At 32.2% G+C, this 288,358-nt stretch overlaps 26 protein-coding genes, 1 long non-coding RNA gene, 3 other non-coding genes and 1 pseudogene across 31 annotated transcripts; 13 read left to right on the top strand and 18 right to left on the bottom strand.

Annotated features, from left to right (window-relative positions):
* Nucleotides 1-4,456: 4,456 nt before the first annotated feature.
* Nucleotides 4,457-5,411, bottom strand: LOC125831136 (uncharacterized; annotated as a pseudogene).
* Nucleotides 5,412-23,786: 18,375 nt separating this feature from the next.
* Nucleotides 23,787-24,422, top strand: LOC125831134 (abscisic acid receptor PYL4-like). The gene has a single exon (XM_049510317.1). It carries the CDS (start codon nucleotides 23,787-23,789, stop codon nucleotides 24,420-24,422), a length of 636 nt encoding a protein of 211 aa, XP_049366274.1.
* A 3,863-nt stretch (nucleotides 24,423-28,285) lies between these two features.
* On the bottom strand, nucleotides 28,286-31,700 carry LOC125831154 (protein trichome birefringence-like 33). The gene is made up of 6 exons (XM_049510339.1): nucleotides 31,529-31,700; nucleotides 30,804-31,026; nucleotides 29,893-30,064; nucleotides 29,458-29,657; nucleotides 29,208-29,369; nucleotides 28,286-28,625 (listed from the first exon to the last, which is right to left on the bottom strand). Exons 1-6 carry the CDS (start codon nucleotides 31,698-31,700, stop codon nucleotides 28,286-28,288), a joined length of 1,269 nt encoding a protein of 422 aa, XP_049366296.1.
* Nucleotides 31,701-34,040: 2,340 nt separating this feature from the next.
* LOC125831155 (protein trichome birefringence-like 33) lies at nucleotides 34,041-38,296 on the bottom strand. Its single transcript, XM_049510340.1, has 6 exons — nucleotides 38,125-38,296; nucleotides 37,596-37,809; nucleotides 37,153-37,324; nucleotides 35,594-35,793; nucleotides 35,142-35,300; nucleotides 34,041-34,397 (listed from the first exon to the last, which is right to left on the bottom strand). Exons 1-6 carry the CDS (start codon nucleotides 38,294-38,296, stop codon nucleotides 34,058-34,060), a joined length of 1,257 nt encoding a protein of 418 aa, XP_049366297.1. The 3' UTR covers nucleotides 34,041-34,057.
* A 1,025-nt stretch (nucleotides 38,297-39,321) lies between these two features.
* On the bottom strand, nucleotides 39,322-43,251 carry LOC125831153 (protein trichome birefringence-like 33). Its single transcript, XM_049510338.1, has 6 exons — nucleotides 42,976-43,251; nucleotides 41,884-42,094; nucleotides 41,325-41,496; nucleotides 41,030-41,229; nucleotides 40,267-40,425; nucleotides 39,322-39,699 (listed from the first exon to the last, which is right to left on the bottom strand). The coding sequence occupies exons 1-6, from the start codon at nucleotides 43,169-43,171 to the stop codon at nucleotides 39,360-39,362; spliced, it is 1,278 nt and encodes a 425-aa protein (XP_049366295.1). The 5' UTR covers nucleotides 43,172-43,251; the 3' UTR covers nucleotides 39,322-39,359.
* A 1,789-nt stretch (nucleotides 43,252-45,040) lies between these two features.
* Nucleotides 45,041-56,743, bottom strand: LOC125831368 (uncharacterized). Its single transcript, XM_049510564.1, has 11 exons — nucleotides 56,392-56,743; nucleotides 55,137-55,179; nucleotides 54,669-54,722; nucleotides 53,676-53,739; nucleotides 49,690-49,746; nucleotides 49,373-49,479; nucleotides 49,237-49,275; nucleotides 48,381-48,469; nucleotides 48,217-48,295; nucleotides 46,305-46,352; nucleotides 45,041-45,521 (listed from the first exon to the last, which is right to left on the bottom strand). The coding sequence occupies exons 1-11, from the start codon at nucleotides 56,574-56,576 to the stop codon at nucleotides 45,441-45,443; spliced, it is 846 nt and encodes a 281-aa protein (XP_049366521.1). The 5' UTR covers nucleotides 56,577-56,743; the 3' UTR covers nucleotides 45,041-45,440.
* A 4,048-nt stretch (nucleotides 56,744-60,791) lies between these two features.
* Nucleotides 60,792-64,352, top strand: LOC125831381 (ferritin-2, chloroplastic). Its single transcript, XM_049510582.1, has 8 exons — nucleotides 60,792-61,299; nucleotides 62,363-62,446; nucleotides 62,540-62,600; nucleotides 62,749-62,836; nucleotides 63,357-63,418; nucleotides 63,589-63,654; nucleotides 63,784-63,847; nucleotides 63,954-64,352. Exons 1-8 carry the CDS (start codon nucleotides 61,001-61,003, stop codon nucleotides 64,004-64,006), a joined length of 777 nt encoding a protein of 258 aa, XP_049366539.1. The 5' UTR covers nucleotides 60,792-61,000; the 3' UTR covers nucleotides 64,007-64,352.
* Nucleotides 64,353-64,991: 639 nt separating this feature from the next.
* LOC125831559 (uncharacterized) lies at nucleotides 64,992-72,511 on the top strand. Its single transcript, XM_049510717.1, has 11 exons — nucleotides 64,992-65,143; nucleotides 66,244-66,331; nucleotides 67,641-67,934; nucleotides 68,667-68,825; nucleotides 69,953-70,093; nucleotides 70,198-70,254; nucleotides 70,590-70,728; nucleotides 71,330-71,434; nucleotides 71,516-71,706; nucleotides 72,215-72,256; nucleotides 72,339-72,511. Exons 1-11 carry the CDS (start codon nucleotides 65,016-65,018, stop codon nucleotides 72,498-72,500), a joined length of 1,506 nt encoding a protein of 501 aa, XP_049366674.1. The 5' UTR covers nucleotides 64,992-65,015; the 3' UTR covers nucleotides 72,501-72,511.
* Nucleotides 72,512-73,133: 622 nt separating this feature from the next.
* Nucleotides 73,134-79,648, bottom strand: LOC125831141 (probable apyrase 7). Its single transcript, XM_049510322.1, has 3 exons — nucleotides 79,434-79,648; nucleotides 74,893-77,051; nucleotides 73,134-73,990 (listed from the first exon to the last, which is right to left on the bottom strand). The coding sequence occupies exons 2-3, from the start codon at nucleotides 76,883-76,885 to the stop codon at nucleotides 73,683-73,685; spliced, it is 2,301 nt and encodes a 766-aa protein (XP_049366279.1). The 5' UTR covers nucleotides 76,886-77,051; nucleotides 79,434-79,648; the 3' UTR covers nucleotides 73,134-73,682.
* Nucleotides 79,649-85,496: 5,848 nt separating this feature from the next.
* TRNAK-CUU (transfer RNA lysine (anticodon CUU)) lies at nucleotides 85,497-85,569 on the top strand. Its single transcript has one exon. It is a non-coding gene; the product is annotated as a tRNA-Lys (tRNA).
* A 2,308-nt stretch (nucleotides 85,570-87,877) lies between these two features.
* Nucleotides 87,878-93,628, top strand: LOC125831258 (probable methyltransferase PMT23). The gene is made up of 8 exons (XM_049510455.1): nucleotides 87,878-88,448; nucleotides 90,127-90,276; nucleotides 91,408-91,678; nucleotides 91,755-91,865; nucleotides 92,116-92,290; nucleotides 92,391-92,645; nucleotides 92,744-92,938; nucleotides 93,239-93,628. The coding sequence occupies exons 1-8, from the start codon at nucleotides 87,966-87,968 to the stop codon at nucleotides 93,438-93,440; spliced, it is 1,842 nt and encodes a 613-aa protein (XP_049366412.1). The 5' UTR covers nucleotides 87,878-87,965; the 3' UTR covers nucleotides 93,441-93,628.
* Nucleotides 93,629-95,310: 1,682 nt separating this feature from the next.
* LOC125831374 (non-classical arabinogalactan protein 30-like) lies at nucleotides 95,311-95,814 on the top strand. Its single transcript, XM_049510569.1, has one exon. It carries the CDS (start codon nucleotides 95,311-95,313, stop codon nucleotides 95,812-95,814), a length of 504 nt encoding a protein of 167 aa, XP_049366526.1.
* A 2,143-nt stretch (nucleotides 95,815-97,957) lies between these two features.
* Nucleotides 97,958-119,444, bottom strand: LOC125831736 (clathrin heavy chain 1-like). The gene is made up of 30 exons (XM_049510920.1): nucleotides 119,187-119,444; nucleotides 115,317-115,521; nucleotides 114,699-114,787; nucleotides 114,500-114,578; nucleotides 114,217-114,344; nucleotides 112,835-112,933; nucleotides 112,637-112,745; nucleotides 112,440-112,519; nucleotides 112,114-112,341; nucleotides 111,931-111,996; nucleotides 111,243-111,359; nucleotides 110,871-111,068; nucleotides 110,628-110,744; nucleotides 110,429-110,488; nucleotides 104,512-104,598; nucleotides 104,318-104,401; nucleotides 104,107-104,241; nucleotides 103,961-104,023; nucleotides 103,778-103,882; nucleotides 103,500-103,612; nucleotides 103,166-103,418; nucleotides 102,947-103,083; nucleotides 102,590-102,868; nucleotides 101,499-102,501; nucleotides 100,892-101,377; nucleotides 100,620-100,790; nucleotides 100,347-100,532; nucleotides 99,324-99,446; nucleotides 98,639-98,749; nucleotides 97,958-98,434 (listed from the first exon to the last, which is right to left on the bottom strand). Exons 1-30 carry the CDS (start codon nucleotides 119,229-119,231, stop codon nucleotides 98,267-98,269), a joined length of 5,124 nt encoding a protein of 1,707 aa, XP_049366877.1. The 5' UTR covers nucleotides 119,232-119,444; the 3' UTR covers nucleotides 97,958-98,266.
* A 5,504-nt stretch (nucleotides 119,445-124,948) lies between these two features.
* TRNAL-CAA (transfer RNA leucine (anticodon CAA)) lies at nucleotides 124,949-125,032 on the top strand. The gene has a single exon. It is a non-coding gene; the product is annotated as a tRNA-Leu (tRNA).
* Nucleotides 125,033-125,966: 934 nt separating this feature from the next.
* On the bottom strand, nucleotides 125,967-128,444 carry LOC125831660 (putative protein phosphatase 2C 53). Its single transcript, XM_049510831.1, has 3 exons — nucleotides 127,882-128,444; nucleotides 126,732-127,250; nucleotides 125,967-126,578 (listed from the first exon to the last, which is right to left on the bottom strand). The coding sequence occupies exons 1-3, from the start codon at nucleotides 128,386-128,388 to the stop codon at nucleotides 126,414-126,416; spliced, it is 1,191 nt and encodes a 396-aa protein (XP_049366788.1). The 5' UTR covers nucleotides 128,389-128,444; the 3' UTR covers nucleotides 125,967-126,413.
* An 8,026-nt stretch (nucleotides 128,445-136,470) lies between these two features.
* Nucleotides 136,471-138,810, top strand: LOC125831407 (em-like protein). Its single transcript, XM_049510611.1, has 2 exons — nucleotides 136,471-136,588; nucleotides 138,647-138,810. Exons 1-2 carry the CDS (start codon nucleotides 136,471-136,473, stop codon nucleotides 138,808-138,810), a joined length of 282 nt encoding a protein of 93 aa, XP_049366568.1.
* Nucleotides 138,811-139,771: 961 nt separating this feature from the next.
* On the bottom strand, nucleotides 139,772-144,336 carry LOC125831314 (endoglucanase 13-like). Its single transcript, XM_049510513.1, has 6 exons — nucleotides 144,100-144,336; nucleotides 142,839-143,252; nucleotides 142,051-142,137; nucleotides 141,463-141,618; nucleotides 140,768-141,055; nucleotides 139,772-140,092 (listed from the first exon to the last, which is right to left on the bottom strand). Exons 1-6 carry the CDS (start codon nucleotides 144,292-144,294, stop codon nucleotides 139,772-139,774), a joined length of 1,461 nt encoding a protein of 486 aa, XP_049366470.1. The 5' UTR covers nucleotides 144,295-144,336.
* A 5,014-nt stretch (nucleotides 144,337-149,350) lies between these two features.
* LOC125831335 (xylan O-acetyltransferase 1-like) lies at nucleotides 149,351-153,934 on the bottom strand. Its single transcript, XM_049510535.1, has 5 exons — nucleotides 153,429-153,934; nucleotides 152,402-152,573; nucleotides 150,568-150,767; nucleotides 150,024-150,182; nucleotides 149,351-149,702 (listed from the first exon to the last, which is right to left on the bottom strand). The coding sequence occupies exons 1-5, from the start codon at nucleotides 153,932-153,934 to the stop codon at nucleotides 149,354-149,356; spliced, it is 1,386 nt and encodes a 461-aa protein (XP_049366492.1). The 3' UTR covers nucleotides 149,351-149,353.
* A 12,108-nt stretch (nucleotides 153,935-166,042) lies between these two features.
* On the bottom strand, nucleotides 166,043-169,190 carry LOC125831782 (zinc finger CCCH domain-containing protein 29-like). The gene is made up of 2 exons (XM_049510973.1): nucleotides 169,028-169,190; nucleotides 166,043-168,408 (listed from the first exon to the last, which is right to left on the bottom strand). The coding sequence occupies exon 2, from the start codon at nucleotides 168,400-168,402 to the stop codon at nucleotides 166,318-166,320; it is 2,085 nt and encodes a 694-aa protein (XP_049366930.1). The 5' UTR covers nucleotides 168,403-168,408; nucleotides 169,028-169,190; the 3' UTR covers nucleotides 166,043-166,317.
* A 15,033-nt stretch (nucleotides 169,191-184,223) lies between these two features.
* LOC125831371 (uncharacterized) lies at nucleotides 184,224-190,297 on the top strand. The gene is made up of 6 exons (XM_049510566.1): nucleotides 184,224-184,677; nucleotides 187,508-187,636; nucleotides 187,714-187,834; nucleotides 187,930-188,011; nucleotides 189,645-189,798; nucleotides 189,907-190,297. Exons 1-6 carry the CDS (start codon nucleotides 184,348-184,350, stop codon nucleotides 190,045-190,047), a joined length of 957 nt encoding a protein of 318 aa, XP_049366523.1. The 5' UTR covers nucleotides 184,224-184,347; the 3' UTR covers nucleotides 190,048-190,297.
* Nucleotides 190,298-193,687: 3,390 nt separating this feature from the next.
* LOC125831333 (putative serine/threonine-protein kinase-like protein CCR3) lies at nucleotides 193,688-196,227 on the top strand. The gene has a single exon (XM_049510534.1). The coding sequence runs from the start codon at nucleotides 193,688-193,690 to the stop codon at nucleotides 196,076-196,078; it is 2,391 nt and encodes a 796-aa protein (XP_049366491.1). The 3' UTR covers nucleotides 196,079-196,227.
* A 7,598-nt stretch (nucleotides 196,228-203,825) lies between these two features.
* Nucleotides 203,826-206,857, top strand: LOC125831227 (sedoheptulose-1,7-bisphosphatase, chloroplastic). Of its 2 annotated transcripts, none has more exons than XM_049510419.1 (8): nucleotides 203,826-204,029; nucleotides 204,363-204,482; nucleotides 204,576-204,761; nucleotides 205,375-205,456; nucleotides 205,668-205,889; nucleotides 205,973-206,073; nucleotides 206,234-206,305; nucleotides 206,425-206,857. In XM_049510419.1, exons 1-8 carry the CDS (start codon nucleotides 203,910-203,912, stop codon nucleotides 206,704-206,706), a joined length of 1,185 nt encoding a protein of 394 aa, XP_049366376.1. In that variant the 5' UTR covers nucleotides 203,826-203,909; the 3' UTR covers nucleotides 206,707-206,857. The 2 variants fall into 2 exon arrangements, with proteins under 2 accessions (XP_049366376.1, XP_049366375.1); XM_049510418.1 differs by having other exon boundaries at nucleotides 203,872-204,029; nucleotides 204,342-204,482.
* Nucleotides 206,858-207,434: 577 nt separating this feature from the next.
* TRNAR-CCU (transfer RNA arginine (anticodon CCU)) lies at nucleotides 207,435-207,507 on the bottom strand. Its single transcript has one exon. It is a non-coding gene; the product is annotated as a tRNA-Arg (tRNA).
* Nucleotides 207,508-213,421: 5,914 nt separating this feature from the next.
* On the top strand, nucleotides 213,422-214,689 carry LOC125831234 (transcription factor DIVARICATA-like). The gene is made up of 2 exons (XM_049510426.1): nucleotides 213,422-213,885; nucleotides 214,139-214,689. The coding sequence occupies exons 1-2, from the start codon at nucleotides 213,497-213,499 to the stop codon at nucleotides 214,488-214,490; spliced, it is 741 nt and encodes a 246-aa protein (XP_049366383.1). The 5' UTR covers nucleotides 213,422-213,496; the 3' UTR covers nucleotides 214,491-214,689.
* A 3,272-nt stretch (nucleotides 214,690-217,961) lies between these two features.
* On the bottom strand, nucleotides 217,962-225,163 carry LOC125831217 (coronatine-insensitive protein 1). Its single transcript, XM_049510406.1, has 3 exons — nucleotides 224,412-225,163; nucleotides 219,719-220,223; nucleotides 217,962-219,011 (listed from the first exon to the last, which is right to left on the bottom strand). The coding sequence occupies exons 1-3, from the start codon at nucleotides 224,891-224,893 to the stop codon at nucleotides 218,190-218,192; spliced, it is 1,809 nt and encodes a 602-aa protein (XP_049366363.1). The 5' UTR covers nucleotides 224,894-225,163; the 3' UTR covers nucleotides 217,962-218,189.
* A 17,592-nt stretch (nucleotides 225,164-242,755) lies between these two features.
* Nucleotides 242,756-248,015, bottom strand: LOC125831216 (uncharacterized). The gene is made up of 4 exons (XM_049510405.1): nucleotides 247,576-248,015; nucleotides 247,362-247,477; nucleotides 244,341-244,584; nucleotides 242,756-244,236 (listed from the first exon to the last, which is right to left on the bottom strand). Exons 1-4 carry the CDS (start codon nucleotides 247,858-247,860, stop codon nucleotides 242,884-242,886), a joined length of 1,998 nt encoding a protein of 665 aa, XP_049366362.1. The 5' UTR covers nucleotides 247,861-248,015; the 3' UTR covers nucleotides 242,756-242,883.
* On the bottom strand, nucleotides 245,429-246,419 carry LOC125831242 (uncharacterized). The gene is made up of 2 exons (XR_007443183.1): nucleotides 246,031-246,419; nucleotides 245,429-245,479 (listed from the first exon to the last, which is right to left on the bottom strand). It is a non-coding gene; the product is annotated as an uncharacterized LOC125831242 (long non-coding RNA).
* A 1,524-nt stretch (nucleotides 248,016-249,539) lies between the features above and the next one.
* Nucleotides 249,540-259,597, bottom strand: LOC125831231 (peroxisomal nicotinamide adenine dinucleotide carrier). Its single transcript, XM_049510422.1, has 11 exons — nucleotides 259,347-259,597; nucleotides 259,188-259,265; nucleotides 259,016-259,090; nucleotides 255,131-255,261; nucleotides 254,731-254,785; nucleotides 252,903-253,004; nucleotides 252,037-252,105; nucleotides 251,855-251,962; nucleotides 251,664-251,732; nucleotides 251,077-251,131; nucleotides 249,540-249,929 (listed from the first exon to the last, which is right to left on the bottom strand). The coding sequence occupies exons 1-11, from the start codon at nucleotides 259,425-259,427 to the stop codon at nucleotides 249,745-249,747; spliced, it is 1,008 nt and encodes a 335-aa protein (XP_049366379.1). The 5' UTR covers nucleotides 259,428-259,597; the 3' UTR covers nucleotides 249,540-249,744.
* Nucleotides 259,598-269,440: 9,843 nt separating this feature from the next.
* On the top strand, nucleotides 269,441-270,933 carry LOC125831221 (uncharacterized acetyltransferase At3g50280-like). The gene has a single exon (XM_049510409.1). The coding sequence runs from the start codon at nucleotides 269,441-269,443 to the stop codon at nucleotides 270,830-270,832; it is 1,392 nt and encodes a 463-aa protein (XP_049366366.1). The 3' UTR covers nucleotides 270,833-270,933.
* A 4,987-nt stretch (nucleotides 270,934-275,920) lies between these two features.
* On the bottom strand, nucleotides 275,921-277,449 carry LOC125831222 (protein ENHANCED PSEUDOMONAS SUSCEPTIBILITY 1-like). Its single transcript, XM_049510410.1, has one exon. It carries the CDS (start codon nucleotides 277,433-277,435, stop codon nucleotides 276,050-276,052), a length of 1,386 nt encoding a protein of 461 aa, XP_049366367.1. The 5' UTR covers nucleotides 277,436-277,449; the 3' UTR covers nucleotides 275,921-276,049.
* A 7,540-nt stretch (nucleotides 277,450-284,989) lies between these two features.
* LOC125831223 (uncharacterized acetyltransferase At3g50280) lies at nucleotides 284,990-286,381 on the bottom strand. Its single transcript, XM_049510412.1, has one exon. It carries the CDS (start codon nucleotides 286,372-286,374, stop codon nucleotides 285,001-285,003), a length of 1,374 nt encoding a protein of 457 aa, XP_049366369.1. The 5' UTR covers nucleotides 286,375-286,381; the 3' UTR covers nucleotides 284,990-285,000.
* Between the last annotated feature and the right edge of the window lie 1,977 nt (nucleotides 286,382-288,358).

Raw genomic sequence — 288,358 nt, 5'->3', positions numbered from 1 at the left:
TCGTGATTGCCCTATTGCGGAAGAGGCATTTGACGATAATTTAAAGCACTTGGATGGGGGGCTTGATATCTGGGATATAAGTTGGTTTGGTAGTTTGGTTGTGGAGCTTGGTAGTTCGAGGGGGTATTTTGGTAAAGTGGAGCTGGGGTTTGGTACATTGGGGGAGGCGTTTGGTAATTTGTCTAAATGTTGGCACAGTTGGGGGCGGCATTTCGGTAGTGATGAGATGGAGTCTGGTAAACTGGAGGGGGAGTTTGGTAATTAGGAGGGGGTGTGTTTTGATAGTTGGGAAGAGGGGTATTTTGGTAATTGGAGGGAGGGGTATTTTGGTAATCAGCCTGTGCATAAAAAGTCGGGTACAAACTCGGTGAAGGTCGAAAATGACCTTGGTATGATGATGACTTCTTCGGGGTCTTTCTCCCCTCATAAGAGATAGAGGACACATCCTCTCTTTTCTTCTTCAACAAGCTTGAAGATCCGGGCGAGGCAGCAACACGGGCAATCTTCCCGATTCTCAATCCATCCTCGATAGTCTCACCTACCTTGACTATCTCAGCAAATTTTTCTCCAACGAGTAACATAATTCTGTCATAGTATTCGGGCTCCTGCACCCGCACAAACACTTCGACAATTTCCTTTTCTAGCATAGGAGGTCTAACTCTAGTTGCCTCCTTTCACCATCTGTATGCAAATTCTCTGTAGCTTTCGGTCGGCTTCTGCTTCATCTTCTCCAAGGAGTACCGATAAGGAACGATCTCCACATTGTAGGCGAATCGTTCGACGAAGTCCTTAGCCAAAGCGTTCCAGCTAGACCACTGTTTCGTTTCATGAGACGTAAACCATTATAGAGCCTATCCGCTCAAACTTCGGCTAAAAAGCCGCATTAACAAGGCTTCGTCTCTTCCAACTCCCACGAGTTGGTCACAGTAGGCCCTCAAGTGTGCTAAGGGATTCCCCATTCCTCCGAAGATGTCAAATTTTGGCACCTTGAACCCTTCCGGGAGGTCCAAATTCGGGTGAATGCATAGATCTTCATAACTCAACCTGGCGACCTCAGGAATGCAGTTCAACTCCTTCATGGCTTTTCTAATTTCCTCCTTCATATCTATCCTGGCGATCTCTTCCTTTTACCTCCACTCTCTCTCTCTCTCCTTATAGTGGTCGAGCTCCGAACTATGGCATCATGCTCGTTGGGGACTGGTATTTGGAAAATGGCTTTTTACGGTAGTAGTGGAGCGATAGAGGGACTCTGGGGAAAAGTCTAGGGGTTGCTGTGAAGGAGGAAAGTGCGTGGGTTATTAGCGTTTTGGCTATTGGGGGTAGGCCAGTTTGGTGGTTTGCATTAGGGGGAAGGAGTGGTGTTTGGAGGTTGGTATTTTGAGGAAGGGGTGGTGTTGGATAAGAGGCTGAGGCGTAGTTGGGGTTTTGGGTGGTAAGGTCAATGATGGAGGGATTACGAGTAGGACTTGAAGGCGGGTTTTGAGCTTGTTCCACGTTAGGAAGGGGAATTTGAGCTGGAGGTCTTTCGTCTGGTTGAATGTTGACAACAAATATCGGAGGAGGCAAATCCTATTTTTTCTGCATCTCGACCCTCATATCAGCAATTTGTTGCATTAACTGCAGGATCAGTTCATTTTGGTCGGCAAGGACGGGCTAAGCAACCACGACATCAGTAAGGCCAGTTTCTTCGTTGTTATCACCCATTGCTGCTTTTCCCTATAGTGAACTTTGACTGGGAAAGGAATCTGTAGGCCCTTTTGATCTGGTAAAATAGGGGTTTTCAGTCAATGTATCAACACAAATAAGTTCTAACTACCTGTAGAGAAAAACAACTCAAAGGCACATCTGTCAGTATTAGTTCTGGATGAATAATGCAAGATATCACATAGAAAGTAGATAAACACGTAAAAGTTGTTTTGTTTGAGGACACGTTAACCCACGAGTAATGGGGACTGATTTTTTGAACAAACAGGAATTTACTTGTTTTATTTTGGGGATAGTGACTCAGAAAGGCTAAATTGCGTTGAGCTGAGGTCTTCTTGCTGCATCTTCTGGCATCTGTTGATCTGGACTCAATGTTTCCTTGTAGAATGAAAGAGGGGTAAAAGAAAATTTGAAAAAGATAGGGGCCGGGCCTTGAAAGGTTGCCTACGTATCTCCGAAGGAGAATTCAGGCCCTACGTAGTTCGAATACAAAGGAAAATTTCATTTGCATTCATTCATTTCTGGTGATTACAAGGAAAGTGAAAAACAGATAATAAAGCTCCTAAAAGATAGATGGTGCCTTCACCGAAGCTTCTTCCTCTGAGTGTCGTATTAGCCATGGGGGACAAACTCAACTCGGATCTTTCCCATGTTGACGAGGGATTCCACGTCATAGCGAAACTTGAGGCACCTCCCAATTTTGTGATCGATGGCATCATGATAAGGGCAGGGCTTCCAGATCTCAATTCCAACGGGATCGATTGCTTCATCATCCTTACTGATAGAGGCCAAGACTCCTTTTTGAACTAACAGATTGTAGATATCCAGCAACGTTTTCTTCAAAGGCGTGAAGTAGTGACAATAAAACAAAGTGTGCTTAGTGACCGACATATTAGGCTCATGTTGGTCACAGGTAAGGACGGTGTTCCTACCCCACATATACGGGATCTCCCCAATGTTGATCAGGTTGCGGATCCCTGCCTTAAGCTCTACACATTCCTCTATAGTGTGTCCTCTTTGGTTCGGGTGGTAGGCGCATGTCTTTTGAGAGCTTTCATGCCCAAACCCAAAAGTGGTTCTTTCGAGAGGCTTCAGCATACCTGACGTCTTAAGGTGCTCGTAAATGAGAGCACACGACACGACTCTTGCCCCCACGCTATGTGTCCGCTCATAAGCTGGGAGAGTGATCTTTTTGTCTCCTCCCTTCAAACGTCCTAGGAAGGGAGGCATATAGATGATTTCATCATCGGCATCTTCTTCAGTAGCTCCAGGGTGAGTGTCTTCGGGACCACTATTTACTTCTTGATTGAAGAAAGAGCATTTTCCGCGTATCCTTTGAAGTCTCATAGTTATGTCTTTCTTGAAGACGTCATGTTCCTTCCGCACAACAACTGTCTTTTTACTTATAACATCGCATTTGGTCATCTTTGCTGCCAATTTCGCGTCTAGTGCCGCATTTGCTGCTTGTGCGACCACGGTGGCAAACTCCACTTCTATTCCCCTTTCTCTGGTTTCTTGGATATCTCGCCTGAGCCGATGCAATTCCATCCTCAAATCCTCCTCAGTTAGCTCTATCTCGATTCCCTTGCCCTTTTCCATCTTAGCAGCAATTTCACCTTTCTGAGATGATAGAGTAATATTTTAGGATTTGGTAGTAAGATTTTATTTCTTGCTGAGAAACTTAAGACTCATGGAATTTTGGTCGGACATTTGGTAGTGACTTGTATTTGGTGTTGGGGAAATTTTCAGAAAATTTTCGAAAAGGAGTGGGCTAGAAATGTCCTCATTCAAAGCAACAATATCACGTAATCAGTTAAAACACATAAGCATATATCGCGCGTCCTAAACAATTAGGGAGCCCTTTTATGCCAAGGGTAGGTCTAGCGTATTTGAAAGATGTAAGTATAGAATTGAACCATTTTGTTACCTCAAATCAAATTTCGCATAAAAAATGAGGTGCGAAAATAAGCAGGGGGAAGTAGGGAATACACAAAAAACACAAAGGAAAGGCCCACACAGGGGTCATTTGAAAAGAGTACCAAAATACAAGAAAGGCAAGCCCACGCAGGGGCAAACGACAATAAGTACATATAGAAAAACCCACGCAGGGGCGAAATTCGCTAAGATGTTCCCAACGGCCCCGCCTCTTATCTGCTCCTCTTGTTCTGTGCCATGAGATGTTGAAGCCTGTATTGATCATTAGCAAGTATCCTTCACTCCGACGACCTTTCTCTTCCCAGTCTTCGAGACACATTCCGCTTTTCTTATCTCCAATCCACAAGTTAAGCTCTCCCAAATCGCTTTCCAAGCTTTCTAATTCTTGAGTTACGCCCTCGAGGGCGTACTTATCCTCTTCTTGCTTTCGGAGAAATTCCTCATGCATTTCCTGGGCTACTCTTCTTACCTCTCTTAGTTCTATCAAAGCTTTGGACTCTTTGTCCTCTACACTGCAGTAAATGTTCGGAACTGAGAAGGAGATACCTTGTATATTACGCTTCAACCAAGCTTTGTAAGTTTCATCGTACCCCGCCTTAAATCGATCTGCGGCAATGGTGTCGTCTTTCATTCGCACTACTCTTTTTCATTCTCTCAGCATCTCTGAAGCCTCAGACACTCTATCATCCCCGATGTCGAACACATAGATACGATAGTATGCTTCTGAAGGTATAGTCTGTCTTCTTCCGAACTGTCTCAGGACCCGGATGGGTGCATATGGGCAAATACCTCGAATACCTGGCAAAGGAAGTACAAGTTATATGCCGCCCCGTACTATGGCATCTTTCGAAATGAAACGGTCGAACATCCACTGGATGTTTTCTTCTCTCAACTCAGAAAAAATTTGAGCCCATCTTTCCCTGGTTCTTCTTTTTTCTAAGTCTGCCCAGAACAACATGTCATTCAAACTATTAAGAGCGTTATGCTCATCGAGGATATGGAGGTTTTGAGTTCCGTGTCTCTTCACCAAGTGACTCATTATCCACTATTGAAGAAGAAGGTTCCAACCCTGAAAGTAACGATGCCCTTCCTTGCATTTTCCCAAAGCACGGTACATGTCGGAAAGGATGACAGGTGCGATAGGATAATACTTTACTTGCCCTTGGTTTAGATGCCCGTGGAACAGAGTGTGCGCAAGCATTATCACTTGGGTGTTGATACTGAGGTTCGAGCCGTGTGGGAAAACCATAGTGCCTAGTAGTGCGATAGTAAATGTCAAAGGTCTTATCTCGTCCCATTCTCTGAAAGTGACCCTGAACTCTTGGTTGTAATTCGTATAGAAACTCGCATGCCCGAATCTGACATAGAGATCCATAAAAGAAACGCTAGAACCCTCGGCCCAGTAGGCGCAATCCTTTCTTAATCCGAGCCAGTTTACAATATCCTCGAGGGTAGGCTTGTTAGGAATTAGGATGTTTTCCCGCTTTCTCACCCTTCTTTCAACCCTGTACCGACTGTGTCTATTCCATCCCAAATTTCCTCAATTGTCGGAGTTATTTCCGTCGTTCCAAATCGAAACACCATTTTCTCATTGTCCCAAAACCTGTTAGGACTTCAATCAGCTCGGGCCACCCAACCATATTTATGAGTTCTGTTAGGGCTCATATATATTTATTGAGGTCCCTTTTGTGAAATGTATTGAGGTCGTTGTACCACATCTTAAGCAGAACTGGAGCTTCCACTACCATGTCGAATTTGGGAAATTGATCCATACCTACAAAATAAAACACGGTTAAGATTCCCCCCCCCCCAAAATAGGTAACAATCAGGTTTCCACACATACATCTTTCAAATGTCAAACAATATGATATATCGTTAGGTCGTGCACCTTGGACATGATTTTGGCGGTTTCACTAATGGACTTAATACCCCTTGGGTATTAAGCCGTCTTAGGCTAATGCTTAGATTTGGATTTGGTTTCGCTCTACTCTAGGTTGACTAGAATTGGTTAAGAAATGACGGTTACCCGAGTCGGACAAACAACGGGGTGAAGTCTAATAAACGACGTTGGATGACCACAAACTAACTATTCGTTTATCGCTTCCAAAGAATGTCAACTTGTGTTTTTTCTGAAGGACAGCCGTGGTAAACCACGTAACCGCCTTTTTTCCTAATGCAGTCTATTTGCCATTTGGCGGAATCGGGTGCCATGAATGCCACAATTCAATATAAGCGATAAAAAAAACAAGTAGACAGTTAAAACACATAGCCAAATAAATTAATCTTAAGGTTAGAACCATTCAAATCCCCAGCGGAAGTCGCCATTCTGTTTTATTTAAAAAATATTTTAAAACTGGTTTAAGAGTCGCCATTAATTTTTTATGTAAAATCAAGAAAACTGATTTTCAATTGATTAAAACAGGAAATCGATTGAAAATATTTAAAGAGGGGTTCGGGGTTCCTATTAATATTCTAGAAAGGTTTTTAAGGCATCTAGAATATCCGCTAATGCGGTTATCCGATAATTAATTTATTTGGCTAAAATATTTTAACTTAATTTGAATAACATGATTGAACTATTTTATAGTTGAGACGGTTTAAAAAGGGGAAAAGGGAAATATTGACCTACGATCTAAGTGAGATAATTCTCAAAATTTATTCTTCTAAGTCTTTTGAAAAGATGATCAATTTAATCAAATTGTTAAAACGAAATGAGCGTCTCTCGGGGATTTGAACTTTCCGACCCTAAGATTAACGACAAATACCGACAAGTAAAATGAACAAAGTAAAGTAGAGAGGGAAAGAGAGTTGGGCCCAAATCTGGTTTTCCTGTCCGCCTGGGCCAGTATTTGGGCCTAATTTCGTTTTGGTATTTCGGCCCTTTTGAGTAACCTACATCTGTCTTAGTCTAACATGAAATAAATATCTTTCTTTTGGACCTTAAGCACAATTTCTCCACCTGTCCTAGGAACTAACAAGTAATAGTAAGTAAAATAACAAGGGCTTACGCACAATAATAACAAAATACAATTCCGAATAAATAAAGGTAGGCTTTGGCCCAATCTTTTTCAACTCCCGATTTGCTTCGCTTTTCTTTCAATTTCGAGACCTGTTCGTCGATTTTAATATCTGGCTGACTCGAATAAAAGGGGATATGGGCCTCCGTGGCCCAAAGGAAAATGCGAAGATAGAGTCCGTGAGGACCCGGACAAATTTCACATGCAAACACGAAAATGAGAATCAGTAGGTAAGAGTTATGAATAATATAAGAAAATTTATTATATTCTAATATTTATTACACTACTATATATTACACTACTATATTCTAATATTTATTATACTACCATATTCTAAAATCTATATACTACCGTATTCTAAGATTTACATACTACCATATTTTAATATTTATTATACTCCCATATTCTAAAAACGAAAAAAAAATTATATACTACCGTATTTTATCACTTATTATACTACCATATTCTAAATTTACATACTACCGTGCTCTAATATTTATACTACCATATTTTGTTATTTATTATACTACTACTCAAATGAAAGAACTGCTAGGAGACAAACCTTAACAAAATAATTTAAATTATTCTAGAGACAAGCCATTTAATTCTAAATGGAGGACAACCTAGTTCATGCGTTGGAAAACAAAATAAATAAATACTCAATGTTTAAATATCATAAGTATCCCAAAAACCCAAGTAATCAAATACTTGGCCAAATTAAAAATAATAATAATAATAATATAAAGCAAGAATAAAGCATTTTAAGGAGAAGTCTAAAACGTGTCATTAGAATAATCAATGGCAAGAGACCATTTGGAACTAATATTAACCAACAAGAAAAATAAAGGTTTGGTCAAATGAACTCTTTACAGTAAGGTACCAAGTAATCATTCAAGAAAAACATACGGGAATAAATAATAGCCAACTTACAAAACCCATAGAGAGAGATGCCAAGAGCACATTGTTAACTTAAGTCAAAATGAAAGTCACATTCGCATGGAGCTATGGAGAATCACTGATTATAAAGGTGCCTTCCATCATAAAATGGATACATAGATGAAGGGGTGACTAAGATAATGACTAAGTTCCCAAATTTCAGACCATTTAAACAGCACCAAAGCGAACCAAGCTATGCTTAAAAAATACAGATTCTAAATGGACATGAACAGATTCATAAAGTCAAGGTAGTGAATAATAAATGACTCAAGAGGATATGCAGAGGGAAATCTCCATCAAAACTAGATATGAACAGACCTATAAACATTTTTTTTTTTTTTTTTTAAGAATCCAACTCCGACAAAAATCAACTCATATTCATAAGAAGCCAAATGTACAACGACCTAATGCATTTCGACACTTTCTAAACACATAATGAAGGCATGAATGTTATTTCAACAGAATGACAACAACACGATTCCGATGCAATCATCAAATGGGTAAACCAAAGTTGAGACGAACATAATCAGCAGAGAACTTCAAGAACATCCGCAGCGGAGGAAACGAGCTCAAAGAGGCGTAAAATCACTTCGGAATACAAAATACACATACTAGTTTCGGAAAGATTATGATGAAGAGAAATCTTGGGCTCAAAACAATTCACGTAAAATCAGTTCATAAGGACAAATCAATTCATAAAAACAACGAATATTTCATGATTCAACATTCGTTGGAATCGGAATGAAGAGAGGAAAAAGGCCGAGATTGTTTACCTTTCTATGAGCAGCGACTGGATACAAACGAGCAAGGAACCACGGTCTTCCTATCACAGAACTTGAACACAAATGGTGGATAAGAAATCTGAACCGAAACTGAACAAAAACACCCTAAGAAAAAAAAGTTGTATCCTCTGCCTCCAAAATGTATTTTCAGCTTTTAGATACTAGTGTTCAAGCACTTTCTTTGAATTGTTTTTGCTAAAATGAAAAAAAATCCAACCCTCAAATTTTTTTTAATTTTTTTCCCCCTCAAGTGAATAAGAGCAAATTATATAGAAGGAAAAATTAGGTTTCGGAAAAAATCCGGGGGGAAAAGGATCCGAAAAAATCCCATAGAAAAGGCTCATTTCGAAATTCAAATTCGAAAAACCTTTCACCATTCAAGCTAAACATCTTTTCTTATCAAGTTTTGTCCCATTCTCGGAAGAGGAAATGGGACAGCCGCATGCTTGTTGCTACTGTTGCGATATTAATAGTCGAAAGGGATGGGAGGAAGGAGACAAAAATTGCAGTGTACCGTCTCTGCTCCTCACTGCTCCGTGTATTTTGATGGGAAAAATCGACGTCGTTGGAGCCGTTGTTCACGCGTCTGCTGCTGGGTTTTGCGGACTGATTTGGGTTCTCTGGGAATGTTTTAGTGGGCTGGAAATTGGAGTTGTATATAATGTATGGGTGGGTTTTGGAATAAAGGAATTAAAGAGGGAATTGGGTTGGTTAGAATGGGCTGCTGAAATGTTGAATTGGAAATTAGAAATGGCCCAAAATTGGTCCTTTGAATCTAAGAATTTTGCCGAATCGGGTTTAATTAGCAAATTCGGCTAAAACTAAACGAGATGAATTTAAACAAGACTAATTAATAAGCTTCTTAAATTTAACAACATAAAAAATAATTAACTTAATCAAACTAATTAATTCAAAAAAATACCTATAATTCAAACTAAATTAAATTAGTAAAGTGTTTAACGTTTCAAAATAAATGAAACCTTTTCAAGATAGTTTTCAAGTATTTGTAAAATATATTAGTTACATACGTAACAATATAAAACATATTTATTATTTAACATATTTAAAATATTATAAAAGTGAATAAAATTCTCAAAAATATCTTGAAACATATTTTGAATTTTTATAAAATTAATTATTTCAAATCGTTTGAAATTAAAGAAGCTCGAAAATTAATCCTTATCGGGGAGGGTCAAAATCGGGTGTCAACAATGATAGCTGTGTGTGGAGTTATCAACAATTGCACCTCTCTGTAGAGGTGATTTCTCATGTGATTACGTAACTAATAGTTATTATGGTGTTAGTAATTGTTGTATGGGAACTATGGTGCTTGGGAAAAGGAAAGGAGGGATTAAACATAATGAAGAAACTAATTGGTCTATTGAAGTCTGAATCTGTTTTCATTTGGTTTGTGTGGGTATTGATTGGAATAAAAGCTTCGTTTCTCTAGTACCTTCAAGGAAGTGGAGCTGGAGGTAACAACAACGATATACTCGGTGTGATATCATAAGTGAAGTTTAGAGAGGATGGCGTGCACATAGTTTTATTTCCTACCTCATGAAGATATAGAAATTATTTCCGGTGTGATATCATAAGTGTGATATCATAAGTGAAGCTTAGGGAGGATGGTGTGCACATAGTTTTATTTCCTACCTCGTGAAGATATAGAAATTATTTTTGGTAGACCTTCGGGTCAATGAAAGTATAATAAAATTAAGAATTGAAAGGAAGATATAGAGTGTGTTTGGTATGAAGGAAAACATTTTCCGGAAAATGTTTTCCAATTTTCTCATGTTTGGTTGGGTTAAATGTTTTGGAAAATGTTTTCTAAATCAACTCATTTTCCTCAAATTTAAGGAAAATGACTTCCCTTCAAAACTTAAGGAAAACATTTTCCAAAACTCTCTTCCAATTTCCATTAAAAAAAAAATTGTTGAAAAAATCAATTAATTTGGTCTCTACCCTCAAACCAGCCCCCCCCCCCCCCCCCCCCGCCCAACCACCCCCAAAAAAATAAAAATTAAAGTTTGTTTTTAAATTCAATATTTTTACCCCACCCTCACCCCTACCCCCACCCCCTACCACCACCCCTCCCAAAAAAATATTAAAAGTTATTTTTAAAGATATTTCTAATTTCAATTTTTTATTTTTTTACACCCCTACCCTCGACCCCCCACCCACACCCACCCACCCCCCCCCTACCAGCCCCCCCCACCCCCAAAAAAAATTTTAAGTTTGTTTTTAAAAAATATTTTCGACTTCAAAATTTGATTTTTTCATCCCTACCCTCGACCCACCCACCCACGCCCTACCAGCCCCACCCCCCACGCACCCCCCCAAAAAAAATTTAAGTTTGTTTTTAAAAAATATTTTTAACTTCAAAATTTCAATTTTTCACCCCTATCCTCGACCCCCCCACCCCCACCCACCCCCTACCAGCCCCCAAAAAAAATTTTAAGTTTGTTTTTAAAAAATATTTTTAACTTCAAAATTTCAATTTTTCACCCCTATCCTCAACCCCCCCATCCCCTACTAGCCCCCCCACCCCCAAAAAAATTTTAAGTTTGTTTTTAAAAAATATTTTTAACTTCAAAATTTCAATTTTTCACCCCTATCCTCTACCCCCCCACCCCCACCCCCACCCACCCCCTACCAGCCCCCAGCCCCCAAAAAAAATTAAGTTTGTTTTTAAAAAATATTTTCAATTTCAACAATTATTTTCTACTCTAGTAAAAAATAAAAAAAAAATTTCAAAATCATTTTTCATTCATAAATCAAACACTAAAAATCTTTTTCGGAAAATATTTTCTACTCACCAACCAAACATGAGAAAATAAGTCAAAAATCAACTTGTTTTCCAAGAAAACATTTTCTAAGAAAACATTTTCCTTCATACCAAACACACCCATAGTGCTTTATAAAAGAAGTTTTTATAAAGTTTAACATTAATCTTTTTTAAAAGTCATTTTAAAAAGATCCAAACATTCTTGAGGACTAAAAACCACTTTAAACTAAGCCATACCCTCATATTAGTGAAGGAGTTGTGTTTTGAACATAATGGAAAAGAGATCAGTAGCAACAACGCATAGTATAATAATCGAAGTTAATAAAATAAGTAATAATAAAAGCGAAAAACAAGATAGTATGTGAGTTATAATAACAATATTCGTAAGCGAAATTATAATGTTTAACTACATATTAATTTTCATAAGCGAAATTATAATGTTTAGCTACATACTAATCTTCTATCTTAATTTTCGATCAACATATCTTCCTATCCAAGGTCATGTCCTCGATAAACTACAAGTGTGTGTGTCTTGTCTAATCATTTTCTTCAATACTTCTTCGGTGTACCTCTACTTCTTTTCTTGCCCCTTCTTATACGATATATGTGCATCTTCTCTTCACATGTGTGAATCATCTTAGTTTTGCTTTCTCCATCGTTTCCACCATGGGGCTACTTTCACTTTATTCCAAATACCTTCATTCTTAATTATATTTCTCTTAGTATATTCATATATTCATCTCAACATCTTTATTTTAGTTATATTTATCATAACGTGTAAGTTTTTGATTGACCAATACTACTACACTATATCACCTTAGCTTACGATGCTTTGTGCGATTACCAAAGTTGAAGAAGTTGCGATAGGTCGATTTTCATAGTTATATTTGTTTATTTAGAAAATATAATTTGACTGGTTTTAAGATTCGCCACTTAATTTTAGAGAAAAATCAAGAAAACTATTATTTATTTTTATTTTTCAATTGATTAAACAGGGAATCAATTTGAAAATATAAGGGGGTTCGAGGGTTCATATTAGTGTTCTAGGAAGAGTTTTAAAGCACCTAGAACACCCGCTAATGCGGTTATCCGGTAATTAATTATTTGGCTAAAATGATTTAACTTGGCTCGAATCGCAAAACTAAACTATTTTATGGTTAGGACCATTCTAAAGGAGAAACAGAAAAATGTCGCCACATTATTTAAATGAAGTATTTTACATACTTACATATTTTGTTTATTTATTTTTAGTTGAGTAAGAAACAAATGATTTAGTTAAGTGATTAATTCAAAATGGATGTCTTCTGGGGATTTGAATTTTTTTGAGATCTTAATATTAATTTTAACAAATAGGCACATAATAGCAGTTAAATAGATAGGGAAAGAGAATTTGGGCCCAAATTTGGTTTTCCTGTCCGCCTGGGCCAATATTTGGGCCTATTTTCATTTTGGACATTTTGACCCGATTTTTGCTACCTTTGTACCTGTCCTAGAGTAAATTGAATTTTATTCGTTTGGGCCCATCTTCCACCTGTCCTAAATTCTAACAAGATAATAATAAATAAAATGACGAAAGCTTAGTCCCAAAATAACAAAATACAATTTTTTAAAGAAGAAGGCCTCTTTAAGCCCAATCTTTCAATTTCTCGATCTGTTGCTTCTTTCGAATTTGGGACCTGTTCGTCGACTTTTATGGCTGATTGACTTGAATACAAGAGAATTGGGCCTCCATGGCCCAACGGAAAATGCAAGGAAATGATGAGTTCATAGTGAACTCGGACAAATTTCACATACAAAGACAAATAAAATCATATTAGCACGGGATCAGAAAATAAATAAATAAATAAATAATAATAAAAAATATATATATATACCACATGTGTTATTCTAACAAAGAAATCGAAATTAGAATATAAACCAGACAACAATGCGCACATATGACATGCAAATTGTGAACAAATTCTGGTTTGACCTCGGTCCATTCTCCATTTTCATGCATATACCCTCAAATTGACATTAATTAAATGAATTTGTTGAGAATACGGGCAACAAACAAATATTAAGCAATTAAGATCGAATTCTTGAGTACACATAGAAAGTGCTATCAAATAATATTAATTACTATATTTTATACCAATAAGACTAAGCAACAAGTGCCTTAGCAAATTTAACATTACAGTGATCATAACTTAATTACCAAAGTTATAGCGATTCTATAAGGAAAATCAAATAATGGAGAGTCAACAAGGATTCCTATAATTATCATTGATATGCATAAACTAGATGGAATAATGTGACGAGTTAAAAAAAACGATTAATGCATAATAAGTAACTCCTAAATATTATCTAAAAGGCATATCATATAAAGCCAAGAAAAATAATAATAAAATAAGATAAAAATAAATGAGCACGTGAAATGCCACCTACTTAACCCTTTTAATATACCACTTAAGAAATATATATATATATATATATATATATTTTAAGCAAGAGCAGCTAAACCATAACTAACCAATCTGATTTGAACAAAACACTCAAACCAATTTTAAGTAAAAAAAAGATACATAAATAAATACCAAACACACGGACAGATGCATTTTTTATTTAATTAGAAATGGTATCATTGGACTCGATGCAAGCACAAATAGTCAATGAAAATTTGAATCATTAGCATAAATCTTATATTTAAAACTCAATTACAAATTTTGCATCAAAACAATGAGTAAAGGAAAGCATGGAAGCGGCTTTAACATGTCACTCAAGCAGTAAGGCAACAAAGGGGTCTCATAAACAGAAGAAGCCAAACCATCGGAATGAAAACGCAATTATACTAACAATGACAAATTAGAAAGAGAACATCTCATACTTGCAGACATATTAGGCATACTAATTACAACAAGACGATCATATGATTCGAAACAATATGAAAACCAGGTTTACAAAGCTATGAACCAAATTTATACATTTAACTAAGACAATGAAATCAATAACACGATGATCAGTTAGAAATTCAAACCAAACAGACTTTCGAACAAAAGTATGGAAGTCGAAATAGAGAATAACACAAGGATGAAGCCAAAGAGATCATAAGAGTGTTCATTTCATACCATTCGAAATCAAATAAGTCATAAATGAGATACCAAACTCCTAACGACGTACTGAAGGGAAATATCGAAGTCAAATGCTCGCCATTTCGGGAGATTCAAAATCACCAGTCGCTCCTAATACTATTAAGACCCCAATACTTAAATGTCTTACATTTTGAGATGAGCTCATCAATCAATTGAGTAAGAAAATCAAAGCGAGCCATACAGATACAACAAAAGAACTCAAAACAGTGACAGACCACAGATACAACACATGATTTGGAATATTGACATCGAGACCATTCGTTCAACTTGAGGTGAAGGAGTGAAGGGTATGATGTCGAACAACAAGCAATGATACAGATTTAAGAGAAAAACTAAGATTAAAGAAGCATTTTGAACAACAATGAGGTCGAGAAACAAACGAGAACAACAACAAAAAAGGAATCAACCTCTCATTATTTATGCACAAACAATCGAATCGTACCGATACATAACACAACCCAAATCTCAGACATCTACTGGAACCTAAATAAATGAGAGAGTTGGGAGTTGTATACCTTTTTATAAGCAGCAACTGAGGACAGCTACGAGCAGAACGACAACTTTACCACGCCGAAACTCGAACACGAACAACGAACAAGGAACTTAAACAGAAATCTGAGCCAGTTCTCTATCCCAAAAATTATTTCGAGTATATCTGCTATTTTCGCTTAAACCTATTCTTTGTATTTTTGCCCGAAAAATCTCCCCCCTAACAATGACTAAAGAGGGGTTATATATAGATGGGAAATTAGAACTCACGATTTGGAAGAGGCGGGTGAATTTTCGGAGAAGCTTGGGGTAAAATCGGGATTCTCCTTCACCCCGAATTCAAAGTTCTTGCTCCCAATAGTCGAGACAAATCCGTTGTGGGTATGAGATTTCATCCAAATCCCACGAAATCCGAATCGTGGTAGCAGCGTGGATGGTTTCGATCAAACCCACCGCCCTTGCACTCGACGTGGCGCCATCTCTTAGCCACAAGATCGATTGGACATGGCTGTCAGGACTGGAGCAATTTGGTGAGGGCAGACTTGCTTTTTCCCGTGGATTCCGCCGCTCCAGCTGCTGCCGCTTTGACCTTTTGGACTGCTGCGTGCAGCTATTGTGGACATTTTTAGACTTGAGGCGCATTCACGTGTTAGTGAAGAAGAAAGAGGATGCAGGGGTCATTTGGTACTGTTGTTGTTGTCGGTTCTGTTGCTGCTGCTGCTAGTGTGAAATAGGAGCAAGGAATTGCTGGGTTTATTTTACTGATCGAAATTGGGCCGGGTCGGGGAATTAGGCCTGGTTTGGGTCGGCTAAAAGTTGGAATACAAAAAGGGAAATGGGTTTGGCAGTTGGTGGGCTGCAGGAAATTAGAAATGGCCCAAAATTTTGGTCCTTTAAAATTGAATAAGCTAGAATTAAACTTGGCCATATGAATCTAGATCATAGCTAAATGTAGTCGAACATATTGATTAGAATAAGTTCAACTAGCAATTAAACAAGACGAATTAATACAGTTAACTAACGAGCTTCTTAATCTTAATAAAATAAAATAAAATAATTGACTTAATTATAAACCAAATGATTTTAAAATATAAATAACTAAATTAATTAACCGAATATTTAATTAAAACAAAATCTTTTTGAGATGATTTTTGAATACTTATAGAATATGCTAATTATAATATATATATATATATATATATACATATATATATATATATATATATATATTATTTAAAAATTCCAAAATGTGACAAAATTACATAGAACTATCTTGAAAACATTTTGAATTTTATAAAGTCAAAAATTTCGAATAGTTTGAAATTTTAAGAAGCTCGATGATTAATTTATATTGTGAAGGTCCAAAATTGGGTGTCAACAATATTAAGAGATACAAAAGAGGAAAAAGAATATGCAAAACTCATTTGTTTGCTTGAACGTCAAGAGTGGGCTAATCCATAAATCATGGCCCCCTTGTTTGAAGCCTCAACTTTTACCAATTAAATTTTGGCTTCCCACCTAATATTGGAACTTCGTAACACGTCTAATAATAAACATCAATTAATAGGGATCATGTAGTAAGATATATAATTATGTCAATTATTATTTTATTAATGGATGTGTCGAATTTAAATGTGACAAATAAAAGTGAATAAAAGTACATTTCGTAAATATCTTTTAATGAAAAGACAAATGAAAGTTCATCTACCAAAGTAGTGACTTGTGCTGTTAATTATCCCCCTTCCCCCCTCCACTGGTGGAGATAGAAAGTTGATGAAAATCCTTATTCTTGTCATTCTGTATCTCATTCTTCGGGTATAGTTTCCTTTAATCACATATCGACAGGTGATCCGTTCTTTCTCCACTTTCCTCATAGAATGTTGTTTGACTCTGCAAAATGACAGGTAAACATACTAAGGAATAAAATGATTGTGTTCTAAATGAAATGTCATAAATAGAAATTGACATAAAGTAGAAAGGAATTGATCATTATCATCATTGAAAGCCAATATTACCATCCAATTGAATTTTTTTTATCAAAAATTAAAAGTATTCTTGGTAATCAGTCTTAATCGCAAAAGGAAGAAGATCCAAACAAATGTTTATGAGGAAAACAAAGAGATAAATAAATAAATAAACTAGAAAGGTAACTCAGATATCCACCACAAAAATGAATTCAAAATTTAAACTTTTAAGTTCATAGGTTTCTAATAATTTTGAAAAAAAAAAAAAAACTTTATTATAATAGTATGAGGAGGAATCAAACCAAGGGCGAATTTATAGGTAGAAATTGTCGCACGTGATTTGTTAACTAATGATTTTTCCATAAAATTAGGTATTTTATGTATACATTTTCTAAAATTGATAGAATATTATTTGTTGACACTCATGCTACAAGAAGACTAAATGGTGCACTTGGATCAATTCCCATAAAATACAATTTTTCCTTCTTTTTTTCGTGTGCATCCATATTCTAGAAATCCTAGATTCGCCACTGAATCAAACCCCCCATCAAAAATACAGTAAAAAGGAATGGAACCATTGGAGAGTCGTCTTTATTCAAGTGTGGAAGTGAAATTTAAGAAAGTTTGTGGACTAAAAGTATTCTTTGTTACTGAGTTCTTAATAAATATTTTATCATATATTTAATAAATTTTGCAATGTAAATATAATATTTGTGTAAAAGTTTTTGAATTATCGAAAACCTACCCGATATTCTTAATCCGCCCCTAATTGGCTGCAACATAATAATTCCATATTTTAATACGACCTTTCTTTATATTGGCCATCTGCATCACCTAATTACTCTTGGTTGCCAAGTAGCCTTCTTCCTCTCATTTCCTTAATTGCAATTGTTTTTTTTTTTTTATCATATTTATTGTTTTTTTGTAATTAAAACGTTACTTAATTTTTTTCTATATCCCAAAAAGCCAATATAAAGAAAGAAAGAAAAGGAGATAATATTTTAAGAATATTTTGACAAAGTTATTTTACATTATTAAAAAAATTATTTAAGGTCTTTCTAGTTTCAATGAAGCTTAAGTAAAATTTAGTATTTTTTTTTTTGGGGGAGTGGGGGTGGGTTAAGTGGCTTTTAGTGATGTTTAGTTAGGTAAATTTGAGCAATTTTCTGTTACGAAAAATAAGTTAGTAACTTTCGATATAATAAGTAAAATTGAGTGTTCATTTGTGAAATTACTCCCTTCACCGACTAGTAGAAAATATGAATTCAAGATAATGAGTCTGCTTTTCCGTTATTGGCTTTTACATGGTGCGATTTTAGATTAATGAATTTTAAATATTGAATAATTAAATTGACAGAGAAAATAAAGTGATTAATTAATTGGCTGACATAAAGGTCACATTTTAACTTTGAATTATTGTTTTTCTGGTTCCTATATTCTCTTTTTTATAGAGAAGTTTCCCATGAATCAAAAAAATCAAAGTGGTTGTACATGATGGAAGAACGAATCCATTGTACTTAATTAAGCAATTAAGCAACTTGCACTCTCATTAATCATCACATTGACATGGTAATTGCTCTATTCCTTTTTTAGTTCCCGTTTGACAATGGATTTTAAATTTAAAAAAAATTATTTGAATTGATGAAGTTGGGGTTCAAAATTGAATTGTATTTGGTGATATTATTTTATAAAGAAGAGAAAAAATATTTTTTCTAATTTAATTTCTTTGTCCTATTTTGACTTGACACGGAATTTAAAAAATTAATGAAGAATTTTTAATTTTATGGTCTTAAATTAAAGATATGTCAAATGTACTAAAATGATCTTTGATTTTGTCGTTATCAACGTGTTAAGTTAGAAACTGAAATTAAAAAAATTACTAAAAACAAAAATAAAATAAACAAATTAAAACCTAAAAAGAACTTTATTGGAATTCATGAAAATGAAGTTGGAATATTTGAAAAATAAATTTGGAGCACTTTTAAAATTTGAAATTCAAATTCACATTTGAAAATTTTATAACCAAACATATATATATATATATATATATATATATATATATATATATATATAAATTATCCATTAAAGTTACCTCAAAAGCTCAACCTTTAATTAATTAGTAGTACTACTTTTCTTTTGTCAATTATTCATTTAAAAAATCATCTAGAAGGAATTTCTTGATACTTAAAATCTACAGTGAACTCAACTTGTTATATATTTATAAGATCATTAATTCCAATTGCTATTTTTTTTATAAAAAAAATCCAATTGCTATTAACTTCAAGAAAAATATGTCCATATACAAAGTTGTAGCATGGACTTTTTGTCCCCAAATTGCATGAACTTTATCATCATTATTTGTTTGTATACAAATAAAATTGCAACTTGTTGGTAAATGAATAATTTCTTTAATTTTAACACCAAAAAAATTACTGCAGGATCCCCCCTTCCAACCCCTAACTATGAAATAAACACACACAAAAAAAGAACAAAAAATAAAATAAAATAAGTTGATAATCTCAAAAAAAATAAAAATATCTAAAACGTTTATCTTCAAAAAAGACAATCGTCAAGTTGAAAAAATATTGTGTTTAGTTTAAGCAATTGATTACATAATCCATCTACCTTTGAATTGGATTGACATCTAATCAAGGGAATGTTTGGTATGTTGGAAGAGTATTTGTCTTATACTTCTTGTTTAGTTATTAATTTTGGTATAATTTAAACGTTCAGATCAAAACGGTATATATTTCAGATTGTAAAATAATAATATTGAGACTAATTATTTTGAATAAAATAATGAAAATGATCATTAAAAAAGTACCTCTACTTCTATTAAATCATTTTTCAATAAGAAATAAAACCAAAATACCTAATCTCAATATAAGTAATTTCAACACATAACTTGACCTTAAACCGAATGACCCTTTACTTGTATGTCACATTTCTTTCGTTTGAATTTGTTTGTTTGGTTTTGACTTGATATAATATTTAAGAAAATAAAGAAGATTTTAAATTTATGGTGGTAAATTAAAGATACATAGAATATACAAAAACATGTTTAATATTATGATTTTAAGTATGTCATGTAGAAAGTTAGAATTAAATAATTACTAAAAGAGGAAAGAGATATTTTTTTAAAATGATACTCTCCTCACTTCAATTTATTTTTCCTACTTTTCTATTTTAGTCATTTTGAAAAATAATGTTACTTTTTTTTAGCAACTTTTTAATTTTAATATTTCACATGATATATTTTAAACCACATGATTAAAAGATATTTTAGAACATTTGACTTATCTTTAATTTAAAACTAAAAGATTCTGAAGTCTTTTTTTACATACTTAAACTTCGTATTAACGCAAAGTAAATTAAATAAATTGAAACTAAAAATATATATTATTCCTCTCACACCATTTTTTTTATGTGAGGAATGATATAATGTGAAAAGACGTTCATAGCACGTTATTCTAAATGGTCTTTAATCTTTATCGGAAAATATTATTGTTGTATACAGATTTTTGGTACGAAATGACATGAGCAACAAAAATCAGGTATTTTCGTAATTTTGGTGAAAAGTTAAAGGTATTTGGATAAATTCATTTATTTCGTGTACCTAAATTACCCTCAAAAGTAAAACCACTTTATTTTGCCAGGTGAAAATCGGGTCCCACTAAAAAAAAAAGCTAAAAGGCTCCATTTCTTTATTATTTTTCTTCAATTCCATATCTTCTTCTTCATTTCCGTTTCTTTTTGTAATTTTATTATTTTTCGTATTAATTAGTTTATTTGTAAAATGCTGAAATTTAATTATTTTTAGTAGAATTAGCCGTGATTTAGTTTGGATAATTTTTTTATTAAATAAATTAATTTGATTTTTGAAATGTTGAAACTAAGTCAAATTAATTAAGTCGATTTTTTTATCACTTTATTTTTATTTTATTTTTCTATTTGGTTTTGGTCGATAATTTGATTTTTCAAACATTGAAATTAAGTCAATTTTATTATCACTTTAATTTTTTTATTTTTTATTTTCTATTTGGTTTTGGTCGATTAGAATATATATGATAATGTAAGAAATTGATCTAATTAAATATAGGATCCTTCAAAAAATGTATGCATTATCTAAGAATTTAATTATTTCTAAGAAATATGATAAATTCGTTCCAACGATTTTATTTTATTTACAAAAAGTTAAAAATTTAGTTGTGATATACTATGTCTTGATGATGCTTGATTTAAATAAAAATAATCAATTAAAAAGACATAAGTTATTTTGAACATGAAAATTCATTCTTGACATTCTTAAAATAAAAATACAAATTAAAATACGAAGTAAAGAATTATTTTTTTAAAAATATTTATAACATTTTTTTAATTTTAAAAAAATTTATATATGATGAAAAAAGTTATATTAAAAAATCAATGTATAATCTTTTATAAACAAACACAAAACAAAATATCTAAATTCTCATATTTCGTATATGTCATTCTATAAAATACATACAGAAAAATAAAAGGTTCAAGAAATTAATAGGCAAAATTTTACGATTTTTTTATTTGTAATTTCATTAACTTCAATTTCTTCCATTTCATTCAAAAATTAATTCGAATTTTTCTCACCACATTCATTTTATTTTTTCTCTCAAATAAATAATACCATAAAATATGCATATTAGACATTTTGGGCAAGTCTTAAAAATTCTTTATAACTCTGACAAATGAAGTAACGTAGAGGAGGAAAAAAGAAAGTCGAAGGAATTTTTTTTAAAATAAATGAAAAAGAGTAAGAAGATGAAAGAAAATGAAATAGTTAGGGTATGAGTTCCATTTGTACATTTCGCAGCCAACAAAAGCCTCATACAAGTGGTTTTCTTTTTTGGAGGGAAATACAAGTGATTTTGAAGGCAAAGGGACATTTTCATCATTTACCCATATCTTGACAATTCGTGCCAAAATTCTGTCTTGCCAATTAGCACTACTCTTAATTTATAATCTTTACTATGAGAACCAAAGAGAATAATTAGTAGAGTAATATTACAATTGATATTACAAATAACTTGGCAAGTTGCATATTATAGTAGACAAGACATTATGGAAGTAGATGAATCTCTTAGACCCATGTGAATTGCATGGAAAAAAAAGAGGGATCAAGTTGAGAAAAGTGGTTGGGGCTGCCACATTATTAGGTTTTTATTCTTATTGATTTTCGATTAAATTAAATTTACGATATTTAATTTTTATTATTAAAAAAAAAGCTTTCCTTATAAAAGAAAAATCGACCTCATTTGGAAATGATTTGAAATCAAATTAATTTGAACTTGAAATTTTATTGTTTGGGTATGTAATTAAGAATTATTATGTTATATTTTTTCTAATAACCATGAAAATAAAAATTCCATAAGTTGTCATGAAAACTATCAAAATTTTCTCAATTGTTATATAATCTTATCGAATGAACAAATCATAATTCATAAACAAGATATCAGAATATTCTAAGACGATGTAGTGATAAACTACATGTCTTTATGTTCCTTTCGAAAATAAATACCAGTAATTACAAACGTTCAAATATGCACATAATTTTATAAAGATCTATTAATCAACAATAAAAATTAATAGCTATACTTTAATACTATAATTCTTTCACCTTGGTACACACAATCTTTTCATGAAATATGAACTTTATTTTATTTTTTACAATATTTAAAATGATCCTATTTTTCAAAATAAATTTATGAATCAAGTTTTATATTTAAAAAGTTTGGAATCACAATTTTGTCGAATTTGAAAATTTGAAGTCATGATCCTAAATTATATATCTAAATATTGATCAGAATTTTAAATTAAATGCCCAAACACCTATTTATATTCTGTCTATGAAAAAATATCACATAAATTAAGACGGTGAAACGCTGGAAGTAAAATATTCTTAGGTGGAGTCGTTGCAGGGCTATTTTTGTCAATCGATAAAGACATTTGTAAAAAGTTGAAAAAACCTCGGATAATGATTTTGACAGGCAGTGGCAGATAACTTAATTATAGTAAAAGTAGAAGGGTATTTTACTCAGACTCCGTCCAAATAATTAAACTTTTAGCAAGTTGATGATCAACTTGCATGGCACCAAACGTAAGCAATTAGCTAAAACGCCAACTCAAATTGCTATAATTTTGTCTTCAAAAAGTTGATATTTTCTCCCAAGATTTATATCTAACCCAACATGTACACAACAACTAGGAGTGACAAATAAGTGGATAAGAAATTAAAATAATTATAAATCATAAATAAGCAAGTCGAATCAAATTGGATATGAATTGATAAAAAGTAGTAGTTTAGATAAAATTAACACAAATAGATAGGTTGGAATGGTTTCATAAATAGTTAGGTGAAAAGACAAATCAGAGATGTGTTCGATATGAAAATATTTTCTAAAACAATAAATGAGCTTTTTTTTTTTTTTTTTGTATTCTGTATACAAAATATTATTCTGATTTCTTTTTATATATAATCTAGATAAATATTAAAATTAGAGGAGGGGTGTGGTGTAGTGCCAGTGGGATAGGATGGGAGCTACGTCAAAGTGAAAATGAGGTATGTTGAGATGGAAGAGGACGCATTAATGGAAACTGTCACTCAGTAAAATTTTGTATTTTCTACTTTCATTTTTTTTTGAATCATTTTTTTAATTTTTAAGATATTTTTTGACCAATCAAACATGAGATAAATTTTAAAAGTACTATTTTTTTCTATACTAAACACACCCTTAAAGTCAAATAAGTTTATACTTTCAAAAAATAATTTAATTTTAAACTTTTCATATTAATCTGAGAGAAATAAGTTTTAAATCATATATAAATAAATATTTATAATTTATTTTAAATTATAATTTTAATTTGTTTCCAGTCAAATAACGTCACTCAAATTAAAACGAAATAAATAGGTACACTCATAATTTATATGTGTGTATACATTTTGTGTATATATATATCACACTCCATTCTCATTTCTCTGTCTCTCTTATCAAACAAAAACAAAAGAGACAATGACTTCTACACTCCAACTCCACCGAATCAACAACCATAACGCCGCCACACTCGCCGGGAACTTCCCCATGACGACGACGACGACGACCAACAATGTCTCCGTCCCCGATAACCACCTCCATTACCACACCCACCCCGTGAGTCCCAACAACAACCAGTGCTGCTCCGCCGTAATCCGGTCAATCTCCGCCTCCATCGACACCGTATGGTCGATAATCCGCCGCTTCGACAATCCGCAAGCCTATAAAAACTTCCTTAAGAGCTGCCACGTCATCGTCGGCGACGGAAAAGTCGTCGGTTCTCTCAGGGAGGTCCACGTCATCACCGGCCTTCCGGCGGCTTCGAGCATTGAGAGGCTCGAAATTCTAGACGACGAGAAAAAAGTGATGAGCATTAGTATAGTCGGCGGCGATCACCGGCTGAATAATTATAGATCCGTGACGACGCTTCATCGGACGGCGGCGGATGACGGCGGCGACGGCGATAGGACGGTGGTGGTGGAATCATACGTTGTGGATGTTCCGCAAGGGAATACGAAAGAGGAAACACGTGCATTCGTTGATACAATTGTACGGTGCAATTTGCAATCGTTAGGACAAATCGCGGAGAACTTGGAAAAAGCTAAGAGTATTTGACTGTCTATCGAAAATAATCTTTCTATATTAACGTATGCGTATGTGTTATTACGCTGGATAATATTGTTGTTGTTGTAAGAGTAATTAGCTAATTGATCGTTATGATTAATTAATTACTGATTAAATCTTTGTACATTTCATGATCTATTTTATTTTCTTTTTTGGTTTTTTTTTTCTTCATGAAGACTGAGAAGTGAAAAGTTGATAATTTTGAAGAGTGTAATTAAAGTTGGTTATTCTTGGAGTTGTTTCAATATGAAATAGCTAGTACTGTTTGTACATTGTGTTATAATGACTATATGGTGTATATTCAAAATTATTATTTGTCTGATTGATTCAGATTCATATGTATTATAAGTCTTTTATATTGGTACGAGAAGGAGCAATGTGCTTTCTTATATAATTTTGGTAATACGTATTTTTTGAGATTGGATTATACTTTTCGTATTAGTCCACATAAATTTTGTTGTATCAAAATTTTCTTAATAACGAAGTAATCTTATTCATTTCACCGTATTAATAGTGATATGCATTTTGTATAGTATCTTTAAGTCACCATCAGATAAATTCGAAGCTGCAATATTACATGCATTTCATGATCAGCACATATTGCAGACTGAAATAATACTATCTATCTTAAAGAGTGAAAGCTTTAAAATATACTTTCAAGTGCTGTAATTTTTTGAGTTTTATATTTAAACTATTAGGTATGCGAATTTTCTATCTGACTAGTAATAAAATCAGAATTTCACTATCGAAATTTAAAATATAAAAAAATTGCGAATTTTCTATCTAACTAGTAATAGAATCAAAATTTCCCTATCGAAATTTAAAATATAAAAAAGTAATCATACATAATATATAAGATAGTTAAGTATTTCATGTTCTGTTATATATATAAAATTGTCCTTATATATAAAGTATACATTTTTTAATAATAAACCTTCAGATAAACCTCTTGTGCACCTGATTTAGTCGCTCCTTTTACTTAATGAACACAGTGCACAAATATTAATTTTTAATTTCCATATAGTCTAATTATTTTAAAGGGTTTACCAGTTGTGAACTTCACAAATTGGCATTGAATATAATTTATCCATACTACTAATTGCATTTTTTTAAAAATAAAATAAATTGCTAATCTTTGGACACTGAACCTGCTGGTCATGAGATGGGTACCCAACAACTAATTCCTGGATTTAGTTTATAATATAAAAAAATATGGTATAATTAATCTAATTTATTCTGTTATAACTAATTATCTACCTTATTTTTTCCAGATAATTAGATTCACTTGTTTGTTCAAAATCTCATTATGTCTGCAAAAGATGATAAAATTAGTCTATAAAAATATAAGTTATTCATACCATCTATTAATTCACTAATTTTATCCTGATTCGTTCAAATCAACTCATCCAAATCGTGATAGAAGAATCAAAAGCTGCAAAACAGTAAAGTACCAACTTGCAATTAAATCAAAGGCAAGTTGTATTTTTATTTTTTGATATTTTTATGGGATTTCTTGCCTCTCCTTTATTTTAAATTTCCCCCATAAATATTATATTAAATGTTGTGATCGGCAAAAGAAAGAAAATATATTTTCCAAGTTGGTTACCAAGTGGGCAAGGAGGCTTTTATTGAATTTCAATTTGTTTGCCTACTAGTATTAGTCAATAAAAAGCCTCTAGATATAATTGTAATTTCATTATATCTTAATATTATAATTGTAATTAATTATTTGCCTCTAGATATTCATATATCTCTGTTACTTTATACGTTTTGCATTTTGCTATCTTATTATAATCATAGTTTTCTGCAATTTTGCTCAAAAGTTTTTTTTTTTGAGTCGATGATCTATCAGAAACAATTATTTTATTCTATTAAAGTATAGTAAGATTTGCGCACATCTTATCATTTTCAAACTCTATTTATAAAATTACACCAAATATATTATTTAATAAGGCGATTTACCAATAGATCCAAATGTAATATATTGTGGTGAAAAATGTACTTGTCATCTTTTAATTGAATTGTACGTAGATTATTATTTATTTCCAAAAAATATTTTTCTTATTTTATCATATGATTATATATTGAAATGATTTTCTGGTTAGTTTTTGAAGATAAGTTTTTTTTAGTCACAATCATTTTTATTAAAGTGAAATATGTGTCCAAACATTACTTCGACTTTCACATACTATTATTTTTTAACTTCAACTTTAATTATTATATTTTCAAATTTCAACATGTCCAAACAAATTCTGACATTTTGTTCATTTAAAAACCTCTAAACATTTGGTTAATCGATTAATTAAATTGGTGATTAATTTGTTTCACCTTTAACATCTCTAATCAAATATTCATGAAAGATGCTATATATTGCCGGACAGTATCTCAAGTTGGAATATATAATTACCATTAGTATTAGTCAAATAGTTGAGATTTTTATGAAGCACTTTTTATGTCATTGATTCCATCATTTGGACTAATTAATTAAAAAAGATAAAGTTCCTATATAGAGTTTTGCATTTTGTCATTGATGCCATCATTCATATATTATACCAAAATATTGAAAATACCCCCAAATTCAGTATAAATTATTTGTTTCATTTCTGAGCTATCCCTAAAAAAATCTTTTTACTTGACTAGCTGAACTTAAATACATCTCCAATCTTGCAACATATATAAGTGAAATACACCCCTAAATTTCTGTCAAATTTAGAGGTGTTTTCAACACTTCTCTCGATTTTTTTATCAAGAGCATCATGCTCCTAGAAGAGTTTGAAACCACTTGTTATGTCATGTGGCAGATCGGAGTTGTATCTAAGCTTAGTTTAATCAATTAGAGGAATGTTTTTAAGACAGTCAATAGATCGAGGATAAAATTAATACTTTTTGTCAAATTCAAAAGTATTTTCAATATTCTCTCTAAAATAATAAGATGTTATTATTAATTTGTCGTACTTGGTAGTCTTAGTAAAGCTACAACAATAAATAACTCTTTCTAACAAATTAAATTTGATATGCACTATAGTAAATTTGGTCAAACGTCACAACTCACAAAATATAATTTTGGACCACGTTTAGAAATGTACCCAAAATTACCCAACAACAATGTTTTCTAAGTAGTAGTTAAGGATACATTTTTCAAGTGGTTAAGGCCTAATATGTTGTAGTGATGTTAACTGAAACTAAAGCTAAGTAATTACACTTGTCACAACTTTTTTAAATAATCAAATGATATTAATTTTAACTAATATTTTAAAATATATTTTTTCATTATATTGATATGAAAAAAATATAATTTGTGTGCATGTAACTTAAGATTTACAAGGAGATCAAAACATCAACTGCATCGCCTTTATCAAAATTCACTCCCGACAAAGCCTTCTCTTCAGATTAAAGATGTCTCTGACTTTATTCTCCCGGCAAGAAAAATGTTTTTACCAATCTAACTAACCATTCAGACCTTCTTCAACTCCAAGATGTGATGAGTCGACATCAAGGTGAACGATGGTTAGATACAGAGGCGGCTTCCCGGCTTAGATCGAAAGGAAGGACTTCACTTTCTGATCATTTTTTAGGCTATTTTGGAATTTCGAAAGCAACTACAATTCTACAATTTCCAATTGACCAAGTAAGACCACACTTGTCATGAGTCAAGTCAATCAGACTCAACGACCGGGAGTAGCAAAATGAAATCATATATTTATAGTTTGAATAACATTAAATAAAAAATTTGGACCTCCTTAACTAGAAATTAATCACAAAAAGAAATTACATAGAGTCCTCGGAACAAGTTCTTGAGAAATATATATATATATATATATATATATATATATTATGCTCAAAGTGTTAATTAATTAAGGATACAAAAGTTTAGCATATAAAAGCTCATTCCAAACATCTTGAAGTCCAGGCAAACACCAATGTATACAATCAGCATAACTTGAAGGATTTGCCTTTTCTTGTGGACTTAAAGGTCCCCATCTTTCTTTGTAAATTGATGTATGTGCATCTCTTCTTGGCATTGACAATTGAGTTATGTTGAGAAATGTAATTGGCACTTTTGATTTGCTAAATTCTTCTTTAATTACTTGCATTATGCTTTTTCTACTATCTGATCCCCAATAATTTGGATCCTCTATCATTTTTGTCTCATTGTAACAATTTCCATTTGGATCTCCTCCCCACTCTTTGCTCCTAATAACAAGCCAAAAAAAATAAAATTGTTAGTAATATTTACAGATTCAGAATTTAGACGTGGTGAGTTCTAATCAGGGACGGGTTATAGTTAAATTGTCAATTCAGTAAATATGAGTTGCTCTGGTTCAAATTTTGTGTTTGTGTTAAGAAATTCACTTGATACGTAGAAATAATCTGTCTAGAATATAGTAAGTAAAAGAAATTGTTATCAAGACTTTATGAACTTAAAATTCTGAATTATGAGTTGTGAGAATGGATATTTCTAACTCTATCTATGTTTATTTTTGCACACTATAAGACTCGACTAGGGATGTCAGATGGATGAGTTGAACTGAATTTAAGCAGATCAACATAAGTTAAGTTAATAAATAGACAGATCATTAATCCGTCCGCAAGTTAGGCTGAAATGGGTTGTGTCAAGAAGGGCTTCATGGATCATAACTCAATCCACCCAACTCTTGTCAAACTATAATTTCTTTGATTTTTTAGTTTACCATTCGATATTGATATTCATATTAGAGTCTGACTTGAATTTGTTTTTACACAATATTACAATTGTCTATTAGTATACAAACTTACCATGCATGAGAAGGTGACATGCTTGTAAAAAAGACCCTATTTCTTTTTGGATCCATATTTTTATTTATCCATCTCAATAAATTCTTCATTCCCATACGATAAGCATCATTAGTTGGCACATCTTCAATATCTTTTATATTATCATCATCAAATGTCCCATTCCTAAAAAAAAACGTAAAACTATGTGTTAAGACATAATTAATAATTAAAAAATTTAATGAATAAGAAAAAATATTATTTAAAAAATTACAGAATCTTGAATGTACGGCCAGACATCCACCAAATATAAGTATTGAACACCAAAATATCGACTCCTTTCCAGTATTTTCCATGTGTATCGATCGAATTTTTTCGAACTATTCGATCGGGTACCCTATGTTTTCCAGGACTATCTGCATTTGATTCTAGTAGAAATGGTGCCCAGTAGAATTCAATTGTTGCATTATAATCCTGTATATGTATAATGAATCCAAGTTAAAAATAAATGTAATTAATTAGTAATGAATCCAAAGTTAAATGTTTGTACTATATATAGTAGAATTTCCACATGATGTAATATATAGTATAAGTTTATGTTCACACGTGTCAAAAATATTTATACGATCAGGTTATTTAAAAAGTAATTCTATGCAAAATTATTAATTATATAAAAATTTATTTATACTATCAGTGTATATATAAGTACCTTTGCTGTGAAGATGGTGAACGAATCGACTTTATCGAGGGATTTAGCGTCGTTTGGTACGATTTTATGGAGGAGGCAAACCATAGAAGTGAATTGTCCTCGATTTAAAGAATCACCAACGAACATCATCCTCTTCCCTCGAAGATTTTCTAGCATCAACGATGCATTGAATCTGCCCAGATTATAACATATAGTTTAAATTCATAATAATAATGAGCTATTCATTAATTTTAGAACAATTATGTGTAAATTTCTAATTTTCTATGGTAAAGTATATATTAATCGGTATATTGATTAAGCTACACTAATAGGGTAAAAAAGAAATTTTATATTCTTGAAAATAAAATAGGTTCTTTGTTATAATAAGTAAAAATGATCCGATAATATAAAAATTTCTAAACTGATTGTATATATCACTTGAAGCTAGGGGAGTATTGGAGCAACACTAAAGTTGTCTCTGTGCGATACATAGATAACGAGTTCGAGTTGTGGAAGTAACCACTAATGCTTGTATTAGCGTAGGTTTTCTACATTACACCCCTTGGGGTGCATGCCCTCCCCCAAACCCTGTGAGTGAACACAAAATGCTTTGTATACTGAGCTATCCTCAGCGGTATATAGGTAAAAATGATTTAATAATATAAGAAAATTCCTAAATTATGGCGTTGTATATCACTTGAAGGGAGTCTAGGAGCAACAGTAAAATTGTTTGTTTGTGAGTTCGAGCTATGGAAACAGATACTAATGCTTTGCATTAGGTTTAAGTTTTCTACATCACACCCCTTGGGGTGCGGCTCTTTCCTTCTTTCCCAGACCCTGCAATATAATTATTGAATGGTTTGTGCACCGCACTGCCCTCGACGGTATATATGATCACTTAAACTCATTAACTAACAAAAAAGTTTACAAACCTGGGAATAAGACAGTCATTAGGTTGCCATCTCCAGTAGAGATAGTCTTTATCTGGCCTACCATGTTCTTGACAAGTCACTTGAGGAAGTAAATATGGACATTCTGATTCATTATATAAAGGCCTATTTGACTCATCCCAAATCCATTTTCCATTGAATAAATTGCAATCTTTTTCACCTTCTCCAATTGCAAATGGTGGCAACTTATAATCCTTGTTCTTCTCTAACACAACAAAAAACAAAGTCAAACAACTCAAAATCAAGAATCTCCAAGAAAATGGATTTAATTTATGTGCAACGACGATAAAAGATATCACACATGCACTATTAATATAATTTAACATGTTATAGCATATCACTTTCTTTATTTTTTCAAAACACTATTAATCCACTTATTATTATGGGTGGTCACTTTTACGTAGTTATATTTTATGTGACCAAATCTTGGAATAACAAACGATCAAATTCTACCATTAGATTTCCTTTTTTTCTATTTGGATCAGATCAAGTTGGAGAGTGTCTAGATTAACATACGTCTCGAATTCAGACTATCAAGATAATCGTGTTTACGTTGAGAATTACCATATGATTTAATTGGCATGAGAAGCCATTTTATAGCTTCTTAAATTTCTCGATAAAGAATGATATGACCAACAATGATTCAAATATAATAAAAATTGATAATAATATTAATTAGAAGACAAAAAGGTGTTGATCAAACTTACTTGATGATTTAGGATTTGGCCAAATCAAGTTGGCCAAGGATGTGACTGATGGAGAAGATGGAAGGAGATAGGATGAGTAAGTAATCAAAAACACAACCAAACTTAGCAATAAGAATAGATAATTATAAAAATGAACTTTTCTAAAGATGGGCAAAGAAGGAGGCAATTCCATCTATTAAGGATTTGAAGTCAAAATTGAAGAGTCATTCTTATGTATTTTTTTCTTCGTCATGCGTAATGACTTGTGCAGTGTTGTAACTAACGCGTTAAGTATCCCATCTAGGGATCACTACGTGACGTTTTATGTTGAAGCTAACACGTTAAATATTCTGTCTCGGGAGTACATCTTATGTTGAAGCCTCTATAACACGATTAACATATTGCAAAATGAAGAGTTGAATAAGATTCATTGTACTTAAGCTAGATCATCAATTTACTAAATTAGGTCATATTTTACAATTTAAATATATGAATGATATACTAGCTTTATGTTCGTTGAATTTGTGATAAATATCAATTTCCATTATTGTGCTATTGCTGCAATTTATTTTAGGTAAGCAATTATCATAATTAATTTGTTCAAGGAAATAATCTTTTCATTAACTTTTTTAGAAATTGATAATGAGTGATTAATATGTCTTATCACTCGATAGTCAAGAAATTACAATTGAAGTCATATTTTTTACAAATACATACTTAGTATCAACGTTTTAAAAGGAATTTTCTAGACAAGTCCCACAACAAGGTGCACTAAAAACGCATTGAGCCATATTGGTGGAACGTAAGTTCTGGGCCTTCACTAGGCGTGTCCCAACCTATTGGACATTCGCTAAAGTGTGAGGCCCGACTTTATAACTATGGGTGTTTGATAAAATAAAATAAAAAATTAATTGCTTAATAAATCTCTTTGGTTTTTTTTAAAAAAACTTTACTTCCACACTTGCAATTTCTTTCTTTATGCTTCCATTTTTTTAAGCTTTTGTATTTTGCTCTATTTAATTTATTATTCTCTTTTCGAGTTAATTAGTTTTTTTTTATTTTTTAGAATTTCTTTTGATATCCGTCTAGTTTTAGATATTATTCTTGGCTAAAGTATTTGACTATTTGTAATTCACCGGAAAAATTAAAAAAGATAGCTCAAATATTAGTCATTGAATGATTCCCAATTGTAATGATCAGATGGCTAAATGTTAATTAGCCATTAGAAAATGGGAGAGACAAATTCAAAATTTAAAGTTTATGAATTCTTATATATAATAGCGAGCTTAAATTAGTGTTAGGACTTGTAATATAAGCTCTTAAAGACGTTATTTATTAAATTTGGAAAAGGGTCAAAATTGCCCCCGAACTATATGAAATAGACCATTTATACCCTTCGTTACATTTTGGGATAAAAAATGCCCTTGCTGTTATCCTAAGAGACCACAAATACCCTCAAGAGTGAACACCCCAATTTTTTGTTGACGTGGCAAGTCACGTGGGACTAATCCTTCCACCTAAGCGTTGCCAACTAGGATTCACTACAAAAGAACTAGACCTTTAGCGGCAACAACAGTCGTCACAAAAGCCCAAAAAATCGTCATTAAAAGTTTTTAACATTAAATTCTAATTTTGTGTTTTTTTCTTCATTGTTTTTAAAAAACCAAATATGATATCGATTAAGTAGGAGTTTGAAGACACTATATGTTTTATTTTTATGTCATATGTAAATGTATAAAATGTACAATGATGCATTATATATATATAGTAGGAGATTTGAATCAAGAAGTAATTTTGATTATTTTTCGTAATAATATTGGATGTTTTTAATATGGATATTGCAAGTTATTTATTTTAGAAAATTAGGTCGCAATCGAAAATTAATTATCATATTTTTTTGTTGAAAAAATAGATTTTACTAGCGAATGGTTGTTGGAGCCTTAGTCGCCACTAAAAATCACTCATAACCTTTAGTGGCAATATTTTGGGATTTTGTGGCGACTTTATCGCCACTAAAAGTCAAGTTCTTTTGTAGTGAATCTTAGTTGGCAATGCTTAGGTGGAGGGATTAGTCCCATGTGGCTTGCCACGTCACTAAAAAATTGGGGTGTTAACTCTTGAGGGTATTTGTGGTCTCCTGGGATAACTGCGGGGTATTTTTGATCCCAAAATGTAATGGAGGGTATAAGTGGTCTATTTCGCATAGTTCAGGGGCAATTTTGACCCTTTTCCGTATTAAATTTTCTCAAATAATATAGATATATCATGTCTGAACAAAAACTATTTAATTCTCGTGACTGACATACATACATCTAGATCAGCCCTCAGGGAAGGGGACTTACTCCTCACCACTAGTGTATTTCGACATGATTTGATCCTTCGTGTATATGTTCACACATTCATAAGAAAACTAGTTTAATTTTATCAATGTCGATTGCCTAAAAATAAGTATATACAAAGGACCATGTCCAAAAACACTAGTATTATGTTCTGATTTTAACTTTCAAATTGATTAGCTAAACACAGACCGCAGATCATCCATAAATTTTTCTAAGGATAAAAGAGCTTTGTGAATAAAAGTTCATTCCAAGTATCTTGAAGGCCAGGCAAACACCAATGAAAACAATCAGCATAGCTAAATGGATTTGCTAGTTGTTCTTGTGTTAATTTATTCCATTGCTTCTTGTAAATTGTTGTGTGTGCATCTTTTCTATAACTTGAGAGTTGTGTAATATTGAGAAATGAAATTGGCATTTTTGATTTGCCAAATTCTTGTGAAATCACTTGCATTATGCTTTTTCTACTATCTGATCCCCAATAATTTGGATCTTCTATCATTTTTGTTTCATTGTAACAATTTTTATTTGGTTCACCTCCCCAATCAATGCTCCTGAAAAACAAAGAGTGGATATAAATATATGTTATTTCTCAATGGTAAAATATAATTCTAAAATTCTCAAATGTTATTTGAAAATATTACATTATTTTAGGGGATATTAATTTGTTAAATCCCAAACAATGTTGGTGGGGGTGGGGGTTGGGAATGAGATGTTGAAAAGGGGGGAAACAATCACCACTGTCACTTAAGAAACTCGTATTTCCTATTTTCACAAAAAAGTCATTTTCTAGATCTTTTTAGGAATTTATTTTTCTAAAAAATATTTTTCAAAACATTTTAATCAATCGAACATGAGAAATTTTCAAAAACATAATTTTAAAAAATACTTTCCTCCATTCCAAACACATGAGGGACAAAGGATAATAATGTGAGGAACCGAACCTCCTTTTTAATTTTAAAGAAGGGTTCACCTACCTTCCAGTGTGACTCGAACCCTTCGATTGATGGTGGAGGTGCTCAACCACTTGAGAAAACCTCACTTGTCATTTTTTAAAAGTGGAATTCATATCCAAACACAATAATTTTGAAATTCTATTTTTCAACTTCATATATTCTTGTTTCTATTTCGACCAAATATTGTCCAAATGCCAATTTCTTTTCTTTTTGTTAGTTTGATTTTTTTTTTCTTTTTTGTTAAAATAAAATATGTACCCCATATAGCAAGATAAGGAAATAGGAACTATTTTAAAAAAAAAAAAAGTAAGGGGAGAGATAAAATTTTATTCTTTTACTCACCTTTCATGAGAAGGTGACATGCTAGTAAAGAAAACTCTAGTTCTCTTTGGATCCATATTCTTTTTAATCCATCTCAACAAACTCTTCATTGCCATCCTATATGCCTCCTCTGTGGATACCTCCACTATATCTTTCACTTCATCATCAAAAGACCCTTGCCTACAAGCAACGGGAAATCTAGAATTTAGACGTTGTAAGTTCTGAATTGAAAGAATTAAGTTGTGAAATAATATCATAGCCCAAAACGCGAAGTATTTCCAATCACATAACCTTGTGATTGGATTCTAGGGTGGAGCTATAGGTTCATCTAAATCTCCTTTGTCATAAATTACATTATCTATAGTAGATGTTGAAGTTTCTTTCTGTTTTGTGTTCCCTTAGTGAAAATTCTGACTCTGTCACTGACAAAAAGTATTGGATAATAAACAAGAAGAAAGAGTCAAGAAAATTACAAAATATTAAAATTGAAGCCACTTCTCCACCAAAGGTAAGTATTGAACACAATTATGTCAGCCCCTTTCCAATATTTTCCATGTGTGTTTATTGAATCTTTTCGAACAACTCTTTCTTCAATCCTATGTTTTCCTGGATTATCAGAATTTGATTCAAGCAGAAATGGTGCCCAATAAAACTCAATTGTTGCATTGTAATCCTGAAAAAAATTATTCAAATATAAGCTAACTTTATATATTTGTAATATGAAATCAATGTTACTCATAGTTATTATCTCAGAAAGCCATACGTTTCTTCATGATTCAAATTTTGTCAACAAGCAAAAAGTGACTTTCTGAGATAGTAACTATTAGTTGAGTGACCATCTAAGAATTCAACTTCATGATAGAGTGATATATAGTCTATCTTGTGTTTGCACTCGAGATGGCTAGAGGACGACCAAAGAAGGATTTGAACAAAGCTAATTGATATAGGAAACAAGACTAATGTGAACAATAAAGGGATAAATAGAGGAAATATACAAACCATTATGCAAGTCAATGATGTTAGTTCATCTCCAATGCAACAATGGTGAATCCAAAATGAAGGATATTTCGTGGTTCTGTTCAATATTATGGAGGATATATATGTTGAACTATTTTCTAGACCATACACAATAAATAACAGACTTATTATCGTAAGGCAATGGAATCCTGAGTTCAATTTCGATGCTCTAAGTCATATTCATAGTGTCCTGAGCTGCATTCTTTATGCTGATGAATGTATAATTGCGAATATAAATAGGATATCATATGAAAGGATCCTAGTGGGAGATGGGTGTTACTCGTGAGTCGTGAGTTGCATGTTAGTGTTAAAGTACACGAGAGAACGTTTGAACAAGCTGTGGAGTATGTCTGGAAGCCTATTTATGACTTTACATGCTCGCGAATAGGACATTCATGTCAACTTGCTCTAGAAGTAAAGCAAACACATAAGGAGAACAGAGAAAAACATGTGAATTGAAGGATAAGGTAAACCAAATCAATATGGGTGAAAGCTCAACTAAAGACAAAGATTAGAACTAGTTGGCTAGAAAGGAAAAGGTTCGTGGCATTAACGTTGTATCTAATAACTACAAGAATGGTGTTACAATAACAAATAAACATGGACAAGAATTACTCAATCAACCAACACTCATAATGTAGAAATGATCAACATTTTCAGTCCTCTGATATGAGAATTGTTGGGTGCTCGAACAAAGTCCCACATTGATAGATGAAAAGATTGGGAAGCTACATATAAGTTGTATGATCTCTTAATAGTGTGAGGCCTTTAGGGAAAAACTGTGCAGGCTTGACCCAAAGCAGACAATATCATATCATGTTTAAAGTATTTCCGGGCAGGTTGAGCCCAATAAGAATTACATAAAGAAATGGAAGGTCTAAAGATACAGGGTGGAAATTCTTCAAGTTAACAACAATATACAAGCTAGCTATGTTGTTCACACTCTCCAAAAATGTTGTTATCCTCCAAAACTAACTAGTAATGTGTAAGCTCAAAATTTGATAGAGATGATTACCTTAATGTTGAAAACGTCGAAACTACCAACAGTATTCATGGATTTAGCATTCTCAGGAATGATTCTATGGACAAGACAAACCATAGAAACATACTGTCCTCTGTTCAAGGAATCGCCCACGAATAACATCTTCTTCCCTCGAAGTGTTTCCAACATTAATGTCGCATTGAAACTATCATATTAAGAAGAAAAAATAAAGAATAGAGCTATAAAATGTGCAAACAAAAAAAAACCAAGTACAATAACAATATCTCTTATAATAAGTTACTAATTGATGAAGAGTACTAGTGTAAACAATCAAGCAGAGTACTTTAAACACAAGTGTAAGACATAGTAACAATATTCATTTTGACTCTCAAAATGTGAAAAATGTCATATAATACATCCGTCATGCATAGAGTTCATTTGACTTATATTCACTGACAGTATAAAAGAAATTTTACCTCGGAAGAGAGCAATTATGAGGTTGCCATCTCCAATGTTGATAGTCTTTATCTGGCCTTCCATGTTCTTGACAAGTCAATTGTGGTTGTATATAAGGACACTCTGATTCTTCATATAAAGGTCTTTTCTCATCCCAAATCCATTTTCCATTGAACACATTACATCCTTCCTTTGTCTCTCCTATAGCAAATGGTAATTTCTCTTTGCTCTTTTCTACCAATAGAATTTCATAAGATACAATTAATCAGTGCTGAAATCAGAAATTTCGTTAAAACTGACACCATATGAATAGGTCCACGGTCCCCCCCGCCCAGATATAGCTTCTTTGATTTCTCGATAAAAGCAATATGACTAATAGTGATTCGAATGTATTTAATATATTTGATAATGCAATAACATACTAAGTACAATTCGATAAGTTACTTTAGAAAGGATAGAATTATGTACACAGATCTACCTCCTATCTTTGTAGGACAGAAAAGTTATTTTCGATAGATCGAAATATATGATAGTGTTGATCAAACTTACTTGCAAATTTTGGATTTGGCCAAATCAAATTGGCCAAGGATGTGACTGATGAAGAAGATGGAAGTAGATAGGATGAGTAAGTTATCAAAAATACAACCAAACTTAGTAATAAAAAAAGATAATTATAAATACTAGTTTTTCTAAAGATGAGTAAAGGAGGAGGCAATTCCATCTATTGAATTTATTTTATTTTATTTTTGTAATATGCCCAAGTGACAAAAATACTAAAAGTTTGAAGCTAAACAAAGGGTAACTTATATTTATTTTTCATGGCTTTATGTAGAATCCTCTAGCATGATTAACATAATGAAAAATTATAGATTAATCAGATTCATTGTTTTTAAATTATGGTTAGATAATCTTTTTTTCTAAAGAAGCTAGGTAATAAATATCAATAATAATTATTAATATGTCTACAAAAGCTTTGTGTTCATTGAATTTGGGACTAACTGCATTTCCATTTGTGTTTTTTCCTACTATTAATTTAATTTAGGCAAGTAGATATGGTATGTTATTATTTAATTTGCTTAAAGATTTCGTTATTATTTTTATTCTTAGAAATTGATAACCATATTGCGATTGTAAGGATGCCTATGTTCTTTTTTAAGAAGACGCATGGTAAATACTTATCTGCATGGTATATTGTTTTTGTGTAGAAAGCATTGATAATCAAGAAATTACAATTGAAACATACTATGACTTCCAATGAATTATTGTTTTACAAAAGTCTAAACTTATTTTTGACTTTTACAAGATTATTATTGAAGTCTTGGATAAGATAGTGAAGAAACTTATTTTCGTGAGTATTGATTTAATATTAATAAATAAAATTATATTTCTCTATATTACATGCAAGATGATTGTGTATTTTTTTTTCATTCTTTCCTAATTTATTTAATAACCACATTTTATTCGTTATCATATCTTTTTTATAATGCTACTCCGTATCCTTCTCTCTTTTTTTAGGCTTATTCTTTAGACGGCTGATCTGTGACATTATGTAACAATGGAAAATGATATAATCTATCAAAACATCAGTCATAAAAAGAACAGAGTACTACAATACAATACAAAATTATACGATATTATGAAACAATATGTAACAGTCATCCCAACAAGGTTAGGGTACATTTATCCATTGAGCTCTTCAATTAGACTATGAAAAAATACCTTGCATCTAATTTTGGGTAAAAAAATATTGAAACAAATGAGTTCAATCATCCATAAAAAATTTCCTATGGATAAAAAAGCTTTGTAAATAAAAGTTCATTCCAAGTATCTTGAAGGCCAGGCAAACACCAATGAACACAATCAGCATAGCTAAATGGATTTGCTAGTTGCTCTTGTGTTAATTTATTCCATTGCTTCTTGTAAATTGTTGTGTGTGCATCTTTTCTGTAACTTGAGAGTTGTGTGATATTGAGAAATGTAATTGGCACTTTTGATTTACCAAATTCTTGTTTAATCACTTGCATTATGCTTTTTCTACTATCTGATCCCCAATAATTTGGATCCTCTATCATTTTTGTTTCATTGTAACAATTCTTATTTGGTTCACCTCCCCATTCTATGCTCCTGGAAAAAAATAAAAAACCTCAATATGCATGCCATCGAACTCGATCTATGTCATACGTTAAAAGTTTGACTCATCTATGTCATTTTCCTTTGAAAAAAGGTTCATCCATGTCATTATTGTTAACTGGAACAATTCCAATTTTGCAAAATCATTTGTTACACGTGATCAATTCTGATTCGGTCACGTCATTAGTTAAATCATTTTTTTTAAAGGACAAAGACTCAAATATGTCATCGAACTTTGATAAAAGGATCATCTATGGCATTCGTTAAAAGCTTGGCTCATTTATGCCATTTCAGTTAACAAATAATGGTATGAATGAGCTTTTTTCTCAAATAGAAATAGCATAGATGAGCCAAACTGTTAATAAATGACGTAAATGAGCTTTCTTCAAAGTTTGATGTCATATTTCAGCCTTTTCCGTAAAAAAAATGATTCTTCTATTTATTTATTTTTCATATGGAAAATGCAATGCCTAAATTATCAAAATGTTGTTTGGAAATTCTTCTTTTTTTAGATGTAAAAAGTTACTAAATATAGAATAATAATGTGGTTGTTTTACTCACTGTTCATGAGAAGGTGACATGCTAGTGAAGAAGACTCTAGTTTTGTTTGAATACATATTCCTTTTAATCCATCTCAACATACTCTTTATTGCCATCCCATATGCCTCCTCTGTGGATACCTCTACTATATCTTTCACTTCATCATCAAAAGACCCTTGCCTGCATCAATTTTCATTTTATATAACTTACTTTCCAAAAAGCATTAAACAATAGAGACGAATTCAAAATTTAGACGTTGTAAATTCTGAAGAGTACTTCTAATTGGTGACCCCGTGGTCCGAACCACGGGCCAAGCTAGGGGAGCATGCATAAGGAGACTCATCCAAACCCTGTTTGCTAGAAAATTACCCTACATACGAGCTTAAAATTATTTTTGATATATATAGTTAAATCACTCTATAACAACCTCTCTAGACCTATTATTGATAATCTTAGAGATTCTATTTTTATAAAGATGGTTATTATATTGCCAAAAAAAGGAAGATAATTATTATAAAGAGATTATTTTATAAAATAAAATAAAAACATATTGTTATAAAGATGGTTGTTGCTATTATAAGTACAAAAATGTTATAGAAAGGTTAAATATAACATAAAAAACAATTTTGAGAAAAAACTTATTTTTATAGAGGTAATGTTATGTAAGAATGTTGTTATAGTGAGATATATATAATTGTATTTTAAATTCTTATAGTGAATATACTGACTCAACCATGACGAAAAGCAATAAATAAAGTAATAGCAAAAGAGTCAAGGAAATTACAAAATATTAAAATGAGGCCCCCTCATCCACCAAAGGTAAGTATTGAAGACAATTATATTAGCCCCTTTCCAATATTTTCCATGTGCATTTATTGAACCTTTTCTAACAACTCTTTCTTCAATTCTATGTTTTACTGCATCATCAGAATTTGATTCCAGCAAAAATGGTGCCCAATAAAACTCAATTGTTGCATTGTAATCCTTAAAAAAAAAAAAAACTCAAATATAAGCCAAATTATATATTTTTGTAACATAATTGTTATGTATAAGTTCAAATTTTTGCTAGAGATGATCACCTTAATCGTGAAAACGTCGAAATTACCAATAGTTTTCATGGATTTAGCATTCTCAGGAATGAGTCTATGGACAAGACAAACCATAGAAACATATTGTCCTCTGTTTAAAGAATCGCCAACGAATAACATCCTCTTCCCTCGAAGTGTTTCCAACATTAATGTCGCGTTGAAACTGTCATGTCACGTAAGCAAAAGGCGTTATAGTAACAGTTAACCTCAAAAGTTAGCTCATAAGTTCAATACTTTAGTTGTCGTTATAATAACATGGAGTAATGTGTGTTTTCACTCCTTATTCTAAGTTAAAAAGTTTAATTTTTGAGTTGAGAATGTATAAGTGGATGAATAAAAGGGGGATAAAATTAATTAAACACTATAACTCATACTTGTTGAAATTTTTGCAACATTTCTCATATATATGTTTCACGTCAAAAATATTGTATTTGATTAAACTCGTAGCTCAATAGCTACATTTGCCATTGGACTAATGGACTCGTGATATCATTCGTCATGCATAGAGTTCGTTTGTTTTATATTCACTGACAATATAGAAGAATTTTACCTCGGAAGAGAGCAATCATGAGGTTGCCATCTCCAATGTTGATAGTTTTTATCTGGCCTTCCATGTTCTTGACAAGTCAATTGTGGTTGTATGTAAGGACATTCTGATTCTTCATATAAAGGTCTTTTCTCATCCCAAACCCATTTTCCATTGAACACATTGCATCCTTCTTTTGTCTCTCCTATGGCAAATGGTAACTTCTTGTTCTTTTCTACCAATAGAAAAGAAAATTCATAAGATATAGTTAATCAGCAGTGAAATCAAAAATTTCGTTAAACGTGTTCAAGATTTGATGTAATTATAAGTATCTATATAAGAAGTAAATTTTGACTTGTACATAATATTATTTTTCATAATACACAAGAATTTTCCCGCACCACGACTTTGATCTGTTTAATTATACGGTTGCAGTGCATAATGTGTGTTAGACGCATGTCACGAGTTTGAATCCTACTACATATAAAAGATGATTTAAAAGAATGACCTTGGAGGTGAGTGGTCTTGAACTTTTTACCTTGCTGGCATCATGGACAAAATTTCAAGTTTTTAACAAGTTGACTTTTGACCTTGAAGAACGTCCGTGGAGTAAGCTGGAGCCAAAAGTTCAAGACCACAAATTTTGAAGATTATTGGGCTTAATTTCCAATACAAAAAAAAAAAATTAACTAGAGAGGGGTAAAAGGGTGCATAGGGGCCTATTATCCAAAAGAAAAACATTCTCAAAATAATACATATCATCGATGAAGGGTGTTTAGTTGATCACCCTTCAATCTATATAGCTATATCATTTGCGGCCATACTCATGCTGAATCCACCAGCTCTAGATTATTATGATCATACTCGTACTGAACCACCAACTCTAAATCCTAGATCCAACTCTACCTCAATAAGGGACAATAATATTGAAGTTTAGTATGAGAGGATTTTCTTTTTTGTTTTGATTGGTTTGTTATGTTCTCATGTTTAGACCAAACAAACAAAAAATGTACAAAAAAGCCAAAAACACATAAAATAAAATATTTTTCTCTAGACAAACATACATGATAAACTCCACCCAAAGGGAAAAAGTGCAAATTAATTAGAAGTACTCACTAATATTACTTGAGATGGAATTTTGTTGTTGGCTGGCAATTCTTGGATCAAGCTGGCTAAAAAAACAATTGAATTTTTCACTATATAGAATAATGATAAGAACAATAAAGGGTAATAATATTAAGAGGAAATAAGAAATACGAATTTTCCTGAGAAAATAAGAGGAAAAATAAAAAGAAGATGAAGGTGGCTTCATTTTTTTGGTTTTTATTGGTTTATTTGATGCCTTTTGTAGCTACATCTTTTTTTCTGTTTTTTTTTTTTTTTGGTTAGGTAGTGAAAGTCATCTATTCAGACTGTTCAGTGTGAATATAGGTAAACTATAGGTTACCTATAAAAAGAGTTGAAGAAAATTAATTAGTTCTATTTTCAGCTAATTGAATAATTAATTTTTTTGGAATTATTTGTTGGTATTCTTGTTGGTAGTTACTATTACTTATCATCTTATTATTATTATTGTTATATTAGGTTTGAAGAAAATGACTTGTATTAATAGAGAGGTTATTAATGGATAAAGGGATTTAGGTCCCATTAGTTTTTATTAAAATTAACATGTCTGAATCTAAAATAAGATGTGTATTAAGATAAAGTCGTTTGAAATCTAACGATAACATCTTAGTTATGCCTAGAGGTTCATTTTATATGGAGGCGATCAATACAACAATAACATACTCAATATATTCTTACAAGTGGGGTGCGGGAAGAATGAGATGTATGTTGATTTTATTCCTACTTTTGTAAGGTAGAGAAATTGTTTTCGATAGATACATATTTCTCTAATAATGAGTAATATGTAACATAGTGGTTGTGGTCGATCCATATATATATATATATATATATAATTTTATTTTTTCTTAAAATGATGGTCAAAATAATGTCAATTTTTATGATGATAGAACTCATACAGGATCTCCAAAAGGCAATGATCTCCCTTGGCTTCTAAGTGAAGGGTGGTCATGAATGATCTGATATAATTGTTTTCATATTTTATATATTGACAAGGACTTAATTATATATTCACGGGTGAGGATGGCTGAAAACTATATAAAAAGATCAAATATTGTTCTCATAACTGATGTCGAACTTCTAACGTCCTCTGGCACACACAAAATTGGGTATATGGAGCAGGAATATAACACAAGGGTTCAACATTGAGTAAATCAAGAATTAGAATGAATCTGACTCTAATACCATTTTAAGAAATGTCTTTAACCTAACTCAAATCCAAAAGTTACAAAGTATATTTCTACTGCAAATATCAGTGCATAAAGTAAACCGGATTCGTGCTGAAATATCCCACTTCAGAGATAAAATTCTCTCTATCAAAGGCAATTCTATTCCGATGCTCAAACCCAAGACATCTAGTAATAGACGGAGGGATGCCTACGACTCCACCACAATGGTAACTCTATTATCAAAATGAAAGTATATAGTGTAAAGAAATTAGGTAAATCCAGTACCAACTGTGACTTGTTTAAAGGGCTGAGGAGTTGGAGTGTGATTTGAGATTTTAGGTAATATTTCAACTTCATTTTTAGTTTACACTTGTTTGATACCAACTCCCCACCTACCCTAATATTTACATGGAGTAGGTTATTCCCATTGACATAACAAGATTTAGGATCTCAAATATAATTGGCAAAGATTTTTTTATATGATTATTTCATTTTCACTACTTTTACTCTATCCTAATTGTTCCCCTAGAAAAATCTTTTGAAGAGCTTTTTCTATCACAAACTCATGGTTGTAAATGTTTGTCACTCCCTGGAAAACTCTGAGATTTAGAGTTGATGTCTTGACATCCATACAAGAAACTATTGACTTTGAATCGCCATTGTTCTGAAGGCCTAACGAGTCCTTCTTTCTCAAAGGCCGTCATGTAAAGCTTTCCTCATAACAATGACTCACTTGTTTAGTACTGCTAACTATCATAGGAAGATGTCACCCTGAGATTATCAATAGCTTTGATTGTTGAATGTTGTGCAAGTTAGGTTGTGGTTGTATTGACTGCATGCACACATAGGCACTTTACGGGTGTAACTATAAAGGGTTCAAGTGACAAACATAAAAACAAGAATTGTCGTATTCGCCCTATAGTATTTCGCGAAAAATGTTGAAACCCCTTGTGTCTAAAAAACAACTAGTGGGCACAATGTAGTTAAGATCCAAATCCTGTTCATGGTGGAAGCACCAACAGCCTAAAAAGAATGCTGTTAACTAGAACTCAATGACACTGGAAAAGAAAAAAAGGAACTAGTACAAAATGACAGCCTATTCAAGGAAATTACAAACAATTGAAGTGAGGTCCATGAGAAAGAGCCAAGTTGTAAGATGTCCAGTTTTAGTCTTACTGGAGAGGAGGAGCATGAGGATCTGATTTTCTTGAAGCATCTTGAAAGAGCCAATTGTCGATCCATGTCAAAAATTGATTCATCATATCCTTTGAGTAGTTAACTTGTTATTGCTCAAAAATTGACAGGAGAATATGAGCTCCTGTGACCATGAGAAGGTCCTCTAAATCTCCGCACCAATGATGTAAATGAACTCTGCAAAAGGAGAACATAAATGTGATGATAAGTTCTGGTTCAATCAGCCACGAACGCATCCTCCAATGAAAAAGATTATGTGCACACTAAAAAGAAGGCTATTCTCAAACTTTTCTTTTTTTCTTAGATGTTTAAGGCAAGGCAGAGATCTATGGCATAGTGTTTCAGCAGGTCCATGAATCCACAATTCAACTAAGACACACACCTCTTTGTGAAGGTAAACAGGGATTGGAGAAAGAAAGCACAAGAATGGCTTGCTTGTAGATCTGGTGTTAATATAATGTACTCGCAAAGTTTGAACTACGGGTTGCCTCCAATTACGTAGAAGCTTCATTTTTTATACCATTGGGTGCTTGCATGGAAATTAGCAGTCAGGAATGAAGAAAACAGAATAATAAACACAAATCTAAGAGCTGTCCGTTCACAGCGCAGAGAACTCACTGCTAGAGTCAACAACCATCCAATTAATGCAACCATGATCTTTAGAACTCGGACACGCTAGGTGTTACAATTATTCATGGAAAACACTCATATTGGTGTTCTTTCAATATACCACTTTTGTGGCAACACTGCTAGGTGCTATAAAAAAAATAAAAAAAGAAACACAATGTTAATGCTCCTAGCCTACCCCGAATCTCTCCTGGAAAGGGTTCATTACTAGAAATGTTTGGACAAGCAAGACTCAATTCTGTCAAAACGTATCGCCCTAAATCACAGCCAATAAGAAATTTTCACCAGATCAACTATTTAACTTTATTATAAGACCTCAGCATTATTCAATACCTGTAATGTATGTGGCAAGCTCGCCCAAAACTCCAAGTTTGGAATTATCTGCATAAGTCAGAGAAGAAAGATGTCAGATTGTAGCATTGCACAAATTCAATGTCAAAGACAGTCCAACACAAGCAAAGTCAGCATGAGTTTTATATAACAATACTGCACTCGATGGGGAAAAAAAGATGTGTATTGTCAGGAATAATACTCAAGCCAACAAAGCATCTTCGAACATTGGATCAAACTTACACCATGGTTACTTCACTGACACCTGAGGTAGCTAAAATTTTCCAAACAAACCAATTTTATTTCCTGAGTAAAATGTTAAACAGTTTACATTAAGAGAATTAATATTTTCCACTTTGCCTGAAATTCATTAACTTGGGATCAAACTTATTAACTTGATCAGACTGATTATGATCTAGTTCAAGGCCTCTTATAAGTAAAAGGCGCTCTGGTGGGATCTTCATGGTCAGAAAGTCTTTTACAGCCAGTTTAATAGTGAACAAGTGGCATTGCTCCTTTGGCCTGAATCAAGGAATCCCTTAGATGAGATGCTATTATTTAAAAGATTCTTTCTCAATCCCTGAATAATTTGGAGAGAGACAAGAGAAAGATAGGAAAAGAAACTTCAACAATCCTGTAAGATTTGTAACTGTCACCAGTGACGTGCACTTGGTGCAGTAAACTACAGCTCGAGTAAAACTGCAAGCTTACACACAAAGAATGACAAAAACCTACCACTCTCTCTTCTAGCAACGAATCATCTTATGACTCCTTAGTGTGGTGAACTTTCTCTATGCAGATATAGAGTGGAATACTGAATGCATTTTTCGCATTTTTCTAACTGGTATAAATTAAGAAGCAACAAATCCAAATCATTGACATCCCAATTTGATTAATTTGCCTCCAACACAAATTTAAGGTCAACTGATCAAAGCTCTGCAACATGTTTTCATCTCAAAGTTCATAATTATCCTCCTTGATGTCACCATTATTCCCTATCAACCACCACCATGCATCACTATCTATAACTGCAATATTTCAATATCTTCACCACCCCGAGGACCAAATCTGTAACTATATTATTAAGTCCTGTCTTGCTAATAAAAAAAGATGTCTTATTCATAAAAGACTCTTACTGTAAAATCAATGGAACCCACTATTCAGTATTCTCATCCTTTTGCTTTGTCTCTCAACAGAGTTGTTTAAGTTTATATATAGCAGCTAACTCCCCCCCCCCCCCACCACCACCACCACACACACAAACCACAAAGGCCAAAAACATCACCTGTAGTCAGAATTTGACATTTAAAAATTAGAAGACAAATATACATCCTAATACACAATTTTTTTCCTTCCTCGCATAACCACCTTGCTATGAGATTGTTACATCTCATATTTTTCTTAGGTAAAAAAGTTTGACTCTATTACATGTTTTAGGCTTTTAGCTGCCTACTTTGTGTATCACATATGTGTATTTATCTGGTGCCGACTTAGTTATCTTGAGACAATCACTTACAGTAGAGAGTAGAATTATTTTGATAACCGAGAAATCCGTCTATGACCCACCGCCCTTTGGACCAATCACAGCCTTCTAAACTCGGTGGATAATGGGCCCGCCCCTCTACCCTTCTCCACTTAAATATAGGGTTTCACTTTGCATGGTCTGGGACTTGAACCTGCGACCTAAGTCACAAATCCTCCACCTTTTGCCACTCGAGCTAGGCCTTGGGGGCCCAGTAGAGAGTAGAATTATGCTTTTGTAGCAAAAGGAAAAAAGGAGGATAGGGCAGCAAGAGGCCAGTCAAACAGAGATATTGTGGCCAAAGAAGTCTGGATAGGAACTCTCATGCAACTATTCTGATAACAGAAAATGAAGACATAAGACAGACAGAAGAGAGTAAGAGAAGTAACATACGTCTATCCCACGAATGCCCAAAGAGTAGTACCGATAGACTGCACCACCCACCAAGTAAACTCCAAAGAAGAATAGGATTCTGTCCAGTGTTTATCAACCAATCAATCAATCAGTGAGAAGGAAACTCAATTACCTAGTCTATGTTTTTAACCATTAAACCTTACAGTATCAACATGGTACCAAACCAGCCCATTCCGTTCCCGTGAGAGGATATAATCAATGCACAGCCGGAGGGGTGATGTATTTTCGTAGCCTGCCAACAAAAAATAAAGCATGAACTCCACATCGATACTATCCATAAGAACAAGGTTCTTGACAAAGTTAAGAGGATGAGATATAAAGAGGAGATTGAAGAATGCACCAGATTGTGTGTTTCATATGTATGCGAAACTAGGAAGAAATCTGAGCATGCAATGCATATTGCAACAAGGTCTGCTGAGTTGGACACTTCAGACCAAACAAGCAACCACTAACTTGGTGCCTAGGACTAATATTCAATCTGCTCCCAGAAAATTATGCTGCTATGATCAATGTCTTGACGAGGGGTTCTTTCTTTTCACCTAGCATGTCACTAGAAACTATTATCCCCACATCAACTCAATGTCATGTCAAGGTTCCCATCAACTATGCTGCTTGAACTCTTCAAAAATGTCAACAGTGGTGTTGGATCCTTCAAAAGTAGTGCATTTTCAAAGAATCCAACACGGGTGCGGCATCATTTTTGGAGGAGCAACATAGCCCATTAAAGTGCCTCCCATCTCCAAGACTACTTGCACCACTAATCACATTTACAATTTTGATTTGCTGATCCATTTTATACCATGCTAGACTATAAGAAATCATCATAATGTGGCTGTCCATACCAAGGCCTGTTACCTTATTGCCAGTTGAAAGGAAAAACACATTTTTATTTATTTTATTAACCAAGATCCTTTTCTTAATATAATGACATCAAATACTCCTATGAGTGACACAAAGTACTGCACATGAGATTGAAACATTGACATTCAGAGTACTTACGTAATCACAAGTCCCAACTAATTCAAGTGTTTGAGGACCCTGACAAAGGAATGGAAAAGAAAATCATATGCTGAATTCCAATGAAATGTCACTGGAGAAAAGTACAGCCGATATACAAAGGAAAACAAGCCCTTACTTGAACTCCATTTGTATCACATACAACAGACACAGCAAGTGAACAGTTGGACTTTGAACCTCTGTTAGACAGTTTAGCTGTGATGCCTTTGAGCGGATCCGTTTTGTCTGCCATATTAATAAACGCAAGAAAAGGCATTAACATTTCCAATTTAATCTAGTAAAGTTGTCTCCGCAGGTGATTGCAGATTATATCTGCATGAAAAAATGCTACAATTCGTAATTACTAATTGTGTACCTAAAAACAAGAAGAAGAACAAGTAATTGATAATTGACTTCTCTCCTTTAATCTGAACTAAATAATTGACGGATTCTTACCAATGAGTTCAAAGGACGTGCTTGATGAATATCCAAGAGTAGTGCACACAGGATAACCTGCACTAACCATACTAAAACAATTAAAGGAAATAGAACAAAGAATCAACTTGTGTAAAGTTAGCTAGATTTTCCGAAGAGTCGATGTATGTGCTCATGATATACTTGTAAATACCACACCATCTCGGCATAGTATAAATGGATTCCTTTGTTTTATCACAAAAGGAAAAGGGAATACATATCATCTGTTTGTCTGTTGTATATACGATTTATATGTTCAACTTAAACATGATATTCTGAAGGTAATACCTCTTTATTCTTCTTTAGATTCCCTTTGAAGAGAAATGGTGATGTACCAAGAGTACATGCATAAACTAAACAGAGGATGAATAAAATCCCAAATGTTCATTCTATTTAGCTGTGTCACTACTTTGGCCAATCAATATAGTAAAACTTTACTAGGCAAGTGAAAATAGTTGACTTGGAGAAGAAGAGAATGTATACAGCTAGGATCACTAAGGGCATCAAGAAGATGCAAAAAGATAAAAAAAGAGATGAAGTCAGCTCTATACAAAAGATTAAGCTTAATACTAAGGAGCTGAAAAAATAAAAAAAAACTGTTCAGTGTTTGTTATAGGGGTCAGATTGCACCAGCTAAACAGAGAAAGTAAGCATTTAGCCTTCAGGAAGTGATTATGACTTGAGACTATCAAAACATCCAGGGTTTCTTTCTGTAAACACCAAAAAGTACAAGCAGGTATCATTGACCAGATTTTCTTGATGATTTATCAATGTTCCAGGAACTCCATCCTTTATAGTTGTTCTGTCTACTTGCAATGCAAAAAAAGATGGTTGATTGTCTCAGTTTGTTCCCCACATAGAAAACACCTTGCGACTAATTGATGACCCCTTTTACTTAGGTTTTCCTGTGTCAAGACTGCCTCTTTAGCCAAAAGCCATATCATGTGTTCCTATCTTGTTGCATGTGTATTGGATACTAGAACTTCAAACTAATTTCGCAAGCACAACTGCTTTCTTTAAGCCTTTTACAGACTCAACTCTCAACAATAATTGAGTAATTGACCATTCACTCATGCTTTCATGAGAACAAGCAACTGGAAATCCATTGTTGTTTATCTGATATTTTATTTCCTGGGAGTTCATCAATCAAAGCAAACTAACTTTTTATTAGGCAAGGGACTCTATCAATCGTTCAGAAAGCACTTCCAGAACCAATGCTCATAAAGTCATTTGAATTGAAAAAACTCCTAGGAAAAACATCTTACTCGATCATTTGCATGACACGGTGACAATTTTTTGTGTGTGTTTTATTCTTTTGTGCAACATGGGACCTGAAGAGATATGTCATGTGGCTAGATTGTTGGTCACAATTCACAACATCAGTTTCGTCAAAGGACTTATTTTTTCTTTTCTTTTTAATAATCATAGTGTCCCCGTCAGCTTATGCACCTCAACTAATTCCATGGATACCTGACACCTCCCAGGCTCCCACCAGCAGAAGTACCAAGTCTTGGTTCCCTATCATATATTTTCTCCAGGTCAATGAACACAATGTGTAAATCTTTTTTACACTCGCAATAAATCACCATCAATCTTAATATAACCTCCATTGTAGAGCTATGGGCATAAATCCAAACTGATCCTCTGTAGCTCTTGTATTGTCCCTAAGTATATGCTCTATCACGCTTTCCCAGAGTTCCATCGTACAACTCATAAGTTTAATACCACGATAGTTCACACTACTTTTGAATATCTTCTTTGTTCTTATAAATTGGAATCACACTATCCCAGTACTCTTTCTCCACTTGACAGGCATCCTACCACTTCTTAATATAGCATTTAATAACTTGACAAGCTATCCCAATCCAATCTCCAAGGCACTTACAAACCTCTATTGGGATACCATCTGGACCACATGATTTTCTATCCTCATATATTCCATGATATAATTTACCTATTCCGACCTAATTATATGAGTGCAGCTAAAGTTTCTATAGCGGGTGTCCTAAGATGCTGGAAAAAGGATGGCATGGTAAGTACGAAGGAGGAGAGATGGAAGATTGTCCCAGCTTGTATTTGGTGGTCAGTTTGAGAGGAACAAGAGGTGTTTTGAAGGAGTACAAAGCAGCTTACAGATTCTTAAGATGTTGCTTAGGCCTATTTTATTTTTGGTGTGAGCAAAAACTATTAGCTCAACAGAAGACGTTTTTGATGTTTTAGACTTTTTGTAAGGATAACTTGAACCACAAGATGTAAGTTGTAATACTTTTGTTGGGGAACTATACCTGTTGGTGTAGTATACCTGTAGATATATAGAAGTAGTGTTACCTTTCTCAAAAGAAAAAGTTCCTATAGTGTACAAACGTATGGAGATCCATAATGTGCATATATCTTCCCCTCTTCTTTTCCTCAGAACTTATGAATTGCCTTTGCAATCAAACGTTCAACAGTAACAACTAGCAACAGACACAACCCCATGGTGTTCAAAGGTGGTTGTGAGCCCCCATGGTGTAGGAGTCTGGAAAGCAATCAGATCCCTCTGGTCTTTGATGGCCGGAAAAATTAGTTTAAGAGTGGGCAAATGGTAGGAAAATTCTTTTTTGATGTGATAATTGGCTTGGGTATGGACCTCTAAAGGAACTTCTTCCTGAAATTCTTTAGCATTGCCACTATGCCAGTCATTAGTCTGGATTCAGCAATACACTGATGGAATATTACTTTTAGAAGGCTACTGCATGATTGGGAGTTGGAACGAGTTGTTGAATTTTTCAAGACCTTGGAATCATTCCAAGGGATCAAAGATACTGAAGATTCACCTATATGGAAGCCCACTAGTAAAGGAACTTATTCAGAAAACTTAACTTATAACATCCCGCTTAGGCACAGACAATCAACTAATCAGTGGCCATGGAGATCCATTTGGAAGATGAAGGCTCCTTTTAAGGTGGTATGCTTTTCTTGGCTAATAGCAAGAAATGCTTGCCTCACACGGGAAACTTCAAAGAAGGGGATTCCAACAGTGTTCTAGATGCTTTTTGTGCGGAGCTGCTGGGGAAAATAAAAGTCACCTATTCAATCATTGTCCTGTTACTGGACAATTATGGCAACTATTGTTGAACATGGTAGAAATCAGATGGTCAATGCCAGTAACAAATGTTGATTCACTGAAATGTTGGAACCAGAATGATGGGGCAATTAGTAAGAAAAATTGGTGGAAACTTGTCCCTGCTTGCATATGATGTACTATTTGGAAGGAGAGGAACTATAGAGCTTTTGAAGACAAATATAATTTTGTGGAGAAAATCAAGACGAATTGTATATTTTTGTTTTCTTTTGGTGTAAAGAAAGCTAATGCTGAGTAGGCTGAATCACTAGTTGATATGATAGGATCCTTGTGAAGCAGTGGCCTAAGCTTGGTTGGGATTTTGTGAAGTCTTTTTGAACTGTTATGGTGTAACTTTAATATAATATATATATACAGTCGTAACCCGTTTCAAAAAAAAAAAAAAAAACAGACACAACCCCACAATAGCTTTTAGTTCCTAAAATAGTTGGCACGAGATAGACATATGGACAACAATTTCTTTCAAAAAAAAAAAAAAACAGACACAACCCCACAATAGCTTTTAGTTCCTAAAATAGTTGGAACGAGATAGACATATGGACAACAATTTCTCACATACTTTTTTATACATGCTCATCTTGCTTAATCCATTGGATATGGAGTACATAAAATCTTAAGCTTTCCTTTTTTCTCCTTTCTTTAGTGGTATTCTCCTTGTCATGTCCAAGTATTGAAACCATTTAAGTCATAATGATTTAAACATCTCTTGACAAACCAGTCCTCCGCCATAACTTGAAAGGACACTTTCAGAAAGTGTGAAAAAAATAAAGACAAGACATGTAACGATTTAAATGTAATAAAGTGAAAAAGAAATCCCAGATACCCATAACTTCAGTAGTATTACCTCCAATAATGTTAGCCACGAGGGCACTACAACCCATACCACAGCGAGAAATACCACCACAGTCCTGCAAATGTAAGCATGTTCAAGTTAGAGTTGTCTACGTGGTGAGTAAAGAAAACTAACATTTCTGAAAATCGTTATCATAGCCAAGAAGTTTAAATTTCACATCTAAAAGACAGAATATTCCTATACATGGCTGATGGGCCAAATAAGTCCAAGCTGCATGTGATAAATAAAATCACTTGAAGATGCTTTACCAAATATAATAAATAGGCAAACTTCATTTATGTACATCTTGGTTACTTTCTAATGTTCAATATGTTTGAGCAGAACATAAATTTATCTTAGCATAGTTGATAGTCTTCTAAACTTCACCCCCCAGATACCCACAAATGATGTTATATATTTCCAGTGGCAAATCAAAGATATCAAATAGTCAATATTCAATCTTTGATATTAAGATAAACAGAAGAATCACTAATTCTCAAAAAAACAAAAAACAGAAAACAAATCAATGAACATATAAGGTATTATGCTTAGCAAAACTCTAATAATCGGTAGAATTTTTCAAAAGAGAATAACGGAATCTATATAACTTGTGTTTTTTTTAATAACCGTAGCGTCTGGTTCAACTTGTTTGGAACTCGATAATTCCACGAGATACCTGGCAGCTCCCACCAGCAACAACTATTGTACACCAAGGTTGGAGCAGGTACCAGAGTCTATAACTGGTTTCATAGTCTCTCCTAGTATGTTAATATATTGTTTATTCTGCAGCATTTCCTGATTTGTAGAACTAGGGTAGTTTAATCTGCAACCCCACATTAGTTGTGTATTTGGCAGCTACTAGAGTACTATTGTTACGAGAAGGTTAGCTAATTTTCTGTTGCACACGATAATTTACATTTCATAGGGTTAACTATAGAACAACTTTGTCTCCTCTAGCAATGATAATTGGCAAAGAAACACAGATGTAGTTTGGCAAGCACTTACCCCACACTCAACACAGGTAGGAGGATCATGGTTGAAAATCATTGCATCACAAAGCTGCTCCATAAGCAGAGAGGAAACAAAGTGAGATTCAGTAAAGTATTAGCAGTTGCCAAGTTTAACCAGTAACAAAATCCAAAAAACTTTTTTTCCCTCATCACAAGATGTAACTGCCACTTGTATTAACCATACATATAACAGTTCAACTACATTATGCTTCCTAAGTGAACACAATGAAACCTATAATGGCTCATTCACAGATTTAGTCACTTAACAATAGCTACACATCATACTTCTTGTCCATAGACCTCAGACATTTGGGAGCTAATAAAATACCTTTTTCTCTCAGATAAGGGGGGAACTTATAAAATACTCAAGTACATAGTTAAATAGTCAATGAGCAAGCCTCAGAAAACCACTGTGAAATTGAAAATCAAACTAAGCATGACAGTGTAACCTGATGCAGCCAACCTGAAACCATAGCACAGTCCCATTAACAGCCACCTTGTAGAACCTGAAATTATGTACAAGTACAGAGTACTTTAGTAAAAATGCCATCCCACAACAAACTAACAAAAGCAGAATTTTCTTTGACCTGAAACTATAGATGTCAGAGCCCTTCAGTAGAAATGCCACCCCGCAACAAACTAACAAAAGAAGAATTTTCTTTGAGCTTTGAATCTATTCTCCTCTATATTAGTCCATCTTATACCAACACTAAATAACGTCTTATAGGCAAAGTAGAAGTTCTTTCTATGGAATTGGAGATCACTAAATCACACACTTATCCTTAACACAGACATACATCTATTCTCCTCTATATTAGTCCATCTTATACCAACACTAAATAACGTCTTATAGGCAAAGTAGAAGTTCTTTCTTTGGAATTGGATTTCACTAAATTACACACTTATCCTTACACAGACAGAGAAATCTCTAACCAAAACAAAACACCCCTGACAAAACCTGGACCTAATATAAAAATACAACACTAAGCCTCAATCCCAATCCAACAAGCTGGTATATACTCCCTCTGTTTCAATTTGTTTGTCTCTTTCTTTTTTTGTCGAGATAAACAAAACTTTCCTTTTTAGTCCGTTTCGAAAGAATGCGTCTTTCTTTTTTTGGCAACTCCTTAATTCTAATTTACAAAGCATGTTTAAGACAACAGGATTAAAAGACATTTTAGTACATTCCACGTATCTTTAGTTTAAGACCATAAGATTCACAAGTATTCTTTACATTCTTAAACTCTATGTCAAGTCAAAACGAGACAAACAAATTGAAACAGGGGAGTATCCAATATGTTCTGTTCTTTTTTTTCTTTTTTTTATGACCTTGGTATCTGGGCCAACTTTCGCACACCTCGACTGATTCCACGGGGTACCTGCCACCTCCACCAGCAACAGGGATAGATGGGAAAAATCACCTAGTTGTTTTTGTTTCCGCTATGTTCTGTTCTTAGCTAAGAACAATGGCATATATTGTAGTAAGATGAAAATATCAATATGGAATCCGAACAATGTCATTTCTCATATCTCATCAAATCACTGCACTAGCTTTCCCCATATTTCACTATCAGCCCAATATCATCAAATAGTGTTTCTCATATTTCACTATCAATCACATAACTGCACTAGTTTTCTTATATCTCAACTAATCTCGAACTAACAGAAAAGTGTAAGTTATGGAAAGTTAGCAAGTAAAAAAGAGAAAGAGAGAGTACCCATCTTCACTGAGGATGCCATGAGGGAAATTACGAATTGGGTTCGTTAAGCTGTAATTGTAAAGCTTATTGCCTTGTTCAAAACTAAGCTGACACGTTCCATAGACCGAAGTAATGATGGTGGCGAAGACTAGTGGAAACAGACGAAGTAGATGGCGATTTGGGAAACTGCCACCAATTGTCATTTCAAATTCCTAAAACTACATAAGCAGCAATTTATTGGGTTGTGAGAATTTTTGCAGTAATTGAAGGTTTGTTTTTTTGATCTTTACAGAAATGAAGTCGAATCTTGCTTCGGAGGGGAGGCTAGCGAACAAGATGAACTCACGGCGGTTTTGGATGTGTGTCCTTATAGCTAATTACGGACTTACTAATTAATGAACTAATTACTATTAGTTTGCAATATTATAAATTTTATTATATTTTGAATTTCAAATATGTGTATATGATGTGTTTATATAAATATGCATTTCGGATATATATTATCATTTAATTTGTTTTAGATACACTATATGATGATGAATTTGTATGTATTTGACTCTCTCGCTTATCTTTTTTCTATCTGAGTTACCATTCTCTTATTTGCTCGTCTCTCTCATTTTATCTGGATAGTAGATACACATATTTAATGTAATTCACTGTTGGGATATATGCTATTAATCATGTGTTTAGATATAATTATTTTTTCATTTTTAATAGATCCTATATTCGTTTTTTGTGTCTGTTGCTTATATATTACTTAGATGATTTAGTGTATAGAGTTTTAGCTTATACACAGAGGATTAATCATCGGTTCTTATAAGTATAAAACTTTTTGTTCACAATCTAAGATAGGAATTGGACATGTCATCGGTACGATTGTAGCACAAGATTATATGTAGTTTATCTTGATTATGGGAATGGTATAGTTCCAACTTCTTGTGCTAGTGCATTTTGTATGTATTGAACGGGACCGGGTAGAGATAGTTGATTTAGACTGACTGATAAAAGCATAATTCTCTAAACTATTAGATGTACTTATATTCTTTATTCTGATATAACAATTATGATATGTATATGTTATTTATCGTTTTGATTTATTAAAAGGTGAGATTCTAAGTTGGGTTAATATGTCTGGTAGATTGAATGACGATTATATATATTGGTGAAAAATAAGTTAGCTGATGAAATTCATGTCTCGATATAGAGATTGATGATATGACTTTTTGAGAAGCTTATAAGTTTTCATCGTGTCAAACCTTGCAAGTGGATCTATGAATCCGACACATGAAATAAGTTAAGTAGTGCTCTAAAGAAAATTGATCATTGAATTAAATTCGTCAGTAATTTAATTTATTGATTAGTATCTGTAATCTTAACATGAGGAATTATGTTTAATGAGAAATTTTGAAATATAAATAGAGGAGTGCAGTTACGAATTTCTAATGGAATGATCTGTAATTTATTATGGCAAGAATAATTCAAATTAATTATTTGAAATTCTTTTCATAATAGGAAGGCTCAGTAATTAATTATGTGGTTCCTATCATGATCATATTTAACTAGAACTCAGAATATATTCTAAGGGAAAAAGGAAGAAGTACATGTCTTTTTCTATTCTAAGGAAAGGGAGAAGTACATGCCTTTTTCTATCCTAAGGAAAGACTATGTGTTTCTTCTCCTCATTGGACTAGGGAAGAAATCTCTATAAATAGTGATTCTTCTAACCCTTGGATTCTTCATTAGATTCACTTGAAGGTATCTGCTCACGCTTCAAGAAGTAATTCTTGAATTAAATTTCAGAAAGTTTATGTGTTCTAACATGATTGTACTTGTTCTAGCATAAACTATGTGTTGTCTATTATTCATATAAGTTGTATGATTCTGATATGCTTCCGCTGTGCACATAGTTTTCCATCAATCACATGCATCTAGAAATGATTTGTATGTTTATGGAGATCTCACTTGCCTCCCTCTGTCCTCTTTCCTTCTCTTGCTCGCTTCTCTTTCTACTTTAATGTATCTAGCCATAAAAATACATGTATCTAGGTATATTTGACTTGATATTTGGTATGAAATTATTAATTAGTGAGACAATATATAATTATTTCAAATTATAGAAAAATTAAGGGAAAGGACATAAAATCCCTCCTGAACTTGACACAAAAACTTACTTTAGTACTTAAACTACATGTGTGTTTATATACCCTCTTAACATCTTTCAAGTGATTAAAACACCCCCTAAGGGATGATGTGACAGAGAGAGTGAGTGTACTCTCCTGTAAGTGCGTGAAAAAAGAGAAAAAAAAAACTGAATTTTTAAAGCCCTACACATGGCCTTTTTTTATTGGCCAATATATAACAAATTATTTAAATAGTTTTTTTTATATATATTAAATCTTTAAAATATGTAAATTTTCTTATTAAGAGGTAAATGAAATTAGTGGGTCCCCTTTTTTATTTTTATTTTGTTGTCTTCTTCAATACACATTTTTCTCCATTGAAACATCTCTTCCTCCATCTTCTTCCCCACCTCTATCCACTATTTTCATTTCACTAATCTTTTACTAATCCGTAAAATTCAATAGCAATGTCATTTTATTGACGTCGATTTTACTATATTATTTGTATCGATTTGACAAATGTAAACTTTCTTAAATTTTGAGCGACCCATTTTGATTTCTAGATTATTCAAACATTTCTCATAAAATTCATATTTTTTTTGGATCAACTTTCTTATGCAATCTTCATTTATTATTTGAGTTGTCAAGAAAAAATTGGCTTTCAAAAAAATCCGTTCTCCAAGATGGTAAATTCATTGGGAGGGTTCGAAGAAGATAATGTGAATTTCTTCTTTAAAGTGACTTAAAAAATTGTTGAATAGTGAAGAAGAAGAAAAGAAAGTATTGAAGGTTGGAATAATGGTGAACAACAAGGAAGAAGAAAGAGAGGGGGTGGGCATGGGGGGTGAGAGTGGGGGTGGGGGTATGCATTTATGAATTAATCAATTGATATAATTAATTTTAAAAAGTGTTTAAGAAAAAATAGTGAATAAGTAAAAAAGAAATAAAGATTAATGACATGGTGCCTACATGGTTATGATGTGGCGCTTACATGGCTATGATGTGGCGGGTGAGAGTAGTGTTATAGTCTCAAGGTGAAAAAAATCACTTCAAAGATCTTAAGGGAGTATTTAAATGTCCGTGTAGTTTAAATACTAAAGTAAGTTATCCGACCAAGTTCAGGTTTTTTTTTTATGTATTTTCTCAAAAATTAATAAATATGATATGAATGTTTATGTACTTGGGTAATTTTTTCTTTCTTTTTCTGTTTCTAATATATTTCTATTTTATGTTAACTATGCACAATTAGTTAATGTCCCTTAGGGTCATGAGAAAATGATCTCTTGTGACTAATTTATGAATTGAATAAATTTTTATTTTTTTAATATTTTTAATTTGTGAAAATGAAATTTTAATTAAAAAGAAAACAAATCATTCTCTTGTCATTTGTCAAATAAAATAAATGGGGTACAACATGCATAAAATATTCCTAATATTATTGAATATTTATCAAATAAGGAAATACTATTTCATTTTTTGAAGTCCTATAAGAAAAAAGTTATGTCATATAAATTATGACAAATATATTATATAAATTGTCACTTTTAATATAATTTGTTGTATTTGTGCTATAGAGCTTTGCATCCCTAAAATAGATATAAATAATAGTCTCCAATCGTCATTTGTCAATATATGATCACACGACTAGCTAAACTCTCCTCTCAATTTAGACATGATAAAATGAATATAAATCAAGCATAAACAATACTGAATTTAAATAACCTCTCAATTTAATATCACAATTTACATGCGTCCCAAAAATTAATTTATCAAATAAAAATACAAGAAACAAATGAAATGTATATCTACCTAACCCAATTGTCAAATAAAAATCTTTATTTCAACTTTACCCCACAAATGAATAATCCAATTTTGGTGACAAAGAACATTGCATTAAAGAGAGAAAAAATAGGAGAAACTTTCCAACTTTCCTGCAGAAATAACGCAATTTTTTATATATTTATATAATTGTGATATTTTGACCAAATATTCAAAATAATATTTTTCTCAAAGTAAATATTTAAAATTATTTCCAAAATCGGCCAATGTGATGGTGCCGAATAGAATTACTCATCTTTTAATAAAGCCTTATGCATTACGAATATTCAAAACAATATTTTTCTCAAATCAAATATTTAAAATTATTTCCAAAATTGGCCGATGTGATGACGCCAGATAGAATTACTCATCTTTTAATAAAGCCTTATGCATTATGAATCTAAATTAATCTTTAAATATAAATATCGAACATCGAAAATAAAAAAAAATCATTACCAAAAGCAAAATTGATAGACGACCTTTTGCTCGAATGCCACGAGCCTTCCACGCGCTGTTATGCACTACTCAATCCTATCCATCCACGTGTCATCCATCCAACGGCTGTAAGTCCTCTCATGTCGGGTTTTTCATCATCTACTTACTATAATCATCTTCCCTCTTTCATTTTCTCTTGATTTCTTTCTACTGATAATTGTTCAATTTCTGCATAAGTTTCAGTATTCATCATCATGCTTCTAAAAGTGGCACCTGCGTTTGCGTTGTTGAACACCCATGGGGAAAATTTGAGTTCCGTGATATCATTTTCTTCACATGGATCTGTTTTGAAGAATTTTTCGGCAAAAAGTGGAAATGGATTGATTGTATGTGCTTCAAAGGGTTCGAACAGCAAACCGTTGACGGGTGTTGTTTTCGAACCCTTTGAAGAGGTGAAGAAAGAGCTTATGCTTGTACCTACTGTTCCTCATGCTTCTCTTGCTAGACAGAAGTTCACTGATCAATCTGAAGCTGCTCTTAATGAACAGATCAAGTGAGTTTTTTTTTAATATTTCTAAGATTTATCCATTTTTTTGCTCTTTTTTGATGGTTTGCTTTTTATTGTATTATTTTGTTGTAGTTATTGGTCGTTTGGTAGCATGGGTTACTAGAAATATTATACATGTATTAGATCATGCATAAGTAATATCATGTTTGGTAATTGGTTATAACTATATATAAAATTAATAGCGTATTTGATTTGCAATTTAGAAACTTGCATAACTAATATATGTATGTTAGGAGGAAATCTATGTATAATTTTAGATAGGATAGAAGATGGAGTAATTAATAGATGAATAACTAAACCCGGCCTAACTAATTCCTGCATAAAATAGTACATAAATTTACTCAAAACTGATTTATGTATTACTAATATCTGCATAACTCTAACCAGCTACCAAACGATTCCTACTGCTCAATAAAATTGCTTTGGACTGTTCCTTTTGAGCCGTCTAGCAGAAACAACCTCTCTACTTCTGAGTTAGAAGTAATGTTTGCGTACACTCTAACCTCCCCTGACACCACTTTGTGGGACTATAATGGGAATAGTGTTGTCATTAACATGGGAAATTCATGTAAGTGACCACAACTAGTTTGAAATTGAGGGTAGTAGTAGTTGATATGTTGTTTTTGTTGTGTTTTAGAAGTGGTGTTCAAAACATTTCACTCTTAGCAAGGGAGGAATGCGAAATTTTCCAATCTCATAGATACATATAGAATTCTGAGGAAATAGAACTGCCTTAGCGGAGACTAAAAATAGTGACTATAGAACTGCCTTAGCGGGGCTAAAAATAGTGACTATGTCTTCATGCTTTCAAAAAAAGAAAACACCTATCTATACGGGGCATTATTTGTCTACTTATTGCATTAGTCGTGTCTATTTTGAAGTCTTTTTAACTCGTTTGATGTGAAGCCCTTCCATACGTGTATGAAACTTCAATCAGTCCTAGTTGATTGGTCAAATGAGGATTATGATTTCTCACCTTTTGGAACAACTTCTTATAGTTCTGTTACTATCTATTTATGAGATTGTTTTGTATTTTTTGTGATTGCAGTGTGGAATACAATGTTTCGTATGTTTACCATGCTATGTATGCCTATTTCGACAGAGACAATGTTGCTCTCAAGGGACTTGCCAAGTAAATATTCAAAGACTCTTCCAAATCGATGAGTTTGCCGTGTGGATTTTGTTTAATGGTTTGTGATTATATGTTATTGTTTTGGTGATATAGGTTTTTCAAGGAATCAAGTGAAGAGGAAAGGGAACATGCTGAGAAATTCATGGAGTATCAGGTGTTTGAAAATTTGCCTTTATGAAATTTTGTGTTACTGCTTTTTATCTTTATGATTTGTGCTTTGTGTTTGGGGGAGTGGTTAATTCTAGCATCTGGTTGTATATGCTAATTGGGTTGCTTCAACTTCTTGTATTACTTGGATTTAGAACAAGCGTGGTGGGAAAGTGAAGCTGCAGTCTATTTTAATGCCATTATCTGAGTTTGATCATGCTGAGAAGGGGGATGCATTGTATGGTAAGTTTGTTTTCTGTTCTCTTATTTTTTTTCCTTAATAACCATGGTGTCCGGGCCAACTTGCAGTTACCTCGACTTATTTCATGGTTACCTGCTATAGGAAGAACTCACCTAGTGTTTTTGCCTTGAGATGTGAACCTAAGACTTCCTTTTTCTCCACCCGCTTTATTGAGCATTAGGCCACATCCTTGAGTGCTGCACTTTCTGTTGTATGTTGTAATCCTACTTTTGTAAGGAGATGTTTTGATGATACTAGTAGAAATGGTTGTCTAGATTATAAGTTCCTAGAAATGTTTACTCTGTTCATCAGATGTCTATGTTGACAACTTGACATCAAAAGAGATAAAATTAATGTTGCAGACGCCAGTATGCCTTCGTACTCCCAAATGCCTAATATTTACTATATACTCTTCCTTGTGAATTAAGAAATATGAAAGTTCTTTTGTTGTTAAACACTGAGAAAAAAAGGAGATTGAGCTTTCAGTTACTTACCGCATAGTTTGTTGAATTTATTCTGTAGCAATGGAGCTTGCACTTTCTTTGGAGAAGTTGACAAATGAGAAGCTCTTAAACTTGCATGCTGTGAGTTTTTCTACTATTCTTTTTTAGTTGTATCCACAATCATTTGGATCAATTTGAAATAGACAACCATTGTGTTGGTTTTCGATGACATTGAACAAAAAAGTTCTGCATCTTGGTTTTTCATAATTTGTCACTATACATATTGACTGCTCTTTAACTTTTAAAAACAGGTAGCCACACGAAACAATGATGTGCAGTTGGCTGATTTTGTTGAAAACAAGTACTTGCAAGAACAGGTCTGGCTTCTTTACTATTTGTCTAATGGAGTTGTTAAGTCTCAATACTAATGCATGATACTATTTTAATTTTTAAGACATGTTCATCCTTTGTTTCTTTTAACTTTTAAGACGTGTTCTCCTCATTAGGTGGAAGCAATCAAGAAGATCTCGGAATATGTAGCTCAGCTGAGAAGAGTGGGCAAAGGACATGGTAGGATCGCGCTTCCTTGTGAATTCCTTATTAATTAATTATACTGTTCCCCTTGTACACTATTCATATAAACCTTAACTTTTCAACGTCCTTGGCTGCAATTTAGGTGTCTGGCACTTTGATCAAATGCTCCTGCATGAGGCGGAAGTTCTTGCTTGATGGAGAAGATAGACTTTCAACTTTCTACGAGTACAGTGCCCTTTTGGAGGATGTTGTCTGGGTATATTTTGGCATTAGCCTTTTCTATGAGATAAGATATATAAGGTGTTTTGGTGATCGAAAGTCCCGGTGCTGTACATATAGACCAAATAGATGTAGTTATCTGTGCTACTTATTAGTACCCTCCTGGTGTTCAAATCAGTTTTAATTTCCCTTATGGTTTGCTAGTTGTAGCTTGGAATCGAAGGTGCCCCAGTGAAGTCAAATGTAAAGTGAAGTTGTTAGTTTTGTTTTTAGTTGGATGTAGGCTCATTTGGAGAAATAATAAATAATTGGAATTCAGCTGAAGTTGCTTTTTTCGGGGTTTGTTTCGATATTTTTACAAGTAATTGTAAAATAAGACTTCGTTTTTCATAGATTCTTCTCTCAATAGAGATACATGTGCACATATTACCTCCAATGTAGATGTGCACTTAATGGATATATCAATTATTTATGAAAGTGTATAGCTAAAGAATGTGGAAAGTATTTTTGTCGATATTTTTTTAAAAATAAATTATATAAGGCATCATACATAAAAAAAAAATTTAAACTTAGCTTCGGTTCATATTTATGCTCTCCAACTTTGGGTGTGTACAAATAAGCGATTAAACAAGTAAAAACACATGTGTTCTATATAGCATAATACAAGTAGGACGTGGGCACAAACTTAAGGATAATTTTATTATTATGTCATTATATAAGGCGTGTTATTCTTAAATCTTAATACAACAAATCAAAATGTATAAGAAACAATTAAGACTATTTTTATACATCTTTGACAATTGCCACGTGTCACCAACACATGAGCGTAATTGCATCATCGACTCCATAAGGTTAGGCACACAACGATTGCGTGTTCTCGATCCATCTTTGGCTTCTTCTCGAAGAAAGCACTTCACAATAAATTTTAAAAATCGACTATAAATAAAAGCAAACTGAAGGAATCAGGAAGAACTCGAAAGAAGAAATGTTGAATAACTCCATGAATGTTGCTCTGTTACTACTCTTTCAACTTCTACTCATTGCAATTGCGGTACAGTACTCAACCGCTGATGAATCCTTCGATGTTCGTCAACATCTATCAACTGTATCGAGGTTATCTCTTATTACTATTTTTCTCTTTTCAATTTGAAAATTTTGATACTATTTTAGAGAAATACGATCTGGTAATTGGTAAATGTATTAACTATTCTAAATTTTGAGCTATCTCTGAGCTGAATTTACAACTGTGAGCAGCTAAAGTTAATATTTAGAGTGAATAGGTTAAAGCCTTCGCTATTTTGCGAATTTCGTACCTAAACTATTAGGTGTTCTATGTGGCGAAATGTTTGGAATAACTTCCTGAGAGGTGCGTGGGAGATGACAATGTCTTAAAAATGAATTCAACTGGTACAATGAGAGCCTCCTATTAGACTTGCAAAATAGTGATGGTTTAGGGGTTTTCAACCTATTCACTCAAATTTGTTTCTACATGTATCACCAGTTGGAACTGTTTGGAGGAGTTTTTGGAATGTGATTTTCACATAGCATGGCATATTCTCTGGGGTATTTTAATATAAGTTTGTGGCTGTTTGGGGGTTCTGTGAACACCAAATATTTTAGGTATGGAGCTCATAACATGGTGTAAGTTTTGTGCTACTCGGTCTGTCCGAATTTATGTTGCAGTGAGTGGCACCGATTGACTTTGACACTAAGTTTAAGAAAAAAAGGTAGACTTTTGAAATTTGTGGTCTAAAACAAATCTTAGACATTTGTGTGACTATAAATCATTTCATTAAGGATAGAAGCGGAATACAAGTTAAGTTGTTTCTAATGTAGAAAGGTGACATTCTTTCTGGGGACAGACTAAAAGGGAAACCGTGCCACATAAACTGGGTCAGAGGGAGTATTATATAGATTTTTGCATGTATAAGTTGACTTGTTTTAGCATGTTACTTGAGATGGCCTTTTAAGTAACCTGAATTAAGCATAGAATTTGAAAGAAAAATTATATTAAACAAATATGCAGTTCAAACAGACGGCAGATCAGCATGCTGTCTAGTGTCTACTTACTAAATTTCAGACTGCATAGTAGAGTTTCATCTTGAGTCATCTGTGGCCAAAAGATAAGAACAGAGAGAAGTCCGCAATTTCAGTTGGCATTTGCATTATAGAATTGGGCTATTGATGTACTTGTTTATTGGTTTTGTTTTCAGGTATGATATTGTGAAGGATATATCTGATGATTCCTTTGCTCCTTCCCAAAATCTCGATCAGTGTACACCTATTCATTTGAATCTTGTGGTGAGTCTTTGCTTGATGTTTCTGCTGGTGTTGTTCTTTCTTGTGGTGCCAATGCAAAATGGTTTAGACATTTAAGTTGTACTTGTTGTATTTTCTGTTGCTATTTTTTTGTCATTACATAGAATCTTTTCTTTGCCTACACTTAATAGGACAGTGGTATGTGTAATAGTATTATCCATGTCATTCCCCTGAAAGAGCTATAGCAGCGAGAAAATTGTGGATGTGCACAGGGGCGGAGGCAGCATATAATGAGGGGGTTCATCCGAACCCCCTCGGCGAAAAATATTACTATTTATACATGGTTAAAATTATTTTTTAGGTATGTATAATAGATGTCGAACCCCCTTCCACTAGTTCGTGTGTTTACTTCTCAGATTTTGAACCCCCTTATTAAAATTTCTGGCTCCGCCACTGGATGTGCATGTGTGGGGTGCATTAAGACTCTATCACATTGTCTTGATACTCTAGGCCTTGGAGCGCATGTTGATATTTACTGAATTAACTCCACAAACTAACACAAAGTTTAGGCTGCCATTGGAAGTCCATCTACACCAAACTGCAGGAACCTTTTCTTTGTTTGTTGATTTCTTATAATGGTAGTGTTCTGCTTGTGGCTTTGTGTGCACCTCGACTAATACACTTGTTACCTATTACTTTCCATCAGCAATCTACTTGGTAACTCTATCCATCAATATTTAGACAGATGGAAGAACCTAGTATTGCCTCTGCTGGAATGCGAACCTCAGTTTGCAGGGTTGTAATCCAGCTCTTCGACCACCAGGCCACCCTCTTTAGGGCGAAGCAATCAGAAAATCTTAATTGTATTGAGATTTGGACGATGCTTTATGATGGGAAAGTTGCTGAAGGTATCCCATAAATCTAGATTGCGAGTAAAGTCATCTTATTCGCCAAAGATTATATCTGAAGATTAATGTCACTTATTTGTCATAGTTTGCTAATCTCTTCGAGACTTCGACGTTTCAGAAGTTTGAACAGTATGATCCTCAAATATTGAGTGTCCTGAATCTTGTTCACCCCTTCCGTTTCATTCGGAATAGGTTCAATCTTCTGCTGATCCGTGTCAACTACTATTTGGCACTTTATGTGTCATTTTCCCTTTTGAACTTTTTAATGGAAAATGCATAGACATCATTTGCTTCGTCTAATTTGCACAAATGTGAATTTTGATTCTCGTATGGAAATTGTGCTTGATTAAAAGAAGATATTTCAATAGGTTTCTTTCAGGTAATGCTATGCTCATGCGAGAGGGTTCTTGATTGGTAACTTCTTTAATCTTCTTATTTGGTAGGCGCGGCATGGCACTCGTGCTCCTACAAAGAAAAGGATCAGGGAGCTAGAAGCCTTTGCTGCTCGATTGGAAGTCCTTGTACGTGATGTTAAGGAACAGAAGCAGTCTTTGGATAAAATTCCTGCTTGGTTAATGGTGTGGAACTCTCCTTGGAAGGGCAAACGTACAGGCGGAGAGTTGATCAGCGAAGGAGAAGACGAGTTATATCATCTTGGTATCAGAGTCAGAGAACAGTTTCCCAGCCTGTTTAGTGAAGAATACCACCCTGCTATATATTCAATCAAGACTACCCAGGTTGACAGCTCAGTTATTTTACTTTTTAAAATCTGCATACTGACTTACTGTCAAGCATGAATAAATCCATCTCACATTTAGTGTGTGTGTGTGGTGGTGGGTGAGGGGGGGGGGGGGGGGGACAGATATTTTACCTTCCATTGCGGAAAATTCTCGAATCATTGCAGTTAATGGGAATGGAAAAAATTTGTCAACATGATAATGTCGTTAAGGAGCCTTTACTTATCAAAGGCTTATAGTTAAGGAGCCATTTATTTTTTACATAGTTAATCAGGGAGAGCAAAATCTGACTTGCAGTAATAGCTAGAGGCCACTGGATTCGAACTTCTAATACCACAGTTTTGAAAATTGTGATTCTGTGACTTGTACTTTGTTACTTCGTTATGGTATCTTTATTTATGGTGGAAAATATGTGCACACGTGTATGACTATGCATCCACCAAATAAACAAATAGCATGGAAATCTTATAGAAACTTTTTTGCATCTGGATGCCTTTCCCAATAGAAGTGGTCAGAAGATTTTGTTATAGCATTGCCTCACAATGATTTGAGAATCACACTCAACCAAAGCACATGCTCATTTTTTCATTAAATGATGCATCAAAGGATTCTGCTGCTTTGGGATCCTTGCAAGACTATTGAACTTATTGGCATTGCCTTCTTCATTATAACTACAAGTCCTCTGATCTCGTCACTAGCCATGACTTTTGACAATGATAGTGACATTAATAGGTTCCTCGGGCATCAGCTAGCGCTGTGGCATTTGGCATGGGTCTGTTTAGTGGAAAAGGGAAGCTTGGACCAGGAGGTCATCGAGCTTTTGCTGTTACAAGTGAAAGCCGTGCAAGTGATACAGTTTTGAGATTTCACGATTGTTGTCAAAGCTACAAGGTATGCTTGCAAAATTTATTTGGTGGCAGTCTTTATGTAGCTAAAATCAAAATTAATTTGCAGTTGGTAGGTTTTTGAGGTTTTCCTTGTTAATAGAGATTTCATTTTCTGATGCAAGTACATCAAATCTGGAATCTAGTGCACTGAGAAACTCAGAATACAAAATATTTCAGCTTCTAAATTCAGATTAATTTGATCACGACCATCAGAGACCCATTTTCTTAGCTGATTTTTTTTTTTTGCATTTTGACTTCAAAAGGAGTGAAGTTGATGATGATAATCAGTCTGTTTGGGTCCCAGTCATTGTTCACTGGCTATTACATAACTTTTATTCATACTAGTAACCCAGTCCCAATCATCTAAACTTCAGATAGCAACAATGCATAGAGAGGCTGACATATAGCAACAGATTTTAAGTTCCTTATTACTTTGCTAAGCCTAGTGGCATTGTTGGAATTTCAGCACTAAGAATTGTTTTCAGCAGAAACTAGTAGTCTATCTTTTCCAAATGACATGACCTTTTTCCTTAATCGGCTAAGTTCCCATCTCTTTGAAATAAGCAGCACATAAATGAAAACTCTAGAGAATGTCAACTTTGATCAGACATGCATTTTTTGAGAAAATATCTTACTTTCTCTCATCACAATCATTATTTTGAGTGTACCCTCTACTAAACCTTATCCAGATTTTGAGCTGCTAGTTGTCCAAAGTGATATGAACAACTTAAAAAGTTCATCCCTGGGAATCACCAGGAGATACTTGCCCAGAATAAAGTGCAATCGTGGCTTTGTTGATAGATAAAGTGCTACGACCTTAGGTGTCTTACCAATTTAAAAATTGAAACAGGGAAGTCTTTAAGGGAATATTTATGACTTAGGAGTCAGATATGTCCTAATTCAGATGGTTCAATGAGGTATCTTGCATCAAAGATCTTGAATATTCATTATTTTCCTAAATATCACGTTGTGTATCCGAACTTCCCTCTCCCAGCATTTTTGGTTTCTCCTGCACCTGCTTGCCTTACGGCGGATTTGGCTTCTTTCTCTATATGCAGATACACACACTACTATTTGATTTGTGAGTTGACTTAGAAAGATAGTATACATGACAGTTCTTTCTGGTGACAGGATTTTAGGAGAAGTCAGGAACCAACTGTAAAGAAGCTCAAAGAACCTGTATTAGATGAAATTACTCATGAACTAGTGAAGCAATACGGGCTTAATTTTACAAAACAGGATGTATCTTCTCTATGGTTTTTATGCAAACAGGTTAGTATTGCACTAGTGTTCCAGTGGTGCAAAACTCTTCAACATTTTATTTGTTTATTTAGATCTGAGGATAGTAATTTGTTTTTAATTGACTGCTCCAACAGGAAGCTTCACTGTTGAACATCACCAATCAAGCTTGTAGTCTATTCAGTCCAACAGAGGTATTTTGAGTTAATCCCTTTTTCCATGGTTCCTCATGAACTTAATAAACAGAAGGGAAAGTGAGGAGGGGCTTATATGTTCCTAGGTTTTGCTAGTCAATTAGTTTTGGTTCCTGTGTTGTAAGGAGCTCTCCTTTGTTTTTCTTAGGTCATAACTGGGAAAATTGGGACGGGATGCATGATTAAGCTAATTTGATTGATGTTTGATTAAAAGGTAGTCAACCCCTGTTACAAATAATTTTTTCTGGTGTACAAAGCATCTGCATTTTTTCTTTGGCATAGGAATTTGAAGCCTTGTTGTTTCAAACCATCCTTATTGACAAGTTATCATTTAGGTTTCTTTGCTGGAATGGGCCGATGATTTGGAGTTATTCATACTAAAGGGCTATGGTAATTCACTAAATTACCGAATGGGAGTGCCGCTACTTGAGGATGTAATTCAATCCATGGAACAGGCAATTAAGGCTAAAGAAGGTAATGTCAATTGAAGTAGCATTATCTCGTTTTGTTTTTCCTTGGAGGGTTGCAGGGGGGGTCAGATGGTTGTTCACTATAGTCCATTGATAGCTTATTTCTCTTGTGCCTTACCTTCCTCACACAACAAGATTTAAGAGGAAGAAATAATTCGAAAAAAGTGAAGTGAACTCCTTAATTCTTGTAGTTGTACTCAATCAAAAAGAGTTGCTAGAGATGGAGAGGAGATTATTCCCCTCCTTATCAAATGGAGGCCAAGTAGGGGAAGTATTCTCTTCTTGTAAAGAAAGACCAGGCCCACTTCGTTATATGTCATATAGATCTCATATAACCTGCGAACTTATAAATTCTGTCCATATTCCATTACTCTCTTAGTAAGCTGTCCTTTTCAATTGCTATCTAGGAGACTGTTAGATAAGAGTAGGGAGTGGAGACTTTGTTGCACCAATTACTTGATACCGTTATTTGTTAGTAATGAGTATCTTTTTTTCTCAAGATCGTTTTTGTTTTGCCTATTCATATCTTCTATGGAATTTAATCTCTTTAATGGTGGAAATTTGATATCTGGTGCTCATGTTTTATGTGATTTCTCCTCCATTAGAAGGATATGCTCCCGGGAGCTATGAAAAAGCAAGACTACGTTTTGCTCATGCAGAAACTCTGCTTCCCTTTTCATGCTTGATCGGACTCTTTCTTGAAGAATCTGGTGAGTGTTAATACAAAAAGATGGTTTTAAGCTCTACTACCTCCGGTTTCTTAATCAATTTTATGCACTTGAATGTTTCAGAATTTGAACTAATACAAAGAGAGCAGACATTGCAATACCCTCCTAAGCCTCCTAAAACAAGAAACTGGCGGGGAAATATGGTGGCACCTTTTGCTGGAAATAACATGCTAGTCCTTTACAGCTGTACGTCAGACAACTCAAGCAAGTATTTTGTTAAAGTGCTGCACAATGAACGGCCCATTCCAATACCAGTAAGTTTTCTGATTCCAGTATCCGTGGTCCTTGCTTTGGGATCATACATCAGTTATTACCAGTCTTCAAGGTTCTCCCTTTACTTCTCATTTTTAACTTCTGAAAAAGGACTCACCGGCTGTGATGTCCTTACTTCCAACTTAAAAGAGGTTTTGCCAACAGTGAAGTTACAAATTCATGAAAGTTCTCTGAAGTTGCAACTTACCTTTTTGTCCACGAACTAATCCCAGGAAGTACACAAATCTCACTAGTTTGTGCGGACAGCATTGCCTGCAATATACTCACTCATGTTTTAGTTTAGCATTCTTTTTTTAGGGGTAGTCACCACATTTCATGCATTTTCTTCACTAACTTCTAATTGGGAATGATGTCGCTTGTCAGGATAACACTCGCAAAATGGCTACTTGTTCTGCAATGGGCACAAATTTACATCCACAAATTTTTCTGCTGTCAATTATTATTCTTCCTTTCTAAGCCTTTGATGCTTCTATTTCTGTATGTTCATAGGGTTGCAATGGCTCAGATTCTTGCCCATTTGAAGTATTTAAGGTACGACTTCTTACATTTGCCAGATGATTCAATTTAGTGTGACGTCGACCATCTCTTACTTGTCATAAATGCCTTCCTACAGGAAAGAATAGCTGCTCCTCACTTGAAACATGACTACAGCGCTCTTTGCAATGTGAATTTGGAACAAAAAAAGGATTCTGCCCCCGGTATGTTCTCGCAAATGTTTGGTTGGATTTTCTCACCGAGGAATGCTGATACACCCGCCCAGAAGGTTGAGCTATAACATCTTACACGGTTTCTTTCTTTTCGCTCACCTCGTGTTTTAGATCTTGATTCAGCCAGCAACCAACAAGTGCCCTGGTGTGAGATACAATTTTGTTTGGAAAATGTATCTTGTATTATCAAGTTTTTTTTCTTTCTGGTGGCTGGTTGAACCATAGGGTAGACAAAACGAGAATTAATACCTGTAGTTTTCACATATGCAAATCTAATTGCTCAGTTGTTTTTATGCGTTTCGTATGTTTTATGTATAACTCTGCTAATGTTAATGCAAAATAACTGAGGATATTTTGGAGCCCAAAGAATCTGCAGTCCACTAGTTTATTATTGGTTTAAGTACTTCTATCCAAACACGTAACGATTTATCTATAAATTTAACTTCAAACACCTTAGTGTTCTTTTCAGAATTTGGTGCTTATCGACAACTTTGAATCAACTCTTAACCAAGCACTTAGCTGGCGTACGACACATCATATGTTAATTAGTAAGCTTACTTGCACAATTTTGCAGATCTTGATGAGTTATAATAAAATGAGAGCAGCTGCTATGCAAACCATTTACAATAGCCTGCAGGTTTTGGATTCTACCAAACATTATACTTATCTATGTAGTTTCTGAAGATGTGGGATTATCTAAATAACATTAAATCAGAAATAATGGGTAGTATAAAAGAATCAAGGGATCGTATAATGTGTCAAGTATGACAAGAGAACAAGTTACCAAAATCTCGAGCTAACCTAACCAACCTGAGGTCTACCAATTTGACCATTTACAAGCCGGTAACCTCATCACAACCACCCATGGTTTCTGCAGAATGCAATTGCATCACTCCCATCAGACCATTGTGAAACTTTGGACTATCAAATTGGAATTGCAGGCAGAACCCCTAGTATTCACAGGAGGCAAATCTCTCTCAAGCTCCACGTGATAAAAAGTTCTCTGTTGTTCTGCACAGCTGCCTTGATTAACGATGCCAGACTTTTCTTGACTGATAATATCCGTGTTATGAATCTATGTTATGTAATGTCGGATGAATAAGCTTTCCATAAGTCTCATTATGGTGAGAACACAGGAAAGGCATATGTCATGAGATTCATAGTCGATGGTAATTTGCCATTTGGGTAATGAGCATTAGAAATCATCAGCCCTATGATTTTCTCTTCTGAAATAAATATTACCATCATATTTAGACCTTTGGCAAGGGCACTTCAGTAGACAGTGAAGAAATGAGATCTTCTCGTGATTGGGATCTTCTGCTCTGGAGACGTTGTTGGCTTCTGTGTGGTGACCAGAAGGAACCTGTGGTACTACTTTCATATTGCATCTGCCCCAGGCTACCTGATGAAAAACTGTGTGCTACACTACTAGACGATGAGTATAAGGAAGATTCAGCAAGCTGGATACCGTTGCCACCAAAACAATGCACAGTGTCAAATGGTCTCTGTTGAGTATTAGCAATTGTTGGACTGAGTGGCGTCTTCACTCTTCCTTCACCTGAAAAGACAAAATTGGCATGATCTAAGAAGGATATAGGAGAAATAGTGCTGATAGGAACTGCAGTAGAAGTTACAACAGAGAACTATATAGTGTTACAACCATGGTGTCCTTTTTTCTACTTTTTTTTTACCAAGCAAAGTTTCAATATTAAATAACGAGACAGCATCACAAGTGTGTATTGTTAAACATAACTCAACAACTGCTGTTATCTTCTCACTTTAATATCATTATATCACCACAATCATTACTTCTAGTTGCCAAAAGGTAATCTTCTGAGTCAATATTAATGGTTAAATCAGAATTGCTCCTTTAGAAGATGACATTATAATTTATATGGCAGCAAGAAAAGATCATAAGTTGAGGAAACTGGCTATGAAAGAAGCATAACAACTTCCATTCAACTACACTACGTTGAAGTCCTAATATGACTATTAGATACATACTACATTGATCTGAAATCTAGATCCATTACTAGCCCTCGAGCTGCATTGACAACCGATAAAGAAACGATTGCTGTGTTGTTTGGTGCGACTTCATAAGAAAATTTGCTCTTTTTTTAATTCAGTGAAACCATCATATTTTCTCCAAATTAGACTTCAAAATGAATACTAGTAATAAAAAAGTACAAGTTTTAGTATAAAAAATTTCCAATAAACAGATAAAAATGGCACAGAGGTGAACATGCATAACAGCGTAAAGATGTTTTTGATTTGTGTATAGCATGCAAGCAATATTCCAGTCCATAAATATTATTAGTGCATTATCAGATATCCCAAAGAGATCAAGTATCAGAATAAAAAGCAATTAAATTTTATTTTTTTAATTTCCCTAACGAAGGCAGCATTCAACATATTCTAAACTAGAATAGCACAGTACACATGCTTTTCAGAAGAAATTACCTGTAATAACAGGACTCCACCGCTTGAAATTGAAAGGTGCTGGAATGTTGATTATAGATGTGGATGAAGCATTATTATTCCTGAAAAGGGGAAGATATGCCCTACGGAAGAACCTGGGCATCCACTTGCCAACACATGATAATGCACAAAGAAGAACAGCTACTGAAGCAAACAAAATAGCAAAAACAACAGCTGGGTGCATCTTCATGAGCAATAGCTTGTAACTAATAAGTTCCGCCCCAGTTGAAACTGCCTTTCCAGCTTCCGACAGCGCAACACCTAGTGTCCAAGTAATACTTCCGGAACCAATGGTTACTTGACTATCAGTAATGTGCAAGCCTTCTCTCAGCAAAGAGACAATATATGGTGCCCTGAAGCAATACTGTTCTATGAAAGGCTGAGGTGCAACACTAGTCTTTGCAACATCCCAAGTCTTATCACAAAATTCCCGACCCTTTTCTAATACATCATCCAGCGCAGCATCAGGGGTCAAGTTGAAAAAACGATATACCACAAAGAAACCAGACATAGCATAGAACTGGCCAAAGGGACGAGGAAGATTTTCTGCAAGAGCACAGGGCTGCAACTCACAATCAATTCCTGAACTTTTGTTAGACCATTCAGACAAATTAACAGCAAATTTTGCAAGTGAACTGCATTCTTCCCATTTTGGGGCTCCAACCAGCTGAACGCGAACTCCGGGCTTTCCCCCTTTACTTGCAACTTCTCTCCCACTAGAAGGATTGCCACCTTCTTGGTATAGGGAAACACAATGAGTACAGATATATTGCTCCTTGTAACCAGAATTCAGACATGGATGCTTGATCTCAATGTTTCCACTGGTGAGATCTGCATCACTGATCTTGGGAAGCCTCTTGAGAAGTTGAACTACAGACTTGTCAAAAGCATCATTCAGGCCATATCCTTCTAAGGAATAAGCAGTAAGATGATGATTAACAGCGCCAATATTCAGTTCTAAGCTAGTTTCGTCAGGGAGACTTTCCTTGCTCTCAAAAGTAACCTGCAGTGATGAGCCGCCTAAGTCAAGTGCACCAAATGTTCCCTTTTTAGGTTTTGCTCCCAATATACCAGTATGATAATTCATAGCTATCCATCCAAAATAAGCTTCCTCCATGCCCGTGATAGTTTTGACCCATTCCCTCTTGCATAAAAAAGGAGAACTTTTCAGAATGGACCAAGCATTGTTAAGAAGCCATTCCGAGTCTGAATTTGGCAGCCTGCGGACCCCAGCCGTAGCATGAAGATAGAGATAAGTAGTTTTATGTGCATGCCTAGGGATTTGCTTTGCTGCCCATTTTATTAGTGGCTTGATTGCTCTTTTCAAGCCAGACGTGTTGTGCACCAACTTGTCAAATCCGGGTTCTGTCTCCATTCTGTTATAAGCCCGTCCACTCTGTAATCTTGAGTTTCTTTGGAAACTCTCTGGAAGTGATCTCAATACAATAGGGAGATCGTTATCTTTTACATAGTTAGGGGATGCTTGATATACATAAACACGAGTCCCAGTGCTGCCACAATCAAGCACAACATAATACTTTGAGTCTCTACTGAATAAGTTAAAATGGAAAAACATCACATATAGGAGAAACGCAACCAATAGCAAGCACAGGAGAACAAAGATAACTCGTGTCCATTTTGTTCGTGCAGAAGTGACTGTCGGTGTTCCCTTCACCTTGGAGAAGCTTGTACCCAAATTTTCTCTCTTGAAAAGATTTAGCCGTTTTAAATTAGTTGAATCCCTCTCTATTTCAGGGTTAGGACCACCATCTTCCAGATCAAGGCGCCGGTATGCAGAAAGATCTTGAAGGGAGGAGGAAAGTCTCAACTTGTTCTTCTGATCTAAGCTGGAAACATTAAGTGAACCTGGAAGAGGTGGTAATCCCGATGATGGATATGGACTGTTAGATGTCTTTGGGGTCGAGAAACGAGCCACTGCAGCAGAAACAATTTCTGTAACTTTGTTAAGCAGCATCCTTGCAGAGATTACAAGTTCTACGCAAAGTTACTCTTCACACCAGAGTTTTCTAGTCCATTCTTCCATTTGTACATGAAAAGCTCATTGACTATCATTATACAGTAGATAAGTCTTGTAAGCATAGCAAATGATACACTAATTGCACCTGTCAAGGAGAAGTGCCCTGCAGGGATTATCCCAAAAGGAACAAGCAAGTATTAAAAACTAATCAAAATCATTTGAACATGGTGTAATAGTAAGGAGAACTAAAGAGGAGCTAAAACCATAGATATCCAGAGGTCACTCTTCGGTCTAGCTAGAACATGCTACAGTATGACTTTAGTAATTACGTTAGTATGTACCCAATGAAGTTCATCCTACGTGATGCAACTCAACTAAAGATGAGATGAGACAAAAAGATCCATCATCATAGAAGTACATGCTTAGTTTATAGAATATGCACCAAGTCACTGACACAGAATGTTTTTATGGATATTCCAGAAGTTCAAAAATCAGTCATATTTATGGTCTATGGATGTCCCTGGCTTAACTCTACCTATATGAGCTTTGCATTGCCAGCCTCATGTCCAAATAAGAGGGGAAGGGTGGTGGTTAATTGATAACTAATGTATCAACAGCCATAATATCATGAATCTTCCATTTTTTTGTTTTTTTATATAATAGTACAGAATAGATATAAGAGGAGGATTTATATACCACCCCAACTAGTATGGGACTAAGACTTGGTCAACTGAAACATCTCCACCTTCATTCATCCTAGAGTCTTACTCTATAAAATATTTTACGTATACAGAGTTATAAGATAATAAGCATGCCACTGCTGATGGATCAAATGAATTGAACATAACAATACCACTCATCACGTCAGCAGAAGGCTTCTTATAGCATACACAAGTTAATATTTACATCATTATTCAAATTTGCTCACTGAGACCCCAACTCCCACTCACCCCCTAATCCAAATGTAATTCACATTCTTTTCACCAAATTACTGAGTCTAAACTTACAAGAGTTTTCAACACATCCATCCATCAACTGTAGCAGTAAAATGTTACTCAAAAAGAAAGGAAATCAATCAGCAAATTCAATTTTCAGTGTGAATTCGGATACTGATCTCTTAATCTGTTCAAAATAAAATTTATACATATATATACTTCCTGAAAATAGGATAATCACAATTTTTTGTAGTTAAAATGCCATTATTCTTTGGGACAAATGAAGTGTGAAAAAAAGAAGAAAAAGATCTGCACTAGATAACTAGATCTTCTGTAACAATGAACAACTGAAAATTCAATCAGCACATTCAATTTTCAGTGTAAATCCAGATACTGATTCTTTCTTAATCTGTTCAGAAAAAAAATTATACACGTATACACTATATGATAGTAGAATAATCACATTGGTTTTTGTAGTGAAAATGACATTTAACTATTTTAGGCTAACGAAGTTGCAAGAAAATCAGTATTAGATAAACTGTAAAATCCAATCAGCACATTCAATTTTCAGTGTATATCCAGTACTGATTCCTTCTTAATCTGTCCAAAACAAAATTCATACAATTATACACTGCATGAGAGTAGGATAATCACAGTTTTTTGTAGTTAAAATGCCATTATCAAGTTATCCAGCATTCAATAACTAGATCTTCTGTAACAATGGACAACTGAAAATTCAATCAGTATGAATCCGAATATTAGTTTCTTATACATTAACATACTACATAAAAGTACAGTACCTTATGTAAAAAAAAATACCACATAAAAGTAGGATAATCACAATTTTTTTGTAGTTAATATGCAATTATTATTATTCTTTTAGGCAAACGGAGTACTAAAATTCAGCATTAGATAAACTGAAAATTCAATCAGCACATTCATTTTTCAGTGTAAATCCGGATACTGATTCCTGAATCTGTTCGAAACAAAATTTATACAATTATACACTACATGACAGTAGAATAAACACAGTTTTTTTTAAAGTTAAAAAAATGCCACTATTTTTATAGGCAAACGGAGTTACTTAAAAATCAGCATTAGATAAACTGAAATTCAATCAACACATTCAATTTTCAGTGTAAATCCAGATACTGATTCCTTAATCTGTTCGAATTTATTTTTTATACAATTATACACTACATGAGAGTAGAATAACCACAGATTTTTGTAGTTAAAATGCCATTATTTTATTTTTTTAGGCAAACGGAGTTACTTAAAAATCAGCATTAGATAAACTGAAAATTCAATCAGCACATTCAATTTTCAGTGTAAAACCGGATACTAATTCCTTCTTAATCTGTTCGAAACAAAATCATACAATTATACACTACATGAGAGTAGAACAATCACAGTTTTTTTCCGTTGTTAAAATGACATAAACTCTTTAGTCGAACGGTGTTACAAAAAATCAGTATTCAATAACTAGATCTTCAACCAAAATCACTAAATCATAGTAATAAGCAATCGCGAAAGTTACAAATCCTTAAATCAAATCAAACCAGTAGATAAATTCACAAAAATGCATATGAAAATCAGTAAAAATAACTCACGGATCGGTGAAGAAGAAGATAAACGTCGGTGCAGTAGAACGGAGTGTGAATCGTTTTGCTGTCGCCTTCAGTTATGCCGAGATCGTGAAGAAGAAGTGAAAATGAAGCAGATCTAAATGGAGATTAGAGAAGAATTTAGCAACAAACTGAGTCTTCCGCGTTTGAACGACTCCACCATCCTCTTCTTACTTGTTACCTTTCTCTCTCTCTTTCTCTCTCTACTGAAAGGGTCGTAAGTTTCACTAATCACTACACCAAAGTTCAAATACAATTTCAGTTTATTATATTTTTCATTTTTCGTATGTAAAATAAAATAAAAAATGAAAATCAAGCATTTGGCCATAAAATTTAAAAAGTTATTAGATTGGATAGTATGTTTTATGTAAATTAATTAAATTGGTTGATTTTTTCAGTTATTAGATTAGAAAAAATATATTCAATTTTTAATATTCTTCCAAAAATGATAATCAAATTCCAACTTTTAAAATTTCAAATAAAATGAATAATATTAAATTTTCGTGGTCAAATATGAAACACCTTCTTTGTTTCACAAAAAAATTACTTTTATCCCGTCTAATTTTGTTTTTATAAAAATTGATCTCTTTCTTATTATAATAAGAAACAATGTTTCATTCTTTTTATTCATCATAATAAATTTTTGATCCGAATGTATTTTTTAAAAACCATCACGAGATGTCAATATCGATGGGTAATTTGAATTTATTTTCTACGAGAAATTTAAACATATAGATTTACATATTTCAAAATAAAATCTTTTAATAATAAAGGACGAATATAATTCATATGAAGCAATTCGTATGAAATTCAGTAATTTTAAATAGTATGAAGACAAAATTGAGCATTTCCTTTGTGTTAGTTAAGAAAAAATAATTAAAATAGTACGTGTTTGTTAGTTCTTGATGAAATATCATAGTATTCTAAACATCAATTGATTTTGTTTTTAGTTATTTCTTACTTTCCTTCGATATCACAAATTCAAGATGAATCGATAATTACTCATTGCTTCAAATTTGAAGACATCAATTATCTCATCTTTCTCAAATTCTCTAGTAAGAGTGAAGTAATCTAAAAAAATTCTTTCTCACTATCAATCCAAGAGTGTTTCCTAATTCTCTCTAACATTAACTATATAATTTGAATCTCGAAAAATAAATATCAAACTATGAAACAATTTGAGTCTACAAAGCGTCGTCGTTTCCGAATTAGGCAAAACTCCATTACCATTTTTTTAATTTTATTTTACAGATAAGTCATGCGTTTTGAATTTGGCAGTTAGCAGTTTTGTCAGTTGTCTATTTGGCCACTAGGCACTAATCCACTGCTTTATGTACGTTAATTGTCAGTGCTTTTGCCAAAATCAAGGAAAATAACTATTCCTTCAATTCCAAATTAGTGTAGTTATCATTTTATGTTTTTTAATCTTGCTATTAAGTACTCCTACTATTTAATATTGGCGAAATGGTCTGGTGGACCCTTATACTTGTATCAGTTTGTATTCTGAACCCTTCTACTTACACCTTTGTCATCTGGACCCTTAAACTCAATAAAACACAATTTAACAAACCCCTCTGACCGTTGACCAGGCTTATGTGGCAGTAAGATGTCTGAGTTGGCAAAAGTGTGTAACTACACGCCTATTAAGGCGAGTGAGGAGCATTTTTACTTAAAAAAAATTTAAAATTATAAAAAAATAATTTTTTTAAACCATTAATTAAAAAACTCCTTCTTCTTCACCCATTACACCTCATTTTCAGCCATATTCATCCCTTGCCCAACCCTTTTTTTCTTTTTTTCCAAAATCAATTTTTCGGCTAGATCTGGTGTGTTGGCTGTTGGTTTTGTGAGGTTGGAGAAGGAAAGGAAAATGGTCGTGACGTGTGGCGGAGATGAAGGCAGGTAAAGGAAGGAATATGAGTGATTTCGCCGGCAACAATGACGACGGCGGCGATGGTTTGGGCCATGAAACAATGGGAAGGGGAGAAACTATAATGGGTAGATTTCGACAAGTTTCACAGCATAGGTTGGTGTGAAATTGTATTTGTAAGCAATTTGGGGTGTGAGGATTACGAAAAGCTTGGCCAGATCTGGTTGTGCGGTGGCCAGATCTGGTTTTGCGGTGGTTTAGGTTGTTGTTATTGTGGAGGTTGGAGGAGGAAAGAAAAATAATGATGGTGTGCGGCAGAGATTAAGATGGGTGAGGGAGAAAGTATATGTGATTTCGCCGGCAAAAATGGTGACGACGCCGGCGATGTTTGGTCGTGAAATAGGGAGAATTAGAAATGCCAATAATAAATTAAAATGTTATTACTTTACATTTTATTAAATAATTTTGGTTAATAATTTTAAAAAATAGTTATGAAATAATTATGATGTGGCATTAATATATCTGACGTGGATATGACATGTCAATTATATAAAGGAGAGTGAGCTACACACATGGTTGGAGGGGCTTAAAAGTCTCATTTTAATTGAGTTTAAGGGCCCAGATGACAAAGGTGTAAGTAGAAGGGTTTAGAATACAAACTGATACAAGTAGAAGGGTTCACCAGACCATTTCGCCTTTAATATTTGAAAAAATCTTTTTGGCCAGAATTATATTTTATCTATGTTATTTTACTTTTTTAAATATTTTTACCCTTTTAACTTTAATATCTTTTAACTAAGAAATGGAAAAAAATCAATTTATTTTTTTTAAGAAAAAAAATTATAGTTTTTTAAATTTTCTGACCAAATTCTGGTCAAATAATATTTAAAACATTTTTCAGGAGTCGTTTAGTTTGAATTCAAATTATGATGAAATTAGTTATGATGAGATTAATTATGATGAGATAAGTTATGATGAAATTAGTTATGATGAGATAAGTTATACTAAAATTATTTTTTATTGAGTGTTTGATTTGTTGTATTGAAAATAATAAATCTTAAGAACAATATATATGTTTACAAAAATACCCTTCATGAATATGAAACGTAATGTATAAAAGTGTTTAAAGGAATATTTTTGTCATTTAGTCATTTTATGTCGGGATTACTATACCACCCAAGGGAAGAGACTTGATACTAATTATTAATCCCCGAATAAGTTATCCCGAACTTGCCAACCAAACAACAAATTAAGTAACACTATAATTTAATCCCATGACTATTTGAAGTTATCCTTCACACCAAAGTATTAAATTTAATATATTCAAATAGTAATATAGTAATGTTACTCCTATTATTTATTATTTCTTAAGGTGTGTACTCAGTGGCGGATCTAGGATTAATATAGTAATGTTACTCGCGGATCTAAAATTCTAAGGTTGTCGGTACTCTGAAAGTGGAGGAATAAAAAATGTAAAAAAACATATTAATAGTGAAATTCGAACCCAGGGTCAACAACACTGAAAGAGCATTAAGCACCCACCCAAGAGCTAATGGGCCTGTTAGATCATTTATTCATTAGGCGTTTTATATACTCATAAATACCTCTTAATTTCTACTTAGATATATATATTTTGAGACGAGATTAATGGGTGCTAGAGCACCCGGTGAACTCTATGTGGGTCCGTCCCTGTGTGTACCAAATCAATAGTGGACAGTTACTGTTGGACAGAAAGAGTAACACTTTATTTGAATTGCGCATTGTAAAATTCGTTCAAAGATAGTAAAAAAATAATAATTTCACCACTACATCACAACTGATGTTAGTCCCTTAGCTTCATTTTACTGTGGTAAAATTGGTAAGAACATTATATTGTTTTTACCCTTTTCGTGATGTGCGTGCTTAGCTTGTGATAGCAATAATCGATGAGCTCCACTTTTCTCAAAAGTGAATTTTCCATTTGTCAAATTAAAAAGAAGTGGAAGACATTGATTCATACTTTTCAATCTTTGCTGTTGGTGATGTTATAATTGGACCGACACTCCAAGACACCGTTTATTTTCTTAAAAAAATGTTTGATATTGGTATTGAGATATAATTAAATTTAAATTTGTACATTATAATATTTATTTTCGAGAAGCGATGCTCTTAATATAATTTTTTTCGTTCCCAAGAACTTGAACCCAAGACTTTTACAGAAAGGTGGAGATATCTCAACTATTCCATTATAATTCATATTGTTGTTCTCTTTCTCTAACACCTATCCGGTTGTTACTCAGTGTGTTTGTATTGTTAGTTTAAATACAATGTTTGTTTTGATTGTTACATTAATTTTATTGTATCGTATTATTTAAATCCATCATTAGGTAACAATGGAAAGTTCCATTATGTGTAATGACCGATTTAGTGTGATCATGTCGTTACCTTCACTATAGGAAAAGTGAATTACATGGGGATTTTCCTAGGGATTAGTATGAAAATTCCCATAAAACTTATTTTCCTGCAAATTTTCATACTAATCCCCATGTAATTCACTATTTTCTTGTAGTGCTTATTATTTTATCTTTACTTATTATTTAATAATCTTATTGTATACATCTTTACCTTATCTTCTTATAGTAATTCTACCTCCATACTCTACTTTTCTTTTATCAGTCAAATTTTTGGTGTGTGATATTATATAACAATATAGAACGTACGATCTATAACATAATATGATATAATAAGATATATTATGAAATAATACGTAATAACTATCCAAACATAATTTAGTTTTGTCTACTCCAGTCCTTGACCTGGTAAATTGACTTTGTCCGCTTTCTCTCTTCGAATTTATATAGCTATGAATTATGATCATTAAATTTTAAAAAAAATTAAATTCATAAAATAATTTAGACTACATCAACTTCAAGATAATAGTTCAAAATAATGTGGCCATTCAAGTCAAATAAATGAAATAATATAATGTTATGTATGTAGATGACATGTTTTAGCTAATAAAAATTGGAGCTTGTCATCAGAGAAATATGATTAATTAGTCAATTTAAATCGACTAATCAAATCACATATTCTTCTGTAAAAATATAAATATGGGTCCTTGTAAGTTGTAACTCATAAAATGATTGAAATTAAGAACAAGAACCAAGAAAGAGCTTGTGGATATATAAAAACCAAATATTTCTACAAATTCAAGCAATCAAGTTTTAAGTGTGAAAACGAAAGAAAATCAACAAAGTGTTCAAGATCAAATTACTTATTGTAAACTCTATATTCATTATTTGTGGCAATTATTCAAGTGTTCATGAGAAATAATTCAAATTTAAGTTCATAATGGAGATTCAAAATTAAGCTACTCGTACTTTTGAATCTAAATCGAATTCAAGTTCAACTTATAAAGTTTATATTATTATTGAAAAAATTAAGTATTATTATAAAGATTGTGACATTCATTATACTTTGAATCAAATATATTACTACATTTGTCGCTCAATTTTCATGTCTTGATGGAGCATTATTTTTTTCGACTTGAAATTTGTTGTTTATCATATTTATATAAAATATCATATTTAGTCAATCCTCTAAAAATATCATATTTATATAAAATATTCAAAAACAATTAATTTTATAATAATCATTCTATTCATGAGATGATTGATATCTATAAGACTATAACCTACTTTTGATCATTTTCACTTTTTTTTATTTTTTCGAATTATTTGTTATGCTTTTTCTTGAGCTAGAGGTCTATTGGAGACAATCTCTGTACCTTCCAAGATAGGAGTAAGGTCTGTGCGTACGCATTACCTTTTCCAGCCCCACATGTGAAATTTTACACTAGATATATCATTGTTGTAGCTTGTTTTAGACCACACATTTCAAAGATTTGCTCCTTTTCTAAATTTCGTATCCAATAAACATAATCACATAAATTGAAATAGAAGAAAATACAATATTTACTTTAGAATACACCATTATTCTTGTCCATGAAATTTCCTTCCTTCTAAGTTCAATCAATCCCCCTAAAAGACTTTTCTCCTTCAATGTCATTGGTAAACTTATTTACAACTTCATTATTGTGGAAACTTATGCAGAGCATAAAAATAATAAAGTTTTAAAAAACATTCTCTTGCCAGTTGAATCTTTATTAACTAAAATGTATTAGTTAAATTTAACAATTAGCCCGTCTAGCTCAGTTGGTAGAGCGCAAGGCTCTTAACCTTGTGGTCGTGGGTTCGAGCCCCACGGTGGGCGCAATTTTTTGTTTTTTCCCCTTCACATAGCGTATTCAGCGAAAATGATTGAACTTTCTAGTTTTTGGAAATTGATTTTTATCTTTTACATTGTTTTTTTTGTCCCGCTACTTGATGAGAATAACCATGAATTATTGAACTTTCTAGTTTTTGAAAATTGATTTTTATCCTTCACATTGTTTTTTTTTTGTCTCGCTACTTGATGAGAATAACCTTGAATTATAGTTGTGAGAGGACATGTTTTTTAAGACTACTTTATATTCTTAGTTTTAGAAATTGTTTTTTATCCTTTGCATTGTATATTTTTTTCTCTCGATACTTAACGAGAATAACCGTGAATTACAGTGGTGAGAAGGTTAAATTTTTTAAGACCACTTTATAGAATAGATGCATAGGACTAAGCTACTCTTTTCTTGATGTATAACAATGAAGTCATAACGAGCTATTTGTAGATGGAGAATGATTGCACAAGCGTGACATGTGTAATAGAAGGTTGTTCCTCTCGTGCATATGCGACACATCTTAGACGTGAGACATGTATCATGCTAACTCATCATGTGCAATGACAAGTGTCGTATGTGCTGACTGTCGTATTAATTCATCAGGCGCGGTGACAAATCATGCATGCTTACATGTATGATATATCATGTTGATCAATTATATTTGTGTAATACGTATTACATTTCTCAATCTATTTTGTCGTACATTTAAGTATAGACACTTCCTATTTATGAAAATAGCCGCTTAAATCTCCATAGTCCATCAAAGCGTTAAGTAACTTAATTATACTAAGAGTTAACTAACTTTCAAGACAACAAAAAGAAATTAAGGAAAAGACAAAATTAATTTTCTTATTTGTAAAAGATAATTTAATAACTTCCTAACATAAAAAAAATAAAAAAAAATGAAAAAAACAACTATTTATGAAATTAGTCGTCAGCAAGATTGGATTGAGTCAAGAGTGTTGCAGTGGCCTACCATGCTCCATACCTATTGAGCCAGTCCACCTAAATCATTATTTCTCACACAAGTGGGAGGTTGTAAAAAAAAGGGTAAAAAAGTCAAATTTATTTTTGAAATATGCGAAATGGAACAAATTTATCCCGTGGTTAATAATTGAAGTCAAATATACCTTTAACGTTATTAAATGGGGTTAAATTTGCCTTTATTTTCAAAAGGCAGAAGATTGATATTTTGTAATGTTGTATATTCAGCAATTAAGATTTATCGTTTTAAACGAAAGTAAACTAAGTCTTTCACATAATTATCATCGATGTATATTAGTTGAACTCATTTTGAAATAATAATAATACAATAATAGGTAAAAAAATTCCAAATAAAATGTAAACATGAGAGTACAAGTGCCTTTATTCCAGCCACAATAGATTCTCTTGTCAGCTGATAAATTCTTCCCATGACCTATGGGCTCCATCCCTCTTTGTCTTTTTTATTTTTAAAAAAAACATATTTAATAAAATTTTACCAATCGAGTTTGATGAGTATAAAGTGTACATAAATTTTATTATTATCTAATAGAATAGAGAGGGTGTTTTCGAAAAATGAATCAAGTATCTCAAATCTAAAAACAAAAAAGAATAAAATATTGTAGAAAACATTAGTGTAATTCGAATCGAACAATAGTTATTGATTTATCGATAATACATTATTGACTTAATGGTTTAAATAGCTATTTTGATTATTTTTTTATTATCAGGTTATCAATTCTTAACAGTTTAAAGTTTTTTCTTAATGTGTTAACTGATAAACCGATAGTAAATAAAATAATTATATTTATACCATTTTGTATATAAAGTCATTGACTTAAGGTTTAGTTTTCATACTTTTATTTCAGGTAGTCTCAAACTTTTGATTATTCTACAATGTGATAGTTTTATTTTTTTAGCAAGATGCAATATGTCAACTGATGTGCATGGTTCATTTGATTTTTTCAACTTGTTTCTAAGTGATTTTCAATTTCAACAATTTTTTTGGCAATAAATCTTAACGATTAAATCGATGACGATCAATAATCGAGAAACTAATATCTGAATGATAATCAATAGCCAAATCAATAAACTTCAAAACATTTATCTGGATATTTCTATTACAATTTAGCAAGTCTACAAATAGATAACCAATAGTCAAATCGATAAACTTCAAAATTGAACTTAATCGAAAAAACCTAGCAACTAACACGATAACACAAAGAATCATAAGCCTACAAGTTGACACCTTTTTTTTAAAACTATAATTCAAAAACATTAGTAATGGAGTAGTTTTGTTTTTTTTAATCAATTTTTTGACTGATAGATACTTCTTTCACCTCTGTTTTCTCGACAGATCTCACTACAAAAATCTCCATTATTGATCTCTGATCTCTCCCAAGAACCCAGAAAAATGGCCATATCATCAATGAAAAACCTCTTCAAAGAACGCAAAATCCCATTTTTGTTCTCCTTTTTCCTTTTACTAATCTTCGTCACTTTCATCCTCATATCAAACTCACAAAAATCCCCTGTTTTCATAGCCACCGACATTTCTCAGCACCATTCTGAGACACCCATTTCTTCAAATCCGATAATTTCACAAACCCAATTGAATCCAATCACTAAGGATTCAAACCCATCTGAGGATTTTGGATTGAACGATACGAAAAACGATGAATTGGGTGTGGAGAATTTTGATTGGAAGCTGTGTAAGGGTGCAGTTGCAGTTGATTATATACCTTGTCTTGATAATTCGGAGGCTATAAAAGCGCTGAAATCGAGGAGGCATATGGAGCATAGAGAGAGGCATTGTCCTGACCCAAGTCCTAGGTGTTTGATTCCACTGCCTGATGGGTATAAACTGCCAGTTCCATGGCCTAAGAGCAGGGACATGGTGAGATTGATAGGTTTTTTTGGTGGTAAGATTTGTTTTCTAATTTTGTTTTAACTGTGGCATGGTATACTGTTTTTATTTCCTTTTTGATAGAGTTACTGGGTATTTGTGCTTGTGGGAGGTAACAGGTAGCGTCGTGGCATTAGTGAGCTGCGCGCAAGCTGGCCTGGACACCACTGTTATAAGAAAAAGCAATTGTTAGTTCAGTAATGCAACCTATTACCTGTTACCTCCGTGCAAGCTGGCTTGAACACCAGTGTTATAAGAAAAGGCAATTGTTAGTTCAGTGGGAGCTGGATCTTATAGTGGTTATAGCTGTTAGTTCAGGTATAGTACGGGTTGTATATAGAGATGTGAGAAGTTTAGCTTTCGTTAAGGACTGACTGTCCTGTTACTAGTGCTTTAATTTTGGCGGTGATATGCGAGAGTAGGGGAGAATCTAGGATTTCAAGAAGATGGGTGCAATATCATGATAGGCGGATCCACGATTTAAATTTGATGGGTTCAACCATTACGTTCTTACTGTTGAACCCATTACACTTATGAAATTATAGGTTTATTTTTTTTTTAAAAAGACTTTTTTTAGTGATTCTTCACATATATATGTGTATTCCATGTCGAAATGTTGGCTTTAGTTCAACCCATTGTCTATATGCTACATCCTCTGCTGCTACTAGATTTAATATAAACATTTAATTTAATTATATAAAGTTTTATGATTACAAAAGGAGAATAGATATTTCAAAATGTTTGATTTGGATTTGAAAGAATAAGCCAAGTATAAAGATGAGAAATAGAAGAAAAAACGTAGTTAAAACACAAGATAAACCCGAATTGAACCTTCAAACTCAATCGTACAGGTGCACTCAATAACCATTTCACCATATGACACTTTAAGGTTTAAGCTTAGGCTTGCACATCTATATTTAAGTAGTATGGAATATGGATGCATGTGAAACCACACCCCTCCCCTTGGATACCTCCCTGCACTAGTGCTCTTGTTAGTGTTAGCACTCTGATTGTCAAAATCATTTTTTTTACTTCTAGGCAGCTGTTGCTGTAATAGTCTTTCCTTACCCACACATTTATAGAGAAAAAGATTGGACATTCATGGCTGCATAAATTGTTCGGCATCCGTTTAGTGGATAACATGGACTGTGAATGGATCATCAGTTGCAGTTATTTTTAATCGTCCAAAAAGCAATATTTTTCCCTCTTTTTCCCCTATTTTTCTCTTGTGAAATGAGACTATCAGAAAGGCATGAACGTGGCTGAGACCATTTTATCAACTATTCAGAGTGCTCACAGGTACATAGTGTTTTTAGAACAACCATCCTACTATTCATTGGGTGACAGCGATTATAAATTTGTGCAATATCTGATGGGCAAATATGGTTTGCCAATAAAATCTTTGGTACTGAAGCGCCTTATTGGCTCCGAATGTACTCTCATGGCTTATTGTAACCTACAAGTTTCCCATCATTTCACTTTGACTTCTGTGCAATTATAGGTTCAAATACTGATCGATTTCCTCATTTTACATGTTGCAATTCTCTGATGAATTTGATGTGGAGTTAATCCAAAAGCATCATTTTCAATTTACTCATATATTTTGCTCGACTTGTCAAAAAATACCTTTGCAGTAACTGATTTTCTGTTTATTTTTAACTTCGGATAGATATGGTATAACAACGTTCCTCATCCTAAGCTTGTGGAATATAAGAAGGACCAGAATTGGGTGGTCAAATCTGGTGATTATCTTGTTTTTCCTGGTGGTGGAACACAGTTCAAGGATGGAGTGACTAACTATATCGAGTCAATTCAAAAGGTAGTGTCTCTACTTTACATACATGTCCTTAATCACATCAAGCTACATTATTATACAATATATGTTTGGACTACTGTTAAACTTTGTTGGATTTCATACTTGTCCAAGTTCGTTGCTTTTGTCAATTGAATTAAATTGTAATTCTGGCCATACATTAGTGAAATGCTACTGTTTGGATGCTGTGACCACTTTTGATGCATAATGTTTTTTATTGTCTCTATACATTGTTCTGTGACCATTTCAAAGGGATAGATTGTCTGTATAAATCCATTTTCTAGTGACGAAGTTAGGACTGGTCAACTTTGATGAACATCATATTGCATGTCCTGAGTTTTTCATATGAACCTTTACACATTTCTCAAAGAAGCTTCAAACTCCTTGCTCCTTCGACCAATTCTACTGTAAAATGAAATGCAGGTGAATCTTTGATATGTTAATTTAGATTATAATTGATACTTCTCTGTGATTTTCAAGTAGGGTTCTGTATATCTCTTTCATGAAATGATGCAGTTAGAACCATTCTATGGGAAAAAAAGTTACTTTTATGTAATCAAAAGCCAAAGGCTTCTAGATAGAAGCCAAGGGTTATACATGTTCATACACGGTTATTCCATACTAGCAATGGCCATAGGATTTCTCAAGAATATCTGATCGAGAAGTTTGTAGCATTAATTATTACATTAAAGAAAGTGATACAATACCCATAAACAATTGAAATGCGTATTCTCCAAGTTATCTAATCATGTTGTATTTGTTTTATAAGCTATTCGTACACGGCTACACGCACTAACACCTAAGTATTTTCATTTTCATTTCACGATTGTTTATGTTGCCTGCTTAGGGATTAGTGGCTAAGAAACGAGTAATTTGAAATTGAAATTCTTTGAGTGATCTTGGGCTTCTCAAGTGTGCAGCAAGTATACTGTAGTACTATTTCGTTAATTTCCATTTTTCTTTAATTTTGTCCTTTCTTTTCTTCTTTCAATTGCTTTCTTGCTCATATAGGGAGAGGTTATTTCTTCATCTTTCATTTGTTCTGCAGTCATTATGTTGGGAATTTGGGATGATCCCTGGAGCCCTACTGTAGTTAATGTATTTTTAAGCTGAGATGTTTCTTACTTTTTCTTTCAGACTTTTCCAGAAATTGACTGGGGAAAGCATATAAGGGTCATTTTAGATGTTGGCTGTGGTGTTGCTAGCTTTGGTGGGTATTTGCTGGATAAAAATGTCAATACCATGTCACTTGCACCAAAGGTTGAACATGAGGCTCAGATACAGTTTGCACTCGAACGTGGAATTCCTGCTACTCTCTCAGTCATTGGAACTCAAAAGCTGGCATTCCCAGATAATGCATATGATATGATTCATTGTGCAAGATGCAGGGTTCATTGGGATGGAGATGGTAGTTCACTATTTTCAAATTTCCAACACCATCATCTATACTGTTTTAAACTCAGTAATTCAATCTGAAATTGCAGGAGGGAAACCATTGATGGAACTTAACAGGATACTTAGGCCTGGAGGGTTTTTCGTATGGTCAGCAACGCCCGTTTATCGAGACGACGAAAGAGATAAGAAAGTCTGGAAAGGTTTTTACTTGTGGATACTCAGTTCTCCGAATTGAAATTCTTATATAAGTTTTTATTTAATGATCAGCTTCAATCTGAATGCTGATTAGGCATAGTACTGGAATTTTGTACCTTTGTTCTGTTTGCGATCACTGAATTTTATTCTACAAGCTCTGTGAAGACCAAGAAAACACAGAGCTTAAAAGTGAAGCTTCTTGAAGTAAGTTATTCATTATCTCTAAGTGGCACTTTACTTTCTTTCCATTTGCAGCTATGGTTGCACTAACTGAAGCAATATGCTGGAAGGTGGTGAAGAAGACCTTTTTTGACTCAGCTGGTGTCGGGCTTGTTATATATCAAAAGCCGGTTTCATCATCCTGCTATGAGAACCGCAGAGAAAATAATCCACCTCTATGTGACCAGAACAATAGATCAAATAGTTCATGGTATGCTCAATACACCTTGATGGTCATTATCATTGTATCCTTGACTTCATCACATTGTCATCATTCCGCTCCAATCATCTCTTTTATATCATATGAGCAGGTATGCGTCTCTGGACAGCTGCCTTGTACCACTCCCCACGAGCAGCAGTGGCAATACATATGAGTGGCCTACACCCTGGCCCCAGAGGCTCAACAATAAACCTGAACGCTTATCCCAAAAAACAGATAATGAAGATATTTTTGATGAGGACACAAAACATTGGGCAGCGTTGGTCTCAGATGTTTACCTTGGAGGCCTTTCTATTAATTGGTCAAGCGTGAGGAACGTGATGGACATGAATGCTGGTTATGGAGGGTAAGAGAGAAACTACATTGGAGACGCACATTGTCATTCAAACTTTATTTTCTCTGTTGACCTAACTTGGTGACTTTCCATGGTAATTACATTTACAGGTTTGCCTCAGCAATCATTGATCGACCCCTCTGGGTAATGAATGTCGTTCCCATCAGTGAGCCAGATACTCTCTCCATTATCTTTGACAGAGGGCTGATTGGTATATACCACGACTGGTGCGAGTCCTTCAATACCTATCCTCGGACATATGATCTTCTGCATTCCAGCTTCCTATTCGGAAATTTAACTCAAAGGTTCAATAACTACTTTCTCAGATTAATTTGCTCATTGTGGTTTCTTACCTAGTATTCAGTACCCTTTTTGGGTTATTGACTAATCCAGATTCACGCCATGTATGGCGAATTAAAGGGTGGAACCGCTGCTTAACAGAACTTTTTTTATTCTTAGAGCCTAAACTTGAGACTTTTGGTTAAGAATGGAGGGATCCTATCCATCCCACCATAACCCTAGTCGAGTAGTCGTAGCTGCTGTGGTTTCATTTGTATCCTATATTTTCTCACGAGACGAACTTTTTGGTCTCTCTGTTTTCACAGATGCGACGTGGTGGAAGTAGTTGTGGAGATGGATAGAATAGTGAGACCAGGTGGATATGTTTTAGTTCAAGATACAATGCCAATGCTTAACAAGCTTAGCTCAATTCTTCAATCACTTCATTGGTCAGTAAATCTGCAGCAAGAACAGTTTCTTGTTGCTAAAAAAGGCTTTTGGCGTCCACATGACAAAGTCAGAAAGTGAAATTCACAGCCTCTTTTTCCTTGTATATTTATTTATATATATTACACTTATTTCTCTCTTTTATGCCTACAAAAGAAGAAAAAATGAACTTAGTTCTCAAATTGAAGCAAATTTTGTTCTTATGTATCACTAGAATTCATTCTTTTTCACAAGTGTTTGTTTGAAAATATGCACAAGTTGAGTTTGCATCCTCTTATCTGTTTGAGTTGCATTTATTTATTTTTTTCAAAAGAAGAAGTTAGTGTTTGTTTTTTGAGATATTCGAATTTAGTTTTTGCAAAACCTTTCAGAAACTAGATTTTCGCAGTTTATAGGGGTAAAATTTACAAATAGTCACTTTTCCACACTTGAAATTGTAAAATAACCATTGTCATGAACACATTTGCCCTATTTTGTTCTGGTCTTTAAATTTTACTCCTGAAGACCTAATTTTTTTTGTATCATAATATCTCAGAAGTTATGTTTTGCTCTATTAAGATCAATCCATTGGAAAGCAAGCAATGTGATTAATTTATTTTTTCTTGTGTCGACAAATTCTTCTCTATTTTATTAAACAAATCAGTCATACTCTTATATTTTTATAATAATAGAACTATACAAATAGACTAAATATTCAATTTGTCATCATGGACTTTTCATTTTAAAAAAATTAGTAAATTGACCAATCTAATATACCATTTACTTTGTTTGCCCCATTGTCTAAGTGTTACGCAAGTATAAATATACTTAAGAATTTTCCTAAGGGTCCATGCATGCATCAAACATCATCATAGAAGTCGAAAGGTAATTTAAGTTTTATGTATTCATGTCGAAAAAAAATATTTACATAATCACATCAGATAAATATACTTATATGTAACTTTATTTAATAAGTATATAGTGGTAACATATATTCATATAACAACAATTAAATAACTTATCATTCAAACTAAATCCCGAGAGAAAATAAAAGATTAGTGAGGTAAGGTCTATAGACTGTAAGGCAGAAGGCTTGAAAGGAAGTCCCTACTTATACCCCTGCTCCCTCCTATCCTTGATGGATCAATTGAACTTTTTTGGGATAGACCGACTCCTACACGGCAAGCCTTTCCTTTCTTCATAAAGGAAGAGAACCGAAAAGCTTTGATGCGAGGAAAGTCAGTCTATAAAGACAGACTAATTCATAACATGTTTAATTACATTGATAACATTAATTCATTTAGGCTTCTCGCGAATTAGTTGAATTCAAAGGAGAAAATGGGCGTTTGGCATAGTTCTTTGGCCGGTTATATTTGTAGAAAACTTTAAGTTTTGTGCATTGACATTGATGTACAAAATAATTATTAATCAAGTAATTTGTTATATTTCTTGATAAATATTAATTGATAATGTGATAAAAATAATAACTATCTACTATCACATGTTAAACTACACCAATAATGTAAATAACAATCTCTAACCATCAGGGGCGAATGGTGTGTTGTGATATTGAATTAATATGAATCCAGTAATTTTGATATGAAGTATTGATTTATACGTAAAAATGCACTGAAATTTTAATAAATAGGTCTGAACACATAATTTTGAAAATACGAGTTTAAATCCTAAATTTGTCTCGGCACTATCTAATTCCTATTCGTTATTAATAAACAGATAAGTCAACTCCTTCAACTATATTTATATCAATGTGATTATAAACTTGAGAAAATGGTCATCACGTTAATCAATCTTAAGGATATATGAGCCTTCAACTCTAACAAACACAATAGTGGCCTTCACGTTATTAATCAACAAAAAATGTCAATTCCATACCAAATAACAACTATATATACATAGGAATAATCATTTCAAATGTCATTAACATCATCAAAAAATTAATTTCACACAAGATATGGCTATTAAAATCCAAGTTATCCTATTCGTATCGTCACTCCTTCTAGCATTCGGGTATGGTCATGGCCCGGCCCAGCCCGTTGAGACGACTGTGGTGATTGAAGGCATGGTGTACTGTCAAAGTTGTGATACTTATGGATCATGGTCATTATTAGGGGCAAAGCCAATTGCATCTGCTAAAATTAGTGTCATATGCAAAAACTACCAGAAAAGAGTGAATTTTTATAAGGCATTTGAGACAAATGAATATGGTTATTTTTATGCAGAGTTACAAGGTTATAAAATGGGACATTCTTATCTTGATCATCCACTTCAATCTTGTCGTGTGAAATTGGTTAATTCTCCACAAGAAAAATGCAATGTTTTTAGTAATATTAATTATGGAATCAATGGTGCACCACTAAGATTTGATGATAAAGTTATTGATAGAAGTAATTATAAAGCTGTAATTTATACTGCTGGTCCTTTGGCTTTTCGACCAACAGATTGCCCTCCAAAATAAGTTGTCCGATTCGTGCTGTGGAATCAATCATCATATATCACATTCTTTTCTAGCAGGATGTTTAATACAACATTAAGTTTGTTATGGTTTTGATAATTTTTCAATGGTCCGATAATGTTTTACAAGAGTCTCTAGTGCTATAATTTTGTCCTGTATACCTAAAACCTCAATTGTATGATATTTGTTCTTATGACTTTTGTCCGATATATGTGCCAACCTTAGTTTTTTCCATAATTCATTGAGAAAAACAATAAATACAAGGTATAATAAGAATTTAGTAATATTAAAGAACTACTACTTTAATGTTAAAGGTATATATAGTTTAAAATAACTGTATAAGGTACTCCTATGATTTACTAAAATACCTTTATTTATTAGGTCTATTTGAAGAATTTAACAGTATTAAAATAACTACAATTTCATTAATATTAAGGATATAATAGAAAACGATTGTCAACTTTAATCTCAGAGTTTGTTTTGGGGCAAATTTTTTTAACTTAAACAACAGCTAAAATGCAAGGTTAGCTGAAAGTAACACAAAAATCTGGCTTGCCCTATATATCTTCTTAATAAAAAGTTTTATTTCTTCTAGTCCAAGCAAAAAGCAAAGACGCAGTAGTCCTTTGTACTATCATTAACCCTAATAATTTAGAGCATACAGTTTCACCTTCTAGATATACTAGTAAAGAAAGTCCGGGCGCTGTCGGGCCCAACATTAATAAAGTTATATTGTTACTCTCTCCGTCCCATATTAGATGAGAATCTTACTAAAAATATTTTTTTCATATTATTTGAGCACTTATTAAATTAGGATAGAATTAATTAATTATTTTCCATTTTACCCCTACAATTAATATGACCATTCCTATATTGTATGTGTATTTTTTGTAACTCATTTCAATGTGCATTGATATAAACAAAGGGCAAAATGGTGAAGTCTTCCAATGCATTAATGATTTCTTAATCACCGTGTAAAGTTGGAAGTGCCCATCTAATATGGGACGGAGGGAGTATAGTTTATGTATTGTTATAAAATTAGTAAAGATTGTTATAATATATTTTGCTCATAAGTGAGCTAATATAGAAACTTATTTGTCATTTGTCTTTTTAATTTCAATTTTAAATAGCAAATAAATGTAGCGATAAGATTAAGGGTATAAATGAAGCATATCTTTCTAAATTTAAGTAAAAATAAACAAAGTAGAAGTAACATTAGGGTTATCGATAGGACGATTCATTGGGTTATTTTTTAAAAAATGATATCATTCAATTTTTCGGCTATTTTATAATGTATAACCAAAATTAAAATTTTAAAATCATCCGAATCCTAATTTATGTGACACAAGCAGTACAAAAATTAGTCTTTTTTTGTTGTCTTGTAGATATTTTAAGTTATTATTTATTGTAAATTATAGTACTTTTTATTAAAGTTTTTAATAACATATGTTACTTTTTATGTTTAAGAGTTAAACCACCTTTTTTTTATGTCTTTTAATTTTATATGTGTTTTGTCCTTTTCCATTTTCAAAAACTAATACTCTCTCCATTTCATTTTATATGTCATTTCTTTTTATTAATATATTGGTTATTCCCTCTTCTTATTGGAACACAAGTTGACTTCTTATATAGTAGTTATTCTTATTGGAACACAAGTTGACTTCTTATATAGTAGTTATTCCCTCTTCTTATATAGTAATGTAACACTGACACTAACCCATAATTATCAGAAGTAATTACTCAATTATGAAAATAATAACTGCTCACTTTTCGAAAAAATATCAGCAGCAAATTTACCTTTACAGAACTTCTGCAACTTGACCTGTTGTAATTAATACTGATTTTCATGGCAATTCATCATTCAGGCGATAGAGGTAAGTTGATCAAAATGACCATATAACATCTTTATGGACGTAGTCAAATATATCTTTCATCTTTTTATACAACTAGTAAAGAGAAATAATACTCACTCAGTTTAGTCAGCCACTAAATTTCGTCACAGATCAAATAGAAAACAAGAAGCACAATACTTTCATTTACAGCAACTGGTGATAACATACTAAAGAAAGCATTCAACATGATTTTATCCAAAAGGATACCTGGAAAAATTACAACAATTGAAAACTGGAAAAAATTAAACACCAACCCCAGAAAAACCAGTTAAAGCAATATAGTGCATCTTTACATAGTTGTCTACAAAATATCCTCAACTTAGTGCCTAACTGCAAAAAATGCCTTTTCTAAAAGAATATTACAAGGAGATATCAACACACTATGACACACAACAGAAACAATTATTTCTCATAGTCTCCACTTGTGCCCTCCTTTCCGCAACTAACTGCAAGGTACCGGAGAAAGAACAGAGGGGAAGACTAAATAAAATAAAATTTAAAAAGCCCGATTGTGTCCTTTCTTCATAATGCTTTGTTTTCACCAGTGGGGTTACACCGTCAGATTAGTAGGAACCCATTGGTGGCATGCCAAATGGAGGCATCGGAGGCATTCCCATTCCACTCATATGAGGTGGTGGCGGCTGAGCAAAACCTCCACTCATACCAGCACCTCCCATACCTGGCATTGGCGGAGCAGGCAAAGCCAGAGGAAGCAGCTGAGCATACATATTCTGCAACCAAAAAAATGAACAGGATTAGCAAGACCGGGTCGAGAAGATAATTGCGTAAAACAGATGGTCAATTTGCCACAGCCATGCATGTGATGTGGTGCTTGTCATGACATTACCAAAACAATCTGCAACTTCTATTACCTCCAAGGCTAAAAAGAAGGAAAATAGGCAAAATACATTCATCATAGACAAGTCAATAACTACCTGCTGCTTCATAACATCCTTCTCTTCATTCTCTTTGGTTTTTGCTTCTTTTTGAGCCTCAATCTTATCTTTTATCAGCTCATCTACCTTGCCAGTGTATTCACGGATAAACTGTGCCAGAGAGGACCCAAATTAGAATGTGGATGCAGATAGCACTGAACTACTAAAAAATCAAAAAGCCTAAGGCAGACAGCAAAATGACGAGGGGGAACAAAAGAGAAGGTAGAAGGTATTTATTAGAGAGGCATATCTAAAAAGTCATGAAAAGTTTCACATACTTCCCCTCAAACATAATGAAATATATAAAACAGGACTAGCACTATACAGAGGTTAGTGAAAAAAATAAGTATGTTCTAATAACTGAAAAAAACAATTATCATGTTTCAAAGATGCTGGGGCAGGTCAAGGGTTAGGATGTAGACTTGTCAAACAAGTGACTGATACTAGTCTCAAATTGGAGATCGGATTTACTTGCACAGAAGTCTACTATAAAGATATATACCACATGATGCTATGGACGCAATATAAGAGAATTCAATTTGTTGCGTGACACCCATCAAAATTTAAAAGGCATTATCAATACGTTTACCAGACGAAAGGGCACAACAACCAAAAAGCAGAGGACGAAATAGGCACATGCAAGACTGCATAAACAGACATGGAAGGAAAGGAGTTCAGAGGGTACCTGTAATAGATAAGGGAACGCGAAGTCAATCATATTATTCATCCATGCTAACTCAAGGGCAACATCTGCGCGGATCAAATCATAACAAACAAATAGGCATGATGCAAAGCATTCTTTCTTTCCCTGCAAAAGCACACAAAAGAATTAGAAGATTGAATGCATTTTCCACCACAGTAAATATTTACAGATTAGATGAGCTTTAACCAAATGCAAAATTAATGCAATCAAAGTTACTCTACTCTTGGACTAGCAATATCATTTCCAAGAAAAATTTAATATGATCTACTTCCCAAGCAAAAAAAATCCCTTCGTTCTTTAGTTGCTGATGACAACTCTGCATATGCGATCCCCAGAAAGCATAGCCAGTACCAAGCCAGATAAATGAGGGTTGTGGTGATTTACAGCCAACAGAAAAATAGTCTAGTTGGATCCATATAGCTGATCCCAACTAGTTCGAGATTAAATTGCTTCATTGATTACAAGTCTGAGAAATGTTAACTATAAAAGGTTCAAATAACAAATTACTAGGATCTCCAAGGTGCCAGAATATTTATCCCCACAACCACACCTAACCTTCATGATTTATAACAGTAATTATGTACTCATGTGTTATCTTAGATGCAAATGCCCCAGAGTCTAGTTGAAACATTTGCATTCAGTAACTTCATGGTTTTTTTGGGAGGGATGATACCAACTAGTTGGGATAAAAGCTTATAGCCCAGTTGAAACATTTGCATCAAGTCTAGTACTTGCTAAAGTTTTTTTTGTTTGTTTAAAGATTTTATGCCCTAGTGATAATAAGTATGAGACCAAGAGAACCTGAGAGTAAGAAAACCTGTAAGTTCTCTTGGAAGATTCCAAAGTATTGGAATCAAACAAGTCCAAATTGAGCAAAACGGATATTGATGAATCATTTAATTAGTCCAACTATTTTTAGATTATGACATAGTTGATACTTGGTAGTGGTTGGGGGAAGAAATGGAGGATAGGTACGGCTGAATCTTGAATCCTAACCACAGATACCTGTTCAATGAAGTAAACAAGCAACTCCTCAGCAAGTTCACGATCCCCAGATTGTGAGGCTGTTTCCATTGCATCTTTGTAAAGATTATCTTTCTTTGATAGAGCAATGGATTGCTTCCACCGACCAGCCTTTTTATAAATAGAAGCAGCAACACGTCTCATCTCAAGGAGCTCATGTTTCTCTATCTGCTCAAACAGAAAAACAAGAAATGGAACTATTATCAGGCATATGATAACTACGAAGAAAGACAACTTAGTGCAACCAGCCATCACCTTCTGTGCAAGCCCAATCTGATCAAAGCTATCATGCAATTCAATTGATTCACGTAGTCTGTCATAGTCTTCCTCTTCAACATATATCTCGTTAAGGGCCTCATTCACAGCAGAAACATTGTTGCTTTGAACAGCAATCATATAAGGCTTCACTAGGCGAAGGTGACCCGCCTGGTATCATTCCCACAAAATATGAAGGGTTAATACGAACATATACCAAAAAGTAAGCAAGAAAATCCTTGTAAGTAAAGGGTTTCAATGACAAGTGAGACCTTTCTCATTATATCCACTACACGTGTGTGGTCCACCCTGAGTGCTAGAACATTTAAAAGATCATTAATCAGATCAGGATGCTCTTGCAAATAGAAGTGGACGGCCTTGTAATAAAGTTCCACATTAGCAACTTTCACGACGATATCTTTGAACTGCATATGATCCCAAGCATCTGGAGAATGATTCATAACAGTAGTGGCAGCATTATCAAATTCATCATATTGGATATACAAATATGTGAGTTCCTTCCAGTGTTGCTGCTCATCACAGGCGCGAATAAGCTTCGGAATGTTGAGACGGGTGGAGAATAATTTTATGTGCTCCATGAGCTTCTCATGACGGTATCTGGCATATAGAACACCAAGTTCTGTGAAGATACCCATATGGGCGCGCTCCAACCCAAGCCCACTCTCCATAAGAGAGATCAATTCATTGAAACATCCTCTGTTTTGGTAAAATTCACTCACTTCCTCCAAATCATCGACCTGCAAAATCAAAAAAAGATACCACCTATCACCAGTAGTCCAGAAGATCTCCCGACATTTTCAATGAGCAAGTTCAAAAGACATATTGGCAAGCACAATAGAAGAGAGAAGCAGAAGTTACCTGCACTATAATGTTAAGCCCACAAATTTGAGCTAAGCGGAACTCCTCAGCATCAACACAAGCAAAGCAGACTTCTTTCCATGTTTTTGCACTGTTTGCTTTACGTGCTGCATCAACAGCACCTTGGAATTGATTCAACTTTATAAGAGTGCTTGCTAACTTAGCCCAATTAGAAATAAAAGCAAATATGATCTTTGCAGCCTCATACAACGCTCCATCATACAAGCGATCGCCAACATTTGGTAGATTAGCAACATTTGGCATTAAAATGAATTCTTCAATTTCGCCCAATCGATCAATCTTAGCATAAGCATAAATGAGTTCACTGTCAACCTTGGGCTCCTTAGTCTTTTGCCTTACCATCAGCAAATACTTCACTAAGTCATGATAAACATCTGCATCTTCTGCAGCATGAATGACATCCAAAAATTGGGTAGCATCATCTGCCCGAATAAATGATTCAATAGCATCACTCACTAATCCCTCTCTGAGTTGAGCTTTGGCAACCTGGCTCCAAACAGCATCTTCTTCAACTCGGAATGCAAACTCCACAGCACGATTTATATCACGGATGCTGTCAAGCAGAACATTGACAGCCTGAACATTCAAGTTGAACTTCTTGAAGATTGCAAAAGCTTCTTCATAGAGCTGTGCTTCAACAGCAACCTCCCCAACCGCGGGACCATCAAAATTATCAAGCCTATTGATATAGTCCATAACTCTAGATGGATCAGCTTTAATGGCTGTCAAGATAAGCAAATTCTGCAGATTAAAGTTCCCACTAAATGCAGAGTTTTGGAGCACAATCTTTTCAAGAAGCTCAATCAGTTCATGAGGAAGATCAGCTGTCATGAACGCTTTAACAGCTGCAGAAACTTGTTCTGGGCTCTTGCTTTCAGGCAGAGCAGTGGAGACAACTTGATCTATGAGCTGCCTTCTAAACTCGTTCTCAGGGATAAGAACTTTATCCCAAAGATCACCATCCATCCTCTCAACGACATACCTATAAATATTATAATAGGGTTATTATTCATCTTCAGAAATCTTATAAGTGATAAACCAACACTTGGAAACTAACAGAAAAAACAAACCTGGCTTGAAGTTTGAACAGAGAGTTCTTATTTGTTACATTAATAAGTTCATCATCACATTGCCCTCTTCTATAGGCCACAACAGCAAGGGTCGGATCACGCTTCTCACAGTATTTACCCACAACACGAGAGTCATAATATGGGTTGGTCGTGAGGAAATGCTCTGGGTTATTATTGCTCTCTATGATGATCTTACCAAGAGCATTGTGTACATGCACATCTTGGCTTCCTTCACTGACAAGATGCTCCAAAAACTGTGTAAGCAGTCGCAGTCGGTTCCTGACAACCAATAGATAAGTTTAAGAGACAAATTAAACTGACAATCTTAAAGTAGTAGTAACAGAGATAGACAAAAACCTTTTTTCACATTCAGCCACAAGGGGCTCAACAGGAAGCAGAGAACGAACAGAAAGGATCAAGCCTTTAATGAAATCCTCTGGACACTCGTCATCTAAAAGCTGCCCCACAACTAAAGGAGCGTTTCCTGGATTGACCTATTACATTAAGTATTAAAGCTTGTAAGTCACATGTTTGGAAACATTTCAACAAAGCAAGTACTAAAAAGAAGTTACCAACCTTTTGAACATAACCCTCAATATATCGTAGCATATTGTTAGTGTACAGATAGTGTGTGAGATCAGGAACAAAACCAAAGCGATCGCAAACATTGATCAGAGGTCGGGCATCAGGAAGTTTGGCTTCCATCAAGAAGTTCTTAGTCTTTTCAGGGTCGTAGAAGTTAGATTCTCTTGTCACGCGCTCAACCTCCTTGATTTGTCCAGTCCTGGCAGCTGCTTCAATATACTTAAAGTGGATATCAGGATCCTCACTGCACAAGGCCCAAAAAAATCATTTATTGATGAACAAGTAAAATTAGCCCAGTCCAAAATGTCCTAGCACGAGTACACACCTCGAACTCAAATATGATCCCAAGAAGAAGTACAACCCATCGTACGACTTGAACTGCTCAAAAAGCTTAATGCAGGCATCAATACCCAACTGTTCACAGTATTCCTTTGCAACCTGATATTAATGCAAGCACAATCAAGTCTCTTGTTACAGTATTTCACAATTCACGAGAACCAATCAGATACATCATTACAAGTATGTCACAATTCTCAAGAACCAATAATGCATCAGCTTGCAAATATCAAGCACCAAACTTTCCAGGAATAAGTAAATAACTACCTGAACTATTATTTGAAGGTTGCCTTTGATATTGATCACCAGAAGGTCCTTCATGCACTCAAGCGCCCATTCACGTGAGACAGTCCCAAAGAACTCAACCAGAGCCTGAAACATACAACATAGATAAATACACACCCGACAACCCTCAACAGTAAGTCAATACGACCACTGGAGTATACCGACCTGAGGCTCAATGGCATGTGTATTAACAATTACGCGCTTGATATCAGGTAGTTCACTGTAGTGCTGCAGAAACATACATAATTAACCAACATTGTGGTCATATCTTATGGGAAGTTAAGCTCAAAAATGCTGAAAACCAGTCAAACCTGCAAAGCCCGAATATAAAGACCAGCTTTTTCACAAAGTTGAGCAATTCGTGGTCGATCATAATGACTGAACATTCCATTGGCTAATATAGCATCAGCAACATTTGGGAAAGTCACAAGGTTGATTTCCAAGACCTGTATACAAGAAAGTTACAGCCAAAGCAAAATGTATAAGCAGATAGATGTCCCTTAATGAGAAGGGAACAGATACCTTAGTCTGCAGGTAACCATGCTCTGGAAGGTTAGGCTTCAGAACATCCAACAAAAATGCTGTTGCTTCACGGATCATGTTCCTCTGATGTCAAAACAGAAAGAATCATTATGAAATGGTAAATTGCACCTCAAAAAATTATTCAAAGGCTTCTGAACCACATCAGCCGTTTAGCATCATCAACAGTAACTAACCTGAAGAAATAGGTCGGTGATTGTATTGTAATCAACAGGACACCCTCCCTCCATTTGAGACATCATGAGCGCAAAATTAACAGCACCCTGCACATAAAGACAATTATTCGACTTCATCCTAAACTAAGCACCATGTCTTGATTATTTTTTTTGAGATGAAAAAGCCCTGTCTAATTACTTTGCTTAAATTTAGTTTCAGGATAGAAGATGCAACTTTTCCAATGTAGGAATAATACTTCAGGAAAAAGAACCAAAAAAAGCTCAGACACAATAACCGAGGAATGGTCTAACTCAGTAAGACCCCCCTCTCCTACGTCCTCCGGTGATCCTTCTGATCACCGGATTTCACTTCCCTTTTCTTTTCTCAGGCGAGCTCAAATGGAAGATAGTATTTACTTTGCAGTTGGATTCAAGTCCTACAACATCACAAGAACACCTGGTACGGCGGGAGCCTGGTACGACTGGACAGAAAGAAATAGAAAATCTATTACGAGAACGACTTTTAATGAGAAGTCAATGGAATGGATCGTGCAGATTTTACAGGAGGCATCATTGACAAAGTGGAATATGGTGAAGAGATGGAAGAAAAAAGATGGTTTCTCAGAAGTTTTTCGTTTGAGGAACTACAATAAATATGGGCGCTACATCAGTTTAATAAATGTAAAAGGCAGGAGGAGGGAAGTTATCATCATTCCTGAATTAAATTTTAACTCAGGGTGGTTGAGCATTGCGGAAAAGGTTGGAAGATTCATTAGTAGTCGTAGAAAGTTAATGAATGGGGGCAATCACAGGCTGGTGAGCAGAGACATTCCATATGCTACAGTGCTAAGGAGCATTAAATGGGGTAATAAAGATTCAAAACTTGCTGAAAAAGAGAAGGCAGCTCTAAAAGGGGATAGAATCTTTATCAACGATGATCCAGAGGAGTACAGTGAAGTGCTAAAGAGAAGTTTGGTGGGTGCATTGGAACTTAGAGCCGGAGAAACAGTGACCCTGTCAGAAATCAGGGGATGGGCTAATCGACTGTGGAAACAAACACACAGCTTGAACATCTATGAAATGGGCAATGGACTCTTTCTATTTGAGTTTGCACTGAGGGTCACAGCAGAGCAAGTGATTGAAGGAGATTGGGAGTGGAGGAATAATCCAATGGTGGAATCCAATAATAGGTACGAGATGCAGAAGGAGTAAAGAAAATTCAACTTGGGTAAAAATTGTAGGGTTGCCTTTGCATTTTTGGGATCAGAAAATTTTCAAGATCATCGGAGATTTCTGCAGGGGGTGGGTAGAGACGGAAGAGGAATAATTCATGAGTGATATAGCATTAAATATGAAACTCTCCCCTTGATCAAAGGAAAGCAAGAAATACCTATCGGGCTGAATTTGACATAGAAAGTATGAGTTAATCCCGTTAAACTGGCTGAATGAATGTAGTACCCCGAAATTTTTCCAAATTTAAAAATGCATTTGGCAGCCTAACGGAAGCTATTTGTTATCACTCCTTAGTCATCCAATAGTTACAGCAGTAGTTATTTCTTTTTAGTAGTAGTTATTTTCCTGTAATAATGCAATTTAATGTTAGGAAGTCATGTCCTAGTTTCTAGGGGTAGTTATCTGTATTTAAACTATCTGTTTTTCACAGGAAATACAGGCGGAAAAGTAATTTCGGTTTTTGAGTACTTTAACTCAAAGATTGTACGTTCTCTCTTAACGAACCAGTACCATAGGTCGTAGGAAGAAAACTTCAGATTTTATCTTGCAGCGTCCCATAACTAGATCCATAACAGGGGACCATAACAACTTGGTAGTAGTTATTTTCCTGTAACAATGCAGTTTTTCATTCCAGTATTGTTAGGAAGCCATGTCCTAGTTTCTAGGGATAGTTATCTTATAAGTGTTGTATTTAAACCATTTGTTTGTCTCAAGAAATATAGGCAGATCCAGACATCTACAACCTAATCATGTTTCAACAAAGCACTATAGCAGATCTTTGGTCACCACAAGGATGGAATTTCATTTTCAAAAGAAACCTTAATGATTGGGAAATAGTGAGAGTTGCTGAATTTTTAAACACTCTGAACACTTTCACTGGACTACAGCCAGGTGAGGATAAATTGTGGTGGACAGGAGATGACAAGGGAGTGTTCAAAGTCAACAAATCCTACAAGTAGATGGATCAGACAGATCAACAGTGCTCAAGTTGGCCTTGGAAGCAAATATGGAAGAGCAGAATCCCTCACAAAGTCTCCTTTTTTGTCTGGTCAATGGCTAAGGAAGCAGTCCTTACACAGGACAATGTTATGAAGAGGGGGAGAACCTTGTGTTCCAAGTGCTTCCTATGTGGTGAAACATCTGAGACTGTTAACCATCTATTTTTACATTGCAAGTACACCCATCATCTGTGGAGAATATTCCTAAGCCTCAAAGGCGTCTCCTGGACAATGCCCAGGAAGGTGGCTGAGGCATTACTATGCTGGGAGGAAGCAGGTGTACATGCTAAGGACAGAGGTAGATGGAGAATTATCCCGGGGGCTATCTGGTGGGCTGTTTGGAAAGAAAGGAATTCAAGATGTTTTGAGAGCATAGAGAACAATGTGCAGAAAGTTAAACTAAACTGCATTTTACTTTTAGTCTTTTGGTGTAATCAGTTATACTCTAATGACACTGTCTCTATTATTGATGTGTTAGACTCAATTTAGATGTAGAGAAGTGAAATCAGGAGTACACTTGTATATAAGGTTACAGTACAACCCATGTACAACCCATGTACTGTTTTGTGATATAATACAAATTTACCAAGTTCAAAAATAAAAATAAAAAAAGAAACATAGGCAGAAAAGTAATTTAAGTTTTTGAGTACTTTAACTCAAAGAGATTGTAGGTTCTCTCTTAACGAACAAGCACCATAGGCCGTAGGAAGAAAACTTCAGATTTTATCTTGCAGCATCCCATAACTAGATCCATAACAGGGGACCATAACACTATTTTATTCATTTTTCATGTCAACTCAAGAGTGGATGCTGATAAAAAGTATAGTTATTATTGGTAAATATTTGTACAATGTAAATTGGATGTGTCAGAAGTAACAAGTATGAAACAAAGGCTAAAACTGCCCGTTCTATGGGCTTGCACAGAAGTTCCATAAAATGAGGCACATGTTTATATGAATGGACCAGTTTCGTGGATGAAGAAACACCATCACTTTTTTGCAAGTCTCTGAGAGCTTTTTGAAGGGGCAACCAAGGATTCTACTACACCATACAAGTTATGATTGCAATAAAGTATTGTGTTAATTCAAGTTAACTAACACCCATGAACCATGAAAATTCCAAGATTCCACCATAATCATCAATGCCCAATGGCTAGAGGTTTGAGCATTGGCTTCCAGAGCGACTGTTTCAGAGTATTGAACATAGTTATTGGAGAATTTATTGATGGAATGGTGAGTAGCCACTAATGACATTAAAGGAGTTTGGTGATAGAGATGGGGTTGATTGTAATGAATTGAATTGGTGAATAATGGTCTTAAATGAACTAAATTCATGACTTAAGCCTTAGATTTAACTAGTTATACATGATTTGATGATTTTATCCCTTAATACTTAAATATTGTGAGTTGTTGGAAACCCGGGAAACTTGAAGAAGTGAATTCAATATATAGCTTGGGCAAGTTACAACTAACCTATTAAATGTGAATTTTGACTAAATCATGAATTCCAAGTGTTTAACTGAATGCCTAAAAGTTGTTTTGTGGCTAAGTACTTGTGGGAGCAAACAAGTGCCTAATCACCATAGTTGAAACCCAGTTACAACGTATGTTGTGAACTCCAATTCCTAAAGTTAGCCTTATGTGATTTTTTTGGTATGGCTATGATGGTGCCTTTTGGCCTGTTTTGGAACATGTTGAATTGTTTCCCATGCTTAGTTGACTTAATGTCATGTTGCATTATGTTAAATGCCAATATTGGGAGTGAGGGTAACTGATACCATTCACGGTGGCTTACTTTTATTAAAGGACTTGAGATGCAAGACAAGGTTGATGAGCTTCAATGTGAGATCAAGAAGGTGTTTATCCGGAAAGAAAAGCCCAAAAACGAGCCCAAGAATTATGATGATGAGCAGATTAAGTGCTACACATACTTTATGGTCCAAATCCAAGTCCGAGAGGAGGAAGATTGGGGCCAAATGGAGCCCAAGAGGAGATGCCTACATGGAGCCCAAGAAAGGAGCTGAAACACCCAAGAGGAGCTACAATTTCAGAACACAGTCGGCTGAGAAATCAAACCCAAAAGAGCTGTAATTCATGCTCAAAGGGGGGTGAAATGGACGTGAGAATGCTTCCCAGAAAGGGCTACAACTCAAGCCAATAATGGCTGAAATACAACCCCAAAAAGGGGCTGTTTAGGCGTGTGATTCTCGGAGAATATATTGCACTTCTTTCCATATTTGTAGGTAGTTTTGGGAAGAACTTTTGGGATTATTTTTATATGTTTTCCTTGGTCAAAAGCGCCCTAGTTTAATGTTTTCTAGTTAGATTTTATTATTTAATATTTCCATAAAAGTAGGATTCGATATTCATGTTATATAGGTTTCCCCTATATAAAGGGGTGAATTTTGTTATTCTTCATTAGAACATTATTCTTAATATTGTTTGAGAGGTCTCTCACCATTTACACCTTTGTGTGTGGTGACTATGGATTAATCTTGCAACCTTATCAGAAACATTTGTTAGGAGGTAATACTAATCCTTAACTTGGTATCTTTGGTTTCTATTAAAGTAAATTAAAGAAGGTAATTAGTCTTATACTAATTATTGTCTCTAATTTCTTTGAAATAGGGATCGAGATCACTTTTGATCTTAAATTCTTGAATTGACTCTATGTGTATCATAATTAGTATTAATCCGCTAAGCTTGAATAGTAAGATCAACTAGAGTTCTTAGCACTTAATTTTGAAATTTGGGAACTTTATTCGAGAAATTTCGCATATCATAAACTTCTTGTCCTAGATCTTCGTATTTTCACTTTCGCATTATTTACTTGTTTTTCAAGTAACCTGATCCTTGTCAGTAACACTTCGCAAGTACGTTGTGTTAGGGTTGCCGAAGTTATAACCTTCATACTTTTAGATCCACAGCTCGTCTTTTGGAAGTGAGGGTGACACTTCTGATGCATGATGTGTTAACAGAAGAGGAAGAAGCCTCCATGAATGTAGAGTCATTAGTTACTAGTTTTCAATTAATATGAGCCTGTACCATGTTACAGTGAAGTGTTTTCAGTTGCAGGAATATCTTTTCAGTTAATACAGTTATAGCTGGTACCTAAGACTTGGTGTCCGGTTTCAGATTTCAATTTCAATTTCAATTTATGAAATTTTTATCATGCTCATACCTTTCAGGTTGTTTTATCAGTAGTTCTTGTCCCACCATTAAATAGGTAGTCGAAGAGACACTAAGTATCATAATGGTGTATTTAGCCGGGAAGGGCCTGCTTAAATTTTTGGATGCAGAGACAGTTACCTTTGAGCACAGTAGGCACAACTAGAGCCTGCATCACCCTTGACATCTCTCGCACGTCGTTTAGCATAGTACCATGACATATTTTAGATGGCTCATGACTTGCTCAATTTTAGACAGTCTAGTATCGTTTGGGATTTTGTTTTAGAATGTTGTGTATTTCCCTTGTCGGGGCATGTTGGTCACCAATTAAATACCATTCAACTTTTGAGTTGAAATGTCCAATATTACAACTACTTTTACATTTTTTATGAATGTTAGATATTAGCAATGTGATTTGCTTGAGGGGGGTAGTAAGTCGGGTGAGATCACAAGCCCCTAGATTTGGGTCGTGACATGCAGCTTGTAAAGAAAGGCGAGAAGTTGATAAAATCATTACTTGTAAAACCATTCCAGGCATACCTGAGGATCGGATCGAAGAATTGTTTGCAGCAGGAACAAATAGTCAGGAGTATATCCAACCTGTATCAACAAAAGACATCGAATTACCAATCTCTGAATGTTCTGATATATGAAACGATAAGACTGTCTAACACTAGATTGCAGCTCAAACAACTAAAAAGCAGTCAGCAATGACCACATCAACACATGCATGACTGACCTGCTTTGAGTATATCAGAATCTTGTCAAACTCCCTGCGCTCAGCAAAAGCGGCAACAACTTTTGGTGTTGCTCTTGCTTTGATGTATATCTTCAAGGCAAGGTCATTATCAACAGTCTACAACAAAAAACTTACTGCTATCAGTAACTTAAGCAACAGATTGCTTGCATGAAGAAAAAAACAATTTTAAGTTGTGAACAACAGAAAAATTAAATCCGCTTCAAGTTAAATCCTGTAATCAACCTTCACAAGGTCGCCAAGTTCCTCACTACACTCAAGCTTATCTTCAGCCAACCAATTCTCCAAGAGGTTCTTCTTATTCTGGTTGACAACAAGTCGTGAAAGTTCCAAAGACTCAAATGCATTGAGCTTCCCTTTAGTCAAGAGTGTACCAAAGTACTGCAACAGAGGAGGCGTTTGCCCTGCTTGAACAGGAACACTCTGCAAATAAGACAACATGACACATTACCTTCCACAGGATGAGACATTAAGAAACATGTTCAATTGATTTTGCACCTCTGTGACCTTGAAGGGCAACAAATAATCTGATAGGGAATAACATGGATTTGGTAACATAGCTTCTTTTATTTCATGTTTCGGTAACATAGACAATACCTGAAATTTAGCAACAGTATCCGGCGTACGGAGTATGCCTTGGGGGGATTCTGCAGCAAGCTCAGCAGCCTCTTTGTACTTGGTTTGAGCAAACAAATCTTGAAAGCGCTGGACAACCTGAAGCAATACAAAATTAATAGATGTGAGATCACTGTGAATAGCAGACAGCAATAAATTCCCAACATTCTGAATCCATCAGAACCACTGATTTTGATAAATTTGTCAACTGCTAACCATAACCAATCAAAGGACAAGAGTTCACAATAATATTAAACCATTAGCCCTGCCGACTATTGTTCTAGCAGATGATTTACCAACTGCTTTATCAGAATATTGTTGATAAATACTGCACTTGAGCCGAGGGTCCTTCGGAAACAGCCTCTCTACCTCCACGAGATAGGGGTAAGGTCTGCGTACAGTCTACCCTCCACAGACCCCACTTATGGGATTTCACTGGGTATGTTGTTGTGGTTGTAAATGATATCAATAACAACCAATTAATTAATTTTCATATTTAATCTACAAAAAGAAGATGCATTTTTGAAGAGCAACAGCCTGTATATACTGGTTAAAAGTATGAAGAAGTTTCCCATGCAAGAAATCCCTCCATTTAAAGAAATGATGGCACGCCATCTAGTCAACAAAGTAATCAAAAAATAGTGCATTGAGAAACAAGGTTTCCACTTACCAAATTCTCAGCACCAGGAAGGTTTCCTCTTTTGGCAAGATTGACAGCAAGCTCTAGATTATTTAACTGCAACAAAATTTGTACAGAAGTTTGTCTTTTAATGATCATGGATTCTTCAAAATTTTCTGGAAATTCATCTACAACAATATACATGGCACCAAAAGGAAAAGAAAATATACTTACTTGGCCACTGACAAAAGGAATAATTGTTGCTTCATTTACTGTGGCTAGCAACACTTGCCCTCGCCTGTTGACGGCATAGAAACCACCGATTGATGAAGCTTCTGAAGTCAGAAAAATAGGATCTGGGCTGATCCTATTTCTGTACACAGCAGTAGCTGTTTCCAAGTCATAGACAAACAGAAGACCAAGCTTTGTGATGACATAAATTAAACCATACTTATGAGAGATCTGCAGAAGTAACAGAGAAACTGTGTTACAAGAAACTGAATTCTTTTAGCACAGAAAGAAAAGACAAAGCACATATAATAGACAAGAAGAAAAAAGACCTGCATGGCAACTGGGAAATCATCAGCAAAATCCGGAGGAAAGAAAAGATCTGCCTGTTTCTTTGAAAATGAAGGCTTCCCTGCAAATTATTAACTCGTTAGAAAACTGATCAGAGTCATACGAGGCGATGTTCTTCCCATAGAGTCAGTAAAGCAATGTTCAACTTAAAGTAGTCGTGAGAAAAAGAGGTACTCACCTGGCTGGGCGCCTAGCTCAATGACATGCAACTTTGATGTAACTTGCCCAGCATTTGAGGTTTTTGAGGCAAAAGAAATGAGTATGGAATCCCTATCATTTCCAGGTACCTGGTTCAAGCAAACAACAGTCAGAGCAGTAAAACATGGAAGCAAGCTACCTGACAAATCAAGAAATTGTTGAAAGGAACTTTTCTTACTCTTATTGAGGCAAATGATGCAGCATGAGCCTCAAGAGCTTGACTGCGTTGCTGATCCACTGAGAACAGTTGCATATTCCCTTTGACCAGTTGGGGCTTCTACAATACCAATCAAAATGGACAGCCAAATGACGATAGTAAATTCATTGAACATTAAAATTAAGAGAAATCATCGAACAATAATAAATATCATGATTAATTGACATGTCTCTTCCAAAGTTCAACAGATAGCATATATTGAGCTTAAAGTTCTTTCGATTCATTTCCCAGTAATGGACGATTACCTTTTAAGTACCCAAATTCTTGCTGGAGTGTCAGAAAAAAAATTATTTTTATTTTTTGCTATTTCAAAACTCAAAGATGGTCATTTTGACTTGCTGCAGTTGAAAACATCCAACAGCACAGCAACAAAACTCTTGCAGTGCAATTTTATCACATTTTTTCAAGGATCAAATTGGATAATGGGCCCGCCCCTCTACCATTCACTTAAATACTAGACTTTTGCCTAGAGCAGGCTTCGAACTAATGACATGTGCCTAACCCACACATCACACACTGCGCTCTTACCACTAGACCAAATCCCTGGGGGCTCAATTTTATCACATAAAAAAACCTTCATAGTGAAATAGTTGAATATGACCATCTATTCCTACACTTCACAGTCACCCTCGGCTCTGGTCCATGTTTCTAAACATGGTTGACATGAGCTGGACTATGCCAAAGAATACCACCTTCCTTCTACACTGCTGGAGTGGTGATATTGGAGGAGTCAAACAAAAGAATTGGTGGAAGAGGATCCCAGCATGCATTTGGTGGTCAGTATTGAAGGGAAGGAACTCTAGATGTTTAGAGGACCACAGAATATTCCATTCTAAGTATCAAATTAAATTGGATAGTGTTCTTTCTTTTTTGGGTGCAAAACAACCCTGCAAATGATTGTGAAGCCATTCTTGACATTATATAGTCTCTGGAAGTTTTTGTCTCGGGGGAACTATTATTTTGTCGATCTAGGGATGTATTTGCACTTACAGTGCTACAAGGGGATCTTTTTAATGTACATGTCAAAAGCTTACTCCTATTTTTTTTAACAGCCTTCGAACTAATGTTAACGAAATGTGTTACCAGTTTTTTTTTAAAATAGTTTAATAAAAGCCAAAATGGAATTAATGTTGCAACAAATTAAGGGACAATGACACAATGTGAACATGTGCAGAATCACATGATTTTAAAAAGGTAACAAGCAATTAAACCTTCCCTGATATTTCCCCCCTTCCTAATGACACTAAGGAGTAAGGACCATACTAGTGGGAGAAGAAAATCTGCTAAAAGAATAAACATGAAGACAAAGATTTTCATGAGCAACATAGCTTAATATTACACACCTCTGGCGAACCTGGGGCAATACCAATCAAAACCAACCATTTCTCTGAAGGATCACATCGATAGTTGATAATTTGGTTGTTAGCTAGATTGGCTGTTCTATCAAACATCTTTACAGGCTCGGAATCACCTGTACAAAGAGAATTTGGGAATCTTAGGGACAGTTAACCATCTAAAAGAAAATTGAAACAGTAATAAAAGGAAGAAAAAATAAAACAGAGCTTCTCCAGGCGAAACGGAAGAAGAAAAGCTGGCAATATTAAGATTGACAAAAGAAAAACTTACCTTCAATTGGCCAATGGTACACTGAGGTTTGTGTGACAAGACCTAACATCTTAGGGGTAATCCACTTCCAGAAAACAACCTGAACAAACAAAGCATTGAAAGTATATGAACACCATCATAAATGCAGGATCAGATGGTTGATAACAGCTGCAGCTAAATGAATTTATTAGTGAAGATAATCAAATAGAAGAGCCATTACCTGCTCAGGCATCTGATGTGATTTAATTTTCTGCTTTGCCTCAATATTGAAAATTTGTAAGTGGTCTTGAGTAGTTCCTGGAACTTGAGCTTCAAGAAAAAAGGAGAGAGGACTGCTTTGTCAGCGAACATATAAAAAAATGAAAACCAGAAGTGACAGGTCAGTGTCTTCACCATTTCGCCTAAAAATGAAGAACGGATACCATTTTAATCATACTACTTCTGCGACTCTCGATTAATAAGGTGATATCCAACTCAACTATCCTCAAGAAGGAAAGCAATGACACAACAAAGTCAAATCCTAATCAACCTCAATGTTCCCTGTTTTATTCTTTTAAAAAGTACCTCACTATGTCCTTTATTTATAACTTTGATGACCAAAAGTATGTTTGATGTCATTCCTCTCATCTTTTGCCTAGTCTGAAGTTCTTTCGTTTATCAAGGTGATGAATAATAAATCAAGTTTTTTCACTTGAAAGTCTGAATAACCCAACAAACTAACAAGTTAATAAATAAAAAATAGCACTAGCATGCCCAGCATTGTTACAAAAAAATTAGACAAACCAATAACTTAAGCTAATGCAACAACAATTAAAAACTCTTAGCAAAGATCTCATACCTTTTAGAGCCAGAATTCTGGTATTAGGATTCATAAGAGCAGAGTCTGCCGTAATCGGGCGCCTCAATGGCTGCATTGGCATGTTCATATCAATAATCACCACACTATTTTGTGGTGAAGTCTCCCGTACACATATATACTTATCTGATTCCATGGTAACATTGGTGAACGTGATGAACTGCGGATTAACCCCTATACTTTGCAACTGCAACACCGATGGACAAAACACAAAATTCAATCCAGATTTTAAGTTCACTTAGAAATTGAAGTTCTCAATTAAAAATATTAGTATAATCCAGGTCACAAATCTGAGAATGAATTAATATCATAGGAGTTGTTCAATTTATATGTCTGAGAATGAACTAATATCATAGCAACTTTACAATTGTTAGCCACATTACACACGTTCAATTTATGTCAGTAGAAATTATAGAGAAGTTCTAGTACTTTTATGATAATTTTATTATCACATTTTGATTTTTTATAGGAAAAGGTAATCAAGAAAAAGATTCATTGATAATCATTTTTATTTTTTATAATATTAGCCTGAGATTATTTTAATTGGAGTACCATGGTCAGGATTAATGTAACCGACCCCAACTTGTATGAGACTGAGGCGTAGTTATCGTTGTTGTTGAAAATCACATATCACAACCTAGGTCATGGATCAGGTAATGAACTAATCTCATAGTTCTAAGCGACATTTTGTACGTGCCAAGGTGCCAGAAACACCATATATGCAATGAACCTAACGCTAAACTGGCGGAAAGATGATCCCAACAGGGGTGGAATATCTCCTTCAGAAGGCACTTGAAAGACTGGGAAATGGCCAGGTTTGTTGAATTAATGCAAGTGCTTGAGGGTTTTACAGGCATCTCTACAAAACCTGATACTATCAGATGGAAGCATGATAAGGATGACAAGTTCTCAGTAAACAGAACTTACAAAAAGAGACAGGTATGCAGTCTTAAAACAGGTCAAAACCTTGGAATTATGTCTGGAAGGGTTTGGCTCCTGCCAAGGTCAAATGTTTTGCTTGGCTAGTAATTAGAAAAGAAGACTTCACACATGTGATATTGCAACAAAAGGGGTTTCAAGTTGCTTCTAGGTGCTTGATGTCCAGTGAGGCAGGAGAGACAAGCAACCATCTATTTCTTCACTGCAAGGTCACCTCACAGTTGCGGTCTTTGTTCCTCATTTAACAGAGACCAGTTGGTTAATGCCTGAGCATACAGCACATCGGTTAAGTCTCTGGATCAAGACGGAGGAAAGTAAGAGACAGAAGAATTGGTGGAGAATAATCCCATCCCCATCCTGTATTTGGTGGACAATTTGGAAAGAAAGGAATTGGGGGATGCTTTGAAGACAGGGCCAACACTACTCAGAAGATCAAATGGAACTGCATTGCAACCTAATGTTTTTTGTGTCAAGAATATTGTATAGAAGTTGAACAGCTAGTAGATCTGGTAATGAATTAATAACAGCTACAAGCCAGATGCCACACGTGCTAAGTTGCAAACACTAACAAGACTACGAAATTCAATCTAGATTTTATATTCATATTCAGACTCTTGAGCTCTGGATTTAAAATAATACATAACCTAGGTCATAGATCTGGATGAACTAGTATCACAGCACATCTCACACGTCTAAGTTCCCAGGAACAGTTACAACTTATAAGAATATGAAATTCTGTCTATATTTTAAATTCATGTAGTAACTTGAGTTCTCAATCCAAAACGATATCATAACCTAGGTCGCAGATTGGGCAATGACTTATCACAGTTCTAAGCCAGACTTCACACATGCTATGTAGCCGAAAATTCAATGCAGAATTTAAAGTCACGTAGAAACTAAGTTCTCAATTCAAATGATATCCTAAAATAGGTCATAGTCTGGTAATGAAGTAATCACAGTTCACAGCCACACTTCACCTGTGGTGAGATACCAATAAGTAATCACAGTTCCCAGGAACAGTTACAAATAACAATTGAAGTCAATCCAGATTTCAAATCCACACAGACACTTGAGTTCTTAATCCAAAATAATACCATAACCAATGTCACTGATCTGGTAATGAACTAGTATCACAGTTCTAAGCCACATTTCACACATGATTAGGCGCAAGAAATTCTAACCACAATTCAAAATCAATCAAGGTTTAAATTTGCATAGAAACTGAAATTCTCAATCCGAATAATAGCATAACCCAGGTCGCAGATCTGGAATGATTTCTCACAGTTCTATGCCACATTTTACACATACTAATTTCCTGGAAAAATAATAAGAGTATAAAACTAAATAACAGGGTTTATGTTCACATAGAAACTGAAGTTCTCAATTCAAAATGATACCAAAATCTAGCTTGCAGATGTGATAATGAACTAATATCATAACAGTTCTAAGCCACATTTCCCACATAGTTGCAAAAAATACTAGTATGAAAATGAAATTCAATCGAGATTTTAATGCATATAAACATAAGTTATCAATACAAAATAATATCATAACCTAGGTCATAGATCTTGTAATGAGCTTATTTTGCACACACTAAGTTGCACGAAACACTAATAAAACTAATAATTCAAAGTCTAAATTTAAATAGAAATTTAAGTTCTCAATCCAAAATCATATGTCACAGATCTGTTAATGAACTAAAATCACAATTTTAAGCCACATTTTGCATGTGCTAAGTTGCAGGAAACACTAAGAAGAATACGAAACTCAATCCTGATTTTAAATTTACATGGAAAATGAAGTTCTCAAACCAAAACAATACCATAACCCAGGTCACAGATCTGGTAATAAACTAATATCACATCTCTAACCCACAATCCACATGGGCTACCTTGCCAGAAGCATTAGTAAGAACATGAAATTCCATCCAGATTCTTGCAATGAACTTATTTAATACGTACTGTGGCCAGAAACACTGCTACTAATACAAATTCAATCCAGATTTCAAACTTTCAAAGAAAAACAATTGTCATTTGACAATCCAAGATGTATTTTTATGATAATTGTGGTGTCCAGGCCAGATTGTGCACACCTCGACTAATTCCACGATATTACCATATACTTTGTTGCAGATCTCAAAATTAACTAAAACCAGAGAAGTCACTCACATTTCACAGTGCTAAGTTGTCAGAAAAACTAATAAGAACTCGAAATTTCAATTCCAATTTTGAATTCACATCGAAACTAAAGTTCTCAATCCAAATTGATTGCATAATCTGGATCATAGATCTGGTAAGGAACTAATATCATAATTCTGATCCACATCTCACACATGCTACGTTGCCAAAAGCACTAACAAAAACACAAAATTCATTTCACAATTTAGATTCAGATAGAAACTAAAGGTCTCAATCCAAAAAAAAATAAGGTCTCAGATCTGGTAGAGAAGTGATCACAGCTCTAAGCCACATTTAGCTGGTGATAAGTTGCTAAAAATACTAATAAGAACATTAAATTCAATCCGGAATTCAAATTCACTGCAGAAACTTAAGGTCTACATCCAAAATAAATATCATAATAATCTAGGTCATAGATCTGGCAAATGAGCAAATATCACAGTTCTAAGTCATATTTCAGCCGTTCTGAAAAACCAAATTCAATCCAGATTTTGGATTCACACAGAAACTAAAGCTCAAATATTGAAGACAATATGTTAATTAAGTTTCCAGATCTTCAATCAACACAAATCACAATTCTCAGCAACATTTCTCAGTAAAGAGTATCAAATCAAAGCAATTTCGACTGCTAATCTAAATTCGCAATAAGACTCAATCAGTATCCAACCACGGCTGAATAAATCGTTGAGAAAAATGTTAAATTAGAAGAAGAAAAAAACATAATATGAATAGATACCGTTAGGGCCTCTTTCATAGTGATCGGAGCATTAGCTGCTGCCATGATGTCGAGATCTCAACGGAATTGAGAACGGAACGACGGGAGATCTCCGATGAAGAAGCAACCCTCTAACCCTTCGAGGGGGGAAAGGGAAGAAACGGAGAGAAAACAAAGAGGAGAAAGAGATCTAGAGAGAGAAAGGGGGTGGAAGAGGGTTCTTATTTAAGAGAGAGATGGAGTGGGGAAAGTGATAGTATACGACAATGGTGAAAATGGAATTTTCTTCTTTTTTTTCGAGTGAAAATGGAAATTTGGATTTGGAAAAACAAAAAAAAAAAGTTGGGAAAGAGGTTTTGAATTCTACTTTTCCTCTCCTCATGTTCACGGTTTGGTTAAAAATAATTTAATTAAATAAAAAATTGATTTGAATGTAAATTTTAAAAAATAATAATATTTGGTTTTATTAAGAAAAAAATGAATCGAACTCTTAAATTGGTCGTTTAAGAATTCTTACGTTCATAAAATGTAGATAGCGAGATAAAAATTTGAGATGGATGTGTTAACATATTAGGAGAGATAAAATCGTGAACAAAGATATATGGGATAAGGTGGAAGTGGCCCCAGTGATGGACAAGATGAAGGAAGCGAGATTGAGATGATTCAAGTATGTGAAAAAAGAGATATACAGATTTCCTAGTGAGGAGGTGCGAGAAGTTGGCTATTGTGGATTTTAGAAGTTGTATAAGTAGGCTAAAGAAGTATTGGGAGAGGTTATTAGATAGAACATGACCGTTGATATGAGGAAATTAAGGTCGATTAAGATAGAAGGCTAATAGATAGTCAAGTATTGTCTAGTTTCTCTTATCAATATTATTAGTAGTAATTCTCCTACTATGGTATTCTTTGATTTTACTACTATGTGTTGTCTTTCTTATTTTTATTTATCGTATTATTTATGATTTCTATTATTTTTTCTACATGCATCATTTGAATCGATGGTCTGCCGAAAATAATATTTCTACCTTCGCAAGTAAGGAGGTTATACACATATCACCCTTTCCAAACCCAACTTATGAAATTACCTCACATGTGTTGTTGTAATTATATATTTTTCATCATAAGCTTATGGATCTTAAGATATTATCTCTTCGGTCCAAAAAATTTATAGCCACTCCAATTCAAAGTTAACAATGAATGATAAATTTTTAAAAATGAATAAACAATTGAACCAAGCCAATACATATCAATTAATTTGATTTGATTTTTAGAATTAAAAAAATAATTAAATTAATTTGAGTTTGATTGTAGCCAAAAACTATTCTGAATCAAATTATGAACATCCCTAATCCTAATGTGTATGAAAAAAAAGAAATTTTTGAGATCAAAAGCTTTTTTATTATCATATTTGTCAATCTTCTGATTTAATCTGATGGAATGGATAATGGATCCGTTCAACTAGGGGTGTGTATTGGTCGGTTCGGTTTTAAGTATTATCGGTTTGATTTATCGATTTTTAAATATGCTAAATCGATAATCAAACCAACAAGATATTTGTTATCGATTTTTGGTTTAACCAATAAGAAAATGCTTTCAAAACAAATATATGACTTGTCCAATAATTTGATGCGATCCATGCATACATCGAAACAAACAAATCAGACTAAATTGCAACAATAAAGACTAAAGTAATACTAAAACTTAAAGGGTAAATATAAGAGGTCAAAGATAAGTAGTGTTGATTGTGTAGGGTCCTTATAGTTATTACTATATATAATAAGTGCGAATAACTATTACTTAGCACATGACAAGTGTTGAATGATATATGATTGATAGTGTTGTACATTCTTCTTTTATGGTTGTACCTTTAAAATTTATATTATTGGACAATTTAATACCATTAATTACCTACTAGTTTATTAGACAAAAAGAAAGTTTGACCTCATTTGGGCCCATTATTATTTATATGTTTTCAATTTTCAATATATGTTGTCTATCTAATTCTTTTTTTCAACCTTTTATTTTAAACTTGTTGAAATTTAATTACCTATTTATTACTCTCTCTATGCACTTTTAATTGTTATGATTTCCTTTTTAGAGTCAAACTATAAGAATTAACTAATATTTTACAATGTGTTTTTTCATCATATTCATAGGCAAAAAATTACAATTTATAGTACTTTTTGTATAGATTTTGCATATTTAATTTTTTTTTTAAATATCGAATTAATACAATATGATTTAACTTTGAAAATTAGTCAAATGGACTTTCAAAAAGTGCAACATGACAAATACAAGTGGACGGAGAGAGTATATTTTAGCTACAAAATATATTAGAGGTACAACTTTTTAAAAAATTTAAATTTTTATTGCGTTGACTCTTGAAATCTTATCATTGTCATATGAATTTGAACAAATTATATATTATTAAAAGTTACATAAAAGATGCTATAAATCACAATAATTAGCAATTAAAAATATTTTAAAATCATATAAGAAATTTGGTTGACTAATTGGAATAAGTAACATGTACTATTTAAAAATAACGTCAAATTTCTACAATTCACAATAAATTAACAACTGAAAATATTTATGATCATTCACGTGAATTGAAACATGAGTAACCTATATTATTCAAAACTAACGCAAAAATACTATAAATCACAACAATTTAATAACTTCAAATATATTTTTAAGAAAACATATAAAAAATCGACTGATCTTCGAATTCCATTTATATCACATAAATTAAAACAAAAAAAATTAATATTTATTGGGCCCATGCTGGCACGGGCACCAAATATCTATATATATGTGTCACAAATGGAAAAGTCCCAATAAAGGAAGCAACATATATTATTTATAAATGACTTAAAAAGCATTAAAAATTACAATAATTACCAATTTAAAATATTTAAAGCTATATAATAAAATACGTTGACTCTCAGAATTCTATCGGGCTCACATATATTGGGACAGAAAAAATAACACATATCATTTTAAAATTACCAAAAAAGTATTATAAATAATAATAACTAACAACTTAAAATATCTGAAAGACATTTTAAAAGGGTTAATCTTGTAATTTTATCCATATCACATAAATTAAGACAAAGTGATCAGTAATGTACGTTATTTGAAAGTTACATAAAAATATTATAAATCACAATAATTAATAACTTGAAACATTTTTTTAAAAAATATGAAAATTTGGATGACTCTCCAATTAAATTTCATTTGTGTCACATAAATTGAGACAACAAAAATAACATATATTGGGTCCATTTTAATTTATTTGTCTTATTTTTTATATTTTTTTATATTTAAAAATTGCGTAAAAATACTATAAATCAGGATAATTGACAATATAAAATATGTTTTGAAAAAAATACAAAAAATTCCACTGATTCTTGAAGTGAATCTATCGTAAAAAATACTATAAATCATGATAATTGACAACATAAAATATTTCAAAAATGTTGTATGTGGGTAGTCTTATTATGCCTTAAATAGCGTCAAAGAAAGTACATGTTTATGATAAAAAAGCTTATTCCTTTATCCACGCAAACAATCGCTTCAAAAACTCGATTATTAGCCCCAAAACATACCATTTATATTATTGGGCCCGTGCATAGCACGGGCAACATTATCTAGTAGTCTTATATAGTGATTATATTAATATTGTTTGTTTGATATTTATGTATAACTAAAAATTAAAATAGTAAATTATTACATTCTTAATGGTTATTGATTAATCCAATGACCCAATATTAAAAAATCAATATTGAACTGATAATTCAATAATTAGATTTATCAATCGATTTTATTTTTGCACATCCCTACGTCCAACTAGAGAAAAAAAGAAGGATCCGTCTATATAGGACATTTTCCATGTTCACATGCAAATTTTTAAATATATAAGAAAATTATTTTCTATTTTATTTACACATTTCATATAGTATTAATTGTTAATTCATTATTAAAAAAAAGTTATATAATTTAAACAAATATTTGTAAGCAAAATCAAATCTTCCTCTGCCAAATTCTCTTTTTTAAAACCGTTGGTGGATGGCTCTTTAACTTTCTTTAGAGCGAAGGAATTTGTAGATTGCAAATTAACATAAAAAACTAGTCGATAATTGACTATTACATTTTACTTTTATATGTAATTGAGTTGGTGATAGTTTAACCTTTTGTATCTATTTTCTCTTTTATATTAGTATATTATATAAGTAATTTTATGTAGATTTATGTCCTACGATATATATTACTATACTGCCGATTGTATTGTGATAATCACATACAAAACTTTACAACGTTTACAAGCCTAGAGGCTTTACATGTTCAATAAGGAAATTTTTAGGTATTGATTCCATTGTGCGATCAATTACCATCTCGTGCCTAGAGATATACTGAGTAATTTTTAACGTGATGTGATGTCTCTAATAAAGTCGTAATATGATATTTGAGATCTTTAGTAGTATGAGTTATGGCTACTTGTTTATCCCAAAGGAATTGCACAGGATCTTTAGTACTTGTTATATCTTTTTTCTTAGATATATGTTATTTGAGCTGAAATTTTTTCGAAAAATAACCTATTTAGCTTTGTAAGATAGAAATGAAATACGTATAAAATTTATCCTCTTTAAACAACACCATATAAACTACATTAGATATGTTATTGTGGTTGTAACACTTCAGCACTATTTTTATTAGGTGCCCATAACATTTATTATAGACAATTACTTGTAATTATCTCATATGTAATATTTCCATATATTTTATCTTCGTTTACCACCGCACATACACGATGCGTTGAAAATATAGAACTCTATAACATTCGCAAGTCTATCGATTCCGCATGTTCAATCAACACAACTTTAGGTATTGACTTCATTATGCGATCATTTACTAGCGTGTACATAGAGATATATTATAGAGTGATTTTGTTGCATGATATGGTGTCTATAATAAAGTTATACTTTATTGCTATGTGTTTAGTTCTACTATGATATTTGAGGTTTTTTTTGTATAAGTTATGGTTACTTGACTATTACAAAAGAGTTGTGCTGGATCTATTGGCGGACCGATAATCCTAAGTGTTTTGTGCTCCCTTTTAGCCATACAACTTCTTGCACTGTTGTAGAAATTGCAACGAACTTTGCTTTTATAATTGACAAGGCTATGCATGTTTGTTTTTTTTCTACTTCAAGAAGAAGCTATATAGAATACAATATACTCCCTTTGTCCCTAATTATTTGTCCACGTTTTTATTTATAGTTATCCCTAATTACTTGTCCATTTTGACAAATCAAGAAAGGACAAATATTTTTTACCTATTATACCCTCAATTAAATGACTAATTACTTTGAGAAATGCAGAATTTTCCATCCACTTCACAATTAATAGGGGTAAAATGGTAAACTCACTATGTCATTAATTGATTTCCTATTAGGTGTGTCAATTCAAAAGTGGACAAATAAGTAGGGATAGAGGGAGTATTATTATGTAACGATATGTAACAATAATCCAAACAATATATAAATTAGTCATTAATTATTATATGCCTTCAATTGGAATAGAGAATAAAATTGGTACCTTCTTAATTTTCTTTCATGAAAAATATTTCGAGGAGGGAGTTATAATCTCTTATCAAACTAAGTCAGAATTTTAATTATTTATTCTATTTTCATGATTTCATGCAATATTAAACCTCACAAAGGTCAATTATCATCTATCAAGATTGATTTAAGTATATATAGAGTAACTTTATAGCACAATTAGTCAGGATGGCCGAGTGGTCTAAGGCGCCAGACTCAAGTTCTGGTCTTCGTAAGAGGGCGTGGGTTCAAATCCCACTTCTGACAAAATAATTTTTTATCCCTATTTCTACAGACTATAACATGCTTAGTTTCGTTTTGTCTTCTATTCCTATTTGCATGAGTTGTAATATCTCATGAAATTATTTATCCCATCTTCAACGTGAGATAGTAATAGTCTCACAATTTTAGTTTAAATTGTAAGATAAAATAATCTCGAAATTACTATTAATATTTCAAATTAAATATGGGACAAAGTTAATTTTAAATTTTAGCTCAAATTATTATTTTTGTCTCATATACCAAACGATTCTTAACATGATCATAAGTGAGTCTTGGAGAAATTAAGGACCCTCTTTGGCCATACAAATTATGCATTTTTGTAATGTTATTTCACTTTATTTAAAAACCAATGTTTTACCGTGAAAATTTCAAATCCAATTGCAAATAACATGTCTTTCGATTCACTTTTCACTTTTAAAGTTGTATTCAAGTAAATTCAAGCATGAGTATTTTTCTAAATATTATGTGCAAAAAAGTATAACCAAACACAACTCCATAAATTTCAAATAAAATATAAAATAGTTGAAATCTATGACCAAAGCGCCTACTAATTTCTTAAGACCAACGAATTTTTAATCGTTAATAAAATGAAGAAAATTGGTCTTAGCATTTTACAACAGTATTTTCATTGCACATACTATCACTGGAGGAAAACATTCAAAATACTCTTGAACTTCACTCCTGGGGGAAGGTCCTATAGCTAGGTTACAAATTCGAACCATGGAAGTATTCACTACTATTTAAACCTCGTGTAAATACAAGATGCTTTGTGCACCGGGCTGCCCTTGCTCTAGTGAAACTATTTATGCATTACAACTGATCAACTTTTGAACAACCAAAAATAGAAAGAAGGATATCAGAAAGTAAAGCTTGAGAAGACGTAATTCCGTGTATTTACTCAAAAACACAAGCAAATACCATTCACAAGTCATTAAAATCTAAAACTGCATCTGAATTAGATGATTAAGGTTGATATATCATCAGCTCCATTAATTGGAAAGGGGAATTATATTACATGAAGATCATGATGTTCTAGAACCTAATTTGTTTCCACAGAGCAGAATGTCTAACATGTTAAAAGCCTATACAAATATAAAATTTAACTTCAAATGCTCCAAGAAAATGTCGAGTCACCTTCAAAACTGAAGTGATCCAAGGTCTACGTACACTTTTACCCTCCTCGGACCCCAATTGTGGGGTTACACTTGGTATGTTGTTGTTTTTTGACACTAATAACTATCCTGTTAAGCTTGGTTAAGACTGAAAATCTCTAATGATTTAACCTGTGAACTTCCATGGTACTGCAAGTGACAAACATCTGAACACCAGCAAGTCGTCATCCAAGCAGATTCTTCCGAGCATTGGTTTATTGAACGAATTGACCTAGTTGAATGACCATTGCGCTTATGTCATCAGAGGATCCTCTCGTTACTGCCAAATCAACAAGCTTTTTGCAAGCAGATAAAGGCTGTTGGTTATCAACACCTACGCAGAAAGGTCGAAGTAGCTCCACTGCTTCTTGATTACTTACCTGAAAAATTATACAAAGAAAATTAAGCCTCCTAATTTCCCAATCTCTTTACACTATATATAAACTTGAGAACTTGGAACTTTTCACAGTTTCAAATGACACTTTTTATAAGCAGTTGACTGAAAATGAGAAAAAAAAGTTTTAGCTGGTTACCTTTTCCCAAAGACCGTCAGATGCCAAGATCAGGAATTCACATTCTGGTTCAATCGTCAATATTTTTGTCTCTGGTTCAGCTATCACCCATCTCTTAAGCTGGGAATCTCCTATTCCTCGTGACACAGCAAGAGATCCTTGAATTCTCCACACACCGCGGCAACAATCTACATAGCCACCTAGGCGTTCAATTCTTTCCATTTCATCTTGCCTCGAAGGATGATGATCAACTGTGAGTGCCTCTGCCACTCCTCCTCTGCTCATAACAGCACGACAGTCACCAGCATTTGATACAATAAGTTCTCCATTCTGTACCAGTGCTGTCACACAACAGCTCCCTCCATTTGCATTTAGCTTAAGAAACTCCGCGTCTGTAGTGAGGTAACCCTCTCTGACTGCCTCTTCTAGTCCCTCTTCACTCCTCAACGCCACTTCATTTATAATATTCCTGCCCAAATTCTTTGCCGCAAACTCTGCAGCTTTTGCTCCACCATGTCCATCAAATACACCAAAAAAGGCCTGAAATAACGGAAAATAACATTCAGCATACGAATAAATGCCATCTTCCAGTCGAATAAACAATGCATCTATCTAATTCAACAACACCAATCACTTCCCTCAAGTCATCACACCAGTTCATTGAACTCATTATATATGCTTATTATACGCTATTAAGGCAGAATCACATTGATTTGTGCCTTTGTTTAATTAAGTTAATTCGTTCAATTCGAGTAGCTTAACAGTTTCAATCCCACAAATTACATTAACCCATTCATATGACTTAGATTTTCCTTTAAGCATTATATTCATAAAATTGTGTTTAATTGGTGTGAGAGTTACTAATAAACTAGAAGAGTGAAGGTTCGAGTCATGTTGGAGGATAAGTGAGACACTATTGATCCTCCAGACGTGCTAATAAACCATCAACAACAACAACAACTACACATCAATTCTACCAGTTGCATGATTAGATGGTTAAATCAATCTTTCATATCAATTAGTATCCATCTTTAGGCAAAAACTCCATTATGAAATCCTCAATTCAGGAGTGAGATACTCATCAAATATTATCAACAGATATAGATAAATTATCCATCAATAATCCAAAAATTAAGAGATTAGACAAACATTTCTAGCAAATAAGTAGCACCTGTTTAGAGCCGTTTTTAGCATCATCATTAACTACCGCAGAATACCGATCTTCCATATCACCTCTTTTTTTCCCTCTTTTACAAAACACAGAGTAACCTTTTCCTTCAACTTCCACTTCATCCACCCTACTCTCTTCCCTCGGAGTTTCACCAACGTTTCCCAAACCTAACGATACGATCGGAATCGAAATCCTCGCCGGCCTCTTCCTCTTTGAAATCGCCACCGCCTCCGCCGTCGTCGACGATGACGACGTGGAGCACTCCGTCGGTTCCTCCTCTTCCCTTAGATTTCTGTTGTAGCAATTAGTCAACGGCGATAGAGGTGATTGACATAAAACTGCCGGCGCCGGCACCGGAGATAGTGATGATGATGCATAGAAGGACGACAGATTTACCGGCGATTGTATAGATGATGGTTTACAGAAAAATGGTGAATTAATTAGTTTGGGTGTTTGTTGTGATGGTGAGAATATTTGAGAATTTGTTATTACTATGGCACAAGGCATTTTTGTTCTTTGTTCTATTTTTGCTCTGATTTAATTTGCAGGTTTAAATTTTTGGTTGTACGTAAATTTGGAGGAAATGGGGGTATTTATATTGGCATTTTTGGTTCCTACTTCGAAGAGAGAATTAGTCACCAACGCGCCATGCATGTGTGATGGATAACCAAAGAAATATCTTAATGTGAATTGAATATGGTTGACATTACTCCATTTTTAATTAAAGTTTTCCGGATTATGTATCAATTTGATTTGATTTTGAAATTTATCAGTTTGATTTATCGATTATTCATTTGCAGACATGTTAAATTGTTATAGAATTATTAAGATATTGATTTATCGGTTATTGATCATTAATTATTATTCGTTCGATTATCGATTTAACTGTTAAAATTTGATACAAGAAAAATCATTGAAAATCTCTTAAAACAAGGTGATAAATAAAATAAAATAAACCATGAAGATAAGTTGATAGATATCATCTTACTCTAAAGCAAATACTGATACATTGTAGAATAACCGAATGTTTGAACAACTATAAATAAAAGTATGAAACTAAACTCTAAGTCAAGAACTTTATATAAAATGGTATAAATATAATTTATTAATTTACTATAGAGTTTTCGATTAACCCATTAAGACCGTTAGAAAATGATAATCCGATAATTAAAAAATAAATAAAACCCTTATCGAAACAGCTAAACCAATAATTCATTGTCGATAAATCAATAAAAAAAATCAATTTGAATTATTGATTTTGATTCAATTTTGAACAACCCTAACTCTCATAATGGACCATGTAATTAATGTGTGAATTATGATTTAATGGTATCCCAATGAGAATACTAAACATCAAGTGACAAACTAAAAATTAAAATTAAAATTAAAACAATTACTTTTTGTGAATATAATCATCATCAAACTTATAATGTAGTTGAATAGAGAAGGATTGTTGAAGTCCATATAAGAAGTCTAACTTTTCCTCATTCAATCAGTGTGAGACTTAACAATAACGATTCTTGCAATGCGTGAATCAAAACTTAATTAGACTTCAATAACGATACCAAATAGAACGTGAAAAACACAATAAAATAAAAATCCAACCAAATACTTTTTGTGAATATAACCATCAAAACTTATAGTCTAGTGATATCGTCACGAGTCCACATAATGATATACAATATGTGTGAGTTTGATTCTCATTATTCATTTTCTTATAAAGTCCAAAATGAATTTCATCGTCAGACAATTATTGATTCAGGATTAAACGAAATCGCTTCACTTCAATCGAAAATAAATAAATAAATATCAAGAGCTCTGTCAATCTACAATTCCTTCCCTTTTTCCATATGCCAATAATTTAATGGCAAAATAAGTTTTAAAATATATATTATTATTTTTTTGCAAAAATTAATAAGTATGCAAATTTGTAGTTTCTGGAAACTCCAAAACATGCATCACGTAAAGGTCTTTTGATTGTTGACAATTCTCAAGTACTTGGTCTAAAAATTCTAAGTCTAGGGAGAAAATTTCAACTATAATTGAAGGGAAGAAAAGGTAATCAAATAAGTAGAATGCTAATTTGGGTACCGTTAATTAATTACTTGTTCACACTCAAGCAAAAGTTATTCATAGTCGGCGACAAAATTAAGACAATTTGTGTGATAAATAACCCTCCCACCGATTAATTTATTTATCTTACTTTATATTTTAGTCTATTTAAAAAAAATATCTTTTTTACACATTTTCAAATTTTAACTTTTCACATGATATGCTTAAGACCACAAAATTAAAGAATATTTTACATATTTTTTAATTTAATACCGCATGATTCAAACATTTTCTTTATTTTCTTAAATTTCATATCATGTTAAAATCATATAAATAGATTGAAACAGAACAATATTGTACTAACATCATAAAAAGTTCATTAATAAATACAATAAAAAGTACTCCTTAATTCTGTCTTATCTATGTGAAAAATTTCATTTATGTGAAACCCTCTTAGTTCTATGAAAGATTAAAAAATCCAAATTCAGAAGGCCAATGGAGAAAAAATGGATAAAATTAAGGGATTGTTTGTTGCGGAGAAAAAATCTATGTTTGATTGGTAAAAATAATTAAAAATTAATTTTCATTAAAATGAGAAAAATAATTTTCTTAGCAGAAGTAAGAAAAATAGCACAACTGTCACGATCCAACCCACCGGACCGTGCAGGCACCTACTCTAATGCCTAAATAGGAGATCCCTTGATTCCCAAACAATTTAAGACATGCGAAAGATTAATAAAAATGGGAATAAAATAACATTCATGAGAACTTTTATAAAATAAGGAGTTTTGTCAACAATTTGAGTTAAAACTTGTAAAGTAATTAACACCCTAGGGATCTAGTCTAAACAAGTACAAGATATTCTAAGATTTACAAGACATATAACATAATAACAAATGACGCAGCTCCCATCAAATAGAAGGAAAAATAGGAGCTGTTGGAAATTGTCTTCATCTTCATCTATGAAACATCACGCAACCAGACTATGCCAAAAAGATATAACAAGAGTAGTATCATTACAAACCACACGTACCGGTAGGCATCATCGGTCAACCCGATACCCACCGCACAATATAAGAAAATCAACTAGTAGGAAACATGCAATAAGATTGTTCACTCCTCCACCTTCATATCCTCATCATTCCCGAACACATTTAGCATATACTAGTACTCTTAATTCTAACCCCTTACTCAATCTGTCCTTGATCATAACTTAACCATTCTACTTCTTGGAGGAGGTTCCGAATGTAACCACCACCAACCTGATCAACCAATCACGACATACCTTTACGTATTACACCTCACCACTCAACTCTTGACTCCATAGTACGTTCTATCAAGGCCTATTAACTATCTCCATACAATTTCCCAACCAGAGTAGTACCTAACTACTTAACACTTAACATATCACCCCCCAATTCTCAACAGCGAGAACACAAACCACCTCTCTAAGCGACACTTAGTAACACCTGGACCCTCAGTCTCCACTTACCATATCTTATTCTGGTTTGAGCCGGACCATTCACTGTTCATTCAATAATGAGGTATATAACAAATGAGCACACCACCTTAATGCAATTATACAAAATTATAGTTTAGCTAACAGTTTCAGAAGCATTGTACAACTCCGCATTCTCAATAACCAGTAAATATAAGAATCAATAGGCCTCTCATGGAACCCATACCAAACAATTAGTGTACCAAAACGTGGTACTCGATCTCAATTAGTGTGTCTGACGTGACACCCGATTCAATTATATGCGTCGGTACGTCGCACCCGATTAGTTAGTGTGTCGGAACGTGACACTCGATCCATTCAACACAATCACATTCATATGTACATTCTCATAATCATACAATCAAGTGTTGAATCATGACATACATTTGTTCATTCGTACTCATTTCATTATGTTTGATCAACAAGGCTTCATTCACCTACATACATGCATTACAATGAAGCAATTACCAACATACATCACACAAACAAGAAATCAAACCATCACCTACACCTAGTCCACATGACAGAACCTCCCATATGGTACACATTTCACGTAACCACTAAGCATACAGGTACAACCATTCATTTTTTAGGTGCACGAAAGCCTACACATGAATTATACCATCAATTATCAATCATACTACGTAGTGAACACAAATTTAAGTCTACTCCATCAAATAAACCTAGCCTACTTGGGCGCCAAGCAGCTGCACGAAATTATGGCTCTAATTCTGGTTTTCGGACCTCATGACGGTGGATTTGATCAGAAATCCGCATGCTAAGACATCCTTACGCTAGAAATCTCTTTTTCCTTTCCTTCACAAGCCTAGAGCAGCCTTTTGAGGGTTTCTGGGCTAATTCTCGCCTCTTTTTGGTGTTTAAGGAAAAATGAGAAAATAAGACTTCGCGTTATTTAAGTTTTGTCCCATCCATCTCGCTCTGGCGCCGCCGCTCTAGTGGCAACTGGCCCACTATGGCGGGATGATGACCTAGTTTTTCCCTGACGTTTTGCCTTTCCTAAATAACGATGGTTCGGGTCGTTACAATAACTAATCAAGTTGATTATATCCTCCCCACCCTTATCGTACTTATCTTCATCCCACCTTCACAACCCCATACTCAGGGGCGGACCCACCCTTATCGAAGGGGTGTCAATCGACACCTCTTAGTCAGAAAATTACATTGTATTAAAGGTTAAATTTTGATTTAATAAATATATATATAAGTATTGACATCTCTTAAGGTATTGTAAAGATTCTTTGAGGTCATGTGTTTGTTCTAGTCCTACTAGTCTCATAATTAAAAAATTTACTAGAATCATTTACACCCTTTAATAACAATTCTGGATCCGCTACTGCCTATACCCCTACTCTACCCTTACATATCTTTATATTTATCTAGATTATATATAAATACTTTTATACTATACAATAAATTTATATTTATTTTCTTGAAAAATATTTTTCATCAAAAATATTTTTCTCCTTACCGAACAATATCCAAGTAGAGATTTGGTTTATACGCAATATGAGGTGAGAGTGGGGGAACGCCCATTTGGCCGTCAAAATGCTTTTTATAAGACCAAAAAATTAGAATTAAATGGTCAAACACGTTTCGTTTTTTTCTTTTTGGCTGTGGTGTGGCTGGCTGGCTGGCTGCTTTCATATTATAAAATAGTAAACTAAAATGAAATAATTCAACACAAAATTCACACTTACTTAGTACTATAGTGTTTTATTAAGTAACTGAACTGGCGATTAGGTGTTATAACTTGTTATACTCGGTCTTTGTTTCTTCCTTGCCATTTCGTCTTTTTTTGGCCGATTCTACCTGCCTGCTTCGTCATCAAATTAGTCTCTCTCGCCAAACACGTATCGTATATTTATTGATCTAAAGTAAATATTAATGTAAAAAGATATTTTATTGTTCATTTGTTCCAATGTTTCATACTAAAATAAAAACCCTAATCATTTGATAATTATTATCACAATCAATCCAAATTGGAGTGGAGTTAGAATAAGACTTACTGGTTTGATCGAATAGTAGCTATAATCCAAAATCTATATTTGTTTCAATAAATTCATCGAATATGTATAAATTATTAATTTGGACACCAATAACTTAAAAGAGCTACAACTTTTAGTCCATAAACTTTACATTTTAAAATTCTTGTCATGCATATAGGCTTCATTAAAAGGAAAAATGTTTCATCTATCAAGAACTCTTTTATTCTTTCGTGACATATTTATTGAAATCTCAAGGTTTGATACAAAACTTACCTTTCTATTAAATTAGTTAGAAGAGAGAAAAATGAAGTAAATTTGTTATAAATTTTTTTTTTCACGGATGTCGGTGTTCGTATTGTAGCATGTTTTAATAAAATTTAAATTTGATCAAGAAGTTCCATATTTTAGGGGGCTATCCAACAAGTCAAATCTACGTATACACTTAATAAGACTTAAATTCGAGATATTTGATTAAGAATAAAAAAATAATTACTATTTTACCACAATTATATTTGAATATAAGTTTAATGGTGGTCAAATTGAGGAGTTACAATAAAATAATTAATCTGAGGAAAAAAATACTGTTTTAAAAAAATAAATTAAAATTAAAGATAGCATGATTGACAAGCACTAGTTTAGGTGATTCAGTCATTGAGAAGGTTGAACTTGGTTGGATTGAGAGCTAAGTCATAGTATTACAACAACTTTTAAATAATAAATAAATAAAGTTTCAAATATGTGGGGCTTCTACATGCAATAATATTTTGTCTAATTATGAATTATTCTTCAGTATAAAATAAATGTATATGATATATATTCAAAATTACAAATCTTCATTCAAATTTTAACAACAATTCCAATTTGTCCAAAATTGAGGAAATAGTCTCAACTGCCTCTGTTTTAATTTGTCTTTTATCTTTTCTTTTCTTTTGGTTTTATTTACTGTTTCTTGTTTTTTTTAATTATTATTTTGGGTGTTCAAAATGGTGCAACATTTTGATGAATAATTCATTGTTCACCATAAACTTTGACCGATTCACTATGGTTTAATTTAATATATTTAATTTACAACTATTATTTTGTGCCAAAGTGTTTGGTTAGTGTTGTTTAAGTGTTTGGTTAGTGTTGTTTTAGTCTAATTAATATTTTATTATTTTATATTATAACTATTGTTTTGTGCCAAAGTGCCTAAGTGTTTGGTTATTTTTTTATTATTTCAATAATTACTTTGAACAGTTCACAAATTGAAGATTTCGTACAAGTGAAACTAAAGTTGCTTATATTTTTATTGTTTTTTTTAATTATTATTATTATTATTATATATTTTGATCTTGGTGTGCTATTTCTTTATTTATTTCTCTACTCCTTATTTTTTATGTTTGAATAATTATTTTGAACACGTCTCGCTAGTTGGTATGCTAATAAGTTTTCATAATACAAGAACTTGTGATAGAATAGATCTCGTGATATCTTTCATTATTAAGATTTCAAATTCAAGCTTTTAGAATGAAAAATATTCTGCTTAAAATTAGCGCTTCCACTTTTATACATTGCGCACATGGATCTCAATTAATTAAGACACATCCAAACGAGTACCATATATAAGAGGGGAGAACAAAATTACCTCAAAAAAACAGACTTTACAAGTTACAACATGTCAATATAAATTTAATCGAAGTCTAATATAATTACGGATATCAATAAGGAAACTAAAAGAATAGTACATCCATATGCATGGTTGACCAAATTTTATATAAATTGAAGTATATTTAATTAATTTTGATTGGGAAGAACGTGGTAGTTTATACATCGTGTAATCATTTTCTATATTCTATATCAATATAAATATAAATGAATTTTAGTAAACATACCATGTGATAAAGTGATTAATTAGTGGCTTCAACATTAATTAATTGTTGAAAAGTATCAAGCAAGTATTATTAGAGTATACGTGTTCTATACGAGGGAACATAAATTATTGTAGCTAGTTCTTTTTCACACGATATTTCGTTTTCTGCTAATTAATTCTTGCCACGCTTAATGTTCTTCTTTTTTTTCCATATATATATTTTAATGATAGTATTTTCATCAAAAGTAGGAAAATAATTTCCCGCTGGCGGTAATACTTCACAATTACTCATCAATTAATCTTTTAGATGTTATTATCAATTTTTAATAACCGAACATTTCTTAAAAACACTATTATTTCATTTGGTTTGTCATTATTATTATTATTAATATTATCAATCTTTAGCTGTTGTTTTTTTAATAAAAAATAATGTTTCTTCCTGTCTTCAAGAATATAACCATGAGTTAATTTCATATATAGTTACTAATTTTTTTTTTATAACCGAGAAATTCGTCTGTGACCTGTTCTTTGGACCAATCACAGCCTTCTAAATTCGGTGGATAATGGACCCGCCCCTCTATCCTTCTCCATTTAAATATCGGACATCGCTTTGCATGGTGTGGGGCTTGAACCTGCGACCTAAGCCACAAATCCTCCACCTTTTGCCACTTGAGCTAGACCTTGGGGGATATAATTACTAAAATTATAGGTATATGATTACTAAAAATATATAATTTAATTAGCGAGTTCAATCAAATTGAATTACCTTGTCTTTGGCTTATATACGTGTTAACAAAATACATTTAATAATTATATAAATAATATAATCAAAACTCATCAAATGAAATTGTAAATTTTGAATGAATCCGCCTTTAGTAAAATCCACATAAATAAAGACATTTTTCGTAATTGAATAATTCAGCTGTAGCTTCTCAGTGACAGCGTGTAAGCACATAGTCACCTTTCTGCCACGTGTCATACCCACTGCTGAGCTGTCTTGTTGCTGTAATCTCTGAATAGCCACGTCACCTCCACGTGTCAACATGGATATACATAATACTCTCTAAAGCCCCATCCCCCCTCTATAAATTGACAACTACTTACCCAAAAGATTATTAAAAATAACTAAATAAATAAATAAAATCTCAAACAAGTAAATTTTACTGAAATTATTATTAAAATAAATGTCAACAGAGCAAGAGAAAAGAGCTGAGCTGGACCGCAAGGCAAGGGAAGGAGTGACTGTGGTTCCTGGAGGAACAGGTGGCAAAAGTCTTGAAGCCCAAGAACACCTTGCTGAGGGTAATTAGTTCATAAAATTTTATGTTACGTTCGGATTCTTCAAAAAAATATCGATACGGTTTCAAAAATATACCTCTAGGATAATACATATGTACGTGTCAAATTTTCTAAAAGTATCATTATGTATGTATATGTGTCAAAATTTTCAAAAATAACACGTATCATATATATATATATGTATGTGTCAAAATTTTAAAAAATTAACATATTCTGTCAAATTTGCTATTAGTAGTATATTTTTAGAGAATTTAACACGAATATGATAATAATTTTTTAGAGTTTAATTATATATGTTATGTTGCTTGGAGTGTTAAAAATTAACACATAATTTTCTTAATATATATTTGAGTTTAATCTAAAATTTTGCAATATATATATATCAAACTAATAATGGTATCGTTTTAAGGGTCTTTACTTAACATCGTCCAACTTCATCCAAGTATACCATAGAAGTCGCGTAGCCGTATTTTATCATTAAAAAAAGTTATTTAAATTTATCTAAATATTATAGAAATTAATTAATAGGAAAAAATAAAGACATTTTATCTGAATTTAAGAAGAATCGGAAACCTTTGCATTGAAAACATTTGTATAGTGATTTGTTGTGATAATTAGGTATAGTTTGAATATATTTTTTACGAAAAATAATTTAGGAACTTTCTGTAAAATTTGGACGAAGTTTATTAAGAAGTTTTGACCAAAGTAATACAAATATAAAACAGATGAACAAAAGTAATACACATTTTAAAGAAATAATCAAAATAATATAAACGCTACCACCAGTAATGTTTTACCTATTATTTTATTTATAAAAAATTGACAGACAAAAAGTGAAAAAAGAACGGACATTAACATGCAGTAACGAATTTGCTTCAACTTATGTCAGTTGCTTGCCTTCTAATTTTTTCTTTTCAACTTATGTCAGTTGCTTGCCTTCTAATTTTTTCTTTTCAATTAAATTTATCATTTTTCTTTATTCGTTTACTTTTAGCATGGATATGAATAATTTCATTTCTTCGATGTTTATGCTTGTTGGCATATGTTAGGATTGCGAAAATATTATCAGTTTCTCTATGTTTAAAATGGTGTAAATAAAAAATTAATTCAAGGTAACTTTTGTAGTTTTAGATTTGACCTAATTAATAAGATTTTAATTATACTGACTTTTAAAATAATAAAAATGACACTATATTTTATTTCAATCACTTTACTTGTCTTTGTGAAAAATAATTGGTTCAAAATAGTTGTCATTTAAAAAATATTTCAAGGTATAGTTAGTTGTTTGTTTTCACCTTTATCTTAATTCATAAATATAGAGATATTTTGGATAAAAAAATTTAAATTATTTAATCAACACCACTTAAAATTTATGAATATTAATAAAACATTTATCAATTATTTATTTTTACAATTATTGAAATGATTTATTACCACACAAATATATATATAATTTATTTTACATAAAAAATTTAAAATATTTAATTAGCACTTTAAAAAATATTGTGAATTAAATATTACAAGTACAACTGCAATCTCTTTTTCAAAAATGTAGTTTTTCATATTACGTTATCAACAGTAACGATTTATGCTAACGGTAGTTGGTTTTCCTATTTTCTATTCGTTAGTTTTTATGAATAAAATAATAGATAAAACGTTACTCATGTTTATACTATTTTGGTTACTTTTTAAGAATATGTATTACTTTTGTTCATTTGTTTTATATTTATATTATTTTGGTCAAACCTTCGTTTATTAATAGTGTAATAATTTTGTTGTAATAAAATATAAACGAAAGTGATCATTTGTTTCGTTTATTAATAGTGTAATAATTTTGTTGTAATAAAATATAAACGAAAGTGATCATTTGTGAAATTATACTGCAATATTAAATATACGTTCAGAACAACATAAGTCGTGCATTATAATGTTTATAATTATATACACAAAATATATATTGTAACATATTTTTATTTTGTAAATTTTGTAATAGACAAATAAGTTCACATAAATTGAGTCGTGTTTTTGACATTTCTCTCTATTTTTTTTTCTGTAAACTAGGGAGGAGGCAAGGGGGGCAAACGAGGAAGGAGCAAATCGGAGAAGAAGGGTTCCAAGAGATGGGTCGCAAAGGCGGGTTCAGTTCAAGCGGCGGCTCAGGTGGAGAGCGTGCCCAGGAGGAGGGTGATCCGATTGATGAGTCCAAGTATAGAACCAAAACTTGATCATGAACAAGTTGAAGTTGATACTAAAATAATTGTGCTTATCTTTTTAAACCTTTTTTTTTGTTAGAAAAAAAAAGATCGAGGTTGAATGAACATGTTACGTCTATAGTGTAGTGTACATTATGGGTGTATTTGGTATATGGATATTTATTTTTTTATTTTTGTAGTATTCATGTGTTTGATAGGTAAGCATAAAATATACGAGAAAGTCTGAAGCTAAGGCCTAAGGGTATGAGGGTGGTGAGGGGAGGGTTATAAGGGTGGAGATGGAGATATAGTCTAATTGAGGCTGGAGAGGAGATAATCATACTTATGGAATTAATTTGTTTCATTGTTAGATTGTATTAAATTTCGAGGGTGACTCTCTTAACAAGAGAGTTTTCATATTCAGACTCAAATTTGAGATGTCTGATTAAGAGTGAAGCAGTTTCATCACTGTATTACAACTCATGCTGGTATAATTAAGCGGGTTAATAGCTTGTTGCCAAATTTTAAAATGGCATAATATATGGTGTTTTTATATTTGGTCTCAATTTTCAATTTTTTAGTTTAGGATGTGTATAAGTAAGATATTTAAATTATTATAAAGTTAATAATTAGTAAACATGTGTTATATGATGAATTTATATGCTATATAGCAAGTCGCATGTAGGACGGCGTATATACTTGTTTAATAGTGTAGTTTCATTTATATGGTATGATGAGAATAATTTATAGTATGGTGGGATAGTGTATACGCCGTCTTATTTCTACCTTCCGGAGGAACCCACAACAACAAAAAATCGTACGATATAAACGAAGCAAAAATTAACCAAGTAATAGTAAATCGAAGAATAAAAATAGAAGGAAAATACTAATAATAATACCCAAAAGGGAAACTATATAGAGCATATTCAACAATTAACTAACCTTTCTTCCCTAATATTATTTAGTCCATCTAAATAAGATTTAATCACTTTAGCTAACTAGCAAATCTTGCTAAAACTCCAACTAATGGTGCTGAATTAGCAGTAGCAGCCTCAGCTTGCTTATAATTATCTCTTGAATCATTATAATTATCACTATTATCAGGTCCTCCAACAATTGCCCCAACTAAAACATTTGGATTTGGTGCATTTCTATTGAACCATTGATCAAAACCTTCTTGGCAACCCACTGGTTTTTTGTCTTTTTTAATTGACACAATTGATGCTCCTCTATGATGAACTTCTTGTGGATAATTTGTACCAAATCCAACCATGTAACTCATTTTTTGGGGGTTTTCACCAAGTATATAATCCACCTGAAAATAATTGGAAAGTTTTTAGTAAAGATAATCTAACTAGATTTTTCTACTTATAGACATCGATATAACAACATGTTCAGTATAATTTTATAAACAGGGTCTGACATCGATACAACGATAATTACCAATAACATGTTTGATGTAATTCTATGATTGGAGTTTGGGTAGATCAATAGGATGTTGTAGATCTTCTCGCTATATATATTTTTGTGGGATAGAGAGACTGTTTCAATAGATCCTCGGGTTACAGAAAAGAAACAAATATGAAAAAGGTAGCAAGAAAATCCAACAACAAAATAGCAAGAATAAATAGGGTCCGACATCGATACAACAATAATTAATAATGACATGTTTAATGTAATTCTATAATCGAGGTTTGGGTATGTAGATTAGTAGGATGTATGCAAATCTTATCGCTACATATACTTTTGTGGGATAGAGAGAGTGTTTTCAATAAATCCTTAGATTACCGAAAAGAAACAAATATGAAAATAGCAAGAAAATCTGACAATAAAATAGCAAGATATAAAGTAGTGAAACAATCGATAGTACTATTAATGCTATTGTTGGTGTAGGAAATCTTTTTCGTATTGTCATGTCACTAAAAGAATATCTACAAGTTAACGCCTACTTAATTGTTAGATTTGTAATTTTGAAAATAAGACAGATTACCTGAGATTTAACGAAGTTTATTAGTTGCAAAGGCTCCACATTTCCACTAGAGCATTGTAGAGAATTTTTAGTGGCAGATAATGTATCTGCATAAGTTGTTATAACAAATGTTGCAGTTGTGACAAATTGAAGATTATTCCAATAATCCCACCATAAAAGTCCTCCATTAGTCTTCTGTATATTGTTATGTCCCTTTTGTATACAATTGCATATAAATTCCTCTGCATTTTTCTTGTATTCATTCAATAAAGTACTTTCATTCCCTGCAAATTTATTCTCCAGCAGATCCTGCAAGAAATTAATAATGTGTGAGCGAAACACGAGTTTAACTTCGGTACGCTAATCGTATGAAATGGACTTAATTGATGAAGATGGTTCAATTGACATTCCTTTGCCTATACAAATAAGATGCGGATTCAGGATTTGAGCTAAAACTGCCATTTTTTGTATCTCAATTTATGTAGCATCATTTAATTTGACATAAAATTTAAGAAACCTTAGACATGTGAATGTAAGTCATTTCGTTAAGGAAAAAAAGAAATTATAAAATTAAAGTTATTTTTAATTATAGAAAAATATCTTTACTATTAGGATGGATTAAAAAGGAATGGTGATTTTTTGAAATGTGATATTCTAGAAATTTTTGTTAGAATTTCTGATTTCGTCACTCGCTAATATTAATATAAAAATATTACCTTGGCAATGAGTACCTGAGCACCAATATATTTGTCATCCCATGAAAAATTTAATCTGGTCCCACCACAACTAGTGGACTTTTCATTGATGTAATCCAGGTATGATTTATCTTTGGTGGCTTTATACAACCAAACAGCTGCCCACAATAGTTCATCCTGTTTGAAGCCCAAATAAGAAGGGAAAAAACATATATATATACAATCAAATTTCTCAGTAATGACGATGTTTGTCTAAATATCGTTGACAGTTATAGCGAAACGTTATTATCAAGAACAAATAATATACCATAATGTGTGAAAATCAATTTTAGTAAAAACTTGATTGTAATATTGAAATGTTGTTATAGTAAGGTCTGACGGTACTCGGTAGATATCACTATTTGGAAAGTCAAACAATAAGTTTGATTTAATCCAATTTAAACTTCAAAGATTAATTAGATATGTCACATTAATTGAAACGGAAAAAGTAGTTACAATTAAGTTTATAGTTTAATTGTTTGACATCACCAACGAGACAATACAACTCTTCATTTATAATATAATAGCATAAATATTTATTTTAACTATCGTCATATAAATTGAGATTACCTCATAGCCGGAACTACCATAGAATTTATCGGCCACAGGAATGCTACTTGTGTACACGCCTGGAAACTTTTTAGCAAAATCAAATAGCTGCAAAACAATGCAATAATTAATCAACATTTGACTAACAAATAGGTTTATTGGAAGTTCGACTTTAGAAATAGCTTTGTAATACGTAAATCTGAATTAAATCAAATAAATATAATTGACCAATATTAGCATATAATACTTTTTTTAGAAAAAGAAAAAGAATCTTCACACAAATAATTGAATAAATTACTATTTGTTTTCTAAATGTATAAATAGATTATACATGAATTATACGTATATATCATATCATATTAATTATTTTAATTTAATTAATTATGTGAACAAGGTTATTTTTCTCTTCCAAAAAAAGTTGTTTTGTAAGTATGACTTATTACCTAATCAATTCCCATAATCATTACTCCGTCCGTTTCATTTTTACTTGACCCTTAACACTTTTCTTTAAAAAGTATTTATTATGGGTCTAAATTAATGTAATTAATTACGTATTGAAAATTTAATTATTAGTTTTTTTTATATAATTATTTAATAATAAATATTTATATTTTTTAAAAATCAATCAATTTAGCTTGATTCATTGAAATTTGCAAGTAAAAAATACATATCCTTTTTTAATATAAAAAAAAAACAAATAGAAAAGATCTTTTTATAGCGAATGCATAAATTTTAAAATTATTACTATATCAAATAATCAATGCATATAATTTAAATATAAATACTATTAGTAAGAGCTTAGTTGTCACCTCTTTGGCATGAGTAAGAAGCTGATTCGAGTAACCCGAATCAGATTCCTTAAAAGCAACGGCCGCAACAGCCAGAGCTGCGGCCGTTTCTCCAGCCAGGTCAGCACCTGGGTGTTGTTCATCAATTTTGTAAACACTCCTCGGCGTTGTCATATCTTCCGGCCTCTCCCAACACTTATGATCGGAAATTCCCTCTCCGATTTCGCCATATAAAACATGAGACTCTTTATGTGCTTTGATGAAATAATCAGTTCCCCATTTGATTGCATTCAGAGCATTTTTCAGTTCATTTTTTGAATTTAATTGAGATTCGAATTCAGTTGCGCTCCATGCTAGCATTGTTATCGTAAATGCCATCGGAAACCCAAATTTTACGTTGTCTCCGGCGTCATAATACCCTCCCGTTAAGTCAATCTAATTGAAAAATTGAAAAAAAGAAGAAGGTTAAATCATAAAATTACATGATCGATGAAGATTTATATAATCTGTAGAGTGACAAATGAATCTAGAGTTTTTTGAAACAAAACCTAGGCATATGTGAAAAATCAATAAAAGTATACTAACATTAGGAGTAATAAATAAATGTGAAACTCGTAAAATTAAAATTTTGAATTCGCTTATGAAATTAATTTGTTTGGAAATATGACATATAATAATTATTGTTGTTTGTGCTAATTGTTCGCTCCCTAAAGAGAAACGCATACAAGCATAATTATTATTTTTGGACAATGGACTTATGGATTAAGTCAAATTAAAAAATAATTAATTCAGTTGAACCATTATACTGATTGTATATACTTATGCAGAAAAAAGTCAAATCAGTTGAAGTCGTTATACTACGACATTCTTGTTTTAATACGTGAAGATGGTGATGAATCGTTCTCATATATTATCAAAATCTTTTCGATTGTTCTCTAGTTACACTAAATTTTGATACAAGAAAGAGGGCCTTGTGTGTACTTGTGCAAAAAAAAAAATGTTTGTGTGATTTATGTGTGTCGATTGTGCATCAATAACTCTAGATTTTAGATTCCCCTCTTATAGGAAGAAAATACTTCCACGATTTTGCTTATATAAACTATAAATTCATCTGAATTCAAAAAATTTGGCTAATCGAATAGTATATATAAGTTAAGAAAAAATACTAACCACAAATACCCGATTCCTCGAGAAATGATCAAATGGGCTAATACAAGATTCTAGAATTTCGAACTCAAATGATAAAATTAAAATTCTGAATCTGTGTCTAATGTTTACGTACCCCGTCGTCTTTGCCATCGTTAAGGGCTGAATCTCCACGCCATTGTACACGTTGATTAGAAGGCAATTTTCCAGATCTTTGTGCTTCAAAATACAATAAAGATTTTGTAAGTGCTTCTCCATAATCAATTGAAGCTGCATTTACAAATAAAATCACAAGGCAAAAACCAAGCATAAAATTATTTGTTGAAGACATGGTTAATAATAAAATTATATTATTCAAGAGAATTTTTTTTAGTTTGTGAGTTCTCTCTTATATGGTTTGAGGATATTGCATGATAAGCATATATATATTGAGAGTTATATTTAAGACAAAAACTCTATTTATGAGACATATATTATTTTTTGTATTTTTTTTTAAACTCTAGAAAGTACTTTATGTAGATTGTAAAAATGGTAAGAATTTTTTACACTTTATTTATTAAATAAAATGGCCTGAACGGGCCACAAAATTCATTTTTTTTTTAAAAAAATAGGAGAGAATTTGGAGGATCCTACTAATGAATTGGGAAAATGGAAAGAATATCTTTATCTACCACGTATAGACAATATTAACTATTGAAAAAAATAATTCAAATATATTAGCGATAGAAATAAATAAACTTATCCACACTTGTTATTTATATCAGATTAAAATTTTATTTAATTTAACTTTGGAGTCGAGGAACATCACAAGTCGAAGGGAATATGGTTTATTTCCTCATTTTCCTTTATTGATTTTAAGTTATTTCCATTTTGAGTGTTATATTCTAATATATAACGTATATATTTTGTTCATAGTTTATTAATATCATGTATATATTATTATTTCAAAATAAAGCTATTCAGGAACAATGAATCGTTTATCCTGTAATCTAACTTTAGGGGTAAGAGAGAAGACAAGAAATAAACGCAGCAAAAATTTCACTTAAAACATATAGTTTTTTTAAATGAAAAAATTCAATAAAAATAGCATAGTGTACGTGGAATACCTTTTTTGTGAAAGAAAAAATATTTAGAGTTTATCATATATGATTTTCAAAAAGTTTTTTTTCCGAAAATAGATTTATAAAAAAAGAAATTTTAGATTTTGACTAGTTTGAATTTTACTAGAAAAGATTAGTACATTGTTGCAACCCATGTGAACTTGAAAAAAAGATAGTACCATGCATATGGATAATCTGTTTTCACCATTTGAGATGTTTGATGTTATTAAAAATAAAATTGTTTGTGTGGGGGCGCTTTATCTTTAAAGTGAAATTTTGAGATGAAACTTCGAATAAATTAGGGCCAAAATAGGTAGCAAATATCGAGCTGAGAAAAAAAATCGAGCGAAGATACAAAATATTCAACTATCCTAAAAAAATGTTAAATAGGTATACCGTAAAATAACTAGATGAGATTAAAAATGATCATATTTAATTTGTCACTCATCAGAAATGCAACACGCATTAAGGATAAAATGTGAGAAGGTCAATTGAATTTGATTCATAGCTCGTGTCGATCTGTTAAAATTTATTTTCCTTCTCCTTTGTGATCGATTTTCTATTTTAAATATTTATTTTCTTTTTTAGTTTTTAAAAATATCTTACAATACTCCCTTTCATTTCAAATCTAAATTCTACATTAATTACAGAATATCTATAAGGAAATATCACACACTTCTCATTTTGAGTTATAACCAACTTATCCCTTAAAAAAAATTCAACTATCTTAAAATTCAAAGTTTGAATTGAAAAATTAATTTATAATTAACAGTTATAGACTTATAAACATAAATTAACAATTATAGACTTATATCGTTCCACACAAACAAGGGAGTTCAATTTTTTTTTTTTGAACATTTCTTCATAGATACCTTATTACTAGGAGTGATGAATGTGCCGTTTGAGTTGAACTTCGACACATTAAAACAGAGCGATTTCATAAAGGAAAAATTATAATAATATACTATTTAAGACCTTAATTTACCTAGTATTATTTTAGTTTTTTTATTTACAACATTAACATTTTAATTACAAATATGACATTTTATTATAAATTAAAAATCTACACGATTTTATGTACTATTTTATTGGTTAGTGGACTAAATTTTTGGGAGTCATATTTTATCTTTTATTTTAATTAATTTTTAGAATCTCAATCACAATTATATTTGAATACGTTTTCTTTAATAAATATCTTACTTTCTCTTTCATGTTAACCTTACATGGAAGAAATACCATTGATGTACTTTTTTTTCCTTGGTAAATGCATTGTTGCACACATTTTTTTCATCTTTTTCACGAAAAAGTTTTGAAACTCCTTCTTGACAATATTTCTCTTTGTTTCTTTTAAAAATCATCTCTTACAACACAATTTTTTTTTACTCTTTGAATAGATCGATTATGAGTAAGAAAGTTGCTTTTGATAATGCTCCCGGAAAGAGTCCTCGTTTGATGAAGGTGTATATCGATGTCAAGAGCTCGATTGTTTGTTCAAAATAAAAAATTACAACTGTTAATTTGAAGAAGATCTGCATTATCATAGTTAATATGATTTATATCATGTGGTCCATAAATTATCGGAAAAATTTTAAACACATTTTTTTTGTGTACACTTTGGTGGTCAATTTGGTACAATTATTGATGATATGTTATTTTAAATAGTGATATGTGTTACGGAATATACTTTGGTAGCTGATCCGTTATAATAATTGGTGATTTGTTGGTTATTAACCGAAATATGTTTTTGTGTATATATGTTGATGGATGGTATAGTTAAAATATTGATAATTTGTTGATTTCAATTTGATGGATGGTGGTCGATTTAGTACAATTATTGATGATATGTTATTTTAAATAGTGATATGTACTAAGGAATATACTTTGGTAGCTGATCCGGTACAATAATTGGTGATTTGTTGGTTATTAACCGTAATATGTTTTAGTGTATATATTTTGATGGATGGTATAGTTAAAATATTGGTAATTTGTTGATTTCAATTTAATGGATGGTGTGATTAATTCTTTGGCGATATAGAACAATAAAAGAAATTGATTTTTAATTGATGGTAATGTTGATTTTAGTTATATGTTCCAAACCTGCAATGCCTAACACCATAATCTAATCAAGTATATACCAACTTTTTAGAATCATCAAATTAATTTACATGGTGTACAATGTGGTGTAACCTTTGTGTCAAGTTCAAATTTTAATAACTATAACAACTAAAAATAATTGGTGGATTTGTTGGTTAAAAAATAATGGTAATTTGTTGATTTAAAGTTGCAATATGTTATAGTATATATATACTTTGATGTAAGGTATGACTAATTTTTTGGTGATATGTTGGTTTAGAACTATAAAAGATATTGATTTATAATTGATGGTAAAGTTGATTTTAGTTATGTTACAATCCTATAATACGTAATACCATAATCTAATCAAGTATATATCAATTTTTTAGTATCATTAAATTAATTTACATGGTGTACAATATAATTTAATTTTGGTGTCAAATTCAAATAAATCTAATTTAATTTTACCATAATGAATGAATTATACCAAATTATAACCAAATAAATTAAAATATATAAATCCATACATTGATGATAAATTTATTACAGGTTATATGTTCCAACTACATTGGTGTAAAAAAAGATTTAAACAAAAAATTTGAAGGGAGAGAACTAAAGAAAAACAAAAAAAAATTCAGAAAATAAAATGAGGTATATAAAAAGAAAAAAAAAAGGAGAAAGAGACGAGTGAAGAGAGTTTAGAAAAAAAAGGTGGAGAGAAAAAGAGAATCAGTTTGTTTAGTATTTTAAGAAGAAGATTAGAAAAGGGGAGGAAAATAAGGAAATAAAAATATTGAGGGATTAATTATTGAGAGATTTGTGGAAGGTAAATATCAAAATAAGAGAAAAATAAGGAATGAAATCTTATTTAATATAGGAACGTGTATTGTTGTATTATTTATATCAATTTATTTCTTATTTATTTTTTATTTATTTTGTTTTTGTAAAAAAACTATTGCTATATAGGTGAAAAGTTAAATTATTGTTATATAAGGGTTATTTAGGTGCTTATATTGTACATTTAAGTTTTTCACCCTTTCATAAATGAGTCATTGTTTAATTTTATCCAAAAGTTATAGGAAAAATTACTTCGAATATACAATTTATTTTACCATATTTTCTAAAAAAAATTATCATTTAAAAAAATTACAGAAATCTCTACTCACTCCTATTCTCGGATACATCACTCTTACGCGATGTATTGGAACGATGTATCACGATAGATGTGTCTAGTATCAACAAAGGTAATGTATCGGGACGCGATGTATTGGAATGATGTATCACGATAGGTGTGCCTTGTATCAACGAAGGTAATGTATCGGGATGCGATGTATCGAGACAAGTATGTCTTTTATCAATAAAAGTAATATATCAGAACGCAATGTATCGGACGTTGAATGATGTATCCAAATCGGTATGTGATATATCGGGACGTTGAGTGATGTATCCAGAAGCGGGACCCGATGTATCTGAAATCCTAAATTTTAAGGGATTTTTGTAATTTAAAAAATAGTAAGGATAAGATGTAATAATTGACTCTTAACACTATGAGATTTGTGTAAAATATACGTTATATGGGTTTAGTTGGGCCGAGCATTGGTTAAAATATCATAGCTCAATTCGTAAAACTCTTACAAAATTTTACTTTTTTGATGGTTTCTTTCACAATTTGTTTGATTATCAAACAAAAATATTTTTTCTCTTTATTATAGCTATATAACATATCAAATAAATATGTAGTATTATAGCTATATATAACATATCAAATAAGTTTGTAGCTATCAATAATGGTTTGTGGTGGAGTAGTAAGTATTCCTTCATTCTTAATCAGAAGTCTCGGGTTTGAGTCCCTCTAGATACAAAGTCGACTTTGTTAGGGAGTACTTTACCCAATTGGGACTTTCCATGGCGAATTTGGATGTATACAATATAATACATAATAATGACATTTCACATAAAAATGAAAACAGGACACAAGCTCTGGCTCAGCTTCATACTTACAATTTGCATCCATCCATCCATCATTAATCTTCTTTTGAGTATAATTTTCTCAAATTTACAAGCCCATATGAGCACAAAATCACATTGTCCAACTCTAAATCAACTAGTACTAAGAAGAATCAACAAAAAAATGTATACATAATAGTATATCATTAGACTTTCTCATACAATATAAACAAGTTCAATTCTCATTGACGTTCTTTGATTTACAAAACATCAAGAACTTGACATTATACGAGTATACAAAAGCTCGTTCCACGTGTCGGGCAATCCCGGGAGACACCAATGAATACAATCAGCATACATAGCTGGATCAGCTTGCTGCTCTGGCGTTAGTATTTTGCCTTGTCGAATTGTGTACAATGAAGTGTGTGCATCTTTTCTATACTCTGATATACGTGTGATATTCATGAAATATACAGGGAATTTCATTGATTTAGTCACATTTGATGCTATAGCAAATACCCTCTTATCTGTCCCAACATTTAGTGGCATTGACATGTTCAATACTGGTTTTGTCTCCTTTGCACATTTTATCCCATTTGGATTATTCCAATCCATACTCCTGTTTTCATGCATTTACATATAATATACAACCATTATTAGTTCACTTTACAAGAGTTGTAATTCATCAACCAAGAAAGTACTCAAAGTTTTATGCATCAACAATATAATAAAATATTTTGTACAATCATCATGTCATCTAAAACATAATTGTAGGTGATTCTAGCATTGGTTTGTAACCTAGAATGAAAGATAAGAAACCTATAGGTACAATATAAAGTCACGTTTCAATTTATGCGATAGTATCTGGCTGGATAGAATGTCGGAGAAACAAAAAGTTAAAGCAAGAAGGAGCACAACACAAGGGAGATTTAGAAATTACTTGATATGCATAGGTGACATGCTCATGAAGAAGACACGTGTCCTTTTGGGATCTACATTGTTTTGCACCCATTGAGACCATGTTGTCAAAACTCTTGTATAAGCTATTGTCCTATCAATTTCATCATATTCTGTCGATCCTTCATCAAATGAACCTCGTCTATATGGAAAAAAATAAAAAATTAGAAACATAAATGTTAAATTAAGATTGCAGATAAGAAAATGAAGTTGGCTAGAAATTATTACAAAAGAAAATTGTTTGAACTTTTACGTCTAACAAAGCTTATAAACAAAATAACTCTAGAAAAATCTTAATAACTCAGTTGATTAGCTATCTGAACTTTTACCTTATTGAAAAGCAAATCTTGTATTTACAAATTTTAGATGTATACAATGTATAATCACGATATAGTTAATGTATAATCATGACTTTTACTACCTGTTACGGCTAAGATGGTGAAATTTTTACCATCTAGATAAAAATGTTAAGATCCCAATAATTTTATTACAAATAAATAATTTATTTTTTGAAGAAGTATACTTACAAAACTTTCATGGTGCCACCATTCATCCACCAAACGTAAGTATTGAATATTAGATAATCCACATTTTTCCAATTATTCCCATGTTTTTCAATTGATTCTGGCATGATGAGTCTGGTCAAAATGCTATGTACTGCTGGATCATCTGAATTTGACTCCACAAGATATGGAGCCCAATAAAATTCCACCGTGGCATTATATTCCTGCGATATTTACCCCGCATATTCAGTGTTATTCCATAAGTAGATTCAAAAAAGATGATGCATACGTAGATCTCGTCCTACCTTATAAAGATAGAGAGGTTGTTTTCTAAAAGACCGTCGACTTAAGTAAAACATATATGGATAAACTTTTTTGGTTGGTGATAGTAGTTCAACTAATAAAAGAAAGTTGCAAAGAGACAAGCAACTTACAAGTATTAGGTAAAAATGGGATTAATTCAAAAAGTCAAAACTACTATCCCATGCTAATTAGGAATAATTCATGAAGTATTATTAGAGTCTAATTAACATCCCAAAAAATGAAATATAATTTCCTCTTGTACCAAAACATATTTCTTTTGTTGAGTATCTATCCTTCATATACTTATTTTAGTAGACAATCAAAATTTGAATTTTATGATTCCGAGTTTGAAGTTTCACCATTGAGATTACTTATTTATTTGTACTTCTTGTGGAATTTTTAGCACATACAAAGAATTCGAATCAAAATTATTGAATTTTGATGAACATTCATAACTTACACGTTACATCCATCCCAACTCCCTATGGTTAGCCTCGAGCATCACTCGAATATATACATCCCATAATCATAAGAGATTATCAATATTTTACCCATGGTATATCCCACTTATTTGGTACAAAAAAATCCACAAAGGTATACTCGATCTTTTTAAGGATATATAGTTTAGAAACAGTACAACGTCTTTTATATTTATTAATTTTTGTGTCTAATTAAACTACATTACATTAATTGAAACAAAGGAAATAACAAACTTTTTTGGCTGTAACTATATAATAAAAGAAAGTTTCAAACTATTTTACAAGCAGACAAGGATGGTGTGGCATCTACTAAGTTAATTAATATCAAAATTGTGCTAAGCTAGCAACTTTTGGAAATTTAAGTGTCATAGCTGACAAGGATACTACTAGAAAAGCTAACTATATAAATACTAATTCAGTTGTAACCATACCAATTAATCCATGTTCTTACTTTATAGATTATCTAATTAAGTGATGCTAAATCATTAATTAGACATATAATCAAAAGTAAAAACTACTATCCCTTCATGAAGTATCATTAGAGTCTCAACATCCCAAAAAAGGAAATATAATTTCCTCTTGTACTAAAACATAATCATTTTGTTGAGTATCTATCCTTCATATCCTTATTTTAGCATATAAATTCAAAATTTAAACTTTATAAACTTGAATTTAAAATTTTATCATTAAGATCACTTATTTATACTTTTAGTGAAAACTTTAGCATATACAAAAAAATTCGAATCAAAATTACTAAACTCTGATGAATCTACAACTTACACGTTACATCCTTCCCAACTCCCTCTAATTAGCCTTGAGCATCACTCGAATAAATACATCCCATAATCATAAGAAAGAGAGCGGCCACTAAAAGGTTCATTTTTAAAAAGCTCTTTTCCCCTTCTAATTATGATAGTCATGGTTGATTCGAGGATCTTACGAAGTCTTCTACTATATTTACTTTTTCCACCACACGAATTCCATTATCCCCGATGAATAAATTTTAAACATCGAATAATTAAAGGAAAAACAAAAATGTACTCAAACTAATTATAAAGAAAGATTTATAAAAATACCTCAATCATGAAAACTGATAAATGTCCAATCTTTTTATATTTTTTCCAGCTGAAAGGAACCCCAGATTGAAGCAAACAAATCATAGATTCCCATTGGTTCCTATTCAATGAATCTCCCACAAACATTAATCTCCTATTCCTCAGCTTTTCAAGTAGCAATCTTGCACTAAACCTGAAAAAATTAATCACACAAATATTTTCTTTAAAAAACATTTTTTTTATTGAAAATTCAAGAAAATGATTCCTTTTTACTTCATCCATTTCAATTTGATTGTACGGATTTAATTTGACACTGAGTTTAAGAAAGTAAATTGAATCTTTTGATCTTAAATCAAAGATATGCATAATGTACCAAAATACCCTTTAATGCTTGACAACATGTCAATATTACGTGGAGAGTAGAAATTAAAGAATTGCAAAAAAGAGAAGAAACGTTCTTTTTTAAACTTACTAAAAAGGGAAAGTAAGACAAATAAATTGAAATGAAGCTAGTAATTAAGGAACAATCTATTGGCTGCCATTTCCAATAAAAAAGATTTTTGAATGTTCTAGTCTTAAACTAAAGATATGTAAAATGTATCAAAATATCCAACAAAAGACTTATAAAAAACGAAAGAGACATTCTTTTTTAAACGTGTTAAAAGGTAAAGTAATATAAATAAATTGAAATGGAAGGAGTAATTACTTGGGTAAAGAAAAATCTCTTGGCTGGCATTTCCACTTTAAAAAAAAAAAACTTTTGAATCTTCTCATTTTAAACTAAAAATATGCAAAATATACTAAAATACACTTTAACAGAAGAGTTGTCAAAAAACCTTTTTTTAAACATGTTAAAAGGTAAAGTAAGACAAACAGATTCAAATAAAGCTATTAATTCAATCTTATCGTATTAAACTAAAGATATGCAAAATGTGTTAAAATACCCTTTAACAAAAGAGTTATCAAAAAGAAAAAAAAACATTCTTTTTTAAACGTACTAAAAAGGGTGAAAGTTAGACAAACAGATTAAAACGGAGCGAGTAATTACTTGGGTAAAGAACAATCTCTTGGCTGCCATCTCCAATTCTGAAACAAAGAATCCTTTCTTCCATTCTTCAAGCAAGTAACTTGCTCTGTTAGAAACTTACATTCTTTTTCTTTATAAATTGGATGAGTAACATTATCAAAAACCCATTGCCCATTAAAAAGATCACAACTTTCTGGTGGCAATTCAATTTCCTCTTCTTCTTCATTTTCACTTCTTGAATTTGTCAAAACAGAGGTATTTTGGCTCTGTTTTCCAAGAATCTTGGAAATTTCTTGAACCCCATTTGATTTATTTGAAGAATCTTCAAGAATTTTGGGGTTTGAGATCAATTGGAAATGAGCAATGGACTTGATATCTTCATTGTACATGAAGAACACAAAGAAGAAGATTGAGAAAAGTATTATGCATAATTTGTGCCCATTTCTGCAATTTTGTTTCATGTTGAATAATTTTGGAGGAGAAAAAATAGTGGCTATTTTGCTAATTTTGAGTTGGAATGAATGCATGAGGTGAAAGTAGTATTATTACTTATTATATAAGTAAGAAAAGAGTGAAAGAAATACTAACATATAGATACTAGGAGTCGTGGTGTACTACTGGTGGTGGGATTGTTTCATTCTTAATTAGAGGTCTCGGATTTGAGCTTTGAGAATGGAGAAATTTTGTTGAGAGCGTCATCTCCAAATGGACTATGCAGTGTAAGATTTAGATTTAGTCGGACTCGAATGCGTGTTTCGGAATCGGGTAAAAAAAATAAAAATTAACATATGAATAAGTATTATATTTTTAATTATAGTTTTTTATTTGTTTAATGAGATTTGGTGAAATGGGATTATTTTTTTCTTGCAAGAAACTGAATTTTGAGTATAGGTGATTGGGAGGCATGTCTTTCTCACCTTCCATCTATTTAAAACTACTCTAGAAAACTAACTACTACTATAATTTATTGTATTTAAATTAAGGGAAAAGGTCTGATATATTCGTTTAAGATTTAAATTTGATATACTTCTTATTATAAACCAATATGACTTAATGCAATGTTCAATCTAGAAATTATATTGGATTATTCACAAATTATGTTGGATCGTTATTTTTCAAAGTTCCAAATAAAGGATGAAATAAACACAAGCTATTGATATGACTTCATGAATGTGCAACCTGACTCAGAAAATTATATCGTATCATCACAATTATTTATTCAATCATAAAATATACCAACTTATATTTCAAGATTAAATATATCATTTACCTTATCCTTACGTAAAATAAAACACTTTTATTTTTATAAATGAAATAGAATATCTTGTCACCAACAATAGATAAATGGATGATTAAATGAGTATTTAATATCTTGTCACCAACAATTCTACGTGAGGGGTAGTTAGGTCCTTAGGAGGTAAGAGGAGTTGATGCCACGATTAAGCAACTATTAAGGTTAAGGATCAAATTAGATAAATTTATATTTGTATCATGTGTTTATATCAAAATAATTCAGCTTATTATGATGATAAGTAATTTAATAAAAATAAATTAACTTAGTGTTAGAAGTGTTACATATAAATATGTGTTATTTATATGTTAATTTGATTTAAATATTCGATACAAATAAAATCTCATTTTTCTTTTGTACATGTGTTCCCAAGTTACTTAGCAGGTCGTAAATAGCGCTTCAGGTCATCACTCTGCCATATCCATTTCATTGTTGAACCATTAGCTTTAGTGCCAATTGTCGGACTAAGTCAATTAAAAATACTCTTAATATGAAGTGATATTCTATGCTTTATTAGATTAAGCTAATAAAATTTTCCACAAAAAGCATCACTGCATTAAGAGTTATATACACTACATATGATTTTCCAATAATTTTCGCTTGTCAATGTGAATTTTGTTGATACACCCTCCGTGTTATCAATTAAGTCGTTAAAAATATATTTTAATATTTCAATGTATATTATATATATATATATAAACTATTATAACCATATAAATGTTGTGTTATATGTTTATTAAGATTATAATATTTTTTTAAAAAAAATTCAAATTTTATATTGAGTCAAATATCACAAAAATTAAGATGAAATGTTATATGATAAAGTATATATTAATAGTTGATTAGTGGGATCTATATCTACTACACAAGCCACAAGTTGATCCAATCCAGTAGCAAAGAAGATGTAAAATCAGTTCAATTTATATGGGCCTAATCCTTAATGTTAGACTGGCCCATAATTTTGGAACTAAGAACAAAACTTTCAAATGTAGCAAGTTATTAACAAGTTGTAGTAGGTATTTATTTTCAAAAAACTATGTTATAGTAGGTATTTATTTTCAAAAAATTATAAGAAATAAGAAAATTTGTTAGGATTTGTTATACAAGAACTCAATATCATTCACAGTGCAGTCGTTTGAAAAGTTTTGCTTAGGCAAAGATTGCTATTATAGTTTTAATATTCTCGTTTTTATTGATTTTTCGTATGTAGATCAATTTCATCAAACAATATTAGATTCTGATGCCTCTTTTTTCTCTGTCATTTGATTTATTGCTGTCAAGATTTGCAATTATTAGCTTTTTTTTAAATATATATATATATATATGTATGTATGCAAAATTGTCAAAGGAGCTCTGTCGTCAAATGTGCTTGACCTTTGTTTTTTAAATTTGACACGTGTTCGATAATTATATTGAAACCTACTTAAATTTGAATTGGTCTATCGAGAAGTGCAACACTGGAGTTGAAGTGCTTCCTAACATATTAAAAGAAATTTCATATTCAAAACTCAACGTGAGATCTCTAGTTAAATATGAAGAAACACTTATCACTTCACCACAATCTTTATTGGTGGTATACTTGATCAATAGAAATTTCTTTTGTTGTGCGTGGAACTATCAAATAATTCTATACTCAAATTAAATACCTCTAGTTAAATATGAAGAAACATTTATCACTTCACCACAATCTTTATTGATATACTTTATCATAAAAAATTTCTTTTATTGGGCATTGAATTATCGAGTCATTATATATTGAAAGCTCAAATTCGAAATCTCTAGTTAAATATGAAGAAACACTTATAATTTTACTACAATCTTTTTTAATATACTTGATCATTAGAAATTTCTTTTATTGGGCGTTGAATTATCGAATGGTCCCGTGACACTCAAGATGACGAATAACTAGATTTGACTAAGAAACTCTTTTATTCTCCTAATTAAATAGAATCTATAATATGCCTTTTTATTATTTGTAAAATAACATTACTATAACGGTCTAAACATATGTAAAATAAATCTGAATATATATGTGTAATGAGATCACGCTCATTATATATTAACGAACTCTAAATTCTGAATTTACGTATCATGAAAAACTCTAAATTTAGGAATTTCATGAGTACAAGGTGAAGCAATGCTGATAGAATTCCACCTGAAGAAAATGACAACATGTGTCATCTGCCCAATTTAGGAAACTTTAAAGACACTCAACACATTTTAGATGATTTAATCAAACTTTCAACATGTAATTTATGTATATCTCAGATGACATGGTATATATGAGTTATTTGTATAACAGTAAGGATATATATGGGTTACTTTTATAACGAAAGTATATTAATTCTAAATGGCAAAGTTGAAAAGTGTATCAAGTCATTTTCCCTTTAAATTATATACAATAATAACTATAACATAGTTCGCAACGTCTTTTAATACTATACGATATTTGATAGGATTTAATCCTTTCACTATAAGAAAAAAAATATTTTTCCACTGAAAAAGGTCATTTTGGTGAATTGGTGTGAAAAGAAAAACACAGTAAATGTTTCGGAAAAATTAGGAAGCTCCTCAATGTTTCAGTAACAATTTGTTTTCGACCATGCATTTTCTCAGTGAACTAATTCGATAAGAAAATGAGTGAAAAATCATATTTTATAACACAAACTTTTTTGTAATTTGCAATGAATGAACCTTATTTCTAATATTGTCTTGCCTTCGGCCCTTCGCTCGTAAGTAGATCGCCTTGATATGTGCATCTAGTTTGTATTTTTTCGAAGGCTAGAAAACTCATGGCCCCCTCTCCTTTAGTTTAACCTTTTATAGAACGTAATTACTTGGTTCATTATTTTTTCTTGTTATTAATTAGTTATATTAAATTAAATTATGGATAATATAATTTTTAATATAAGTGTTACTTAGAGTTTCAGTTTGCTCATAAGTTGGCAATTTGACAGCCTTTTTCTAGCACAAACTTTTTTTTAAATATCAAACATTTATTTGTCCAACTGGATACTCCTGTCATTGACCAAAAGGCCAACTTTCTTGGTAAATAAAGTCCACCGCCCAAATAAATAACTTTCCCACTATAATTTTGAAATTGTTTTATTTATTTATTTTTATGTATGTATTTGCAAAAGGAAGATATAAAAATAATATTCTCAATTTTTAAAGATTAGTATTAAAATTTTGTTAAATCTTTAATTTGCTTAATTAGTTCACTCATTTCTTTTGATGTTTCAAGCTATGTATTTCTTATCAAATGTATATGTATATATACAATAGATAAAATTGACTCGACCTTTTAATTAATGCTTGATGAAATTCTATAAAAAGTGTTTGCAAATAATTAAAAATTATCGATACACACAAAAAAATGGAAATGTTAAAATAGACCAGTTCGGTGCATAAAATATTTATCGTTCATCTAGGGTTTAGAGAAAAGTTACACCCCCAAAGAGAGTATAACAATATAACAAAACCAACTTTTAGTGACAACAAATATGCTCATTAACAAAGAGTGCTAAAGCTTTGTCGGTATCAATTAATTGTCATTGAATCCAATATCGTTATATGTTTTAGGGACATTTATAAAAAATGTTAATTGGCTTTAAAAAATATATATATTTAAGGACAATTAAACTATTTACATTAATTAATTACCATTAAAAAATATTTTTAATATAATATAATGTAAATAACATACCCCTAATACAACCCTTAAGAGCTGATTCTGCAATATTTTAGTTGCTAACTTGTAATTGCATCTGACTACCATTATCCAAAAAGACCTAATTAACAGACAAAGAAAAACAAAATAAAAGTTTCTTACAGGCAAGAAAGAGAAGGAAAGATAATGGCTAATTAATTTTTCCAAGGTATTTAGGAACATTACGGCTCTCTCTGTCCATTTTTATTTGTCATGTTGCACTTTTTAAAAGTTAATTTGACTAATTTTCAAAGTTAAATTAGATTATATTGATTCGATATTTTAAACAAAACATTTAAATATTTAAAAACTATACGAAAAGTACTATAAATTGTAATTTTTTGTATATCAATATGATGAAAAAATATATCGTAAAATATTAACAAAATTTTTCATCATTTGACTCTTAAAAAAAAGCTATGACATTAATTAAAAGTGAACAAAGGTAGTAACAAGACATCAGCCAAACTCAAAGAAATTAGTATTATTTTTTCTTTGAAAATCAACGTCAACTCACAATCAATTAATGCAATATTATAAATTAACAACGACAATTTTCCCCATAATGCAGTTACGTTGCTTACTGCAAAGGCATTCATTAATGTTTAACGGCAACTAATTAATGATAAATTTTAATTATCACTAAATATATTTAAAATGATTTTTAACATTTTTTGTAAATGTCTCTAAAATTTCTAGCGATACTAAATCTAATGTTAATTAACTCATGACGATAAAGGCTACACCATTATTGTTAATATACATATTTATCACTGCTAAAAACTATTTTTACTATAGTGATTGTGGATAGTTTAATAGAGTGTACAAAATAATAATGAATAAAGTGCATTAGTTATATTAGATCTAGTTGTGTTAAAATTATTTTTATTTATTATTTGGTTTAGTATAATAAGGATAGTTCTATTTTTACCTATGCTTATTTATTATTAATAGTCTATGCATTGTTAATATTATTATTTGCTATGTATTAGTTTTACCTCTATAATAGTGATAGGATATATATTACTATATTATAGAAGACTCTAGGAATGACTACCATTGTGCCAATAAGATCACTACTAATGTCTAATATATTTATAAAATATATAAGTGGGCCCCATCACCTTCCACTTAAATACTACATATTATATATTATTAATTACTATACTATAAATCACTACTAATATCCAAAATATTTATCAAACTATATAAGTGGCCCCCACCACCTTCCACTTAAATACTACATATTATATATTAATTACTATACTATAAATGACTTAAATACTCCATATTATCTATTACAATAATTAACAATTATTTGACACTTTAAATTCTATCAATGCCATATAAATTAGGATAAAAAACCTAAGATATAATATTTAAATATATTTAAAAATAATATAAGTAATACTATACATTACAATAATTAACAGCTTAATTATTTAAAACTTATATAAAAAATTTAATTGACCCTCTAAATTCTATTGGTACCACATAAAATGGATTATATAATAAACATATATTGTTTGAAATTGACGAAAAAGAAACTATAAATTACAATAATTAATAAAAAAATCGTCCACTCCAAAAAATCTATCAATTAACAACATATATTGTTTGAAATTGACGAAAAAGAAACTATAAATTACAATAATTAACAAAATAAATCTCTCGACTCCAACAAATCTATCAATTAATGCCACATAAATTGGGACATGGCAAATAACATATATTATTAAAAAATTAGGTTCAAAATGTACTAAAAAATACAATAATTAACAACTTAATATATTAAAGAGACATATAAAAAAGGGTTAATATTTGAAATTCTGCATCTGCCACATAATTAGAACAAAGAGAGTAATAAATATTATTTTCAAAATTATGTTAAAAAAAAGTACTACAAATCACAATAGCTAACAATTTAAAATATTTTTAAAATCATATAAAAATTTCAGTAACTTCTCAAATTCCATAATATGACATAAATTTAAAAAAAAAGTGTTATAAATCATAATAAACAGTACATTATTTAAACTACTTTAAAAGCATTATAAATTGTAATAAATAATACAACAATTTAAATTACTTAAAATTTAACGACTTAAAAATATTTTTTTAAATGTATTAAAATTTTGGTTAATTGTCAAAACTTTACATGTGCCACATAAATTGGGACATGGACAGTCACACATATTTTTTTTAAAAAATTACATTAAAAGTATTCTATCAATTAACAACATATATTGTTTGAAATTGACGAAAAAGAAACTATAAATTACAATAATTAACAAAAGAAATCTCTCGACTCCAACAAATCTATCAATTAATGCCACATAAATTGGGACATGGCAAATAACATATATTATTAAAAAATTAGGTTCAAAATGTACTATAAAATACAATAATTAACAACTTAATATATTAAAGAGACATATAAAAAATGGTTAATATTTGAAATTCTGCGTGTGCCACATAAATTAGAACAAACAGAGTAATAAATATTATTTTCAAAATTATGTAAAAAAAATGTACTACAAATCACAATAGCTAACAATTTAAAATATTTTTAAAATCATATAAAAATTTCAATAACTTCTCAAATTCCATAATATAACACTTAAATACTACATATTATATATTAATTACTATACTATAAATGACTTAAATACTCCATATTATCTATTACAATAATTAACAATTATTTGACACTTTAAATTCTATCAATGCCATATAAATTAGGATAAAAAACCTAAGATATAATATTTAAATATATTTAAAAATAATATAAGTAATACTATACATTACAATAATTAACAGCTTAATTATTTAAAACTTATATAAAAAATTTAATTGACCCTCTAAATTCTATTGGTACCACATAAAATGGATTATATAATAAACATATATTGTTTGAAGTTGACGAAAAAGAAACTATAAATTACAATAATTAATAAAATAAATAGTCGACGAAATTGACGAAAAACAAATTAGAAATTACAATAATTAACAAAATAAATGTCTCGACTCCAACAAATCTATCAATTAATGCCACATAAATTGGGACATGGCAAATAACATATATTATTAAAAAAATAGGTTCAAAATGTACTAGAAAATACAACAATTAACAACTTAATATATTAAAGAGATATATAAAAAAGGGTTAATATTTGAAATTCTGCATCTGCCACATAAATTAGAACAAATAGAGTAATAAATATTATTTTCAAAATTATGTTAAAAAAAAGTACTACAAATCACAATAGCTAACAATTTAAAATATTTTTAAAATCATATAAAAATTTCAATAACTTCTCAAATTCCATAATATGACATAAATTTAAAAAAAAAGTGTTATAAATCATAATAAATAGTACAATATTTCAACTACTTTAAAAGTATTATAAATTGTAATAAATAATACAACAATTTAAATTACTTAAAATTTAACGACTTAAAAATATTTTTTTAAATGTATTAAAATTTTTGTTAATTGTCAAAACTTTACATGTGCCACATAAATTGGAACATGGAGAGTCACACATATTTTTAAAAAAAAATTACATTAAAAGTATTCTATCAATTAACAACATATATTGTTTGAAATTGACGGAAAAAAACTATAAATTACAATAATTAACAAAATAAATCTCTCGACTCCAACAAATCTATCAATTAATGCCACATAAATTGGGACATGGCAAATAACATATATTATTAAAAAATTAGGTTCAAAATGTACTATAAAATAAATAATTAACAACTTAATATATTAAAGAGACATATAAAAAAGGGTTAATATTTGAAATTCTGCGTGTGCCACATAAATTAGAACAAACAGAGTAATAAATATTATTTTCAAAATTATGTTAAAAAAAGTACTACAAATCACAATAGCTAAAAATTTAAAATATTTTTAAAATCATATAAAAATTTCAATAACTTCTCAAATTCCATTATATGACATAAATTAAAATAAAAAAATAATATATATTGGGCCCCGTGCTAGCACGGGGTCCTATATCTAGTATAACTAATAATGCATCTACCAGTTATCCATAGGCTCAAGATCCTACGAAATGAAAGATTAAATACTACCAACAATATGGATCGTTTAGTAGGATACATTTGGAAAAATAATATATGCACTAGTTTTTTGTATTACTAATACTTTATTGATATACTTTTTCAATATAGTAGACATAATACATAAACGTACTATTTGATTTGGCCTTAGCATCCCAATGACATGACCCTAGATAGAATGATCTGATATGATACGATGCTTAAAGACTATGATAGAATACTATTACCAATAAGGGTTGTAGAGTTATAAATACTTTTTCATTTTAATCAGAGATCTTAAATTCAAATCCCTCAATCATCTTATTGTCAGAGAACGCTCTACCTTCTAATATAAAACTTTTCGATATAAATTTTAAATTTAATCACACTTTAATATTTTAATCATGTTTTTTTAAATTCACTTGTGAAATTATAGTGATACGTTATCTTTCTAACCAAACAAAAGAATGAAAAGGAAAGAGAAAGAGAATCTAATATGAAAGCAGAAGAATACGACAAAGTAAGGGCGGCTAGAAGGTGAACACGTGTCTATTGGCAATACAAACAGAACCCACAAACCAAAAGACAAAAAAGATAATGGAATTTTGCCAACCAGCAATATTAATGGTTCTTATACTTTTTCATTCTCTTTTCAAATAGTATAATCATATTCTTTTGGCCAAACACATATACAGCCCCTCAAACTTGGCCCAATTTTTCATTTTGGCACTCCAACTTAGCCTTGTTCCATTTTAACCCTTGAACTCCATTTTTTCTGTTCCATTTTAACACAAAATACTATTTTTATGATTCTTTATTTTATATATATTTTTCAAATGCAACTTCTTATTTTAAATCGACACGTGTCAATTAATTTTAGTTAAAAAAATTAAAAATTAACAAAAAAATTTAAAAAATAGACGTGTGCCTGTTAATTTTCATAAAAAAATTAAACATTCGCAAACGAATATAAAAAATTTCAAATAATAATATTATTTTTTGAGATTTCTCTGTATTTTTGCATGAAAATAAATTGACGAAAGTTCTTTGATTTTCTTTCTAAACATTCAATTAAATTAAATAACACTACTTATTTATTTTTTCTTATCATCTAGGCTATCTAAATTTAACGCAAATACTCACTTTTAATTTTTAATATAAATCAATACGAATAAAAAAACTCATCTTCAATACGAGGAAAAAAAGACTCTTGTTCATTGCTAATAACACTACTAAAAAATGTTACCAACACAATTTCGTCGGTTATTTTTCACACAAAAATACATAACACTCTTAAAAAGAAATTATTATTTTTTAAAAAGAATTATTTTTTGTTAATTTTTAATTTTTTTAACTAAAATTAACTGACACGTGTCGATTTAAAATAAGAAGTTGCATTTGAAGAATATATATAAAATAAAGAAATCATAAAAATAGTATTTCGTGTTAAAATGGAACAGAAAAAATGGAGTTCAAGGGTTAAAATGGAACAAGGCTAAGTTGGAGTGCCAAAATGAAAAATTGGGCCAAGTTTGAGGGGCTGTGTATGTGTTTGGCCTATTCTTTTAATCCCCCATCTAAGGTTCTTTCCTCTTTTTGTTTGGCATTCGATATTTATAATAGAATCCCATCAAATTTAATTATACTAGAGTTAAAGGATTCTCGTATAAAAATAACTTTATACCCAGAAGAATTTGAGTCTAAAATCCCTAAAAAGGATGAACGATAACTTATCACTCCGTCACAATCTTGATCTTTAAGTTACTCTTCCTTTCTTTCCCTTTGGATGTTGTACACAGGGGCGCACCCTCTCAGCAAAAAATTACCGATATATATAAGGTAAATTTTTTGTATTTTTGTAAATATATATATTTTGAACCCCCTAAATATCAAAGAAAAACTGATGGCGCAGTGACAAGTACTCCCAAAATTATGTTGTACGTCACTGGTTCAAATCCCAATGAAAGTGTTTTATTTTTTTCTTATTCAGTTTCAATTTTTTAAAATTTTCAGTTCATTTTTTCAAAAAAAATTTAGTTTTTTTTTTTACTTTAAAAAATGTGCTAAAAGTTTGGTTTTAAACCCAAAAGAATTCAAGGTTTCCATTTCTAAAGGCTTATTTACACGTTTATACTTTTATTTTTCGAACTCCCTGAACGAAAATTCTGGGTCCGCCACTGGTTCTACATGAGTAGTGAAAGAATAAATGTTGTCTATAAGTAGCATAGATATCGAATAATCGAATTTATATGTTTTGCTTTTTAAATAAATTGGTATTTAATTTTTATTTTTTATCAATTGAATTTATATGTAATAGGAATAAGTTTAGAAATTAAAGTGATATCTGAATATATCTTGTGAGATATTATGATACGAAAATATGACTTCGTCTTGAAATTTTGGATTAATTGGGTCTTAAAGTAAATATCAATGAAAAAACAAAAGTTAATTTTATATTATTGTCTGCTAATTCTATTGTTGGATCCACCATTATATTGTTAACGTGGCATTTTCTATGCCCTAAGAAGTTATATGCTAGTTAATAAAAGAAAAATATTTTATTTGGTGAGTTGAATATGTCTTTACCCCTTTGAATCACATATTTAAAAAGTTTATCATAATTAATCCCCAGAGTTAAAAAAAGAGAAAGAAAGATTAGTTCTTTTTTTGGTATTTCTCACCTAGTGTCAAATATCTGGTTTGAGAAGACTAATTTGAATTCATGTCAGAATATTTCGTTACTTATTTTGGAGCTTGATTTTATCTGAATTTGTGTCCATAAATCCCACTTCGAAGATAAAGTGCTCTCGTTTTAGTGATCGATCAATTCAAATTTGTATTGAGAAGTTCAATTTTGATGATAAGGGTCTCCTATTTTAAAGTTCGACTAATCTAAATTCACATCTAGAAGTCTTATCCAATGTCCAATATCTATTTTAGGAAAAACTAATTTGAATTCATGCCAAAATATATGGCTACCTTGTTTTGGAGCCTGATTAATCTTGTGTCGGAAAATCTCATTTCAAAGGCGAGTACTTCAAATTTAGAGCCGGACTAATCTGAATTTGCATCGAAAATTCTCATTCATGGAACAAAAATATCCTATTTTGAAGCTCGACTAATCTAAATTTACATCTAAAAGACCACCTTACAGATAAAGTAACTCAAATTCAAAACATCTAATTAAAGACGCTAAGATACTTATCCCTTATCCCTTATCCCATGACAACCTTTGGTAGAAAAGAATAGCCATTCCATTTTTTTCTTATGTGGAATAGAAGCACCACATAATTTATCAAGTATGTCACTTACAAAATATTCTTTAGCCTACCATAAAATAAAATAAAACTAAGCTAAATGCCAATAAATTTTCATAAAACATGGAAGAGTTGCTTTTCTTGACTTTAACAATCCAAAAAGACTATTCAAAATATCAGCACTAACTTCCCAACTTGTAACTATCAGAAAATAATAATTCATTAGCCATTCTCGACTATAGTCTATAATGCATCATCTAAAATAATAGCAAAAGTACTACTAATATTAATGATCAAACCACAAGAGGAATTTAGAAATAATTTTGATAGGCTCAATCAATATATTGAAATACAACTTCAATTCATTGAAGAATATAAAGAACTTATTATAAAAAATTATAAGAATATAACAAATGACTCTTTTTTCAATCACTTAATTGTTGAAACAATGTGATTAGTTTATCCTCCCTATCCCATTTTTCTTTCCCCATAAAACTAAGGGAATATGTTGATGTTTCTTCCCTTGAAACTAATGGTTAAACTTATATCCAATATATCGATAAGAATTTCGAAAAGAATAATTAATTAAGCCACGATACGCTCCTGGTCTATGTACATTTGTTCCAGCCACGGTGGAATGGAGTCCCGAACACCACCACCGTACTTCTGCTGCTCTGAACTGTATAGCCCAGTACCGGTGGAGGACACATCTTTCACCAAGGAATGAACCCACGACACGTCTGGCTCGTTGAGTTGAGATGGTGTGATTGTTGATCTTGTTGGAGCACCATTTCCACCGCGAAAACCAAAAGATTGAGATCTCTTGAGCTTGTTTGTGTCATCACTATTGAAGCCCCATTCCAATTTCCCATCAGGGGAGCCCCAATCTGATGACATCAAAGGTGGTGAGTTAGCAACACCATTTGGAACAGCACGATGCCCCATTCCACTACGGTCAATAAAACTCTGGCTACGCTTTGCAAAAGCAGCAGACCTCGAGTTCATGACAGCTTGAGCCACTGCTGCTGATGAGTCGAATCCATAGGTTGAGGGCTTCCTCAATGGAGACGATGATTGAGGAATGTTAGTATAGCTTGATTGAAATTGGTTCATGTTTTGTCGCATCTGAAGCCCAGTTGGAGATTGCATCTGGGAGCCATTACTTGACACCTTAGGTGAGAGACCTTGCAAATGAGGAACCGATGGAGAATACAACTGAGAGCTGGTGGTGGATGTAACTCTCGGAGAAAGGCCCTGCAAGTGGGACAGCAATTGAGAATCCATTGATCCGAAAACATCATCAAGATTAGTAGGCTTCAAATCCGCCATCCGATTGTCCTTATTCCAATAAGACGGTGAAGAGAGACCAGCCATCTCATCTATCAATTGCTGTCTTAGTTGCTGCTGCGTGCGGATGCTTTCCAAGCCAAGCATGCCCATGTCCAAATCCAAGTCCCGAGCGTTTAGAGATGTCTTTAGCCTACTGCCAGGAAGCTGTAATGCAGGTGGGGTGATGTTCACCTTGTTCTGCCACATGTTTCCACCCATTGGAGACGAACATGTTACAGCAGGAGACATCGGTGGAGTTGAAGTAGCAGGCAGCAACATGGATGAAGAACCAAGCGCCAGAGGGCTCAATGTTGACATGTCCATCGAACCGACTGGACTAGCCTTTGGAGAAGGGATAGCTGAACCAGTTGACGCATACAAGGGGCGTAGCTCTTCAGGCTTGTGAGCAAAGAAGCAAACTTTCCTTGAGCACCCGGTCTCATCCTTGCAGAGACGGGTTCTATATTGGGCAGGATGAAGCCATGACTCGAATACACCATGAGCATACTCACAAGAATCATTCTTTGCACAAACACCTTTCTTAAACTCGGGACATGGAACACAAGTATAGTTATACTTCCTTGGATCGCGTCTCCTTGCGTTCTCCCCTGGATGAACAAAAGGGCATTCAGTCCAGTCATGAGAATATGCCCTTGAACATGGTTTAACCTTGAAACAATACATCCTGAAATCATCACTCCCATAAATCCCATCATTTATGTCCGGCAAGGAAGTATCGATCGGATACTCTTTCTTCTCGCTTCCTTCTTTCGTCATCTGGATTGCTGCTTTTCCTTCTTCCTCCTCCAGCTCAGCAAGCTCAGCCAAGGACCCATTCAACAACAACTCCAATGACTTCCTTTTCGAATTCCTCAAGGACTTAGGATAAGAAGCAATCACATCACAAGGCCTATTTCCACTAGAATCACAAACATTAACATCAGCAGAAGCATCAATCAAGATCTTGAAAACCTCGACCGATGATTCCGAGCCACCAGCTGCAGCACAGTGAAGAGCAGTTGCACCATCAGAGCCACAAGCCCTGTTGACATCAACCTGACCAGTTCCAACAATATACTTCAAAATCTCAATACTCCCATACATGGAAGCAATCATCAGAGGGGTTCTCTCTTCAAACCCCATCTTTTTCGAACCAAATCTTCTCCCATACCAAAAGCTGAACTCATCAACAGCACAACCTTTCTCAACTTCACATATGAAGCTAGATAGATCATCTGAAGCTGACAATTCAAGCAATTTTGAGCAATTTCTACCATGCCCATCTTTCTGATCCATGTTAAAATCAGAAGGACAAACTTTACTCCTTGAACCAGTACACATCAATTCCTGCAAGTCATCAAAAAGCCCCAGATTTAGATTTGCTACTCCATCCAACACACATAAAATCACAAATTCCAAAAGTAACAAACTGTGTAAATCCAAATCAATCCTGTAACTCTTCCTAGATTTACATTTGCTACTAAATCGAACCCATAAAGCTGTCAAATACTGAACCAAAAATGTAACTTTTTTTCCCAAATCCGATGAACCCATCAGAGAAAACCCCACCAAAACAATAGATCTCATAAATTTCAACAAAATAAAGAAAAAAACACACAAATAGTCAACAAAAACTGAAACCCATCACAAGAAAGTTCCAAAGTCTCAATCTTTTTTCAAAAAATTCCATACCCATAAACTAAATTTACCATAAAAGGACAAAAAACCCATACTAGAAAAGTAAAAAATAAAAAGAAAAAAAAAAAACTAGAAACCCATCTCACAACTACTACAACTAGTCAACAAGAACTGAAACCCATCACCAAAAAGTTTCAAACTTTCAATCTTTTTCACAACATACTCCATACCCATAAGCATTTTTTACCATAAAAGAACAAAAAAAACCTAAATTTTTTACCATACTAGAAGAAATTAAAAGCAATAAATTTTGAGAACAAAACAGTACCTTATAGATGGCTAAGGTTTATTTCTTGAAGAAACTTGAAAATCCAAGAGGAAAAAAGTATTGAATTAGTTGTAAGATTTGTGAGTTGTTATTTGTTTGAGTAAATTTTTCTGTGAAGAAATGAGTGAGGGTTCAGAGGTATATATGAGTCAGAGAAAGGAAGGAAGGAGGAAAGGGTGACTTTTCTTCTTGGTGAGTTCAATTTTTTTCTACTCTGTTAATGGTCAAAGTCAAATCTTCAAAATTTGGTCCACAACATACAAGAAAATTATAGATATGGTCACTTATGTTTGAGATGAAGTTCAAAATAGCCCCTAAAGTATGTTATGGACACTTTTAGTCTTTTAAGTTAGTCAAAAGTTAATACTTCTCATCTTCGTTAAATATAATAACATATTCAGTGTAATTAAATAAGTGGAGGTTGGATAGAGTAAGATGTATGTAGACCTGATACATACTTTTTGTGGGGGTAGAGAGGTTGTTTGCTTTAAAAAAGTGAAATTAAAACAAGATCGAAAAGTTCTATCGATCTAATGAAAACAGTGAAAATAAGGAATTTAGTGAAAAACTAATATCTAAAGGTAACATTTTTGCAGTTTTTGCTTCTTTTTTTTTGTTTTTTTGAGAGTCTGATACAGTATTTTAGGTGCAATTTTAAATATTTTTTAGGTTTAATGTAGTCTTTTTGTATTCACAATACCTACTTGATGAAAATTTTCTAGTGGTTCTGATTATTTAGTTTAACATTTTCGTCAAATATTTAACAGAAAAAGTTTGTTAAACATTTAGAAAAAATTAAAAGTACTATTTTGACGGTTTTAATTTGCTTGTTAGTTTGTTTCAAAAAAATCAATTTTTACAAGTCTTTTATTCCAATTTTTCATGTTACATGTATATGACCATAGGAAATAAAAAAATATTTTGGTACATTTCATATATCCTTAATTTAAGATCAGAAGATTCAAAAATCTTTTATAATATTTTATATTTCAAGTCAAGTCAAAAGAGACAAATAAGTCGAAACGAATAGAATTACTTTTAATAATTTAAAAGACTTAAATTATCCAAGGTTATACTTAAGGGAGTACTTTAAACATTACCATAAAAATAAGGGACAAGTTCTGTCATTTTCTCAGTAGATTACATACCACTTGTGTGTCTTACTGGTTCCCACCTAAATGCAAATGCAAAATTCAAATGCAAATTCAAGTGAAATTCAAATTCAAATGTAAATGCAAATTAAAAATGATTGAAATTTTGAGCGCGTCTTAAAAGTGGAACCCATCGCCACGTCAAAGCTCCAATATATCATTACGTTTCCTCCGTTCCACTTTTACTTCTCCACTATACTAAACATTACATTCACTTTTATTTATCTATTTTTATTTTAACATACCAAAACAAAAAAATCAATTATTTATATTCAAATCATTTTTCAATAGCTAAAACTAAAATCAATTAATAGAATACCATAATAAAAATTGGACGTATTCTCTAAAATTCGCTATCATTTGAAAAAATTATAAAAAATTATACTCTCATATTCTCAGATACATCACTTTACTCTATATATCAGGACGTTGAGTGATGTATCCAAAATTAAGACACGGTGTATCAAGACGTTGAGAGATGTATCTGAATCTGGAATGCGATGTATCGAAATGTTTTGGGATGTATCTGGATCCCACCAAATTTAAGTGATTTTTGTAATTTTGAAAAAAAAAAATAGGGATATGATACAATTAGCTCTTAACATTATGAAATTTGTATATAACCTTATAAAAAATATCTTGATTAATATTATTTTTTGAATAACGTAAAAAATTTAAAGTGAACAAATAAAAGTGAATAATCCGAGTAAAATTTAGACAGGCTCAATGGATTTGTCCTGTATCACGTGTGATATTGGCTGCATTTTGGTTTCTGAATTGTGGCAGACGCGCCCCCCCGGCCTGGCCCATGGTCCCGCTGGTTATCAACACTTAAATAATTTGTTTTTCCACTTTTGTCATACTGGTCCTATAAGGACAATAGATTGACTCATATGTCACAATTTAAAGGGTAAAAAGAAAGGAAAAGTTGCAAAATTAATTTTTACAACTTTTTTTATTCTAGTAACTTGAAGTTTTTTTTGCAAAAAGTTGATATTTTCCTATAGTAGGTTTGGGAGGATTGGAAAGTGGACTTGGGTATGATTTTGGATAATTCTAATATCTTTAAGTTAGTTTTTACGGTTGAGTTAGATTTAATATAGTGATAGAGTTCGGCCTTTAATTATTCATGTATTTAGTATCAAATAGTGTTTGAGTGTGTAAGGGTTATGAATGAAATTCGACATCGGGGATGAATGAGTTTCTTAGACTCTTTACATGGCTTGAATAATCATTATCTTATGAGCTGCCTATTGAAGTTGAGTTAGTTTCAATGTCTATTTAACAATTGCTGATTTCATGATTTACTATTATCATTTTTTAAAACTAATTATTCTATATGAATCGCATGTGCGCATATTGATTGATTTAATGTGATACTTGTTATCTCCCACCAACATAATCATGTATCGAGTAACTCGGTTCACTAAGCATTGAACAAATGAAATTTAGTATTTTTTGCATGCATCTTCAAACTTTTAACTTGAGATATTAGTATATCAGTCAAGGTTCAATCCTTCTCCCTATAAATTTATGATTTTCTTTTCTCGGCGAGTGAAAGCTTGGCTCATGTTGATGAGTAAGACCCGATGAAGCTTATGTGCTAGGGCTTTCACAATCTGTTTTTCTTCAAGAATGTGAGATTGTTTGTTCTTTTTATTGATTGTGTGTGATTCTTAACAACTTCATTAATCACTAGAGCACGCAGTATGCATCGATAATCCAAAAAAATTGAGTACATTAATGTAACACCCCGACTTTTCAAAACGTCTAAATTAACTCGTATCTTCGTGGAAAGACAAGGAGGGTGAGTAATAAATTAAGAATGATGTGGTATGTCTTATTTTAAGTGTTCAAGTGTTGCATCTCAAGTTTTGAAGTTAGGTAAGTGGCAAAATAAAAGTTGGCGGAAGTTATCATAAGCTCCTTCTTAAAGATTTCTCTGAAATTTGGGTCAAATGTCTTGGAGGTTTTCTCCCAATCTATAAAGAGTTATGGGGCCCACAAACTATCGAATCGAAGGTCTACGAGTCTAGTTTCCAACGCATCAAACCGTTCATTCATACGACTTCAGAATAGAGAGATATTCGCATTTTCGTGGGACTGCACAAGCAGGCACGTGAGGTGGGGCCCTAGGTCGGTGGGAAGTTGTATATATATTCTTCTTCGAGTTTTTTCTTCATTTTAAGCTAAATATACAAAGAAAACATAGAGACCCATTTTTAGGATCAAGTGAAATATAGCTTTTCTCGACGTAAGTCCTTGACGAAAGTTGTTCTACACGTTGGGCTCAACATCGTGGTATAATTTGTTTTATCGATTGCGTAGCATATCACATTTTAGTGTTGGGACAGCAGGGGTTTGAATATATTTGAAGGTTTTGAGGTGAATTACGAACCTAAGATCGAGGTAAGACCCTTCTTTCATCGACTCTAGCTTTTATAAGCAGCAAATAGCAATTTGCGACGGAAATACATATCTTTTATTGTATTGTCATGGTATCTTTTATTTTGTATGTTGATTATGGTCCTACCTTGTTGTAGTATCGAGGGAGTTATGAGTTAAAGTCTTTAGGCCACGTGAATCTAGCGAAAAAGGTATGTTAAGGCTATTATCTTCCTATGGCATGTTTCCTTAAAGCTTAGGAGCAATGTAATTGAGTTGTTATCGTTGTTATACTTATAGCTATTATTGTTGATTGTTGGCTGCTCGAGTGCGTATAATCCTCTCTTATCGAGATTTTTATTCAGTAGTAACATTTGTATGTTGGACACGACTTAGAGGCTATTTGTATAGGTTGCCTATAACTAAATTGCTCACTTTTAGCTGTTGGATTGTTATTGTTGCCTTTGGGCTATTGTTGTTAGCTGCAGGAATGTGATCTATGCCTAGCAGGGTTATGTTCTGCCTACAGGGCTATATGGATGCCTAAAAGGGCTATGAGTTGCCTACGGGGCTATATTGATGCCTAGAAGGGCTATGAGTTGCCTACAGAGATATATATTGACACCTAAGAAGGTTATGTGCTTCCTACAGGGCCATGTTGTTGCCTAAGAGGGCTATGTGACTGCCTGCAGGGCTAGGGGACTACCGATAGGGGTATACAGGCTAATTGGCACCTTCCGTGCTTATGGGGGCCTGAGTAAGTGGTCTTGTGTGCTGTTTGTACCTACCGAGCTTATGGGGGCTTGGTTAGGTTGTTGTTTTATTATTTTTGATAAATTTAGATTTAGAAGCAGGTCAGTACAATTATCTTATCCTTAATTTATTTATCAGATTATTCCAGTATATCAGGATACCTCATCATAGTCTATTGCCTTTCATACTCTGTACATTATTTTGTACTGACGCCCCATTGCCTTGGGGGCGCTGCATTCATGCATGCAGGTCCTGATAGATGACCGAGTAGACCTCCATATCAGCAGGATTGACTTTTATCCGATTGGTCAGCCCCTTTCATCCGGAGCTGCCAAAGTTGGGAGGTTTGTTACCATTTGTTGTATATATTCTCATGGGTAGGCTGAGGCCCTGTCCCACCAATCTTTACTACTCTTAGAGGCTTGCAGACTAGTGTGTGGGGTTTATAGCTACGTTATGGCCATGCTGGCCTATGTTGTTGGTTTGCTGAAGCTTGTGAGCTGTTTGATGTATTGTACTGATATTTACCTGTTTTTAGTTTTGGTATAGATATCATGGTGGCCTCGACGGCCCAATCAGGACTTCTGTGCTAGTTGGATATTCCTTTATATGAACTCTTGGGAGTAGTTGGTTCTTTTGTAGATTTGTTGACAGGGGCCTTGCCGGCCGAGGGCTTAGTTTTACGCCGAGATATACTTGTTTGTTTTCTTAATTGCATGTGACTGCCATGTGCTAGTAGCAAATGGTTCAGCAGAGTCGGCTCGGGCCTGAGTTTTGGCTTTAGGAGTCAGTTGCGCCCCTTGAGTTTGGGGCGTGACAATTAATTTCTTATTCAAGTCACTTCTAGGTGTTTGGAAGATCTACCAATTGATCATAGTTTCAAGGAACACAATAAGGTCATTGATCTTTTAACAAGTCATGTGTTTATAATTTTTATAATATAAATACTATACTTTGTGTTATATCATCATATTTTGATTTGTCATAATGTTTTGACAATTTCATGGTCTTTTGTTTTGAACACCTTTGACTCACACAACCACAAAAATAGTTATATTAAGAAAGGAGAAAACATCAAATTGTATTGACTCTTATCTATATCTTGAGTTGCCAATTCAGACACAGGCATTTGTAATTGACCTTTCACAATCAAAATGTCAACACATGCACTTATTTTTTATTACGACTACAAAAAATATTTAAAGGATTATTATTATCTTGTAGACCAAGAAAATTTTAAGATATGATCAAGAATAACTTTAATAATTTTTTCCTCTAAATAATCTCTCAATTGTATTTATATTTACTTGAAGAAGACATTTCTAGGGTTCATCACTAACATGAACTGAAACATATGAAATGTGAAATAAGGGTCATTTGGTGATTAAGTATAACTATGCAGATATTAGTTATTCTTTTTTCTATCGAGTATAAAACAATATACTAAAGAATTGTTTGGTCGCTGGTTAAAAGAAATATTATAAGTGTACAAGATTTTGCATAAGTAATACCATGCGGATATTAGTTATTTCAATTTCTATCCTACATAAAATAATATATAAATACCCTTATAACATATACATATATTAAACAAATAACTTACATCCTAACAAACTATCATACGTGATATTACTTCTGTAAAATTTAAGACATTCATAACTTACCTTCAAATCAGCTACTAAACGACCACTAAATAAGCAAATGGGTCACTAACAAGGGTTATAGTGAAGTGGTAAGTCACCTTCATCCTTTACCAGAGGTCTCAGATTAGAGTCTCCCTATGTACGGAGTCGCCTTTGTAAAGGAGCGTGTTACTTCAATGTGGAATTTCACGATGCGAATCTAAAATTTTATCCGACTTTAATGCAGATATAAAACACCGAGTCGAAAAAAAACAAATGGGCTCAGGTGGGCTTTGTGCGCGTGAGGTTGGGAGGCACCAGCTAATGGATTACTGGGTATTCTAACCCAGTTGAAAATCTGGCACTTTCCGCGTGAGATTGGAGACTAATAAAATAAATTTAAAATAAAATTATTTTTGTCGTATTAGCTATTTATGTGTTTTTAATGCTCTTCATTTTTATTTTTATTTTAGTGACACTTTTCTTTGACAATAGCTTTTTAAAATGTTATTTAATGCATTTTTATTTTATAAAAAGATAAATTCTACTAGTACTTTCATGGTACCATTTTTTAAAATTAATAATTAGACAAACAATTAGGAGGTTTGGTCATTGTACACCAAAATCTTTTATATTATTTTTGAAATTGAGGAAATATTATAAGTACTATGCATTAATCAAATTAAATTAATAACACAAATTATGGTGGCATTACAAAAGATCCAATGGAAAAGGTCCAGATGATATTAAGATGAGGGAGATTTTTAAGCTTGATAATTATAAACTCCAAATAGTTATGAAACACACAAAAGAATTAAAAATCCATATTTTGAGAAAAATTTCCCTAGGGCCCCAATTAATCAAATAACAAGTTTTTTTTTTTCAAAATAAAAAAATAAATAACATAGACAAAATAGTCAGCATCCACTAAGAAGAGAATGATTAATTGAATATTGTAATTAACTTTTCTTGAATTAATCACACAGCCAATATATATTTATATGTATATTCTCCCACGTTTTCAATGCTCACTTTTATTCCACTCGTTATTTTTCATGCTTGTTATCTTTTTAGCAAAAAAATAAATTAAAATATAACCCACAATGTTAAATATATTATTTGATTAATGGTTGATGTTATAGAAAATCAGATTAAAAATGATAATTACACCATCAATTTAGTTTAATTGGTTAACATGTATAGGTGATTTAGATAATAATTGAATTTGATACTGCGATTAAGGACATGTAAATTGAAATAACCAAATAGTAAAATTATTAATGTTAAATTGCTTGTTAAGCGTGAATACTGTTATAAAATAATATATTGTGGATGTCCACTACACCAAGAAGTTACTACATTACTTCCCTCCATTATGAAGATAATCCATTACATCAAGAAGTTACTCCATTATTTTCCTCCATTATGAAGATAACCATAACATCCATAATCTCCACCTTTATAACCATTATTCTTGTAACCTTTCACTTCCATAACCTCCCTATTATATTCATGTTAATGTCATGTTTATGACTAACATTTTGTATGCCTCTATGTTACACTATAAATAGAGACATAAAAGTTCATATTGTATACACTTGAAGACTTGAAATAATAAGAGAAGCTCTCATCTCTTGTCTCCTTATTTCTATTGCTTTCATCTTCTATATTTCTTGTCTTATTTTGCTTTAGTTTTACAATACATTATCAGCACGATTGTTCTACTGTTGAAGGATTGAAGCAAAGTAAATATAAAGAAGGTAAAACTATTTGTGTTTATTTTTCTCTCAGAAACAAAGTAAATTACTATCTAATCTATTTTATATTTTACTTTTGACTATGCATCATTAGTTTTCTTACCATCTCAAAATTATATGAGTCCAGCAGTTTGATTACTTATATATTTAAAAAGTAAAATTAGTTTTGTAAGTTAATAATTTGTAAAGAAATTGTTCTTTATGATATTGTTTTATTAAAAGAAAAGTTATTGAGTTATGTGGCATATACATATTGATTGGATTATCATTATTGGTTACTTTTGCACCTCTTTATTTGTCTTTATCTAAACATTTGCTTGTTGAGTTATTTATATATTATTTGTACTAACAAAGTTTGTTTTGTGGTTATTTTAAAATGGTTAGTAAATTATGTTAATCTTTGTAACAATATTGAGAAGGAATGTTAAAAGGTTTTAATTTATTTTAACTGGGACTTTTATATGATTCCAACATGTTGTTCTAACTAATTGATTTTGTTCATTTTTCTTGTACTTTAAGTCAAATTCAGATTATATTTATGGTTTTTGATAATTAGTTTTTTTTTGTAACGTATTTGGTTTATCAAGACATTGATTGAGGATAAGAGGGTGAATTCAAGTTTTCACCGCACCAAGTGAGTAAGACACAGAGTTAAAGTCTCGGTGCACCATGATAATAAGAAGTTGGGTTCAAGTCCCATTGATTTATGACCAAAGACATTTTTATATGGGTAAGACATTGGGTTTAAGTCCTAATGCACTATAGTGATGATATGATGATGACTAACATAAAGTTGTATACTTTTGACTGAAAGTCATGAAGTTTGTCCAATTAATTTGCTCCATTCTTTTATGTGAATGTGGTAGCAGTGCATAACATGTCTGAATAATGACAAGTGATTGAATGTATGAATATGGGTGTGGTAAAATGTTAATGGTCATCATTGTGGTAATTAAAAGGAAGAACATTATGGGTTCTTAAGATGTTCCTTCAAATGTGAAGGTAATTTTGTCCATTAAAGTGGTATAAAAGGTTGTTGGACACATTGTTTCTTAAGATTGTCCTTCAAATGTGAAGGTAATTGTTAAAGGTAATTTTTATCCATCAAAGTGGTATGTGAAGTTATTGGGCACATTGTTGTTGGTGCAACCCAATTTGAAAAGTTTTGTAAATCCTCCATCAAAATAAAGGAATACAAAGTGGTAGTACAATTGGTACATTTGACCTCTTAAAGTGATGTTGAGGTGAGTCACATAAATTTGATAATGCCAAAGTGGTATAAAAACTTATGGAGCATTACAAATGGTTATAGTCCATTTCTTGAAGAAATGTGACTTGTGTTCGTATGGATAAGAACATGTCCATGTATTGTTGAAATTCAGGGCCGACTCAACAAGAGCGGGGGCCTAAAGCCAAACCTTAAAGAGAGACCCTAATATTTTGAGAAGTATTTTGTTTCTCCAATCTCTTTAATAATTTTATTCTTGACTTCACTTGCAAAATAAGTTTAATAATTCACTTTGTATATTATGTCCAAGGTAATGACTATAAATTTCGTCATGCTTATTCTTCAAATATGTTCTTGCATAACTGGATCAAATTTATTATTCATTTCAATTAGGCTTTAAAAATTACCGTTACTTTCTTGATAGATCTTTCCATTTGTTCCCCTAAATGCTAAATTATTTTTTCAAAGAATTTTGAACACGTCAATAATTCTTGACAATACATTTTTCATTGCACTTTATCGCTATCAATTTGTTCCGGCACAACTTTATCAATTGTTTTTTTTAATGCAATCTCATTTCTAAATCAATACATGAGCTCATATTATTAATAATATGTTCATTCTTTACTTCATGGACTTTGAGCTTAATACTAAGATTTCTCCAATCATTACTACCTTCAGCTAGATACTTATTACAAATAATAGAATTAAGTTTTGCTAAATAATTAACAAAAACAAAAACAAAAAAATTATCCAAATCTTTAGAGTAGATTAATCATTTTCTTTCTTGCTTTTCTCCGTTTACCAATTTTTGAATATGGTGTGTTGTAGAAAAATGTCGTACGTATTTATCTTGTAGAAATTTTATATCAGTCATTCTAAATGGTCCTTTTTCTACTAATAGATCTCTGAATTTCGTATCTACATTATTCCATTGACTTGGATCATATATATTTTTAGGGATGCAACAATTTAAATTATTTAGGAGTTCTTGATATCGAGAACAATGTCACATTTTCACCAACTTCTTCTAGATTTTATTTTTGGATATTATTATCATCTAAATCAATTCTAATGGTGACTTGTTCATTTGAAGAACATCCTCCAATATTTTTTTATTCGAAATATTTTTTATTTGTTAAAAATCTATCAAGGGCTCTATTTAAAGATTCATTTAATTCTTCAATAATAATTTTCTCTCTTTTTGCAAACTCGGAATCATGTTTTCTAGTTGACATATTAAAATTGAATAAATTTTAAGAACAATTAAAACAATTTACATATACTTAAGAATATCAACAATAATTTTTTTTCAAGAAAAACAATAAAACCTCTTACACGTTTTTTCTCTCCAAAAAATTAATATTTTTTTTAATAATATGTATATGTACTTTTTTATAAAATGGGGCCCCCAAAAAATATGGGCCCCCAAGCGATAGCTTTAGTGGCCTAGTGGTTAAGACGGCCCTGTGTTGAATGAATATCACATCTCACCTCTACGGGAGGTTTGAGAGATTGAAAGGAAATATTTTGACATAAATGGTCATTTTGGTCATATACTTTGAGTACTGCACAAATATTGTGGTATGTTTTATTATGAAATATTAGAGGACAAAAGAAAGAAATAAATCTTTTCTATAAAGGTTGTGGCAATGACCAAAATAAATGTTGTGTGGCAACACAAATTTGTCATTGGTTGTCAAGAAATAAGTCTCGCATATAATAATTTTAACCATGACAATAATAATAATTTTCTCCTTGAAGGAGATGATCACCATAAAAATAGTGTTGTGAAATTTATGATAGTACACAAATTAATTGAGAGTTCCGAAAGAGCTAATTTGTTACTACGTACCCGAAGTGAAATTGTTCATAATATTGGGATTGTAGTAAGTTTCAAAAGAAACTTTTTAAGTTTTGGAGGAATTGAAAAAAAATTATTATTATATTGAGACTGTAAATTATTGAAAGATTAAATATCTTAGATTACTACAATCAAAGCAGGTTATGAATGTTTACATAAAAGGTTATCTGCCTTTCTCTTGTTTGTTGAATAAAAATATGAACATCATGAAGGAATCACATGCAAAAGTAAACTAGAAGTTTACTAGAATAAATATCAGTTGGCATAACCGGTTTGCCATTTCGGTTCAAATGTTATAAAATAATATATTATGAAGATAATCCGTTACATCAAGAAGTTACTCCATTATTTTCCTCCATTATGAAGATAATCCGTTACATCAAGAAGTTACTCCATTATTTTCCTCCATTATGAAGATAACCATAACATCTATAATCTCCACCTTTATAACCATTATTCTTGTAACCTTTCACTTCCATAACCTCCCCCATTATATTCATGTTAATGTCATGTTTATGACTAACCTTTTGTATGTCTCTATGTTACACTATAAATAGAGGCATAAATGTTCATATTGTATACACTTGAAGACTTGGAATAATAAGAAAAGCTCTCATCTTTTGTCTCCCTATTTCTATTGCTTTCATTTTCTATAATTTTTGTCTTATTTTGCTTTAGTTTTACAATAAATACATTAATAAATGAGAATATTGAATAGAAAAAACAATTGACAATGGGAAAGTGGAGAATATTACCTAATCTTCGATGTGTTTCCAACAACATCATCGAGAGAGCAAATATCAAATGAGTTATAGGTATTGAGCAATCCTCAAAACTAACTTGAGTAAATTACTTAGTATTGGATTACTTAGTATTGGTCTTTAATTTTTAATCCTCAAAACTAACTTGAGAGTAAAATTTAGGAATAACAAACATAAAAATTATTTTGCACTCTATAGCTACAGTTTTGCTATTTGCGCTCCATAGCAAACATAGTCTGCTATACAACATCTGATTTGTATAAATCGCGTCGAATTATATAAATCGGGCGTTGGTGTCTATGAAAATTGTGTTTGTATATGTATATGTTCTTTGTGTTGGGCTAGAGTGACGAGCGAGGTTAGGAGAGAGGAGAGAGAGGCGAGCGAGAGAAGGAAGAGAGTGGAGGAAAGTGAATTGTATATGTATATCGGTTATATAGTAGTATATAGGTAACTACTATGTATATGTATCAATGATTGTGTTGTATATCTGCATAAAATTTGAATTTGTATACAATTGAATTGAATTATAACATTTGTATTTGTGTATCAAATCTCTCTCTCACTTTATACAAACACAAATTGTACATTGTATTTGTATAATTTGTGTTTATATAAAGCAAGAGAGAGAGAGGAAAAGAGAAAAGAGAACTGAATAGTGGAAAATTTGTACTCCATTAGTATAATTATAAGTGTATAGGACGGAGAGATATGTATTTGTATTTGTATATATAGTCTCTCTTGCTTTATACAACACAAACACAATGTATACATTTTTGTTTGTATTAAAAGTGAGAGAGGCAAGTGACAGAATTGAGAGTGACGAGCGAGATTCAGAGGAGAAAGGTGAGCGAGATTCAGGGAGAAAGGCCAGTGAGATTCAAGGGAGAGAGGCGAGAATGACAATGTGTTTGCTACGAATTGGATTTAAATGAAACTGTAGCTATAACAGTTATTTTGAATTAATAATTTGTTATAACGTACAATTTTCCTAAACTTAAATCCTAGCTAGATAATTAAATATCAATACAAATAGGGGCAAAAGTGGAAATGACCCTTGCAAAGATATATATAGCGCGGGATGTGCTGTAAAAGCACCTTAGAGGCGGGTCCATATGGTCGGACTACTAGTAATATGTTGGGTCATATGGGCAACTCAACTAGCATTAGAGATGAAATTAAAATAAAATTAAATTTATGAATTATTAATTTTATAAGAATAATTTTAAGTGACAATAATTAATTTTTAGATTTAATATATATATATAAATTATTAATATAAATTATATTATTTGAGCAAAATTACTGAATCTGATACATAAAGATTACTAACCCTCACCGAAAACATCATAGGGAGGAACCTCGCAGGTAGGGGTGTTCTTGATTCGATTTGGATCGGTAATTGATTAAAATCAAAACCAAATCAATTTAGTCGGTTTTTAAATTTATAAAATCAAATCAAATCAAAAAAATAATTGTTGTAATAAATTTGTTGATGTCATACTCATCTCGAATTCTCGATAGACGGCAGACACTTAGTACATGAACAATCAACATGAAAATTATCGCAGATTCAATTAAGCAATATTAGAGTTATTAATACACAAACAAAGTGATTCAATTAAGAGAAATAGAAAATTATCGCATATTCAATTAAGCAATATTAGAGTTATTAATACACGAACAAAGTGATTCAATTAAGAGAAATTGCGACTATGTGATGTGAGGTAAGGTAGGTAAATATTAAAGTAATGGATTTTGATGGACTTAGACTTAGGAATCGTATGGTGTGATGGATAAAAGAAAATAGTCGTGGGATAATTTGTTAATTTCATTTTTATTTCTTGTTTGGTTACAAAGTATGAGATAACTTATCACATGATTAGCAAAAAGTACTGGGATAAGTTATCCTTCCTTCTTGGTGGAATAACAATACCAGGACAACTTATCCTGGGATAAAACAATTGAAATGAAAAAATATATTTTTCAAATCCTTTTTATTATCACTTTTGTATAGTATAGCTGCTTGCTCTAGTTTTGACATGTGTTTTAGTGCAATTTTGGTCAAATTTTTGGGGTTTTTGCTATTTTTTTTCCAGTTTTAATAGCCGTTTTAGTGAAGTTTTTGTAGCTGTTTTGGTGTATTTTAGTCACTTTTTTGCTGCTTTCTTCTTGATGCATTTTTTGGAGTTTTGATCCAATATTTTTGGTTATTTTGATACAATTTTTTACTTCAAATTTTGATTAATTTGTTTTTATTTAATATTTTAATACAACGAACCAAACAGTCAATAAGAAACAATCTTAAGATAACTAATCTCAACATAACTTGTATTCCAACCAAACAACTCCTTAGGGTTTTAGTAGTTGAGCTAAATTTTAAGTGTTGAGCTAGAGAAAAAAAGTAAAGTTAAAACTTAAGTTGATTAAAATTTAACAAAATATTTATATTTTATTTATGAATAATATATAAGTATTATAAAAAAATTATATATAATTTATCAGTTCGATTTGGTTATGTTTGCGGGTTTATTTTTTTTAGTAAACTTAAAATCAAACCAAATAGTATTGATTTCAACATTTAAAATCAAACCACACCAAAATATTAATTTTTTAATCGATTTAGTTTAAATTGCGGCTCGATTTTTTTTTTTAATCATAACCATGAACAATTCTACTTTCATGTAGTGATTTTTAACTATAATATTATCGTCTTTTATATAAAAAGGAATAAATAAAGTGAGTAGTTGAACTACTTCTAAATTTTGTCCGACCATGTGGACAAAGTGTTTATCATAATTGTTCCTATTGATATGTTGCATTCAATAAATTTGAGGCAGTTATTATGGTTTATCAATCAACACAAATAATTTAAAATTTTCAAACATTTAATTGACTAAAAAGGTAATAATAAAAGTAGTCAAATATAAATTGGAAAAGAAATCGAGAACTTAAAAAAACATAACTTTATTCCTACTTAAATAAAACTTTGGTTTTAGAATCCCAATTTAAAATAAAATAAAAGGCCTCTGCTTCTTTCCCAATTCCGACAAAACTCTTTTTATTCTATTTTTTATTTTCCAACAAAAACTTTAAAGTTTTATTTTTGGACAAAAAAAAGAAATTCATCATAATTTGTATTAGAATGATTGAGATATCTTTGTTTTTAATTAGAAATTTTGAAATTGAGTAATTAAGAATAAAAAAATTATTTTAAAACATCCAAATAAAATTAATTATGGTATATGAATTCGAATTTAATTTCAATACTGATTTCACATATTGAGCGGAAACTAAATAAATTCTAAAAAAATAAATTGTCCACTCGTGTGTCAAATGTTCTCTTTCTCAACCTCATAATATATTACACTCCCATCATTAATTGTCCGTCTTATTATAAATAGTTATCTTGAATTATTAATTAATTTACAAAACTTAAATATAGTTAATATTTTTTTCTATTTTATCTTTATAATTAATTTTTTTTGAATGTGTAAATAAATTTGTAAATTTACATGGAAAAATTCTTAAGTGATAAATTTATAAGTTATCTTTTTTTATTTATAATTTTTTTTTTTAAAAAAAGAAGGAAAAGTAGTGATAGAGATTTTGTGGTCAAATAATTATTTCACAATAATATTAATCCTAATAATAATACACTCAGCATCTACTAATCAGTAGAAGAGAAAAACAAAATGAACTTTTGAATTCTCCATTGATCTGCTATTTTTGACTTCCACCGTGGTGGATTCATCGGAATTTATACAAATTCACCGGTTTTGTTTTTCCGGCCGAAATCATGCCGGAGCTTGTTCAAGCAGCACAAGTCTACGCGCCGACGAGAACTCTACAAATTTGGAAATCGCTACTGAACTGGCTAGCTTTTTTCTTTCAGATCTTTGTTCAGATCCTCAAAGGAACGCCTTGTGTAACTCAGGTTCTCTCCTACTTTGGCGTTCGCAATAGCTCTCTTCTCTCTTCCTCTCCGCAGTTCAAGCCGCTGCCTGACGTTGAGCCACCGGAGGAGGAGGAGGCGCCGCCGACGTCATCCGTTGCTCTCTCGACTCTGCAAATCACAACCGGAAGTGTCCCGATCAGTGTTGAGGAGGAACGTCTACAAAAGCTCACGGTAATTTCTCGTAATTAGCTGTAGAAATTGGATTTAGGTATTGTGTTTTCGTTTTATTGGATCGTATGACTATATGTTTTGCTATATAAGGAAAAATAGTCCCAGCATATAACTTTGTACTATTAATGCAACAAAACTCTTCATTATTTGTAGTATTATATAGTGTTTAAATCCGATGTAAATCTCTGCTTAGCTAATGCTTGTATAGCTTTTGCTTAACTTGTTCATCAACCAAACAACCTATATACTTACATTATCATTGAACTACTTATCATTTAGATGAACATGACTAATTCAGATTATTTGTGAGAATGAATCATATATCACTCTTGTATTGGTCGCTCTTGAATTGATCAGATTATCGTTGCTAAAAGTTGAATACTTATTTGGAATCTAGTAGGTTTGCACTTGGCAATTACCTGTGTGTGTTTCAATGGTCATGGTTATCGGATGTTTTTGTTATTATCTTCTCTTTTTTGTACTTCAGTATCTTCTTTTTCTAGAAGGCTTTGAACTGTTTTTCCTTGAGCCGAGGGTCTATCAGAAACAACCTCTCTACTTCTGAGGTAGGGGTAAGGTTTGTGTATACTCTACCCTCCCCAAATCTCACTTTGTGGGACTATACTGGGTATGTTGTTGTATTTAATGGTCATGATTTGTGCCAGACTGCTAGTCAGCAGTGGAAGTGGTTAAATTCATGCTAAATGGTAAATTAGGACCTGTTGTAAAACACTAAAACTAGATTATTTGCATATTTAGTTTCTTTTTCTGGGTTGAGGATTGGATTTTTCTTAGGAATACAGACTGAATTTAATGCTTACAAATTTTGGATATGCTGGTAAACTACAACTTTTTTGGTTGAATAGTTATAAGTTGTGCAGTATAAGTTTTAAGAGGAATGCTAATTAGATGTTGGATGATTACAAGATCACTTCCGAAGAAAGTTTCTGAAGTGTTGATATCTAATATTGGAGAAAGACTAAATGCAAAGTAGACACCCAAAACTTTAGGAAGCATTGTGTAGGTCAATGTTTGATTTCTATTCTTCGGCCTTTCGAGTCTCGACGCTTCAGTTCATTAACTGCTGACCTAACTAATGTATGCTTGTGCATGACCGTCTTGTTTGTTACTTGCTGTAGCAGGGAGATGGTCAATAAATACATTCTTTTTCTTCCCCATTCTTTGATTCATGCCATAATAAACTCAAGTACATGTAAAAGTAACAATGAATTGTATAATATGATAAGTATAGTGGATGAAGTTAATTTGTTGCTTGGAATAGTAGGAAGAAATTTTTGGTCTCCAGCATGTCCTTAATGCTGATGAATACAACCTTAACCTTATCAAAAAAAAAAAATAGTAGGAAGAAATTTTGGATTGGCCAAGGTGCATATTGATTCATAAGTGAATAGAAATTCATGGGTAATAATTGATTTCTCTTAGCACAATGCATTGGTGTTGTAATGTCTGGTTAATCCTACAAATGATGTATTAGATCATGTTAGCTTTTATGTCCTGAAGGAATGTAATGTCTGCTGTAGCATCTGATATATATGCTTTTTGATGAGGCATAATGTGCGATACAAGCTAAACAACAGTGATCAACACAGATACCAAAACTTGGACAAATAGGAAGAAATCACCTATTTTTTATTTTTTTTGTCAGTGTTGGAATTTGAAACCAGGTCTCTCATGGTTTTCACCCACTTCATTGGCCACTAGAGCACACCCTTGGCTGCTATTGTAAGCTATTTAAGTAGTGTGAAAACCATGTGCAGATTGGTCCAGGATGTTCACAAGTCAACTTGAAAATTTAGTATAAGCATATAACATGCAAAGTTAGCTTCTAATCCGAAGAGATGAATGGTATTATGGAAATTTAAATTGGTAAAAGGAGGAAGTTTTATAGCAGGGCAACTATAATAGGACATGAGTTCCTTGGGGAATCATTAATTTTCCATAAAATATGTCAAAGGATAGAGAATGTTGTGATTACAACATGCGTTTTTAGTTAGTAAGGTGATTTCTATGTTTTGCATTGTTACGGTATTCTTTTGGGTTTCTTCTGAGTTCTTTCCTTATTTGTTGGGAAGGTGGTGTAGTGGATAAGGTCCCTTAAGCAAATAGATTGTCAAATTAGCTGGCTAGTTTATAGTCCTGCAAGTCCAATGAGCTTTTTGTTAGGCTGTGATGCAGGCTTGAGCCAGTGAAGTGCTGTTGTTGCAAGTTTGAAGGCTGCTATTTATGTAATATGCCCTATATTAGTAATAGGTAGTATTCTTTTATACTAGAGCAGCCTAATATCAACAATCTTGAGTGTATTTTAGGTATTGGAATTTTGAAGTGTTCCATAAATAAACATTGTGTCATCGGCTGTCAATTACATGGCTGGCCAGACCATAAAAATGTTTTGACTGTCGTTCCATAAGTTCAATTTGCTTCATCATTTTTATCTATGCACATGACTGACTACGTCTTGGTTTCGAAGAATATACCTTCATAGCTTCACTTGATGAATAAAAGTTGTAGTTCAAAGAAGTTTCTGGCAGAATCTTTTAAGAGTATTGACATCTAACTGAATTTATCAAGAAGAGATGGTGGATTTTAGTGACAACAGAAGGTCTAAAATCACTTTAACTAATTGTACCCACAACCTAGCTGGGTTTCGGATAACCAGCTTATTAAATGTTTGTAGAACTGGATAACCGATGCTTCTTGGAACACGGATACTGCTGACTGTCAATGGTGTTTATCAATCTTTAATAGATATTTTGTTAAAATGACTGCCTTCTGTTTATGTTTTTCTCAAGTTCTTAGATGCTGGATGCAGGTAGTTCTTGACTTGGATGAAACTTTGATTTGTGCATATGAGACATCAAGTTTGCCTACCATCATTTGCACCCAGGCAACAGAGGCTGGGTTGAAGTGGTTTGAGCTTGAGTGCGTATCTTCAGAAAAGGTAAACTTTACTATATGACAGAATATTCTAGCAAGTTTCTTTGACATCCATGCTGATTCTCTTCTTGGAGGTTTTAGGAATATGATGGCAAACCTAAAATCAACTATGTCACAGTTTTTGAACGTCCTGGATTACATGAGTTTCTAAAACAACTTAGCGAGTTTGCTAATCTGGTCTTGTTTACTGCTGGACTTGAAGGTTAACTCATTACTTTCTACTTGATTTAGTTCTCTTCCTTTTCCATTGCAACTTCATCCAAAAATATTGATCTTATGGTTGTTATGTGCATACAGGATATGCAAGACCCGTTGTTGACAAAATTGACCTTGAGAATCTGTTTAGCCATAGACTTTATCGTCCTTCAACTATTAGCACGTAAGTATAGATACTTGTTTTTCTGTCTTTTACTATTTTTTGTCTTTCCTACCTGGCATCATTTGACATGTTAAATGTGAGGCAAATCTGTTCTTTTTAAGCGTCATAGAGTAAAGAAATAATCTGAAAGTGAATGGATAAAAGGAGTAAAAATATGATGCTATTTGAAGGAAAATTGGATTCATGGAAATGTTTGATGCTCAATAAGTAAATGTTGTACTTATCGGTGTGTTGTGCACCACACTATATCGAGAATTCTACATGGATTATGGGATTGTCTAGTTCATTCTTTTCACTCTAGATCGTGCGTTAGAGCTTGAAACAAGAAGCAAAATTATAAATCATATTGACTATCCGACGAGATTAGCGAAGAAAAGAACTTGTCAATTTCTGTTGATAATGGTTTTTTCATCAACCGTATCCAAGTGACAAGCGTAAGGCTTGGATTCAGGTGATGTCAATTGACAATAGCTGCTTGAGGGGTAACCAGGAAGGTGTCAGTGGCCTTGTTATGAATACACAGGCTGAGGACAGGAATATATATCTCGAATGAGGGAAAACTCAGGTTAAATTGCTATCCACGAGTTAATAATTTGTGCCAAGGGTGACTTTTGATTCTTTCTTCTTTGTGCTTGGATGTGCTGTGCTTGAGCTGAGGGTGTACTTGAATGTACTTCTTTCTGCATATACTCTACCTTCCCTAGATCCCACTTGTGGGATTTCATTGAGTATGTTGTTAAAGATGAGGTGGAAATGTTGTTGAATGTTGTCATACTGACATCAGTTCAAATGTTCTCTTTTTTGTTTGTTCTGTTTGAGTTTACACTTTACACTACATGATGGTATGAATAAGTTCATTATCATTTGAACACCATGATGAATACTAGGGTGGTATTGACTTGAATATTGCCACCTATAGTCAATAATAAACACTCATGGATAAATGAAGTCAGATTATTGTAGAATTTTGTGTGGGCAATCCTTTCAAAAAAGCCATGTGGAAAGAAAACAGCACTACGACATGTTGAGGTGGGAGCAACATGGACGTAGATAAGCCAATGGATATGATGATATGGCACACCATGTTGACATCACCTTAAAATGGACAGTTTGGATGACGTGACAGCCACGTCGAATACATGTGGATGTTGAGGTTTGATAAATATATGACATTTTCTAAATTCGTTGCTTAATAGTTTTTAATTTTATTTTACATGGGTATTCCATTAATGATGACGGTTTCTGACCATCGTGTTATGTGTTTCTTGTTTTTTTTATATGGTTTATTCTGTGTGAAATTTAAACTACAGATGATAGTACGGATTTGGAAAATATTAATTCGGTATTTTTGGTTTCTTGAAATAGGATATCAGAACCAAACCTAATTAAATTCGGTATGGTATGGTTTTCCTCTTTCGTGTTTTGTTTGCTTGGTTCATTTTGGTAGTCTGGTTTTTACCGAATTATGAACACCCCTATTACTATCAGTTGATTTCCCTTGGATTGTTTCTCCTTGTGAACTCTGGTTTTCGCTGATGCCACCTATAACAATTCAAATAGTTCAAAGTCACTGTTGTTTCTGTATAATATATAATATAAATATGGTAAATTTGACACAAAATGCGCATCACAGGGAATTCCGGGAGCACGTGAAGGATCTGTCATGCATATCAGAGGATTTATGCCGGGTTGTCATTGTTGATAACAACCCATTCAGTTTCTTGTTACAGCCTTTAAATGGAATCCCGTGCATTTCATTTTCTCCTGGACAGCCCCATGACAACAAGGTACAAGGAATGATCAGAAAATAATAATGAGGTCTATTCCTCAAATTTTAGTCTACTTTGATCCCCGTGACTGTGTGAGTTTAACTTCGTTTTCATCTTCTACATTAGCTTTTGGAAGAAATCCTTCCACTTCTCAAGCATCTATCTGAGCAGAAGGATGTAAGGCCTGTGCTTCGCGAAAGGTTTCAAATGCCCGAATGGTTTCAAAACCATGGAATCCCTACTTGTGAATTCGCAAATGTACGATGATCTTTGGCAAGTAAATTTTTTTGCTATTCCAGGAGGCGCAACACACCTATACTCTAAATTTGTTGTACAAGGTTAGTACCTCTTCGCTGGAAGAACAAATTTTTGTATAGATTATTTGTTCAGGAGTAGACGCCATCTATGAAGACCCAAATTTCTTATCTATTAGATTCTTTTGTAACTTTGTTTATAGCTTTCAATTGTGAGAAGAAATTCATGTATGTGCAATTATTATAAACAGTGATTTCCAATATTTATACCTACCTTCCCTGACCAAAATTTATGTATAGATTTGATGATTAGTAGCTCTCTTTAGCATTTGCTAAGTGTTAATTTGTTTTAACCTTCTCAGTTCTTAATATTTTTAGTGGCTACAATATTATTATTCCTTGTCTTGGTAAGTATTTTTTGTATTTTTTTCAACTTCTAAAATCCCCGGAGGCAATAAGAACAACAACAAACACAATGTAATTCCATAAGTGAGGTTTGTAGAGGGTGAAGTGTATGTAGATCTTATACTTACCCCTACCTTGGAAGACAGAGAGGTTGTTTCTGATAGACCCTCGGGTCAAGGAAAAGCATATCATGGATATTCTCTGGCAGAGGAATGGACCTTCAACGCCATTGATCGTGTTTGAGACTTGAGGTTCCATATGAAAGCTAGTTGAGGACAAAGTAAATCATAGTGGAGGCAAATGTTATCATTAGACGATTTCTTCCATCTATTGAAACTTCAGCGGATAGAGTTATTCAATATCTGTGCTAGTGGGAGATAACACATACCTCGTAAAATTAATCGAGGTATGCATAAGCTATAGTCCAATTACTATGATTATTTTCTTAAACAGGCCAGTTGACCACAAGTTCATGATGCATAACATAGGATAAAACTAACTAAATAATTACTAAAATTATTAAAATTTGAACTTTTAATGATTATAAGGGATTAAATAAGTTTTTTTTTGTCATTATGGTAGTACCTAAGTCAATTTTATATGCACATCGACTATTCTATCAGATACTTGCCTGCGCCTTTCCTAATTAAAGAAATGTTGTGTGATAATGTGGCCGGTGGCCCTATATAACAACCATACTGCTCTATGTGGTATATATTTACTCTTGGATCCACAATATCTTCTTAAGTACTTTCCCATTTCAATTCACACTTTATTATAGATATAAAATATGTCAACGTTCACACACCATCTTATCCTTTCGTCAACTATGGCTTCTTCGAAATATATATATATATATATATCGTATAACTAATACCTGTATTATTAATACATATGTAATTTTAATTAGCTATCAAATGATTCCTAGTAATTGATTTTATTTTAAACTTCTAAAGTGACAAGTAGTCTAAGCTACATATTTTTGATAAAAAAAAGTTTAAGTATTTTGAGATGTATTCTTTTCGTCTAAATTTATTTGTCGTGCTTTTTAAAAATAGTTATTTCAAATGATTTGTTTTCTTTAAAGTTCAAGAAAAAAGTAATTAGTTTTCTTCTTCTCATTTCATGCTTATAATTATTGTTGTTGAAGACTATAAACACCTCAAATATGAAGTGATGCTATGATTGTTCAGATATCAATAAAGAGTAAAATAGTTAAAACTCCTACCTAATTTCTATTTTCGTCTCAATTTGTTTGTATAGTTTTAACTTCATACGAAGTTTAAAAACATAAAAGAAAATACTTTTGAATTTGTGATTTTAAAATTAAATATATGTAAAATACTAAAGTGTACCAAAATATGCTTTAATCTTATGTTCTTGAATATATCTTATAAAAAATTTAAATTAAAGAGTTACAAAATTTATTTATTTTTTAAAATAAACTAAAAAGAAAAATAAATGCATAAATTTAATTAAAAAAAAGTAATATTCCTTCCATCCTACATTCCAAAAAAAAAATAATCTTGTTATTATAATAAGAAATAATTTTCACTTTAAAAATTCTATGTTATTCTTAATGAAATGATTTATAACTACATAAATATCAAAGAACTGTTCTAAACCATAAGTTTGAACTTCATTTTTTCTTAAATATCATATCAAGTTAAATAACGTCACATATAATAGAACGAAAGAACTATCATTTTCTAAAGAACGTGAATATCACGACATATTATTTAAAACGAAAAAAGGTATAAAATTACCTAAAAAGAAAAAGAAAAAGAGAAAGAGAGAGACATATGGCAACGTTGCATTTATGATATGTACCATATATGAACTCTGCAAAAAAGAACGATTCAAACATAATGGCGTAGCCGTCCCTGTCTCAAATTAATTTGTGATAATTCATTTTAATTGGTTTGGCTGATTCCTACTTGATAGTACAATTTTAGAAAATAATATTTTAAGAAAACTTTTTATGTAAATTTTAAATAATATAAAAATCGAAATTAAATAAACAAAATGATTTTTTTTTTTACTAAACGTATTAAAAAGAAAAGTAAGAAAAATAAACTGAAATGGAGTGAATAATTAATTGTGCATTTGCCGTTTAGCAGAGAGGGAAAAATCTTTTTTAAAAATATTTTTCAATTTCATATGTTTGAAAAAAAATCTAGTACAAAACTAGTTTTTTAAAAGTGAGAAAATTATCTTAATCGAATTGGAATAGGATAATGAATGTATAAAGGATCAAAGGGAAAGAGGGTTATAAAAGCTACATGCCTAGAAAACTAGATTGTCAAGGGTTTTCTAAAAGTTACATTACGTATGGATAAAACTTTTAAGCTTAAACTTTTACTTCCTTCCTTCCATATTAGTTGATCATCTTACAAAAATAATAGTCTCATATTAATTGTCCACCTTACTAAATCAAGAAGGTATTAATTAAATTTTTCCTATCGTTACTCTTGTAATCAATTCTTTTTGAAAGATATTTATTTGTTAAATTTTCAACAAGTTTTTTTAAACGATGAGTTAGTAAAATTATCTTCTTATTTATAATTTCTTAATATGCCTATAAAAAGGAAAATGATCAAGTACGTGAAGATCTATTCCTTACATTAGGAAAAATAATGTGCATAAGTGAAAAGATATTTATTTGTTAAATTTTCAACAAGTTTTTTTAAACGATGAGTTAGTAAAATTATCTTCTTATTTATAATTTCTTAATATGCCTATAAAAAGGAAAATGATCAAGTACGTGAAGATCTATTCCTTACATTAGGAAAAATAATGTGCATAAGTGACATTCCAAGTTCATTGTTTATCTCCACCCACCTTAGCCCCCAACCTCCACCCCTTGAACATCTCACCCGCCACCTTTGAACACCTACTCGACTCATCCTGATTCCTGTCTTCAGAATATTTTGCTATATAACATATAAATATTTTTGGAATAATATATTTTTACTTATCTACAAACATTAAAAAATAAGTAATAAATTCACTTATTTTTTTTCCAGAGAGAACATTTTCTAGATAATCATTTTTCGAAGAAAACATTTTCCTTCTTACCAAATAGTGTCTTAAAAAAAAAAAAAAAAAAGTCCTTCCAACCATTTCTTTATATTTTGAATTTGAATTCTATAAATTAAAATTCTTGTAAGCTTAGCTACTGTTCACACATATACAGTACAATCCACAATTGCTTCTTTTTTTTCGGTACAAATGAGAGAAAATTTCTGATGACGTTACCCATCTCCGGCGCCGGCGCCGGCGCCGTTATCATCACCGCCGTTATCTCACTGATAATTTCTGTTTTACTACCATTTTCTCATGCCCTCGGTAGTTCCGCCATCACTTTGGCCGTCGCTTACGGCGCCAACATCACTATCTGCGGCATAGTAGCTTCTCAACCAATCCAAAGAATCCAATGCTGGTCAGAAAATCAGACAGCACCCATCCCCATACCTCCTAACGTCTCCTTTAACTCCATCGCCGGCGGAGTTAACGGCTTCACCGGCGTAGAAACCGGTGGGTTTTCCCTTCTCTTCTGGAACTCAAGTTTTCAACCCAAAAGACTTTTCTTCAGTTACTCAACTTTGTTAACAACTGTTACAATGGGAGATACTCAAATTTGCGGCTTAACAAACGGTACCCAAAATGTTAAATGTTGGAGAGATGACTCGAATTTGGCGAAACAACCAAATGGGTCGTCACAATTCATGTCAATTTCATCTGGGTCGGGATTTTCTTGTGGAATTTTGAAAAGTTCAAATAGAGTTGTATGCTGGGGAAACAATAGCGATATTGCTTCAGCTATTCAATCTGGTTTTGCTAATATTACAGTAGTGAATATATTTGCCGGTGGAAAACATGCTTGTGGGATGAATTCTACAGGTTTTTTAATTTGCAAAGGACATAATGAAAATGGTCAATTAGATATTCCATCTAATTTTGCTTATGAGTATAATGGATTAGCTTTAGGGGTTAATCATACTTGTGGGGTTCTTAGAATGAATTATACAGTTGTTTGTTGGGGTGGGAATGGTGAATTTTCGACGAATTTAACGAAAGGTCTTTCATTTGAATCAATTGTTGCTGGTTTAGATTTTACTTGTGGATTAACAAGTGGGAATTTTTCTGTTATCTGCTGGGGACCTGGTTGGAGTAGTAATATGTATCCTTCAGGTACTGAGCTTCCTTTACCAATGATTCTTCCAGGTCCATGTGTTCAGAATGTATGTGATTGTGGTGTATATCCTCAATCGAAAACGTTGTGTTCGGGGAATGGTAATATTTGTAGGCCTTGTGATTTTTCGGTTGGAGTAGCTCCACCACCATCACCACTGGTGTTTATTTTGGTGCCATCGTCGCCATCTAAGGGGTTGAGAAAGGGATTGTTAGCTTTTGTGATTGTTGGATCAGTTGGGGCTATTGCAGGGATTTGTACTGTTGTGTATTGTTTATGGACTGGTGTTTGTTTTGGGAAGAAGAAAATTCATAATTCTGTTCAACCTACTATTAGTACTAATAATGTTGCTCAACAATGTTATAGTAGTGGTCAAGTTTCAAGATCATCTACTCTTAGGCGCCAAGGGTCGAGGTTAATGAGGCGTCAAAGGAGTGGAACTTCATCTATACATGGTGATAGGGCAGAGGAGTTTATGTTTTCGGAGCTTGTTGCAGCTACGGACGATTTCTCTTTAAAGAATAAGATTGGTGCTGGCGGCTTTGGGGTTGTTTACAAGGGAAAATTAGCTGATGGCCGTGAGGTTGCAATTAAGCGTGGTGAAATGAGTCCAAAGATGAAGAAGTTCTTGGAGAAAGAGAGGGCTTTTGAATCAGAGTTGACGTTCTTGTCCCGACTACACCACAAACACTTGGTTAGATTGGTTGGTTATTGTGAAGAAATGGATGAAAGACTCTTGGTTTATGAGTTCATGAAAAATGGGGCGCTTTATGATCATTTACACGATAAGAACAACGTGGAGAAGAGTAGTAGTGTAGTCAATTCTTGGAAAATGAGGATCAAGATTGCATTAGATGCTGCTCGTGGTATCGAATACCTTCACAATTATGCAGTTCCACCTATAATTCACAGGGACATCAAGTCATCCAACATCTTGATCGATGCAAATTGGATCGCAAGAGTGTCAGATTTTGGATTATCCTTAATGTGGCCGGAGACTGATGCCAGTTTCAGTCAGCCAATGAGGGCAGCAGGCACAGTTGGGTATATCGATCCAGAGTACTATGGCCTAAATGTCTTGACAGCAAAGAGTGATGTCTATGGACTTGGGGTGGTATTGTTAGAACTTTTGACCGGAAAAAGAGCCTTATTCAAAACTAGTGAAAACGGGGACATGCCAATGAGTGTTGTCGACTTTGCAGTACCAGCAATTATGGCTGGAGAATTAAACAAGATTTTAGATCCCAGAGTTGGGCTGCCAGAGCTGACGGAAGCCGAGGGAGTAGAATTGGTGGCATATACTGCAATGCATTGCGTGCATTTGGAAGGAAAACATAGACTTACAATGACTGATATTGTTTCTAATTTAGAGAGAGCTTTGGCTGCATGTGATGATAGCCATGACAGCATCTCTAGTAGTCCAGACTCCATTAAATCAGATTGACATTCCACGCATATGTCCGCGAAAGACTCCTACCAGTATCACTAGACGATAAGTTTTGGTGGTTAGAATAGTACGATTCGTGTACAATTGTTGTTAGTGTAAACTGTAAATTATCGATAGCTGGAATGAAATTCTTTTTCTTCCTAGAAGGATACAATCTTCACTATGTTGTGTTTAGCATCTTCTTGATAGGACTAATTGACTTGTTGCCATTGTTCTTTTGTGTGTTCTTTTTTGTAAAGGTGCTTAATGCACAAAATTCCAATTGTTGAAATGACAATTCAAGAGTGATAGCAGCAAGCCACTAGGCAAGTTGTACACAGGAGCCAAGCTACTCATACTGAATGTTTCAATCTTGAAATTATTGAACCTTAGAAGTTATCTCAGTAAATGAATTTGCTATTTTTCAAAAACATGAGCGTGGTGTTCGAATCAACTGACATACCCCCTCTATCATCTTATAGAGTACCATTACCTTCCACTAGCATAGATATGAGTTGACTTCGGCCTACTAATTAAACCTTAGGGTTGGATGTGTAGATGTAATGCGTTCAATCGACTTCAATAATTTTGGCTCAAACTTTTTATACGCATTAGGAAACCTATTGAGTATACATACAACTACTATATATCCGGTATAGTCCCACAAACTGGGTGTCAAAAGAGTAGAGTGTACCTAGACTTTTCCCCTACCTCAGATGGTAGAGAGATTGTTTCCAATAGACCCCGCAGTCCAGAAAAAATTAACAGAAGTGAAAACATAACAAAGCAAAATACGGCAATAATCAAAGTACAAGAAAAAAAAGAAGATAACAACAAATCAAAGGATAAGAAACTACATGAGCAATACTATGACTACTAGTATGGACAGATAGCAAGTCAACACACTACTACCCTAAATTGTGTCCTCCACAACTTTCTATCTAAGACATATGATCATTGCAACTCGTACATCACCAAAAGAAAAACATCAAGTGATTTCAGCTCTCGCTCTCCTAATTCGTATCCTCCACAACTTTCCATGTCATGAGATGATGGACTAATGGAGGAGACAATATTAATCAACAGAAACTAAAAAGTGGTCCAAGATTTTGAAATTTTTAGTTATTTTAACAATCCACAATTAATTCCTATTGGTTGAGCAGAGGTAGATGATAAATATTGACTTTGATCATTCTATTGAAGGCAGTCTATAAAGGTAGTCAGTAGAAAATAGGGCATGATGTAGCTCTTGTGGACCAAAAACTGCCTTTAGTCCCTTTTTGGATAAATGATAGTATTAATAGACCTACAAAATGGTATCTTTTAAATGCAATATTATTTTAAGAGTAAAAACTATATGAATTTGGCTAATAATTTAAAATAACTTAGTCGTTAACTTTTTAAAAATAAAAAAGTATTTCTTTTTGTTTAATATTAGTCATCATTTATATTTTGAACGTCCTTTAGAAAATTATAAATAAAAGTTTATTTTATCTCTATCCAATAAATTATACTTAATTTAAGAACAAGACAAGCTAATTTTATTTCAAAAACATTTAATAATAAGGATAAAATGGGATAAAAACAATTAATTTCATTTTAATTTTGTAAAATAATAAGTAAATTAGCCTTAATACTCTCTCTTCCTAATTACTTGTCTACTTTTGAATTGACACACATATTAAGAAAATAATGATTGACATAGTGAGTTTACCATTTTACCTCTATTAATTATGAAGTGGATGAATTAAAAATTAGATTTTCAAGAATTTTACCTTTTTCAAAGTAATTAATTGAGGATATAATATGTAAAAATAATTTGTCCTTTTTTAATTTGTTAAAATGGACAAATAATTATAGACAACTAAAAAATAAAAAGTGGACAAGTAATTAGGTCAAAATTAATGTAAAGTTTATTTGTTGCAAAATTGATGACTAATAACGATGTTGGAATTTGTCAATGGCCGGTTGGACATGGGTTATTAGTTTTTGTACATTAAAGTATTTAGGGAATAAATGAATTGACGTTAATTAATAATCATTTTAACGTGTGGGAGAAGGTAAAATTAGGCTATATTATTAATGACGTTAATCATTTTAATAAGAAATTGAAGGATTAATGTCAAGAAAGAAGCATCTTACAGCACAACACTCTCACAGTTTACTTTTACTTGTCACGTTTCACTTTTCAAAAGTCAAATTACTTGAATTTTGACCAATATATATATATATATATATAATTGCAACTTATATTATTTTTCGTACCATTTTTAAATATTCAAATTCTAAATATTAAATTAATAAAATTCAATTTTATTTTGAAGATAATCATTTTAGCTCCGAAGATTAGTCATTAACGCTAATTACCAAGAGCAAAAATATTTCCTGCTAGAGCAATTAGTGCAGTGTATATGAGACATACTTCTACCGTACAAAATTAATTGTTACTCTTCCAATTCATAATGAGTATCCCTCCGTTCACTTTTAGTTGTCATGATTTTTTTTTTTTAAAGTCAAACGATAAGAACTTTGACTAATATTTTATAATGTATCATTTCATCATATTGATATGCACAAAATTGCAATTTATAGTACTTTTCGTTTAGTTTTTGAATATCTAAATTTTTTGTTAATATCAAATTAATGTAATCTAATTTAACTTTAAAAATTAGTCAACTTGACTTTCGAAAATCGTAACGTGACAACTAAAAATGAAGAGAGGGTATAACTTAGCCTTTTATTTTGATCAAAATAAGTGATCATTTTCGTATTAATTTATTTTTATAAAATTTGTCCTTATTTTATATATCCCTAAAAAGTCTTTTGAAGTAGTCCAATTTTCAATGATATCATTAATTAAATAATAATCAAATATCTATTTTTTTTAAGAGTTGGTATTTCTTAAGGGATATATTACATGTTAAAAGTAAACATTATTATGAAACGAAAGGAGCATTATAAGTAATTAATATGACCCCTTTTGGGTGTCGAGTTTTAGTTTTAGGTATAAGCCATTTAGATAAGAAGTGATTGTACAAGTAAAAACGTATCGAAAATAGAAATTATTTAACAGATACTTGGCAAGTGTAGAGAGGATTATAGTCCACTAACATTTCATCAACACTAATCAAATCAAAAACTTGTTCGATTAATCGAAATTCATCTTCAAATCTGTCTTAATTAGATTGAATAGCGCAATTAAATATGATACAATGCTCCATATTCGATTTCATATGAATTAAAACATGCATTCTAATATAAATTTCTCAATAATTTGGAAATAAAACATACAAAAAGCAATATATTACATTGCTTTTGAAAATGTATGTTTATTGATATATGTAATTTCAACAAAAATAACATAACGAATTGGAATTCAGAAAAAAATTAATGGACCCATAAAATTTGAGCTCAAACAAATTCAATTGCACAAATTAAATAGATTTATGGACTAATACACATGAAAATCGAGATAAAACTAAAGTCTTGTTTCCTGTCATATAAACTTCAAAATAAGTATGTCTGCCTTTAAAAAATAATGTGTATCATGTAATAGGGTCGTTACCATAGGACCCACAAAATTTGAGCTCAAACAAAGTCAATCACATATATTTTAAAAAATTTATAGACTTAATACACACGAAAATTGAGATAATTCTAAATTCATACATTGTGACAAATTAACCCCAACCCCCCCTCCCCCCCAAAAAAAAAAAAAAAACGTTTGTTGAGTTCTTAATCATCCATTGTGATGGATTGCAGCCACAAAACCCCTATTTGTTTTTATCAATTTCATTAATGATTGGTCTATCGGGTTGTGTTCTTAATCATCCATTGTTTATGATCATTAATTCGATAAATACTTATTCACATTAGATATTTATATTAAACCAATTTAATATACAATAATTAGGTGATTTTTTGGGGGGAATTTTCGCAAAATAACTACTATAATAAACTTAATGATGCTCCATAGTTATAGTTTGCATATTTATGGGCGGTAGCTACAGTTTAAGCTGCCTCATTTGTATAATTCACGGGTTGTATAATTCGCGGGTACATTTGTATAATTAAGTTGTTTTTGTATAAACTCGAAATAACGAATTTATACAAACACAACATTTGAACTTTAAACAACTATACAAATTATATAATTATATAAAATTGCATCATACAAAAGTTACACATATTATATTATATAAATTTTGAATTATACCAACGTATGAATTATACAAACTCGAAACCCCAGTCTACGTAATTATCATTGAATATTGATCGCGAGTAGTAATTAACTAAAACTATAGCTATGATGACTAATTAACTAGTATATGTTTGCTTAATCATGTAATTTTTCCTTCTTTTTTTTTGGGTAAACTACATAAATCCCCCTACTTTAGATCCTAATTACTGGGAATCTCATTAGTTTTTGCTATTACATTCTATACCATTTTTGATTGTGGGATACATGTATCAAGGCCCGTCAGATACGTGTATCAAGGCCGAGATACATGATTTGTGACTTTTGAATTAAATGTTGTAACTTATTTCCTTGATTAAAGGAGTAGAATATGAAAAATTAACCAATAAAACGGATTTAGAGGATCAATCCGTATCAACTATTATACTAATTTTACTTAAAAAAATTCAGATCATAAACGTTAGTAATTCTGAACTTGTAAACTTCATCTTCTTCATCAATTCCTTCCATTGAAGCTTCAATTTTCGAGGTTTTTTTTCTTCAAATGGCCAATATAACAGTATTGTTGAGGCATTCATGTTCGTGGATCTCTGAAATTGAAAACGAAAATTATTGATGGAATACTTTTTAGAGATAATACAACCTACAACGATCTAGTCGATGGTATTTCAACCCAACTAGGAATCAATTGTACAAGCAAAAACATGGAGATTAGATACACGATGAAAGACAATTTTACTCCAATAAAAATTAGAAACGAGATGGTACATGAAGATATTAGTCAGATTCGTTTTTTTGTTGGATGTATCTTGGAAGTTTGTTGATATGTATCTATGGAGATAATCATGAATTTCAGGAAAAAAATGATAAAAATGAAATTAGTTGTACAGTTGAATGTGTTTTTATCGTGTATCTTAATTTTATAGTGAGTATCTCGGATAAATAATGTATGACTCTCAATAATGTATACATCATTCTTAAAAAGTAAGAGTAATGTTTAATATTAATGATTTGTATAGCATGTAAATTTGATTAAGCATGTATCTCGCTTTCACATGTGTGCATCTTTATATAGATAATTCATAATATTGTTGAGTTAAATATGATGTATCTTAAATATTTAAGCATGTATCTCAGAAATCAGATGAAAGTGCTGAAATCCAAAGATACATTCGAATATTAGCAAAAAATCAAACAAAATCTTACATCTTTATATATTGCTGATCATCAAGATTAATTTTTGATTTAGTACATGCAAACTATTGAGATGGTTGAAGAAGAAGTGGAGAATGTGGGTTTATGTGAATTACGTGGGGGTGGGGTGAGATACATATATGTAATGGGATGGGGAGGGAAACAGTTGCTTTAATGTGAGAGAAAGTAAAGTTTGAATTGTTAACATCCCACTAATTAAGGAGATTATATTTTAAGATAATTATGTAATGTCATATTTAAGGGATTTGAGTATTTTAACTTTTTAGAATATATGGTATAATTATTCAAAGTGGTATTATGTGTAATTTTTTTAAACTAGAGATAAAATATGTATATATGGTAGTAAAGTATGTGGTGTTTAGTAGTTTTTCCTTTTTTTGTTTTGGGGTAATTATATAAAGATTACCTACACCTTTGGGCCTTTTTGTTATGAAATCTTGATTAAGTATTCAAGCCAATTGGACCATCTTGGCCCAATATTCACAATCAAAAAATAAATGTTGACGAGTCTTTACAACTTGGTTGTCACATAGGGAACAAATTTCAGTATCCACTTGAATTTGTAGCGTCATGTGATGATCCGCCACATCGTGAACGATTCGTGAGTGAATTATCAAGTACCGCAGGGTATGTTTAGTAGAAGTCTAAGTCTGTGTCACTCAAATGTCTATTCTTGGTCAACAACCTTCTTTGCACAGCCAACAAAATAACAAACCTGTGCTTAGATTGAGTAGGTGTTCCTCAGAGCCGTCTTAACCCCTAAGCCACTAAAGCTATCGCTTGGGGCCCCATATTTTTGGGGGGTCCCATTTTAAAAATAATAATTATATGTACTATGAGTGCTATGATTTCTATTAAGAAAATTGCATTTGAGATGAATATAAACCTGAATTTCGTAAGAAACAATTTGATGAAAATATGGATAATGAAATCACAAAGTCCTATGAAGAATCTTTTAGATTTGATTACTTTACATATGTAGAGTAGATCAACCAATTTCACTTCAAAATAGATTTGAATCAATTGAAGCATATAAAAATATTTTTGATTTCTTATTTAGTGGTAAAATATTGAGATCACTAGATAATGAGAATTTTTTAAAAATATTGTCTTAACCTTAACTTTCTTTAACACATAATAGTTATTTTGATATTGATGGTTTAGATTTATTTTTTGAATTAAAAGTGTTAAGAGAAATAATATAAGTAGAAGATAATGATCCAATGAAAATACTCAATCAAATAAAAAGACTTGATTCTTTTCCAAATAGACTTATTGCTTATAGGATAATGTTAAGAGTTCATTTAACCATTGCCTCAGCCGAAATTTTATTTTTCGAAATTAAAATTGATTAAAATTTTCTCTAAGATCAACAGTGTCTCAAGAGATATTGAATTAATTAGCTATATTTTCATTTGAAAAGGAATTATTAATACAAATTGATTATAAAACACTACTTAAAAACTTCACTTCTAAAATAGCTAGAAAAGTTTATTTTAAATAAAAGTATATATGATGAAAAAAATATAATATTAGGACCATATCTTAAGTTTCGCTTTAGGCCCCCAATGTTGTTGAGTCGGCACTGGTGTTCCTCATATCAAATTTGCAATCCTCAGTGGGCTTTTGCGACCCAACCTTTTTTGTATGCTTAACCTTTAAATTGTTGATGTATGATATTATGTAATGACGAAAAATGATATAATCTATTCAAATATTGTGTTTATCAAAACAATATAGTAAAATATAAATACAATTTAATAGTCACACATATATAGTCAGACATCTCAATAACAATCATTTTCTATATATTTAGCTATAAACGACCCAATGTTTCTTTGAACTTGAATTTTCATATTATGTTATATTATTCTTTATAATAACATTTTGTTATCACAATAAAAAATTATCCGAACAAAGAACAATATAATATAAAAGTTTGATTGTAGTAGCTTGAATAGATGCTACACAAAAAACTAACTTTAATTAAAAACTCTCAACTCTAATAACACAAAACGAAGCTGATCCAAACACTACGATCTTCCAAACAAAAAAGAAAAAAAGCATGATAGGGTTGTGTCAAGTTGACAAAAAGAAACAAAATGAAGAAAGGTCATTACTCAATAGAAACCATATCTCTTTAGTAACAAGATATTTGAGTCACAAAATTATGAGTGATGGTCATTAATCTCACCCATACCCCCTTATATCAGCCTATCTATACAAATATCATCCATGTGGCAACATGTCATTAACAACTTATCTACTACCCCACCTCCACCCCGTTAGACCCCATGCCCCAAAAAAGTTAGAGGCTAGAACTAACTCAACTATAGCAACAACTTTGAGATAAAAAAAATTTCTCTCTTTTATATTTCTTCATTGTAGGATATTTTCCCCTCTCCACTCTCAAAAGTCTTAATTTTAACACACAAAATGGAGACTAGTGTCACATGTTGTGCAAGAGCTACATCTCTTCTCCCAAATGTTTCTTCTCAACAATATTCAACTTCACTAGCAACTTCAAGATCCATTTCCCCTTCATTCAACTCAAGGGTATGTCTTAATTAATTTCCATTTGATTTTCTTCATTTTTCTATACTAATTAAATAACTTTAGGAAACTATGATAATTTTTTTTAAAAAAAATCATGGATATATATCATAAACTTGTACTTCTATGCAAAGCATGTATTTGACATAGAACATAAATAGATGAGCTATAAGATTCGGCAGAACCTAGTAGCTTTGGCCTAGACCTTATACTTGTGTTTAAAAGTATAAATAATTTATTCAGTACCAAGTAAGTATTCTTTTCAAGGATCCAGAACTCATAAATTTAAAATCCTGAATTTGCTTCTGACTTAAGTATGACATGAGATTCTTGCAGAGTCTGAAATCAAGCTCATTATTTGGGGAATCATTGCGCGTTGCGCCTAAATCATCACATAAGGAGTCTAGGACAAAAAATTCTTCCTTGGTGACAAAATGTGAGATTGGTGATAGCTTGGTAAGTTTGATCATGTTTGTTGATTAATCTTATTTAATGTAATTGTTATACAAGAAATTAATGAAAATGACTAGTTAATTGGTGTATTTATAGGAAGAATTTCTTTCAAAATCAACCTCAGATAAGGGGTTAATCAGGTTAATGATGTGTATGGGAGAAGCATTGAGAACAATTGCCTTCAAAGTCAGAACAGCTTCTTGTGGAGGAACTGCTTGTGTCAATTCTTTTGGTGATGAACAGCTTGCTGTCGATATGCTTGCCGATAAGCTTCTCTTTGAGGTACAAAACTATAGAGTGGCGGAGCCAGGATTTTTTTTAAAAAAAATGCATGTATACACACTCACAACGTGTGAGCAAAAACAATTTTTGAACCACCTTTGACATTATACTTGAAGCTTCTTTGTGTTGAGGGGATTCAACTGTTTATATATATACTAAAAGATTGTTTTTTACTTTACTTACAAAGTATAATTTATCGATAAAGGGATTTCAATCGAACCACCTTTAGTACATATAGCTCCACCCCATATGACAGAAGTAGCTTATGCCTATTGCTACTTGATAAAACTGATTCTCTACAATGTACGTTACTCCCTCTGTTTCAATTTGTTTGTCTTATTTTCCTTTCTACTTTCTAGTCCGTTCAAAAAAGAATGTCTCTTCTCTTTTTTGACAACTTTTTACTTCTAACTTTTCACCTGACATGTTTAAAACCACTGGATTAAAGGAGACATTTTGGTACATTCAACGTATCTTTAATTTAAAATCACAGATTCAAAAAATTTCTTTACTCTCTCGTGTCAAGGCAAAACCAGACAAACAAATTGAAATAGTGGATGTAATTCTTATCTAAGTTTGACAAAAACTTGTTCTTTTGATTGTTGATGTTTAGGCCTTGACATATTCACACTTTTGCAAATATGCTTGTTCTGAGGAAGTTCCTGAGCTCCAAGACATGGGGGGCCCTGCTGAAGGTACTTGTTTGGTTATACACTAGAATTTTTCAAAGACGTCACCTATTTTTTCAAGTAAAATGCATGTCCAAACACAATATCAACTTCGAAATACCATTTTTCAACTTTAACTTCAAATATCACTCAATTCATGTCCTAACATCTGGTTAATTTTCCTTATAGAAACCTAAGGGTATAAAAGACACTGATGAATTCTATTTGTATCAAACAGGAGGATTTAGTGTTGCTTTTGATCCACTTGATGGTTCCAGTATCGTGGACACGAACTTCACAGTTGGAACCATCTTTGGTGTATGGCCCGGGGATAAGTTAACCGGGATCACAGGAAGAGAGCAAGTTGCAGCAGCTATGGGGATATTTGGACCACGAACTACATATGTTCTTGCTCTTAAAGATGCTCCTGGGACCCATGAATTCCTCCTCCTTGATGAAGGTTTTGACATACATTGATTTGTAATAATTTAGACTTTTCTTGCTACGAGTTGTCTCAATATCTATGTTCCTTTTTGTTCGTAGGAAAATGGCAACATGTTAAGGATACAACAGAAATCGGAGAAGGAAAAATGTTCTCCCCTGGAAATTTGAGAGCTACATTTGACAATCCTGATTACGCCAAGGTTTACTATCATTTCTCGTATTTTGTCTTCAATATCTGATATCTGTACTCGAACAAATTGCATTTCCTATACCTTTTCTCTTGTTGTTCCCTTTTCATATGCTTTCTAAGTTGCTACTAAAATGAAATTCCGCGTTCTGACTCTTGATTCTTGATGACAGCTGATCGATTACTATGTGAAGGAGAAATACACCTTGAGATACACCGGAGGAATGGTGCCTGATGTAAACCAGGTATGTGATCAGGGGCAGAGGCAGAGTGGTGCAACGGGGCATTGAACATTATACTAATGATTCTTTTTACATATATATATATATATAAGTTGTTGAATTCCCTTCTCGATTTTTCACAGATCATTGTAAAGGAGAAAGGTATATTCACAAATGTGACATCTCCAACAGCCAAGGCGAAACTTAGATTGCTCTTTGAAGTGGCACCATTAGGATTCTTGATCGAAAAAGCTGGAGGTTACAGCAGCGATGGGAAACAATCCGTCCTTGACAAAGTGATCGTTAATCTTGATGACCGGACTCAAGTTGCTTATGGTTCCAAGAATGAGATTATCCGATTTGAGGAAACACTCTACGGATCATCAAGGCTTAAGGCTGGTGCACCAGTTGGTGCTGCTGTTTGAGGCTTGAGAATGCAGCAATCATAATGTTTGTTTGTTTTTTTCGCGCTTTCTTTCTAGAGCATCGCGAAAATGCTGTTCCATCAGGTTATAAAAGGGAGATAGGTTAAAGACAAGAAGGTCTTGTTAAGAAATGGGAATTGGAACATTTTTTGTATATTGTTGTTTCTATTAACTGGTGATATGCTGGATTTCAGACATAAAAGATAAAAAAAGACAAATAAGTTGTAGTAGTATTATGTAAGATAAATTTATGTATTACAACTTGTCTGATTATGCTTCATTTCTATTCTAATCTAAAGTTGTCTCACTGTGCCTCGGAACAATCATAAAGTTGTCTCGATGTGATGTATAAGTTCATTATACTCAAACTCAGTTTTGTCTCGGTGGGCCTTGGAAATCATAAAGTTGTCTCCATATGACCTATAAGTTCATAGTTTTTTGGGCCTCGGAAATCATAAAATTGTCTCGGTGTGAACTGTGACGTATAAGTTTACGGTTTCAACAATCATAAAGTTGTCTCGATGTGACCTATAAGTTCATTATACTCGAAAATCATAAAGTTGTCTCCATATGGTGGGTCTCGGAAATCATGAAGTTGTCTCGGTGTGACGCATAAGTTCACGGTTTTGACAATCATAAAGTTGTCTCGATGTCATCTGTAAGTTCATTATACTCGAAAATCATAAAATTGTCTCGGTGTGAAGTGGGGAAAAAAGGATATATATAGTCGCGCCAGGTAGGGGTCGAACCTACGACTTTCTGCTTAGGAAACAGACGCTCTATCCACTGAGCTACAGGCGCTTTTGTTTTCCTTGTTTCGTATTTTTAAATGTGTTACGTACTCTTTTACATAAATATATATAAATAATTTAATATCTAATTGATTGGAGTAAAATGACTATGAAAACTAAATTTAATAACAAATTTTATGAGTTCTGATTTTAGCTGAAGTATAATTTTAATATTAGGACATATTTAATAGCAAATTTATCAATAGAAATGCGTCGTTTGCGCAAAAATTATTTCTTTTAAACAAATTTGTATCTGAGCTTCTAACTCCACCCTTCGAGCACTATTTTTAAGATTTGGGAGAGTACTTACAAGCATACAAACATTTTGAGAGCAGGTAAAATTCATACAAATGTTGATAAGAAAATTTCTCCTTTATAATTTATTTGGTGAAATATAATACTCCCTCCGTCCATTTTACTTATCCATATATTATTAAGTATGCTCCTTAAAGAGCAACAAATAAAATAATGATTTTATTATATTAACTTTAGAAACATTTTGAGAGCGGGAAAAATTCATACAAACGTTGATAAGAAGATTTCTCCTTTATAATTTATTTGGTCAAATGTAATACTCCCTCCGTCCATTTTACTTGTCCATATATTATTAATTACACTCCTTAAAGAGCAACAAATAAAATGATGATTTTATTATATGAACTTTAGATATTAGAAATTATCTAAATTCGAAATCAATCAAACATATTTTTAAGTTCTTTTTTTTTTTTTTGAAACGGCCGGAAGTCATTTCATCAAATAATCTTGGGCTATCACACATGAAATTTGAAAATTTTAAAAAAATCGCACGAATCCTATAAAATGACTCTTAAATGTACACAAACGTCGCAGATCATGGTGAGGCTATACATATTGCTCCCCCAACTCATTACGGAGGGTCTCGTAAAGTTTTTACAAAAAAATCTTTCGAAAGCCATTTTCACCAAATATTCATAGGTTAACACACACAAAAAATTGAAAAAATCACCTAATTCCTATAAAATGACTCATAAATACCAAAAATTTTGTAGATCATGGTGAGGCTGTACATACTTCTCCCCAAAATCCTTACAGACGGTCTCGTAAAGTTTTTTCGAAAAAATCTTCTAGAAGCCTTTTCACCAAATATTCATAGGCAACACATGAAGATTGAAAAAACACCGAATTCCTATAAAATGACTCCTAAATGCCCAAAAATATTGCGGATCATGGTAAGGCTATACGTATAGCTCCCCAAACTACTTACGAAGGGTCTTGTAAAGTTTTTTTTTAAAAATCGCCCGAAAGTCATTTCACCAAATATTCATGAGCTAAAACACACGAAAATTTGAAAAAATCGTTCAATTCCTATAGAATGACTCCTAAATGCCTAAAACTGTCGTGGATCATGGTGATGCTATACATATTGCTCTCCCAACTCCTTACAGAGAGTCTCATAAAGTTTTTTTTCAAAATGATTGTCCGAAAGATATTTCACCATAAATTCATGGGCTACCATACATAAGAAATTGAAAAAAAATGTCGATGATCATGGTGAGGCTATACGTACTGCTCTACCAACTCGTGTCGGATGGTCTCATAAACTTTTTTCAAAAAAATCTCCCAAAAGCCCTTTCACCAAATATTTATGAGCTAACACACATGAAAAATTGTAAAATTTGCCTTATTTCTATAAAATGACTCCTAAAAACCCAAAAATATCATGGGTCATGGTGAGACTATACATACTTCTCCCCCAACAACTAACGCAAGGCCTCGTAAAGTTTGTTCTGAAAAATCGCCCCGAAGCCACAATTCCTTGAAGTCCCCAACTCTTGATAAAATAGGTATGAAATGATAAATTATTTCATAATTTTTAAAATTAAATAAATATATATATTTATTTTTAGTATACTAGACAAATAAATAAAAAATTATATAGGGATGCAGAAAACATAGAGCTTTCCCATTGAAATGGTACTTGCATCATAAAGTTTTAAGGCTTAAGTCATCGACCGCCCCTTAAAGTTGTCCGCATAATTCACTTAGACACCTCAACTAAGACTTGTACCTATTGAGCACCTAAATTGTTCAAAACATGTACCTATTAAACACAAAACACTGATATGGCAAAAAATGTGTTTTGCACTTCCCTGAAACGCGTGAAAAGATTCAAAATAGTGTCTTTTTGAATTTTTTTAACATTTTTTCTTCTTTTATTGACACTTGGCATTATGATTAAATTAAAAACATTTTTCTTCTTTCATTTACACTTTTTTCAAAAAAAGAAAAATACCCCACTCCCTACCTATCATCCTCTTCATACTTTAGTTTGCAAAACATTCTTCATTTTAGCTCCAACATTGTTTTTCTTTCTTTTTTATAAAAAAATAATATTATTTCTTTCAAATATGAAGATAAATGAAAATCAACTATGAAGATTCAGATTTGAAAGAAGTATGATTTATTTCAAATCTCATAAAAATAAGGAACAAATATGAAGAAGAAGAAGAAAGAAGATAAATGATTGTTACATATAAAAAAAGTTAGCCGATATTTGTTTATCAAAATTTTCGAACAAAGATTTTTACTCAAATTCATATATAAACCCATTAAATTTATCAAAAATGATATTCAAAAAATTGAAAGAATTAATTTTTGAGCTATCAATTTCATTTTGTCATCGATGTAGAAATGAATAACCGCCGGCAAAATTTTCTTTCTTCTTCACTCTTAGTATGAAAATGTATATATATATTTTTTAAAAGTTAATCTGAAAGTTATTTGAAAAGAATTAGGTTTTGTGATTTGAGAAAGAATGTGTTTTGGGAAGAAGATGAAGATGAAAGGTGGGTGGGTAGGGGTGGGGTGGGTAGAATAGGTTGACATTTTCATTTTTTTTCTTTTTCTTTTAAAAAAAATTAGATATAAAAAGCGTTTGAAATAATTTTAAACAAAATTATTTTTTTTATAATTTCGGGGCCCAGTGCCACATGTTATTTTTTAATTAGCCATTTTGCCACGTCACCGCAAGTGTATCACACACTCTTCATATATTTTGCTGATTATAAAAAAATGCCTAATAGGAACAATTTTTATATTGGTAAAAGTGTTCAATAGGTACTAGTCTTAGTTGAGGTGTCTAAGTGAATTATGCAGACAACTTTAAGGAGCCGCTGATGACTTAAGCCAAGTTTTAACAATCAAAGACATCCCTCCTTTATGTATGAAAAAAAGAAGAAGTGTACTTCCTTTTTCTTAAATTTTTGTTAAGATTAAAAGTATAATGGGAGTCTTTAAAAATTAAATATGTTTTTTGGATTAAGACTTTTGCTCGAAAATATTATGAGTTTAAGTTATATATATGTGTTCGTAAAAAAACCTTTAAACTATTTGTGTAATTTTAATATGTTATATTAAATTTATTTTTCAAGTTTTCATATTGTGTTTGTTATGAGTGGACAACGGTTATTTATTATTGCAAGTAACTTAATTTGATGGTATAATAAAATTAGAAAAAATATTATGAAATAGTCTGAATTTAACCTCCATTAATAATTAGGATCAAATATATTCATGTTTATTTGATGAAATCTTTTTAAAACATAGGCCTTTTCTACAAAAGAAAGTAGTATTAAATTTCCCCTAGTACGGTGTGAAATGATCTTCCTTTTTTTTTTGATGCGTTTTCTTTTTTTCTTTAACAAATTATTTGCTTTACTTTTTGTGGTTTATCATATCATATTCATTATGAATAGTTATGTTATTGAAAGTAAGTAATTTATGTATTGTTTGGTAAAGTGAGTAAGAATAGTATTTAATATGGTGTATTAATAATATTGAAATTAGTCATATCAATTACCGAGAGTATTTCTTAGTCACTATTTTTTTAGGGAAAATTGTATGAAATGACAAACTATTAATTCAAATTAAATGTTATAGCCATAGTTTATTTTAATTGTAATTCGCAGCAAACATCCCTTTTTTTGCCATCTGATTCGGTATACAATTAGCCATTTTATACATTTCGGTATAAAATGTGTTTGTGTTTGTATAACGCGAGAGAAAAGTGTATATACAAATACAATACATATATTTTCGTCTTATACACTTATAATTATACAAATACAGATCTTATTATCCAAATTACAATGTATAAATGAATATATACAAAACTGAACAATTTGTATAAAATTGGATGTCTGTAGTGAATTATACAAATCAAAAGCTTCATAGCAAACATAAAATTTGTTATGGAGCGCAATTATGCAAACTATAGCTATAACATGATACAAATATGATTTTTATGTTTGCTATATGTGAAAGTTGCTTTTTTTTATGTATTCAAGGACAATTATGTATTTACCCATACTTATTCATATTATAAGTAGCTATATTATTAATTATATCCTCTATACATGTATAAATCAAACAAGATATTAAATAATATCAAATAAAAAAATATATGTATATATATTATTTTCAGCCTCGTAAAATTTCAAATTATATAATCAATGCATAAAACTTACATTCTAGTTATTCGTAAGATATTCGTAAGATAGTCCCATTCATTTCTTCAATTAGCGATACCATTTGAGATAAGAACTTTTTCTACTAGCCATAAAAGAAATTAAAAAAATGCTGTCCCCATAAAGAAAGAAAAAAAAAAGGATTATTTTTGTAATGCTTTTCATTAACATAAAAGTGATTAGGATAATCAACATGGGTTGTTAAAAGACGATTGAGATTCTTTCATCTTAATTAAAGTTTCGAATTTTTGAATATGTAATTGAGAATATTGTATAGTCTCCAAAAATGAATCTTGCAACGTGTAAATTCGAAGTTAAAAAAAAAGTGAAGTGTGATTTTTTAGACCACACTTTAGTAGCAGTCACACAAATCCTTAAAGACCAACAAATAGAATAATTGCACACAAACATGTAACATGTATTAATTAAATAAAAGAAATTCTTATCCAATCATTAATTGACAACTCGGTGTCACCTGTTGTCTTTTTTTTATTATATATATTTGCTCAACTCTCCTTTTCTTCCTAAAAAACAAAATATACTCCTATACATCTACAAAGATTGGAAAATTAAACGGATAGAACTTTCTTTTTATGATGATGATTTTAAGTCAGATCATTTTGGAGAGTTTATCGGAAATAGTCTTTCTGTCTTGACTCTTGAGGGATAAGGTCTTCGTAAACACTATCATCATCAGACTCGACTTGTATGTTATTATTGTATTCAGTCATCTATATGGTCTTAATTCATTCAATCATTGTCTATTGTTCAGTTAAGGTTTGTTTTCCCTGTTTTTTTTTTTTAATTAAAAAAGAAAAATTGATACTTGTTTTTATCTTCATTTCTTGGAAATTTTTCTTACTAATTTGGCCAATAATTGGAACCTTTTTGTTTGATCTGTGTTATTTTTGCTTAATTTGTAATCTTTTTTCTCTTCTCTTGCTGTTTGTAGGTTTGTAGAATTGACCAAGAAGTACTCCTCTCGATTCTGATCCAGAGTATGTTCCTATCCACCAAGTAAGTAACTAACTATCCAGAACGAAGTAATCTAGAAATCTTAGTAGCTCGGTTGGTTGACGGCTACCTTAATATGATTATGATCTAGAGTATGTTCTTATCCACCGTGTAAGTAAAACTATCAAGAACGAAGTGATCTTTTACTAGAGATCTTAGTAGCTCAGTTGGTTGACTATCTGAACTTTAGTAGTTCAGTTGGTTGACTATTTGAACTTTAGCAGTTCAGTTGGTTGACTATCTGAACTTTAGCAGTTCAGTTGGTTGACTCTTTGAACTTTTACCTTGTTGATGAGAGTTCGATTTCCCATTTTGTAATTTCCTTTCCCTGCTCGGGGTGAGAAAAAAATAAATATTTTACTTAATTTTTGCTTAGGTTTTAAATTTCTCCTTTATGAAAATCCACTAAATCATTGTAAAATTGACAGGAAGATTATAGTCTTTTAATTTTCAAGAAAATTGAGGGTTCTTGATTTGGATATGGAAACTTTATATCCAACTTCTTTTGTACCAAATTCAAATTGGATTATGCAACAGAGTAAGAGTAATACAGAATGGACTAAAGAAGAGAACAAGAGATTTGAAAGTGCTCTGGCAATATACGACGAGACTACACCAAATCGATGGTCTAAAGTAGCAGAAATCATCCCTGGGAAATCAGTTCTTGATGTGATAATGCAGTATAAAGAATTGGTTGCAGATGTTAGTGACATAGAAGCTGGATTACCCCCAAATACGAGGCGTGGTTTCACGTCTTCTTTTGCGTTGGAATTTGTTGATCATTGTAAGATTCAAACGTTTAGTAAGAGAGGCAAGTCTTATGATCACAAAAGAAAGAAAGGTGTACCATGGACAGAGGAAGAACACAGGTTCATTCAATTCATAAGTATTGTTTTTTTATTTTAATGTTTGTTCAATGAACTTAATTAGTAGTGATCAGCTATGTTGCTCGAACTCTTAGAAATGATGCCACACTTGTAAAGAATACTTTTGAAGGATCTGACATGCACGTGTTTACATTTTGGAAGAATCGGAGCAACATAAGTGATCAACACACAACATTTTCTATTTATCCTCTGACTTGGTCTTGATGTTAACATTAGTGTTGTTGTTGCATTATAGGCGATTTTTAATGGGGTTAGAGAAATATGGAAAAGGAGATTGGAGAAACATATCGAGGAATTTCGTGATCTCTAAAACTCCAACACAAGTGGCTAGTCATGCTCAGAAGTACTACTTGAGGCAACTTTCAAGGGAGAAAGAGAGGAAGAGACCTAGCATCCACGACATCACCACCGTCCATCTCACAAACGATGAGTTTCTCAACAACAACAACAATAACAAGAAATCGATGTGTGAAGAGAGGTTGTATATGTCCTCATTGCATAGGTCAACAAGCACAACAGACGTACTAATCGGATGTTGGAACAACTCAATCGATGAAGACCTGATGGCATTTGGTCAATTTGTGTGACAACTCAACTCTATAGAACCAGAACAATAGACTGATTGATTGTGGTCAGGTCAGAGCCCTCTATCGTTCGTTGAAGGATGTTGAACTAATGTTGTTATTCGCAACTCCATCGTTGATCAAATGAGATTTGAAAAAAAATATGTCAATCTTGGATTTTGTTTTCAATCTTGGTGTATTAATGTAAATCAAAGTTTAATTAGTTTGGTACTGTGCCTAGTTTCTTTGTTGTGCTTTCAAACTTCACACATTTAAATCTTCAATCAAATCATCTCTTCTTTCATCCCATCATATTATTTAGTGTTGATATTGTTCTCTTTTTAATTGTTTTCATCATACCTTCTTTGCTACTATATTTACTTTAACATACTTGATTTTTGTTAAGGGTCTATCGGAATCAATTTTTATATCTTCACGAGGTAGAGGGAATTACTTTAACATACTCCCTCCGTGCCATTTTATATGTCATCCGTTTCTATAAATAGTTGGTCCATAATACTCCCTCCGTCCCTATTTACTTGTCCATATTTCCTTTTTTAGTTGTCCCTATTTAGTTGTCCATTTTGACAAATCAAGAAAGGACAACAAATTTTTTCCTATTATACCCTTATTTACACTTCTTGAAAATTGTAAAAGTGTATGTTGTTTCCCTCCAATTTATTTCACTTTAATTCAATTAAGTGATTGTAATTTTGAAGTGAAAAGTTGTCATAAGGGTAAAATTGTAACTTCACTGTGCTAATCATTGTTGCCTTAATCTGTGTGTCATTTCTAAAGTGGACAACTAAAAAGGGACGGAGGGAGTACTTGTCATTTCATAAAATCAATGCATAAATTAGCATATTGTTCCTTTTTTACCCTTGTGAGTTATTAGCATTGAAAACATACATTTGACCAACTTAGAAAAGTTAAGTAAATGATTCATGTTCATTGGTTAAACTAATTAATCAAAATAAATTAATTCGTATTCATTGATTGAAAACTTGAGTTTCAAAAAAATTATAAGGGTAAAATTACATCATTTCTTAATGCAAGTGCAAAGTAAAAAGATGACATATAAAATGAGACGGAGGGAGTACTTGATTTTTGATAAGGATCTATCGGAAACAGTCTCTCCACTTTTACGAAATAGAGGTAAGGATGCATACACTACCCTCTTCAGATTCCACTTGTGGAATTAAACTGTTTGTATTATTGTTGTATTGTTTCATCTTATCAAGAATAGATGATGTCTCTTTTGCATTCCATTAGTGAACTAGTGTACTGACGATTACTTGGGCCCAACTCCCAAGGATTTCATACATAGCCAATAGGTGTACCACTTTTACATTAGTGGCTTAGTGCATAGTATTTTTTTCCTTTTACATAAAGGAAAAGTGAACCTTTGTTAAGAAAACTATCTTTGCGTTTAATTCAATTTCAAAAATTAGTTCATGAAATTAAAATTGCATGATTATATAAAGAGACCAATTGTTCATTCTACAAACGATGTAGGACTACTAACAACCTTGTCTCATTTGTGCATGCATGCACCAAGTATTTTCTTTTATTTTTTAAAGAGTTTCAGCTTTTGTGCATTGATAAAACATAATTTCTATACGCCATAGGATTATTCCGTAGTATTTCTAATCTGGTAATGTAAAAAAGCTAGTTAACTAATCAAATTTACTGTTTATTCTATATACATATATTATATATGAAGTATATATGTATTACTTTTTCAAAACGATATACATAAATTATTATCTGAGACAGATTTTGCTTATTTAGGCTATGTCATTTAGCACTATTTGATAAATCTGATTGGGAGGTGGTTCCTTTTCTTGTTCTTTTTTTTCTTCTCAATTTTTGGTTTTTTTTTTTGGATTGAGATGAGGGGAATTTGATAAAAAAAGAAAAACACATGCAATTTAGCCAAGTTGTCTGATTTTTTATCCTCAGTTCATTTGCTTACCTATTTCCAGGCTGGTGCTTACAATACTGCTGAGTCTGCATTCCACTTATTTCAGAATCCTCCCTAACTCAAATAGTATATACGCGAAAAGGTTTGATATACCCCTCAATTTTATTATTTAGAGATGACAGCCTTCGTTATAAAAATGACTCATATATATTTCTATTGTTACACAAATGGCTCACATATCCATGTGGATATACTTTTAAGGAAAATTTACCTAAATACACAACATATTTTACCATATTCTCTAAAATTTCCTACCATTTGAAAAAATTACAAAAATCTCTACTCTCTCCTATTCTCGGATATATCACTCGTACGCAATGTATCGGGTGTTTCTTGTATCAACAAAGGTAATGTATCGAGATGTGATGTATCGAGACATTGAGTGATATATCGTGACAAGTGTGTCATGTATCAACAAAGATAATGTATGGGATGCGATGTATCAAACATTGAGTGATGTATCCAAAATCGAGACGAGATGTATTGGGATATTGAATGATGTATCTGAAACCGAGATGTAATGTATCGAGACGTTGAGAGATGTATCCAAAACTAGAACGCAATGTATCGAGATGTTGAGTGATATATCTGAAATCCTTAAATTTTAAGAGCTATTAAAAAAAATTCCTACTCTTTTACAAATTATAAAAATCTCATAGTGTTAAGAACCAATTACATTATTTTCCTACTCTTTTTCAAATTACAAAAATCTCATAGGGTTAAGAGCTAATTACATTATTTCCCTACTCTTTTTCAAATTACAAAAATCCCTTGAAATTTATGGATTTCGAATACATTACTGGACTCCGAATACACAAGGGAGGGATATATCCAAGAGGGGATAGGATATCCAGATATATAGGGAAAAGATGTATCAACGAGGGGGGGAGGATGTATTAGCGAGAGGGGATATTTGAAAAATAATTAAATGGTAGAGAATTTTAGAATTATGGTGAAATAAGATGTGTATTTAGGTAATTTTTCCACTCTTTTTCTAAATTCTAACGTTTTTTAAAGATAACAAGGCATCACTCATAACCGAGATTCACCTCCTCCTAGACGAAGAGTAGTCAACATTACCATAGCCAATATAGTCCCACAATATTGATCTGAAGAGAGTAGTGTGTACGTAGACCTAACTGCTTTGAGAGGTAGAGGGGCTGACAAAGTCTACTCTAGTGAAAATCATATTAGAAGACACAAATATTTTCCTTCTCTCTGCAGTGTTCAATCAAATAGAAGAAAAAACAGTAAAACACTTCTAATAAGAACACTTATTCTATCTCCACTTGTGAAAAAACAAGCACAAGCAGAGAACTAAATAGAACTACCAAATGGTTTCATCGTTTATCATAGGCTTTGATCTCTAGCCTTAAAATCAAACAACAACAACATGCCCAGTGTAATCCCACAAGAGGGGTCTGAGAAGGTAGACCTTACCCCTACCTTAAAATCAAACAAGTGAAGACCAAATGTTAGTTTAACCCAAAGCACAGAACAAGATGAGATCAGGGGGATTAGGAATGTAGATCACCAAATGTTAGATTACAGATAACACAAGGAAAGCAAATTTATTACAGAATACATGTCTACAAGACAAGATCAAAATCAATGTGGAAAAGACTCTCATCAAGGAAAAAAAGGAGGAAAAGAAGAGGCATACATATGGACAAGACACCTAAAAAGGAAGCAAATAAACCTCGAACAACTTCACTCAAGGAAAAGTTATATTTACAAACCTATTCAGCGAGAAGGTAAGTTGGGTCCAAAGGCTTGACAGTGTCTGGAAAATCTGTTCTTTGTCCGGCAAGGGAATAGTAGGCAAGTATATGGGCTGGATGCTCGGAGACTACAGTTTCTGCATTATTTCCATCGTTGGCAACAACTCGTCTTGCAGGAATCAATTCAATATTCCAGAATGGGCGAGCCATCGCTAAGAGATCACGACCAGCTGAAGATGCCCTGTATCCTTGTACCCACAGGTACCTTAACGATTTTAGCTGCAAGGTAGCCAAAGCTAATGCACGTTCACTGAAACAGCAGCCTCTCACTTCTAGCTTTTGCAAGCTCGGACATCCTTTAGAGAACTCCAGAAGGCCATGATCGGATTCCCCAACGTATCCCAGAAGCATCCATCTCACGTTTGGGCTGTATTTCCCAACATAACTGAGACCTACATCAGTAAGGCCCCCAGGCCGGACATAGAGAGCAAATCTTCTAAGATTATGGCAACCTCTTAGTAAAGCACGGACACCATTATCAAGTGGCAGATCTGTTATTCTTTCTTCTCGGTCAAGCAAAACCAGCCGAAAATCACTCAGATTTTTCAGATATGTACCAATAACTTCCAAAGCTTCATTTGTAATATCTGACACATAAACAGCCATGTATTCTAGTTCAAGACATCCCTTTGCCAAATCAATCAATCCTCTGTGTGTAACCGCACCTTCTTCATCCTCCATCTCCTGATCATCAGCTCCTCTCTCAATCCTGAGCCGCTTTAACCTCTTACAGTACTGGCCAAGCACTTCCAATCCTCTATCCCCGACAACATTCCTTGTCTGTTTCAAACATGATAACAGAAAGAAAACTGAATTAGGTTATAAGCTTCAGAAAAATCTTTTCCTCTCATCTACTAATCTTCTGTTCACTCAAAAGTTCTGGAGTGGTATCTTTCAGATGGAGAAACAAAAATTAGCAACTATACATGAATGCTCTCTATAGAATCAGTCATTTCCATGTGTTGAAGTATCAAGTTAGGGTATATATCAAATTATACAAGGTTTAAAAATACAGCTTGCCAAGCATAAAAACTGACACATGTTCCACAGAAAAATATTTTTTTTGTTAATGATAAGAAATGGACATTGAGCTTGACTCATCCTCAAAAGCTAACTCGGGGGAGAAGTGCCCAGACCAATTACCTATCCAACTACTTGATGTGGGACTTCTAACACACTCCCAAGCATGCCCAGACCTAGTTAACTGGAGCATGGACTCTATAATATGGAGGTCCAACATCGGTGAACAAAGAATTGGGATGGGCTCGACTCTGATACTATGATAAAGAAATTACCCATGCCAACACTGATGTGGGACTTCTAACCGTTAATTACATCAAACGCTCAATTTCTGATATCAAAGTGATGCACTCACAACAAAAACAGTGTGAGTGTCGGTGTTATGCACCAATATAATTGAGCCCGTTAAATATAAAATTGTTATTGACATAAAGAAAAGAGGGTGAGAAAAGCTTCGAAGATTTAACCTCAAGAATTTCCAAGTTGGGACACCTTTGCAGTAAGAAACAGTGGGCTGCTGTGTCAAGAAGTGCATAAAGAAGATCCAATTTCCTCAGACGAGACGCAATAGGAAAGAGAATGGACATCTCATTTCTCCCTAAGTATGTCAAGCCCAATTGGCATAATCTTGGAGGGAAAACTAGTGCGGCATATCTTCCTGATTGCTCATTATAGCCATTTTCAACAAGTTCTGGTTGGTCATTAAATGCGCCACCACCAAACTCCTCCAATGCAGCTGCAGCTCTAAAGAAGCCAAGAAGATTCGTAATTTCACACTCGCTAATTTTCATAGAGACAAGAGATTTACAATTTCTTGCTATCAATTCAAGATCTTCAGCCCTAACTTGCAGAAGATCCGTCATGTAAAAGTTCAAATTCTCAAGAACAGTGTTGTTCGATGCTAGTTCATGTGCCCATTCTCCATCTTTCTCAATTATATAACTCTCTTCCATTAACAAAGTTCTTAAGTTCCTGCAGGACACAGACTACATGAGAACCCATAGAGACAAAACAGGCAACAGAATTCAATCTACTACTCAATTGTATTAAAACTTCCCAAAAAGATACTTTTGAGCAACACAAAAACATAGCGAGTTGTGCAAGCGATTAAAAATGTCTTATATATTATAAATAATGCGCAGAAGCATTGACTTTATCAGAACCCTATCATGTCATATGAGTCCCATATAAGAGATTGTTCAGTGTAACAACTTCAACATCAATCAAGCTCAATTATCAAGACCAACTTCCAATCAACTAAACAGTAATATAGGTTCATCACACACTACACTGCAGTGGTAACGGCAAAGTCACCATAGGACAATTAACCAAGTTAGGCCTACAGCTTCACCAGAATAACATTGAGATCACTTGATCTACAAGACAAAAACAGGCGACTTTTTTCACATTCATCAGCTTTACCTTTCAGCATGATCTGTAACATCTGACCAGTTGTCTCTAACCATATTTTTTAATAACCAGTTGTCGCCACCTTACAAGCTGACATCTAGTGAACACTTGTACACATCTATACCATAGAGGATAACATGCTTAGTACCCCTTGTGTAAGTCGACTCTAATGATCAATTTCACAAATTTTTAGAGTGATATGTTGACCGTATTGGTTGAAATTTAAGTAGGCATTTGGCCATGGATTCCAAATAGTTTCCACTTAATTTGGAACTTATAAGGATCGAATTGGAAAACAGGTTTGGAGCACCTTTAAATATGGAATCCAACTACAAGTTGGATTTGGAATTTCTAACCTATACATTGATTTTGAATTAAAGTGAAAAATTATTCATGGACAAACGGCTTAGACACTAATAGTAGGCACCTTATAAACTAAAACCAAATGGATTGTCTACAGGGCTTTGGTCTAATGGTAAAAATGCAGCGCGTGTTTTGTGGTTTAGGTGCATGTCCCGGGTTTGAGCCCTAGCGTAGACAAAAGCTTAGTATTTAACTGGATAAGAATAAAAGGGTGGGCTCATTATCCACAGGGTTTCAGACTGTGCGCCATTAACCCTCAAGAATTTCTTGATCACAAGAAAACAGGCTAAAACCAAAATGGTATCAATTGATTAAATTTAAAGTCCACAGGATTAAATACATAAACATATTGATAGTTGATTGATTTGGGACAAGGGATTAAGGACTAGACAGTAGACACTAGCTCTCCACCTTAAAGAGTGTTATTATTCCAATCACGTACAACATAGACATGATTTATGGCAAAAACTGCATGATCAAGTGGGACTATTTTAGAGAGAGTACATTTTTTTGTTAGACATGTGCTCATACTCTTATTTAAGCAGCTGCTCTGACAGTGAAGTGAAATAAGTACCTCTCATAATGCTCAAAATCTACATATCTAGGATACTCTGATCTACACTAATGCTTATAGACAGATGAAGAAACCATTTCTTCTACTAACACAATTCTAGGAATCAGCTATTCGTAAACCATGGAGTCCATCACCTAAAAGTTACTCTCAACCTCAAAACAATTACTTGAGTTGCATAGCTATAGGCAAAGTATAAGGCATTGACTGCACCATGTTTTGGGAAGCGAGAAGCGGAAAAAAGCGACGAGGGCTCGTTTCACAGAAGTGAGAAGCGAGAAGCGAAGCACACACTTTTTTTAAGTAAAGCGGTATTTAATATAAAAATAAAAAATATTAAATAACTGAATAGAGGTAATATATTCTTAGATTAAAAGTAAATAGATAGTCAATAATCCACATAAGTCATAATATATAAAGTAAAAACATAATTAAATCACAAAAGGATCAAACTCCTATTCTTCAACAAGATTCTCAAACTCTTCAAGTGCCATCACCAAAAAAAATAAGTGTAACTTAGTAACAAAACAACAAATAAACTAAGTAAAAAAATAAAGACGGTTAAGAGCAGCAACCAGCATACGCCATACACATCACACTGTATAGAACTAGAAAAAAAAACAGAGCAGCAATAGAAATTGAAAAAAACAGAGCAGCAATAGAAATATAGAAAAACAGAGCAGCAATAGAAATATAGAAAAACACACAGCAGCAACCAGAAATAGAAAAAAAAAAAGCAGCAATAGAAATTTAAAAAAACAGAGCAGCAACAGAAATATAGAAAAAAACACAGCAGCAACCAGAAATAGAAAAAAAACTGCCGCAGATATAGCAACCAAAGAGAAGAAGAGAACTTACTGCAGTAGTCCAAAGGAAATATTTTGAAGTCGCCAAAGGAAATTTCAGAAATTAAAAAAAAAAAAACCTTACAACTTTTTTAAAAAAAAACTAATTAGTGCCTTTTAAAGTTAAGGAGCCTTTTCTCGCTTTTTCTTTACTTGCGCTTCTCGCTTCAACTGTTGAAGTGATCGCTTTTTGATTGTCGCTTCGCTTCAGGGAGGAAAAGCGCAGTGGGTGCGCTTCGCCTCGCTTTGCGCTTAAAGCGCGCTTTTTCTTGCTTTTGATAACACTGGACTGCACAGGGGATCAAGAAAAGAATAGGACTTAGTTGCTCCACTATGTATATCAATAGCCTTTTGTTAACTACAAATCCTGAATTTCTGGCATGCCGCCAAACCAAATCCGAAATTACATCTATATATTGGCATGCTTTCCAGTGTGTTTGGCACAGTGGAAAATATTTTTCCAAAACATTTTCTCAGCGTTGGTACCTTGAACAAAAAACTGTTCCCTGGAAAAAAAAATCCTTGCCTAAAAGGGGACAGTAACTGTACTTTTAGGGCCTGTTTGGATGGGCATATAAGAAACAACTTATAAGTTCAAAGCTAAAAGTCATTAGTAGATGATACCCTACTTTTGGCTTTTGGCTTATTTTAAAACTTTTTTGGCGTAAAAGTAAGTGCTTAAAAATACTTTTTAACCTTTCCAAACACCTTCAAAATTAAAAAAGTGCCTAAAAATCAAAAACACCTAAAAATAAGCTAATCCAAATGGGCACTTAGTCTCAACATATCTAGCTCTTCCTCTCCACTTCAAAACAACATTCAGTGTGGAAACATTCTCATTAGATTATTAAATTGTAGAAAATGTTTCTACAAGGAAAATACTTTCCACTAAAAGGAGGAACATGACATCCATCACTCACGAGTCCCATAAAGACTTTCCAATTTCCAAAATCCACATATTGCCTCAATCAATACTTGCAGATTATAAAAGCTTTAGTACCCATGAATATCAAGAAGATAAACTATTGAAACAAGTTATGCAAACCTCATATAATTATCAGAATCACCCAAGTTGTGGCCAACTGTCTTAATTGAATATAATGTGCAACCAACAGTGAAAGTTCATGTAAAAAGGATCTTAGGTCTAGCTCAATCCCAAATACTTGCTCATGAAGGGAGACAATAAACCTCAAACTGATGTGGTAATCTACACCCCCCAAGCAAAAAAATTGAACAAATCAGAATGAGAAGAAAGTTCACTAGAATTACCAATAGCCTTGACAACTCAAACCGCCACAAACATTCAAAACTACAATAGTTAAGAGCAAACATGACAATATAAATTTTTTAAACCACAGTAATAGAGCACTGCATACCAATGAAGTCTCAGAAAACAAAACACCTTTTTTTAGAATAGAAGCAATAAGTTACAAGAAAAAGAAACAACGAAAAGGGCGAAAAGAAATTCAAGACACGTCTCAAATAAATGGATAATACAGGATAGCTTCTTTTCTTTTCTTTTGGTAAAAATGATAGTGTTTGAACCAGCTTGTGCACAACCTACTGCAGTCCAATAGCACAGCTGCCACGTTAACATAGCAAATGAGCTTATACTAAGCAGGGGAAAATGTAGTTAACAAGCTATATAAGTCAACCTAACCCAGCAATTCCCATATGGAGCTTAAATATATACGTAAAAATATCACCAAAATTTCAATAAATGTTATATTTTGACCCCATAATTTTAGAAATGCTTGAACCCGTCAGTACAAGTCCTGGACCAGCCTCGAGTATTATAACAAGAACTTAGACCTCTTGTCTTAATCAATCAATCATCCCTTCGGGATCTTAATTCAGGAAATTCTCATAGACAATAAGTTAATTAAAGTGAATTAACTCACAAGAACAATATGAAACTCAAAAAACCGAAACAGGAAACAGCTCAAACTTGCAATAGAAATAAATTCATACTTGCAGGAACGAGAAATATGCAGAAGACCATCAGTAGAAAATCCAGAACACTTATCCAGCTTCAAAACTTGAAGAACTTTCCCACGACGATTCGCAAGCAATTCGAGATCCGAATCTCTAACGATCATTCTACGAAAATGAAGCGCTTTCAATTTACTAAACGACTTAGTAATCTCCACAACCCAAGGTGTAACATATCCTCCCCAATCTTCCGGTATCAAATTAAACATAGCAGCTCTTGGTTTCCCTTTCAGTTTAACCGATTCAAGATGTGGAAACCTTCTAGATAGCTGCTCCGGCTTCGCTGTATAACACAACGCCATAGTTATATGCTTTCTAGTAATCGCATCGATCTGCCACCACCTCTTGCATACCAACGACACCGCGTCTCTATCACGCGATTCCTGTATATACGGAATCACACACTCCCATACTGTATCGTTTGTTGAGCTACTCAATCTCGTTGAGTTCCGTTCCTCCATTAAAACCGAATCCAAACACAATACTTCAAAATACTAACAACAAATTACCATTATTATGATGAACTTGAACAACTTGAGACTGATAATGGAAGAGAGGTTACAGTTGAAGAAGATGGAGGAGAGAGATTCAACGGAGAGATGTAGAGAGAGAAAGAAGATCGGACGGCGACAGTGTGATAGTAATTTTTTTTTTGTATGTAAAAAGATTACTTAGAGAGACCCTAATTGAGAGTGGTCCAAATATCATAAATTTTCTTTATGAGGCTCAAACGTAAGGAATGAAGTATGTATTGAAATTTTTTATATATATTTTATTCTCATATAAGATACTAGAAGTAATATATTGGGACAATAAAAAGTTGAAAATATTTAATTCCAAGAATATAGGCCCCTATTATAGCTTAGAGTTTGTTTTCTTTGTTTTTAAGATCTTATAATAAAATGCTTTCTAATAAAATTGTTTTCTACTTTCCCTTCATTTCGGTTTGATTGTTCTGTTTTGACTTATATGATGTAGTTAAGACTTATCGACTATCAAAAAAATGATTTTATATAAGAAAGATGTAAAAAATGAGATAAAATATTTGCTTATTTTGTGTTGTTGTACTACTACTATTTTGTTACTATTTATTGTCTCTTGTACTTTTATTACGTTTTCTTTAGTTTGTTTTTGTCTTGAGCCAAGGGTCTATCTGAAACGATCTTTCTACCTAACGTCTTATATAGACAAAAACTTTGTGTACACTCTGCTCTCCTCATGAGATCTCACTATGAGGAATGCACGGAATATTATGTTATCATTGATTTAGCATGAAATTCTTAAAATATAAAAGAAGTAGCAATTGATTATTACATAAAATGAGCCCATTTAGTCAAATATGTAATGATACAACATAGTAAAATTTAAATAACAATATTAAAAAATTGTAAAATGTATGTACAAATTTATTGATATTTTACGCCACATTTCTAATAATATTTTTATTACTGAATACAATATCAAATACTAATATTTAGATTAACAATCATTGCATAATACTACAAGAATATAATATCCTTGATTATCTCTTTCTTTTTTCTCAAGAAATTATCCAACTTAAAACCAAATACATAATTTTTATTTATTGTTTTACTTATACATTTGAATAATCATTTTTCAATGCTTAAAAATAAAACAAAAATATGCATGGATAGATTCAAATACAAGTGGTTTTATAAAATAAAAAAAAATACAAGTGGTTTTAGAAAAATAATACTATTTGATGGTGGAGGAAAGAGAGAGGGAGAAAGACGAAAAAGATGCGAAATAATAGTAATTGCATTTGTCCACTTGTCGTGCTAGGAAAGGGAGAAAACTATTGATTTCATAGGGTGTTTTTTCACGAATAAAAAAATTACCTTTTTTATGAAAAAATTAGTTAAGAAATATCATCTCAAAAGTATTTATATGTAATCTAAGAACAACACACTATGAAATAAGGTTAGGGTGGGTGAGAAAGTGGGAGGTCGGGTAGGAGTGTAACCAGGTAAGATTGAGGGGTTCATTATCGATCTTATTTGAGGTAAAATTACTTATTTACAAAAAAACTCTCCGTAAATATAGTGAAAACTGAAAAGAATATAGAAAAGATTTTGAGCGATAATTATATCTCAAATCATGTTAATATATACATTAAAACACGTTACTTTACTAATATCACGATTTCTCGTGTATTAGTTATACATAGCATAATATCAAAATAAAGTATATAATAAATACTTAGTAATATACAAAGTTATTGTATGCATTATTTTTTCTAATGCATCTTACAAAATGACCCCTAAAGTCTTGTATAATTTGATGTTGGATAACTTTGATCGGAATTTAAACAATTATCTTAGTCTTTTTTATTACTCCCTCCGTCCCATTTTATATGAAGTAGTTTAACTTGGCACGGAGTTTAAGAAAGAAAGGAAGACTTTTAAAACTTGTGGTCCAAAATGAATGACAAAAATTTGTGTGGCGATAAATTATTTCATTAAGGGTAAAATAGACATTTTATATTGAAATTGTTACTTAATATAGAAATGTGTCATTCTTTTTGGGACTGACTAAAAAGAAAAGTAAATCACATAAATTGGGACAGAGGGAGTAATATATATCCTAGTCTGACTATTACATATTACTTTCATTGTTTAGTTTTCAAAGCGATCAACTTTGTAAAATTGATTGATTTAAATGTTCTTTTTGGGTGATTAATTAATAAAGAGAATTGTTTGTACTTTCTTTTTGATATTTTTACATGTATATACTTAATTGAGACGTTTCTCAAAAAATCAAAATTATAGTTCTTTATTATATGAATATATAAGTTGAAGACTTGAAGTTGATCAAATTATGATAACATATTTACTGCGTTGTAAAATATCAAAATCTAACTTTGAAATACTAAACCATATCAAAGTAATTTAAATTTGATATGATAATAATATAATATTTTTAAAAATCATTAACTAAATTTATCAAATCAAAATTTTTAATACCGTACCAGCTCCATCCCTAATTCTACCTAGTTAGGAGTTGTAAAAACGGTTTTGGGCGTGATGGCGTCTCTGTGTCATCTTTGAGTCTTTTGATAGTAACGAACCGTTGTGATGATGAAGAAAATGACAATTTTTCTAGCTTGCCTTCTTATCTAAATCATCAAATAAGTACCAATAATAAAAGACAAAAAAAAAATAAAAAAAAAATCTCCTTATCTATCAAAATATACATTTCCATTTAATTAAAATTTCTCAAGAATTTTGAAGTCTATATATTGACGATATAATTAATAATACAATGATTGATTAATGATATATAATAATAGTAATAATAAAATGCCTATTATAATACATAATTGGTTAAATCATACTGATAATCTAAATTTGTCCGAAGGGAGTTAAACTCTTAAAATTTGGATTTATACATATACATGCACAAACTATAATGATGAATTTTATTGACTCCTTCCTAAATTGATTGTTAAATATATAACAAAGACAGTTGAATAAGGGTGAACTTAAAATATGGTTTACCTTTGATCTGAATTTGATATTTTTGATTTAAATCTTATATTTATATTAAAGAATTTATTGAATATAGACATATTATTAATTAGAACATAATAACTTAAACATAACTAAAACTTTAAATGCATAAACTTTTAATTCAAGATCCATCTCTGAATCAAACAACAATAGTCCAAATAATTCATTAGATTTAACGGCTAACTAAACACAAGAAGTTGTAGAATAAAGTTTGTGGAGTTCAAAGGGGTAACTTTAAAAAATAAGTTAGCATTTGACCATTAATTTTAAATATTTCTAAGGAATCAGATTTGAGTGAAGTTTGAATTGAAATTTTAAAATTTGAATTGCGCCGAAAAATCATACATTAAAAGATAAAACATTATCTAATAAAGATAACTCCCATACACAAGATATTCGAATGATCAAACTTGAAACCTTTATTAAAATAAAAAAAATACTTAGCGGTCCATTATAATTCTCGATGGTTATAATGATACTATTTGTAAAAAAGGGTTGTAGAGCCTATTGTCCTATAAGAATATAAATACGTACTCCTAAATCCTACTCCTACTTTGAATTCTTTCATTTTGATCAATATATACTTTACTATAAAAAGAAAATAAAAAAACCCTGGTACTCTTGCAAAGAAAGGGAATAACAGTTCGACTATTTATGTAGGATTGTGCAAAATCGAATTGATCAATAAATCAAATCGAAAAAAATGTTATTGGGTTATTACTATGGAAAAATTGTATAAAATAGAAAACTATTAATTCAAATTAAATGTTATAACCATAGTTTGATTTAATTGTACCCCGTAACAAACAATTGTCATTCGCCTCTCTCCCTGGATTTCTCGCTCGCCACTCTCGCCAGTCTCTCCGTCGTCTCTCTCACTTTATACAAACACCAATGTATAAAATGTGTTTGTGTTTGTATAAAGCGAGAGAAAACGGTATATACAAATACATATACATATATTTTCGTCTTATACACTTATAATTATACATATACAGATCTTCCTCTGCCCAATTTTCTTTTGCCTTTCTCTGCTTCTCGCTTTATACAAACACAGATTATACAAATTACAATGTATAATTTGTGTTGTATAAAAAGAGAGAGAGAGAGAGAGAGAGAGAGAGAGTTTGTTTTGATATACAAATGTTTTATTTCGATTCAATTGTATACAAATTCAAATTTTATGCAGATATACAAACACATAAAATTGAATTGAGAGGCTGCCAACGATTTATGCAAACGAGAGGTTGCCATCGATTTATACAAATGAGAGGCTGCCAGCGATTTTATACAAATCTGATGTTCTATAGCTATAACATACAAATATGATTTTTATGTTTGCTAAACCTAGAACTTACTCTATTACTATTAGGTTAATGGGTTTTTAATGGTTTTACAAAAAAAAAATTTGGGTTATCGATTTTTAGTATTGAGTTATTGGGTAAAATGATAACTCATTAAGACAATAGTAATTTACTACTATACCCTTCATAAATATAAAATATTAATAATTTAACATAACTAAACACTATATTAGTACTCCACACTACGGTCTACACACTTCACACGTCACAATACTTCTATCTCACATCAGACATACCATATCATGTTTTGGTTGTAACATATAACTGTAGCTTTCATACTACATCTACTCTTATATTGATGCAATTTTTCATTATACTTCTTGTTTCACTATATCAAAGCATTTACAGTCAGTTTGCTTATCTTACTGTATCGCGTCAAATTGTTAGAGAAGTGAGAAATAATATATATATATATATATATATATATATATATATATATATATATTTTATTATTATTATTATTATTTTTATGAGTATTTTCTTGTTGAGTAAACTGAAAACCGAACAGTTAATGATCAAAATTCGATAAACTGAAAATCGATAAAAAATATTTTATTGATTTGTTATTGATTTAGCTTATTTAAAAATAATAAACCGATAAACTAAATCAATAATACACTGAATGACCGATGCACACCTCTAATTTTATGTGGAGTGGAATTAAAAGGTCTTTGATTTAATTATAAAATTCATTTCTGCATTGAAACCCAAACACTCTTTATTGAAAACATCCTTACCTAACCTCTTATTAAAACTAAAAAATCTTAATAATCTTTTATAAATTTTACTTTGACTTTCAAAATTTAAGCTTTAAGTATTATATTTCAAAGACTTTATTTAGTTTTTCGTTTATCTTGTTATAAATTATATGCTTGAAATATATAATAATAATAATAATAACAACAACAACAATATACCTAAAAACTATTTCCGATAGATGCACAACTAAAAACAGAAATACAACAACAAAATAATAATATACAAATTTAAAGAATCAAAGGGAATGTGTGGAGTTTATCAAATATATAGCATATACGTATATATCGTATAATATGACCACCATGCACCAAAATCTTAATTATTTATATATAGTTGCAAAATTTAATCAATGCTACGCCTTCCATTATTAATGAATAATTTGAACATGATATACTCTACAAGTAATCTACTTCCAAAAATTTAATTGAACTCAAGTCCTAAAAGTTTTAAGGCCTCAACTTCCACCTACCACCAAGACTAGGGGTAATAGTTCGGATAATTCAGATTGAATATGAAATTTTTGATTTTTTGAATTCAAATAAGATTAGTTTTGTTAAGTTTGATTTCAAATTAATTGATTTGAGTATTTCAATTTTAGGTTATAATAAGTATACAAGTTGAATTTTTTTTTTCTTAAATAAATAATAATATTCCAAAAAAGTAATTAATCATGTAACGATAATAATAAATCCTAATTTCCAGCAAAATAATTCAAATAAGTTAATATGCGAGCATGAGATTATTATCAAAGAACTCCTATCGTTTTAAGACCTAAGATTTAATAAGTTGAATTATAATAAAACCATGTCCAAATTTAAAATATATTTGAAAACTCAAAATCTATAATTTTTTAAAATTAAATTCAAAAATTTTCAAAGAAAAAATCTAAAACTTTGAATTTTGATTTTATCTTAAATATGTCCATCCGTACGGTACAGTACTAAAATTCAAAATAAGTTTGTTGTCAATTTACTAGATCAATGTATTTTGAAAAATATTATTTGTGATAAAATGCTTTTGTTAAAAGTACTTTTAGATAAAAGCAGTTGATGTTTATTTAATTAATTTGAAAAAATATATTTTTATACAGTAATTTGTGTTTTGTCAAAATTCTAAAAGTGCTTCTAGAAAAATTTAAATTATATATATATATAACGTTTAAAACATACTATAAGTCAAATCATGCTAGTAGAATCATTATGCTTTTTATCCCATATTAAAAAAAAAATAGGCATAGAATAAGTAATTAAAGAAAAAATACCTTTGACTTTTTAAAATGAGAAAATTAAATTAAGAGAATACGATTCTGATCTTGTAGCACACAAGTGATCTCGAAAAGTTTATTAGCTAGTGGGGACGTTATTAACTTTATATAATAATGTTATATTATACTAATTTGTATTAAATGTTGAGTAGTGATAGCCCCTCCCTAAATAATTATTTTTTTGATTTTTCATCTAGTATTTGATATTTATATTTTGAGTTCAACTAAATTAATCTACTACAATATTTTGTTTTCAACTACATACTTCTTGTTGAATTTGTTGAGCAGACTAAAGATAAGTTTTGTTAATTTAATAGGAAATTTGTGTGGCAAATAAAACATACGTATTTCTTTTTTATTAATAATTCAAAAAAATGTGAGTTTAAAAAAGTTATAATTATTACATAGTAAAAGTTTTGATTTCATCTGTTTCACTTTGTATTTATTTGCTTGAGATTATATCGATTCATCCTGTTTCATTATTTTTATTCACGTAAATTTGTAATCAACCTCTTGGATGGTCGAGTGATGTTTCTTGCATTTGCTAACAATTATGGATTAATTAATTGTGCATGACCATGTCCTATTTTTACTAATCAAATTAGTTGGTGCTTGGTGGAATGGAAATATAGAAGGTAATCCCTCTACCACCCACCCCTAATCCTAGATTAATGTGAATGCTAATTCCATTTTTTTCAACAGGAGAATATATTTTTATTCTGGTCATGACAATGCATGATGGCATAAAAAAAAGTTAAATGGTCTCAAGTGGGTGTATTATTAGTTCATTTAATTTATTCTTTAATAACATTAATAGTCTCTTCGTTTCATATTAATTGTTCATTTTTCTTTACACGTCCCTTAATAAACCATAAAATAAGGACACTTTAAACTTTTTTGATACTTTACAGACTTGTTTACACGTTAAAAAAATAATAATTGTAAATGTAAAATGAAAAAAATCATAATAATTAATTCTATCTTGATTTTGTAAATTGACAAGCAATTTGTGCCAATAATATGAAACCGAGGAAGTATAAACTACCCCCTCTGTCCCTAATTACTTGTCTACTTTTGAATTGACACACCTATTAAGAAAACAATGATTGATATAACGAGTTTACCATTTTACCCCTATTAATTATGAAGTGAATAAATTAAAACTAAAGATTTTCAAGAAGTTCAACATTTTTCAAAGTTATTAATTAAGGGTATAATAGGTAAAAAAAATTTGTCCTTTCTTGATTTGTCAAAACGGACAAGTAATTACAGACAACTAAAAAAGGAAAAATGGACAAGTAATTAGGGACAGAGGAAGTAAAAAAGATTGCTTTAATTGATATTCCTTTCGTTTCATTTTACTTGACTCTATGTCAAAATAAACGTTTCATTTTTCTTGCCCATTTTAGTCAATCAAGATCGAGTTTTTTTTAAAAAAAAAATACTATCATTAGTAAATAGCTGCATAAAGTAAGAATAATTAAATTTAAAATTCCAAAGTATTATTAATAAAATTAATTTAGTAGAATACATATCTAATTAAAGCTTTTTAAGAGATATCACATCAACATGAGATAAATAATATAAAACGGAGAGCCAATAGGATATTAATGAATAGCTTAACTTTATGAATGATTAATTAATAATGCTAATTAGTTGACAATGGTCCCTCTAAGCTAAAAAATCCAATAATTTTAGTGCAGCCACTCTGTAGTCCGTAGATATCTCTTTCTTATAAAACGATGTTCGATATCTGTATTAAAATTTAATTATATTTAAATTAGTGCATTGAATAATTCTTTTTTGAAAACAACACTTTCAATATGATTTTTTTTGTTTTCATTTTTAAAAGCTTGAACCTCAAAAGTTTTAATTAACAACGAAGAAATTCAGAACCATCGGTTGGTGCAGATCTTTATCTATCAATTTGTTAAATACGGCACTTGTTACTTTTCACATAATCACAAAGTTTTCATTTGAATAAAACTAAATTTTAATTGCACTTTTAGTCTCTCAATTGTTAATGAATTTTAATTTTTGATCTTATAATAGTTGATTAAGCGCATTTAATTTTCAATTTACTCAAATATGCCTTCTAAATTGTAGTAAGGGTATGCGTCGGTCGATTCGATTCGGTTTTATATATTATCGGTTCGGTTTATCTGTTTTTAATATGCTAACCCAATAACAAATCAATAAGATATTTTTTTATCGGTTTTTGGTCGCTATCGGTTCGATTTTTCGGTTTACCCAATAAGAAAATATCCGTAAAATATTAATATGACTTCTCACTTCTCTAAATGCTTTGATATAGTAAAACAAGAAAGATAATGAGAAATTGCATCAATAAGAGAAAATATAGTACGAAGTCTATAATTACATCTCACCGCCAAACATAGTATGAGATTTCTTATGTTAATCAAATTATAGACTTTTACAAACTTGTAAAAGCTACACCTACAATTACAAATTAAAACTAAAATCAAATAGTCCAATAAGACTAAAACTAAATCTAAAATCAAATAACTACAATTGCGAACCCTTACTTTAGTCTTTAGGTTTTGAGTAAACAGTAAAGACTAGTAAAGTGGCCTAGTGTGAAGTGGATAGAGTACTAATAATTTGATACATTTATAGTGTCTAGTTATATATTAAATATTTTATATTTAATATTTAGGAAGGGTAAAGTAGTAAACTATTACCATCTTATTGGGTTATCGGTTTACCCACTAACCCAATAGTAAAAACCGAAATCGAATCAATAACTCAATAACCTTTTTTTTATAAACCCATTAAAAATCCAATAAGCCAATAACATTTTTTCAATTTGGTTTATTGGTCAGTTCGATTTTTGCACACCCCTAAAATTTAGTGTTCCTCTATATAGAGAATATGTAAATTTTATATTACTTTTCGAATTATATTAATTTCAAATATGAAATAACTATATAAACAATCGATAATTGAATGATATGACACTTAATAATTCATTGAAGTTGTGAAAATTCACAACGAAACATATTACTATATAAGAAGAGGGAATAAATATTCACCACAAGTCAACATGTGTTCCAATAAGAAGAGAGAATAACCAATATATTTATAAAAAGAAATGACATATAAAATAAATATAAAATAAAATGGAGAGAGTATTGGTTTTTGAAAATGGAAAAGGACAAAACACATATAAAATTAAAAGACATATAAAAAAAGGTTGGTTTAACTCTCAAACATAAAAAGTAACATATGTTATTAAAAGCTTTAATAAAAAGTACTATAATTTACAATAAATAATAACTTAAAATATCTACAAGACAACAAAAAAAAGACTAATTTTTGTACTGCTTATGTCACATAAATTAGGATTGTGATGATTTTAAAATTTTAATTTTGGTTATACATTATAAAATAGCTGAAAAATTGAATGATATAATTTTTTTAAAAATAACCAAATGAATAGTCCTATCGATAACCCTAATGTTACTTCCACTCTGTTTATTTTTACTTAAATTTAGAAAGATATGCTTCATTTCTACCCTCAATCTTATCGCTACATTTTTTTTGCTCTTTAAAATTGAAATTAAAAAGACAAATGACAAATAAGTTTCTATATTAGCTCACTTATGAGCAAAATATATTATAACAATCTTTACTAATTTTATAACAATACATAAACTATACTTCCTCCGTCCCATATTAGATGGGCACTTCCAACTTTACACGGTGATTAAGAAATCATTAATAAATTGGAAGACTTCACCATTTCGCCCTTTGTTTATATCAATGCACATTAAAATGAGTTACAAAAAATACACATACAATATAGGAATGGTCATATTAATTGTAGGGGAAAAATGGAAAAGAATTAATTAATTCTATCCTAATTTAATAAGTGCTCAAATAATATGAAAAAAATACTTTTAGTAAGATTCTCATCTAATATGGGATGGAGAGAGTAACAATATAACTTTATTAATGTTGGGTCCGGACAGCGCCCGGAATTTCTTTACTAGTAAACTTATTAAAAGCAAAATATACTTAACCAGAAATACTTAATAAGAATCAAAAGCATTTATCATTAAGGAACTAAAAGTGTTAATTTCCCATTTTATAAATACTTTGAAGTTTCAACTAAAAATTCGTTATGATAATTTAGGATTCATGTGACAGGTGCATCCATCCATCGTTTTCATCTCGAATCATGCATACATATATTAATAGAGTCCGGAGCCTAAAGGGCAAAAAAAATTGTCAAAAATTCTAAAAGGGCACATCACTTTTTATTCTAACCAAAAGGGCAAAATCGCTGCGTCAGCAGCGATTTTCCTCTGTCGAGATCACTGCCCTAGCAGTGATTTCGTCTAAATTTTTTTTTTTTTTAATTCAAAATCGCTGCGATTTTGTAATTTTTTTAAATTCAAAATCGCTGCTTTTTCTTTAAAAAAACTAAAACGGCACATCAAAAAAAAATTAACCAAAAGGGCTTCTGACAAAACAAAAATAAAAATCGCTGCATATTTTCTCAAAAAAAAAAAAACTTTTTTTCTTCAAAATCGCTGCTATAATATTCTTTTATTATTATTTATGATAAATAATTCAATTTTCCTTATGCTTCAACAATTTTATTGAGTATAATGTCGTCTTGTTTATCATTTTTATATTATTAATAAGTAATAATAGGCATGAAAATAATAGCACTCGGCATGAAAAACGCTGCCCCTGCAGCGATGTGTAAGGAAAAAAAAAATTCTGACTTAAAATTGCTGCCACAACAAAAAATTTTTTTTTTTTTTTTTTTTTACAAAATCGCTGCTGTGACAGATTTTTAATAGAAAAAAAAAAGAAAAATTTTTTTTAGACGAAATCGCTGCTGACGCAGCAATTTTGCCCTTTGGGTTAGAAAAAAAAGTGATGTGCCATTTTGGAATTTTTGACAATTTTTTTTGCCCTTTAGGCTCCGGACTCTATATTAATACGGGGAAAATTATTAAATATACATGTAAATAACGAAACTTGATACTTTCTCCGTTTCAAAAAGAATGATTTCCTTTCCTTTTTAGTTTGTTTCAAAAAGAATGACCTCTTTCTTTTTTTGATAACATTTTAATTTCAGTTTTCCACATAACATGTTTAAGGCCACAAGATTAAAGAACAATTTACTACATTTTACATAACTTTAGGACCACTTTCAAAAATCTTCTTTATTTTCAAAAACTCCGTGTCAAATCAAATTAGACCACTATTTTTAAAACAAAGAAAGTAATTGAAAGTTCGTAATTCAAACACCATATTATTATTTTTGATTGGAAAGAAAGGACTAATTATAATTATTAATAAGGACTAATGATCAAAATGTAATCACTAGTAGTTATTAGTGGAAGTTTTTGTCAAAAAGGATGTTGGCTTTTCTCATGATTAAGGATGATTTATTGTCTCAAGTATATACTCCTCCAATTTTTTATGAAGTTTCATCATGGCTTTAGCCTCAAATTTTCTCAAAAATATTTGACTATTTAAAAAAAAAATGATGTATATCCATAAGTTTTAAACATTATTAAAAATATCCATAAATTTATATTGTCATTTTATAATAAATATGTTTCGTTAAAAAATCAACTTATAATATAATTGTTAACAATCAGCAATAACAAAATAATAATATAGGCAAGACAATACATTAATTGTATACTCAAACTTGTCATTGATTCAGTTATAGTTATAACCCATTAAACACAAATTGTACTTTTTTTCTCAATTTTATCACTCAAATTAGAACTCAAACTTTTTCGGAGTAGGTAGTAACAAATATTAGTTGAAATTAATAAATAATAGGTATTTTTTATAAAATATAAAAATTTGGGGTAATTTTTGAATTTTTTAAAATTTACAAATATTAGAACTTGACCCAAATACTAATTTTTTCTAGTATTTAGAAACTTGGGATACTTGACAAATATATTTGCCAAGTTATATGACCAAACATCACTTCCCAAGTTTTCCCCAAATTTTTCCCAAATATTTTTGGGGACAAACGAGTCCTAGGTAAAATTTCATAAAGTGGTGTTGGGAAAGAATAAAATATGTACGCAAGTCTTATTACTATGCCTTTTTCAAGGTAAAAATAATATTATTTTCGAAAGATGAACAACTATAACAAATCAAAGCAGTAATTAAAACACAAAGATAGTAGAAAGAAACATGCAACTAATAATAAAGCGATACAAAATATTTATGCAATAAATCATAATAACATCACAAGGTATGATCATCTAAACATAGTAAATCACAATGATATAAGATATATCTTCTTTAAGAAGAGAGTAGTATTTTTTTTTAATAAGGTATATGGATGATTTTTTATTTATTATTTATTTTGGTCAAAAAAGAGTCTTGACTTTCTCATGATTAAGGAGGATTTATTGTATAAAAAATATACTCTTCCAATAGAAATAATCAACAAATCTTGAAATAGGAGCAATTGAACAAATTTTGACAACCCCTAATTAATTCTAACTTTCGAACATAGTATATTTAAGAATATAAGATTAAAAGTTATTTTTAATCTATTCAACATCTCTGTAGTTTAAGAAGGATAGTGCACCATTCATTAATCCAATCATACTATATCTGTCTACCACATCCTTTCAAGTAAGAGGTAGCCTTCATTCAACAGAATATCATCCTAAAAGAAAATCAACACTCAGAGAATATTAGAATAATCACAAGTTTCAAAAGTCATTTTATTTCAAGTCAAAACTAAACTGTAACGGCTCAACACGCTAGTAATGTTGTCAGCTTTGGATCTAGGCCAGTTCGCCTTTAAAATAAGGTCACTAGCGTATAAAACCTACTTACTTATATATTCAATATTTCTCCTGTATTTTACCGATAGAAGACTTCTTATCTTAAACTAGAATATCACACAAATAAACAAATTAAAATAGACCCCCCCCCCCCCACCCCCACCCCCACCCTAATTATATGGTGTTTTCTTTTTCAGGTTTTCTATGATATAGTATTATTGTTATTTAGTTGGTCTAGGAAATGATAAAGAAAGCACAAGATTAGGTGGTCCTCCAATTGTCCACCTTATAAAACACAATGGACCCTTTCCCACATCTATAATAGGACTAGGAAGAGACCACAAAAGGTCAATTGCTTGTGTATAACTACACTAATCGTTATGTGATGTAGCGGATGGTATTGCTCCTCTCTTAATCAGAAGTTTTAAATTTTAGCTTTGTGTATGAAATTTTTTTGATAGGAAGCATTTCCCTTCGAATTGGCCCCTATGCGGTGCGAATTCGAAATAATACTCAAGAGAATAAATTCATAGATACTTTATGCTTAAATTTTTTTAATTCATCAATAAATATAAAAAAAATCATTCTTTTAATTTGTAATAACGCTACCTTCATCAACAAAAAAGTGGTCTACCATAATATACTTAAAAGTCTACAAAACTTAATAGCCGCAACATATTGGTGACAGCATAAAAAACAAAGTACAAAAGTTAAAATCATTAATAATGCCAAAACAGTTTGGGTGGGGTTGGAGTGGCTCAGTGATGAAATTAAGATTTTTATTAAACGGGTTTAAAATATAAAAAATAAATACCTGATAAAATTAAATGAGTTCAACATCTATTATATATATGTAAAAAGTAATTTCAATAATGAATTATATATAAATAATATAATTTTCTTCAGAAAACATTCAAATAAACTCCTCGACCCACATTTTAATGTTCCAAATAGTTATGATGAGAAATGGGAATATTTTCATGTAAGTTGTTGAAAACTTTGTTGCAGTAATACCCCTAGCTGGCGTTTATGTGATAGTCGATGTTAACTTTTACTTTATCATATTTGAATTTAATAAGTTTATTTTTAAGAAAATTGACACGAGCACACTATTTTTATTAGTTGATGAATAATTAATGATTTGAGACATAAGTAATTAACGTTATGAATATAATATGGAAAAATTATTATTTTTCTTGATCTATTAAAAGTGATCTGTATTTTATTTTTTTAGAATAATAGACAAGTAAAAGTGAACAAAGAAAGTAAATAATTATAAGTAAATTATCAATAAATATTTAATTGTTAATTTGATAAAAGAAATAACTAATACGCTAAATTTAAGTTTACAATAAAAATATACAATAGTGTAATCCAAACTATTCTTATATTGTATATTTTTCAAGTATACAATTATGTGAATTATACACCTCGAAGGTATATAATGTGCAAAATTGTGATGTGTAATTCTTAAGAAGCAAAATTTATAAATGTGTCTGCGAATAGTTTTTTTTAATCCGCGCTATGTAATTATGTGAAAAGTTCCTTTTTTTGGTTAGCTAACGTAATAATTTAGCAGCTTGAAAATCTATAACTTGACTAATTGAAATTTGTAGCACATCGAACATATTTAAGGGAAACCGCTTCATGCCAGAGGGTTATCCATTCACATAGTTAAATTCGAGAATTCTGATTTTATCTATTGAACAACGACCACACCTTGATATGGTGGTAAAGCTTTTATTTATTTCTTTCTTTCTTTAATTATTTATTGTTGTTCATTTTGTATTCCTAAGATACTTAGAACAAAATTTTGAAGGACTTGGTAAGAAACAACAAAGTTTAAAGAGTATTTTCAAAACTAGAAAATTAAAACTAGTAGAGAAAATAAAATCAGAAACAGATTAGAAACAATATACAAAATATTTTTCTTAAAGAAGAAAATCGAGCCAACTGAATGCACAGTGTCCCCTTAAGAAAATTATTCCCCTCAAGTACCCGAGGTTAATGGAATATATCCTCCCAGGATAGAACGGTCTTACTCACCGGTCTATCGGTCCACGGTGTCAGTGAACCACTCAACGACAGTAAAGTACACTTAGAATACTAGATTTAGTAGCTAGAAAATTCATTCTCAAAGGAAATCCCTCAATTTATAGAAAATAAAGGGTAGTGTGAAAAAGTTCTTATTGTTCCTTACCGGAAAAGTCACAACCCTTTGGAAACGTCACAATCTTTCGGAAAGGTCACAATCTTTCATAAAAGTCACAATTTTTCATAGAAGTCACAATTTTTCATAAAAGTAAAAAAATTTCATAAAAGTCACAACTCTTCATAAAAGTCGCAACTTTTCATAAAAGTCCCAACTTTTCATAAAAGTTGCAACTTTTCATAAAAGTCACAACTCTTCATAAAAATCACAACTCTTCATAAAAATCACAACTCTTCATTTTCCATTCACACCTTCTAAAACCCAACATTTATGAATAGTGAATAATTATTACATGATTATTTATGTTCTTTTGGATATTTTAAATAAAGACACAAAAAAGATTTGGATGCTCAATCAATACTGGTTCCCTATTTACTACTTGCTCTATCATTAATTACTTGTCCACTTTTGAATTGACACACTTATTAAGAAATCAATTAATGATATAGTGAGTTTACCATTTTACCCCTATTAATTATGAAGTGGATGAAAAGTTTTGCATTTTTCAAAGTAATTAGTCATTTAATTGAGGATATTGTCTTTTCTTGATTTGTCAAAATGGACAAGTAATTAGGGATAACTATAAAAAGAAAAAGTGAACAAATAATTAGAGACAGAGGGAGTAGTATTTCTATATGTTATCTTTTTTCCTTCTATTAATAGTTGGACGTACAAAGATTCTCAGACATATTTTGTTGGTTTGCTTTATAGTGTGGAAAGTAACTTTTATTTGATTGCTTTAATTTTCGAATCCTTAATTTTTGCCCTTTAATAATTAAACTTAGACTTGTAGCCAGAAAAACATGAATTCTTTAAAAACTGAAATCATATTAGATATAACTTAAAAGATATTATGATACGAAAATATATGTATTTATATCTGATCGATTTATTTATTTATTTTAATATGAGAGGCATAAGTTAAAAGACAACCCAAATAAGAGCTAAAGACCCATTATATACGCATATGTGGGTCTTACTTGTGGGCTTCCAAGATTCTTCTAATCTTACAATTGACTTATTCAATTTGGGATAATTAGAATATTTGATGAATTTAATTTGGATTATTAGAATATTTGATGAGTTTAATTTGGGATAATTGGAATCTTTGATGAATTTAGAAGCTAATATAACTTCCAATCATCTTCTATAATAAAGTAATATTTTACTGTAACAAATAACTTTTCTTTAGAGCTGATTTTCATATTATGTAAAATAGCATCTCTATAGTACACAAATAAAAAAATATAGACAAACAACGTTGTTATAAAGAAGTTTATTGGTATAAATATGTGATGCTTATTTACAGTGAAAGATCTAGAACTTTGATGTTGTCAGTTTTGATTTAAGAATATATATATATTGAATTTTGTTGAACTCGTGATTAGATGCGCTAATTATTTTGATGCAAATTATGAGCTTACATATTTAGTAATATATCAATTAGGTGCTTTCTTTTAGCTTAAACATGAAGCTATGAATTATTAGAGTATATCTTATCCATAGTTTGATTCAAAGTAGTGACATTGAACAAAAAGTAAATAAAAGAAAGAATTAGTCATGAAGAAACTAAACATATTTTTCTATAAAATATTAAAATAAAAGCAATTACTAATTCACTTTTTATACAACCAAATAACCCCTCATACACTATTAAAAAATTAGGAAACAAACGACAAATTTTAGCGACAAATCATTAATCATTTACTAAGTAATGACGAATTATCTACGAAACTATATCTTTGGCCATATAAATATAAAATAGTGACATATCAAAATGAACAAAAAGACAAAACACACATTAAAATGATCGTAATTACCTTTTTTGCTTTGTTGATGTGGACTTACATTGGCCATTTGAATTAATTCCACAAAAATATAATTGGCCATTTGATTATGATCGTTCGTTTTCATATAGATGTTAATATGTTTTATTTTGTGTGGGGTGGAAAAGCTAAAGAGTAGATAGAGTCCAAAGAAAGCAAGAAAAAACAAATGTATAAATACCAAATATTAAATGAGAAATCAAATAAAAAAGAATATTTGGTGAAATTTTAACCTCAAAATAATTGTTATGAATGGTTCAAATTATATGAATTATTACTACTAAAAATAAAAATTGATTTCCACACTGTCACACATAGGCTTGTGTGGTGGAAGAAGAGATAGGAATATCCATCCAATCACTGATTAAGATGTATAGTACGGCTACTCTATTTAATGAAACGTAGAGCTTACCTTTAAATCTTGGTTAAACAATTTATCACACAGTACCCTAAACACGAGCCTACGCTTCAACCCTCCTTGCTCCAATACACGGTGAAACATCATCGTTAATGCCTCCGTTTTCATAAATTATAGACCCAAAATACTTGAACATAAAAGATAGCACATATAAAGGTAATATTGAATGGACTTGAGATTAGTTACATTTGACAATACAAAACTACAAACAAAATATTCACAGTTTTTTTTGCGGCACAACTTGAAAAACACAAGAGCAAACAAGAGCACTCTGTTTAACAATTCTTTCTTTCCTCTTCAAAATCTATAAAACCACCATCATCATCCATTGAAGATTCACCAGAAATACCTGGTTTATCCGTTGGAACAAACATCTCTTGTATACGAATTTTCTTCATATCAAGCCATCCACCAACAGGCTTTTCAGATAATGAAGCCAAACCCTTAAATGCAAAATCATTTGCTATTGTGGTATCAACACCTATGGTTCTAGAGTAAAGTCCTCTGCTTCCAGTAACCAGCATATTTCGTGTCTCTTCACCACTACGAGAAAGCACAGGAGGCAGTAGATCAATCAGCTGTGGGCTGGGCTGGCTGGAGTTATTTATGAGCAACCGAAGAGTCTCCCTGGCACTTTTCTCAGCCATTGATTCTGTTTCTGGAGGAATTAAAGGATTCACTAAATTTGGGTATAACTGTGGAATACTGCCAGAGATAGCAGGGCCTGCGCTGACAAAGTAACCTTGGCCAGAAGAGCACACGTCAATAACAGGAATATGAACTATAGAATCACCTACTAAAGGTGTGAAAGTAGGTATTTGCTGTGAAGGCCCCAAAGAAAATGGCAACCTGATCAATGGCTCAGGCAGAAGAGGTGGGAAATCTAAAGAGGAGACATCAGTGACAAGAGATGGCTTTGGTGTCAAAATACTAGATGAACAAGCAGAAGGTGCTAGTGATGAAAGTAGTGGTATTGACGAGTCTGTGGATAAAATAGGCAAATGTGGAGTTCCAACTGAGTACTGCAGAGTAGATACAGCAGGAGGACACCAACAGTAATAAGGGGAGAAAACTGTTGAATCCAGAGAATGAACAGTAGCAGCAGAGCCTCGGAAAGGAAAGGCAGCAACAAGTGGCTCCAAAACCTTTGAAGGACGAGTTTCTCTTCCAATCTTATCGTCTTCAACATAAGTTGAACTGAGTGCATCTGTGCTACTTATGCCTGCAATCTGGCTATCTACACATGAAAGATAGCTATCACCATGCTGCCTCGGCCCGTCTCTAGAAACAAATACAGATGACGAGTTCCTGAGCATGCTATCTTTAAAAGCATTAGACATAGGACTAAGGCTGCTCATCAGGCTGGTGTTTGATCCCATGCTACTGACGTGCTCAGGCCGCAGAGGTTTCTGAGATGCAACTGATATCTGGGCATCAAGACCAAGTTCTGAAGAATCAACAAAGCCAGCAATGGAAGGATCTCTTGACATCATGGAACTTGCTTGAGGATTTATGGCTGCTGAACCATGAAGATAAGCTCGAAGATGAATGGCGAAACAGTCTATCCGCGATTCATCGATTCCAGTTAATTCAGCCAAGGAAGGCTTCATCTTAATCAAATCCCTCATCTAAGACAACCACAATCAATAATGATATTAGTCATCTACATATTCAAGTACAATATAACAAATATTCAGTAGTTCATCACACACAGTAAACATAAGAAATATACCTTTCTCCGCAACTCATCTCCAAGAAGCTTAGACTTCTCTGAACACCAAAAGTAGAAAGTCCCACCATCAGGGATACTAATAAGAAAAGAGCGTCCAGACTCGTCTGCTACAATATCTTTGATCTCTATGGCAGAACAATCAGATTCACTGCAAAATGTTCCAACTCTCTCTGTGCTGCCGTCATCCCCAATGAATGAGATGCGCAAGTCCGATGTTGGCAGAATTGCAAGGTTTAAGTTCCCCCTGTTGCAACAACACAAGAAGAAAAGAAATGTTTAAGATGAGTTAGATTGTCAATAAGTTACATACTAAATCAAATGTAACCAAATACAGCCACACTTGTGACTTGCGCATCCTAAATCTAATACCCTTGGCTGAGGAAATGATATTATGAGTTCCCAAAGATATTCTCCAAAATTACAAAAATTAAGGCAACTAAATTTATGTATTTTCCTTCTTTCCACAAGAATTTTTACTGGACAAGCTAGCCTACAAAAACAAGGACAACAACTGATGCAATTGAACAGCATTACCAACATAAATAATTATAATTTAGGTGAACCTTATGATTTTTAGAAACAAGTGCTAGTTAAGATAGACTATACATTAACATGCCAGTAAGTTCAACTCGTTAACTAGAAGTTCACTTAAGATGCATACGAGATACATATTTATTATAGAGACTAAATTACAGTTCTCACCAAAAGAAGATTTTGGTTTGGTGAGGTAAGGAGCCAGTCACTCCTCCATTCACATAAAACATTGAGTAAAAGAGACAAAAGCCAGTTGGAATCTAATATTAGAAATCTCTTTGCTTACAGGATGTCATCAAAGAATAAAAGGACAAATTAAAGCAGAATGTAGCAATGTAAAGGCACATTCTGAGCAATAAACAAGAAATGGCAGGACAGCATGAAAGATAGATATGACAAAATGAACAGTATTAAAACTTCTAGGATGGTTCAGATAAAAGACAAACAAACCACATTTATTTCATAAATAAAAAAGCATCAAAGGGTTACCAGTCAGACTTCTAGATAATTCAGAGAGAAGTAACTAAATCATGTAATATAAGAGCATGAAACTACCTTGACTTCTCCTTAATTCAGAGATCATAATAGTAAACGCCCAATTTTACCTACAAGTCAAAAGATATTTTCACGTGGAAGCATGAACATTTGTCACCATCAATAAACAAGACAGCATTTGGCAACTTCTAGCCACGATCAACTAAGGTTATGTACAGGTTAAACTGGATTGAGCTATATAGTATCAAACAAGCAGAGAAAGATATTGCAACTTCTATGGTGAATAATCAATAATCAAAAAGAGAAAAATAAGAGAATATTTTAACACTGTAATAATGCCCATACATAACACTCACTGATTGATCAGTGCAAACACACTTCTTCCAGTCTGATGGGACTTGTTGCCCTAAATACCAAATTCAAAACCTATTCTTTCATCTCCATTCATGCAAAACTGACAAAGGTACCATACGTAGCAAGATTATGAAGGAAACAATGCTGCAATGATACTATAAAACAGGGTGATAAGACAACAACACACTCACTAATACATCAAGGGGAACACACTTCTACAAGTCTAAAAGGAATTAGTATTGAGGATTACCAAATTAACAACTTATGTTCTCATCTCCATTCAGACAAAATCACAAAATATACGAACCTTTACGGTGCCTCCACATGTCAAAATGCACCTCCTAGCAATAAGCAGTCTCATATCAAGATACAGAGATTTATGATAGTATCCAGCAAGCAGTACTGATCATGAGATGATATGATGCGTCAGCAATTCATGTACTATATACTCAAAATTTGAACCCTAAACGAGTTTAGGGATCACGAAACAAGAAAATCTCCTGAGTACAACCTAATGTGAGCATATCACCTCTAGGAACAAATAATTTCACTGGATTCCAAGTGTTATACGTTCACCAGCACAAAGCATGCAGCAGTCACAAGCAACAAAGAAAAGAAAGGGTGAATGAGCAACAACACATTCCCCAGCATCTTACAACTGAACATCATCACTCAAGATGGCCATTGGAAAGAACGCCTTCCCATTTCCAGAAAATATAACTAGGTACATGCTTGAAGTACCAAATACTGCTAATGAACCCATCAACCGACTACCTAGCCTCTCTTCAGAATCCATTGGCCCATTTCCTAACTACTAATGAACGGTCATACTGCTACATCAGTACATTAACAACATCACTTCTTTCCTTTCTCTCTTTGGTTTCAAAAAGCCAATCATCTTTTGCTCTAACCCTCTTTCTGTTATGCTAAATGTAATTTCACTTTATTTGACCAATCAAAAGAGTAATACTACCATTTTGAATTCAATCTCAGTTAAAGTTATCTGCCTTGCAAACATCAAAGGAGGCAAATGACATGTTAACTTTAGAACTATATGTCTTCTATCTACAGGCAACACTAACAACATATAACACTTCAAGTTCACTGTTAATAAAAAGAGACACATTTTCAGAATGAACCAGTGGTAACTAAATTCTATCCATGAATAGGAACGTCAGTATATAAGTAACTACAACCAGAAGTTCTCATTTGCTTACTGAAAATGTAATAGTACTAGATATGAATCCACCAGGATACAATAATTGCAAAATTCTATTGTCTTCAGCATCCTGACTAGATGGGCTTGTGAGAAAGCCACTGAGCTAGAATTATTGCTAAGACCACTATGTTTGATAAATATGCTAATCTTAGCTTCGAGTAATATAGCAATCCAATCTTCCCAGAGACAAGATTACGTACATAACAATCGCAAATAAATGCATCAAGTTCCCTAAAATGCAGGGAGAAGTGAGGAATATGAAGAACACAATCTAAGTCCACCAGTCAATCAGGAAGGAACTGATTATTAGAATGCCCAAAACAACTACAAGTCACAATCAAATATGCTGGAGCCAAGCACCACACACATGGAAAACGCCATATAATGCATATGAAAGGTATAAAGTTCACTGCAACTACCTTGTAGCAGTTGGGCACAACAGCGTCCCTTGCTTCCTGATCTTCCCAACCCGCATTGAAACAAGTGGAATGCACAAACACCTCGCGAGCATTCCAACTTCCGATGGCTCAAAGTTCTGTCAATACAATCAGATTCAACTCCAATTACAAATTACACATCCAACGAACATCAAAATAAAAAATCTAAAACGAATTCATGAAATTTACAACATACTTGACTAAGATGAGCAAGCAATCGATCTTCAGCAGCACCAGCAGAAACATTTAGCTTCAACAAAGGCTTTAACCTCTCATCCACTCTACAAGCTCCCATAACCTGCAAATCCAGAGCCAGAAGCCACTGAAGAACGTTCGTTTCTCCTGATGCAAACATACCGCTCGATAAAACGTCATCGTACAAAGCATCCTCCGACGATGAGTCGTCCAATTCCTCCTGGAGATTTGAATTCTCTACCTCATCATCGATTTCGAGATTGTTCATAGATTGTTGTTTCACCATTTTTTTTAGAAAAATTCAATGAATTAAGGTTTAAATTTGTTCGTAAATCAGCAAATCGATTGAAATCTATGAATGAAAATTAAAAAATCCAACAAATTCAGAGAGATTTGAGAGAAAATCACGGGAGCCACACGACGAACAGTTACAAATAGGGAAGATAAAAGGTAATCCAGTTTATTATAAATAGGATTGATGGACGGATTTGAAATGTGGTAATGAAATGTGATTTTGGGGATTAATTTGGAATCCGGGCAATCATGGAATTTGCTTACGCCAAGCTGACTTTTAATAGGCCCAGGTTGTTTATTGTGGGACCCATGTGGGGACAAAGGCGGTGACAATGAACAACGCCACATCAGTTCCACACGACCAGATATTTATAAATTGGCGAATCAGATATTTATAAATTGGCGAATCAGATATTTATTTAGATTTTAAACCCCTCCTGCCCCCCACCGACCCCGGCTCGTTGGGACCCACTTCCTGATCGTCACTGTGCTGAGTCTGGCCCGTTCTCTGTGCACCTTTTTAGATATATATATATTATATTATATTAGATATGTGAGATTAAAATTATGTGTAATTTATTTTAAATATATTATATTTAATTGAATTCACATGTATCTGACTTTTTCACTTGTTTTTCTTCTATCTCATTCGCTTCTCTCCCTCTCTTGCTCGCCTCTTTCCCGTTGTATTTGTATATCAGACGGGTTCCATGAATCATGGGCGGATCTTAACAGATTTCTCCTATCTAAGAAAGTGGCTACTAGCTCAAGTGCTGGTAAAAACCTCGCTTTTTAACGATAGATGTATAAGAAACTCTCTCACTCACTTCTCTCCCTATGAATATGTATTTCAGAGTATATTTGGTAGCCTTTGTATTTCGTTCTAACATACTTGTCTGTTTTTCATTTACATGTTGCTTAAGAACAAAATAGGAGATGTATTGATTATTTTATTCTTTTTATGTGATATGATATAATTTTTATTATTGAATATTTTCTCTATATGTATCATAGTTAATTAAGATGCTTAGTCTTGAAGAACAATTAAAATTAAAGTAAAACGAGAAAAAAAAAATTAATCTTAAACTTTAAAAATAATAAATATTTTTAACATACGCTATTAAATATTTTGAGAGGGAGGGAGCATGACATATTAATAAACCATTCACTGAGTGCTTCTTTTATTTGTTGATTAATCTCATTATCCCTTTACTTGTTTATTCCACAACCCTATTTTTCTCTTTATTTAAGTCTACTTGACACCCTTTTACCAGTCCATATTAAGACATAACACCAACCCCCACAAGCCCCTCATATTTCTGATCGTTTACCACAATCATTTTTTTTTTATATCCGCTTTATCAATCTTCACTAGCATAATTTTTTCGAATAATACAATCCATTCAAACATTATATTACATGAAGTTACATTACAATATGAACCATGGTAAGAACCATCAAAACAAGCTTAAAAAAAAATCGGTTCACCCATAGACTACCAAATATCACGCTCTACTAAGTCAATTGATTTATAAAAAAGCTCAATCCCGTTATTTAAACTATTTTGACATACTAATAAGAAATACAATAACAATTCACTTTGTCCAAAAGTGAGATATTACCATTATGTGGAGACACATAAACAAATAATGGAGCAATGATTAATGTTCTTCAATGGAAGTTGTGCCCAATTACTACCGGGTATTCGTACTGGAGAAGGTAGCAGATATCTAGTTGAACAAGAGTCTGCAAGCTGGTTTGGACACCGCACCACCACTATCAAATGAAAACTATACTTAGTGATCCATCCTAATTCTGAAGGTATATCTTGTGCTTAAGACATAAATGGAAGAAATCTGACTTCTAAATGAGGCTTTCATCTGATAGCATTAGCAGCAGTCCTCCCTGTTAATAACCATCTAGCACACCTGACGAGTTCCTCCTTGACCATGAAAAGAATAGCAGCAGCAAGAACACTTTGTACGATTTTCGTGCCCATCCCCTTGAAAAATCCATGAAAGCCTTCATAGCGTATAATCTTCATCAGAGCATCAAGTGTACCTAAATTGCATTGAGAAACTTTACTACATGCATTTTTTCCCAAAAGTTGACATGGGAAACCTAATATGTCTGATCAAGAGTAGAGCTGTCAAAATGGGCTGGTCCAACCCAACCCAACCCAACTGAACCCTAACGGGCTAGAGAGTTAAATGGATTGGGACGGGCTGGCCCTTTTAATTAAAGGGCCGATAAAATAGCAGCTCAACCCAGCCCTAAGCGGGCCACGGGTTGGGACGGGTTGTCCCTTCAACCAAAAAAGGGACAACATTTTCCCCTTAGAAAGGATACAAACGTTGATGTCCGATGGACACGACATCAATACATACATAAATTCATTCATGAATTACACATACTTCAGTGAATATTTACAAAACAAATACATAATAGCCAAGATATAACATTCATAAGATTCATCCGAGCAAAAAACATCACATGATCATTATTTTCATAAACAAGACAATAAAGGAGAAGTGAAAAATTAGGCATAAAAACAAAAGTAAAAGAGGTCAAAGATTCATAGTTATAATGGAGTAATGAACGTGGGCTAATATGAAAATTTAGTGGGCTAATGACCCTAAAATGTAAAAGATATGTAAAAAATATAGTCTTGATTTTATATTGATATTTTAAAAATATTTATTGACTAAATCTTAACAAGTAAAACACTACTTAAAATATATATAATAAATATTTTTAAAATTCATAGCCCACGGGCTGGCTCTGAGGCTTGCGGGTTGGGCCAAATGAGGCTGGGCTAAAAAGTCTCATTCCTAAATGGGCTGAAAAAATTGAGCCCAACCCCATTTAATTCAAGGGTTGGGTTGGGCCGACCTAGCGGGCCAAGCCCATTTTGACAGCTCTAATCAAGAGTTTCAGTTAAGATAATCTAAGATAAACTAACCCAAATTCCCAAGCGATTGCGGGTTAGATTTTGGTTTTTTTTGTATAATGAATTTAGTTAACATATTGCTACAAATAGAATTACTGCATTTAGCAGTCTTTAGCATATTGCTACAAAATAGAATTCTTGTATTTAGCAGTCTCATCTCACTAATGTCTAACATGTTGTAGAAAACTCGAATATAAAAATATTCTAACCTTTAAAATGATGCCTAGTATAGTAACAGGGTAACTCAAGTCCACTGACCTTTATATTGATGTCTTTTATCTGCATCAATATCCTGCTTTGCCTGGAGTCTTGACTGCAAGATAGAAAAACACTATTATGAAGAAAAGCTCAACTGTTGGATAGTGGTCCAAACTCTGCATGGACAAAACTTTATTGGACCCGATTGCAGCCACATGTGTTTCAACTGTTCCAATCAGCAGTTGCAAAAGAAGTTAAAACTGGGAATGTGGTACTAAATATTGTATGGTGTTCTGTTGAAGTCCATACAGCTAAAAGCACTAATGAAACCATTTCAAATTATGCTGGCTGCAATTACTAATGGGACCAAATGAAGCTGAAATTGAAAAGGTTGCTCCGAACAATATTTGAAGGTAAAAGAAATATTTATCCACTCACCAACAGGCTTTAGTTCAACAGTAGGTTATCTAAATTAACCAAATGGTGAAATGGAGCTCAGAAAATCAACAGATGAAGATGAATATATGAGTCAACCTTTAGGGGGCTGATATGTGCATCAACTATTTGCAACATCAATCCAAAAGATGAGAAACTTCAATAAAAAGAGCAACAGAAATGAACTTTCTCCATACAGAACACTCATATACCTTGATAACCAGAAGAGGATATGTTACTACTGTAGCTCCAAGTTTTGCCACAGCTCCAAGTAGAAATATCTAGCAAAAATACAAAACATATGACCTCCAACAGTTGACATGTCAAAAGTTAAAAATTTTAAAATGATAAGACAAGTCTAGAGAAGAATCTAGAGGAACAGGAGAAAGGGACAAAGGTTTACCTCCAAAGCAGTGACATCATTGACACCTTTGTTGCTAGAGGCACGTCGTTTTCTAATCTTCTTCAGCAAGGTTTCATATAGCATAAATTGTATGGAAGGATTGCTTACCTGTATTTAGCAAGGAGAAGGATCAGGAACCATTATTTAGTATGTACTACTTACTAGATTAAGCTCTCACATACCATGAATAATGTTGGGAAAACACCATTCCAGAAACCTGAAATTCCATCTTCACCATAGACTTCTTGAATCTGAAAAATACAAGTGTTACCTATTAGAAAATTACAGGTATAGGCTGAATAGTTTATACCATGACTGTGAAACATGGCCAAAAAAGTTAATCACTTATCAAGGAAAAAAAGCTTGGGGAAAAATTTTATGCTTCTGGAAAAGGTTTTAGTCCAGTGGTAAGAAGCACAGCATGTGATGTGTGGGTAAGTCACACGTCATGGTTTTAAATCCTGTCGTAGACAAAAGCCTGGCATTTAAGTGGAGAAGAGTATAGGGTGGGCACATTATCCACTAAGTCACAAATCGTGCACTTAGCTCTCGAGGAATTCTCAATTGTAAAAAGAAAAGTGTATGCTTCTGTTTGATCGGCAGCCTTTACGTTGTATGTTTTATCAGAGAGGATTAGATGAGTACCATCATAGGTTCTCACAGACATTCTACAGCCAAAGAGTCATTTTCTGTTTCTGATTTTACAAAAAATTATAAAAAAAATGTGAATCTTTCAGAAACCATCACTTCTCACAATGATACTATGCTCTAATTATTTAGTTACCAAAAATAATCAAGCATCAAGTGTTAAGTGATACCATATTGCCAGTTAAAACATTGAAGAAACAAAAAAGAGTCTTTTAAAAAGATATATGTTTGATCCATGAATCAGCTTTCATCTAGAGAACAGCTACAGATAAGTGAAATGCTCAGGGTTACTCCAACAAGATTAAGTATGCAAATCTAATGGTCCAAAACCCAAGGTATGCAAATTAAGTTTGAATGCATCATACATCACATCTTTTAATAGGAAAAATTCAGTACATACTGTGTGGCTTGTCCCATAGGGAGGAGGTTCAACCACAACAGAGATTTCATCATGTGATACTTCAAGTTTTGGGTGGTTATCTTTATCCTTTCTTGAATGAGTCTGCACAATAGTTGTGAGAAATACAGGTAAGAAAATCAAGTTTACAAAACATATTAGGGAGAAAATTTTCATGAAGAAACAAGAGTGTATAAACTAGTTAAAGAATTTAAGCGAAGCATTTTAACATCTAACCAAGGCAATGAGTAATACATTCAAAGCATTTTCACATCAAAGTAATACGTTGAAACAAAATACTACACCACCCATAACTCAGATGCTTCTTCTACTTATTTGATCAATACACGACAGCTTCCGAACTGACATTGTTCCATCTTTTGAAGCAGCAAATGCAGAGGAAAATGTCAGTAACTGAATTCGAAAGAGCACTTCACTTCCGCTCACAATACTCAACAGCACAATCAATCATGGTCCAATGACGTCCATTACAAATGATAGATATCCAACCTCGACAATTGTATAACAGATATGACAACAGTACTATAATTGCAACACTAACAGGGAACAAGCAACAAAGTTCCCCAGTTTGGTCTAAGTATACAATTTGAAAAGCAAGGTTGTCATGGTAATTGATATCTTGTTATGTTTAATAGACAAATGACTTACAGTATTAAGGTTGAAACTGCAGTTCTCCAGCAACAACAACAATGTCACAATCTCAAACTAATTGGAGTCATCTATAAATCTTCTATATCCATTCTACTCAATCTGAGCCAATACTCGATTTGTATGTATTTATTTTGCATCTGATTCTTCTAATTCTCAAAGATGTCCATCTGATGTTTGTTTCCCAAAACAAAGACATATATCCGGGTAGCTTATAGGACGACTTTGGTTTGTTTATACATTCATAACCAGTACTGTACTTGCAACAGTTCCACAATGTAACATAAAATTTTGACCTCAATTTCACATACCTATTTGATATAGCATGAAGAAACCTCATTAATGCTGCACAATCAACCATGACGCTTTGATCTCCTCAAAGAGAAGCATCTTTATGTAGCAACTAACAAAAGATTTTTTATGCAACTCCTGCATCTTTGCACATCCTCCACTCTTTTTCAGTCCACGATTACCAGCCAGACTAGTGTAAGGTTTGCTAATTCATAGGCAACCTGTTTAATATTTCAATGACATTTATTTGATGTCGAATTAATGAGTCATAGCAGAAATTCATCGCAAAGATCAGCATATTCTGCATATTCCTGCGGAAAACCAAACTTCTAATTACCCTTCTGGATATTGATTTGATAGATAGTAGGCGACATTGTTCTCATTCTTGACCGATAAATGGCACCACATCTTGCAATCCTCTATTTCTGGTGACTTCAGTTAATTATCTTAAAGTGAATCCCCTTCTTCTGCTCACAAAAACAACAACACCTTTGTTCTTCTTCTTCCTTTGCTTCAATATGTCGCTCAACATAATCCCGTCAAAAAAAGGTTTTAAGTAGAGCTCATTTATCTAAACCCACGAGCCTTCATCTTAAGCAGTTAAAAACTTATATCAACTCCAGAAGAAATATATTATAGCTCTATATTCGTATTGCACTTGCAACAATTCCCCACGAGATGAGTTAAAGCAAAAAGCTCATAGAAGAGAGTGTTGAAACTGGTAGGAAAATATCTTAAAAGAAAAAGGCATCATAGACTAAACTACATCAATAAACTTGGTGCTGTGCTAAGTTCACCAAGACATTAAGTAAATACACCAAATTCATAACCTTTCTCATAGGAGGGTAAAGGAGAACCCCAGAGTATTTACCTGCATGCGTGTAACAACTACCCATATGGGATTGGTCAGCAGTACATTAACACACCTGTAACAAAGAAAAAATCAAAACATTCATGATTAACAAAAAAAGTACAATATTTCAAAAGGAATTTTAACCAAACAAATTTATTCATCAGCGCTTTACAAGTTTTGGCTAGACAAAATAAGAATATCAATATTAAGAACAGAAGACCACCAACTGAAATTTTGAATCAAAAAGAGTACTATGCCATAAAGACAGGAATCCAAGTTTTTTTTACAAGGTATAATCTGACAAGAATCAAGTTTATTGTGGCAGAATACCGTTGATACATGCATTGTCAATACAACAAATTACCAAGCTACCAAAAGGAAACATGAAAACTTAATGTCCAACAGAAAAGAAAATTACCCAGATAAAGCAGCCACCAGAAGTGATGAGAACATCCCGACTGATCCATCACCAATTCCATTCTTCTTACGTACAAGTGCATCTGTTTCTGCTCTATTCCTCAATATTTGGTAGAAATAATAATAAACACCCTGTATCAAGAAAAGTACAGATACATAAGAGATCAGAAATTTCACTACGAAACAACAAAGAAAAGCCATTTAAAGAAAAGTTGACATTCACAGAAGATGAAAGTTAGTGAAGTATTTGTCAATTGATTATTCATTTTTCATCTACACATTTGTCAATGGAATATAAGAAACTACTAAAGTAAACATACTCACTTATGCAACGGTGCACTTGGACCAACACATATGGGTTCCCCATATTATACAAATGAAATCTTGATAGATAGACCAGACTTGCATCAATAGACTGTAACTGAACAGAACATTGGATGGGGCAGGGGTCAATTTAAAAGATCATCAATGATATACCGAAAACTTAATTGAGGTTTGAGCCACCCAACAGGGCAAAAGAGTTAACAACTACCAACCACACACATAATAGTTTGATAAACTGAGTACCATGTTTCCCTGAACTATTAGCCAAGGAATTCTTTTCCAAAACACAGTGCGTTATCATCATAACACTTGGTCAGCAAGGCAAACTAAAGAAGACGCAATTCTCGTTAGTACAAGGTAAAGCATCTTCAGCCCAGTTCATGATCAATGCTCAACTAGACAAACACTAGGTGGTCTATCTTATTTTACATGAGGCCAATAAATCAGAAATATAAGAACAAAATTTATCCTCTTCCCGTTCAGAAATTAAAGTCTATTAGGTCAGTTTCAAGTTTCCACAACAATTTTTACTAGTTCCTGTGGCATAAGAAGGTGAGTTTTTGACACGTTTGGTCCATTTACTGTCACCCTAAATATAAGTTGATCCCTTTGTATAATCTGTTAAAAATCCTTAAATATAAGTTAATCCCTTTGTATAATCTGTTAAAACATTTCAAATTCTTTTTAGTATGAACAAATCCAACACACCCATCAAAAACAAAATGCATGACCACATCTAACACCTTCTCCACCCAAAAGAGCTGTCAAAGCAAGATGAATCTCCCACTTGCTGGCTGCTTGACCAGCCAACACATTAATAGGGAAAAAGTAATCATGCATTATTAACTCGTTTTCCCCAGACTAAAACCCTCAAGAGTTGTTCAATGCAAGGAGAACGTACACAGAGCTACCACTGTAATACTCTTCATGTGAAGCCATCAAGAGACGAATTTGACACAATACTACTGGCACATGAGGAAGAGGGAGGGGAGCTTCAACAGAATAAAGAAAATAAGACAGTTACAATACAAATTCATGGAGAGACTTGGCGGGGATAACAGATTGAAAGGCAAATTTTATTTTTATTTTTCGATCTAGTGGCATATTTTGATTAGATTATCAAAAATGGCCAAGTGGCAGTTCGTGTATCTGAAGAGCAAAAGCTGATCTGAAGATGGTAGGTGATGTTGTCAAATATATAGTTATGGAAGAAAAGTTGGCAAAGTTTGAGGAAAGTATAAGGCAGTGAAAGACCAAATAGCACAAACAGAAAGCTAGCAGGAAGTTGAATTGCTTGTTTGTTGTATGTGCTGAAATTGCATATGTAGATTATGGATTTAAAATGGCAACACAAAGCATGAGTTAATGCAATTGATGAACACTTAGGGGTCATTTGGTTTGAATACAAGTTATGCTGGGATTAGAAGGGTGACAGAGGGGAGCAGTAGGGATGAAATCACTTTGATAGAAGCATGTTGGATGACAGAACTTTGACTTATCAAGTCATCAACGGAAACTGAAAGAGAGGGATTCGAACCCTCGGTAAGACTAACTCGTACAACGGATTAGTAGTATGCCGCTTTAATCCACTCAGCCATCTCTCCCAATTGAAAAGCATAATTAAGATGTCTCTCACAATGGGTAGAATTACTGCATTTCGGATTCACCATCGCTTGTACTGATCGACAGTATTCCTGCCATACCAGAATCCCATTATTATGGTATATCAGTTTATCAAGATGTCAATCTGAGATCTTATTCCAGTTCAATACTTGACGGCGACGATGAGTTTTTCCAGCTTGAGTTCTCTCTGCAAAGCTCAAGGATATTCATACTTCAAATCTCTATAATCAGATTTATTTAACTCCTCATGGAAATGAACTGCCTATTTATCATATAAACTCAGTTTGCATAGAAGCTTCACTGCCCACTGCTGCATCATCTGTTTGGCTATGTTGCCGGACAAGCTTCATGTAACTTGCAACTGTTACTATCAAAATACATATCCAAACCTCAAAATAGACCCCGGTTACTTTATTTGCAGGAACGCATTTTGCATTTAGTACTCTTGCAGCTCCAATATTACTACCTACTATCTTACCTATTTAAGAGTTAACCCATTTGTATTCCGAAAAGCTATCTCCTTGTCAGTGCCAGTCTGCTCAGTCATGCTTCTAAAATCAGATAACTTTGTTACAATCCACTTTGTAGAGTAACCTACTGTCTACCTACATACTCCCTAACTGGCTATGAAAAATAATTTTGAGAAGTTGTGCCAGTCTGCTCAGTCGACTTCTCTTTCTTCTTGCCAACTTCTTCATTAGGTACTTTTGTTTTTTACTTCAATACCTTCAGACAATGGTGCAGATTTTCACAATAAGTGAAAAAGGGAGGGATAGATAAAAGTTTGGTGCCAAATAAAGCATTGATTTTTTCGCTACTCATTGTAGAAACAAAAAGATTCTCTCCTAATTGAGTTGTCCTGATTTGTTTCATTCCCTAACAGGCCAGACACGTAATCCACATGGTAAGTCCAATCACCTCTGGCAGTTGTTAATGGAGACCAAAAATGTTGAATTTGATCATTTTTAAAGGATTACAAAGTTAAGAGTATCTACCTCAACTATTCCCGAGGAATGTTATAAGGTGTTATACTAAGGACAAACTCAAGTTTTGGAAGCTATTACTAGATATTCTCCAGCTAAAAGCCAGAATATAGCTATTACGGGGGATGTATGAAAGGGTGTATAAATTACCAAAATCACATTTTTATCATGTACAATTCTATTTGAACTATTCCACCTATAGAACTCTTAATGATGATTGTATTTAGAAATTTTGAGAAGGGGTGATGAAATACTAAGGACCTCTATGTCAGGAACTCATAAGCAGGACAAGGACAAATAACTAGGTGAAGGACTGTGGATAACCCATCACATTAAGAATGCATGATTGGCACACATTTCCAGAGTCATGGGACCACATGTCCCCAGATTTAGTTTCCCAACACTTGAACACAAGGCCGCCTACTGCGAATATGTTACCTACTTTACGACTCAAAATACAAATCAGTGCAAGTATTTCACGGATTAATTCAAGTATTTTCTCAGTAATGTGCTGTTTGATGTGACCAAATTCCGCATCCAACTTAGTTACAGGAACTTCACCAAAATTCAATAATCATTCTACACTCCTCCATTTATTTTTCTCTCTTTAATTTCATAATTAGTACTCACATCACTCAAACTTTTAAAGTCTAAATATATTCCTTAGTAATCTCTATTTTCCCAATTTTTCGAAAGACAAAGCAGATAAAATTGCTAACACAACATTTGGAGCCGCAGTAAACGTCAATCTCAATCCCCAACTAGGTTGGATTAAGCAAGCTCACAATGCACATTAGCATAGTTGATGTTCTCAGTAAAGGTGATATTCATAGTTGATGATCAAGCAAAGCACACGCAACAACAAACCGAATATTCTAAACAAATATACTTTTTACAGGATGACTACGCACGCGGCGCACATTAGCATAAAGCAAAAAATCAAAATCAAACTTCACCTGCGATGCAGCGGTACCAACTAGCGACGGAGCTAAACCACCATATAGCCTATCCCACCCTTCCTGCTTTACAACCTGCAGATCAACCAAAACACAAAAAAATAATAATGAGAAATTGGAAGTAAATAAAGTTAATTTTGACATAAACGGAGCCAAAAACAAAAACAAAAACCTGGCACATTTGTTCAATAGTTCCAAGCGTTTTCTTCATCTTCTTCGAATTTCTATCTGTTCGCTGCCGAGTATTTACCTGACATCACAGAAGTCAAACATAGAAAAAAAAAATTGTACTAGTAATTAATGTCTAAAATAGTGAAGAATAACATAATACTGTGTCAAGAGGATAGGTGATGAGTTGAGCAATGATGCCGGCTCCGGCACCGGCGATGCCACAGATCAAAGCATCCGACATAGCTTCCGTCAAAAAAATAATTGGGGGAGACGAAAAGGAAAAAAAAAAGTGAAAATAATATGTATGAAGAAATTGACTTATGTATGAATTTGGAAGTAGCGGAAAATGGTAGAAATTGGAAATTGCATTATGAAAAAATAATAACACGCGAGCGGAATGGAGACTGATAAATCGCTCGCTATCAGTGTATTGAGTTTCGTTTTTTTCAATTTGTTCTTCCGTTTAAAAGAGTGTCACGTGCTAGTTTTAAACATTTCATCATGATACATAAATGAATTTGGAAGTCGATATGGTTGTTTATTTATGGATAATATAATATAATAATTGTAGTCGAAAATGGTATGATTAAATTTGTTAAAGTGATTTAAGATATACTAGTTTGACTCATCTTGAAAATGAAATAAATCATAGAAATAGTAATATATAATGAATAGGAGTAATTGAGTTGTTTTAGATCATGAGAATTGAGGCTAGGTATAATGCATCCGAAATAAAGTGTTTTTGTTTTAAATATGTGTGCTTGAACAAGTGCTATGGAGCATCAGATTTGTATAAAAACCACAGGCAACATCTGATTATATAAAATCTCATGCATCTGATTTATAGAAATCGGGCATCTATGTCTATGAAAATTGAGTTTGCATATGTATGTGTTCTTTGTGTTTGTATATCTGTATAGAATTAGAATTTGTATACAATTTAATCGAGTTAAAACAGTTGTATTTGTATATCAAATCTCTCTCGCTTTATACAAACACAAAATTATACATTGTATTTTGTATAATTTGTGTTTGTATAAAGCGAGAAAGATAAAATAGAACTGGGCAAGGAAATATTTGTATTATATAATTATAAGTGTATTGGATGAAGAGATATATATTTGTATTTGTATATACATTTTTCTCTCGTTTTATACACACACAAACACAATTTATACATCTGTGTTTGTATAAAGTAAGAGAGGCGAGAAAGAGTAACGAGCGAGATTTTTGGGGAAAGAGGCGAATGACAAAGTGTTTGCTACGAATTAGAATTAAATGAAACTATAGTTATAACATTTATTGAATTTACCGAATTCTAACTCATGCACAAGTGATAGGCGGCCCAATCTATTTGGGCCATTCCTTTCAATTCTACCACATTTGGGCCTATTATGGTGTATAAGGCTTTGGAGGTAAAAATGAAAAAAGAAGAATTTCTCGATTAGTCAAATTTTAACACCTTTTGAAGTTCTGGGGAAATTAAAAGTAGGGAGCTGATCCACCAATTGGGACCTATAGCATATAGCTTTCGATAAGAAAATTAAGTGGCAGATCCGTTAGGAGAAAATGGTATTAGAATGGAGTAGTATAACTTATCGCAGTGATGCGTATTAAGTTTTATTAATATATTATTCTATATATATATATATAAAATTATATAAAAAGTAGGCACTTGGCCATATAATTTGATGTTTTCATTAAAATAGTGTTTGTTTATAATATTTGAATAATTTTTTGATTTCGAATCCTAATAAAACGTAGGATCTCAATTTTAAATTTGTGATTTCTATTTTTCTTTTCTTTTTTTTAAATAAATAAATTAAATATGACTCATAAATTTATATTTTACAAAATAAACTCGTAATTTTAAAAAGGGAAAAAAACACTTATATCCCCCAAAAAAAACTATTTACAAGTGGCTACCTTTTATTTATATATCCCTGTTTTTAACTACTAATTTGCATACTTCAAAGAGGAAGAAGCAATTTTTCAATGAAAATGCTATACAATTACTCTTTGATACCATTAGAGTGTGTATATATATATATATATACTCTCTGATGACATCAAGGAGGAAGAGGCATTGCTGTAGTGAAAAGTTGTTAAATTACTGTTTGATACTATTAGAGTATATAGATATCATCATGTAACATCTTGCGGTTAGAAATAACGAGGAAGAAGCAAATAATTGGAAAATGCCATTTTTGGAAAGAATGAAAATCTGGAAATTTGTTCAAGTTAGGAAAAATTGAGTTTTGGTCAACTTCAAACGGCCATAACTGCTAGTTGAGGATGATTTAGGTGTACTTCCAGATATGGTTGGAAAGCTCTTGGAATGATCTTTCCAACGCCGCTGAGTTTGCGCGATTCTGAGTTTGTATGAGTAAGTTATGCTCTTTGGAAGTTGGGCTGTTCGAATAAGGAAAATCTAGAAACCGGATTTTGGAAGGGTAATTTAGTCTTTTCCTTACCTAATTATTCGAATTCATTTTTAGGAGTTAATTGGGGTAAAATCAGATTTTAGTCAAGTTTAGAAAAAGTTGAATTCACACTAGGGCATGGAGAAAAGAGAAAAAAGGAGAAAAGAGAAGGAAGTTAAAGATCGTCGATATTTGGCTTGTGGATTTCGTTAGGGGTGATCCCTACAAGGTATGTGAGATCACATAGCGTTGGATTAGTTCACCCACGCACCAATCATGATTCAATTCTACGAAATATGTGTGATTTGAAAGTAAATCCTTTGAGTTCTTGATGAAATTCGTTTGAATTCTTGTGGGTTGTTTTGTTGAAGTTTCTTGCGATTTGATTCATGTTTCCGGGTGTAATTTCAGTTTGAATCTATCATATATTGAGGGTATAAATGATCCTAAGTGTTTGGGGAAAGAACCATTGAAGTTTAGAGGGTTTAGAGTTGAAAAACGGAGAAGAGAAGTCGTCAAACACCTGGGGAAAGGGGTGGGGCATCGTGCCAGCCAGGGAGCCCCAAAGCAGTCCCTAAATGTGGGGCTCTGGGGCGACACGCCAACCAGAGCGCCCCAACTTGTTCTTTGAATATTGAGGGTTGGCGCCCCGCGCCTCTCAGAGCGCCAGGAACGCCAATTCTTCCCATTCATTCCCCATCTTTTTGTACTTGTTCCTTAGTAATGTACCTATGTTTTCTAGTTGATTCCAACACTCTAAGGTACATCTAAACATCATGAAATCATCCATAAACATGAGATCATTAACCTTGAATCCATAATCCAATTCAAGGAAAGTTAGGATTAAAGTCAAGAGAAGTTAAGAGTCAAGTCTAGAAGTTAAGAAGCAAGTCAAGCAAAGTTTTTAAAGTTTTCAAAAGGCTTTAACAAACGTTTTAACCTTGTTTTAAGACTCAAGTTTCAAGCTAAGCGAAAAGTAAAAAATTGAGTTCATTTCTCAAAAAGCTATAAGGGAACTAAGTATTCCCAAAGATTTATAAATGTTTTCATATTTGAGCAAGAAAAGGGAACATCGATTCCAAGAGAGCTTTTAACCTAAGTTTTGAGTAATTATCTCAAACAAAAGAAAGAAGTTTTGATTCTAAATCATATGAGCTAAGTGTATTTTTGGGAGTAGTATTGAGCACCGATATGAAGATGAGAGTTCATATTAACTCAAGTCTCCATAAATCATGTAGTCATCATGGGTATTAATGGGGCATACTTTTTAGATGATCACATAAGTTAAGCTAGTGGATCCACTAAGTTAAGTAGTTCTATATGACAACAAAGTATATGACAGTTCTGACAGCGTGGAAAATACGTTGTATCACCATTTAGGCTCATAGTGATGGTTGTCGGTTAGAGAATCTCCCACAGAAACTATAATATGTTATTATATAGTAAAATTGAGTTTGTTATTGCATTTTCTTTAACGAACTAAGTTGCTTTTACTGTTTTATAAAGCTTTTCATATATTGCATGTGTTTCATTGCTTTATTTTGAGTTACGTATTCATGAGTTGAGAAGAGCCAAGATAAATGTTTCTTTCAGAATCTTTTCAAGTCTATTCATTGTTTAGATTTCCAACTCGCATACTCGTACATTCAATGTACTGATGTCAGTTGGCCTACATCGTTTTATGATGCAGACACAGGTAACCAGGATCAGCATCCAGCGCCTCGTTGATCTGGTTCAGCACTCTGAGTCAGTTGGTGAGCCTCCTTGCATTTTCAGAGGACTCTTTTATTATTTGCTTTCTAGTTTTCAGTTATTAGGATGATCGGGGTTCTTTTCCCGACATCCCTCTTTGTTTTAGAGGCTTCATAGACTGATAGTATTTGTTCTTTAGTCTTATTCATTTCAGTTGTATACGTTTAAGACTTGAGTTGCCATTTTTGGCTAAGTTATTATATTTTAAGGTATTGCATGAGCTATATCTGTTGTGTTTATCCGCTGAGTAAGTAAGTCAGGCCAAGAGTTCGCTTGGGGCAAGCAATGATTCTCGAGTGCCGGTCACGTCCAGGGTGCATGTAGGCTCGGGGCGTGACACATCAGAGTATATAAATACCATAATTAGTATGTGTGTGTATAAATATATTCCGGTGATATTTGGTTCAATGAATAGAATAAGGGGGACAGTCAAATAAATAGTTTGGGTTTGGGTTCAATCAGGATAAATATATTGGGTTGAGTCCAATTCTAATAAATTCTTTGCCTAATGGGTATGTTAAAGAATGACAAAAAAAAAAAGGTTCCGCATTGGTGGTTAATGAGATGAGTGGACTCCTTATAAGACTTGAGCAATCCTCCTCCTTTAGAACTAGCTTTTGGATGTGAGTTAGGCCTAAGACCTAATTTAACAACAATTTGTGTAGTTTTCCCTTTTTAAAACTACTAAATTATTTGAGACCACGAAATTATTTCTAATTTTTCTCATGACATGTTTAAATTACAAGATGAATATGTCGTCCATATCATTTGTTTGATACTAAATGTAGTTTTTTTCTTAGGAAAAAGATATTTTGGTATGTTTATTTATTTTTAATTTAAGATCTCATAATTTTTATTTACCTTTTTTCTTTTATTTCGCTATGTATCAAAGCAAAATCAGTCAAATAAATTGAAACAAACGAAATATATATTGTGCAGCCATCGATATTGAAGTGACTAGTGGCATTTTTCTTGCCGCCTATATGGAATACATGACACTTGCTATCTATATGTGGCAAGTGACTAATCTTCCAAGACAAAACAGAGCTTGACACTTGTTATGCATATAGAAGGTAAATAAGTTTGTTGTATTTTATTTTATTTTTGGGTCAGAACTTTGCTGTATTCAAAACAAATTCATTTTAATTGTATTGGAAGTCATATAATAAGTTGAAAGAAATTCACAAGATGAATGAATCCAAATGATTCATTGTATACATTAAATAAAAGTCTATACACCTTGGACATCCTCATGCGTACATTTATAGTATATTTTAAATATACTTTGATCTTTTTAGTCCATATTAATTGATTTGTAAGACTTTTCTTTTGACTACTTTACATTTTTTAATGAAATAGTTTGAAGTAATGGAAAGGGTAATAACAGAAAATAATCTTTAATTTATGTCCTTAAATATATTTTTTAGGAATATGTTAAATTTCAACAATTCAATACTTAGTATGAACTAGAAGGTGTAATCACTATAATAAAAACAATTTTTAGTAGCAATTAATATACATATTAACAAAAAGTGATAAAGTCTTTATCAGCATTAGTTAATTGTTATTAGATTTAGTGTTGATGTACTTTAGGGGCATTTACAAATATTGCTAAATATTGCTAAAAATATGTTTTAGCGGATGTTAAACTATTGCTGTTAATTAATTGTCGCTAAAGATTATTTTTTGATATAATAAATAATCAAATTTTTAGTTCTAAAATATCATTAATAACGTTAATTTAGTAATATGCATTTAATAAGATTTTTTTTGTAGAATCATGCAAATGTAATACTATGTACCAAATAACATAAAATGGAGGAAATAATAATTATCTTTACCTATACATTTATGGTGTTAAAAGAACTATTTTTTATAAATAGTCATATAAAAAATATAACTTTATAATTTTATTTTATTTTAATAAATTAAAATAATATTTATTTTGGAACAGAGGAACTGTATATGCATAGTGCTCAACAGATGCAGTACTATAGGCTGATTAATCAAGGAACCTAACCAAAAGCGTGACTTAATTAATTAATTAATTAATAGTAATAAAATTCTTCATTTTTGCTACTGAACTGTCATTCACGTGAAAGCTGGGAAATAGTCTAAGTACTATGTCAACTTGATTAACTTTTTTGTTAATTAATCAAGATACTAACGATCAAGTGAACCTAGAAAAGTCAAGCTAATATTAATTGAGCAACAAAATACATACTCCCTCAATTTCAATTTTTATTTCTTTAAAAAATAATTTTATAATCTTAAATTAAAGCTATCTGAAAAAAAATGTATCAAAATGTTTTTTAGTCTTATAATTTTAAAAATAACACGTGAAAAGTTAAATTTTAAAAAAATATCAAAAAAAAAAAGAGACTTTTTCTGAAACGAACTAAAAAAGAAAGTAAGACAAAAAAATGAAACAAAAAATATTAACACCATTTATTTATGGTTTTATACTAATATACAAGAAAGGCCATTTTGTGTTTGAAGCATCTCACGCTCACACATGCTTTAGAAAATAACAACAAATTAAGTGATGTAACGTAGACAGCCTATCTGACACAAACATGACTATATAACTAGTTGATTTCATGGTTCGATGCCCTCATCTTATAAGTCGTAGAAAAATAATTAGGAAAATTATATGAAATAGTAAACTATTAATTCAAATTAAATGTTATAGCCATAGTTTTTTTTATTTGTAATTCGCAGCAAACATTCCATGTTTTTTTCCATCCCATTTGTATACCGAAATATACAAATGCAGGACCCATTTGCATACCGAAATATACAAATGCATGATCCCTTGTATACCGAAATATACAAATGCAGGACCCATTTGTATATCGAAATTTACAAATGCAAGACCCATTTGTATACCAAAATATACAAATAGACGAAAATATGCAAATGCAGGACCCATTTGTATACCGAAATATACAAATGCAAGACCCATTTTTATATCGAAATATACAAATAGACCCAAATATATATTTTTTATGTATATGTATACCGAAATATACAGATTAATAGACGTAGCAAACATAAAGTTTGCTATGGAGCGCAATTATACAAACTATAGCTACATCATACAAATATAATTTTTATATTTGTTAAATCTAAAATTTATTCAAAATAATTTTATTGTTAATCCAAAAACTCGCTTTCAATAATAGCTTTTACTAAATACTTATAAAAATGTGGTTCCATATAGTATTTTACACTTGTATTAAAAATAATCTTGTCCACCGACTAATCTAAAATGACGGCTTTGATGATTATTTAGGGCATTAATGAACCTACTTTTTGATCAGTGGGTAATCTAAAACACAAGTCTTTATATAAGTACTGTGGGATTAATTAACTAAATCAATTAATTAGTTGATCTGGTGACAGTTTGGATATTTAGAAATATTTAATTTCTTGTTTTAGGCATAATTAGAAGAATGACAGCGAAAATACAGAAAGTTAAAAGTCGGCACTCATAATTAAGATAATTATTATTGGGATTAATTACACCACTCCTGGGATCAGGACATGACTCATTGCATTGTCTCTTCCAGTATTTAAAAAGGCACTGGCATGAGACGAGATATTTTATGCAGTATAGGGCGAGATATTTTATGCAGTATGCGGCGAGATGTAAACCTCGAGACACAGAACGTAAATTTTATGGATCTACGAGGGAGTAGTCTCATATATAATTCTATAACAAATGAGATCTTTCAATGAACCCCTTCGGTGAAAATTTTTACTATTTATACATGGATAAAATTATTTTCTATGCTTATATAATAGATGTCGAACCCTCTTCGATTAGTTCGTATGATTAGTTCTTCAGATATTGAACCCCCTTATTAAAAATCCTAGCTCCGTCACTGCCTAAATGGTATATTAATATATCAAAATATTTTATCAGAATCTCTAGATTTATTATTGGTAATCTTAGAGATTTCATTTCAATAAATTAAAAATGGTTAATTATTAAGATAGTTATTATAATTTGTAGAGTTTATAAAGAACGTGTTATTATTAAATTGTCATAGAGAGATATAAGCTTATGAATAAAATATGAATTTTATAATAAAGATTAACTACTATCCATTGACAATATACGAGAAAATTACATTGTTAACTTATTTATAGAAATACTTATTTCTCTTAATATATTTATGTATCATTAATATTTAAATAAAAATAACAAAAAAAAAGTATTATATGGTAACTCGGATTCTAAATTAATTATAAGTGTAGTTTGTTTAGAATTCTTATTTGCCTTAACAAAAATATGAAAGATTCTTTCACATCTTTCTTCGTCCTTATTATTTTCACTCTCGTTTTTTCATAAACACTATTAAAACAATTTGAGATAATCATGATAACTTTTTACTTATTATTATTATTATTATTATTATTATTTTAGAATCTAAAGTAATTAATCTCATACAAAAATTATTTGTAATTTATTAAGTCTTCTTCGCAACATGAAAAAGTGTTTACATAGGTGCTTCCATTGCTTCAGACTATGTTTTCTCTTCTTAGTCATTCAATCAACAACATAAATTAATTGAAAACCAACTTTGATCCATATACCATCCCATGTACTCCAATTTAAATATACTTAAAGTCGATAGTATCAAAAATATTTGAACGTTATTTCAAGAAATAAACCTTAGATCTTTAAAACATGTTTCAAAAAAGAAAAAAAGAAAGATGAAAAATCATCAATCATTAATTATGAAAATATAATAATTTTAAAAATAAATATTTCTAAAAATAAATTGATGATATAATTTTTTTGTCCATCATCAGTGGATAGTAATTAATCTCTTTATAATAAGACATTGTTATATAAAAATATTGTTATAGAAATGTATAATACTTCGTCGTCAACTTAATTCTATTGTTTGTAAAATGTGGCATGCCACACCTATTGATCTACTAGTATTATTATAGATAACTATTATTCCCTCCGTCCATTTTTACTGGTCTAATATATTAAAATAATTATTCAAAAAAAATAAAAATAATAATAATAATAATAATATATAATATATATATATATATATAAAAAAAATTAATTTTTTTAACCAATTTTATTTATAAATTTCTTACAATATATCATAAGCTACACATCCCAGATTTTCTGGGAGAAGAACTTCGATTTCTTCGTTACTATGATTCTAGAAAGATTTCACCATATATATAATTGCGTGACAATCCAGTTACAAATAGAGAAAGTGAATCAATATCCTCCTAAACTATTACTCTCCTATCTCAATTTACGTAGCATTATTTAACTTGACGAAAAAAAATTTAAAAAATATAATTTATTTTTGAAGTTTATAGTCTAAACCACCCTTGATTGTGACTATAAATCATTTCATTAATAATAAAAAATATATTTTTAAATTAAATTATTTTTCAAATATAGAAATGTGTCATTTTTTTCTGAACAGACTAAAGAATATATTATATATAAATTAAGATAAACTAATATATTTTTAATAGTTCCATAGGTAAATTGTGTCTAATTTATATTACCTCTGAACTATAACTTTTAGGTATTAAACCCCTCTTATGACTATTATGCTTTTATTAGTTTGATATTTAAATTATATGCCTTGTTTAAGTTGCCTTTCAAGTTTCAAGTATGTACTATAACTTTATTTATGGGTTTTTTTTTTATTCATTATCTCTTACCATTATCAAAATTATGGTTTGTAGTTAGTCACGTGCCAATCAATTATACGATTTAACCAACAAGTCCCCTATTCAAATAATTAATCATGAAAAATAGACACTTAGGGTCAACTCCCCCTAGTATCAAATTGTGTAAAGACAGTATATCTTTATGGAAATTAGAAAGAATTAAGACAGCCAAACAAAAATTAAAATCAAGAAATCTCCATAATCTCATCAAAATGCATGAACCCAAATCCCAATTCCAAACCTATATAAAAGCCCCTTCTTACTACTCTCACTTTCATCCCTCAGCCTCAGCATCAAATAATCCTAATTCTATCCGCGTGTGTAATTCACCCATTTAGTGAGGGACTGTAAAGCCGTAATGCCTTCAGCAACTGTAAACTTGGTGTCCAAACGCACCATTTTCCCATCGGAAAAATCATCTCGTACTGATCTAAAACTCTCCGTCTCCGATCTTCCTATGCTCTCTGTTCACTACATTCAAAAAGGTTGTTTATTTACTCGTCCACCTTTTCCTATTGCTCAACTCATTTCCCTTCTTAAGCTCAGTCTTTCTCAGACTCTCACTCACTTCCCTCCGCTCGCCGGGCGATTTGTGACGGATTCAGATGGCTACGTCTACATTACTTGCAACGATGAAGGAGTTGATTTTGTTCATGCTACAGCCACTCACATTTCCATTCGCGATGTGATAGGCTCTATTGATGTTCCTGATCATGTTAAGGAGTTTTTCCCTTTGGACAGAACGGTTAGCTATCGAGGGCATTTTATCCCTCTTCTAGCTGTCCAGGTGACGGAATTAGCTGACGGCGTATTTATTGGATGCGCCGTCAATCATTCCGTCACTGACGGGACTTCCTTTTGGAATTTCTTCAATACATTTGCTGAGGTGAGTAGAGGTGTGAAAAGGATTGTAAGGCAGCCGGATTTTACACGTGATTCTGTTTTGATTTCAAATTCTGTACTGAAACTCCCGGCTGATGGACCGAAAGTTACTTTCGCCGGCGATGCTCCTTTGAAGGAGAGGATTTTTAGTTTTAGCAGGGAATCAATTCAAAGACTGAAAGCGAAGACGAACCATCAGAAATTGAATTTCGACGGAGAAATCAATATTGTTGAATTGATGTCAAAACAGAGCAACGATCCACTGAAAATCAAAACAGAAACGGAGAAGATAAATCCAACGGCTGAGATCTCATCATTTCAATCACTCTGCGCATTGCTCTGGCGTGCAGTGACACGTGCAAGGAAATTCCCAGCTTCGAAGATGACGACATTCAGAATGGCTGTAAATTGCCGTCACCGTCTCCAGCCGAAGCTATATCCGTTATACTTCGGCAACGCAATTCAGAGCATTCCGACTTACGTATCAGCAGGGGACGTATTATCTCACGATCTACACTGGTGCGCGGAGCAATTGAACATAAACGTGAAGGCACACGATGATGTTATGGTGAGGAAGTTTGTAGAGGATTGGGAAAAGGATCCACGGTGTTTTCCGTTGGGAAATTTCGACGGAGCTATGCTAACAATGGGAAGCTCACCGAGGTTTCCAATGTACGAGAACGATTTCGGGTGGGGAAGACCGGTTGCTGTTCGGAGTGGACGGGCGAATAAATTTGACGGGAAGATATCAGCGTTTCCGGGGAGAGAAGGAGGAGGAAGTGTGGATTTGGAGGTGATTTTGTCACCGGAAACAATGGATGCCCTTGAGTCTGATCCGGAATTCATGCAGTTTGTTATTGGCTATTGAACTTTTCTTTAACATAGTAGCTTTTGCTCTTTGTGATTTTACTCAATTTGTATTCAGTTGTGATTAATGTAATTGAGTTTAACCTTTGTTGAATTGCTAAAAACTATTACTATTTCGAGTCATAAATATTTAATATCCATATGGTTGTACTCAGCCGTCTTTTCGGATTTGCCGGCGTATGGTATTATTCGAGTCCAATCAACAATATTTTCATATAAAACCAAATTATCTGAAGGTGTTTAGCTGAGCTCGTAAACTGGTCTGGGAACATATTTTGATATATATGTAGCATATATACTTTCTTTGAAGTATCTGCTCTTACTATTGTTATGAATATTCTCGTAGCTTAGTCAATTGTATTACTATAGTTTGACTCTGGGAGGTCATGTTGATGCTTGATTAGCTTTTAAAAAAAAAAAATCAATTAATGATATATAAATTCTTTAGCCTCTATACTACAACAACAACAATAACATATTCAGTGAATTTTCACAAGTCGTGTTTGGGAGGGTAGAATGTACGCAGATGTTACCACTTACCATTACCATAGGAAAACATGTATGGAGTCATGTGATGGAGAAGACGAGGGTGAAATAAATTTACTACATCCTTCTCTGGTGTTTAGATCGAATTGCCACATCAAAATACCACGGAAGATTATTATGAAGAACAGAAGGTTGAATGTCTCTGTGTGTTTATTCGTAAGGCGGTTTTGTCAGCTAGTCCTTCTCATATATCCGACTTTGCTCTCATGGTCATTGAAGGAAACATCAGATTCCTCAGTTTTTTGGGTGTCCCAGAGATTTTAGATGGACTCGGATTCATTGGTTGAATTTGATCACTCTCCGTTTGTTGCTGTGGCTATTAGTTTGTGATGTTGCTGGTCCTGACATGTCGTGGTGCAACTACATTTGGTCCTCGACCATCTTATCACAGTCATGTTGTGGTGCAACTACATATTTGGTGAGATGGTGTTCAAATTTCGCGCATCAAAGATGATTGTGATAAAATGAGGATTCCATTGGCCTACGTCCTATGTGAAGACAATATGGAGCTTGAGGATGGGGAAGAGATAAGCTATGGAAAAAGAGATTTTCGAGTTTCTCAAGTCGATTTAACTTCTGATGCCAAAGTAATAGTAACACGAAACCAAGGAGTTAAGGGACAAGAGTTTTTTTGCTGGATCATAATGCTTCTATTTCTGTGCAGGCATCTCAATTTCCACGAATCAAGCCCAATCATATTTATTTTATAGACGATTCTCGTAGGTTTAGAGCTTATAGTAGTCAGCTGGTGCAGGATGAAAGTAATGATCTCTAAGTTTTTTAAAATAAAAAACTGATAACTCAGGTGTTCAGGTCAGCTTGAGCGCAATAATTTCACGGGATATATGTTACCTCCCACTGGTAATAACAAGTGCTAGCAATTGATTGATAACCTCAAACCAGAAATTATTGGATATCATTCGTAAAACATAGTTTGTATTATGAGAAAGTTTTCTATACTTTTGCTAGTTTGTACATATGCAATATTTTTGAAATTGTTTTATAATATTCATATTGATTTTTATCGTTTAAAACATTGAGAGGACCTTTTCTTAGTATCGACAAAAAGATTACAGTCAGTTTGATAATGATTGAGTGACACTACTTCTTTGCTCCGAACCGAGAAATTCCTTAGATAGATATGCTAATGACACTTCCAAGACCTTGTAAGGCAGTGTTCCATATCCCTATCCTGTATCTTTTGTGTAGTAAATTTGGCTGTGATTCGAGCTACTGTTCTAATTAAACAGTGATGATTGATTTTAGCTAAATTTGACGGAGTAGGTCTATTTTGGTCATTTTAATATAACGTTGAGTATCATTAGACTCTTAATTGTCGATAAGCAAGTAGGTATATTTAGTAAATTTATTAACACAAATATACAAGTGGATTTGACCGAACTCAGATGCGGACTACTAACTCCATCCATGATAATAACCAACAAAATGGAAACTTGGGTCAACATCCCAAAGTAGAGTACTAAATTTGGAAAGACAAAGAGCATCTTATGGAAAGAAGCTAAGAGAAAACAACCAAAAAGTAAAATCAATAATCTCCATCTCATCAAATGCATGAACCATAATCTCAGAACAATAATGCAGTACCAAAACTTACATAATTAGAACTTAGCAAATTAAAGTTTTAAAGAAGCTATTAGTACTAATTAACAATGTCTTCTGCTGAAGCTGTAACTTTGGTATCCAAATGCAACATTTTTGGATCTGAAAAGTCATCTCTTACTGGTGCGCGGAGCAATTGAACAAAAACGTGAAGGAGCACGATGATGTTATGGTGAGGAAGTTCGTAGAGGATTGGGAAAAGGATCCACGGTGTTTCCCGCTACGAAATTTCCTTACGGAAAACACCGTGGATCCTTCTCCCAATCCTCTACGAACTTTCTCACAACAACATCATCCTGCAACCTTCACGTTTTTGTTCAATTGCTCCGCGCACCAGTGCAAATCGCGAGACAAAACGTTCCCTGCAAATGCATAAATTAGAATTCTCTGAATTGCGTTGCCAAAGGAATTGGACATAACCTTTCTGAATTTAGCGAACAGAGAGCACAAGAAGATCGGAAACAGAGAGTTTTGATCAGTAAGAGATGAATTTTCAGATCGAAAAAATGTTGAATTTGGAGACCAAAAGCTGTATTGTTGTTACTACTTGAAATAAGGAGTGAAAGTTGAGGATGAAGTAAAAGTAAGTAAGAGGAGGGATTTATATAGGAGATTCATGAACTCAGGTTCATGCATTTGTTCCAAAATATCGAGAAATCACGGAAATTTTCATAGTTTAAACGTGTTTATAACACTGTCGTTAAGAATATTTCACCATCAAAAAATGTGGGAGACCAAAAGTAACTCAGCTGTAGTGTTTTTATTATTACTTGAAATAAGGAGTGAAAGCTCAGGATGAAGTGAAAGTAAGAAAGAGTAGGGCTATAATAGGAGATGAGCAAGTGATTCATGTTACTTAGATTCATGCACTTTTAGAGGTGTAACATGTGCTCAAGGGGTATACGTTGTCGGGTTGATTCGTGTTTTTCAAATATCAAATCAAATTAATTGTATTTAGATTTTTAAATCTATAATCCAAATCAAACCAATCAAAATTGGATTATATCAACCTTAGTTTTTTTTTTCTTCAAGTTTTTCAATTTTCTTCTAATATAAAGTCTTAATACAAAACATAACATATAACTTGTACTTCAAAGTTCAAACATTCCTTTAATCTTAGTAAAATACAATCATCTAAGTTGTTTAATAAAAAAAAATAACACAAAATTTGAGATGAGCACTATGAGAATTTATCTAGCAAAGTTATTAAACTTTGTTATGTATCAATAAAATGATTTAACTTAAAGATTTTTATCTTCAAAAATCAATCAACTATATTTATCATTAAAAAAAAATTAACATGACAATATATATTATTTTATATGTCATGTAAACATGGATTCGACCAATAAACAAAATTTTAAAAATATCATTATGCTTCTTCTCCTTCTTAATTTATCATTAAAATCAAGCTTATTGGATATCATTCTTAAAAGATGATGTATAGAACTTTAAAGGCTAGATAATGTGTATCAAAGGTAATAATAAGATAATAACGATCCTATTAAGTAATACTTTGGCTAATTAATTTATAAATATGTACAAAATGTATAGTTTTTACATATATAAGTTTTCATAAAAATAATGGGTAAAACTTCTTTTAATATTTTCTTTTTATTCTTGTGGATAAATAAAGAGACAAGGGAAGCACATGAAGCCATATGTAGCCAAGATAAATATTCTATTTTAAAATTTAAAAAATAACTAGTGTCAATATCAACTATGTCTTGATGATGACAACACAGGTTTAAGAGGTCATTTTGTGCTTTTAATATCTACTATGTATACTATATACAATGGATTCAGAAATTAATTAAATGATAAAAGGCGTTGGATTATAAACTTAGCAATTATTATTAAGGGTATAGTTAAATATAATTGTCAACTATTTATCCTGAATTTTTAAAGTGATAGTAAAATAATTCTTTTAAATAAAAATGACAATTAAAATGAAACAAGAAAATATCACTTATACATAACATAAAAGGGTCAAATAGTAGATAGAATTTCTATGCCTTAAAGAAAATGTCAGCCAACATAAAGAATATTAAAAGTAGACACTCATTGATTATTATTACTAGAATTAGAATTCCACCACTCCTGGGATCAAGGACATGTCTCATTGTCCCTTCCATTTATAGAAAAAATAGTTTAATAGAGTATAAGTACTCTTTCTGTCTCAATTTGTGTAGTATTTTTTGGATTTTAAGCTTTAAATAAGTCTATTTTTTATTGTAAATTTTTCATATATGTTTTAAATATTTTGAATTGTCAATTATTGTGTCTTATTGTGTTTTTTATGTAGTTTATAAATATATAAAATTTAATTTCAAAAAATTTAAAGATTCCATGCGTAAATTTTCAATCAAACTTAAACTGTTTGACTCTCTAAAAATGGAAAGTGTCACATAAATTGGGACAGAAAGAATATTACTTTTCGATTTGAGTGACTTTAGATGAAATAATTAAAAACTAATGACTTCTATAAAAGAAGGAAAAAAACACTTTGTTCATTCACCTATTTTAAATAATTCAGTAATCATTGATATAATGAAGTTATCATGTTAAACAATTCAATCATTAATAACCGCATGTGAGCTACTAGTTCTGCTCTGGCTAATAACATATATACTATGATCTCATAAATAAGTTTTGGAGAAAATAAAATATACATTTTATTCCTATTTTGTATTGAGGTAGAAAGATGGTTTACACTTTGTTATTTATAATTGGTTATGTGTTTGCTAGTGGTATGATTAAACCACGGAATACCCATTGGAAAAATTAAAAGTGTTAAAAATGAGTCCAATTACATGTAATCATTTAAGTCGTTCAGAATTTTAAGGGTTAGGTACAAAAACGTGAATTGCACGATGATGTTATGGTGAGGAAGTTATTACTTTGAATTTAGATTTATCAACTGAAATGAATTTATTTTCTGAATGAAACATGTTATGGGAGATGTACTACATATAGAAAATGATATTTTAATTGATTTATTCAAAAGACTTTTACTTTTCATATATTGCTGATAGAATTGTGTTAACACTTCTTAAAATCCAGAAACATACTGCATGAATTCTGTGTCCGACTCAAGGCCTTCCATTGTTTCCGGTGACAGAATCACCTCCAAATCCACACTTCCTCCTCCTTTTCTCCCCGGAAACGCCGATATCTTCCCGTCAAATTTATTCGCCCGTCCACTCCGAACAGCAACCGGCCTTCCCCATCCGAAATCATTCTCGTACATTGGAAATCTCGGCGAACTTCCCATTGTTAGCATAGCTCCGTCGAAATTTCCCAACGGAAAACACCGTGGATCCTTTTCCCAATCCTCTACGAACTTCCTCACCATAACATCATCGTGTGCCTTCACGTTTTTGTTCAATTGCTCCGCGCACCAGTGTAGATCGTGAGATAATACGTCTCCTGCTGATACGTAAGTCGGAATGCTCTGAATTGCGTTGCCGAAGTATAACGGATTTAACTTCGGTTGGAGACGGTGACGGCAATTTACCGCCATTCTGAATGTCGTCATTTTTGAAGCTGGGAATTTCCTTGCACGTGTTACTGCACGCCACAGCAACGCGCAAAGCGATTGAAATGATGAAATCTCAGCCGATTCTGTTTTAATTTTCAGGTGATCGTTGTTCTGTTTTTCCATCAATTTAACAATGTTGATTTCTCCGTCGAAATTCAATTTCTGATTGTTCGTCTTCGCTTTGAGTCTTTGAATTGATTCCCAGCTAAAACTAAAAATCCTCTCCCTCAATGGAGCATCGCCGGCGAAAGTAACTTTCGGTCCATCAGCAGGGAGTTTCAGCACAGAATTTGAAATTAAAACAGAATCACGTGTAAAATCAGGCAGCCTTACAATCCTTTTCACACCTCTACTCACCTCAGCAAATGTATTGAAGAAATTCCAAAAGGAAGTCCCGTCAGTGACGGAATGATTGACGGCGCATCCAATAAATACGCCGTCAGCTAATTCCGTCACTTGGACAGCTAGAAGAGGGATAAAATGCCCTTGATAGCTAACCGTTCGGTCCAAAGGGAAAAACTCCTTAACATGATCAGGAACATCAATAGAGCCTATGATATCACGAATGAAAATGTGAGTAGCTGTAGCATGTACAAAATCAACACCATCATCGTTGCAGGTAATGTAGACGTAGCCATCTGAGTCCGTCACGAATCGCCCGGCGAGCGGAGGGAAGCGAGTGAGAGTCTGAGAAAGACTGTGCTTGAGAAGGGAAATGAGTTGAGGTATAGGAAAAGGTGGACGAGTAAATAAACAACCTTTTTGAATGTAGTGAACAGAGAGCATAGGAAGATCGGAAACGGAGAGTTTCAGATGAGAAAGTGACGATTTTTCCGACGGGAAAATGGTGCATTTGGAGAGTAAAGTAACATGAGCAGCAGCAGCAGCAGAAGGCATTGTTAGTTAATTAGGTATTGTACTTGCCAGGCTGAGGATGAAGTGAGAGTACTAATAAGAATGGGTTTATATAGGAGATTTGATTCATGCATTTGTGGTAGTGCTCATTTGTCTTTTTCTCTTTGTTGCTAAGTTTGAAACATGGGAAGAATTTGACCTCATTTTTATTTTTTTTTAAATTTTATTTTGGGGGACTGCACTTAAAAAATGACTAGCTGGCGCATGTCCAACGTGAAACTGGATTCAAAATTTAATTTTTATATAATATCTTAAAGTAATCTTCACTAGTTATAACTAGTAAATTACTCTCCCCCGTCTAATATTAGTGGTCCAATAATATTTGTTAACCTTTATAAGAACAATGGATGATTTAGCATTTAATTTATAGTTTTATCTTTATCATTAATTATAGTCATTTCTCTATTATATTTTTTAAGATATTGTATTTATTATATACAAAGGGTAATATAGTAAAATTACTCTTTTATTTATAGTTTCTTAAGAAGTGTGTAAAATCAATCGTGAACATGTATTAGATAGATAGAGTATTATGATGTCAGGAGATTATGAGTTCGGATTGTGAAAACAACTTCTTCTAGAAATACAAAATAATGTTGCATATAATAGATATTTATGGTTCAGTTCTTCTTTTTTTTTTAAAAAAAGTTTAGTAGATTGGACCGTTTTTTCCTCTTCACACCCTATATAATATCTTCTTTTTTCGTCTTCATCTATTTATAATTTTTTAGTAAATTCATGAAATTTGATTCATGCATTTGTGAAGGTGGCTATTGTTGTCTTTTCTTTTTGTTTTCATTTCCGTTTTGGCAAGTGCTACTCATAGATTTGACTGGTCGGACATGCCCAACCGCCCCCATCTATCTATAAACGAATATAAAAAAAAAATGAAACTGTTTCATCTTTAATCAGAAATTTTGGATTCAAATTTTAAATATGAAGTAATCAGAGATTTTGGATTCGAATTCTAAATATGAAGAAAAGAGTGTCATTCTCAAATAGATTTGTAGTGTGCGATTTGAAATTCATACTATAAAATCAGACTTTAAAGGTTAAATATTATCTTTCAAAAACCGATTATAATTCAAAATTTGGCAACTTGAACCTCAAAGCCAAACTATATTGAACTACTAGTCCCTCCTTCAAGTTACTTGTCCCCATAAAATACTCTCTGTCTCATTTTAACTATCATCAAGAAAATAATAAATATAAGAAATAATTAATTATTAAAATATTTTTGTTTTACAAAAATTTAATAATGTATGAGCGCCGTCTTTTAACATTCTGTATGTGATCTGGCATTCTCTTTATGATTACAAAACTCAATTTGGAATCTACTCACCATTTAATTAAAATACTTCTGCTAATTAATTAATTCCACTAATAATTTAATATAGTTTTAATAATAAACTTAGCTTGTTTTGTAAATAATCCAACTTAAGAGTTCAGTTTGTTAATGTCCACAATGATCCTCTAAACCGTCTTTTTTGATTGGTCGGTGTATTCAATTAATTATATCCAACTAGGAATATAATTAGGATATAAACAAAGTACATATTTAATTAATGGTTTTTACTGATCTGTAGTTCCACTTGATATATGCTGTCCTTTCATTAATTACGTAATTAATAGGGAGTACTGCAACTATGTGCATACCATCTTTGTGAATTTTCTCTAATCATGTAGGTAGAATTGGAGTCAAAATTTGAAATTTATGAATTTGAATTTTTTTTTTTTTTTTAAAGTTATAAAATTTAAATTAATAATTTTTATGTCTTCAATAATTTTTTTACTATAAATTCAAAATTTGAAAAAAATTTAATGAATTCGATCAAACTTGTAATCAACACTTTGACTCCGCTCATGTATGTATGAGGACCCCTTTTCATCCTACTCAAAAAATAATATAATCATCGAAAGATGAAATATTTCACATGAAAAAATATGCATCTTTATGTTTGATATTCTTCTGTGCGACCTGTGACTCTCGCCTCCTATTTGTTCAAGGCAAGCAACATGAATTTAATTCAATCTATGTATTCAATTTTGCTGTTGAAATGCTTAGTTAATTTCTTAACCTTGATAGAAAAATTATTTATTCAATAATTGTGACTCTCACCTCCTATTTGTTCAAGGCAAGCAACATGAATTTGATTCAATCTATGTATTCAATTTTGCTGTTGAAATGCTTAGTTAATTTCTTAACCTTGATAGAAAAATTATTTATTCAATAATTTGCGTATGAAGATAAGAAATTTGGATCTCAAAATAATTATCGTAAAATTCTTTTCTCTCTTTATTTCAATTTATGTGCCATTCTTTTTTCGAGAGTCAAACAATTTAAGTTTGATCGTGAATTTGCGCATAGAATCTTCAATTTTTTGAAATGAAATTTATATATTTATAAACTACATAAAAAGTATTATAAATCACAATAATTAGTAATTAAAATGTTTAAAAGATCTATGGCAAGTTTACGGTTAAGAATAGACTTATTTGAATTTTGATCGAAATTCAAAAATTGTCACATAATATGAAACGAAGAGAGTATTTGTTAGACAAATAAGACAAATCAATGATTTGTACGGTGGCCGTCCTTTCTACAAAAAATGGGTTGGAATCTCTCACTCTCTTACTTACAAATAGCCAATTTTTAATTTTAAAAAAAGAAAACTTGTAGTCAAATTAAATATATAAACTATTGTCTACCACGTTTTAATTAATTAATTTTAACTTTTAATGGAAATACTTTAATTAAAAGACTTTTATCATATATTATAATATATAATTAAACAAACTAAAACACTCATGTATTTAGTGAATTTATGAAATTTGATTCATGCATTTGTGGAGGTGGCTGTTGCTGTCCTTTCTTATTTGTTTTGATTTATGCATTTGATACTTTTTTTGAGATATTAAAATTATTTTTCAAACACATTTTAATTTTTTTCATGATATTTAAGATCCATATTATGTGAATTGTCGAAACATTTCATAAGAAAAAAATTTAATAACAAAAGCTAAATGTTACTTTTCACTATTATCCTTTGATTATTCTCAAACTATTAACGTTCAGGGTTTCGGCATTAAAAGTCAAATGATTCTTTGTTTACGTTTAATAATAAAGTAAAGGAAATCGGCTTGCTTTTCTCTCTTTTCTCCTCCAAAATGTGAAGTAATTAAGAACCCTCATTTAAAAAACATGATAAACATGAAGAAAACAAAATCTCAAAAAATCTCTTGATTTTTTTTTAAAATGATTTATTTTGAATATGAAAAAAGTCTCGATAACTCACTTAATATAGACTTGAGGGCAGGAGTGGACCCACCCATATCGAAGGGGTGTCAAGTAACACCTCTTTGTCGGAAAATTACACCATATATAGAGGTTAAATTTTGGTGTTATATATTAAGTATTGACATCTATAAACACAAGTTAAATATTTAGTCTAGTGATTAAAGTATTGCGAAAAGTCCTTGAGATTGTCCTGAATCCGTTACTGCGTAATATTTTTTAGGCTAAATGACGATTAAAATGAGACGAAGGAAATAAAATACACGAGTGCTGTCTTTTATCGTTCTGTATAATGTAACCATTATATTCTCCTTATAATTACAAACATAGTTTGGAATCTCCTCACCATTAATCAGATTCTTCTGCTAATTAATTAATTAAAAATACTTTTAATAATTGAACTTAGCTTGTATTATAAGATCCTCTAAACCGTCTTTTTTGATTGGTCGGTGTGTTCTATAACTCTAATCCAATCAATAAATGAACAAATTGAATTCATCATTTTATTGGAATTTAAATATGTGAATTTATGTTCAGTGTCGGAAATACTAAATTTAATCTTTGATGATGCTATTCTACATCCACCTATATGATGTCTTCATATTAATTAATAGTGACACATTAAGGTGTCAAAGTAACCTTAATTAATGTTTTTTCAGCTTCCATGTGAATGACAGTTAACGATATTTGTGAAGGATATTTAAAGATAATAATTATACTAGTCTTTATTTTGTTAGGACTATTCAATTACTTGAACAACATAATACTACTAAAAGTACGATGAAAAATGCTTAATATATTAATCTTTAATTTATGTACACTGTATCAGCTGAAGTGTGTGCATTTTTTCATCTTTATAGGATTTATTGACAGCTTTAAAAACACTTATTTATTTGACTAATTAAATTTTAATACACCCCTAATTTTGTAATATGAGTGAAATGCACTCTTAAATTCTCACCAAGTTTAGATGTGTCTTCAATACTTCTCTCGATTTTTTATTAAAAGTCACATGCTCTTACAAGAGTTTGAGACCACTTGCTATGTTGTATAGCAGATCGGGGATGTATCTAAATTTAGTTAGTCAAATATAAGAGTGTGTGGTTATCAATAATTCAAAAATCAAATTAATTATTTACGCCAAGATCAGAATTGTTCTCGATATTTCTCAATAACTAAAAAGGTCAATAGTATCAAATTGTCATGTTCAAAAAATGACTAGTGTAAAGTTTAGATATGTTTTCAAATTCAAGGGAATCCCAATCTATTTTGCCCAAAAAAAACTAACATAAAATTAGTGTATAAATGATATAATATATATATATTTAGGGGGACAAATCCCTGATCCCAGAATCTGTTTTGGGGCTGTCATTCTATACTTGCGTCTTAAAACGGCAAATATTTTAAACAATACTAATATTGTTATGAATTATTGTAGGTTTAGTCATTAACATGAATATTAATTAATTAATATGGTCAGACTCTATTTGTCATGATTTAGACGCATACTCCTTTAATCAGTTGACAAAGAACTTCCACACGCCAAGTGATAACATATTTCAACCTTTCGGGTTTCGTCTATTTTTACTTGTTCAATATTGACATAAATACATGGTATATTTCTTAAGGAATAATAATACATTTAGTGATAGTAGATTCGATTATTGTCGCAAAAATATTTAGCGATAGTTGAGTTAATATTATTATACCCAGAGTTCTTAAAGTTTTTAACGACATTTATATAGAGTATTGATCATAAATATCCATATTTATTATTGTCGCTAAATATAATAGAACAACAATTTTACTATAGCACTTTTTTAATCTATAATAAATTTGAAAAATGACTATAGTTAATAATAAGGGTAAATTAGAAACTAAATAATAAATTATCTCGTGATTTTCTAAGGTAAACTATAAAACTAAAAATCTATTTTTATTATAATGAACAAGTAAAAGTGAACCAAGAAAATAACAGTTAGTAATCGTATTTTCACTAATACGTCCCCTATTGATTAGGAGTGTGCACTTGATTTTTCGGTGTTGGTTTTGCACTATTCGGTTTGGATTTTTCGATTTTTGGTTTTGTAAAAGTGTAACCCAATCCGATTCGAAATAAAGTTGGTTTGGTTTGGTTTTCCTCTATTTGGTTCGGCTTTTTCGGTTTGGTTATTCGGTTATGTCAATAATTAATAACATAACCAAAGTAATAATATTTAATCCCTTAAAATATACTTTCTATTATAAATCACAAGTAAAACTTAAAACACAATACTTATAAGTATACTTATTATAGATGTAATTCAAACATAAAATATAAATGTAATCATCATGAAAGGCAATAACCAAAAAGGGACAAAAGTGGTTAACTCCAACTTAATTCTAAACCTAAACATATATATATATATATATATATATATAATATTCGGTTTTTCGGTTTTTACTTTTTAAAACCCGAAATCAAACCAAAAAACCAAACAAAGTAATTTATTAATCCAAAACCAATCTGAAAACCCAAAAAACCAATCCAAATAAAAATTTGATTTAATTTGATTTGGTTATTCGATTTAATCTGAATAGTGCACACCCCTACTATTGATACATTAGTAAGAATGCTCTAAACTGCGTTGCCAAATCAAAAATAGGACAAAAAAAATTAAATGGAGGAAATATTAACGAGCGCTATTTTTTACCGTTGTAATATGTGATCTGTCATTCTCCTTAAACTAATTAATTAGTACTTAATTAATTCCACTAATAATTTAAAATATTTTTAATAATTGAACTTAGCTTGTGTTTTAAATGATCCTCAAAACCATCATTTCTGATTGGTCGGCGCATTAATTTAATCCAATTATGAACAATTAGATATAAACTAAATACAGTATACAGGTAGAAATAGTATCTACTAGTAATATTATACGTACTACTATGTATTATTCAATTATTTGACCTATAGTTCCAGTTTATATATGCTGTCTTTATATTATAATATAATAGTCACTCTATTGTTATGTGAAAAAAATGTAGTATTGAATATACAGTATCAAGTCAAACTATAATAAATAAAAGATTTGTGATAATTATTTAGCAATAATAATATAATTATCGTTATAGTATATTTAGTGGCAATAATAAATATAAATATTTATAACCAATACTCTATATAAATGTCGCTAAAAGTTTTAGCAACTCTGAATACAACAACATTAACTTAATTAATGTAAATGCTTTTCGATAATAAATATTGCCGATAAAAAGGAAAATCTATTGTCACTAGAGTGTGTTTGATTAATATTTTTCAATTTTCTCATGTTTAATTGATTTAAATGTTTTCGAATCAACTTATTTTCCTCAAATTTAAGAAAAATGACTTATCTCTAAAAGGTAAGGAAAATATTTTTGAAAACTTTTTTTCAATCTCACACCTCTACTTTCCACCCCTAACTCATGTCTCGAGTAACAATTCCTAATACTAATTCGGTATCTTGATTCTCTATTTGGTACCCGACTCCCGACCTCGATTCAAGACTCAATCTGGACTTCAAGTCGAATTGAGGAATCACAATTTAAGTGTCAAATCCCGAGTGAGTTTGAATTTCAAATCAAATGTCGAATCGGATTCCGAATGGGTAAATTTTCCAAGGCTATAGTAGAAAATTTGGAAGATATTTACATAAACCCTTATAACTAATTAATGATAACAATAGGTAAAATCATGTTAATTCTTTTTATCTCATTAATTTAAAAGTTTGATTTTTCGATTATTCCTTCGTACGCATCTAAAAGAGAATATATTCACGTTTTTTGTCATATCAATATCAAGTGGATAGGGGTTGTTAAGCCTAGCTATCAAATTGCTAAATTCAAGGAATAATTAACGTAAAGTTTAGCTATTTTTAAATCAAAAAGACTTGTATTCAAACTATTACCTACCACTTTTTAATTAAATAATTAATTAATTAACTCAATTTATAATTAAAAAAAATTAAAAGACTTTAATCATTGATTGTGTTTAAAAGACAGCCTAATTTTTAATTCATAAATTATATTAATCAGATTAATCATGAAATAGGTACACTTACTACTATTATGCCCTAATTTTTAATTCATAAATTATATTAATCAGATTCTGTAGTTAAATGAACTTGGACATTATAACAGCAATTCGAAAAATAAGTATACTATTTTAGTCGTTTGTTTCTTTTTATTTATCCATATTTAACTTGGCACGACGTAATTACAGCAACATTCAGTACACAGTAAAATACTGCATGAACTCCGGGTCAGACTCCAGGGCATCCATTGTTTCCGGCGATAAAATCACCTCCAAATCAACGCTTCCTCCTCCTTCTCTCCCCGGAAAAGCTGATATCTTCCCGTCAAATTTATTTGCCCGTCCACTCCGAACAGCAACTGGCCTGCCCCACCCGAAATCATTATCGTACATTGGAAATCTCGGCGAGCTGCCCATTGTTAGCATAGCTCCGTCGAAATTTCCCAACGGAAAACACCTTGGATCCTTTTCCCAATCCTCTACGAACTTCCTCACCATAATATCATCGTGCGCGTTCACGTTTTTGGTCAATTGCTCCGCGCACCAGTACAGATCATTAGACAGAACTTCCCCTGCTGATGCGTAAATCGGAATGCTCTGAATTGCGTTGCCGAAGTATAACGGATTCAGCTTCGGCTGGAGACGGTGACGGCAATTTACAGCCATTCTAAATGTCGTCATTTTCGAAGGTGGGAATTTCCTTGCACGTGTTACTGCACGCCAGAGCAATGCACATAGCGATTGAAATGATGAAATCTCAACCGTTTCTGTTTTGATTTTCATGTGATCGTTGCTTTGTTTTGCAATCAATTCAACAATGTTGATTTCTCCGTCGAAATTCAATTTCTGATTGTTCGTCTTCGCTTTCAGTCTTTGAATTGATTCCCTGCTAAAACTAAAAATCCTCTCCCTCAACGGAGCGTCACAGGAAAACGTGATTTCAGGGCCATCAGCCGGGAGTTTCAGCACAGAATTCGAAATCAAAACAGAATCACGTGTAAAATCAGGCTGCCTTACAATCCTTTTCACACCTCTACTCACCTCAGCGAATGTATTGAAGAAATTCCAAATTGATGTCCCGTCAGTGACGGAATGATTGACGGCGCATCCAATGAATACGCCGTCAGCTAATTCCGTCACTTGGACAGCTAGAAGAGGGATAAAATGCCCTCGATAGCTAACCGTTCGGTCCAAAGGGAAAAACTCTTTAACATGATCAGGAACGTCAATAGAGCCTATGACATCACGAATGAAAATGTGAGTAGCTGTAGCATGAACAAAATCAACTCCATCATCGTTGCAAGTAATGTAGACGTAGCCATCTGAGTCTGTCACGAATCGCCCCGCGAGCGGAGGGAAGTGAGTAAGAGTCTGAGAAAGACTGAGCTTAAGAAGGGAAATGAGTTGAGGTATAGGAAAAGGTGGACGAGTAAATAAACAACCTTTTTGAATATAGTGAACAGAGAGCATAGGAAGATCGGAAACGGAGAGTTTTAGATCGGGAAGTGACGATTTTTCCGACGGGAAAATGGTGCATTTGGAGACCAAAGCTACAGGTGCAGTAGTCATTGTTAGTTAATTTGAAGCTGAGGATGAAGTGAGAGTAGAAAGAGGAGGGCTATATATAGGGAATTTGATTCATGCATTTGTTGACCTAGTGATCCATTTTTTATTATTTTAAATTTTAATTTTAGGCGGACTGCATTTCAAAATATACTGTACGAGTAATAATGAAGGTGAGTCTTTGTTGTAACAGGGAACTGATAAAATTATTGTTACGTGATTCAGTGTCTATCTATAGTGATTCTAGGGTGGTCCCTTGAACACTCTTAGTCGAAAAATTAAATGCTTAGGGAAATTTCAAGCTTAGACACTTGTGTGATCAGCAGGTTATAAGATTCGAATTGTGGAAATAATCTCTTACAGAAATATAAAATAAGACCATGTACATTAGATTATCGTATTCATCTCTTCCCCGACTCTTGCACATAGCGACAACTTAATATTTTAAACTATGTTTTATTTCGCTTTTACATTCGAGTAATAATAAATGAGTTCACAGTCTTATGTAGGGGTGTTCACGGGTCGGTTTGGATTGGTTATTGGTCAAAACCAAAATCAAACCAACTTAATTAGTTTTAAAATTATCAAAACCAAACCAAACCAAATATAATATACATTTATCGGTTTGGTGGTTATCGGTTTCGGTTTAGTTTGGTTCGGTTATTCAGTTATTAACCACACACAAAAACAAAAGAAACAATTCATTCAAAATGTTTAAAAAGTGACAACAATCCATTCAAAACGAAAAATAGTTAGAATGCCTTAAATTACTGAACTTTCGATCACTAAATTTATTATCAATAAAACTTTAAAATTCACTATATTAGCCTAGAAGGAAGAAACAATAACATTTTTAGTCTCACAAAGAACTGTCAAAAAAACTCATATACATGAAATCAATAAGATAAATGTTTCATCTTGGACATTTTTGCTTTCAATAAGTAAATTATAAAGAAATTTTAATGAAAATATGTATAAGATCTTTAAAATTGTTTATAAAAACAATATATTAAGTATGTATATTAATTAAATATATATATATATAATTTATCGGTTCGATTCGGTTATTTCTTCGATTTTTTCGAATAAAATCATAACCAAACCAAATACTATCGATTTTTAAAAATCTAAAATCAAACCAAACCAAACCCAAATAAAACCGATTTTATTTTATCGATTTAATGTGAATTTTCGGTTTGAATTGATTTTTATCCAAACCGTGAACACCCCTAGTATTATGTAATACTCATTTTTTAGTGAATTTACGGAATTTGATTCATGCATTTGTAAAGATTGCTGTTGGTATCTTTTCGTTTTGGATACTGCTACTTGAAAGATATGGCTGGTTGGCACGATGCCCAACTAACTATTAACGATAACAAAGTATCTCTCCGTTCATTTTTATTTATTCGTGTACGGAGAAGTATATGTTGGGTTTCAGAAGGTGTGAATGAAAATAAAAACTCGCAATTTTTATGCAACGTTATAATTTTTATAACAAGTTGTGACTTTTAACTTTTACAAAGAATTATAATTTTTGATTTTTTTTTAAAGGATTGTGACTTTTTTGACTATCATTTGTTGTCTATAAATAGAGAAATTTCCTCTTATTTTTCAAAACGAATATTCTGAACTTCAAAACTACTTCTTCTCCACAAACAAATTCTAGTGTACTTTACTTCCGTTGAGTGGTTCGCTGACACTGAGGTTTTAGGTATCAATACACCGATGAAGAAGATCGTTCTATCCTGGGAAGATATATTCCATTAACCTTAGGTACTTGAGGAGAATAATTTTCTTAAGGAAACACTGTGAATTCAGTGGGCTCGATTTTTTTCTTTGAAATTTTTTTATATATATTTTTTCTAATCTTTTTCGGATTCTATTTTCTTTACTGTTTTGAGTTTCTTGTTTTGAAAATACTCTTTTTTGAAACTTTGTTGTTTCTTATCAAGTTCTTCGAACTTCGAAGTTATTGTTCTAAATATCT

This window comes from Solanum verrucosum, unplaced genomic scaffold, assembly GCF_900185275.1.
Source record: "Solanum verrucosum unplaced genomic scaffold, falcon-dt-bn FXZP01000049.1, whole genome shotgun sequence".
NCBI lineage: Eukaryota > Viridiplantae > Streptophyta > Magnoliopsida > Solanales > Solanaceae > Solanum > Solanum verrucosum.
Note: the sequence above shows the minus strand (reverse complement) of the source record. Positions and strands in the feature narration are given on the sequence as shown.

Excerpts from the sequence above, each read along its gene's own strand:
- LOC125831407 (XM_049510611.1), top strand. The coding sequence starts at position 136,471 with ATGTCAACAGAGCAAGAGAAAAGAGCTGAGCTGGACCGCAAGGCAAGG. Across the intron at positions 136,589-138,646 it reads CCAAGAACACCTTGCTGAGG|GGAGGAGGCAAGGGGGGCAA; the intron begins GTAATTAGTTCA and ends TCTGTAAACTAG.
- LOC125831335 (XM_049510535.1), bottom strand. The coding sequence starts at position 153,934 with ATGCATTCATTCCAACTCAAAATTAGCAAAATAGCCACTATTTTTTCT. Across the intron at positions 152,574-153,428 it reads AGAGATTGTTCTTTACCCAA|GTTTAGTGCAAGATTGCTAC; the intron begins GTAATTACTCGC and ends TAATTTTTTCAG. Across the intron at positions 149,703-150,023 it reads ATGTCACCTATGCATATCAA|GAGTATGGATTGGAATAATC; the intron begins GTAATTTCTAAA and ends GCATGAAAACAG.
- LOC125831374 (XM_049510569.1), top strand. The coding sequence starts at position 95,311 with ATGGCTATTAAAATCCAAGTTATCCTATTCGTATCGTCACTCCTTCTA.
- LOC125831234 (XM_049510426.1), top strand. The coding sequence starts at position 213,497 with ATGGAAACTTTATATCCAACTTCTTTTGTACCAAATTCAAATTGGATT. Across the intron at positions 213,886-214,138 it reads TGGACAGAGGAAGAACACAG|GCGATTTTTAATGGGGTTAG; the intron begins GTTCATTCAATT and ends GTTGCATTATAG.
- LOC125831258 (XM_049510455.1), top strand. The coding sequence starts at position 87,966 with ATGGCCATATCATCAATGAAAAACCTCTTCAAAGAACGCAAAATCCCA. Across the intron at positions 90,277-91,407 it reads ATATCGAGTCAATTCAAAAG|ACTTTTCCAGAAATTGACTG; the intron begins GTAGTGTCTCTA and ends TTTTTCTTTCAG. Across the intron at positions 92,646-92,743 it reads ATGAATGCTGGTTATGGAGG|GTTTGCCTCAGCAATCATTG; the intron begins GTAAGAGAGAAA and ends TTACATTTACAG.
- LOC125831381 (XM_049510582.1), top strand. The coding sequence starts at position 61,001 with ATGCTTCTAAAAGTGGCACCTGCGTTTGCGTTGTTGAACACCCATGGG. Across the intron at positions 62,447-62,539 it reads GCTCTCAAGGGACTTGCCAA|GTTTTTCAAGGAATCAAGTG; the intron begins GTAAATATTCAA and ends TTGGTGATATAG. Across the intron at positions 63,655-63,783 it reads ACAAGTACTTGCAAGAACAG|GTGGAAGCAATCAAGAAGAT; the intron begins GTCTGGCTTCTT and ends TCTCCTCATTAG.
- LOC125831222 (XM_049510410.1), bottom strand. The coding sequence starts at position 277,435 with ATGCCTTCTGCTGCTGCTGCTGCTCATGTTACTTTACTCTCCAAATGC.
- LOC125831141 (XM_049510322.1), bottom strand. The coding sequence starts at position 76,885 with ATGCTGCTTAACAAAGTTACAGAAATTGTTTCTGCTGCAGTGGCTCGT. Across the intron at positions 73,991-74,892 it reads GTGGAGTCCTGTTATTACAG|GTGAAGGAAGAGTGAAGACG; the intron begins GTAATTTCTTCT and ends TTGTCTTTTCAG.
- LOC125831660 (XM_049510831.1), bottom strand. The coding sequence starts at position 128,388 with ATGCCTTGTGCCATAGTAATAACAAATTCTCAAATATTCTCACCATCA. Across the intron at positions 127,251-127,881 it reads CTAAAAACGGCTCTAAACAG|GCCTTTTTTGGTGTATTTGA; the intron begins GTGCTACTTATT and ends CCGTTATTTCAG. Across the intron at positions 126,579-126,731 it reads CTGACGGTCTTTGGGAAAAG|GTAAGTAATCAAGAAGCAGT; the intron begins GTAACCAGCTAA and ends ATAATTTTTCAG.
- LOC125831153 (XM_049510338.1), bottom strand. The coding sequence starts at position 43,171 with ATGAAGCCACCTTCATCTTCTTTTTATTTTTCCTCTTATTTTCTCAGG. Across the intron at positions 42,095-42,975 it reads TTCCATCTCAAGTAATATTA|AAAAGAACAAGAAGTTACCA; the intron begins GTGAGTACTTCT and ends TTCTATTGGTAG. Across the intron at positions 40,426-41,029 it reads GGGCCTCATTTTAATATTTT|GCAAGGGTCTTTTGATGATG; the intron begins GTAATTTCCTTG and ends AAATTGATGCAG.
- LOC125831782 (XM_049510973.1), bottom strand. The coding sequence starts at position 168,402 with ATGTGTACTGGTTCAAGGAGTAAAGTTTGTCCTTCTGATTTTAACATG.
- LOC125831333 (XM_049510534.1), top strand. The coding sequence starts at position 193,688 with ATGACGTTACCCATCTCCGGCGCCGGCGCCGGCGCCGTTATCATCACC.
- LOC125831221 (XM_049510409.1), top strand. The coding sequence starts at position 269,441 with ATGCCTTCAGCAACTGTAAACTTGGTGTCCAAACGCACCATTTTCCCA.
- LOC125831217 (XM_049510406.1), bottom strand. The coding sequence starts at position 224,893 with ATGGAGGAACGGAACTCAACGAGATTGAGTAGCTCAACAAACGATACA. Across the intron at positions 220,224-224,411 it reads CATATTTCTCGTTCCTGCAA|GAACTTAAGAACTTTGTTAA; the intron begins GTATGAATTTAT and ends TGTGTCCTGCAG. Across the intron at positions 219,012-219,718 it reads CCAACTTGGAAATTCTTGAG|ACAAGGAATGTTGTCGGGGA; the intron begins GTTAAATCTTCG and ends TGTTTGAAACAG.
- LOC125831216 (XM_049510405.1), bottom strand. The coding sequence starts at position 247,860 with ATGGTGAAACAACAATCTATGAACAATCTCGAAATCGATGATGAGGTA. Across the intron at positions 244,585-247,361 it reads TTGTGCCCAACTGCTACAAG|GGGGAACTTAAACCTTGCAA; the intron begins GTAGTTGCAGTG and ends TTGTTGCAACAG. Across the intron at positions 244,237-244,340 it reads GAGATGAGTTGCGGAGAAAG|ATGAGGGATTTGATTAAGAT; the intron begins GTATATTTCTTA and ends TGGTTGTCTTAG.
- LOC125831314 (XM_049510513.1), bottom strand. The coding sequence starts at position 144,294 with ATGTCTTCAACAAATAATTTTATGCTTGGTTTTTGCCTTGTGATTTTA. Across the intron at positions 142,138-142,838 it reads TTCTTACTCATGCCAAAGAG|CTATTTGATTTTGCTAAAAA; the intron begins GTGACAACTAAG and ends ATTGTTTTGCAG. Across the intron at positions 140,093-140,767 it reads TAAACTTCGTTAAATCTCAG|GTGGATTATATACTTGGTGA; the intron begins GTAATCTGTCTT and ends AATTATTTTCAG.
- LOC125831154 (XM_049510339.1), bottom strand. The coding sequence starts at position 31,700 with ATGGAATTGCCTCCTTCTTTGCCCATCTTTAGAAAAGTTCATTTTTAT. Across the intron at positions 31,027-31,528 it reads GCCAAATCCTAAATCATCAA|AGAAGAACAAGGATTATAAG; the intron begins GTAAGTTTGATC and ends TTGTTGTGTTAG. Across the intron at positions 30,065-30,803 it reads AATGACTGTCTTATTCCCAG|ATTCAATGCATCGTTGATGC; the intron begins GTTTGTAAACTT and ends TAATCTGGGCAG.
- LOC125831368 (XM_049510564.1), bottom strand. The coding sequence starts at position 56,576 with ATGACAATTGGTGGCAGTTTCCCAAATCGCCATCTACTTCGTCTGTTT. Across the intron at positions 49,276-49,372 it reads GTGATACAAATGGAGTTCAA|GGTCCTCAAACACTTGAATT; the intron begins GTAAGGGCTTGT and ends TTCCTTTGTCAG. Across the intron at positions 48,470-49,236 it reads TAGTTGGGACTTGTGATTAC|GCTACGAAAATACATCACCC; the intron begins GTAAGTACTCTG and ends TTTTGTTGGCAG.
- LOC125831227 (XM_049510418.1), top strand. The coding sequence starts at position 203,910 with ATGGAGACTAGTGTCACATGTTGTGCAAGAGCTACATCTCTTCTCCCA. Across the intron at positions 204,483-204,575 it reads GTGAGATTGGTGATAGCTTG|GAAGAATTTCTTTCAAAATC; the intron begins GTAAGTTTGATC and ends GTGTATTTATAG. Across the intron at positions 205,890-205,972 it reads ATTCCTCCTCCTTGATGAAG|GAAAATGGCAACATGTTAAG; the intron begins GTTTTGACATAC and ends TTTTGTTCGTAG.
- LOC125831231 (XM_049510422.1), bottom strand. The coding sequence starts at position 259,427 with ATGTCGGATGCTTTGATCTGTGGCATCGCCGGTGCCGGAGCCGGCATC. Across the intron at positions 254,786-255,130 it reads CTGGTGGCTGCTTTATCTGG|GTGTGTTAATGTACTGCTGA; the intron begins GTAATTTTCTTT and ends TCTTTGTTACAG. Across the intron at positions 251,963-252,036 it reads TTTTCCCAACATTATTCATG|GTAAGCAATCCTTCCATACA; the intron begins GTATGTGAGAGC and ends TGCTAAATACAG.
- LOC125831223 (XM_049510412.1), bottom strand. The coding sequence starts at position 286,374 with ATGACTACTGCACCTGTAGCTTTGGTCTCCAAATGCACCATTTTCCCG.
- LOC125831736 (XM_049510920.1), bottom strand. The coding sequence starts at position 119,231 with ATGGCAGCAGCTAATGCTCCGATCACTATGAAAGAGGCCCTAACG. Across the intron at positions 111,069-111,242 it reads ATACTGTTGCTAAATTTCAG|AGTGTTCCTGTTCAAGCAGG; the intron begins GTATTGTCTATG and ends TCTTATTTGCAG. Across the intron at positions 98,750-99,323 it reads CGTTCCCTTATCTATTACAG|TTTATCCGTGAATACACTGG; the intron begins GTACCCTCTGAA and ends TCTCTGGCACAG.
- LOC125831134 (XM_049510317.1), top strand. The coding sequence starts at position 23,787 with ATGACTTCTACACTCCAACTCCACCGAATCAACAACCATAACGCCGCC.
- LOC125831155 (XM_049510340.1), bottom strand. The coding sequence starts at position 38,296 with ATGGAATTGCCTCCTCCTTTACTCATCTTTAGAAAAACTAGTATTTAT. Across the intron at positions 37,810-38,124 it reads GCCAAATCCAAAATTTGCAA|AAAAGAGCAAAGAGAAATTA; the intron begins GTAAGTTTGATC and ends TTCTATTGGTAG. Across the intron at positions 34,398-35,141 it reads ATGTCACCTTCTCATGAAAG|GAGCATTGATTGGGGAGGTG; the intron begins GTGAGTAAAAGA and ends TTTGTTTTTCAG.
- LOC125831559 (XM_049510717.1), top strand. The coding sequence starts at position 65,016 with ATGTTGAATAACTCCATGAATGTTGCTCTGTTACTACTCTTTCAACTT. Across the intron at positions 70,729-71,329 it reads GGCAATTAAGGCTAAAGAAG|AAGGATATGCTCCCGGGAGC; the intron begins GTAATGTCAATT and ends CTCCTCCATTAG. Across the intron at positions 71,435-71,515 it reads ACTCTTTCTTGAAGAATCTG|AATTTGAACTAATACAAAGA; the intron begins GTGAGTGTTAAT and ends TGAATGTTTCAG.
- LOC125831371 (XM_049510566.1), top strand. The coding sequence starts at position 184,348 with ATGCCGGAGCTTGTTCAAGCAGCACAAGTCTACGCGCCGACGAGAACT. Across the intron at positions 188,012-189,644 it reads CGTCCTTCAACTATTAGCAC|GGAATTCCGGGAGCACGTGA; the intron begins GTAAGTATAGAT and ends TGCGCATCACAG. Across the intron at positions 189,799-189,906 it reads GACAGCCCCATGACAACAAG|CTTTTGGAAGAAATCCTTCC; the intron begins GTACAAGGAATG and ends CTTCTACATTAG.